The 220784-nt window shown below is 41.2% G+C and overlaps 2 protein-coding genes across 19 annotated transcripts; both read right to left on the bottom strand.

The window, feature by feature from the left end:
• Positions 1-18470: 18470 nt before the first annotated feature.
• MND1 (meiotic nuclear divisions 1) lies at positions 18471-62172 on the bottom strand. Of its 4 annotated transcripts, none has more exons than XM_032108233.1 (8): positions 62119-62172; positions 59908-59973; positions 59054-59111; positions 57298-57446; positions 40625-40699; positions 38708-38822; positions 23156-23200; positions 21271-21516 (listed from the first exon to the last, which is right to left on the bottom strand). In XM_032108233.1, exons 1-8 carry the CDS (start codon positions 62119-62121, stop codon positions 21410-21412), a joined length of 618 nt encoding a protein of 205 aa, XP_031964124.1. In that variant the 5' UTR covers positions 62122-62172; the 3' UTR covers positions 21271-21409. The 4 variants fall into 4 exon arrangements, with proteins under 4 accessions (XP_031964126.1, XP_031964124.1, XP_031964123.1 ...); XM_032108232.1 differs by lacking the exon at positions 62119-62172 and adding an exon at positions 61567-61734; XM_032108235.1 differs by lacking the exons at positions 23156-23200; positions 62119-62172 and adding an exon at positions 61567-61734 and having other exon boundaries at positions 18471-21516.
• A 5024-nt stretch (positions 62173-67196) lies between these two features.
• Positions 67197-155074, bottom strand: TRIM2 (tripartite motif containing 2). 15 transcript variants are annotated; one of them, XM_032108607.1, is made up of 13 exons: positions 154145-154370; positions 153590-153710; positions 105384-105565; positions 103027-103264; positions 96610-96761; positions 95753-95933; positions 92022-92745; positions 85232-85335; positions 83842-84009; positions 76964-77144; positions 75242-75312; positions 72622-72762; positions 67197-71627 (listed from the first exon to the last, which is right to left on the bottom strand). In XM_032108607.1, the coding sequence occupies exons 3-13, from the start codon at positions 105515-105517 to the stop codon at positions 71475-71477; spliced, it is 2247 nt and encodes a 748-aa protein (XP_031964498.1). In that variant the 5' UTR covers positions 105518-105565; positions 153590-153710; positions 154145-154370; the 3' UTR covers positions 67197-71474. The 15 variants fall into 15 exon arrangements, with proteins under 15 accessions (XP_031964498.1, XP_031964502.1, XP_031964503.1 ...); XM_032108611.1 differs by lacking the exons at positions 153590-153710; positions 154145-154370 and adding exons at positions 128416-128496; positions 137212-137360; XM_032108612.1 differs by lacking the exons at positions 153590-153710; positions 154145-154370 and adding an exon at positions 154922-155074.
• Positions 155075-220784: the final 65710 nt, after the last annotated feature.

Here is a 220784-nt window from a genome sequence, read left to right as displayed (position 1 = left end):
AACTCCTCCAGGTGGGTTTTACAGGTCTCTAGAGAGGGGGACTCCCCCATCTCCCTGGGCAGCCTGTTCCAGTTCTCTGCCGCCAATAAAGTTAATTTACCTCAGTACTCCTTGACAGCTTGGCAGCGCTATTATGTTGAGGGTCGCTGCTGCTGTTCAGGTACATTTCGGTCTTAAGCAACTGTTCTGATGCCTGTTAGGTCTCTCAGGGAATTACATGGTGTTTGTAAAACAGAAGTGTAGAACAGAGCCCAGAGATAGTCGTGAGAGTCACATGGTTGTAACGTGTATCTCACATACCCTTCTAATTGCATTTTAATGTGCTTTTTTTTAAGTCCCTTTTGCTAAAAAAAAAAAAAAAAACAACCAAAACCAACAAAAAATCCCCCCTCAAATGCTTCAATTACAGGAAAAAACAGTTGTTAAACTAGTTCTGCAAACCTTGAGGAGAAAAATAAAGCAAATACTTTGCTAACGAGGTTTGCACAGCCCCCAAGTTGCATCTGGTTCTCTCCTTACCAGTTGCACATAGTAACTCACACAAACACTGGCAACATGGGACTTGGTCAGCAAAGGCTCATAAATAAAGCAAAACAAATGACAAAAACCATTTTTAGCCCTGAACTGAGACAACACGTAAGGACATTTGGGACCTTGGTCCCCAAAAGCAGTGGGTCACCTGCACAATGCCCTTTCTGCTCAGTGCTAGGAGAAGCTTTTCCCACCCAGAGGCCATTCAGGTTTGATTGGAGGTGCAGGTGGGTCTCCACAAAAGACACGCGGACTTCTTTCCTAAAGGAGAAGACTTTGGCATTCGATATTGCACAACAGCCAAAGTATAGCAGCCAATGCAGCCTTGTCTCCTGCCCACATCCTCCTCTTTCTTTCTTCTCTTCCCTCTTTTTACTGCTCCCTAATGGTTAGACAGATCTTTTGTTTTCCACGCTGCCACCCTGTGTCTTTAATCTCATCTCATTGCATGTGCTTTCCCACACGTGCAGAGGAACGCTGTGGCATCCCTCCACCTCTGCCCCAGAGCACCCCAGGGCTTGCAGAGAAACACAGCCTTTCAAAATAGGAATGGTTGGATGTTCCTCTGTCAGCAAACGTGTCTATGCTTGGACAGGTGCTTGAATACCTGCTTTAGAGAAAAACAGTTACAATGGCATAAACTTTATATGACTACCCCACCTGGGGGCTCCAGGAACATGCTGTGCATTCAGTAGGGAACAGTTCTCATTACTTCTGCAACTGGTTCCAGTTGGAGTACCAGTCAGAGCTGCAAACTAACATTATTTTAACTTACTAGCTTTTTCTTGATGAGTTTTTAAAGTGTCATGCCAACATGAGCTGACGATTTTTTGCCTCTCTAAAAGTCAACTGCCTTTTCAGTGCCCACAGGAAGGGGTCTGGCTGGACACAGGTAGGGGTTTAGAGGGAAACTCCTAGACAGTCTTGGATTAGCTAAGCAGGTTTAAAAATGTTAGGTGAGAGAGTTAGCCTGAGCTGCAGTTCAGGCTGGGACCAGACTCATCCAGGAGATGCTTCCCCCTTCCTCCGTCTAAAGCAAGGGCATGTTCACAGCTTTGGAAAGGGCTGGGGAGCAGGGGAAGTGAGGCTTTCTACAGTCGTAGTAGAGCCACTCCAACCAAACAGCACAGCTTTGCTTTCTGGAGGCTTTTTCAGATGCAACGGGTAGGATTGGGAGGAAATCAGGGCCAGGATGCAGATGTTGCGATCGCATGGAGAGATACCTGTTGTGTAACAGGCATCAGATGGGAGCAAGCAACCTAATTACATTGCTGCTCTTGTGCTTCTGTGCATCTCTTTATCAGCAATAGATGCCTGGGACTCTTCCTCATGTGTGAGATGAAATGAGATGAGATGAGATGAGATGAGATGAGATGAGATGAGATGAGATGAGACGAGATGAGACGTACCTGATGCCATATACATGGAGATGCTCCTCAGGCAGCTCTAGGAATGTCACCAACCACTGAGAGCACAGGGGAGGACAGGGCAGGGCAGGGCAGGGTGGGTGGGCAGAGCAGGAGGGAAGCAGAGCGGGAAAGTTTTCCTCCCCGGTAAGGCTACAAATTACTTCCGTAATCATGAGAATGGATATTTGGGCTCCTCCAGACTGAAACACCTGCATCTTTTGGCCTCGGTTGCTCAGCGGGATACCCGAGAGCCCCGTGTCTAACAGCACCCATTGCCCCTTCTTTTCTCGGCCAGCTTGGCGGGTGCCGGCCCCAGCTCGCCCAGGGAGGGTTTGCCTCGCTCCGCAGCCTGGCGGGGCTGAGCTGCTCCTCCTCGCCCACAGGGCTGCCTGCAGTGAGCGGGCATGTGACGCGCAGCCCTGCTCCTCAGGCAGCTTGGGCATCCCTAGCACCACATCCCTCACCGTCCGGTTGTGTGCACATCGGCGCCGCCACCAGCAGGTTTCCAGCTGCATCCGACCTACATTTGCCGCCTTCTCGCTGCCACAGCTCCATTTTATTTAGAGCAACCTTGCTCCCCTAGTCTGACTGCAGACCCATCGGTGAGAAGGAGCTCGGTGTGAAAAGGGAAACAAAGGCTGCCGGCAAGTCCTGCCGGCCCTCTTTGATGGGCTACCGTGGTACTCTTCTGTTCCTCAGAAAGTACTGACTAATCTGGAGCAAACAGATTCGCCCCACTCACCCGGCAAAGCAAACAACTGCTAAAGTATTTGGATGAGGAACTTGTTGGACAATGCACTGCGAGGGCATGGCTCATGAACCTGGTGTGGTGGTGCAGCACCCCCTGCTATCTGCAAATGTGACTGTGCTCTGCAAAGCTCACAGACCTATTGATGATGCTGTTTTCCAGACAGAGAAGATTTTTTTGAGGCTATAGACATACTTACTATTCATGCAAAACAAATCCCTGTGCTGTCATACTTAAAATCTTTGACTTGTTTTTTTCAGTAGTAGAATGTGCTGCTGAAATATTTATTTTTACTGTTTGCTTTGCCCTTGAACTACAAGGAAAAGGAGCTGAGTTTTACCTACAGCAGTCCGGAGATACTGCTGTAAACTTCTGCAAATCATAAAGCACACAGAAATTAATCCAGCCCTAAATGCCATTACAAATCCCCATTATTTGCAGCATGGGAATATCTACGTGCCTTTCAAAAGAGATGTGAGACTTTACAGAAACACTAGGCAAAATTAATTTCTGAGGGGACTGAGCCCAGCAGAAGTCTTTCTAGTTGAAGTATGCAATCATATAATTTGCAGCCATGTATTGCACCATACGCAGCCAATGCTTAACATAAGTTGAGCATTATTTAGGTATTTCCATTAGGGGCAGTTTGAGAGACAGTATGCACTGAAGGTGACATATTTTTCTTTTAAAAGCCCCAGGGAAGTAGTCAACTCACTCTGGAGTGTTACCTTCACCTTGCCATCCCCAGCCAGGAAATCGGCAGTGACAAGTCCCATTGGCATGAACTGAGGTACGCCCATCCTGGGGTCTGCGTCAGGCTCCGGTGGAGCTCAGGGCCTCTCCTCAACCTCCCCAGTGGCCTCCCTTCCTTGCCAAGTTCCTCTTTATCAGCCCCATGGCTATACATCCCCACACCCACTCCACACACGCCGGGCCAGCCTTATCAGCAAGTGCAGCAGTCCCCCCGATAAGGCTACAAATCCCAAAGAGAGATGGAGAGGTGATAACGCCATGGCTTGGGTCATCTCCCCGCCCAGCTAGCTCATTCCTCCCCAAAGGGGCAGCCTTTCCCCAAACACCCACTGCTGGCTGACCAGACAGATCACCGGAGGTTCAGTCCCACACAAGGAAAGCCAGGTCCTTCAAACCTGTGCCATAGGACTATGCGCTCCCCAAAGACCAGCTCATGGGTGAATGCACAGGGAGGGGAAAAAAATTTAGTGACAGAGGACCTGGCAGGGTACAGCCATAAATGTCTGCTTGGTTGCCCGCGTGACAGCTGAAGATAAGCAGCCCTCCCTTTTCTCCCTGGCATTTGCCCCGCTGCCTTGCTGAGCCAGCCAGCGTTCTGGGAGCAGGCGCTCTCCCTCCATCTCAGTGTTGTGTAACTCCCAGCAGAGCGGGGCTGCGATCTCCGCCGGGGCCCCTCTGCATCATTAGAATAATAAAACAGTACGGGAACAAGAGTTTCTCTCTTCCTTCTGGTGACAATTACTGTCATGCGCTCCACCACTGCATGCTCCCCCCCGCCCCCCCATTCCTAGCAAAGATTCTTAGCAAAGATTCTTAGCGAAGATGGTGAGTGCAGCTCGAGCTGGGCTGAGCCTAATTCTTTTAAAGACTAACTCAGCCTGATAAGAGTGCCTGGGACAAAGCCTGCCCTGACAGCGTAATTAAAGAAGTACAAATTGTTTCTAAAACCACACGCTGGCAGAATTTTTACAATTAATGACCAGTTGTCGCTGCTGGGGCTTGTCAGGGAGGAATCGCTCTCAACGCACCCGATATGGGTCAGCAACCCATCCATCGCCTCTCTGAGGACGGGAAAGCGAACAGGCACTGCCCCAATAAGCTGTTAATGACACCGTACACATTACTGCAGATAACAAACATCTTGTTTCTAAGCAGAATTTTTGCCAGCTCGCTTTAACTTTCTAGGCTGTGATTAAACATAGAAAAACAGGGTGGTTACCTGGCCTACTTTTTTTCATTTTCCCTCTTCTCATGCATTTTTGATTGAAAAAATCTGCATGGTAAAACAAGCATCTGTATGATCACAGAAAAAGTGTGATGAATGTAGGACAATATTAAGTTATGTTAATGGTGCAACTTCTGAAATATTGGCAAGAAAAATAGTATGGTTAAGTGATCTATTTTTAAAAAAGCTGCTTGCTCTGGAATCTCAAGTACACATATATATATATCTCCCAAACTCCTCTGTGTACTGAAGAAGAAAGGATAGTAAATATTTTTATTTTAAAAAGCAATGTTACCATTGCGGTATCAATCAAATGCTAGGTAATTAAAAAAATATGCTGACATGCTCTGTCCTTTCCTTGCCCTGCTCTGCCTACGTTTTTTAGCACATACAGTGCATCCACTTGAAAGCGTGGTGGATCCTTGCACACAGCAGGATTTTGCAGTCTCCTGCGGGACCCACCATGTTACAATAGCGTTCAAAGCTTTATAAGCTTCATTTAGTTTCAGCAAGCCTGTTGGAGCATTGTCTGTGCTTAAAGAGGCATTTAAAACTAAAGCGAAGCTTTGAAAGCTTCAGAGACAATGACGCTGGACTCCCTAAACCCATGAGTTCACTGCACGGTTTGAAGTGATGGCATCATGTAGGAAACATGACACGCTGCTCTGAGAGCCTGGCAGTACCTAGGCACAAAAGCGGGGGCAACGCAAAATCTGGGGCGCACATCAAGTTTCTACCACTGAAGGTCATGCCTGGACTGAGGAGAAGAAGAGCATTCTAAATTTTTTCCTGCCTTTGAGATTTGTACCTATGCATATTTACTCTCTTGTTCCATAATGATTTTTAAGCCATGGCTATGTGTATCTCTAAGCTGCTATGAATAAAAGAAAACAACAGCCAGAGCACACACAATAAAAACACGGGAATATGCAGCAGCCATGCCTCCATGAGATGTCCAGCTCTTGGTCTAAGTGGTTTGCACATCCCTGGACTGTGCAAAAGGCAGCATTTAATGCAGAACTACACTACCTACAAGCTAAGGGAAAGAGCAGTAAAACAGGCATCAGCAAAACTGTGGTTTCCCGAACAGGCACTCATTTTGCAATGAACAACCCTGCTTGTCACCATTTCTAGGCAAGGGCATGCAATTTGTATAAACACAGTGAGAAACTGCATTGGTAACATCTCAAGGCAAGAGGAAAAGATCCTCTTGAGTCCCAAAAATAAGCATCCACCCTATCCATGGCACCTCGCTCAGGTGGTGAGGGTTACAGCTATTCTTGGATTGCAGTGGCACGAAGTCCCTGCTCCTGCCTTGTCAGGCTTCCCTGGCAAAAACCCTGGTGCTCTTGATCACCAGGGAATATGACAAGGAGAGGGAGACCCACACAAAAATAGCAATGATCCATGAAAAACAGCACCTTGTGGATCAAGTCAGGTACGGGATGCCCATAAGTAGATTGAAAGCACAGTCTGTAGCAAACAGGTGTAATAAATACCAGCTTTTTAAGAAGCCATGGTGCCTGAGCATGTTTAGAAATACAACAGTAAAATAGGATTTCACAGCATGACAAATGCTGCTCAGTAAAAGCTGGGCACACCTTGCAGGACACTTGGAGAGCCGTGTCATGTCTTGCAGGCAGCATCTCATTTGTAAGACCAGTGTTTCACTGGGGCACAGCTGCAGGCAAAGCTTGATGGGCTGGAAAAGGACATGGCGTGAGCCATGGCAGAGTTACCATGTGCTTTATTTTCAATTTTGATAGCTGTAGAAGGTTTTAATGGGGGTAAAATATAGTCTTATTTAACCTCAGTCCTCAGCCCACCAGAGCCGTTTTTCACTGCAACTGAAAATAATGAACATAAGCTAGCTGGAGGCAGACAATGGGCATGGGAAATTTGAGCTCAAAGGGTTGAAGCCTGGTCAAAGTATAAAGCAACCAGAATCAGTTTAGTACCACAGTATGTCAGAAAAAAAGCGTAGCTGTCAAGAATACAGCACTTCCACATGTGTGCAGATGCTCTTGAAGGATGAAAATACACTGATGACATTGAAAAAACATAGCACAAAAGTAGAACACGTTTCAAAATACACCCAAATTGGAAACACTACTGTTAGAAGCTTACTAAAACACAGTAAAATATTGCCATAGCTCTTTTTTTTTTAAGTCCTGAAGTGTTACTATAACAAAAATAAACATGCTGATGAAATATAAGAGAAAAGCAATGCCAAACTCCTGGAGAAGTGAATGGCAAATTTGCCAGAGCTGTGCTTCCAAAACTGGCTGTGCAGCCCAGGATCCAGTGTTAATGGGTCACAGATGTTCTCCTTTTACAAAAAGAAGTTGAATGTGTTTATTTCTTTCATGGTGCCGGCCAGAGGGCAGTTAGGGGAGCAACTGGAAACCTGTGAGTTGCAGTTACTTGATTGAATAATCTGTTTGAAAAAAAGATGTTGCCATGCAAAATTATCCTCCCCCCTCCACCACCTCCCTGACAGTTTTGACAGCACGTAAGAGTTTCACTTCCATCCAAAACTTACAGGGGAATTTAGGTAACCCAGAACGACGTAATGGGCACAGTCTGTGAAGTACCAGGGATTTTTCATGCCACAGTCCTAAGGCCACCTCTTTTTTTACTCCATCAAAGAACCCAGGGGTCTGGCTGCTGCCCAGCTCGGTGCCAGGGCATCAGGATGCATGCGCAGGTCAGGCTCTCCAACAGGAGCCAGGTTCCCTGCCTGCTGTGTGAGAGTTGCCATGAGGAGAGATCACCTCTGGGCATGGCCTGACTTCTCGGCTCACCTATCTGCAGACAACTTGTGTACCTGCAGCCACCAGTTTCTCACCAAGTGCCCTCTCCCAGTACCTAGCTCTTTCCTCCTTTAGGGAAAAGCCACAGTATAACAAAGGAGAAAATAAATCCCTCCCTGAGGACAAGGGGTGCTATTACAAAGCCTTCCTGACCACCCCAAAGCATTGGCATTTAACAGCACTCATGTCAGGGCTGGTTTTAATGTGGGACGAGGAGAAGCACTGCCTTGCACCCAGGCTGCATGGGCAGCAGTGGCATGGGTGACAGGATACTTAGAGCAGTACAACTCAAACAACATGGGGGAGAAGAAAGCTAATGGTTCCTATACTCAACCCACAGCATGAAGAGTCCTTTCTGGATACTTACACCACAGAGCAGTAAAATCCTAGGCAGGAGTTGAGTATCTCATGGCAGTCCTGCAATACAGGGTTCTGAGGTCCTCTCCAGGGGCCCAGCTCCATCACCACTGAAGTTAAATGTCACGTGTGAATGCGGGACGCTTCTGCAGGGGTGGCAGGCATGGGTGCCCAGTTACAAACAAGCTTTCCTCCAAGGCACAAAACATCCATGAACCCCCACCCTGCTGACCTGGAACTGAGTGGTACCCACAGGACAGCTCAGCCAAGGGTGGGGAGGCAATGCCTTGGCCTGGGACAGAAGCCACATGACACCCCCCCCACCTGAAATGGTCGGGTTGCTGAAGGAGTCTCTGCAGAAGCCCATGTCACATGGCAGACCCCAGAGCACTACGGGGATCAGGGAGGCCCAGGCTGTTCTGGGAAGAGCTGAAAGAGCAATTTTTTTCTCTTATTCGCATAGCCAGGAATCAGCCTAGATATTTACAACTTTCTAATCTACTTTCAAATGCTGCCTAGAAAAGCACTGCAGAAAAATCAGGTGATCTGGACATTTTGAAGACTTATTTTATTTCCCAGAGACCAATTTTAGGCTTGTTCATTTCTTTTCACAGAACATCTGCAACTCTCTGTAACTGTAATTCCTATCATTGTCTTTTGAAAATGACACTTGTACAGCCTCCTTCCAAATAATTGCAGGAACTTTCTGTTCATTACAGGAGCATATTTTCAATGCACAGGTCTTCACCTCACAGCACCTCTGCCCTTTCCCCAGGGATGTGCAAGCATTCAGCTGCTGTACTGACATCCCAAGGGCTGTGGCCCGTTGCTCACCAGCTACTCCCAGTGGCATGGCACTCACAGCTGGACAGGAAGCAGCACAGCTCCAGCACAGTCTGGATGAGAAGCCATGCACATCATCAGCCACAGGAGCTGGGTGCCTCATTCTTCACCTGTTGTGCCAAAAATGTACTCGGCCAGGTGCCTGAAGGCCATGCAGGGCTGCTTTTCCAAACCTATTGTATACGCTGAGTGACATTCAAATGAAATGCAACTATGGTGCTCCTCTACAGGCCTTGATCCAAACATCAGACCTCTGAAAACAACACATCTGCCCTAGGAAATACATTTGGTTATTGTAATGAATTACATTTTTACATCCAAAATCTGTTTCGTTTCCAGCAAGAAATCAGAAGATGGCTAACATGAAATATTTAGATTCTGCCATAACAGCTATCTTGTGGCTGGATAAATGCACAAGGATATGGACTTTCTTTAGGATGCTGAAGACAGCCCTACAAATAGGTTAAAAATAGTAAGTTGTGTTTCTATGTAAGACTGTTACCCTTTTACCATTCAGAACTCCAGCTTCGCTCTCAGCTTTCTGAAGCATTATTCCTTATGCTGCTGACTGCACACTTGCACTTACATGTTTTCTTATTTTTTGGCTCAGTGGAGCAAGCAGTCAGCTTTTCCCTCATTCCTGAGGGATATCAGGTTACAACGAATGTTGTTCTGCTATTGTATACTTACCCAGTGGTGTATTAAAAATGCATATTTTCCATTTGATTTTCTCCTTGCCAGAGTCAGGTTTAAGGCCACTTTTCTTCTCCCACTTGCTAGGTACTGTTAACAAGCTACTAGCTTATTCCCAGATGTAAAAAGGCAGGCAACAATACATGCTCTGTTTAACCCCAGCTGGGGATATAGTCCCTGCACCAGTTCATTTAAACTAAGGAAATTTACAGTGTATCTGTGCAGCTAAACTACTTTGAGTGTATTAATTTTTGGAGAAGTAGGAGAAAGATGTACATATGGAGGCTGCCTGGTGATGGGACAGCCTCCTGCAGCTGTGTGCATGGCACACGCTCACAGGGCAGGTCCCAGAGGGTCTCAAGTCCCTGCTGGTGGGTGCCATGTCCCCCCTCTGCCCTGCCCCTGGGCCAAATGGGAGCTGGCTGGCAAGTGAGAGGCCATGGATGAACACTGCTGCTGAAGCTCTGGGGCACCTTGAGGACCCTGTCACTCGCAGTTTTGTTCCAACTTTGAGATCAATTCAGTTATTAAAATTGAGCAGCAAATTCAAAACAAATACAGTCAGAAATACAGTGCAGGCTTGTTAGAGCTGTGTGCTGGAGCCTGTGGGACAGGGAATTTCCCTGCCCACCACTAATATTGCTCGGTTTAGCAGTTTAATCCAAATCCCTGAAGAATAAAACCAGGATAGAATTCCATTGGATGGTTTGACTCCCCACAGGCATTATCCAGCACTGTTCCAGCAGCGCAGCCTGCACCGCCACGCAGCTGCCCAGAGCCCTGCATCGGACACAACGAGAAGCCCAAATGCCACAGTGCCAACATCTGCCCATGTTTTCCCTTCCGGTGCTTCATGCTATGGAGGGCTGGTTCATCAACCCAACATTCCCAGGCTGAGGTACTGCAAACACATGGGGTAGCCTCGGTACCTTTCAAGCACATGGGGTAACCCCAGTACCTCGTTCTCAGTCTCCAAGCTCTTGAGGTCCAGGAGCACGTATCTGTGCACTCATGAGAACAATAAAAAACCCAACTGACCTTTTTTTCTGATTCACAATTAGGTTAAAGACTTTGAATAATTAAGTAGAACTGATGCTAAGAATATTCTTTTACAGGTATGCTAGAAACTGGTAGTATAAGAATCTCAAGAGGCAATTTAAGCACTATCACAATTCCCTGAAACACCAAGGGGAGGGATGCAACTGTTTTTCCTACAGCAAAAAAGGGTGAAAGGTTCAGCCTGAAAATACATTTGTGGTCTGGTAACTGCCACGTGTAAAGAGCATGAACTAGAGGATTACACAGACAGAGAGGGACAGTAAATCATACGGATGTAAAAGCATGTTACCACTCAAGCTAGAAATACTGCTTAAAGGAATTATATTGTCTGTTGGCTTATTTAATTTGCTCTTAATTGAGCATATAGAGAAACAGATCACTACTCAATGCAGACTTCTGATTTGGTGCCTCACTGCTTGGATTTGTCTGTGGCCATACAATTATGGATGATCAAAATCGATTAAATGCATTCACTAAGTAATCACCTTAGAAACAGAAAATTTTTTTAAGAAGTCAAAAAAGTCAGAAGATGTTCTGAAATTATTAATTTTTTTAATATTTATATATTCTAGTATGACATACAATAGCAAGGACAGGCTGATATTTCTAAAAGGTCAAATTTTTGTGCAAGTAACCAGAAAAACATGAAGTAAGATGAAAAAAACAGAATATTATATTCCACACGATTCACAGTCCCAAGAACCAGAGGTTAAGAGTTTGCATGGATATACTCTAACTCCACCCACAAAAGGACTTATGTTTTATACCAACTCAGAAGTCTTCAGCTGGAGAGCTAAGCTATCCTCCTTAGCTTTATCCAAATCTAAGCATTCAATTCCACCCATTTGGGAAAAATTCAAGATTTTCTTTATTATACTTAGCATGATGAGCATGTGAAAACAGAGGATGCTTGATGCAACTTTCTCAAGGAAGAGTGGAAACTCACCTCTAAGTCTCCTGGGAAACACTCCCATTGCAATCAAGAGAACATAGGAAAACGCATAATGGACTAAACTTGAAACCTGGTTTGTTTCAATTTCTGCTTTAAGTAGTTGAAGGTTATGCATCCATCTTTCAAAAGCATTAAATGTGGATAAGACTGATTCTCAAACTGGAACAGGACATGAGACTGCTGTCAACTCCAAAACCAGTTATTCCAAAAAAAAATAATCTGCTTTACTGCTGATCTCTGTTGAGACCTCAGATTCTGTCCAATGTATTTCGGGCTCTAGAAACAGTAGTAAGAAAAATTATATTCATCTAGTTTGCATATTCCTGCTGTATTCAGAACCAGGCTCAATTACTCCTGCAGTAAAAGATGTTTTACAATCCTGCTGTCTTTAACAACAGAAAACTTAAGTGGAAAAAGACCCTCAAAAATCTCCCTTACATATTTTAATCCATCTAGTAGCAAAGAGACGTGAGACTAACTTAGACAGATTTTCAGGCTCCCAGTGATTTCAGTAGAACTTGGTCTCCTGAAAAGCTCTGAAGAGACACAGATGCCCAAATGCCTCACATGGCATTTAGCACAGCTGTACTCTGAAGCCCCAGGGATGTCCAAGCAGATGCTGAAATATGCTCAATAACCTGCCTGGGGGCCAGGAGCAAAAGATGCTGTATTGTCCTTAAAGCATGCCAGGAGACCTTCAGCTGAGAAACTGCACTGTGGGGTAAGATCTTTCCCTATGTTTGCAGGTAAGACAGAGGTGTAAGTAAAATGTAATTTATTTCAAGGAAAAAAATTAGCAATACTTGTTTATGGTGCATATGGAAAGATATGGCTGGTTCAGGCTGGTCCCTTCCATAGGCCAAGCTGCAACGCAACTGGACTTTAAGTGGCATTTGAAGCCACTTTTCCCACAAAAGTATATTTTCCACAAAAGCTTTTCAGTCTCGAAGCCACGTGATGCTGCAGAGAGGCTACTTTTCCCCACAGTGGGCTAAAGCTGCCTCTTGCATCTCATTTTGACACTGACAGCTGTTTCTGCAGCAAGACATTACAACACACGCAGAGTTCAAGGCTTGTTTGCTGAGTCTCTGCACCACTGACCTCTGAGCAATCACAAGTTTTCTTCAAGAGAAGCTCCACACTGTACCACAGACCACTGGGCTCTGCCTTGGCATCCAGTGCTCTGGCTGAAAGGCATCCTGGGGCTGAGCTGTAAATGCAAGGAAGCAATAAGAAGGGAAAGGCGAGATGCTCGATATCCAGCAGCATCCTGCATTACAGCCTCCCAGACCTGCTGCAGACAGCCCTACAGCAAAGTTATTCTGTTCTCATAAAAAATCAGGTGCAATTCAAGAAGCTTTAGCTGGAAGGTTAAGATGGAAGCCACATGCCAAGGAATTCTGGAGCACAAGCATCACAGATTTTTATCCCCAAAGCAAAAAGTAATGATTTAAACTCAAAAGGCAGAAAGGCGTGGAAGAACGAAATTGTAGGGGTGAAACCTTGAGCATCTTGGTGGAGGTGAATGGAGATAAGAATCCTGATTCCTTAGAGGCAAACAGGGTTCAAGCAAAAAGGGAATGTTACTAGGCTGAGTAGAGGATGCCTAAAAAGGAAATTATTTTCCTCCTTTTCATCGACAGAAAGATTGTCCCAGTGACAGAGTTACCATGGAAACCAATTTTGAGAATAACAAGAAAGCATTTATGGTACAGAGCTTATTTTAAAGGATGGTGAACCATCAGCATCCCATTCCCCTAATTGAACTGATAACCTGACCAGATGACCCAGAGAACTGAAATAACACATTTTAAAGTGGCATGGAATGGCACCGCTAAATGGAACAGCCACAGCTTCCCAGTGCTCTGTTTTTATGACCTTCAAAGCTATGGATATGGGTCTCAAAAGTTTCTCCCAGGACACAGCTTTAGCCAGGCTGACTGGCACCACATCTCTCAGCATGCGAAAGCTAGAGACAGGTGAGCACCTCTACTCAAGTTAGTTCATTCAGGCTGTCATTTTTTTCTGTCATTCAGTTCTACTGTGAAGGAGGTGGTTTTTCCCCTGGCAGACTGAAAATTCAGTTGTCAAATGCAAGGGCACATGGAACTGGCTGAATCTAGGAGGGCAGCATTCCTGCTGCCTTTGCAGTCACAGATTTCACTCTTTCCTGTGGCTGCTGCACAGACCGGGGAAACTGAGAAATGCCTGCTACCCAAGGTAGCAGAGGGAGGAGGGATCCTTAGGGTCTCTCTCAACACCATGTTAAAATGTTGACTTCAGAGTAGAAGTCATGAGGCTTTTTTCTTCCACTCATCTTCAGTCTTTGGTCTGCTTTGCATTTACTTTATTTTTACTGCTTCTCCTTGCACTATGAAGGCTAAGGGATGGGAGGCAGGCCACAGACTTGAAAAGAGAAATACACGAACATGAGCTCTAAAATAAAGGCAATAATGTTCCACTGACACTGCCACAAATATTTTTCATGCAAGGCTATCAAGAGCTTTCCAGCTTCCCAGACAGGAGGCTGTTCTCTGCACACAAGCAGCCAAGGAGCAATATCTCTGCTCACAGCCACCCGCAGCACCGGAGAACAACCTCACTGCCCTGACTCCCGGGCCAGCCTCCAACGGCTCAAACCCGAGATAAGATGACACCTGTCAGGTGGAGCAAAGACAACAGGCAAACCCCAGGCTTGATGAGCAAACAGTCACTTCATCAAATCTTGATGCTTTTTGAAGTACTCAGAAATCAAGGAAGCTGTAAGGACTTTATTGCAGAAATGTTTCTTTTTCAAGAAGACCGAACCTTCTGAGCAGAATCACTCTGCTGGCTTCTTGGCAAAACTTCTTTCATTTTGGTAAAAGCTAAGGCCACATGTCCCACTGTCACTGCTGTTGTTCGTACAAGAGGTGACAGAACTGTGCAATAAGCATTGCCATGGTGTATGAAACCAAAGCCTCTGAAATATGTTACCTTGAAAAAAATTACATGATAGAGGAGACAGCTTGGCATCAAAGGGTTTCTTTCAGTAACTCCATAATACACCTGTAAGCCTGGCCCTCTGATTTTTTTTATTTAATTGTAAATTATTGCTTACACTATTGCATACTAGTTTATGATGTAAAAGCACCTATAATAGAGTGCACCTATATTAGACTATTCACCACTCACTTGCCAAGATAAGCATTTGTTAGGGTAAATCTGTCAAAAATAAAGCTGTCTAGAAGAGCACAGAGGGGAACTGCTATCAAAGGTGGATCTAAGCATAGATCTTACTTGTGCTTTTTAAGCAGTGAACCCTCCTCCCTCTGGCCCTAATTCAGGATGGAGACATACTAGGCAACAACAGTAACAGTAAAAAGGCAAAAAAAACCTAGCATAAACTTGTTGCTTTTGTTTTTTCTATCTGCTCACTGTCAAAAGCTGGATGATGCAATTGGCGAGTTGGTATAGAAAATCAAGTCAGGAATCAGTATTTTTCACTTATGGTTTTCTGATTTGGGAAGTTGGTTCAGACAATGCCCACTCTGTTAGCTCAAGACTGACAAGGCAAAAATCTAAAAAGAACCAAAAAATTTGATATTAAATTCCCTTTTTTTCATTTCCTCATGTTCCTATCCAGTTATCAGTCAAATTTGCCTATCAGTAAAGGCTGTTTAACAGGAAATTCTCTCTGCTCCAGTAACTAACATGAGCACTGAAGAAAGAATAAGAATGAAAACACACAACCCCAAAATGCAGATTTAAATCATGCCTACTTGAAAGAGTGAAGCCGTATGTCCTACCCAGACATGCACGGTTCTCCTAGGTTTGTATAATCTTTTAATAATTTAAGCAGTTAACTGACAAGGAAAGGGCTCCTGGACTTTTTTGTTGTTGAATAAAAAGACAGCTTCAACAATGTGATACCCAATTTTGAACATAACATTTTAAACTGGAAATTTTGATTGTGAATCTGTTTTCATTTTTACCACTTCCAATCCAAGGTCAGAATAGTAAACCAGCACTTCCATAACAGCTTAACTCGAAAGTACCAGAAAAAGCTGATGGATTCCAAAGATGGACTTGAAGCTGCTTTGTTCAATATATCTGCTTGAAAAAAAATTACTCATTCACTGAACCTCTTATGGTAGTTACACCAGAAATGGAACACATCATCCAGGCTTCTTGCCTTTCACCAGATGATACAGAGACTGGTGTTCTGGAGCACACAGTATAATTTTCTTCAGTATTATTTCTTACATATCCTTTTCAGACAGGTACAGCATCAATGGCCATGGGAATAACAAACAGGTCTGCTGCAGAGCCTTTTGATTTTTTTAATCACTGATCTCAGGAGCTGACTGACTTTTAAAAACATAGTGAAGAGCATATTGCCTAGAATATATTTCAGGAGAGAAAAAAGCCCACAGAAGAATACAGTTTATTATGATGATTAATTGATGTCCATGCAAAAAAATTAATCAAAAAGCATTTCTGCCACTGGGAGTGTCTTTGACCAAGTACAGCATAACAAGGAAAAAAAATACAATTCAATAGATAATTAATTTTTCTGAGAAACTGAAAACAAAGTATGAAAATTTGACTTTTATCTTCCTTGAAAAATCCTCCAAAATGCTAGGATCAGCCAGAGGCATTACTTTGCACGGCTAATAATGATAATGCAAGAAAACATGTTATTTACTTTTTTACTCTCCTTTTTTTCTTAGCAGTAAAGGAAAGAGAGAAAACATGATCATTTTTCCCACTGTAGCCTGCAAAAATGAGAAGAATTTTTTTTTTGCATCTCAACATAAAAATCCCATCTCCAGAATGCCAGTGAGGTGCAGCCTGAAGGAAGATGACATGATCAAAAGTGTCCAGGGGAAGAGGGGGATTCCTGTACGACACAGCTTCAGTATGCAGGTAGTAACTCAGGCCCTTTTTAATTTAAACACAACTTCTTCCACCACTGGCTTTCTCTAGAAGCCATAATTTTAAACAGCTTTTCCTTCTGAGCTTCAGCAGCAGCACAGCTGAAGTTCATCATCTCACCTGAAACAAGGTGCCCCTCAGACGGGTTACAGGATTTCATTTAGCACTGCTTGCCAGATCAGTACAGTTTTTTGGAAACAAAAGAATGGAGCATATTTTAAAATTAAGTTTTTCATCTGGAAAGGCTCATTGTTTCTCAGAATAACTTGAGTTTTTATCAAATACTGGAAACGGAAAATTGCCCAGCAGGTTTTGTTTGAAAACTGTTCTTTATAAATACTTCAGCAGGAACATTTTTTTCATAAGGAAAATTTTTCTAACTAGGTTAGGTATGACCCCCACATAGCATCAAAACTGTTCATTCATTTGTGATGCTTTGTAAGAGAGTCTGAGGTAACCCTGAGAAGTTCAGTGGGGCTTTTGGTGGTCTTCACAGATCTCTTTGCCTCCTGGTCTTCTTGACATGCAACCTTCCGTGCATACAGTTTAAAGAGACAAGTCCAACACAGAGATAGATGCTTCCCTTCCTGTATGCCTGTGCACTGGAAGGTGTGTGTGCTGACAGCAGTGTCAGCAGGAGGAGGAGTAAGACAGACAACCATCTGTACAGACTGCAGTGCTTCACTTGTTCAGCCTACATGGTTTCTACAAGCAGATCTAAAAGGGAAATGACAGTGGAGGGGTGGGAGAGAACGCAAATAGGACAAGGAGAAAAAGAAGCTGAAGAGAAAGGCTATCCCTGCTGTGAAGGCAGACTCCTTATGCACAAGAACATTGACGCAGGAATTGTGTCTAGATGGCAGCTAACTGCTGCCATCATGGAAGAACCCAGTCATGTGTGTGACTCGTGATCAGACAAGGACTTCACTTGCTGAAGTCATCTGCTCCTTCCCACTGAAAGGATGCACACACCATCCCATCTCAGCCCCAGCAGTGCTGCCAGACCCTCACATAACACTCCACCACCATCTCTGACATCTTTCCTTCCTCCTCCCACCCCCAGCATGCTCTACCCCTTCTTGGGTCCCTAAAGTGTAGGTGGGGAAGGGAAAGCCTGCATTTATCAGGCAAGCAGCCAAACAGAACAGATAAATCATGAGCTTGTACCAGAGCCCCTCAGAGTAAACTTAGCTGAAATAACTGGATAATTTAAGAACACTGGGAGGGAAAAGGAGAGGATAAACAACAGAAAAATATGATCATACAAACCTCACCTCTACAACGAAAAAGGTGAAGATTAAGCACCAACCAGATCACCTGACTGGTGGAAATATGCCTGGGTGACAGAAGGACTCTCTAAGGAGCTCTTGCACTGAAGTTCTTAGTCACCATCACAAACTGGGTTCCTTTTCCCCTCATTCTCCCAAGAAGTTTCGGTCCACCTGTCACGTGATCACAGCATCACTGTGCCATTTCCGTCAGAGCCTGGATTTTCCCTTTTAAAACACCCCCAAACAACAATGACATTTTAGATGATGCATTAAGGAAAGGCTTAGCACCTGATTTGTCAAAACCTAAACCTTTGTGACTGTTAACACTCTGCAAGTACCATAAAGGGAATCCTAGAGTTGATGCTTGGTGTTCTACAGAGCATGTGGACAGCAAGTTAAAAGACAAGGAAGAATGGGATGTTTCAGGGCAGATATCATCAGCAACTTTCTTTAAACGAGTAAGGTTTCCTAGTAGATCAGGTAGAAATAAGTATTTTCTGCTGTATCTATATTGTTTCACAGTGGCCAATCAACATCAGTCCCAAAGAGCAGGCTTGTCCAACACCTCAGCCTAGTATTGCAGAGATAAACTCCTAACGAGATTTTGAAAAGCTGGACCTGATACTGTTCTTGGTACTGTTCAGAGCTACAACTTTGATTTTCACCCATTGCACTAGTAAGTACTTTAATTATAAACCTGAATTGTAGTAAGGGCCTGACCTCCTGACTTAGCTGTAACAGTTGAAAACATTTACCTTACATGGGCAAAAAAACCTATAGGGCACAAGAAAAAAAGAGAAAAGAGGAAGACATATACATAAAATAGCTGTGACATAACCACAAGAATAACAGTAGAAGTAAGCACTTAAACTCCATTGTTTTCTTGTTAGATTCTTTAGAAATATTTCAGATTCTATCTCAGGAAAACTCTGAAAATACAAACTGGGACACACAATCAGCTTGAGGGTTTTTATTTTTGCTATAGGATAATAGCAAAAAATTTCTCAGAAGGAAAATAATTTTAACAGTTACTGACTTTTAACTCAGCGGAATGCAAAAGTCTCAGCTTCTCCTAAAAAGTGAAGTGAACACACATCTCAAACCACACAATCCTACATGGTTTCATACTGTGGGATTTAGCAGTCTGCTGCATATCTTTTTAAGAAGAAAAGCTTCCAAAAGTGAGCAGATGCAGCAGTCTCAAAGTAACTTGGAATATACAAGATACACAAATTGTCTCTTTTTCTCTCAGAAAGGATCTGGCTTTGCTTTTCCTGTTGAAATTCACCTATGCTAAAAATCCAGAATCACAAAAAGGTAGCACGAAATAAACCTATTCCACTAGAAGAGTAAGAATCAGTTTCTGGTAATGCATCACCTCTTCCGTTGCTCTTTAGCTGAGAAATTTCTGTTCTGACTGTTCTAAAATTGTGTCCTTACAGAAGCAGACATATTCTCCCTCCAGGTTTGCTAACCAACACCAGGAGACAGAACAGAAAATAGAGTACAATTGTACATCTACATCTGTTCTGTACCTGTAAAACAAACCCAAAATTCTACAGAAAATTACATTTCTAGAAATTCCCTGCACTTGAACTACCAGAAGTTTGTGTCCAAAGCATAATGGCTGTGTTGATATTTAAAGCCAGCCTCATGCTGGCTGACTGTAGTATCTCTCGGCAAATCTACCTCAAGTACAGTTATTTAGATGGTATTTATTATATTTAGAGGTTTTATTACAGTCCACAGTGCTTTTACCCTACAGACAGGAAGCTACAACATTGCAGCTAAACTTACATAGCTGGTCATCTTCCTTTACCTCATGAATTTGGAAAGTAGCCAAGGCAGTAAAGTCAGTAAGAAACCTTCATCCCCAAAGGTACTAGAGGAAATCTTGGTGCACAAGCTGCTACAGACCATAAATTACCTGAGGCACCTTGACAAGGAGAAGGTCAGCCACATGAAAGTGATTCTAACAGGCAAAACTTCATGTGCTCAATGTTCCTTCACACAAACAAGCCTTCTGAGTCATCATATAACTGTATGGCAGTTATATGTTCTTGAACACAGATGTGCCAAGGAGCTTCTCACACCTGTTAGGTAGTACAGAATACTCACAGAAAAATCCAAACATTTAGCAAAACCAAAAAAAGAGAGAGATCTCCCACAAAGAGCAAAAAAAGCTTGCCTCTTTACTGTTTCACAGTACAAAATCCAAGAGCAATCCAACCACCCAAGCTACAGGTGCATCAACAGTTTGGTTTGGCACCAGCAGGGAGCTTTGCTGCACAGCACCCCCTTCATGGGGCAAAAGCCAGGCCTGGGAAGGAACACTCCAACACTGCACTCAGCTCAGTGCCACCTGCTTGCCTCACGCCTTCACCAGTCAGAAGCTGTACTCAATGTTCAATATTGGACATATTAGGAATAAAATCTTTCCAAACACATAAAAGGAAACATCTCCATTGCAATTTTAAGCATAGGGACATTTTACTACGTGCCAGGCATCCCATACATTTTCCTCAGGCAACAGATAGCTTGCTACACTATGAGAGGAAAATCTTCTACCTGCTATCTTCCCAATAACTTTGCCGTCTTCATAGACATGAGATGACACTAGCCAGGGGCATACCTGAAATCCTTGGATTTTAACTGAACTGCACTGAACTGCTAGGCAACTTTTTAATTTGAAAGGTCACAGGAGACAGATTTCTGGGCATATCTTCAGCTAAATGCCACCTTTTCAGCAATGCGCTCTCATCAGATGTTACATAAAAGGCGACAGACACTTTTCAGTGATACCTTGCAGCAGGCCCACCAGCCTCCTAAAGGTAAACCTGAAATCCTTCAGAGCTGTACAGCAGAAATGCCATCTTGCAATCCACAGCTGCGGAAGGTGAACACCAGTCTCCACTGTCCACTTCTCTTGCTGTAGCCATGCACTGCTCAGAACTAGAAACCAGAAGCTGATACAACGTGAGGTGCTTTGGAAATTTCACCAAACAAAAATGAGGCACTCTGAAATCTTACTATTTTCGCTGGCGGCACTTTTAGCCTGAAATTGAAAAAATGTGCATAACCCCAAAAATGCTCAATTTTGAACAGCAAATTGAATTCAGTCACTCACATCCCAGATAAACATCCTAAATCTCGGTGCACTGTGGTGTGAATGGATGGGTGCTCTTTGTTCCCACTTCTATGCAGATACACTCTTGACCAGAGAGCTTTCTCAGCATCAAATCCAATATATTTGCTGGAACAGATTCAGCTCTGTTGAACTAGTATTTTTCAACAACAAACAAAATTTTGTCACTAAACTTAAAAGCAGTACGAGGAACACAATAAAAAATTACCTGAAATCAGACCTCAGCCTTTCTACTGACCTCCTTACTGTCTCATTGTTTTCCATTAATGGATTATGCCTCTTTTCTATTTCATTGGTGAGACAAAGGAAAAATTAATCCCATTCCATACTGTCCTCTGTTATTCCCACTCCAAAGCCTTCCAACATGTTTAAACATAAATCCTTGGAGCTTCTAGCTCTTAGTGCTTACTACTCCCAGTTAACCAAAAGAAGAGTTAAATCCAGTCTCAAGACTCTGTAATAATTATTCCCTATAACCTCTGTCCATTCTGTCTCACAGACGAAACCAAGAGATTTACTGTCTACAGTAGAGTACAAGAAAAAAAATTGCAACAAATATTTTTAGAATTTTATTAACCTTAACAAAACCAGCAAATTAAATGGTGATCACCTGTTTGGAGAGGATTCGCATTGAAATGGCAGCTGTGAATATATAACAAACTATGTACAACTGTGTCAGCCATCAACTGAACACTAATCAATGTAATCCAAATCTTCTGGGATTCCAAAACCTTTATCAATTCTGCTCTCTTCAAATCCAAATTTACGCTTGGCCCAGGACTTTATTGAAAAGATGTTATCTGTAAACAGAATGGAGAACATTCATTTTGACTATTTAGGAAAGCATGAATTATAGTCTTGGCTCCAAAAAAAATCCTTCCATTTGCAGTATCTCTTGTGTGTATGAAAAAGGTATATAGTGGGAAACATCATTATTACGTAGATTTAGAACAGAAAACACAAGGCTTTTGTTAATAACCTCCAAAAAAGAGGAAATCATTTACTTAGCAATGACTAAAATATGTTATCTTTATCTTTTCTTGCTCCTCTTTTACAAGGAGACTGAAAGCTACTATTACAGTGTAAGCCTGCTATAGTGATGAGGTAAGTGTGAATATGCATAGTGAGTATTTTATATGTCCTTCTTCAACTAGACACCTACTATGTGACTGTCTACAGCTACAAAAATTAGATTTAAATTAGCTGTAAGGTCCTTTCTAGTCCTGCGTGTTTGTTCAGACACTGTATATAAAGTTAAAAAAAAAAATTCAAGAAGCTTTAGTCAGCACTTCTCTTTTAGCATCAGGTTATTATTTTAACATATACATTTTGTTCAATTTAACATAATTTTTCACTGCAGCATTTACTGAAACTCATTACGTCATTTTTAACACCCATAAACTGAAGCGTTCCTTAAGAGAGGAAATGTTCTCTGTCTCTGCACAGCTTAGAGATCTGTTTTTCTTTTCTTTAACTATCATACATTTGGTTTTAAAACTGTCTCTTCAAAAGAAAAATATGCTGCAGCATATAACCAAATTGTCTAATTAAATAGCAAAGTACTTCCCACAGGCTGAGGCACAGTTCCTTTACCTCACTCAAGGCCTTGAGAACAGCCTGTCATCAACAGCAGAAAGCCCTGACAACTCCCAGAAGTTATTTTCAAATACATAATTTTATTTCCCCATATGGAGTAAACAACCCAGACATAAAATAATAGTCCAAAGACTAAGACAATGATATCCTGCTGCATTTGGCATAACCAATGATCAGCAGTCCATCAGCAGGAGATCTATTCTAGACAAAAAATTACGAACAATATTCTAAATAATTTAAAAAACCATAAGGACATATAAATAGCTTCCTCTGCAAAATGGGAATGAATACAGCAAAGCTAAGCAACAACAAAATTGAATTAAACTTCCATATAAATGTCATCACAGTAACATTCCTTAAAACTATGCATCATTTTACCTATCAAAACTGATCACTTAGTTTGAGAAATACCTACTTTGTATTGGCATCCATCACACGGTAGCAGCAATAAGATTCCACAAACCATCCTACTCTTTTGAAAGAAATGAACATTCAAAATAGAATTAAACTTTCTGAATACCTGGGCATCACCATTTCCAGTCTCTATTGCTTTCCTGATCTTATAAGATTTAATTCAGCCAAGGAAACAAGTTGCAGGATTTATACAGTGTGCAAGACAGCACCAGAAGGACAAATCTGTTATGGCATATGAAGTACATTCAGTAACTAAACTGGGAAGATGTATTTTTTTTGTTGAATCATAGTAGTTTTATAAGTAAAATAAATTTCTCTATGTTTCTATAAGTAAGGACTATCCCACATCAAGTCCTAATCAAATTTAACACTGAGTAGGTCTTTTACTGAAACTGCTCTAGTGTGAAGCTGTGTCGCTGCAATACACACCAGTCCATCTGTTGGCTGCCTCCTTAGCCACTTGGTTTGTTTGGCCTGAAACAAAGAAAAACACCAACAACAGTAAAAGCATACCTCACAGTAAAATCACCACATAGTTTCAAGGCACAGAGACTAGATTTTTATTGATGCCATTTTTAGGGAACCACATAATATGAGGAAGTTATTCTACTGCTTCCAAACACTTGCTATACACTTTTAAGGTTCCACCAAGCACAAAGCTAGGTTAAAAAAAAACAGGAACAAAGAGCGTAAAAGATACCATATGATCAAGTGTAAGTTTTTAAAGTGTATCTTAAAATAAAATAACCCCAGTTTGGCTTGCCTACGGGCTTAATTGTCTTCACCAAGATTAGAACTAGATATATGGCCTGAAGATACCAGAGATGGAAAATATTTCATAATCCTCTCTATACATAAGTAAACTATCACATAGGTATGCATGATGCTACATAGATAAGGGAAATGACAAGGCAGCAGTCTATCATATCAATCCAAAAGTTTATCATATGAACTTTTATAAATAGTTTATCATGTATCATTTGAGAACCCCTTCAATGAAATGAAGACAAAATAATGTTTCTGGCTATTAAACTTGGCTTACATCCCTTAGCACCACTCCAGAACTAAACACATAATAGTAAATTACTGTTACTACAAACAGGTTTTGTACAGTTTCCATGAGACAAAACAATCAAGAAGAATTCCTTAGATCACCTTACTCCCAGTTACAGTAAGTACTGAATCGAATCAAGCAGGTTAGGTTGTAACGTGGGAATTTATCAGACTCATTCTGGTTCTCACGCCTACATGTAACTTAGTTATTCCCAGTTAGTCTTGTTAGTACTTGCATGATAATACTCATTTGAATGGTCAGCATGAAACTTGTCTCCAGGGTACTGAGATGTGAATATATGATCAGGTATCTACTGTTATACACACTACACTTTAAGCAACAATAAATTATGTTGAAAAATCGTCTGCTAGCACATACTCATTATTCCAACCTTAATACTCCTGTAACTGAAATGAAAAATGTTTACGTTGGAGTTATATGCTATTTCAAAACCAATATAAAATGGTTTCTAAAAATGGCCTACAATTAGAAAGTTTGGGTAGAGCACAAAGAAAAGCAAAAAAGATGGGCAAAAAAACGAGTGGGAGAGAAAATGGCATTTTTGTTTGCTTGCATGCATCAGAAATTCAAGTTGTTCCTAGCCTGAGAGAGATAATACTTATTTCCTTTGCTGAGTGGTTGCTGCCATCCCCACTTGTTCAGTTCCATGACTGGCAGCACTGACAATATACCTGCAGCTAATGGCATTTGGAACAGTACCTAACCTAACCCTACTTAAAGCAAGTCTGCAGAGTAAGAGCTTCCACTGGTCAAGACTTTAAATGTGTGAACTACGATACTTCCCTTAGCATTTTTCTGAAATTCTACAGTAAAACTTGACAGCTGTATTTGACTCCAAGTAATGAAGTTTGAAATGAAGTGGGGGAAATCAGGATGGCATTAAACTCCATGCATCCAGAGCAGTGAGGTGACAGCATCCCAGTGGTGGGTGAGCCAACCTATTCCACAGCACCTGTGAGGTCTCAGCAGAAAGCTCTGCTTTGCTGGAAGCAGCTGACCAGCACAACAGTGGCAGCATGGTGCACTGTCACCCTGCAAACACTGCTCATGTGTGTTAAAATATACATATGTGATCATGTGTTCTAAAAATGTGACTTCACACCTCTGTCAAAGAAAACGCTGAAGTGACAGCAGACATAGGCTGGGCAACAAGTTAGAAGGGCAGTCACTGCCTATAACTGATTTGTGGCTAAAAAAGAAAATATGGTAGTGGCAGCAGAAAGCTACACTGGGGAAATCCCATTATAACATATAGATAGATAGACAGACAGACAGACATATAATCCCCACAATGTCTCACAGCTACAGGGGAACATTTAGCTATCTGAAGGCAAGATTTAAGTCCCTTGGGATCAGTCTTAAGTCTTGCCGATGATTCCACTGCATGATCTTGTGTGTCTGCTGTAAGCAATACCATGCCTGGAAGAGAAACAAGAGACAGGCTTTGGTAGCTATGGACCTGCATCTCCTGAAGACACCAGCCACATCTGCATCCTTGCCACCATCTTCCTCCAACTCCATCACAAGAACTGACAGAAATGAAGGAAATCTGCACCTTCACTACATTCTGAAACTCTTTTTATAGTTGCTTGTTGGGACTTTCACTGGCTGCATCGTCTGTATGTATACACATGTGGAGGATGAGGGAAAGCAGGAGTAGTAAAGCAGACACCCCCCAGACACACCTACTGTTATGTATGGGTGTAACTAACTCAAGAGTCATGTTACTTCTGACTGCCTGTTCTCTAGCTCCAGGGGATCACAAAGCCGTGTTGGTTTTCAGACCGCACTGAAAAAGAACGCTCAAAATCTAAGGACAGCAATAGCATGGGAACTCAAAAACACACACTCTAAAGCAGAATCAGGACACCAACTGTGCAAACTGTGAAATGGAGAAACTCAAACACAGCACTAAGGGCAGTTGGCTAATTGCCAAAACCACCACAACCACCGAGTCCCAAACTTGGCTGGAGTCCTTCTGATTCTTCTGCTCACCAGAGCTGCTCTAACTGAACTCGATTTTTGGCAGCTACTAAATAGTGATCCAGTACTGAATCTGCACAAAACAATGAAAGGCCAAATATGCAGTAGAGGTGAGCAATACAGAAGGCAACATCTTCCAGATGCTTCCAGATGTTCTCATTGCCATTAGGCTCTAGTTACAGTATGTATCTATACATCTACACATAGGCTGACAATATATGGGATTGCTGTCTGGAAGCAGCAAAACAATCCATTTGTTCTGGACATTACATATTTATTTCACCTATTTGTGTAACAAGGCCTCAAACAGACTTTCCCAGTCCCATGTCTGCAGGATACAAGTCATTTATTTAGCTGAAGCACATACCTGTATCCTCTGCAGACTAATTTCAGGCATTTTATATGAAAGAAAATGGAAGCTTGAATTTTGTCTCCAAAACTGAACAAAAGCAACCACTGTGTGTACAGCAATCCAAGGCCCAGAAGCAGCGAGACGTAAAGTGCTGGTCTGTTATGTCAGCAAAACACAGCTGGAAATATGCCCTTAACAGTGAAAGGATACAGGGCAGAGTTATTTCGACCGGTCCTCGTGAAAGTCTCTTTTTCCCCTCAGCCTTAGGTATCTCTGGAGAGCTGCAGGGAACTCAAAAAGCTCAGGTTCTGGGAGCTGAACCATTATCCCAAACATCTGTGATTGTCCTTATCACAGGGACAAACCCCTGTATCCCCACAGAGGAAAATAAAGGTATGGAAAGGAAGGTCCAGCTGCAGTAAATGTCTAAAAAGAAAGTGAGGGTGGGTTGGAATTATGCTTTTCAATGCAGGTAAGTGGCATTCTACCAGTGACCTGCAGGTATTTTGGAGCAGGCCAGGAGACAGAGATGATAAAAAGGCACATGGACAGCTGTCAGAGGTGCACTGAGAAGCTTCTAAAGCAAATAGACAGCACTTGGTCAGGAGTCAAGGCCAGCAGCACAGAACATCAGCACAAGAGTGTTTCTAACAAATCTCAACAGGCATTATATATGGACTCAAATCATCATAAGGCCTCTATGTTTCTGATCTGACTCAGGAAGACCTACACTCATTCTCAGCATATTGCAAAACTACAGCCTCCTCCTTCCTTTCTTCTTTCCTCCTTCCCCCAGATTCTCTCACTTTTTTCACTGGAAGGTGGAGATGGTTGGAATTAAAAGTCCTATTTGCATTCCAAAACTGAATGGCCAAGAGATGTAGAAGTCTCAAATATTTCCACAGGGTGAAAAACAATTGTGACAGCAACAACCACTACCATTTCCTCACAAACATTTTCCAAACCTACTTTGGGTTCTTCCTAAAATCCTTTTTAAGTCTCGCACGTATCATTAAGGGAACACTAAGGATACAGTCATGGAATAGTACTCAAATTCAACCTGTAAAGGCAACATATAATAGTTCCAATAGCTATAGTAAAAGAAACAAACCAACAACAAACCAGCAGCCAGATCCAGCTCACAACCGCCTGAGCTGATAGACATGGACAAAGAGCTGTAGCTGTTTTTGATCTCCTAGATCCTACTCTGGCATTTTCTGGACAACTTTAAGGACTTCTAGCTCCAGGAACCTCTATTTCCCTAGAATAACAAAAGCTAATTGTAGTTATAAAGCTTACACACTACGGTGCCAGTTTTGACCTACCACAACTAGCGCCACAAGGAAATTGTATGGACTTCCTCACTTAAAAGGCACATGACTGCAGAGGGAATTAACACCTTACCAAGGAGGCAGTCACCCATCAGCCTGTGGGGTGTTAGCAGATTAACACAAAATACAACTGCAGTCTTCAGCATGTGGGTGAGGGAGTAATTTTACAGCATGGATTGCAATTCCTCTGCATGAAATGCAGGGAACAGCTGCAACTGTTCTCGGGGATGAGGGAGGATTATTAGCCCAAAGATTCCCAATCTCTCTTGTGAAATTGGTCAGGGTAAATTAAGTGCATTAGGTGGATTTGAATTCCCATAATAATTCTGCATTCGCTTAGACTGAATTCAAAGATGAAAAATGGCAACTACCACAGGAACTGTATGTGAACTTGAACCTCCCATGACTCTGATTATCCACTGCCTTCTGCAGAGAGTTATCCATTCTCCTGCACATAGGTTGCCCTTACTTTCCAGAAGCATTACCTTGCCATCATCACACTGTGACAGATTTGTTTCCCTACTTCTGCTGGCGCAGCATCACTACAATATCCCGTGATGCAGTTTCCAAAATTTTTCCCACTAATGAAAATATCTAATGCAAATAAAGATCCCATCTCCAAAGGCCAGGGTAGAAGGTGAGCATAGAAATTCTACACCTGTCATCCACAGAAAGTACAAAAGGTTATTGCCTAGTAACTCCTACCCACATATCCATTCACAAACTGACTCCACAGACTCTGATCAAGAGCCTGTGGCTTGCCATTGGAGACTATGGCAGTGATGTGATGAGGTGGCTTCTTAAAGTCCGTATTTGAGTATCCTTGAGAATAAGTAATCTACAACACTGTCAACAGGGTGAACTGCAATGTGGCAAGAAGAGCTTTAAAAGAATGTTTTGTAACCTTGTATTAGGCAGATACCTCCACACTATTGGAAATCTTTATCCTCCCCCATGCTTCCCGAAGAGGCATTTCCTCTTAGAATAAAGAGCTGCCATGTAGAAAAGTGATAGCACATCAGAATTCTGTCAACTCCTTTGAATCCAAAATAACACATCACTCTTCCCCCACACTCCAATATCCCACACAACACTTTTCCTCATGATATTAATCAACAGGTCACAAAGCTTCAGAATTCATGACTAAATTTAAGTCAATGTGTAAATAAGAGTTCTCATTTAAATCAAAAACTCAACAGAACTTTTTATACTGACTTATTTTAGACTCCGAATAAAGTTTCGGCACTGCAAGAAAAACACTGACAATTATGAATGCTACCTACTGATCTACAACTATTTTGAAAAGCATAGAACACAATATAAGCTATTTGTGATAGAAAAATACTCAAGAATACTGATATAGTAATTAATTAAATCAGCATTTCTGCTGCAATACCTGTGTATATGTGCTTGAAAATAAACCTGAGCAAACAGATGCCACAGTACCAGACTTGTCTGCCTGGTGAGGCACAGTAAAGCTACTAAGAAGCTGATCCACATTGCCGAGTATATGCTTTTAAAGGGTCTGTGATCTTTGTCAAAGTGTTTGAAAAATGTGTCAAGTCTCATCAGCAAAAAGCTCCCTCTGTCCCATATGAAAAGGTCACACTGTCAAATTTCATCAGTATGTACACAGGGTTTCCTTGAAAAACGTCCAACAGAATTTGTCAGAATTGCTACCAAGAAATTCCTCTATGGAAGATATGTTCTTGCACTTAAGTTTACTATATTCATGTACCTACAGAAAAAGACCATTTACCTTGCAAGTATTGTACCTGAAAACTCACACTGAAATCTCAGCTGCATAACTAAAATACATCAATTTTCATCCAAAGACCACAGGGAAGCAAAGTGCTTGCAAAATATAAACATGCACGTCAACTTGATTCAGGGCTGAGTCAGGGCTCCCTGACACCACTCTGTTCTTCTTGCAGTGGACAACTCCTCTTTCCCCACTTCATTCGCTAATATACTCCACACCTTCAGCACAGTTATAGGAACTTGTACCCTTCTGAGCTGCTGAACTGTACTTCGGAAGGAGACCCATCCCAGGACACCATGGGTTTTGGCCAGTTGTGGATTGCAGTCTGCTGTCACCTCACATGTCACAGAGAAGAGTCTGGAAGGCATCACAAGAAAGTCTCTGTAACCACAACTCAAGGCATGTTCAACTTTACCTATGGCATTTCTGAGGCATTTGTTGCCTGTTTTAAGGTTTCCAGTATTAAGCTTTATAACCTTCCCAGGCAGTCTAATTCTATTTTTGATTATTGCTATCATTAGTTTTTCACTTAACTTTTTCTGGCCCTACAATTTAAGGCTATTACTTTTTGCCATCTTCTCCACGAACCTGAGTAACAGGCTGTTCCTTTTCTTTCCTTGAAGAGATACAGATATGCAAAACCCACCAGGAACAATCTTCTTTTGAGCCCTATTCTTGTAAAGTTTTTTGTCTCTTAGAATATGATTGCTCAATGTCCTTTTGCTCTGCTCTGAACACTTAGTTAGATCAATATACGAATGCTCTGAAATAAATCGGGTATATCCAGGTAGGATATCCAACACTGACACAGTGTTGTACAGATGAAGCCATGCTAAAGCCTTTAGTGCCACACTTTCTGCCTTGAGCAAAAAGATTATTTCATACATCTCATTGTTGGTTATACTTCTGCTTTGTATCTTAGTATGGGGATTTTTCCTGGCACAACGAAAATTCTTATCTTGTTAACTACTGTAACTCTGACATCTTTTTTCAAATCCTCCCCACTTAACCAGCTACCTCAGATCATTTGTGTAGCACAATATCCTTGAATACAGGTAACACCCTTGCACTTGCTACTACTGAATGTTATCCAGTGTTTTTTAGACTATCTTTGCAATTTGTCATGATCATTTTGAAATCCCATTTTGTCCTTTTTCTGTGCAGTCTCTCCTAGTTTCATCATCTGCGAATGTAACAAAAGAACATCTTCTATTGCACTGTCCAGCTCATTAATACAACCACTGAGCAGATACACATACATGACAGACCATATTACAGAGCTTGATCAGTTCCACCTCCCTTTCTGATACTGAATTGCTCACAAACTATAAAGTACTTTGAGATTCACACTACTGCTGTTTCATCAGGATTGTATTTCCTTACTTTCCTTAAAACAGTATCATGCAAAACCAAGTCAAAACACCAAAGACAAACTTCCCCCAATCTACAAAGGTCTCTTACAGTGGCAGAGAGAAACCCTCTTGTGTTGTTCTAGGTGTTTCCCAATTGGTTTTCTGTTCTGAATTTTTCTCTGATATCCTGCTCTTTTCAGTGAAACTAGTTCATGTTAAAGTGAGAAGAGAAGAAAAACCATTGGAAATACTGTCAAATGTGCCAACATTAGTCTTGCACTCATACAACCTGCCTTGCAAAAACTGCAGTTAAAGAGCACAGAACAAGGTATCTATATAAGGAATATACAGTCATAATCCAGATAAACCCATAAGATGGTAACATACCATCCCATAAAATATGGGAGATATCTTAACATATGAGATTGGCAATTCATTTTTTAAACAAGGCCAGGGAAGACCTCAATTTGACAGTCCTGCCTGTTAGCACTAAAGACAATGAACTAAAACCCACAATACCTTTCCTGACCTAATTTTGCATGTGAAAGTCATGAAAAGATATAGACCAGTACATTCCTTTGAATTTCACCACAACTTTATCAGAATGATCTGAATGAGTGCTACTATACACAACTACCCTAGCAGGTCTAACACTGGGAGACAGAAGCAAAATACTCATTCCACAAAAGCCTTTTTGCTTCGTATATAAATGGATCTATAGATTAGTTCGATTTGATGCTTTCATCAAGGGCTTTAAAACATTGTCAAATGGATTGCTACCAATTCATTCCTTAAATCAAGGAGTATCATAAATGTAGCCTTAAGTAGCCATTTTCCACATCACAAATTTTATCAAGTGTCTACCATTCCTAAACAGCTCAACAGCTTTTGCCATAAGGATTTACTGGCTCAGACAATAAAGCTATTCCCACATATTTCACCCATGAGCCCCTCACTCTACATATTTTTTCTGCCATTCCAATATAAACAAAAAAGAAACAAAATAGAGGAAAAGAACAAAACCATGTCTTGTGAGTGTTCTCATTTGATTTCAAGAAAAGGTACCTTGCCTGACTGCCAAATTTATTTAAGTAAGGTGTTTGTTACATATGTTATCTAAAGATTTGGTCCTCCAACTGCCTCCTTTCTCTGCGTCCAAGACAAGCCCCACCCACAAAACACAGCTTTTTGCTTAACTAGCTAAAATGCAGCTTCATTTTAAAGCAAGTTGGCTTAAGTTGACACTCCCTGAGAATAGTCTTGCTAGAAAGTGACTGAGGTATAAAAACACAAGTATGCATGCGTCCAAATATTTAGGACAGTTTTTCATTGCAGAGTAACCTCTTACCCAAAGACCAAACACAAACACAGAGAAATTCTCTGAAATGCAGAGAGTAAGGGCCTTTTGCTGAAAGCCAAATGACCCTTCTGGACTTAAGCTTTCCAGCTTCAGCCAACATCCCCACATTTCACTTTAAGCTTTGTGCCTTAGGGTATGCATGTACAAACACTTCTTAATCTGCCCAGTTTGTCCTGGTGGCCCTTCACTCATCATTATTCACAGCTGTTATATTCTCCTTTCTTTCCCACTGCTCACCCATTTACCTACTCCTGTTGCTCCCTCATTCAGTTTTTTCACATCCATTTTCTAAGAGTTCAACTCATTGCAGAGTTCATGAAAATGCCCTTACGAAAACTTGTCACCTGCTCAGTTGGTCAGAAGATCCCTGGTTGCTCTTCAGGGCAACTATCACACAACAGACAATTCTGTGAGGTACATGACAAATGACCACATGTATGAAAGTCTTGTGAAGAAGGCAGTGAAAGACTTCATTAGACAGATCTGCTGGATGGAAAGAGAGATTTCAAACACCTCAGCAGAGTCCATCACAAGACACAGGCATCTCCACCATGAGTTCCTAACTTGATTTGACAACTTGCTTTTATCACTGGTGAACTTCAGCACCGGAATGAAGGGCCAAGGTGAGAACTGTTTAACTTGCTTTTGTCAGGGAAAGTCCTTAAACCACCACGTTACAGCCTCTGGTAATCACAGCCAGATTCTGTTTAGCAAGTGTTTCCTCTGTCAAAGGACCAGCGTTTTAAATAACCAAAATGCAAACAAGCCTCCCTTGATTTTCAAGATTAAAAAAAAATGGAAGGGCTGAAGATAAAGGAACAGATACACTGCTTGAACTTGCGATTCCATCTCGCATCCTATGATTACCAAAGGAGCTTGGATCAGTGATCCAGGTATACATTTGTAACTCCACTCATTAAGTACCCTGTTCCTTTTCTCAACTTTACTTAACACATTAAGATTTTACCGTTACTATATGTAACTGTGTTTACATACAAGTACATTTATTATCCCTCACTCTTCCTAGAAACTAAGTTACGGTTCATTTTTGTAAGTTTGATTTATCTTTTAATGTAGTTTTTGAACAGGTAATTTAATTTGTCAACCTTCCAAATGGATGACAAGCCATTCCAAGAACAGTACAGGGTGCAGGGGAAGCAAAACTAAATTCTTAGTTTGATGCTGCAATTAGTTGAGAATTAGTAGAGTAAATGTGTCCTTTCATTACTGGTGCACATCTATATATACTCTGGTACTCCATGATGAAGGAGGAAAAAAAAGGGGTGCATGTGAGAGCTGTGTAGTTTTGCTTTGATTAGTAGCAGATAGCCTGCAAGTTACATACACGAACATCCATTGTCTATTTCCTGTCATATCCTCATCCAGATCCTCGGGAGATGAATGTAATAAATATACAATACTCTGTAAGATGAGACTAAGTAAAAAAAAGGAGTCCTTGCTTTTAAAACTATTATTTTTCTATGTACTTTTAAGCAAGTGTCTGGTTCACTCCAAAGAAAGCTTAGTTTAACCCACTAAGACTAACATAAGTGTGAGTGAAGACACAAGCCTAACATCGGCAGAATGACTAATTTCTAACTGCAGACCTTTGTTAAGGGCATTGCTGCACAAACTGCAAAAAGCACAACTTGTCTCTCAGATGCCAGGTGCATATTTCATGGTCAGTAGCTAGGAAACATCCTCCTAATTGCAAACTGAACATACCACATCTAGAGGTGATTAAAAAAACATTGTCTCTATAGGCTTCGTCTGTACACTATTGATCTTGGTGGCACCTAGACCAGGCTTAAAATGATTTGTAGACATTCACTTTCCCAAGTGAAACATTACATTTTTAAAAACAGATACTTAATAGTTCATTAACTGATACTGCTGACAAGACTTTTTAGTTTAAATCACCTTTCTGATATGATTTCTGAACAACAATCTTTACCACAAAGTATAAAAGACAATCCATTAAATCCTTTTGTAAATTAGTGGCATTCTGACGGATTTCAAGCAAAACTGATGCAACTCATTTTAAAGTCTTTCCATTAGCCAGAACAGTCCAATCTTCATTTCATTTCTTCACAACTGTTTCCCTTCTGGGAACAGGGACTATTCCAGCATTAGTAAGAATCCCCCAAAGAATCTAACACTTGGTACTAAAGTTTTTGTAACATGAAGTACACCTGCATATGTAACATATTTTCAAACTGATGTGAACATAAGAGAATAGCTGGGTGTATCAACAAAGAAAACCACCCCCAAAAAACAAATCCCCAAACTATGCACCCCACAAAATCCAGTAGCTAAATCAACATTAACTTTTCAGCATTCACCCTTCGGATATTAAGATGAATGAAAAAAACTGAACAATCCAGAACTATTTTCTCATACTGTCTGTATACCCTGACAATTCCTCAAAACAGTTTGTCAAGCTGAAATTTTCAGTGTTTGGAGACATCAGAATTAGAAATTTTTGAAGCACCTACAATGAAAAAAGATGTTTTCAAGTACGTATTACATATAGCACGACATTTTCATGGTATTCAGTAAAGTCTGGATGCTTTACCAAGATTTATTTTCACAGAATCATGTAAGTATTAGTTTTAGAAGATAATCCAACCCGGAATTGGACTGGTAGTGATGCCTCTGAGATCATACATTCAGAGAGTCAAAAGGATAACCATGTGGATATTTGTGGTTTGAAATCATGTCCATTTGAACCACTTGCCTCTCTTGTTACAGGATAAAAATAAACAGAGAGAACTAAAGTAAAAAGGTTGACACCAAAATTGCTACATGTGTTGTATCTGGTAAGTTTGCTAATTTCTGAGAAAACAATTTGCCTAGACATGTTCAGATCAGTGTTTTAAAGGTAAAAACCTAAGACATAAAAGTTATCAGTAACCAGACATTCTAAAAACATGCTAAATAAAAAAGGAATGCTGACAGGCAAGATCCCAGGCCCCATAAATATTAGCAATCATACCACACAGAAGTCACTTCAGTCAGTATATAACTCTTTCTGAGAGCTGCCCTATCCAAAGGCACACAGTAACGAAGCATGGCTATTGTGGAAAAAAAAAAGAAAGCAAAGGCCTGACAATGTTTTAATAAAGCATAAACCAACATTCTTCTTATTGCAGAGAAAAAACAAGAAGTTTGAAATTCTAGAAATGTTTATTTTACAGTGAGCACTGAAAATGTTTAGCTGTTTCCAATTACAAGCTGACCAGCAACTCAAGAGTAAAGTCCCTATCATTTATACACTTATGTTGCCAGGCAAACTTTTCTATAAAATTAATTATGAGAAAAATTTTATTAGCTCCCTAACACCTCTCTCTGGTGGGCAGAAAAAATTAAACTTATGCAGCAGGTTAATCTTGATGTTAGGTGGAGCTTTTTCTGTAGACTTCATGAAAATCTGCGTAAATTATGAACTATTGTAAGCCTGCATTCACCATGGCTTTGTCCTCTACCACAAGGTTTAGAGAGTCTAGCAGCATCACATGTATCCAGCTTTGCATACACGCATGCTATGTCACATAAGAGACAAATCTCTCTACAATGGCTGCTCTCCCATGAGAATATATTCCAGCCTACATAGACATGCCTCAAAGCTGAGAAACAATGATCCTGGCCTGCACCATCTGAAGCAGACCACAAGTTTAATAGGAAAGTATAAAATCCCACTAATTTATTTGTTTGGGTTTTTTTACTTCAGATGATTCTGGTCAGTTTTACTGCCTTTGAGAAAATAATTTATTACTCAATCCTAACTCACAGAAGGTGTCTTAAACAACATTACCAAGTGGCAAAGACCAGCTTCTGAACTGCAAAGGTCATTAGAAAAAAATCCACATATTTTGCTGTTCTAGACATATTTTTACAATACCATACCTGTAAAATGGAATTATCTGAGTATATCCACAAGACTAGACTATTACGTAGCTTCCTCTAGTGGTCAGTCCCTAAATCTTGCTGCTTCTGCTATTTACTCTAGTTACTTGTTACACTCAAATTCTGTGTTCAAATTCTGTAAATTTGAGAAGGCATTAAAATTTATACTGCAATGTACTTCTAATACAAAAGCCAAGGAAACTAAGCCACGACATAGAGCAAAACATTTGTTAGTGACACTAAAAGAATAAACAGTGAAGTCAGCAAAAATCAGAGTTATTATTTTAGTTTTCCCATTTGCTCCCTTGTGAATATGCATTATATTATATTTAGTTACATGGTCAAGCTTGACTTTCCCACCACGAGATTCAGGAAGCAAAGACAGATGTTCAGTTTTTAGCTGAGTCTTCAGATATTTGCTATGAATCATTCAAACATTTGTTTTGACCCTGAAAATGATATATATATGTGTGTGTGTGCGTGTGCACATTTTAATGAGGCTTACTGCTGTGCAAGTGGTTTGTTTCTGCAAAACTCTGCTGAGGGAGAGGGCAACTAAGAAGACACAGCAAAGCATTCACCAAATTTGAAGGCCACTGAGAACAGATGACAATTTGATATAGACCTAAAATACCACAAGAACCAGAGCAGCTCTCTGTGATATGGGATAAGAAATTACCATGGTGAAATTTTTTTACTGAGCATCAGAAAGATTTCCTTACAGGCTGAAGTCATTAAGGAAGAAGAGGGAAAACCCAAAGGTAGAAAGTGACAACTGCCTGTTACAAAATATATTTTACTGAACAATTCAACTCTTAAAAAGTGTTATTACATAACAGCCATCTCTGACTCTAAAATAAGGTAGTCAAAAATCTGCTCAGGAGATTTAATTGAAAATAATTCCAAGGGTTATGTTATCTAAATTGTACAGAAGTAGAAAATCGTATCACCCATGTGCAGTTCGAAAATCTGTGAATGAGAAACTTTCATTATACGGTTTTTTTCCTGTGAAACAGCAGCAGCAACTTTTATGTCTAGCTGAATGCATTTCACTGCCTGAGATTCTTTATTGCCTTCTTACACTAAAACCCATAAATTCCTGCATCTTGTTTTGCCTTTGCACTTTTCTGCCCTCTGGAACCAAGATAAATGCCCCACTTTTCCCCCCCCCCCCCCATTCCCTCTTTTCCATAAAGCCTGTCAACTTCCATTCAGTTTTGACAAAGACATTAACTCCCCAAAACTGACATCACCATTTATTCACTCATACATTGCCAGCAACAATGCACACTGCCAGTGCAACAATGACTGACAAAACATATAATGAAGCAGAAACTTTTTAAATTAAGTTCAAAGACAAATTAATTTTGAAACACTACTGCATCTTCTCCTGGGAATCCTACAGGTAGTTCAACAGTGCTAACCTCACCAAGTCCCTTAAATGTCCCATCACAAGAAATTCACACAGAGCTTCCACACACTTGGATAAAAAAACCCAAACCCACAGCATACAGACAAAAGAGAAGGGCATGACTGAAGTAACCAAGTACTATATTTCCTTCTCTTTCTCTCTTTTCAGGAGACTAGTCTCTGTGTTGCTTGCTAATGCAGCTTGCCCTAGCATTCCAGCTGTGACTTACTCCCTCATGCCATACTTAGGAACGTGCTCATCGTGACTGTTTCAAAAGGGGCTCTCAAACCATTCTGTGCTTACTGTAGGGGTACCTCAGCATTAAAATACCTGACACTACACATCTCTCTGCTGTTGCTATCTGCCTAACCTCATTCATTTTTACAGCTGGAATCAGCTGGAATGTGTCTTCTCCTCAGGAGAGCAGGCAGCGAGGGATTTACAGCACAGTAACTAACCTCAGGTCTCAAGTTTGCTTATTCCCTGGCATACCATTACATCCTTGGGGAAAGATAACAGCTGAAAAAAATGTCACAGCCCCTTAAAATAAATAATATCTGTCCAAATAGTGAGTGCTGCCAACTCTGTTTATGTTCCTGGCTTTCTCTCAGAACAGTTCTAAAGCTGTGGACTTTGTTAGTAGAATAAAGAAAGAGAAAAATTTAGCCACATCTCTTTTCAGAAAAAGTTCTGTGCCTGTTTCTCGTCACTCTGTAACAGCATTTTGGCATTACAGCAAACTGAATATGCAGTGGTGTTTGGGTAGCAATGTAAGAGCCTAATAAAGAAAACATGAAAGCTGCAGTAGAGAAAATTCAATAAAATTTCATGCATGCTTTTCATTTTTCATGCTAAGGATCAGAATATTAAGTACATTTCAGTGCTAAATTCTGTATTACAGTTTCTCATCATTCCTTGTGTTCCATTAGAATTAGAAACTCACACTGAAAGCCAGCATGTCAGAGACAGTACAGTCAGTCAAGAGTGTGATAACATGCTTTCATGTAAGTGACAATTAAGTGTTTCTAATGAAATGCTAATGTTTTAGATAGGCAAGACGAAGTAAGTAGAAAGATACCTGTCTTAACAGTATGGAACTGAAGGTAAACAGAAGCCAGAGACTCCTCTTCCTACACACATTCTAGGGTTTAGCACAAGTTATAGAATTAATATGGTTCTGGAAAGGATGATCCTGACATTAATTCTAAAGCATCAGAGTATTTTAATTATAGGATCGTTTCTTAACAGCTGGCAGAGTAAATATCAATAAACCTCTTCATATATAATAGAACAGAACACGAAAAGAAATGGTCAGTGTACCTGTTTTGTGTGGCTCAGCTTTAAAAAGCAAAGCAGCTATTCTTTGACTAACCTCTGAATACCAGATTTTAAGCTAAAAAGTGCAGGCCTTTTCAGGCAAAAGATCACTTTAAACAATACACAACTTACGCATCTCTTCAACCACGTCTGGATCACATTCCCTGTATTTGTCTATTTCTGCCTTTAGCTGCTCTTTTCTCTGCCGAAGAGTAGCAAGTTCTTCCAGTAGAGCAGCACGCTCTGCCTGAGGATTCAAAGGATGTTGGGAGACACAAAAAAAAAATACAAACATTAAAAATAGTAATTATCACACAAAGTTTTTCAAAAAATAAAAACATGTAAATTTAAAAGCTGCTTTCACTACTGCTTTCTGTCTATGACCCACTTGAGCATTTTATTTTATTACACAGAATTCTCAGTGACACTAAATGATACCAAATACAAACTGGATGGAAAAAAAATTAAGGCCAAAAATGGATCAACTAAAAAACAATCTTCTACAACCTATAAACTCAACATGGTTTAACGAACTCCAAAGAGATCTCTTAATTATTGGGCTTAAAGGTTAAGCAGCATTTAGGAGTGCTAGTCTTGTAATTAAAGATGGCATTACAGAAAAACCTACCATCCACCCTTCCACAAATTGAGATGCTGTGTATAAACACCCTCTGAATTTGTCTTCTTTCTTTTTCCACACAATTTAAGAGCAATGGTCTCAAAAATAAATTCAGATATTTATGACATGGTAGTCTTTGTTGGGATTGTACATAATATTGACCTCAGAGATTCTATCGATCAATAAAAGTCTGCAGACACTGACTCAACATAAGCTCTCCCACAGCCAACTCAGCACATACTTCTAATTCAGTCTGTAGTTACACACAAACACTGGAACTGGCTGACATTCAAGTAACTCAAGCTAGGGTAGCCTAGAAGAGCCACACAGTTTGTAAACCATCAGGATTTTACCAATGGCAATCTCCATGGTAACCCAGCAGTCTGAGGTGTTTGTGGATTTGGGGATTTGTTTATGGCTGTTGGCATTTTTTTCCCCCCCCCAAACTTCCATATTCCCAGTGCTTTTGCCATCAGTTTGGATTCAGCATATTCTGAAAATGCAGAATGGAAATCAAAAGTTTCCAGATGCTGAGGTATGCAGGTGAGATGCTTGGAGACCTACACTGCAATCTAGATTTTTTAGGACTTCCTCCTGATACATAATCAGCAACCAAGATGCTGGAAACATCAGCCAGAACAGGATTTCCAGACCAATAGCTTTCTGTAGGGCAGGCCACATGCTGGAGAAGCCCAAGGCTGAAACAGTTTGTTTGGAAACACGGCAAGCACAACTATGTGAGAAACCTGCCTGTGATTACAGTCCATTGCAAATGAATGAATAAAGAATCCCCATTAAAGATACTGGCAAAAAGCAGATTTTAATTGAATTTGTGTAACTGCAACTTTAACAGACTTCGATGGAAAGGTTCACTCTATTCCTTACTAGATAAATGAAACATGCATAGGAAAAACCTACAGTGTTTCTACAAAACAGTTGGGATTCAAAGATTTGGCACTTTCCTGCAAAATTCAATTCCTCCTGAAAGCTTCTGGCTGTCCCTGTTTTATTGGAGGTTTAAATCACTTTAGACTGAGCATCTCAGTGCAAGTCAGCAACTTAGAATACCATATGAAGTATTTCTAACTAGTATGTTGGTTATGATAAAGGTGAAGCCTAGATATTTTTTTGCAGTGTTAACAGCTTCAGCATGCAAAGAGCACTGGGCTTACACACCTGCTCAGAACAGTAATTTAGGTATCTATATTACAAATATGTTGAAAAAAACCCAAAGCAACATTTAAGTTTGTAGTTACTAGATTTGGCAGTTCAGCAACTATGGGCAACTTTGGTACACACCTCTGGGTAGTTCAAGTTTTAAGACAGATTGAAATCTGAAAATACCTGGAAGTACTACATTAGTATTTACAAGAAGTACATACATGCAGCGCTATTTCCTTGTAGGGTTACCTCCCCCCAAAGCAACTTACAGTATCTTCACGTCCAATTTTTGATTTCTCAATGCTTTTTTGTAAAGCCTCTTTTTTCTGACTGCTTTCAGCAAACTGATAAAGAAAACAAAGAACAAAAATCAAACTTTTTCAGTAACATATTAAACATAGCTATAAAATGTGCATACATATTAATGTCTTTAAATAAGTGGATATATCTTTTTAAAATACATGTGTTACTTACGTAATAAAAATATACACAAAATAAATACAAAAGTACCCAAATATAAATCTGAGGTTCTGAACCCCAGAGAAGAATTATAGGAAGCAATTTCAAGTCTAAGAAATTTTCACTCCCGGGGTACATAATCTTGTTATATACTGCATACTGCATGTTCAGCATGGGACTAAAATCCTGTTTCATAACATAATCTGGCATCTCTACGCAAAGGACTCCATAACATGGAGGCTTTGGATTTGATGATTTCCTTTGGTCCTTTTCCAGCTGTCCCTATTCAATGGAAGCAGTGACAAAAGCTGTAGCAGGTCCACCTGCTCAGCTGCAGATAGCAGTGTTCCTAAAGCCTGGTATGCCACTGGCACTGCCCCAATCCCTTTTACATGCTGATGAACTGAAGCCTCTGTTCAAAGGCATGTAAAGCTGTGGCCCTCTTTTACTGTGTGGCCCTTGCACTGCTAGACCTCACAGAGCTCCCTTCCTTCAGGCCTGAGGCACAGGAATCTCACGGGGCTGGTGTGAATACTCCTTCCATTTTCCTGTTACTTCAGGAGAAATAATTTGCCAAGAGAGATCTCTCTCCATTAACCTGCCACCCATCTTGAACCAGGCCTTTCCAGCTTAGTTGGCAGTTTTCCAGAGATACTTTGGAAACTCTTAAGCTGAGCAGGAGTGTGACTCAACCCTCAAGGACACCATGTTCAGCATCAGACAAAGCACCTCGAAATATTAAATGAGATGAAAGAGAATGAAAACAAAATTTTAATAAAACATAGTTTGAAAACCTTTCACTGCTTTGAAATCAACACAAAAGAAAAAAAAAGAAAAAAGGAAAAAAGAAAAAGAAACAACAGCACACTTTCTAAGTACCCTTTGTTTTAGTTTTAAAATGCTCTGAGCACCAATCCGTATATCAGACTGACTGTGAAAAGAACAGCTGTCAGGTCAGGTTTTACTCTGCCCTACCCCAAAATCCCCCACATGAAGCCTCCACTTCTCCATTCCCTTTCTCACTGAGGATCCCACTGAGTACAAAAGCATTCCCAGATATTTCTTGCAATCCCCAACCTTGATAATTTAACCATATCGTTTATATTGTGTAGCTGATATAAACGCATTCATACAACACGAACTGAACTGTTCTGGAGCTCTAATCACTTCTCAATTTCTATTTAAACTAACGTTTGGTCCATATTTTCAGAAACACATATTAAATATAAATGCATGATAGACATCAGGCAGTGCTTACTGCCAAGTTTTGGAGATCAGCTGTAACAGTAAAAAGAAAATATTGGTGGTCCATAGAGATCAGGATACAGTCTAACTGCAGCTCACGGGGTTTAGTGGTTCCTTTCATAGCTTGATTTTTTAAAATAATTACTCTGTGTTCATGCACGTGTGAGCATGCATACAGACAAAGTCTCCTTTCTAAAAGAACGTTTTAGTTTTCTTCGATTTACACAGGAATTATACTAATGGTAAGACATAATTTGAGGAAAAATATGTCCAGCTGTTTACTTGCTGCTCTCAGTGCGAGTAACCACAGAGGCAGCATGGGTTTCACTATGTGGCTTGAAGTACACCAGCATCTTAATTTTGGCGGATAGTCAGAGAGTACTCCTTCCACAAAATACTTAAAATAGTAGGTGTGTTAGTCCCCACAGGATGGCATACTAAACAGAGGTATACAGTTCAGAAGAGGGTAAGTACTTAGACGCAGTTTGCAGTTCACAAAGTCCAGGGAAGACAAACCCCAGACCATGTCATTTGCCATCTCTGGACACAGGATTTTTCTGGAACAAAACTGGCAGAGGAGGTAGAAAAGGCAAGGAGCTTATCTAGACCCTTATCCTGCAAGTGCAAAGAAGCCAATGCTCTCTGCAAGAGGTCACAAAAGGTGTCACTTTCTCTGTTTTTTTCATACTCATTAAGTTCTTAAGGAATGTTTCTGCTCTCTCTAAAATGGATGTACAAAAGGAGCCCTCCAGGCAATGCAAATCATAAAAGCACCTAATAAGGCATCTTATCATTTTCTTGGTCCTCTATATTCCGCATCATTTAATAATGAAAGAGACACTAATGACAAACTGTGGGAGATAAAGCAATTTCTTCAATTCTGTCCTACACAACATGCAAGGTTGCCATGCCATGAGGTTAGAAGACCCTCCTTTGCCTAAAAGCAAAGATGATTTTTACACAATCTTATTTAAGACATTGCTTTCTTCACTCACAGATTTTAATTTCTTGGGTGTTTTCGGATTTTTTAATTATTCACATAACCAAAAAATTTACAAAATAAAATGACATCTCAGCTCTGTGTATTATTTAGAAGTCACAGTGGCTATCCCCATGACAACAAATAAAAGATGAGGAAAGGAATAGCAGAAGGAAGCAAGCTATTGAAAAAATCCTAACATAGGACAAGGATTCAAAGGGTGAGGAACAGATGGCCAGGGTCTGTGCAAAGAATCCATGACTATGGGGGAAGCAGAAAGGCTTGGATAGAGAGGTGGGAACACAGCCGAAAATAACTATAATGAAAGAAGGGAAGACAGTCAGCAAGGATAAAGGAGTCGGAAAAAGGATGAACACAGATCATATAATACTCAATTGAAAGGTAAGTGTAAATGGCAAATGACAGGTTCTAGGGCATAAAAAGAAAAAAAAAAAGCAGAATTTGCAAACATTGTGTATGTATGATAGCAGAGGGTCACATCTGGACAGTGACTTACTTTCCCACACACCAGCTGTAGAAAAGCCCAATTGCAAAGAAGCACAGTAGCAGATGGAGTATTTCAATCCTTGGAGCAACCTTGGGGACGTCTTTCAGGGGAACTGGCAAACAATTTCGCAAGGAACATTAACCACTCTCAGAGAAATCTGACTCCTGCCAACAGCAGTGAGACCCATCCAGAGAAAATGATACTGTCTCCCCTCTATGTTTCTTGAGAGAGATGTCTGGGCTGACACAGGACCAAGTGCACTTCTGCCACAAGCGTAACTGACCAGGTGTGGAAAAGAAGTACAGAGAGAGTCTACTCCACCACAAAGTTTCATTCCAATCTGACTGCTCTGAATCAGCACATGATTAAGCAAGATGCAAGAAAGCAGCAAAAACATCATCTAGGTGAAAGAAGGAGGAGAGGAGACTAAATAATTCAAAATTAATAAGTTAAAAATGTTCTCCACAAGAGCATTTCATGTTTTCAAAACACAGTGGGAGCCTGCAAGAAGATAGTTTAATGAAGAAAATAACTAGCATCTATAAAACAGGAGAGTTGGGGAACAATTTCTTTAATTTTACAGACCAGTCTGATCAATTAAATGACCACTACCCTTAGATATTAATTCAATCCAAAGTCCCTCAAAGGGATGATTTTTCTTACTCTGCAAAGGTCTCACAACGTTAAGCTAAACATTTGTGCAGCAGTTTGGGTGTGCAAAGTGCTACATGCTGATAACCATCAGTTCCATCACAGAACCTGGGGTCTGGTTTGTATCAAAGGACACAGATTAGACGTACACACATAATTTATAATCTAGTATGATTGCATTAATACCAGGGATCCACTTCAGCAAGCCACTGATGTACACCTGGAAGAGGAACACTTAACCCCCAACAAACAACAGCAGCAGGTTTCAGTTCCATTCCATGTCAAAACCTGCCTGATAAGACTTTTATTCTAGAATAAAAAAATACGTTGTTTTTTTCCTCCGGCAAAAGTTTTTGTTGGTCCTATGCCTTCTGGTTCCGTTTTTAACCACTCTAACCACCAGTATCCCACAAACATGTAGCTTGTCTCACCAGCATATTAAAATATCTGCAAACCTAGTGTAAGCCATGCAAACCCAGCCCCTGAGTATGTTCACTGGGCAAGAATCAAGCCAAGGTCTCACATGCTAACCACCAAGAGTGCTCACAGCTGTTAGCCCACTATCATTATGGTCTGAAAGAGAAATAGCATCCATTTCGTTTTCTTCTGGCCAAACACTCAACCAAAAATGGTATTAAAAATGACTGCTCTTGTGAGCACCACTCACTGTGGCACTACAGAAGAATTAAAGACACATATTTTTTAATTATTTCTAACTTGCAAAGTTATTTGCTGTGGGTTTGAAGCTCGCTGTGCTTTATTTCAGTAAAAGGCAAAGCTAGTTTGCTTTTGGCTTAAACAAAAGCAGTCCAAGAGGTTATGGGTAACATTTGCAGTAGATAGGTGTATTTCTTTTCTATGTGAAAACGAACTCACTACTGAAAAACTTAAGTGGAATTGACAGAAGGCATGGAGAGAAAGTACTTCAAAGCATTCCTCTAGATTTTAAAGAGAGATAACGAAAAATTGAAGCCAAAAAACAGACTAATAATATATAGAGAGGAAAAATATAGATTAACAAAGAACAATCTGAAAATATTGAAAACAGACCTGTTGTGTTGAAAGAAAGGCAAAGAACATTATACTGAAAGAAACCACTTAACAATTAGTGTTGACTAAAACTTAAAGAGGAAGAAAAATCCCAAAGGGCAGCACATTGAAGGGCAGAACTGCTTTCTAAAGTACTACACTAAGCAAGCATTCAGCCACTCAAGTCACATATCCATACTTCCCAGGGTTTCCAAATACACACAAGCAAACTTTGCAGCCAGCTAATTACAGTCACAGCAGCATGGAGAGCACTGTGACCTGTAGTACTGTGGCTTCTGCTCTGATCTCAGGATGGCACGTACCACTCATGAAATGCCGTTTCTCCATATAATCCACCCAGTCAACTGAACTATAGTAGAAGCAGCCACCACTGGGACTTCAGTCAGGAATGTGATAAACTCTTAGTGAGGCACAAACAGCAAACATACACTCACTACATAAATACAATTAAGATCTATTATTTTTATCTTTTAACATTTGTGAAAGGAAGATAAAGCAGCATGCAAGATCTTACCCTGAGTCACTCAAAGTCATTTCAGCAATATGAAGTAGGGATTTGTGTTTGGTGGGACTTAGAAGGAGCAACTTGGAGACTCCAATACTTCAGGAAATATAGGTAAGAACAAGAGTAGAGATCAAAGCAAGATAGAGTAAGAATTTTTAACTCCTAAACTGAGGAATAAACAAGATTTTTTCAGCAAGAGAACACCATAAAATGGAAAGAAAACAGACTGTAGAAAAAATCTTGGAATAGTTAGGGCCCGCCACATTTCTGTATTCATAAGAACCTTTTTTTTTTTTTAAATACTGCAATATAGGTATACTGGGAAAATGTTCAATCCAACAACTCTCTTCTCTTTATGCATGATACAAATTTGACAATTTAACCATAAAAAGATTACCTAATTTTTAATGCAATCTTTGAAAGTGTCAATTCAAAAACTTGGGAGAACATGGGGAATAAATTAGATTACTTGATCAAGGGAAGGTCTTCCTCCTGACACTCATTTACCCTGATCTCTGAGACCCCTGAGGCTGGTCTTATTAGTGAAGACTGATGCGAAGAAGGCATTCAGTAGCTCTGCCTTCTCTGCATCCTCTGATACCAGGGTCCCCCCTTCATTTACTAATGGGCCCACATTATCCTCTGTTTTCTTTCTGTTATTTACATATTTGAAATACCTCTTTCTGTCATCCTTGACATCCTTGGCCAGATGTAATTTTAGATGCGCCTTGGTCTATCAAGTCTCATTTCTATTTCTCCTGACCACCTCTCAATACTCACTCCAAGTGGCCTGGCCTTGCTTCTGTCTCCTCCTTTTGCTTTTACTTGAGTAACGACAGGAGTTCTTTATTCATCCATGGAGGTTTCTTGTGCCCTTGGCCTGACTTTCTCCTCACTGGGATGCATTCACTATTCTTGAGCCAGCAGGAAGTGAGCCTTGCTCATCAACCAACTCTCCTGGACCCCTCTTCCCTGCAGAGCCTGGCTCCAGTGGGATTCTTCCAAGAATATCCCTAAAGAAGCTAAAGTTAGCTCAGCTGAAGTTCATGGTCATCATCTTGCTTGCTGTCCTGCTACCTCTTCACCCGACACTGAACTCTACAATCTCATGGTCAGTACAGCCAAGGCTGCCCCAACCTTCACATCCCCAACACGACTTCGTTGTCGGTTAGTATGAGGTCAAGCATCACACCATTCCTTGTGGGATCCTCTACTACCTGTGAAAGGGAGTTACTGTCAATGCTTTCCAGGAACCTCCTGGCCTGCTTGCGCATTGCTGTACAGCTTCTCCAGCAGATGTCAAGGTACTTAAAATTCCCCCACAAGAACCAGGGCCTGTGACTTTGAGACTTGCCTCTAGTTGCTTGTAGAAGGCCTCACCCACCTCCTCCCCTTGATCAGGCAGTCTGTAGCACATACCCACAATAGCGTCACTCTTTCTACTCTTCCCTTTTATCCTGACCCACAAGCTCTTGACTCGCTCATCATGCTCATCAAGACAGAGCTGAGTACATTCCCTTCCCCCCATAACACATGGCATTTGCTATTCAAAATGAAAGGATGGTGCACTACTTAAGCAAATAACACTCACTCCAAAACACCATACTACTAATCCTGCCAAGGTGCAAGTTCTGTCTTTTTGAAGAAGTACCAAAGAGGTACCAAGTGGGAATTTTTTAGGTTAGCACTGTAACATGTCAGTGATTAAAAGGAAGTATCAGACACTCACGCTAAGTAAGTGAAGGTTTTTTCCAGGGGACTAAACTGAAAAAATATCTGACTCTCCATATGACTGTTTGACAAAGCACTACAAAGACTCTCAAAACTAGTAATTCTGAACTTAGATCTCTTCACTCATAAGCAATATTTATATGTTTTGCTAGAGAATTCATGTGGGTAATACTGATTTACTTGCCCCTCCCACAAACAATTCATTTTGCATTTCAAGACTAAATTTAGACCTATAATCCTGATTTGCTTAACATGCTAACAGATGAGAGTGAGATGAAACATCACATAGTAAATTAGGCATGGTTCTGTTCTCAGGGCATATAGAATACGAGATGAGTCCTTTTTTTTTGGCAAATAAAATAAAACATGTGGGGTATTCAAAAGAAAAATGAGAAATCCCCCCTCCACAGGAACTTTCACTCATCCATGTACAAACCTGATGTTGTTACCTGTAATTAGTTTAAAGATATTACTATATAGCAAATCCCTCTACATTAGAAGTATTTTAATTCAATTATTTTCCATCTTTTTAGATTTGCCATAATAATTAAGTTAATTTAGAGAAAATACCTTGCCAAGAGCTTTTGTTTTTGCTTCATTCATTTACAACACCATTTGATAAGTAGTGGTTACGCAACAAAAAATAACCTCCTTAAAAGACAAAAGGTGAAAGAAACAGTTGTGCAGGCTCAATGAAAGAACTGAATTTCTGTGGCTGCTTTCAGAGTTGCCGTAATTGGCACGACCTGAGGGACAGATGGCTGTCTACTCAGATACAAATATCAAGTACACCCCAATCAACCTAAAAAAACCCCAAACCAACAAAACACCAGCTGAAGCACCTCATTCAACACTGTTTCACAAATGCAAGCAATCTAATAAGGAAAGCTTAAAGAACTTCAAAAGACATTCACGACTGACAGAACTACAGAAAATTTTCATACTTGGACATGAAGGATATGCCTGTTACTGCATATTAGTGTATTTAATAACCCTACAACTCTAAGGTGGTAGTTAACAGGTCTGTTCAAGGCAGAAAGAACATAGAAAGATATTTTCCCTTGGAAAGAAAGGGAGAAAATGAAGAAAAGTTTTAACTTTTCCCTAAAGAGCTTTAAAGATTGCTATCCTAAGCAGCTGGACCATACACTTACAATGCCTTCAGGGACTAAGTAGAGACAGGCCCAAGCTAAAACACAATAATCATCCAATATTCCCTGAGCCCATGTTCTGCTTAAAGACTTTAAAAACCAAATCAAACTTTATTTCACAGACTTTTAGAAATGCCCAAATTCTACACTGAGATATTATCAGTAAAATAAAAAACCTCAGTAAAATACATCTATCAAATTTCAGAGTTTTGACAGCACTCTTACATACTCACTCTTCATGCCAATTCCATCATTTTAAAGTAATGCTTAGACAGATAACCAAGTCATCTCCAATTCCCGATACAAAGAAGAGTCTTTGACGGAACTACCATGTGTTCAAAAATAATGAGCTGCTTGGCTGCGACAAGAAAGACCTGTTCCTCTCAAGTCTCCCTGCATAAAAATAACACATTTTGGTTTTATATTCTATTTTTTTGTTTGTTTTGTTGGTTTTTTAAAATTTTACTCCTTTCAGAAGAGGAAAATTCTATAGAGTGAGACTTCTATAATTGCTTGCTGGTAGTTTATTTCTGCATGCATGCTGATTTTCTAAAATAAAATACGCTATATCAATTGAAATACAATATTTTAAGGGGAAAGTCAAAGTTCAAATTAAATAGGATTACAACTCACTGTGTCCATCAAATCCAACTTTGAAAGTAGTATTGCCTCTGACCTATCACCAGCCTGGAAGCTCCCAGCCTTACAGTACAGGCAAACTTCCAGACAGCACAGAACATTTAAGTCTTTAAAGTTTCTTGGGATACTGGGTTTCTGCTGATCTGCTGAGCTGTCACTCCCACCTGCCACACCAACTACGGGGCACAAGGAGTTGTGCACGGCTGTGTCTGTGCCAGACCTGACTGGGCTTCTGCAGTGAGAGCCCTGTTTTTGCTCCCAGTTTCTTTTCATTTCAGATTAACAATTTCACTGCAATGCCAGGAATGGAGCCAGCAGCCAGAATGCAAACCTCTTCAAAAAGGTACACTGTGTGATGATATTACCTAAAAAAGTCAGTGTCACAGACAACCGTGTTTGAAAAACCTAGTAGTTTTCCTGCATTATATCAGAATGAATATATAATATAAACTCCTGAGGGACAGGAACAATATATCCTTTTTAGTATAGTAGGAATCTTCCTTCTAATGTACATTAGAATCTTTAGTTATTACAGAGACCATTTTGAAAAAAGAAATTGCTCTTAAATCATGACAATTTTACCTTACGCTCATCAAGAAGGAAGGAAAGGAAAACCTACACTTCACAGTTGCCATCAAGCTAGTCACATATTAACAGCAAGTAAAAGGAAAAGCATGAAATTCAACTAATGAACACCAAATTATGAAGTTGCTTAATTCCAACAGAAGCCTCCAGAGCACTGTATTTTTAGAAGTCTGCCATGCCAGCAGTAACTAAGCATACTCTCCAGGGCTTTGTAGCATGCCATGAAACGTAATTCCAGAAAGCTCTAATAAGTTACAGCATTAGAAGAATCTTCTCTGCTGGACATTTTAGGACTTTCTAAATGCAGAATCATTTTAAGACCTCACCATTTTCCAAGTGCAAGATGCAGAGGTAACAAAAACTGTGGACTATTCAAATAAAATTTCATTAGCATTTTCCAGGAGACTAAGAGGAAATAAGCCTTACAGGATCAACAAACAAACAGGCATAGATACAATCAACATATTCACAAGGTTTAAATGATGCAAATTCTCAGCCTCTTGCCCTTACTGCTACAGCTCCCCCTAGATGGTTTGAAGTGAGTTAGTCATACCATACCAACTTTGCAGGAGGCCATTTTTAATGCGTCTAGTCCTGTAGCTCAAATAAAATGTACAGGTCAGTGAAAGCCAGAAGGCTGAAGACAGGAAGGAATCACTAATTTTCTCTGTTGGGAGAGTAATTACTAGGCAAGAGGAAAAAAAAAAAGTGAGCCAGCACAGAATGTAATCACCCAGCCCACTGGGGTGCAGACTATCAAAATGGTCAGGGCAATCCAAAGAAGAATAACTAAATAAGCACAAAGCTACATGACATGTCCTCAAACAAGAGGGAAAAAAGGAGGCCCAGCATGCATAGGGGAAGACTGCTCTAACAGCTTAGTCAACACATTGGGATCCTGCCTACGTATTACAGAATCATAGAATGGTAAGGGTTGGAATGGATCTTAAAACCATCCAATCCCAACTCCCTCTGCCATGGGCAGGGACACATCCCACTACACCACGTTGCTCAAGGCCTTCCTTATAACTGGCATTAAAAGAAAGACTGCTTCAGCAATCACAATTTTATTTTTCCTAGAAAGGAACAATTTATTACATTTCCTGCAACGTAATAAAATTAAATTGTAAGCATACATGTGTCTAAATTAAAGAATGAGAAAAATGTCTGAATAAGTAATTCCTAAGACAAGTCACACGCATTAGTTGCAAACGTTCTGATGTACTTCTCTGGTTTGGAGGACGATTCTTTAACCATGCTATCTACTCCCTGAAATTTATAAAATATATATGAAAAAGATAGTGCTAAGCTTTCTAAAGGTATTACAGCAAACCTTACAATCATGATAAACCTTAAGACATTTTATATCTGCAAGTCCTTCTTTTTCGATAAATAGATGAAGAATTTTTAAAAACACACTGAATACAGCTTTTCAATGGATCATAATGTGAAAATATTACACCCAAAAAATAAACTGTTCTATCAAAAGCATTAGGCCATGGATTCCAAAGGTGTTGCACATGTACCTCTAGGAATACTTCATCACTGCTATGAGGCAAAAAACCCCAAAACACTGAGAACCTGCATTTAGAACCATCAGAGGCTGAAAACTGCAATACACACCTGAGGCATGTATGGAGCTCTGCTAAGAGCTGATGGTGTACCATCTGCTGAGGACACCTCAACAAAGCAATGCCAAAAGCTTGCTCCACAGAACTAGGTCCCACCGACTCTCCCTTCTGATGCAAAGCTCCAGCCAGGGCACACAACTTGTCCAGTATCTTCAGCAACATCACCCAACTCCAAGCACCATCAGGAGCCTGCTACCCCTCACTGCTCATCTGTCATCTCTACAGATTTGTACCTCAGTTCAGGATTGGCTGCTTTTTGCCAGCCACTGCTGAGCATTTGTACCTAACAGAATCAACCTCCAAACCATGTGGAAATACCCTGACAACTGAGTGAGTCAGTCAATCAGATGAAGGAGGAGGCTGCTCACACTGAAACAATGGGGACAGCAGAAGTTTCCTGAACTTCAGTCAGTGGTCTCAAGCAGACTTTATTCAGCAACTTTCCAGTCACAGTATATAAGGAAGAAAAATATACCTAAAAGGATAGATATAAACCAAGCTGTGTCTTGAAAGAACTTTCTGATGGTTAAAACTCAAAAGTTTTTTGTGTGCATTCTAAACAAAGAAGGGTCTCTCCTTTTAATTATGTTGTCAAATATCTTCAGGAGGATTCAAGCCAGATTTCTCACAATATGAATGTGTTTTCCCACTAACTATTTTCAAATAATGTGCATTCCTAACATAAGCCTTTCCTAATAGAGCATTCCCTTAGTTGCTTTTTACTAAAATAAATTCTTTCATGTTTCATATTTCAGTGCTCATTAGTACAAACAATTTAATACCTATGAATTCACTTAATTTTGACAAGTTCATTCCTGCAGGGAGGTGGGGGAGGGTTTTTTTTTTTTCCTTTTTTTTTTTAAACTAGCTACCAAATGTGAGCCAGGATGTACCCACTTGTAAATGACAGGCAGGATGTACCCGCTTCAAATTCTCCCCTTGGTTCAATATATGAGTCACAGGAAGTGAAAATCCCTCCTCTTACCAACCCTAGGGCAGGGATTTAAGGAATGAAACATCAACTAATCCTTTCTATCTTAACTAACACTGGCCCAATGCAATGCTTAGTGGGAGAAAAAAATTGCCAGAAACTCTCAAGTCTCTTGGTCATGAGTATGCTGAAGCAAGCACAGGGGAACAGCACAAAATGTCCATCCTGTATCCTGCTCTAAAAAGATTCTCTTCAATCTTTGTTGCAGTGCAAGGTGACACCATTTTGCTCTCAGTTGGAACAGCAGCTCTAATACTTTTGGCTGCTACACTTTCCCTTGCAAAGCCTCAGAGCACAGAAGATTAATCCACAAGACACAACACCATGAGAAATGAGACAAATAAAAACACAGTGAAATGAATGGTTTTAAACTGAGCAGTGAAAGGGACACCACCACACCGAGGAAAGGAAGCGAACTGGTTGTTTTCCCAAGCTACTGAACGACAGTGCTCGTAGTACTGTCAATAGTTACACTAACAACCACAACATCTTTGAAGTGCTTAGTATTTCAGGTCCCTCTCAGCACAGACACAAGTGTTTGCCCAAGACACAGATGAAAAAATGAAACAAAATCTAAGCTGAATGTGCTTATACTAAGGCTACATCAAAAAGACTTCTCTTTTCCTCACTCACAATTGTTACGTCAAGAATAAACATCTTGTTTTGTCAAACTATAACTGATCATAGGTAATTCAAAGCTTCTGAATCCAACAGCCAGGAAAATATTGATAAAGAATAAAATCACATCATTTCAGCTTTTCTTAGGGAAGGAAGCAAACCAAGACCTAACTACCTCATCAGTAAAGCCTCCAAAGTTCTCTTGACGGGTGAGGTTACATTAAAAATTTCTCAATTTATAAACATTGTTAAAACATTATTTCTCAGTCCACACCCTCGCTCTAGTCTCATCATCTCATACCCGTACCCAATCTAACCAAATGCAACTTCCACATGCAAACAAACCAAATGTGTGTATAAACCCATCTAACCAGAATGCAGCTTCCAACACATTTCGCTTTTTCAGTGGTCCTCTTCACAGATGCATAAGCGTAACCAAGAGGTAAAGAATAAGCACTTGGCAGAAGGCATAAACCCTTAGGAGCAACCATGCCACTGCAAAACAAATCAATACAAAATCCAAAGGGACCTGCTTCGCAATTCTCACTCGGAGCTATTGGAAGAAATTGTTCCAGCAGATGCTACACAAACTAAAGATATTTGCTGTCTTTGCTTTTCAGGAAAACAGGAAGAGGTCCAAGCAGTAAATCTGGGTTAGAGGGCACCGCCAAGATCCTAATTAGATCAGCACAAGATCTGCCATATATTTAAGTCAGGGATTAGTGCCCCTCTCCGAACACCTGCTTCCACAAAAGCAAGGCAAAAGATGGGGTCAGGCAGGGAAGCTGTCAGGAGAAACTTTAGCATTGTTTTTAATTGCCATATCTCTGCACGCTGATGATGTAATAAATCCTTCCTGAAAAAACTCTAGGGTATACAGAACCCCTGTGAAGTGCAGCTTTAAACATCCGGACAAAACTGGCTTGATCTTCATTATGAGTCCTGAGTCAAACTTCTCTGCTTCTGGGTCTCTAAGACAGGGTGTGGCTTAATAATCACTAAAAAATTGGAAACAAAAAAATTGCTTCAAGAACAGCTCCTAAAACAGCCCCCCACAATCACAAGTTCTGTAAGATGCAGAATGCTATGAGCAACCTGGCTGTAACATTCTGAAGTACCAATGTATGCAGGCAAAAGTTCCTGTAGCAGGCCCAACTTGTCAAACATAAGCCTCAGTGCTGTGAATTAATAGGAGAATTTGCATAATGAAGAAGCCTGTTCTGCTCCTCCACATTATTTTCAAATGACAGTTCAGCATTTGGGACCACTGCTTTCCCTTGACTATTTATCCATGCCCTCAGGAAACAAAGATAATGCCTCCTGGCAAAAAGCCTTAATTGTAGCATGAACTGAACTGCTGGATTTTTAAACATGCTTTAAGTAAGGCAGCCTGATTCTGGCTTTTAACTGCTGAACAAAGAGACCAACTCATGTAGTTAACAATCAATCTGGACAAGACACAGAGAGAAAACACATCTCTCAGCGTGCCACAAGCTCTATATGGGAATGATCAAAGACAAGCAACATGCAACAGAAATGGTACAATAGCTGACTTCTTTCCTCTGCTTTGTATGTTCTGACAAGAAGTTTTGTGATAGTCAGTGACTAGATTTAGAAGCCCTTAAGAAAATCTGTATGTGTGCACATCAAGAAGAATACAAACACCAAAAGAGCTAATTTGAACTCACAGACAGAACCAGTTCTCATCTTGTAAAAACATTCAGAGAGCTTTTCATTGAAAATGCCACCTTTCCACTGTGTCAACAGAGAAGTTACTTTCAGCTAGTGAAAATGTTTTCCCCTGAAATGCTGAAACATTTCCAGTCTCATCAGAGAAGCAAGGTAATGAAGACAAGTATTTTAAAGACTCATAGCATCATCTAAAGAGACCTCTTATACCAATAAGTCCGTATGTCAGGAGCAGGGCTTGGCTTGCAAAAAAGGTTCTGGTAACAAAACTATTTCTTTCCACTGGAACAGTTTTATATTGCAGAATTGTTCATATCAGAATAGTATATTTCTACATAGAAATAACCATAAAATAACATTACAAATCAGTAACTACCTGCCCATCACACTTTCACAATAACAGATGTTTGCATAAGTAAAAGTACATTTAAAGCAGTACAGCGTATTTTCGTAGGTAATTCCTGGATACTTACCATGGAGCACATTAGGCAGATTCTGCAAGACATTCCAAGGAGATACTTGTCAGGGTATGCCAGAGACCTGCTTGACCAATTATGTTTAAAATTCATGATGGGACTAGGCCCAAGGGCAAGGACAACAAATATCAACTCCTTCATTCAGCTACTTGGCTACAATACGGAGTATGAGCAACAACAAAGAGGATCCAAGAGCAAATCATTTGCATTCAGCAAAACAGTGGCACCAGAGTTTGGTGAACAAAGCAGAAGTTTTGGAACGTATTTGTTCAATTGCTCAGCTGGCAATTTATGTGCTGGCAGACTAAGTAGCCTGGTCCAAAACTTGCGTAAATATACTAATAAGTTGAGTAATTTTACTAGGAATTTCAGTTCCAAGTCAGTGCAGAGTTAAACTAATCTGTTTCAGACAAATGAAACTTCACTGGAGTAAGAGTCAGTGCATTGTTACTATCAGTGTATAAAAATTAATTTAAGTCCAAGGATGCCAGGATTAAGTCCATGCCTGAAAATAGTACAACCATAGTCAGCTAAATCAAACCCCTTTTTCAATTCAAGATGTGGAAAAAAACCATTTTTTTTAATTATCTTGATATATTTGTATAAAGAAATAGCTGAAGTTGACAACACTGTACATAAGACAGCAGTGTGTGAGATTCATTCACAGCTACGCCTGAAGAAAATAATGTCTGTAAAAACGTTCAGATGCTACCAGTAAATCTGCATTAATTCAAATGATTCTTTGATGAAAAAACATAATGCTAAATAATCATGGGAAGAGTTGGCAGTGCTGTGGTACAATCACACCACACGATCTCATAAAGCTCATTTGTTCATCATCTTATTATATACTTCCATTGCAAATAAACTGATGAATAGATGCTTTCCCACTCCCATCAGAAGCAGAAAGAAAGACAGTTCCTAAAAAGCAGGAAAGAACCAGATGAATAGAACAGCAACGTTGCAACAAAAGATGCCCTGCTCTTTTGCAGGAGAGCCTCTCCTCCCCCTCTCCTCTGCCCTGGTGAGGCCTCCTCAGGAGTGCTCTGCCCAGTTCTGGGCTCCCCAGTTCAAGAAAGACAAGCAGCTACTGGAAAGGGTCCAGCAGAGGGCTATGGAGATGAGGAGGGAACTGGAGCATCTCTCTTATGAGGAAAGGCTGAGGGAGCTGGGCCAGCGCAGCCTGAAAAAGAAATGACTTTACAGAAGAGAGGGGATCTCATCAATACAAATACCTTAAGGGCAGGTGTCCAGAGGATGCAGCCAGACTCTACAGTGGTGCCCAGCAAGAAGACAAGGGGCAACTGGCACAAACACAAAGCTCTATCTAAATCAGAAAAAAACTTTTTTCCTTTGAGGATGACAGAGCATTGGAACAGGCTGCCCAGGGAGGTCATCGACTCTCCTTCTCTGGAGATACTCCAAATCCACCAGGATGTGATCAATGTGCAACCTGCTCCTGGTGAACCTGCTTTAGCAGGGAATTGGTCTACATCTCCGGAGGTCCCTTCCAACCCCAACCATTCCTTGATTCTATGATTCATGACCAATTTGCTCTTTTCTCCTGCAAAAACTGCAGTATGTGCTCACAAATTAAGCCACCGATAAAAGCAGATGAAAGCACAATGGCATAAGTAGAAACCATTGTCCCATTTACTCAAGTTATGCATTTCAGGTGTCATCACTTCTAGGTTATTACCACATGATGGCCTACATTACATAAAAGACGCAAGAACACGCTACCTAAATATTTCGAGTCCTTAAATGATGCTTTGCTTCCTGACTAACATGCTTTCAGCAGCAAGTAGACAAAGAGTTTTCTCAAGCTCCAGCAAGAACCTCCGCAGTTTTCCTGACTTAACAGTAAGATAATGACAATGCCCAGCCATGAATGACAGATAATTCCTATAGTAATATCTCTGTGTGTGGACATGCACACTTGTACACATGAGAGATATAAACAAGAATGACAAGGGGGTGTAAGAAAAAGCAAACCCATTCAGATAAACAAGTGCTTTCATAAAACAGATTTACCTGAGACTCTAACTCCTCCAATTTACGCTTCCTGGCATGAAGAGCTTTACTTGGAAAAGCCCAGAAATAATTGGAAGTTCCAATTCTATCAGTGTCCACCATGCCATCATCAACAAGGCTTTGCAGAATCTCTTTCACTGACATCGAGGCTAATAAAAGCAAAAATATAAAATTAGAACCACATAGCACCTAAACTATGAGTACCACAAGCCACCATCTACAATCATCTATATTTTCCTCTAATAGTCAGCTAGCTGGAAAATTTCACAAGGACAACATGCCCAAAGCTTCACTTGAAGGGATGAATCTCTTTGAAACCAGCAGTTTGCTCCTGAACACTGCTATTCTGCACATCTGCTACCAGATGTTTGCAAAACACTGCTCGTAAGTATTGCACAAAATACATGCATATAACACTACAATACTATAACAAACCCATGGGAGGTACCTGAGAAGTTGTCTTGCAATCTTAATTCTAACTTGGATTAACTTGTTTAAGTTTCTTGATTGGGAGTGTAATTACATTTCACTTTGTAATGCTTAACAAAGTATTCCATAGCAGCAGAGGCACTAAAGCCATCTGTCTACAGACTCAGGAATGACAGATTCTGATTTTGATTATACTCACTTCCAAAACAGAACATCACTTACACTCACAAGGATCAACATTTCTGAACATAACTGATCATTTCCTAGCAAATCTGTGGTATAATTCACCATTTTAAAAAATGATACCTGTTCCACAAAGCTAAGCAGTTACATTATCCTCAGGTGTTGCAGATATAAAGACTTCTGAGCTCATTTATATATTTTGGAGTCCGACATTCAACTTCAAGACTACAGGGGATCCCATACCTTTTGGAAGCTATAGCCTGGATGCCAGGACGGCAGCATTTCCACATGTTAGTAATTTTTTCTTTTCAGAGTAACTGGGGCTTGGGTTGTATGGCTAAATGCCTTCATATGCAGAGACAGGACAAATTTGGACTATTCAAAGGTGTTAATGGTTTTAGAAACTCTAAACTCAAATTTACTGCAAATTACAATTAAACATACGGACTGGCAAACCAATCAAGACACCATCACATTTCTTCAGAAGCCCATGAATGCCTCTGTCAGCTGCTGACACAACTGAAAAACTCTGCTTTGTGATATTCACATCTGCAGTTCTCTCAGCAAGTTCATTTATTCTTGCAGTGCCACCAAGATATGCTAGTCAAGGACAGTGGCAACTACACAAACATAATGCTTTCCCACTCCTTTTGTAAATGAGCATAATAGGAAGAAGAATTAGGAACTTACAGAACAATCCAAGAGCATACAGAAATCCTCTTGAACCTAATTCTAAACCAATGGATCTCATCAAGAAGGCTTTTATTGAAAAGACAAACCCCTTCCACTTATAGCTGTCCAGCCATTTTTGGAGGTGAAAAGCTGAACAGCACACTGCCCATGTATATTTGGACTAGCATTTTAAACACTTGTGACTTTACAGGTGGATATTTAATACCTGAGTGCACATAATGATTTCATACACTGAAAGTCACTGCAAGTCAGGCAGCTCAGAGCGTAAGAAAGCCCCCATCCCATGTCACTTTTAACACTACAGACCTGCCATTGACCAGTATCCCATTCCAGCTACATTTTCCATTACTAAACTCGCAAAACTAAACTTGTAGCCAGGAAAATTTACACTGTAGGACCTGTCCCAAAAATGATTACTTGCTCAAGAGAAACAACTTTTGTAAACACTTACTAATCCCTTTTTCTTTTGGAGCAATCTTCTCCAGATCCTTCAACTGGAAGACATCTTTCTGTACAGAACATGAAAGACACTTTAGTTCCAAATGACAGCATCATCTAAGTCTGGGTGTTTTTTACACTAAGTCAATGCCAACAGAATCAAGCAGGAAATGCACTGTATGTTTTGGTTTTGCTAGGGAAATAGCCTGCATATCCCTCAACAGAATTCGAACATTCTGAGAACTAAATAATAAGAAAAACACTATTATTGTAACAAGCCCTGTTCTTTCCTTTGGTGCTCTGTAGTCACTATATTTCATCTCAAGTTAGACTACAAAGCCCTTAAAGCCCAGGTTAGACTGTCAGCACAGATGCACCACATTGCTCAAGTGTCACAGTATTTTTTCCAGAAGATAAAACATGGTGGATTATATATGCCACCAATACAACTGTAGCTGAGCTTTTGGATCTCCAGGTTTCTTCTCCCCAGTGACCCTTTCCAGCTCTGCTCTCAATTTTTCTAACGTTCAGATTTCTTCCTCCTCCCATAAAATGCAGTGAGATACTTCCCAATTTCCTGCTGTCCCCTCTTATGGTAATAGACTTAAAATGAGAAGATGTGCATAGGTAGCACACGAAGAATTTAACACCACCTGTGCATCTTCATTCCTTGGCTCTACCTGGGGATGAGCCACCTGATCAGAGGTTAAATTAATGAAGTTTTGCCTCTGTAATTTACACCCTGATGTCACAGGGCATAAGTGAAATGCATGCCAGGATATAGAGTTCAGCTGCAGCTACAGTTAAGCTCCTTTTAGAACCTGTTTTCCCACCAACGTAAATGCAGGACAATTATAAGTTACTTACTGTTTCAAAAAAGATCTCCATCATGCGAGCTCTCTTCTCCTCAAAGCTCAGGCCTTTTTTCTTGGACTAGAACAGGGGAAAAAAAGAAAAAACAAACCAAGACATTCAGCAATTTGAATAATTAACATCTACTCAGAATTCAAATCTATTTCCCTATAAGTTGTATTTTCCATCCTCTAAAATACCTTACCAATAAGCCCAGACTTTCAGATAAATTCCTTCTTTGCAAATAATCACTACACCAAGCTCATCTATTAAATGAAGGGACCTACCTTTTAGTTCAGAGCCAGCCTTTCACATAACCCAACCTGGCTCCAGCCTCAATGTTTCTTGACACATACCAGTCCCAAAATCTATATTTATATAAAACTCACACAAATGTTTAATAACCCTTAAAAAGATAAGGAGTACCTTCTATTTTCTTTTTGTTTTAAGAATTGCCTTCCACCTTGTGATATACAGACAACAGTGTGAGTTGTAGGCCATACAGGTTTTTTTAAGGAGATAAAGAGCATTTTGAGGTCCTAACCAACTTTATAATGTCAAGGTCACATTTTAAAAACCGTGCTGGTTTTATTTCTTTTCTCTCTGGTTGTGTGACCAAGCATTCAATAACTTGGGTTGAAATACAAGCAAAAGGCAGAAATGGCTATTCACAAACTGCTACCAGCAGTACTAAACTGAGAAATAGTCTCCTCTGATCACTTTCAAAGATGCTGTTTTGATATGCCTCTTATGAAATTAGGATATAAAATATTTCACAAAGAATTGGAGTTTTACTAATAGCATTTAGCATAGCCCTCAACAACCCAAAAGCAGCAGGCACAACGTGAATCTGGAAAGTTTCCCCTTGCCCCACTCCCTGCCTCACACACTGTGTGCAGATACAAAAAAGGGAAAGGGGGATGGAAAGGGCAAAATAGGATGTTGGCAGGAAAAGGTCTCATTAAAAAAAAAAAAGCATATTGTTGCCCTTAAGTCAATGGAAGTGGGTAGTCTAATAACAAGATGCTTTGAGAAAGACATGGTTACGTTTCCAAGTCTGTAACAGAAAGGAGTCAACACCATTTCTACTTTTTAACACCTGCTTCCTTCTTAAGGAATAAATACAACTGGGCAGCGCACAACACTTAAAACATACACCAAAAGCAAAACGGCCAGATTGATGTAATTTAAAAAAACAAATGTAAAAGCTAACTTATGCAGCTACAGTAACACAGAGACAGGAGCAGAAGCAATTCAATACTATATTTAACAGAAAGCACCATTACTATTTTTTTAGGCCCCCTCTCTCCTCTTTTAGCCAGCGATACCCTAGGTCAGCACTGCTGGCACTGCTGTCTCCTGCGATGTCAGTACATTGCAGGATTAGAACCTGGAGCTGCCACGTACATGCAAGTAGGAGCACGAACAGAAAGCAGACAGATTTAACTTCCACCTCCCTGCCTTCCCCAAGAGCGCTGACACCTTCAGCAGCAACAGGAACAAAACCCGTAGGCGCACGAGTGGAATGGAAGCGTTTCTGGAAGCATGTGCTTGTAGCTACGCCCCTCGGGCGCCAAGTTTCATACCACCACTTCAGCAAACGCAGCAAAACAAGGAAGCCAAGAGCTCTCTCGATGAAGGTTATTAACTTTCACATTAATTTCTCCCTCCTACCTCACTGGCAGGCGTCCCCACCACAAATATTAACCACACCAGGAGCATCCATTTCGCTACCGCTCCCGCAGGCAGACAGAAGAATACGGTGCTGTGAGCGCACTCGAGCACACCTGCGAGTCGCTCTGCCCGCTCCCACCTCCCAACAGCCGCAGCCAGAGGCTCAGCCCGACCACACCTGGGCCCCCGTGTCTTGGGGGGAAGCAGCGGGCACCGGGCCCGACTCGAGCCACAGCACGGGGCTATGGCTACTCCTCCAGGTGCCGGCTCATTTACATCGCTCTTCAACAAACGAAAAGCACGGCCCACACCGTGGTGACGCTGCGCTCCCAGAACCGGCACCGTGGGGCCTCCCCGGAGCGGCAGCCCCGCTCCCCTTAGAGCCGCCGGGCCGGAGGGACGGCGAGGCGCGGGCGGCCGTCACCCGCCATCACCCGCCCGCAGCCGTGGCTGCTGCCGGCCGTGGTCACGGCTCCCTCTGCAGCCCCGCAGCCTCAGCGGCCGCCCAGGAAAGAAACCGGGAGGAGGCAGAGGGCGGGCGGCCCCGCTTACCATGTCGCGGGCGGGCGGCGCGGTTTGATTCCGGCGCCACCGGGCGGGAAGAGGCCGGCGGGAGGCCGCGTGCGCAGCGCCGCCTGCCGCCCGCCCCGCGGCCCTCGCAGCCCTCACGGCGCCCGCGGCAGCTGCACAAGACGAGGCTGTTTCGGCCACCGCGAACGTGAGCGTGGGGGGTTTTCTTGTTGTTTATTTTTCAGATTTTTGTTGTTGGTGTTTTGTTTTGTGGGTTTTTTTTTACCGGCCGGGTGGTGTCGTAGAATAAAACTGAGGGGACAAAAGAACACGTGAACTGTGGTCTAACACGACGTGTGTTGTACGGCTGGCCTGGCATAGGAGCCACGGGACGTGGAGAAATACAGCCTTCGCTGCCCGTGGAAGTGAAGGGCCTGGCCACATCTGATGTTGCTTGAAACAGTTGTTCATTGTGATGACTGTTCTAGCAACTTTTAATTACTGACAGCTTGTTTTAATTGTTATTTGTGTTGTAAATCACTTTCCTTCAGCTGCAGCAGTTCTGGGAAATTGCTTTGCAACAGCAGTGGGTTCATATCTGCTATGAAATCAAACTCAAATTTAGAGTTTAAATTCAAGCAAATGAAAACGTGCAAGCTGAGATTGTTTAGGCAGTTCTTGGGAAGATTTTCCGTGCCTTATGCAAGGTGACCCCTTCCCTGGAACCTGAGGTTCTTTTCTGTGCAGCCCATGATCCCATTCCTCATTGTGCACACTAGCATATTACTGAAAATGAAATGCAAATTAGGAAAGACATTTTTAATACTAAGCCTTTTGTTCTTTCATTCTCTCATGTGCATCTCATTTGCAACTTGCTAACGCAGGATGAAATCTGTTGGTACACCCCCTCATCTGCTGTGAGAGCTCATATTCTGTCTCCCTGCCTTCCATCTCCTTTGGCCAGCCCTCAAAGTGACTATGTCCCCACGCTCCCTGTGACAGTTCTTTTCCTCCTGTCACACTCACCTCTGCAGTCCAAGGGTGAGAGCCCCTTCCTGCTCCTTCACAGCCTGAAGCAAAACCGAGCTCTGCTGGATTTTTGCTGCTGCCAAGCAAATGGTTGCTGCAACATTTGCAAAGTCCCCGTTGCACCCTAGGGTTTCTCCAAGCGACACGTGTGAGTGGTACGGGGGGGTGTCAGAGCTGAACATGCTGCCTGCAGTACAGGAAGAAGAGAGGGAGGATGGGTTTTCAGAGTGACACTGACTCTGAAGTGGGCTTGGGGCACGTACCTCGTGTCTTATGTTCAGTATACGTGAGGCAGCAGTGCTCCCATCTACCCCTTACACATGAAAGTAGACTGGCAGCAAACCCCAGGTAAGACTGGTGTCACCCCCAGACAGAGCCAGCACATGGCTGGAGCACACACCTGGAACCACGGCTGGAAGGCATTCCTTGTTTCAGCAGTTGAATGTGATGGCAGCAAGCCAGACAGCCCATCCACCTCTGAAACATTAGGCATGCTCTCGGGCAGTGGTGGGGCAGGCGGCTCAGCAGGTTCTCTCTGCCCATGGCCCCTGGGGACAGCCGGGCTCAGCTGCCCCGAGTGCCATGGCAGCCCTGAAGCCCATCCACGGTGTCAGCAAAATCCACAAACGCCAGAGGTTTACGTCCAAAGAGGAGACAGAGCAGTCCTGCAACTTTATTCGAATGAAGGAAGAAACTCCACTGGGGCACACGCCCACAGGGTTTCCCCTATTGAGGTTTTGGAGGACGCAGCCTCCTTTTACCCCAAACTCCCGGCCGCATGTTGCCCTCTTCCTTTCCCCATTGGCTGAGGTAGCAGGAAGGTACAGCCTTCCTGAACCGCCTCCCACATATCCCCCTTTGAACCTACTATTTTACCCCAAAGTTCAGAAACTCGGGCTTATGCAGACCCATTTGTCTGTTTCAGGAGCCAAACTGTCTGGGCTCTGCAACAAACCTGGTGCCCAAAGTTAGTGGAGACGTGAAGACCCATTTCAAAGATGTTAACACCCATACCTTCACCCATCAAATTGTTTGTAAAGACATGAGCTTTCCTCTCATCGGCAACATCACTGGCTCCAATTTACTCTGTAATAGGAGGTTCCCTAACACCTCCCACATTTTGCAGCACCAGATGAAAACTAATTAGTTGAAAGACCATGGGGTGAAAGAGGTCCCAGAAGAAAGGGGAACACACGGTTTATCTTTTGCTTTGTCATTTGAGGGGTGGTTTTTCCTTACTGCATAAAGTGGAATGAATGACTCCTAAAATACATAAAGGCCTGGCATTTTAAATGGGCTTCAGAATGTCTAAACATTCTGAAACAGATATTTCACAAAACTGCTAGTCATACGCTATGAATATAAAAATAAGACAATGGATGGGAATACTGTGGAAGACACTCATTACTGTGTCTTTCTGTTAGAATATTGTTCTCATTTTCCTGTGATTTTCTTAAGCTTTAACAACTTGGGCTACATTTTCTATTCTAGGAGTTTGAGATTTTTAAGTACGGGTCGAAATAATTTTTCACTGTTCCTGAGTTAGAGAAAATACAGTGCTTTGTCAGTGTTACATTATACTTGGATGAAATGAAATTTGTACTCTCCTTCATTTTGCTCTTACAATTGACTGTAGTTGAATTACAATTAGAAATTCTGTTTTGAAAGGACAATAAAGCAACAATGGCAGGAAGCTTAGGCAGTAGGAGAATGAAAATTGTCCTGCTTTAATTTTGTTCCTTTCATACATATGTGCCATAGCACAGTCTTAATTACATGAGCTGTTTTTTCAGGAGGGAAGAATTCAAGTTGAATAGCAGATCAGTTTATTTCTGGAAGAGTAAGAGCAAGCCTTTCCAGTCCTGTGGCTGCCTCCCACAACACCTGTATGACTGACAGCAGTAGAGCTTAAGCATGGAGGATGAGGAGGGTTTGAGGAGATGCTTACCCATGGGGGGTGATACCAACTTCTCTGGGATCCAAGCAGTCTGTCGTGGGCTGTGGCCACATACTAGGAAGCAGTATGATCCATGAGTATCCCATACAGGCCAGTCTCTGCAGCATTTGCTGCCTCATTTCATCCTCAAATGAGCTTTTGGACTGTAAGCAGATGTTCTCCCTACAAACATTTAACCCTTGAGTGAGAAACCCTTGGTGAGAAATGCTAGCTGGCCCTCCCCCAAAATTTACTGCTTCGGCAGCTTTGCTAGGCAGAGCTGCTGAAGTGGGCATTACGGTTATCCTTGGGGTGAGTAGCTTAAGCCCTAGGATTTTGGTCACAAGGCATTTCACTGAAGGAACAAGGCATTCATATACCTAGCTCAGAACAGATCTGAGGGCAGCAGCCTCCAACTGCAAATAGCAATGAGCAGCAAGTGCTGGGTATTTCCTGCACAGCTGGGGCCTGTGTAGGGAGAACATCTGTCCACAGAAATGACATTGACTGTTCCACTGCACTGAGATAGTTCAGTCTGGTCCAAATTAGGGAGGCTTCACATGAACTGTCAGCAAAACTGTGGGGATAGTTAACTGCAGGGCAGCACAGCTGGATATGAGAGAGAACTTCAGCCTAAGGAACAATGAAACATTTTTGAACATGCAGGGGCATGTTAAGGGGGTACCACTATAAAGAGAGAGAGCCTGGCTAGTGGTGGCTGCCCAAAGTACCTGCTCCTTTAGCTACTTTGGCATTATTCTCCCTGACATTGTTTCTCATTGGTGAGACTGGGTTCTGTAGTCTTATTCATAGAACTTTTAAAAGATTCTGCTGCCTCATTTAGGTATTTAACTAAGTACCACAAGAGTGTCAAAGAGGAAGTTGGCCATTTACTGCAGATTTTTTCTGGTAAATGACAGTGCTCCCCAGTATTAGTGTTCTGCCTGTCTGATTTTGCTCAGTGGTGAAGAGCCTCTGCTCTAATAATCCAGGGAACAGAAAACGTTTCTAGCCTATCAATAAGAAAATATTGGGAATGTAACGAGAGTCTTACCTACTAAGCCCGGTGGATCCAGGATATCCTGTGCTGTTGCTTCTGTTCTTCTTTGTGATCTTTTTTTCCTGGGAAGGAACAAGCGCTCTGCAACTCTGAATGTCAAACCAACACTGCTCGGCTTTAAGATGTGATATTCTTTTAGCTGGCTGCCAAATAAAGCCTTTTCAGGGCAGATAGACAAGTACATTCAGCACCAAGAGTCTGTTTGCTGAACGTGTATTCATCTGGAGACTGACAGAAAAACAAAACTGATCCATTATGTTGTACTAAGTTTGTCATTAGGAGAAAAATGAGGCATGGAAACGTGGCTGCTGACACTCCCTATGACTTGCAAGAAAGAGTAAAACACAGATTCCTCTACAGGGTTTGGGGGATAGTTCCACATAAAAGGACAGCAGCTCAGTATTTCAGCTGTCCCACTTCTGACTGTCCTGCCACTGAGCAAACACTCATCACTGAGGGTTTCACTGACCCCTCTGGTCCACTCCATTGAGGCCATGTCCAAGACAAATGATCCATCTGAAGATTCTTACTTTGTGAGCAAGTTCCCAGTCACACGGAGTTCTCAAATGATTCAGGTTTGGAGAGTTCACAAGACATAGGTAATATGTAAAACTAAAATTAATACAAGCTGGAAATTTATTCTTACAGGGACAGAGTCAGACTGAACTCCTATGGCAAATTTTCTGTACTCCACAATAATTTAGTTTGGTTTTCTGCAACAGACCCTTGAAAGATTATAGCACACCTGAGCTAAAAGGTACAGTGTACTTCTGTGATGCAAGCAGAAAAGCTTACAGCTCTTAATCTTACTGCCACCAATGAAAATCTTAATTTTGAATCCTGGACTGAAGAAGGAAGGGTGGAACAAGGAAGCTCCAACTCTGCACCTTCGTCCCAAGAACTACTCCAGCCCCTCTTTTCTCTGTGTCTATATAAAAGCTTAACACCCGTGAAAAAATCACAGTTTCCTTGGCTTGTGACCTGCGGTGTCAGGGAAGAAATTTGGAAAAAACTACCTGTCTTCTTGCATTATGGGGTTACTTTTATGGACAGTGAGTATGAGACATATGAAAAAGAAATCCTCAGCCATGAAAATAACAGAGGAAACAAGCTTTATTTTTATTATTTGAAATTTTTGTGCGTGGTAAAGGTACACATTTGACTCTGGTTTTCCTACATTTCCAAGACAGAGTAATTTTTTTTGTCAGCTAAAGCATTATGAATACCATGGCACACAGGAAGCTAAAACTACACACGCACACACGCGCACACGCACACACACACACAAACACTTTGTTGTGCATCTTTCATCCTTGACCTTAAGGTGAAAAGGTTTGTATTTAGCCTCATAGGGATTTAAAAAAACCAAACAAAAACATCATCATCAACAACAAAAAAACAAGTGAGAAAAATATTTCATTATGAGTGCCAAGAGAGTGCAAGGCTTACATGTACACAAAACATATATTGACTTACAAAGATGGAATGTACAAAAACTTTTAAAAAAACATGAAAAAAAGAACTGGAAACACTCCTAGAACTGGAAAGCTGCAGCATATCATATCAACTGATAGAGATTTCTATCAGGGGCTGCTGCCATACACTATGCAACTTAGGGAACATTCCCATGTTATAAACCAAAGGAAAAGTGTCAGGGTTAAGGCTGTGTTGCTCACAAACATCAACTGAAGTGCTGTACATTCGTCAGAAATAAAATGACCTGTTAGGAACCTTCCCACTCTGTCACACCTTTTGTGTGCACCTTTTGTGCACTTTCCACAAACAGGTCAAATAATCACTGCTCACAATTCTTGGAGGAAATTTCGATTATACATCATGATTTCATAACGAGCTGTCTCCCATAACTGAAAGTCATTTCTTTAAAACAAACATAACATATTGGGCACTTATAGTTCTCATGATGGCAACACTAGATCCTTAGTTATAAAAAATATTGACATAAAATCAAAAGCCCTCTAGCTTTTACAGAACAGATGAGCATTTACTAGTAAATAACTCTCCATCTTCATGAGGCAAATGCTTGCCTAAACCATTTTCCTTTTCAATACATTGGTGCTGGTTTAGCCTATGTAAAACTCTCCTGTTGTTTATATTGGATTTATCTGAACAGATCTTTTTATTCTATTCACAAAACCATGAAAATACAGTTGGCTAGTTTGTCCTAAAATGCTCCATATGACACGAGATCTAATAACCTTTTGAGATTACTTTTGAGTTGAAGCATAGTTAAATGAAGCACATACTTTCACCATTCATGCTGTGCTGCTAGTCAATTAGCATTCCAGAGAAGTCAAGGGGACATTTGGTTATACCTGAAATCTGGCAACAGCGTGCCTCTAAAGCCTTTAATAAATGCTAACAAGTCAGCAAATCACATAGTGCAATTCTGACCTTCCCTTAATTGGATGAGAAAAAAGCCTGCCAGTTTTTAAGTGCAGAATTTCTGCTTTGGTTGCTCTTTGTAAGGTTTGTAAGCCAAGCATTTTAGTGAAGCTGGCTTCAGAAGCACACTGTAAAAGCAATGTGTTTCTCAGTTTCCCGGTGCCAGGCAGATAAGGTCAGACCTTGGAAGGGAATACCCTATGCCACTAAATTTGAAATTGCAGTTGACAGCATTTGCTATCAGATAGAACTTCAAATTAGTGACATTTTTTAGGTGCTGCTCTGCTGATAGTGTCTGCAAATCCAAAAGTCTACTCAGTTTTTTTGAAGAAAAAATCCACAAAACCCCTAACAGCTTTGAGCTGGGTTGTGAGGGGGTTATGTACAGAATTCACTATTTCATCAGGATGCACTTGGTTCACACGGGTTATCTAAAATCCTGGTAAACAATGCTGGACTAAAGGGAGTGAAAAGCTTTTGAAGAAAAGTGTATGCATGAAATAGCACAGTCTTAAGTATCTGTTTTGATGTATAAGTTAGGATCTGATTTTCATACTTCTCGAAGTTCCTGACAACAGTGGATTTGGCAATGTTTTCTGAGGGGTAAACATGCAAGCTTAGTAAAATTGTTATTATAAAAATCCATATTTGGAACTAAATATGATAACTGACAGCCATAGCACATTTTTAAAAAGTTTTTACCTCAATCTGTGCAACCCCTTCTCTTTATTAACAAATACAGTTCAAATGCTACACACCTTTTCTTCATTGATAAATGTGCCATTTAAGGGCCTCCCAATATCAAAAAGTGTTGTAAGGACACTTAGAATGAAAATTTGATCTGCAACTTTGTTAAATTTTGATAGGACAGTTTATTGGTAATGACTGAGATACCATCTTCAGAATTTTAGGACAAACTCAGTTCAAGCAGAGGATATTTTGTTCCCTTAGTAATAACAAACTTGAGTTTTAGTATTTCATAAATGTTACCACCAGTTTCTTAGCTTCATTACAGTCCAACCTTAAGCTTCATGCACAAAATATTTATTCCAATGAAATAAGAAAACTTATATTTGCACGAGAAATTGTAAATTGGCTCTATGTGCAAAAAATAAACAAAGGAAAGAAGAGGAAATATCTTTAGGAAACAGTAATTAAAAACCAGACAAACCCCCCATTTAAGAACCTTGGGGTCTGCATTTTTACCAGTCAAATGCAACTTTACAAAAAAACCATTAGTTTTTCTCAAATTCATTGAAACAACCACCTTTTAGAAATAAGACAAATACTTATAACAAGAAATTTTATCAAAGATTTCTTTCCATTTCGCAAACATGCTTAAAATACTCCCTTGTTTCTGACCCAATGCCCTTTTGTTTCAAGGCCCTAAAAATGAGAAAAGAACAACAGCACTTCCCAGGCTATTGTAGGCATTGGCAGCAAGCTCACCAGCTCCTCAAACAACACTTAAAAGGGAGCACCACTCTATCTATATCAGGCTAAAGTAGCAATGCAACCTTTGACCATTGGATATAGAAATAAGAATAAAGCCAATGCTACTTTAGAAAAGACAAGTTCATACTTAAAAACCCCCAACAAACCAAACATTAAAATAAGAACCATGCCTGTAAGCATTTCCAGTTAAATTAATACTTTAACAAAGAACACAGTAGAGAGATCTGACAGAGGAAGAAGGGTCATTTTTCGGAGTACTGCCATTGTCAAATATCATACATACGTTCCAGTTTGCTGAAATAACCCACATTTACTTTTTTTTCCTGTTTTTATGTCAATCAGTCATACATACATACATACAAACAAATTGGAACAAATCTCACAGTCCTTGTTTTGTCCTCTAACAAAATTCCCTTTGATGAAGGACTTCAGGAATAGGTTCAAATTCATTTTTATTTGTATTGTATTTTTTCTCACATAAAAACAAATAGCTTTGGTAACCCTTGGCTTTCCTATACAACCTCAGTTTACCACAGTTCCTTTGGTTGTATAATGTAGGTCCTCCACAGGGGTACTTCTCTGGCTTTCTGTCCTGTTTGAAGCTGCATTTTGTTTTATAGGTTAATACAATGAATTGCCGTAAGGAAACATGGCAATGAACACGTACGAAAGAGTGGCACACATGAGGTTAATTGAGATGACATTGTAATAACCCTGATCCTAATGAACTAGTTTGGTGTCAAAAGGTCTGTGGTTATACATAAATTCCGCTCCCACTATCGTATCGCTACAATTAAGTTTTTCCAGAGCTTTAGAAATGTCAGGTCTCTGCAAAGTCCTTCCTGCACATTGAGCAAGAGGAAGAGTGAAAAACGGTCACACAAAACAATCCTTCATTAATTCCACATGAGTAGGGAATTTGCATTGATTCTCAAAGTGCTAAACATTGAGCTGTGTTAGGTCTGACGGTTAGAGCTAGACGGATTTTGTGAGACAACCTTATACTAAAAGGACCTACTTGTTATACACAGTAAGACTGAAGAGTGTTAAAAGTGTAATACCTACCATGATAATGAGATCTAGAAGATTCCCAGGATCACCTCTGGGTTAAATAACACGTAAGAATGATACTTCTTTAAATTTGGAAGCTCTGAGCAGGAGCTATCCTTTGCAGTCATCAAAAAGCTTTGGGAACTTTTCCCAAACTTTTCTGGTTTTTGCCTAATTAGTTAATTCCAGTTCCATAGGCTGAAGTTTGTGTTTAATTTCACATTGTCTTTATGAACTCAGTTACAGAGAATTTTTTTTATTAACACTTACAACAAAAAGTTCAGTGAGAAACATAAGAGGTGCAAGTCCTATGTAAACAAGGTAAGTTTGGAAATTATCACAAGAAGTCTGTAAGAGACTCCTTTGTTATTAAAAATGAACGCAAAGTAGGAGATATCCTGCACTGGATCTCTAGGACGAGTCTTTTCTTAAGGGTGGATGATTATCCAGCTCCAGAGCTCATGGCTACTGTAAGTATCGATAGACCTTGAAGCAGTGATTTCCAGAGTCTGCGACTACAACGTGGCCATCTGAAGTAAGAGCCAGCCCTTGGGGACCATACAGTGGGTCAGCAGAGGTGTTAATGTAGGATAAAAATGATCCGCTTCCATCGAAAACCTTTGAGGGTGAGAAAGCACAGAATAAATGTTATGAATAAAAAAGGAAAGTAGCGGACACAAGCCTGCTCTCAGTTATACTTCTAATTTCTGAAACAGTTGACATACACTAGAATAAACAAGGGCAAAATCCATTCTGTTATCTCATATGCAAGTTTATATACAAATGTATTTTCTTATTGAAAAGAACTAATTAAAGGTGCCAGGATCTTTGGCAAGAATTAGCACACAATGAAATAACAATAATAAAAAGTAAGAACCTCGGCTGTTCCTTGTTCTAAAAATAGTCAACTACAATAAATCAAACTTAATCGGGCACTCAACCAACACCTTGTTTTCCTAACAAATATTACTATTGTGGCTAGCCTGATTCTTAGGCTGCCACACAGAGAAAACTCAGGAATTTGTTTACCCTGTTGACAGTGCTTCCTGAGAACAACTCATAAGCAGCTCCCTCAATTTTATATTCAGTGGAAATAATACATATACTTATTTATTAGGTATTAGGCAAACAAGACCTTGTGATGAACACTTAAAAGATAAAAAGAGGGCAACTCTCATAACATAAAGCAGAATAATTTCTCAACACTTAAAAAAGATGATAAAAATCTGCTGCATTCACCTCAGGCCATTTGGTTTTTCACATTTTCCACTATGTCTCTTATCTTCTCTTACAGTGATTATAAATGACTATCATCTCATCAATGTTTGCAAGTCTCGTAAGTCATCAAATAACTTTTGAGGAACTACTTGGCACCAAAATCCTTGGTCACAGTGACCATCAGAGCTGCCAGCAGCCACACTGAAAATCCCACGATCTGACACCACCAGTTCTGAAAGTGGACAGGCCAACAATGAGGCATTTAAAGGATGGTGTGAGAAACCTCATCACTTCTAATGCTGATGGTGTTTCTTGGGCAGTCTGACGGCCAGAGTTACCAAAGTTACCAACCCATTTGTTAATCAAGCACCCTTTGAAATACAGAAATTTCTACCTGTATTCGGCTGTTTCCCCAATCTGCTACGATAATGTTTCCATTAGAATCTACAGCTACTCCAGTTGGTGCATTAAATTGCCCATTTCCTTCTCCATTTGATCCAAACTTCAGCATGAATTCTCCCTCCTGGTTAAATACCTGCATGGGTTAAAACAAAAACCTGAATATGGCATGGTATCAAATATCAGTAATCTAGTACTACCAGTTCACCTGCTAATTAAGGGAGGAATTGAAGAGTTCCCAACACACACACACACACACACACACACACAGAGAAGATGGGAGAAAAGGTGCCCATCTCTCCCTCCACTCCATCACACCATACACCATTTCCCTTCTCACTTAAGATCTGATTCATCTCAGATACAGAGGCAAAGGGCACCAGAATCCTTCTGCAGCTTGTGCATCTTGAGCTAAGAAGAGCTGAATGCAGATACAGCACTGGGTTCTTTGTTTCTGTGGAACTAAAACACAATGGAGCAGACGCTCTCTTCTCTGCTGCCATAATCTAACACACACTGCGAATCGTGGCATGCTGCTCTCTGTATAGACAGTTCAGCAACTGAATTCTCTGTGATGGTAACAGGGTTAGACAGCACAAAGATGGAGCTGATCAATGACTATTCTGTCAGTGACCTGGATGCACCAATGGGACCAAAAGAGAAACAAAATGTGCCATTTACACAGTACCACAGCTATCCCTAAAATATTTTGGTCTACCTTGGGCCCAGGCCCAGCTACAGCGCAAGGTCCAACAGTGTTCTTAGAGACTGACTGTGGCTTGCACAAGAAAATGCAAAGACCTGGCAAGTGCCAAGTACACACTGAAGTGCTGATAAGGTAGAAGGTGTCAGGAAACCATTCTGTTCTTGAACACCCCAGTGAACAGAGAAAAAACATTTGGGAAAGGAATTTAATGAAGCACCAGGTTAGTGCCTCAGATGATTAAAGAAAATTAAAAGAAAAAAAAAAGCCAACTAATGAAAAAAACAGGCAAAGATATATTGCTCTCTCCCTGGGCTAAAGTGACCAAATGAGAGAGAAGACTACATTGTGCAGGATTTTCCACAGAAGATGCCTGAGGGAAGGAACATCCTTTAAAGTTAAGGGGGCGGGAGAAAAATGTTGCTGAGTGAGCTTGTTTAATTCAAGACACTGGTGGCAGGAAGTGGCTTTGGGACTCACAAGAGTGAAATTAATTTATTTAGTTATTTATAAACTAATTTATTATTTAAAAGAAGATGTACTCTCTGCTCTCAGATTATAAACTCTCCAGAGTGTCAACAGTTATATGTACTAATTTAGAGAACACTACAAAAATAAGACTCTTTTCCAGTTAGTACCAAATTGTAACAAGTAACATTTGTATCCCATTGAGTCACACCAGAGACAGATGGGACACCCTGTTCTCATTAGAAATGTAATAATTATAAATCCTCTAGGATGCCACACTTCTTACATCTCTTCACTTGTTTTTTTTTTTCATTTCAGTTTGCCCCTTGCTGTTAAGCCTCTCCAGGCACTCTCGTTACCAGGCAAACCTTGCTTGTGGAGAGGTAATTTATGGAGTCATAGGCTTCCTGCAGCACTCTTGGTTTCTGTGTTGTAATCCAAACCACGAGCTGCTACTTCCTTACAAATTCCAAGAGGATACGCAAGCAAGGTTGCTATTCCAAACCTAGGTGATTCAGCACTGCTCAGGACACAAAGGTGTCTATGCTTAGGCAGCAACTTCCTATTTCAGGTGAATATAGGCCAGTAGGTGAAATGCCAGGGACTTTGTTGGTGTGTGGGACTGACAGATGTGTCCTCAGAACCCAGGCAGAACAGCATCCTGCCTGTGTCCTCCTGCTGCTGCTTCCTGTAGAGGGAGGGCACAAGAGCACGAAGGAAGTGTATGAAAGGGAATGCCCGTGAACAAACACGCAGAGGTGAGGCATTTCTGGGCCTGTATCTCCTTCATGGACATTTGCCAACACATCTCAGCATGTTTCCTTGGTTTGGTTTATTACTGGGACAAACAAATAAACTTCCTATCATACCATGACATTAACAGGCTGTGAGTCAGGACTTCCCACGGGTGTAAGGACTAGTGGCCAGCCCAGTGCAGGAGGTATGGAATGAAAACCAGTTGTTACACAAGTTTTAGAGAATCAGGTTGTAAAATGGACCCAGCAATCTTAAAGCTTATAGGTGTGGAATTTAAAGACTGTCATGTATCTTTACTTTGTTATAATTTTATTCAACTAGAAATGTGGAAAGCTTTTACTGGGAAATTCAAAAGCCAAACTTTTAAAAGAAGACAGAACACAGGGTCAATAACAGGTTTGGCAGAGGGCTAATACAAGTAAGTAAGTTGAAATTATTTATCTCAAGTACAACTTAGGTTTAAGTAATTGAATTAGAGACCATTATAGTGACACCAAAGGCAATGGACTGTATCTTCACTAAGCAATGCACTGCATGCACAAAGTTCTCTGAAAGTGCTGTCCTTATAGCAGAGCTCATACATATGGGGTGTGATCTCTTTGGTTTTAACAATATTTTGTTTTCCCCAAGAAAGTATCATAATAAAATTAAAATGGCAACTTTCCAAGTTGCCATTAATTGACAGTACCTTGACAGAATGGTTATGAAAATCTGTAATGATAATTTCATTGTTGCTGTTTACAGCTGCAAAATGAGGACCTGCAATGCAGAAGAAGAAAAAAATAGTAATATCATTAAAATAAAAAGTATGGTTAAATTAAAAAAAATCAGCCTGACAGAATATTATGTTTGGCTTCTGAGCAATAGTCGTCAAAGTGGGAATACGAATTTCAAATTAAGAGTAATTTTACTTCATGGTTTTTTTAAAAAGCTCAGCATGCTTTTTGTAAACACAAATAATTTCTTTTTCAAGCAGTTGTCAGCTATTGTTACCAATAAGCATTGTTCATTTCTCCTTCTTTTGTATACATTTGACTATGCAGAGATTTATGGGCTTATTAACAAGACAAAACATGTAGAGCTTAAGCATAAAGTTGTGTATATACTGAAAATTGTTATCAAAAATGTCCCTGTAAATTCTTAATTGAAATATTTTATGCCCTATGTGCTCACGTCTTACAAGCATTTGAGCTAACAAATTTTAGGATAAATAAGAAAGTTACTAGAAGACCACTGTCAAGGAAAAAAGGGCATTTTTTGCTTTACATTGTGTATTGAAATATGTGTGCAAATTTGAGTAAAAAACAAAGGATAGCTTGAAAACAGGCAAGTATCCAAATTAAAACACTTGGTGCTATTTTGAGTTATTAAACAGAACAGAACTCAGTTTCAATTTTCACAGTAAATCAGAGTAGACTATAAAAAAGGTGAAAAATTTTACATTCAAAACATTCAAGTATTGATAATTTACCTGTTTTCTGTAGCCTATCAGCAAGAAGAGGTGATACATTTCTCAAAAGCACTGTTAGGAAGTATTTGCCTACTTTTTTCAGGAGGTGTTCTTGCAAATTTTCAAATGAAAAGAAATTGAGATACCCAGAAAATTTAGTTGTGTTAGAACCCAAGCTCTCATAAATTATATATATTATGCCATAAGACATTGCAAGAGGTCTCAGGATAAGAACACATTGATGCTATTCCTCTCTTTCACTGTGAACCAGTCAAAACATCAGACCAATGAAACTACATACTAAGTGTGACCCAACACCTGTAAAATGACCTGCATACCTTAATTGGCATCTTCATTTCAAATTTTTAAAGAACAGCTATTCACTTAAAATATATCAGTGAGGTTGTTCTGGTTTTTTAACTTAATTGCGTGTTCTGCTTGAAAGACACCATGTGCAAGCAGTCAGTTTGAGTATAAACTGCAATTTCCCCAAACTTACATTGGCCGTTCCATAACTCTGTCTTCCTGATCTCAATCTTATCACTACCCCATTACACTCATTTTCTAAGAGACACCACTTAGGGCATTGGGCTTCGTGGATCTGATGACTAGAAACACAAAGCACAGCCTTTGAGTTGATTATGATGAACAGCTTAGTGTGGCAATTACAAAGCACTTATAAAATGCTAGTTAAGATCAGTCATTCTTGGGTCACTGATCTGAAATGCTTCCAGGCATAGGGAGGTAGATGAAACAATCTGGTTACAGTTACACTTGCAGAACAGATGTTGCAGTCTGCCTGACCACTCAAGCAAATGGTGAAGTGAATAGGAGCTGTATTGTATGTCTAGCAGAACCTCTCTCCCGGAGGATAAAGGAGTTGGATACAGCATCTTCAACATGCTCAAACATCATGCAAATGTGAGCAGAAGAGGCAAGAAAAGGGGATTTACATATTACCATCAAGTGTACCTGCAAACTGCTTGTCACCATTTCCTCGACTCCCAAACCTGGTGACTATTTTCCCATTTGGCTGGAAGATGAAGACACAGCATGCTTTATTGTCCACTACAATGATGTGTCCATTGCGATCCACTGAAACACCTTTAGGGCCCATGAGCTTTCCAGACCCAATTTTGGCCTAAAAGGGAAAACACAAAACAGGAAAATATGTTGGCATGATAGAAATGAGTTAGTACAGTTTGAAGATTGTATTACAGGCACACAGCAGAATGGAGAGGCATTTTTTTCATCAAAAGTTGGAAGTGATTGTTTTTATCAGCTGTTACTGTGTACTTTATAATTTTTTCTTCAGCTGAAAATAAAGTCTGCTTTCTGTATGTCTTTTCTAGACTGAAAAATCTGTCTGTCGCCTCAGCAACTGAGTACGAATATACAACTCACAAGAAATATAATCATCAGATTTGTGTGACTTGATAAACTGCAGCACCTGTCAGAAATGTCTGTATGTCCAGCATTAGGGTACCAGCAGGATAGGCAGACAAGCAGAAAGGACTTTTGTCTCCGACTGCATGCCTTTCCTGAGTCCAACCACCACCTTGATGGACAGGGAAAAACCTTTATCACTGCACCAAAGAAGTCAGAGCTCTTGGAGCACCAGGGCTGGGTGTGATGTAGGCTATGATGTACTCTGTTGCCTTTCTTGGGTTAGTAAGACACCAGCACCTTCTGAGTGCTCTCAGACAGATTTTGAGCAGAGCTAAAGCTCAGGCTAACCTATCTTTCACCAGATTCCACATGACATTGCTTCACTTGCTGCTTAGACACATGAAGTCTCAGCTGAAAAATGCAAAGGAGAGAGGATCATGTTGCCAAACAGCAAATGAAGCAATCTTTGAAACACTAAACAAATCAAAGCTTGTTCCTGTCTTAGGTAAATGAAATTATTTCCATCATTTTAAATAGGCCTTGTGACTACCAAAACCATCTGCCAGCATAATCAGCAACAGGAGGGCAATTGTATACAATATTTCAATGGAAAAACGTTCAGTGGAGAGGAGATGGATCTCACAACAGTAAATTATTTGGAAAGGCTAGAGAGCTGTCAAATCCAAAACTGTCAGAAACATTCTTTAGTAGGTTTAAAAAGAGGGGGTTTTAAAAAGAGGATCTAAGCAGCAGAGCAAGCAGAAATTGAGATCAAGCCTTTAAAGAATCCATGAGCTACCTGGGCATATACCCAAGAAGACTCTAGGATCACCTCCCAGTCCATTCCACATTTTTCCCCATTCAATTCTTTTTAAGGCAGAGATTCTAGAAACTGTTTTAATCTACATAAAATCAGTTGAGTTTTTACCTTTCAGTTAAAAAAGGTTGTAAATACCTAATTGTTTGCATTGGAATGGAGCAACTTGCATCCTGCTTTTAGCCATTTTATAAAACTGATGGACAGATTTGAAAGCACTTATTCAGGTTTCAAAAGTCTGCGCTGGACAGACAATCCACTAAACAGGCTGTGTTGCAATTATGGATTCCAGAACTTTCAGATCCTGTAGTAATTTGTGAGAGACACATCCTACAAACTGAGGTCCATATCTTGGTGAAGAACACACTTTTCTGTTTCCACTGGAATTTAAATGAAATATATACTAAGATATTCATCTTATTTACAAAACAAGGCCATCTTTCACCTCATTGCCTTTGCAGAGTGAGACAGATCACTGCCTAGAAAAAGCAATGCTGTGAATCATAGAATCATTGAGGTTGGAAAAGACCTCTAAGATTGAGTCCAAGCATTAACCTAACACTGTCATGTTTACCATGTCCCCAACTACCACATTTACTGGTGACTTCTCTGCCCCTCTCCCCTCCCTCCTGCAATTGGTGAGCAGCAGTGGGACAGATTACAAGGCATGGAGAAAATTTATTGCCTAACCCATTTCTCTCATGTCCCTGATGTTTTCAAAGCAAACAGAAGGAGCTCTCCTACCCTTATTAAGTCCCATGTTCCTATTCCATGGTACATTCTCATAGGTGGGGTTGCAGGTAAAAATAGGAACGATCCTAAAATAAAGCCACCTGGGTTCCCTGAGGATGGCTGCTACCAAGCCACTACACAACCTTTTTCAGTCTCCAGTAAAGAAAATTCCAGGGAGTAAATCTTGCAGGTCCAAGATTATGCTTAGCCACATACAATGATCATGTGTCAGTTTTATGTTCGTGTGCATATACTGTTATAAATTGCAAAATATTTAGGCAAAATCTACCTAATTGAATCATACTAAAATATCCCCAGGAAAAACTATTAAAAATTATTTTGTATTCACCAGGGGGAAGATATGAGCAGAGCTACAAAATGTATTCAGTTTGCATAACAACAAAGCAGCCAAACCATAAATTAGATGCAAATCTGTGGACGTATTTCCTTTGGGGTGATTAAATCATATTCCCCTCTCTCCTTTGGGATGCCCGCGTGGTTGTCTGCTTGAGCACTGCACCACCTCCTTACCATCTTTCCAGGATTCCTATGGAAAATGACTCAGACTCATGAGTACAGTGTCTTCCTGCCCATATAAACACATATGGAAAAATATAATGAATAAATCACATACTACATTAATGGGCACTCAGTGCTGAGAAGAGTAATAAAAATCACTATTCTTGGGCCAGGTTTAAAATATAATTTGCAAGCAGCAATAAAGTATGCCCAGCTAAAGTTTGCAATGTTTTTTACTAAAAATCTGTTTCCAGTTTAGATCAAAATATGCTGATGACACATTACTGGATCTGGCTGAACATAATCTTTGTATATTTTTATTTCAGAAAGTTTCTTAGAATTATAGGTTTGATTATTTAGAACAGAACATTATGAAACCCAGCCACTCCAGTTAAGTGTATGAATGGAAGTATTTTCAGGCTTTTTTTCCATTAGAAATGAATACAGTATAATGGATCATGTAAACCCTTAATACAAATAATGTGTTTAATTGAATTCAGTCAAGGACATAATGTCCCTTATTTTATAGGCTCTTAGGAATTTAGACTGGTTTTCAAACATGTGTTTATAAAGTCACCCTACCAGGCTGGAAAATATTCTACTGTGGGATATTCCTAGAGGTAAAAAAAAAAAAAATTCAGCTAGCCTATATAAAAATTTATGAAGACTTTTCCTCTGTAGAACTAAGTGTGTTAGGGCTTAAGTTTAACTTTACCAATCTTGTTGCTGTCTGAAAGATTCAAGATTGTCAGCAATTAATTACAAACTTTCAACATACCATCTTTTTCTGTTTGAGAACTTCTCTAATAAGGAGATACAGCTTTGTCACACATTGCAATATCACACAATAAGTGGATTTATCATTCATGTGACTGTCAAAATTCAATTGTGACCATTTAACTACACTACCTATTCCCATCTGAACATGCAACCAGCTTTGCACAGCTCTTTCCTTAATTCCTCTAGTGAGACAAAGAAAAAGAAGTTTGACATATGAAATGTATCCTTTCATCTTTTCCCACTTACCTAAATTTGATCTTAACTTGCAGAGCCTTGGTTGGTTGATAACAAGGTTACCATCTTATATATAACTCTTCAAGACTAGAAAGAAAACAATTCTCTTCTCAGAGGAACAGGAATCATTCTCTTGGCTCTATTGTCCAGTTCCTTCACTAGGTTTGAACACCACACTGGTGAGGAGCTGGTACAGCTGCTTCACCACACCCTCTCTCCTTAGCCTAGTGCAGTGTCTGCTGCAACAGTTTTCTTAAGCAATTTCAGAGTACTTGACAGAGGAAGCCAGCACTATTCTATGCCCTTTACAGATGAAAAAAAAAAAAAAAACACTGGGAAGTGAAATGAAGATAACTAGGTACCCGTGAGATCTGTAGCACAGCCAGAAACAGAATCCCTGAATCCTAAAACCCAATCGGAGTCTTTATCATTTCCAGGATAATACAGCCTTTCATGTGAAGAAGCTTGTGTTTTGGTGCAACCTTAGATTAGAGTTTATCCGCCGCTGCATTATGTAAGTTTTACAGCCTTGAGAAAACAGAGCTCTGTCTTTCTTGCTGCCAGCAACTGAGGAAGGTGACACTTTTCTGCCTGGCAGTGGAGGTTGCCAAGGGGAATCAGTCCAGTGCTGTAATCAGGGAGATGCCTGGGTCTGGCTCCAGGGAAATTTGCCTTATGGCTCACATGACTATTAAAACTCTGCTAAGGGAGAGTAAGTGTAAATAAATACAGAAGGAAAGGGACAACATCAAAAATAGTTAGTTTAAGCTCAAAATAGTCCCTTGATATTGCTGAGTTAACAACTAGCAGGCCACCTGCATCAGAGGTCTTACACAAGGACTTGCAGGCACAGTCCTTTGAAGGCAAATGCCATAATCCATTTCTCTCTCTCTCTGTTACCTTAGCAAACACTACCCAATTTAATCTGACAAGACTCCTGTAAGAATTACCACTTCCAACACACAAGAAATTACAAGGTTTTGCCCAGATTCCCACAGGCTAGATCTGTTATATCTATGTTTTGTGCTTCCAATATATTTTATTTAACCCCATCATAGAATAAAATCCTGAGTTGGAAGGGACTCACAAGGCTCATCGAGTCTAACTCCTAGTCCTGCACCATTCATGCCCAATACAAGCCCCATCCCTTCATGGTACTGACTGCCCCCCATATCACAGCCTCACCCTCGGTGGACATGACCTCCCAACCCTGTGTGTGTCCCCCCACAGTTCCCCCAGGCCCTGTGCTCACCCCACCTGCACCCCTCCTCCCCAGCACAGCTGTCCAGCTGCACTGTGCAGTACAGGATCCCCTGAACCAGTGCTGCACCAATACAGGACCCCCTACTCCCATCACAGTTCCTCAGTGTGGCCCTGTGCTCAATGCCCATCCCTGTTTCCATCCCAGTGCTCCCCCTGCCTCACTCCTGCTCTCCCCACACACATGCTCTGCCACCTGCCCTGCACATATATGCCTACCCTCTGTATAAAAAAATTCTTCTACAAACATTTCTTTTCCCTCTCATAATGCATTGATTGCATTGAATCTAAAAATATTATTTTATATCACTGATGTTTCATCTCTCATTTAATCCATCTAGTCCCAAGAACTATGAAGTCTGATGCGTTAATTTGTATTAACCATACAAACATTGCCAACATTACATAGCTTTTGCAATCCAACAAAAACATTGACTGAAAACAAAGCTAGGCTTCACATCAGAGGAACTACATTAATAATTCATTTCTTTCAATACCTGTCTCTCTGCTGGTAGTATATTGTACATAGGGTCCTGCCTTCTCCAGGGTTTTTTTCCTCCAGAGTTGGCTCCATCCAAAATGCTGGATTTAGAGCTTATCTTAAGGAGGAAGGAAAACAAGCCCTCCATGCTCTGTGTCCTGATCAAGCCAGTTCACAAAGATGTTAATAATTATTTAAAATATGCTTAGGATACTCAGAGTATTTGGATTCTTAACTAAATCATGTATTTCTTTGGGTTTGTTTAGGTGTTTTCATTTCATTTAGGGACTTCAGCCAAAACCAAGGTTTTCCTGTGTAACTGTACATTTTCAAAATTACTTGACAAGTAAAATCACATTCTCTCCGCAAATGCAAGTAATCTGTATTTTTTTAACACTTGCATTACATTTTAGCATCGTTTTATTTTAGCTTGAAGTCTATACATGATCTGGATACTTCTAAAAGCATACACACCAGTTTCTTAGAGGGAGCTCACTGAGGACTACGTAAGCACAATTGCATATTTGTATTTGTCACTTTGCAAAGACTATTCAGAGGAAGGCGATTTCTTGCTGCACACATAAGCAGCTCAGAACCTGAGCTTTTTGGTCATTACGCTACCAGAAAATTAGCCAAACAGGTCATTTCTCTCCAATGCAGAACTAAGTATCTAGAACTAAGTACTCCAGAACTAAGTACCTAGGGCAGAAATTTCCCTGCAGGTCCATTATCCCAATGAGTGAGTACTGCTAACCTCTGCCAGAGGTGGCTCTCTCTAATGTGCATCACCAGACTTGGTAACATGCATTCAGAGAACAGCACCAAATGGTGGAAACCTTCAATTCTCTCTGGAACTGCACCTGAACCCAAGCAAAATAAATACTGCAGGTTGGAAATCATCAATGTAGTGTAGTAGCTGTCTTATTTTACTCTCATTACAGGGATCAGAGTTGCTATGAAAATATGAGGTGTGCTTTCCTTAGAATTTCTGATTTCTGAAACCTACAATATCATTACTGTCTTTCAGTTTTTTCAGTGCACAACACACCACCTAAAACAGTCCTGTCCATGCTGTAGCACTGGAACAACACCCTGGGTTACCTTTCCTTGCTTTTATTAGCAACAGGATCATACATGAATTATACACTACATTTGCTGAGAAGTATGGAACAAAAGACAAAGTCATCATCAGTCTGCTACCTTCTTTTTCTCCTCCATATGTCACTGAAGAGCTTCATGTACTCCTTGGAAGATTTTGTGTTTGTCTGTGTGCATACATATACCTGCACACGCCCTTCTGTACAATCAGAGTACTAATGATGCGAAGGTTGCTGAGCTAGTCCAACTAGCCTTGCTGGCACTTGCTATGCTCGACCATAAGTTACAGAAAGGCATCTAAGCACCCAGTATGGAACATGTTGTCTCTGCTTGGTATAACATTAGCATTACTGCTGTGATCTCCTCCTATTAATTATACGATGTGGCTGTGTCAGGGGTTCCCAGAGCACAACAATGGAATTTAGACTAAGTTACAGCCAAACTATGCAGTTTCTCGAAAAACAATGTTACTTTGCATTCCTTTGTAGGACAGAGAAAGCTTAGGAGAGTTAACATCGTAACTCATACCTTAAATTTTCCATCTGATGAGAATATGCTAACCCATTTGTTATCATAGTCTGCAATAATGATGTCACCACTGGGATGCACAGCCACTCCTGTTGGCCGCTGCAGCTGGCCAGGAGACCTTCCTCGTATGCCAAAACGGCTTTTGAACTGACCATCATTGGAAAATATCTGTAAGAGAAAACATGACTTTTAAAATTATGTCCACATATGACCATCACCTATTTCTTGAAGCTTAGATTTTAGCAAGTCACTAATGAACACTATAGACAGGAAGAGAGCTGGAAACATGAACCACGTTTACACAGTCCATATTTGAAAGTGATTTGTCTAATTTAAGAAGAAGCTTCCATCTGGACCCGAATTTCAAAAAAAAAAAAAAAAAAAAAAATTTCCACACTTACATTGCACTGTTTCTTCAGTGATCTCAAAGTACTTCACAAACATTAGTGAATTAAGCTTCACAATGTCTCTCTCAGGTGGGAGGGGATGGTATTATTCCCTTACTAGAAATGAGGAAACTGAGGCACTGAGTGACTCAGCCACAGTCAAGCACTAAGTCTGTAGAAAACATAGAAACATGTCCACTGATTGTGTCCCCAAGCCAGGTAACTAGACACTGAAGTTCCTCTGAAGTGGCTGCAAGTTGTGAAGCATGAGGGTGCTGATGAATACTTGACTCTGTCTCTTTGAAAAGGCCTGGAAACGAGTTCTCATGGCATGTGGCTTGCTGGTTCTCACATACAAGAACAAGCCACATGCTGCTGCCGTGTTCATTGCTACCACATGGGCAGCCTGGAGAGTGATGACAAATTGTTAATGGTAAAAAAGATACATGGCAAGCAAAGAAAAAATACAGCTTGATTTTCACACAGGTTACAGAAGCCAAGAAATTATGGGTGTCGGGGTACTACCACAGAAAAGACTGGATCATGATATCAGAAAGAGAAATCAATTAAATAGATTAAAAGCCACTTGAAAATGACATCTACATGTTTATTTTTCTATTTGTACTTCCTTAAGAAATTTTATTTGTGGCACCTTGCCCTAGATTTATATTTCAAAACATGAGAGTGATAAAATTTACAATGTAAAATTATATTTACAAAAAGGCATTTTTCCAGATTATTGCACAACTTATTTTTTCATTCATTGCCAAACATCATAAGGAATGGAAATAAACTCTGATTATATACTAGATATAGTACAGATCTGAAAAACACAGCTTCAGGTCAAGAAGATGGAATGTTAATGGGTGATAAGTTGAGCTTCCCTTGTATTTTCTGTTCTGCCTGAATTGTACAAAGTGTGTCTTTCTGGGACTACAAAACAGGCAGAGGTGTAGGGGCAAGGAGAAAAACACTGAAAGTGGCATATCTTCATCCCCTCATACCTGCACACACTGGTTGTTACTGTCTGCTATTAATATTTTTCCATTTGTAGATGCAGCTACACCTTGAAGATTTGTAAATTCCCCTTTATTTCTTCCTTTGGTGCCTAAAATTGAACACAAAGCACATAAGAAATCAGGTTAGACAGGACTAATCAGTTAGGACCCAAATGCCAACACATGCAATTATTACATTTCTGATCAAAGGATTTTTATTTTGAAGAGTTGTTCTCACTGCTACAACTTCAAAGAACCCTCTCAGTAACAGATACACAAATCTACCTACAAGCAGGGATTGTTCAAGGGACTGTTCTCACTCTTCAGCATGTGTGTCACCCTAGCCTCCATCAACATTAATTGTCTCTTTGGCCTTCATAAATCAGTGTTCACAAATTGCCTCTTGTATGAGGGAAGTAGTAAAAGGTTTTTACATAAGTGATGGACTTTTTTTAAACTGCAGCTTTTTATTCCACTGAAAAGGCAGTTAAAGGGGCAGTACCTGGGAACATACAGACAGAGGCTTAGGTAAGAACTTGGACAGATGACACGGGTTTAGTACCATTAGCTAAGACTCCTCAGTGAAATCACAAAGCTGGGATAAAACGTATCACTCTGGATGGGGCCATTTCAAGACAGGGAAGTTTCCTATTGCCTCATATACAGTTTTCAGTCATAGGCTTCAAAAATTCCCTTAGCAGGGAAATTCAGATGAAGAACTAGCTTTGAACATTGGGACTTGTGGTCCAATGAAGACCAACACCTGGAGACTGAATGCTTCTGCAGACACCTTGGGTTGTTCTAAAGAAGCAGTGTCCACACACAGTAGTCTCATTTTAACCCAGGATAAATGCACTCGTGATTTACATAGACCTGTAAGTCTTTTACCCAGTGGCTTAAGGTAATAAGGAGTTGTAAAATGTCAATTTTTCACAACAGTTCATTAAGTTTAGGTGGCTTATTACTTAGATGTTTGTTCTGAGACGTTCCAAGGAGCAGCACAGAGCAAACTGATGTCTTTAAAAGATCAGCTCTGAAGTGGCTGGTCCAAATTACACCTGGAACACAGGAACAGGATCCAAATTCCTGATTTGTTTGTAAAGGAGGCTCAGGGGTCTTTAAAAAAGACTGCAGTTATGATCTTGGACTCCAATTATTATTCATAATAAATGAAGGAATTCTGAAACAAAACAAAAAAACCCCACCAACCAACCACCAACTCTATAAGCTGTTCTTTCTAAGATTTGGATGCAGCGCTGTTTTTCTCGGTGAAATATTTTTACAAGCATTCACTGGCTGTGTATCAGACATTAACTGGTTCCAATATATGGTTTTAACTGAAAAACTTGTATTTCATTTTAGTTAGTCCAAAATATCCTGGAGCTCAGTGATTAAAACTGTTCTGACTGTGATGCCGAATGTAAGACATACATATCAGCTCTAATTTGTATTTAGCTTTCATCAGGGATGTGCATGCTCGTAACAACCCTTCTTTCTTCTGTGGTGATGGCTGTGGGATGCATATTTCCTGTCACTGGCAAACAAGTAACATTTAATTTCTCTGCACTCAGTGCTGCAAGAATGTCCCTTTGTTTCAAGACTTATTTTCTTCAATTCCATCTGCTTCATCCTCTAAATAAGGCAAATGCTTCTCAGTTTTTGTACTGCAAGGTAAAAGTACATATTCAGGGAATAGTGAGTTACATACCAATTACATTAGCCATACTTGAGCCATACTTTCTGTTTATTCTTTTAATAAGCAGTGCCTGAGGGATGCATGCAGCAATTTTTTTCCACCATATGCTAATGATAAGTTTCCTTTTTGCTTCTTAGCCAAAGAGAATGGATGAAAAGGGAGAAACATTCCTTTTACTACTGAGAGTAAAGGGAAAACATTTGTTAGAAAAGAGAAGGCATAAGCTAGAGCATCTGGAACCAACTAGCACAAACTTTATGGAATGTATGCTCTTTAGCCTTAGAAAAATGTTCTTGAAAGTCAAGGAATTTTGTTTTTAAAGATAAGAGAGACCTATATAAAAAGTTACTTCAGTGGAACCTTGTAAATATACATCAAAGGAAAAACTGAAGAAATTACACAGGAATGCCACAGTCACGTTTCACAGTAAGTTTAAGAAATAGCAATTTGTTAGCACAGTGTGCAGATGAAATTCAGCTCCATGCAATGTCCTTGTACCTAGCGCTTTGCAGCTATTAAACCTATCACCTAGGTCCTAATTTGCATACAGGCCTTTATACAACCTGCTCTGCAATGGCAGAAATTCCTTTGCAGAATTCCTCTGTAGAACAAAGCTTATTTTCTAATGTATGTTCAAGAGGAAATCAGATAACTTTGAACTTTCCATTTTGAATAATTCACTACTCCAGCAAAGATCTGAAGCCAAGCGCAGGCACTTCAGATGATGAGAGGAAAGCCTGTCAGCCTCTGGAAAAGCAGGCTTTTGCAACTGACTCTGCAATACCAAAGGATGATAGCTCTCTTCGTAAGCAGAAAGTCCTTCCTTATGAACATACCTGCCTAAGAGAGAGTCTTCAGCAAGTCTTTTACTGCAAGATACTACCCCTCTGTATCAAGGCATTTCATGTTTTGTCTTCTCTCCATCACAGGCAGTCACCCATCTCTCCTTAGCCTAGGAAGGCACCAACATTTCAATTGCACAGGGCTGGAACCAGTAGGAGCCTCATTCCAGTGTTTCCCAAGCAGCCTGGTCAAGAGATGAAAGCCTGCATCTTTTGTGCCCTTCGTTGCCCAGCTTTATCTCCCTCCTCTTCTGAGCTAGTGCAGGGCACAAAGCAGGAAAAGACAGATATTTTACTGCAAGCTGCTGGGGACTGGGAGAAAACAGGAGAGATTTCAAAAGGGGAAGGCTGAACAGAGTTATTAGGAAGCAGATCTGTGGCCTGTGGAGTATCTCCTTTTATACCATTTTTGTATAAAGATAATAATCAGATTTGTTTTAGCTCTGTCTAATTCTGTCTGGTATTACTGAGCATAGCCTGCACAAACCAATTAATTTAGCTTTCAACAAAGAAGGTATCTATTTTCTTCTCAAGACAATTCTAGCACACATAAAATGCTTCGTAATTTCAATCTTTTACTCTTGCACAATAGAGGCCATACTGAATCTCACCAAAAAGAAGGGAAAAAATAATCTAAAAGCCCATTAACAATCACAGGAGATGTTAAAAATTACTCCATGTAACTGTAGTAACAATTTGCTCTTCAAGTCCTGGGAATCTGAACAAACTTGTATAGTGTATATTTTTAATGTTCATAGTAAGAGAAGGAGTGGGTTTTGCTTTCTAAGTTTTACTAATATGAATAATAACCCCCCTGCTTGCTAACTTAGGTTCCCCAGATTCCTAAAATACAAAGAAAAAAATGTGTCAGTTCCTCCAGCAGGAAGGGAATAGATTCAGAGAGATAAAATCAAACTGCAGAAATATTATAGATTATTGGAAGACTTTAGAGGTTGTGAGTGGCCATAACCTGTTGTGTAGGAACCATTTCTTTCCTGCCTACAGCACTACAAGTAATTCTTCTTTGACTCTTTCCTATGTGGTACTGGAACAGAAGGTAAAACTAAACTGCGTGGAAAGGTCTACATACATACTGCATAGACAGGCATCAAGGAATTTTCTTGTTTCCCAGCTTCCTTTCTTTTTTCCTCAGAGTGCTAAAAGATATTTAGTCAAATCTTACACATTATGAGGCTGTGATGCCCCCTCTCATAATGGATGCAGCCGAAACACAGAAATCTCTGGAGTAAAACTGCACTGGATTGTTAACCCTATGTGCTTGCTGTAAAAGAAATGTCAGTCTTTCTAATCCTTCCCACGTAACTCTATGTTTTAAAATTAGTCAGTCTGCTGGTTGAAGGCACACTGTTTGTAACCTTTAAAGAGGAATGAATAATTCAGTAGGAACTCTGGCAGATATGCCCACACACTGTTGGTAGTGAAGATGGACTGGTTTGTGTTAATTTGCTTTACACAGCATCTGTCCCTAAAAGCTTGGCCAAGACCACCCCCAAGCTTGTGCAGCAGAGACCCTGTCACCACAGACAGGCATGGACAAACCTAGGGGTAGGTGCACCTCCAAAGTTCTTTGCTCTCACAGCAGCCAAACCTCAAATAAAAAGAGTCAAATCCAGGCCAGGTCTCTGTCATCAGCACATCAGAAAGGTGCTGGGGACTTTGCCAGCAATGTGATATCAAGAGTTCTTCCTTCCCCCCAGTCCAATACAGGTACGACTGCAATGCAATGCAATGCAATGCAGTGCAGGCCTGGCAAAATTCCACACTGGCCATCACAAACCCATAGAGTTCACGACGAACATCAGAGGGATTTGAGCCAATAAACTGGAAACGGAAATTATTTTTTCCCATTACTAGGCATTCCTATTCCTACAGCAGGGAGGCTGGACCAGATGACCCACTGTGGTCCCTTCCAACCTTATTTCTTTTGTGATTCTGTGAAACACCCAATCAAGAATCCTTTTGCTCCCTCTAAGCCTGCTTTTTAAACTGCACTAAAGCTATTATTACATAGGCCTTGTTTGTAAGGGTTTATGTGGAGTAAATTCACAGTAAGTCTCCTATTTGCTTTCAGCATTGATAACAGAACAGAAGACGACATTCACACCTAGTAAGGAGGCTGACAGAAGTTCTGTTAAAGGCAATGTTTTATTTTACATATTAATGTACCAGCTAAACTTAGATGCTCAGTTACGTGACTTAACAGACAACTTAACGGTCTGAGGAAAAGGAAAATTGAACTTTCTAGCAGAGGGCCAACTCTCCATCTGGCTGTATCTGATGCCAATTCCAAATATAAATAAACGAAGAGAAAAAAGCTGTTAAAGTGGGAAATAGAACCACTACTGCTAAATGGTGTCAAAGAACCCAGTCACAAAAAGTGCCAGAAGAGAAAAAATACCAAGGCACACAGTGCAGCATGGCAGAGTTAGAACATAAGATGGGGTCCTAGACAGAGCAGCTGATAACAACCATGTCTCTTAACCCTTCTTTGAAGGACATGGAAGAGATTTACCAGGGAAGGTGGAAGTGGCTAATACTGCGAACACCCCTCACCTCTGCTCGGCATGGGTCTAGGGCACAAAAGCAGGGTAATGAAAGACTTCCCTCTCACTTTAGTGCTTTCTACCAGTTGTAGAGGTAGAAAAATCATTGGGCAACAATTATTTTCTAGATCTCATAAGAACATTCTTGTTTTCATTTGTATAGACTAAGGACATGCTACACAGATATTGCATGGACACACTCTTAGAGATTACACCTGTTTAAAAAAAATAATAGGTTGAGGATATAAATTATTGAGAGAGAAAAAGGATGCAAGAAATACTCTGCTCTTGTAAATAATGAAATCTGTGAGCGTATAGTCAATAATTTGACCTTGGAATGTCTGAAGAGAACCACATGCCATTTTAAAAGCCACAAATAACACAGAATTGGCAGAAGATACAATACACACATCCCCATGAACAAATGCACTAATGTTGCATTTGTGCTATCTCTTGTTAATACTAGCAGGAGAACAATCCCCTGCTAGCAGCTGATCAATTTACTTGTGTGCATAAAAGCCCATACATCAGCATACATACAATAGCACACTCCATATACTTGGATGCCCAGAGGAATATTACAGTGTGATTCTCCAACACAGCTGTGTGAGCTTCTGGCAGCCCAAATAGAAGATTTATCTTGCCCAGCTTACAATACAGACCCAGATTTGGTCAGGGCCATTGGAGGAATTCAACAATGGGTTCAAAACAGATACACAGTTGTGTTGGAGAACAATGATAAACTTTACATTACCTCATCAACAAATGAATCAAACCTTAACTTTTCAAAGTGAGCTGAAACTGGAAGTAAATGAACTCCATGAAGGCAATCCTTGTGAAAATGTCAGAAGTTTTACCTGCATAATTTGGAAGATTGTAAAACCCTAGAGCATTGTGACCTTTCAGACAATGCATACGTAAGCCCACAGAAGCCCAGAGGAACATCTCTATAGAGGGTCATTCTGTGAAATGAGTGGCTGAAAACTGAACATGAAATATTACTTTCAGCTCTGTTTTTTCTATAAAATAGTGATCATTATATCCCAAATATGGACACTCCAAGAGGTTTCATGGAGCAAAAGTTCTGAGACATGCATAGCTCTTGCTCTAATGAAATGCATCTTCCTATTTTGAGTGGTGAAGGGGAGAAGGTAGAACTCAAAAATAAAGCCCATGGTCATGGTTGCATCATGACACAACTAAAAGGCTCTGCACTTCTGGGAAAACATTTAAGACTTCTAGAATTTATGGTGTGTTGGAAAGAGTAGTTTAAAAAACAAGGAAAAAAAAAATCTAACAAACAGCACCACTACCAACAAAGGCCAAACCAGAACCATACCACTGTTTGGTAGTCAAGCCAGAAACTGCTCACTAGAAGCAAGGGATACAGAAGCGAAATTACAAGCTGAATTACTTTAATCCATACCAAAAGCTTTGTAATAAGAATATTAACAATTTTTTAAATACCCCAAATCAAATGTATCCATTTCTCAACCAAAATCCCAATTAAATATTTGCTGCAAACTATTTTTGAAGTGTATACTTCCAAAATTTACATATAAACAAAAGTCAAGAGGCTGAATGGTATTACCCGGTTGCTCTACTTACATCTTTAGCTTTACAATAACTAAACTTTTTCATTCAGTTTCCCTGAACTGTTTTTAAGTATGTCAACAGGCAGCCAAGTCACCTACCTATTCTGAAGATCAAATCATCTTCAATGGGATTCTCTTTTCTTTTGCCAGTGCTGTACATGCTTGCAGGTCTCTTCACAGCTTTCTGCTTCACATGACCACTGCCAGGAGATTTAACACGCCTCTTAACCCCTTCAGTGGTAGGGGACACATCTGCTGACCTGACCACTTTAAGTTTGAATGGGCTGCCCTTGATATGTTGATCATAAAGTCTCAGTGACAAAGTGAAGTCCCCTTCTTTCTGAACAGTATACAAAAATTCGTAAGTGCCATTTTTGTTGTCAAGTATTTCTCCATCTGCTACACTCCCATCAGGCGTGCTCAGTTCAGCAGTGAGGTAAGCATTCCCAGATTTACAGAGCTCCCCATCTTTGTCCTTGGTTGTGATGGTAACAGACATGGGCTGTCCGATCACTGTCTGCCTCAGTCCCTCACCGGTGGCAACTGTTTCAGAGGCAACAGCATTGGTGGTTAAAATAGTCCCCAGGTTGTGAATGGACTTCTTCAGGCCTTCTGTTTCCACGATAAAGTCCAACTGATCGTTTTCACGGGGCTGCAGCGGGAAGTCCCGCTCGGCCAGTTCGTTCAGCTTGTCACTCATTTGCTTCTTCACCAGCAGCACTTCGGTTTCGGTGCCGTGGTTGAGGGCTTGGGCTGTAAAGTTGCTGCAGCTTTTAATGCTTTCCTGTCCTTCTAGCAAGGTATCCAGCTGTGTCTGGAGGACCTGTGCGCATTACCAAACACCAGATTAGCATTGTGTTACAAGACCTATCCTATGAAGATGTAGCATCTAAAGGTCTTTGTAGGAACCAAATTTATGATGTCTTATTTTAGAGTTTAATTTAAACCTTCATTTTAGAAGAAGTACCACACTGATCACTAACCTGTATTTGGAATATAATGCTGCAACACAAAAAAACAACCTGGTTTGGGTATTCAAGACTTTACAGATCCACTGGCACAGTAGATTGAATTACTGCCCCACCTATCTTGTTGCGGGGGGGTTTTTTGTTTGTTTTGGTTTGGGTTTTTTTGAGCAAAAACCCAGCAACAAATGTAGGAGCTTGAACCCTGCTCCATTTAACTCTCAGCAGTCATGGTTAATGAGACAGTTACTGGAAATTAGTTGTGTTCACAGATGCAGAGATATTTTGGAGTCATGAAGCCCATTAATAAGAGAGGCTGCAAGAAACTTCTTGACACTATTTCTTCAGAGCCAGGGGAATATGTGGGTTACTCCTCTATGGAAATGGACAACAAGGCCTCAAGACCTGGATGCACATCCATTCTGAGGAAAAGGGGGATTCCTGAACCAAATAAGTGAAGAAAGGAAAAATCTCCCTAGAAGAAGGTAAATTGATTCCTCACTTTCAGCAGGCAGGAAAGCAAAACATACAGAATGGGCTGTGGATAGTGGGAAGAGTTGGACTGAGTAGCCTGAAATTTTGGTGGGCAGCAAGTAGCCACTCCATAGTTAAGACTATGAAAGAGCTTCTATTATAGGGTCAGTTCTGGCCCTCAGTCTAAAGTCCTTAAAATCCTTGACCTCAAAATTGTTAAGTGCGGGCTGGCAACTGGGCTAACTTTTTTTTTTTAAACCAATTTTGCAGTGAATTGGAAAAAGGATCCCTGAATTTTAGCAACCTAGCAGAGACATTCATGATAGTCAAGGAAACATTGCAGCTGCCCCCCACACTCTCCACTGATAAAATCCCCAAACGAAGGTACCCAGTCATACACTTGGTATGTTTTTCCTACAGAGAAGAACCAGGGCACAGACATGACTGTGGATTAGAGAAGCTTTTTTGTTGACCATCACTGAAAAGTAAATATTTTTGAAACGTTTCTGTTGATGTAAAGTAAACTTAGAGACTGGATGTATTTATTGCTATGAAATACTCTTCCCTTGCTGAGACACACTATGTAAAGACATTGGATTCTAAAGGCATTTTCTTCTGAATTTTTCAAAGCTTTAAGCTTTTCATCCACTGGAGAAAATCCAGGCTCCCATGTTACTGACATGGGAAAGTGATAACAACACAAAATCTTTTGCAATCAAAACAGAATGAACAAGTTTCAAGACTACACTGAAATTTCAAGTCTTCTGCTTTTCTAGGCATACAGAAATTTTTCAGGATGCAATACAAGGCATTTCTAATCTGCTTGGTCTTTACTCAAGGACATAAGTAGTTAAAGAGAGAGCATAGCTAATAAGGTCCCAGGATGAAAAAACCCCACATGCTTCAGATAACAGGTCACAAACTAAAAGAAAGACAATTTGCAGCTCTGTTTTAAAATCAATACTTTCTTAAGACATCTTTCTTTCATTACAAAAATGGAAAATATTAAATCCTAACATACATAATATTTAAAATGTACAGAGAGTATTTTACATCTTACACTCTTTCAGTCCACTGGGCAACAAACTGAATTGCCAACTTTTTTTTAGTAAAGTGTACCCTTTTTATTGTTACATTTTTTAAAAGCATATGATCAGAAAAATTGATGATTTGGGTTTGACTTATTTTGCAGGACTACTGTGCATTCAAATTAAAATCCAGTTTCAACTGGGGTTTTTTTATACAAACAGGGTAGATGCCTCTTTTACTGCTTATGTGCAACTTCATAAAAATTTTATTCTCTAATGCTCAAAGTAGTTATTAAATTATTTTAAATCTCTTTAAACAACAATAACATCATATTCTATTTTGTGTAGACTTTGTACACACACAGAGTGTATTTGCTTGCTATGGAAGTGTAACATCTTGATTAGATTGTGACATCAGGAATACATTTAGATAAACCTGGGATCTAAGTCCACATTATTGATGCTAAAACTTCTCTAAGCTGCTCCTTAGCTCTGGAGATGACTAAATTCCGTGCCCCAATGGTTTCGGGCTCCCTATGTTCCTAAAAGTACGTATCTTGTGCACATGTTAGAATTCCTCCATTTCCACCCGCTCAGCAGTTCAATACCTCTCTAATGATGTTTTCAAGCCTATTCTAGATCCAGGAATGCAGCATTCCTCCACTTCAGACATCTGGAGATGTTCAAGCTGCTTGGTAATGGCACTCTTGAAACTCCAGTTGTTGATGTTATTGCCTTTTAAAGGCTACTTTCATGGAAGAAATCTTTCTTTATAAAGCAGAGAACTGATGCCCAGGAAAATAAGGTCTAAATTCTTTAATTTTCCTGATTCAGACCTAATAATCCTCAACAAAATTTCTACCCACCAGGCTACAGGCTTTGCTTTGTAAAAGTACATGTTTCTGTTTTCTTCCTCTGAAGCTTAATCTACAGTATAAGGGGAAGACCCTCAGATTCAATCATCCAAACAGGAAGTAAAAGAGTGAATACAGCTTTGCAATCTATTACTCTCTGCATTCCCCTAAGAAAGTGAGATGTCCCTCCAATCTTTTTGTATTCCAACACGTGACATCTAACACGAAATATGTTAGATCATGACATCAAAGCACTGGAAAGGAAAACAGTGCCTTGAAGCAAAACAGGCAGCCTTACTCAGTTCTTCAGGAATAATTGTTTGGCCTGTATCTTCATGCTCATCTTATAAGGCTGGGCACCCACAAGTGAGGCTCTGCAGCACTTCATTTCAGGAAAACAAAGTTCTCTGGATCTCAGACACAATTTGTCAAACTGGCGTCCCACACCATTTGTAAAAACTGGCTGATTAAATTAGCAGCTTTTCATTGAAACAAAACATGCATCTTACTTTGTGTTTAAGGCCGTAATTCACTTCCAGCTCCATGAGCAGCACACTCTTTCGCACATTTAAAGTCTTCTGGAGTTCATCAAAAGTGGAATGAATATCATCTACGATGCTAGCCTTTTGGTTGGTTAACTGGTGTATGATTTCAGATATAAAATGAAGTGCTGAGTCAATCTCTGGAAGCCTGACGGAGGAATTAAATTACAAAGATTGCTGTTTCAAAAGTCATTAAACATTGGCCCTTGCCCTGGTATCTTTTGGTTAAACCCTCTCATCAGCAGGCTGTCTTTACATTTGGTCATTTCCCAGAAGTAAGTTCATTCCTTTTATAACCACACAGTGGGTCTGGTCTGATAAAATAAGGCTAAGCCACAGTCTTCCCCTGTGCAAATCCATTAGACTTTAGGCATTACCAACAGTGAGACCTTGGATCCTCTGTACTTTATACTGTATATCTACTCGAGAAGATATAACTAGATCTACCCCACTTTTCCTTTTTTTTTAAGCCTTGTTTCCACCATAGTGTTTGTACCAGTCTTTTTAACACCCAGTATTATTTATTTAGCTATCATTAAATTAACAACTGGATAGTAGCTTCTTCCTTAGCATTTTATGCCCCTTCTTTGGAGGACAGCTGCATTTCGAATGGCCTCTGTTTTGTGAAAGACATATAGGAATCTCTTTTCACTAATCCCTCAGTACATCCCACTCAATGGATTTTTTGTCCTTATTCCAGCTGCACTATCCCTGTTTCCAAGGTAAATACCCATGGCACCAGCACATTAAAATATCTACCCCAGTTAGCACAGGAAGCCAGTGATAAAACTGAAAATGGAAAATAGTCAGTAGAGTCTCCATACCTTTTGTTGACAGCATCCAATTGGACTTGGAGGGAAGCCTTGTGTTGCTCCACCACATCCTTGAGTGGTACGGTGGGATGCTCTGCGTGTTCTCCCTCTGTGCACTCCCGGCACATGGCTGTCTCACAGGACTGGCAGTAAAACTCCATCACCTGGAAAAGTGCACAACTCTACACTCAAACATGGCAGCAGTAACATAACTCAAAGCATATCTTACTGAGTCTTGAACTCATTTATTAGCCAAGCTCTGAGACAAAGCTTCTGTTTTCTTATGCACCAATAATTTACTGCCTAAAAGATGGCTGTTATTCTTACACATTTTACATCAAAATGCTCCTTTAAAAGCATCTTATTCTATCATAAAGTGTCAGAACAGCAGCCTGTATACAATGCTGGACTTCACTGCTGGTCTTAACATTGTCTTTACACTGTGTAATAGTAAGTTTTGGTGTCTCTCATGCACTCCATGAAACAACCCAAAAAACCAGGCATTCAACTACCCTCACTAACTTGATCCTTAGTTGTCCCATAGTATCTGCTAAAGAAAGTGTAAACTTAGGCTGCTTTTCAGAACAAGGCCACCCTTGGAACACAAACTCAATGGAAATCACCAACCAGCATGTTTATTTGTTAGAGGAAAGCACCCTAAATGAACCAATGTGCTGCAGGGAAAAATCTCCATATCCCATTACTAATCCCTTAAAACCATTAAAACCTCATATCTGAGATTGTAATAGGAGGGCTGATCTATACTTGAAAGAGGAGGAGATTGTTTCAACCTGTTAAGTACCCAGCAAGATGCTCTTTAGAGATAAAAATAGATCTTTACATGTAATAGATTCTGAATATATTCATGAAGGGAAAGAAACAGAGAAGTGCTGTAAATCGTATGTTAGTCAAAATAATGCACACGTGCAAATTTGGCATGAGACCTTTTTTTACAGCTTGGAAGTCCTTAGGCACAAAGCATTTTAGGCTTATTAAAAAAGGATATAAGGGAATTCATAGTATATGCTTCAAAGCAAGACATTGGCAGCTCTTTTGCATTCAGAGCATAGCATCAGAATCTTGAATAATTCAGCTGATGCTTCTGGCACTCAGATATCTTGCACAAAGATGGCTGTGCTAGAGTTGTTGGTTGATGAGATGGTTGTGTAGAACCAGCTGTTTTCAGGTGAGCAGAGGGATTTGTAACAGCACGGGGCAAAAGAGCTGGCTGCTCCAAGGCATCTTGAGAATTAAGGAGGGGAAAGAAAGAACCATGATTTGCACGTGGCTATTAGCATTAACAGGGATTTTCCTCTGATAAGCTCCTTTCCATCTTATTCCCATTCTTCCCTCTTATCTCAGTTCACAAGATATGGGATTCACATGCCATGAGGGTTTAGTCATTTGTTGGCCATTCATGTAAGCCACTTCGGAGAAAATTTAAAAGTTGCTCCAAATAACCTGTGTAACATCAAGTAGATCAGCAAGGGGGAAAAAAAGTAGACCTTCTAAACAATGTCAACCCTCATGAACACTACTCCAGTCACTGTGAATTTAGCAGTCTCATTGTAGTAGATCCTCCGAGCCCTGACAGTTACTTTGGTAGGCACTGTGATGTGATGCATTCTTACAGTGCATGGAGGAAATAAGTTAAACCAAGTGTAGGATTTAAGTTCTTTTCAAAGGCTTCAAAAGTCTGCAATCAGAAACAGCCAAAAGGAAGACTATTCTATTAGGAAACTCTGAAATCTTCTTATATGGCCCAAAAAAAAAAAAAAAATTCATTTCTTTTGAATGAATGTCCAAAATTAATCTTTCTGCTCTTAATAATTTAATGCTCAGGTTCAAGATATTTCAACAAGCCCTTTATTTATTCAGTATTTTTATCTTTGGATACAGTGATTAGAATAATTTAGTATTTCTGTTTTCTATTGAACACCCCATAACACATATCTTTATATTTGCAGCCACATATATAAGAAAGGAAGCATCTCATTGGCATAATGAAGTTCAGCCTAAACAACTTTCTTCCTCTTTATTCAAACATCAGAGAAACACGTAAGCTCAAATGATAATAGCAAACAGATCACAAAGACCTAATGTGTATCTATCTCTGCGTACAAATAGTTGTCTTTGCCTCAAATTCAAAATGTTTGGAGAGAAGCAGCTTTCATTTCCCACTACAATTATTGTACTGTGCATAGATGAAGGAGAGGGAAAACCTAATATTAATACAATTCAGGCTTCAACTCTCTAGATAGGCTGATTTCCTAAGATTTTTTTTCTAGCATCTCTTAATCAGGCAAGACTAATTTCTAACTACAGACAGACACGTATTACTGGCTTTTCATCTCTCCCCTCCATGCCAAACATGGGCATCACATTTTGTACACTCCCAGAAAACTTTTCACTATGACAGGTTTGCCTTACAAAACATCTCAGAAAATGACATTTGCCTGAACCTCTCCTTTCCAAATTCAAGAGAGCTCTTGGCCAGGACATACTATAGCATCCAGCTCTGGCTTCAGCTGTATTTCCACCAAATTCAACGAGAACATTCCCATCAGCTGTAATGAAGTTTGAATTTCAGAACCCACTGGTTCTGAAATCCCATCCACTAATTCCCACCTTAAACCAGACCAGCATATTTCAGCACTACGATGTAATTACAGACTCATGCGCATCTTCGCTACTGTAATTCAACTGAATTTACAGAAACCTTTAAAATTGCATAATCAAGGATGCAAGTACTTCTGAACTAGATTTCACAATGCCAAGACACACTAATTCCAGCCCTTCAAAGTTCAGGTCTTGAGGAAAAAGTTCTCATCAATCCCAGGCCCCGCTTCTCTAAAATCACATTGCTCATCCTCTGCTTTCTATTTGTTTGAATTGAAAGAGCAGTCTACAGAAAAAGGATAAGTCAGCTCTTTGCCACCCACCTTCCTCATGTCACACACGCATGCTTAATTCTTCTGTCCCAGGGCTAGTGTGTACCTTAGCTTTGTATGATTTGGCTTTCAGAAGAATGCAAGTTTGAATTACCTGAGGGTACCTCTGAAATACCTGATAAAATTTAGAACGTGGAGTTTTTTCCTCCTGAGTCACAGCTTTTGCCTTACCCATAGATTACACTTTAATGGGATACACGAGTAAGTGACATGGTGAGAAGTACAGAGGTGAGGAGAAAAAAAGAAGTGTTTAAAAGGTAAGTAAGATATGAAGTCACTTCATCAGAATATCAAGGATAGATGATTTTTTATTTTTCCAAGAGAAGCATTCAGGCAGGAAGCAACACCTCCACAAGTTCAGGAAATGTTTTTGTAAGCAAGATCTTATGCCTGTCAAGTTGCCAAGCTATGCTACGATCTTTTGAGAAAAAGCTAGTCAGAGAGAAGGCATTCTCTCTTGTTAAAAGTGTTTAATTTAATACTGTGTATCCTCTCTTGTTACATCTAGAGGCAGAAAATACATTGCCCCACCTTGTACATTGTAAAAACACGGTCGACTCTGAGCTGGTTTTCAGTTCAAATTCAAACAAAACCCAAGTATAGACATTTCAGAATGGGTGACTGCAAAGAGGCTACACCACTCATTACATACAATGGAGTTAGAATTTCATAGCCTTCCCTGCTCTGGCTGCTGTATCTGCCCCTAAATTATTGTAGATCAATGTTTCCAATCCAGAATGCTTTTATATACAGCAAGAGCTGCACGTGTTTAGCAGCTGAGAATAAAGCCAATCTTATTTTAATGTGTAGGTAGAAGATAAGAATCTTGTAGTATGTTCAAAAGTTCCATATGTGCCCTATTACCCTGATTTAACAAGAACATACATTTGTGCTCCGTGTTGTGTCAAAATAAGAAAGCATTTTTTTATAGTTCAGGCACAGGTAACCATATTCTGTATTAAGATACTACAAGCTGAGTTTCACTTTTCATAAGAACAGACAGAACAAAGATGCCATAACAGAGGATGGGAGGATGTGCACAGAAGGAATAAAGTAAACATATACACAAATGGAAAATATGAGTGATGGGAATAGTGGACCAACTGGGAAGGGAAAGTATCTAATCTACATGGCCTGAGGAAGGCTAAGTTTCAAGCTGACAGGCAAGCAAATGAGAAAATATCTCTGCATCAGCTTCTATCTCATTTTAATCAGAGAGGTTTAAATCCAGGATGGCTGAAATGATTGAAGAAACTTGTTTAAACAGAAACTTATTTCCAAGCTAATACGAAGAAAAACTGGTAATATTTAAAATAAATATTTGATGCAAATACTAAAAGTACAATGGGTCTGACCCTACCCCAAGCAACATGTAAAAATTAATGGAGGGTGGATTTAGTGCAGAATGACTGCTGGTTTTGCAAAGGCATTCTCCTCCAGCTGCCAGCTCAATCCTTTTTCACTTCCTGAAGCCCCCAGTAAAGCTACTAGTAGCCAGGCACTTGAAATCATAGAATACCCTGAGCTGGAAGGGACCTACAAAGATCATCAAAGTCCAACTCCTGGCCCTGCCCAGGACCATCCCAAGAGTCACACCATGTGCTTGAAAGCATTTGCCGAAATGCTTCTTGAACTCTGGCAGGCTTGGTGCTGTGACCGCTTCCCCACGTTCCAGGGAAGACGTTCTGGGTGAAGATTTTTTAGATATTTCCTAATATCTAACCTACTTGCCCCACAGTGCTCTGTTCTGAACCTATGAAGCCAGCATAAGCCCATTTCCTCAGTGAGGCCTAAGGTGGCCAGCACCTTGCCCTGTGCACCCTTCCAGCCAGACCCACCTGGCCAGCCTCAAGAAGCTCTTCCCAAATCTTACCTCAGCTCCTCTCATCACAAGGACTAATACGTGCACTTAGCTTTTAATTTCTTAGCTTCACAAAGCTTTAAATTGGAGTCATCCTCAGGCTATCCCCAACCCTCCCAGATACTTATTGAAGCGAGAGGATGTTCCCATCACGCACTATTCAGCATCCTAAAAGACACGCTATGTTTCAAGGCAAGCCAAGTAAGCTAGAGGACTTACAACTGCACCTTTCCCTATAAAGGAGTTCTCAGAGAGGTGTAAGGTAGCATATTTTTGATTGTAGACAAGCCAGGTTTTTTTAAACATACCCAAAGAATAATCACCTGATAATTTAAAATACAAAACAAGTAACACCTTAATTTTGACTTTTTTCTGCATTTCACAATCAAATGGCTCCTAACAGAATGGCTATGTCAGAAAAAAACAACGGTTCATTTTAAAGAAAGCAAATAAAATGCAAACAAAACCCAGGAATGCATTAATCAGTAACCAGTACACACACATAAGTACAGTACCCATTAAAAAAAGTTACACCAGTTATTCATTAATCAGAGTGTACAGCATCAGTTCTGCAAGTCCACCTAATTCCAACAGAGATATTCCTCTGTTACAGTAATCATTACCAATCAGCTGAATTACTCCTCTACAACCAATGTACCTACACTGAGTATCAAATAAAACAGTTCCCAGAAAGTTGTCTTAAACTACTGACATATACTTCTTGGCTTGCACAGAAGCACAACATTCAGTTTACAACATAACATCACTGAGTTTTGCAACGTGATCCACTTACATGTTTGCGTAAGCTTGGCTATGAGTCAGGAGCTCATATGCCTACCATGAAGTTACACAGGTTAACACAGAAAATTGTGAAGTAAGCAGAGTTAGAGGTGTTCTTGCAGTAATCTGTGAATATTTTCTCAGTTGGGGGTACTTGCCAATGAATACACTGATATGATTTGAGGATGTATGTGGGGACACACGAGGTAAAAAGAGTAGGTGGAGGGAAAAAACAAAGCAGCCTCCAAAGACTGAGATGAGAGACCCACAAAACACTGCAGATGAACAGAAGCTCTCCATTTCTAGCCTGTGCTGACCCAAAGCATCCTCAGATAGGACTCACTTTTATCTGGCTCTATGTTAATATGTTCACATTTTATGTTAATTATGTTAATATGTTCACTTTTGGTACTGCCCCAGTGTGCAGGTTAGTTAAACTCATAAGGTCCTTGTCACATATTGCCTAAACAAACACCCAAGTACCCACAGCACCAGTTGATGCTACAAGCACGAGGGCTAGGGAAACCCAACCCAAAGCAGTAAGGGCACAAGGTTCAGTACTTGCAGGATAATAATTTTGACCAAATGTGCCAAAAGACAGTATCATCCCAGATTACTGGTAAGATGAAATAATATGCTGACTACTTCATGATGCTCCACTAAGAACATTTGAGTCAATTTGAAGAATTACTTGTCTTTTGCTGATATACTATAAAATCAAAGAAATAGTGTGATTCCACTTCCCCTGCTATCTCTTTAGTAAAAAGTATCCATGAAACCCAGACAAGTCAGCACATGTCAATACCTGTACATAGCACAGGAGGCTGTCTCACTTACATTTCCATCATGATTGGGGCAGGAGAGCGGTTTGCCTGCAGCAACAGCAGTGACAGTCTCCAGGATGGAGGACTCCTCAATGCTGTTGTCCGGCGTTCGCTGCAGGACATCCATGAGGTTGGTAATAAAGAAGTTGTTCTGGAGTGCAGAAACCCCTTTCTCTGGCAGAATGGAGGTCTGGCGGCACACGGGGCAAGAAAGGGTTAAGCTATGGGCTGGAATGTAATTCTGTAAACACCTATGGGGAAGGAAGGTAGAAGGAGAAAGAAAGGAAAAGTACCATCAAAGAAGGAAAAAAACCCCTTTCATCAGTTAAAGAGAAGATAGTTTGAAATAGTGCTACCCCTACTTATTAAAGGAAAAGTACATCAAACAGGCTTCTGATGCAAAAGAAGTTATGGGGACTATTCTTTTTCTTTTAAAGCTTCTTTTACTCTGCCACATGAAAAAAAGCAGACATCATTAAAAGAGTTATATGCCCTTTTCTGAGATATTCGTGCAGTTGATCATACTTCCAGACACCTACTGCATCCTGCCCACAGGACAGTAAAAATTATAAACTATCAGACAAAGTCTGACAGACATGAAGTTGCATCAACATTTGAGCCTGTGCCTTTAACTGACTAACCAGTGGTTGACCCTTGTCTTTCCAACAGAATCTCCTTTAATAACTTGTATTTGTGGGTTTAGTGTTTGAGAGGTAAAACACGGTCCCAATGAAACCAAAGGAAATTTTTTTCATTTATTTCAATTAGGAAAGTTATTTGGCAGCTACCCAAAATCAACAGAGCTTTCTTTACGACATAGGGAACTACCTGCTAGCTTATCACAGTTTGTGTTAAAAGGAGTTTTGGAGGAAATTTTTGTTTGTGTTTGACTGGGAGGACAGTGTTGGGGTTTTTCAGAAAAAATACATTTCACAGATTATAAATCTGACACAAAAGTTCAGCAACCAACAATATGCACAATATCCAGCAGGCTGGCTTAGGTGAGACTTAATGCCACTTTTGGCCTTGAAAATGAAGTTAACACCTGCTGGGCATGCAACATATAGTTGCATGCAATATACTATATTCAGGATGGTCCTGTAAGCAGAAGCTTTGCAGAATGCAGTTCTTAAGGGAAGCAGTGCTACTCCAGATTCCTCATGAGATGCCAACTGAGAAAGTGTGACCTCACACAGCTCCACAGCCCTTATCCTTTTCCAAGGGCTTTGGCTGCACCACTCTTCATCTTCCCCAGGCAGCCCTCCTCCTAACCCCCCAGTAAGGGCTCCGTGAAAGGAGAGCTTAGGCTTTGCACATCAGCACTACACTGGAAGAGTTCTTCCAGCCTCTCTCCATAACCAGATCAGGCTAAGAAGATTACAGTGTAAACCAGAAGCTGACCTTAGGTTTTACACATGAACACAAGTCAGGAAACTTAACACATGATGGTGAAAATCTTGTCTCACTGACTTCAGTAAGAGTTTCAGTGCTGCCTTTTTTAATGCTGGGATTTCCTATTCTACAAAAGACCAGTTCACCTGACACAGTCAGAGATCCACAATTTTTCTTTCACCCTGTGCAAAGTTAGAGACCACAATTCTTGCTAAGAGGTCGAAATCTCCTAAATTAGTGTTTACACCACATACCATTTATAAAAATTCTCCTGCCATTCAACATACAATCCAGAGTTGCATCCCATCAACAGATGAAGAACTCTAACCACTAATTCTTCATCTTTCAACTTTTCTGCAGATGCTGTATTTTCTCCACAATTTGATGGATAATGCAACATTGAAGTATTATTAAGCATATTCAGTTCACTCAGCTGAATACAGTAAAAGGCAGGTTGCTAGTTTATCACATCTCTTTCCAGAGAGTTTTCCCACTTCAGTCAACCAAACTGCAGAATAATGAAGACACTTAATCACAGGTTATTAATAATGTATATATCATGTCTAACCCTTAGACATTAAAGGCTGGGATAATTACTTATTGGCTTAGTAAATCAACAAAGAAATTTTTTTTATTGTTTCTAATTATATGATAATCAGAATAAATTTGAGGTCCAAATTCTGGCTATCATCACCTCTCGCACTGTATTAACTGTATTCATTAGCTTAATTGGATTTGCTTTTTGTTTACTCTTGCATAAAGGGAAGGTATTCCAAATACGCCACTGCTGTCTCTTCTTCCTGCCTGCCACAAATGTGTTTTTCTACATCCCTGCCTCTCCAGCCTTCCCAGAGTTTATCATGCCTTAACATGACATTCACAAGTAAAGGGAAAAGTCCCTGTCCACTAAAGGATGCCTTGTCCTGTTCTTGCTGCACGACACAAACACTGAGCTACCAGCAGGAGGAAAGCACTTACCTCTCACAGAAAGTGTGCAGGCAGGGAAGTACTTTGGGGTTCTTGTAACGGTCCAGGCATATGCTGCAGATCAGAAACTGCTTGTCAATCTGACGGACCACAGGACTTGGGATGTTGGAGCCTTCACTGGCCATCCTAGACCACTGACATATGGGTCCTGTTCCCTTCTACCCTGCACACTGCTGGAATGGAGTGGAAAAGAAGAAAAGAAGAAAAACAGCTTATAAACTCCATGAAATAACAAAATCACTGACTAATCCACTCATGTTTTATCCTTATGCAGGAACTCATATTTCCAAACCAAAACAAGAAAGAATTGAACTTCAAACATGGTTTATCACTGATGAGAGCCAGGGAAACAGTCAGCAACATCTACAACACCTCTGTCTGAGCATTTGGGAAAGGCATGCTGCCTCTGGACTGAAAGAGTTAAGGGGCTGTCTGGTTTTAAAGAAATCCCATGATAAAAACGTTCCTGCGCCAGTAGGTTCAGCCAGTGCTAACAAACATCGGATTTCTTACATCCACAGTACCGCTGGCAAAATGCTCTAACTGGAACTGCACCAGCCAGTCAAATGGCTGCATCACAGACAGAGTTTGAAAATGGTTCACCTAACAATTTTTTTTCCCTTGTCAGTGCTGGTATTGCCAAAAATATGGTAGATTTTGACTCCAGGAAGCCCCCAAGAAGGAAGCTCCAGAACCAGCCAGCCCCTGGAAAGGGAATGCTCAAATTCTGCATCACCAATGGGGATGAGGTAGGCAAAATGAAAATCCTCCTGATAAAAGAAACAGAGCAAAGAAGAGGCAACTGGTAGCCACTGAGAATGAGCAACAGTAGGGTGAAGGATACATGAAGCGCATCCAAATAATAAATGCAAGAAAAATGTCATTCTAGGCAGAACTAGTAGTAAGAATCATGTTTCTAGGACTGAGAATTCTTCACAACCTGGCATATAAAGCATGAAATAAAAGGCTAAGAAAAAAGTCTACTAACTGTTAGAATTAAAATTGCAGGTTAAAGGGATGGCAGCAGGCTTGGAACACCTCCTGTCCTGCAACAAGGCACAGGGAGAGAAAAACGTAGGTTCTTTTGAGCTGGAGATACAGATCATAACCAACAGAATTAATACATGAAAAGAGAAGACAGGAGGAAAAGGAAGAAAGCAACCACAGAAAAAAGTAAACTGCCTGCTAAAATAGTTCAGGAAAACCTGGCAAGCAGAGTCCCTGGCAGGGTGGCCCAGCAAGAGCTCCTCTCCATCAGGATTTCTAGCAGGCTGAAGTGCCGGGAGGCGCAGGCGCGACTCTGTCGGAGCACCGAGTTCTGCCAGACCTCCCGCATCCACAGCGGAACAGGGGCTCCTCTTCTCTGTGAGCTGCAAGCCTAGCTGGGCTTCTTCTCTGCAGGTACACTCCTGAGGGGTCTAACTTATTCCTAAACAATTTCTACCCCTTTTCAGTCACCCATTTCAGACAATTTGAGATCTAGCTTGAGGGCAGTTCAAGCTTTCCAAGACAGAAACAACAAGCCCTCTGCTGATCATGCTCATTCAAAAGTCACTCAATTCTACAATGATTTGTGTGACCTGTATAGCATTTTACTGTTAGTGTTACATTAGGTCTTCTTCCTGTGCTTGGATGAATGGCACACTAATCTGTCAAGAGTTGAACCCATGCTGCTCTTCCTGAGCTGTGTATTTAGCCATACCGGTATTTTTTACTTACTGCACCGAGCAAGGGGCTATTTCTAGGATAATGACAGTGATTATGGATCATAAGTCAGCTGTGCTGACATCCCTGATAACAGGCTCCTGGGGCATCACCTCTGTGTTAGCAAATACAGCAGCATAAAGTTATTCACAGTTCAAATTCATCCAACAGCAGTAACTGACATTTAATTTGATGGAAAACACTTATGGCAGGCCCTTTTATTTCCTTTTTTCCCAAGGAAGGGGAAACTGCAATGATAAAAATTGCTCTAATACTCATAAAATATCATGTTTGTTCATGACCCAAAAATGCATGATTTCAGGATTGATAATATTTGCATGTCTTTCTCATCTTTTAAATTTTTTTAAAAATTTCTTTCCCCACAGTAAGATAAAATGTGAGTATTACATAAGCAAAATTTTTTTTCCTATTTAAATGCCATAAATCACACAAAATAAACCCTAGGAGATCAATTAGCAAACCATGTTACTTTTAAAAAGCTTGAGTTAAAGGTGGCTTTACAAGAAGTGGAACCAAAACATCTGGCTTTTACAAAACAGAGTAGAAAGACCAGGCAATCAAATACCTATTAATGTATTCATACATTTGACAGCATAACACACAGAACATCGGTGACATGTTTCAAAAGGAAAATTAATTTCACCACTTACACAGCTGTGTTTGCCTCCCACTCTCCCTCCCCAGACGTTAGGGGCAGGGACCCAAACAAAACAGGGAAGATAATCAGAAGCAGGAGGATTTCTTATCAAAAGCAGAGTTTCCAAATTGGACACATAAACAGTATAATTTTTTTGTTATAGACTGAACACAAACTACTGGAAAAAGCTGTACTTAAGATATGAAAGAATAGGTCACTAGTGAATGCTGCCTGTCATTTAACAGAAGAAAGTTCTCTAGCAACCAGGTATTTTTTGTATTTCATCTTTCCCTTATCAAGTAGAGCTACACCAGCAAATAGTGCTTACACAAGAAAATCTGCTGCTGCCTGAAAAAAATAATATTGATTTAATCTGGTTTTCATCTTAGTTTTTCACATTCCCCTGATGTCATTGCAAAATGAAGTAATTCTTAGCATTTCATACACAAATCTCATGCCAATCGCTTTGTTTTTCAAATGCTCACGCTTTAAGCTTTGTCAATGAAAGAAACCATCAATGATTCAGAAATAAGTGCTTTTAATATTCTATGTTTTGTCTGAAATGCAGCAGCCCATGAGTGTCATTTATGCCCTGTGCTCACATAAATCAGATTTAAAACATGCACCTGGAAACAGAATTTCACCTGTACATTTCAAGCTTTGGCCACTACCTGGTACAACAACTTCTTATACAAATGGTCCCTTTTAAAGGATCTTTTGAGTATGGGATTTGCAGGATTCTGCAGCCTCTCTAAGGCAACTCCACCTTTGATGTAATTTTGATGAATATGATGTAGCTTTGAGAAGGATGATTTTGCCCATTTACTTAATGAAAGCAACTGTACAATCAAAGACTATTTGAAGAAAATCTGGGGATTTTAGACAATGTTTTTGAATTTCACCAGACAGTATTTTTTCTGATTTACTGCTATGCTTGCAGCAACGTAAGTTTTAAATGTATTAGCAGTGGGAAATTTCGCAAAGTAACACTACTTTTACAAGAAAAATGTTCTCTTTTTTAGTAGCATCTTCTGAGCTCAAAAACTGCCAGAGCGCTTTTCAGAGGTTCATTATGTCTCTCAATCAAAAAAGAGCAGCTGAAGCATGAGCTTCGAAAACAAGGCTATCACTTCTCCATATAGTTACACTTCGTAATTTAATGCAAAGCCAAAGGACTAGGAAACATTGCACCAAACAATTATTACATTGCACCCCACCCATTTATCTATAACACACACACTCAAAACCAAGTTCGGGTTTGCTAAACCAAGTGCAGTAAAGGGTTCTGAAATGTACACCCTTTGTCACTTTTCTGAGGCTCAAAGATCGCTATCTTCCCAGCCACCCTAGAAAAAGCATAACTCCTTTTCCTTCTGCTTGGAGATACGACCATCGATTTTTATTTAAAATATACTAGACAGCAAAGAAAGGAGAAAACAATGGCTCTCTAAGCTAGTGGAAAGCTTTGCCCCTCCATGCATGCATGCCTTCAGGAACGAAGACAGGGTGCGGCCCCACCCATATGAAAGGAACTTCCTATAGCACTGGAAAAGGGGGTAAAGAAAAAATCACATTAGGTATAGCAAATGACAGTTCCAGAAGAGTTGTTTCAGGTAAACAGAGACATGTAATAGAAAAATGCACCTTTTCTACAGGTATCCTCAAATGAGCTTTGGAATTCTTGAAAATTCTCTATTAGTTTCCCAGCCGAGAAAATACACTGGGGAATCAAGTAACTGTTCACAGGATTTTATTCCTAAAAGAGCAGAATTCTGTGTTACTGATACACTGCTGTCTCTGAAATCAACCCACCTAGAGCTGCAACTAGCCTGAAAGTACAGCCTGAGGAGAACAAATTGCTTGCTGCTTGTTCATCCTCTTCTTATCAATGGTATTCACAACCTAGAGGGTCTATTCATGCACTATGAATGAATAGGTTTCCAATAGCAACGTTTCCAAAGGAACAGTTAGGCCTCCAGAGCCATAAGAAAGGGTGGGGAACCCTCAATAATGTTGCTTCAAGGACTGGGGGAGTTGAGGCTTAAAAGTCCTTAAAACAGATAGATCACCTGTCCACAGTCTGTAGGAATAAAGAACAGATTCAAGCCATTTCTAGCAGCAGCCCCCAGATCAGCCGATAAGAACACACTGAGCAAATTAATTATCAGAACCGCCACACAGTCCACTTGTGTAAAAGGCTTGATAAGCTAAATTTGCATTCCTTTCTCTCCCACTCTTGCAATCAGCTTAGTGCCTTGCTTAAAACACAGCAACCCTCTTCATTCTTACAGCATGCAGAAATGTAATGAACGATCGAGGGCCAAAACAGGAGCAACCCAGCAGCAGCCACCAGGAATAACACTGAGCAAACTTGAGCATTTCAGACCTACCCATCTTTGTAGAAAAATAGCTTAATCAGTGCAGTGCTGAGGATAAAATCCTTGCAGGGACGGAGCTGCAGTTCCGCAGTAATCCAAACGAACAAACCATCGTCTGTTAATATTTCAATCCTCACGTATAAAACTGTTAAGGAATCCCTATCACAGTACAGTCATTTTTAGATGCACAAGAGATTTTGTGCTCTAAGGAATGACGCTCCATTCCATGAAGAGGACAGGTGGAAAGAAAAATGGAAGAATAAGAGGAGGCCCAGTGAAGTCGTCATGAATTTTTTTTCCTCCCTGGGTCATTTACAAGTGGGAGACCCCTTCAGGATTCAAACCAATCAATCTTTATTTAGCACATCTTTTTCTCACTCAGCCTGTGTAGAAAGACTGCAGCAAATGGTGCAAGGGATTGTGGGATGGGGATGCAGCAGAGAGCTGCAACCAGATTCGCTGGGTTATTTTTTTTTCCTCCCTACTCAGCAATCAGCTGTTCCGAGGCTCCGCGCAGAGCCATTGAATTTGGTCACCAGAATGTTATTACAGGATTAGCAGGCGGAGACAGCTACCACTGTGCATCTGGCATGTCAATGCAGCTAAGAAATACATATGCAAATATTACTCACAAAACGGAAAAAGGATTTAACTCCGAAGGAGAGAGTAAATATTACGTAACATCCATTACCAGGACAGTTGCCAGAGATAAAATGAAAGCACTTTCGTTTATAAAGAAGATAAAGTTTAACACTTAATGATTCCACTCCGATTTTTCCAGGATTCAGGGTATTTCTTGGAACGTAATTCTTCCCTACTCCAACTTTCAGAAGCAACAAAAGACCCCACAAACACTCTTTGTCTCTCTCCAGATGTTTAAAGCAGAAGCAAAGAGCCTCTCCAGGGAACTGTGCTAGTGACACACAAACCAGCAGCAGCTTCTTGTACCACAGAGCTGTATATTTGACCCAACTCCATCTCAAGTCAAATATTCAAGGCAGCAATTAGTAAACTCATATTCAAGGAATTTGAGAATCAAGGCTAGCAGACTGTTCAGCTTTTCTATAAACATTAATGCAAAGGTGTATTATCATAGCTAATCTATTTACTTGCTTAAAAATTTTAAAATTCATAGATCAACTCTGATTTTACTAGGCTGTTACCAAAGAAATCAAAAAGAAATTTGGTGCCTGCTATTTTTCAGCTATGCAGAGAAGGTTGTTAAAAAGATGCTTGTGAATACACAGACACCACTGAAGTAAAGCAACATAGAATTAGCTTTGTCTTCCAGTATAACAGCTGGTGGGTTTTGCAGACCAAGGTAGTATTTGCATCTCTAAATACAGTGTATCTTTTCTTTTGAATAAACGAAATCGTATGCAAGTATTTCAGCTAACTGAGGCTAACAAAGCTTCCCACAAATAAAAGAACACAAAGCTCCATTTGCATCAAGAAGAAAACGCGTGGGGCTTAAATACTCTCTTTGCTACCCTGACTTAATTAGGACAGATAAAGTTATTTTAGAAGTTTAAAATGTTGTCCTAAGCTCTTTAAGCACAGTTTCCAGAATATAATACTTATTCCATTCTTGAATTGATGAGCTAAATAGTATTATTAATCATCTAGTGTGATTGAAATGTAATCTAAATTCCTGTTAAAAATACAAATTCTGCATACATCCTTTACTTTCCACTTGGTGATCATTTAGCCAGATCATTTTATGCATCAGGCAGATCCAGCCTGGTTTCCCTGGACAGTGCCCACAGGGTGAAGGCATGTTGTAATCCAGTTTATAACCTGAAATGAAACATCAGGCAGCGTGTGTGCATGTATTAGGGTTTGGGGTGCCTGTGCCAAAATACTGTCCCTCTGATTCCCTTAACATGTGCTGAACTCAATCAAAGAGAGAGCACAAGGTGTTTCATTTTAGCTCTAACATTCAGAAGCAGAAGGCATTTGTACAGCAGGATTCAAAGTTTTTAAAAAGGCCAGAGATTTCAGGCATGTTTTTGGAGAGGTGAGTTTTTTATGTTTGGTTCGGGGATTTTTTTAGTTTTCTTTTTACACTGTGTGGGAAATCCCTATTGCAAAGAACAAGCAACAGATTTCACTCCCACAACAAGAAGATCCAAGGCCTTTTGTTTCTGCCACTGGAACAAAGACACTTAAAACAAAAATTGAGTGAGAAAATTCAGGAGTGGCACCCCTAGAACTGAAGTGGGAAGACTGTCGGACAGAAGCATGCAGACATCATATAGTTGCTTGCTTTCCCTTGCTCATTTCAAAGGCCACATTTACATACACTAAAACAGAATGACCAGTATCACTCAAATTACTATTCCCATTTATGGTCAGTAGTAAGGACTGCATACCCCTCAAAACAGAACTGATCCCATAACATACCTCATGGCCAGAGGAGACTGCTGGAGCCACAGCTGCAGCCACTCTCACAGGGATATACACCTCCAAATGAGACATTGCTTCAAAGTGCTGTTCCCTTATCATTAACTCTGAGAAGTTGCCTGCTGACAATGAGCTGATACTCCACAAATTATCCTGCTTCTTCAACAAAACAAAAGCGTGCTACTGTGGCAAGGAAAATGAGACAAAAGCCATAGCATTCCCCCTGAGATTTTACTTGTTACATGTTGATATGTGGGTTTCTTCTCCTTAGTGAAGAGGAAATGGATTCTTAGCTCCAGGAACGATCTTGCACTTTACCCCCATAGCAGTTACAACCAGACTCTGAACAGGTTTATTGTATGTGTATGTCTTTTGTGCTCGGAGCTGGAAGTGGGGATGGTCATTATATGCTGCACTTTGTTGTTTTTCTGTTTTTAAGTAAAAAAGAATAGGCTACTTTTCCTCAGAAAATTGCTGCATTTCATTGTTGCTGTTGACTTATCTGTGTTACTGCTGACCAGTGAAGAAAGTTCTGGAGAAGAAAATACATAGTACATGCCATCTTCATAGTGCCATGGAAGAGTGATGTAGCTTCTGTTGTCATTCCCTGTAAACGTCCTGGGCTTTGAATAACTTATTCTTTTCCCTGTTCCAAACACAACCTAAATTCATATTCTTAGGGAGGCCATAAATAGTAAGGTACCAAAAAAACTCACAGTTAACTTACAGGCCATAGGTAGATATTGGTATCTTCTCTAATATTAAATAAATCATCCAAACACTCCAAGTTAAGATTAATGGTCTGCACTGAAGCCTGTACTATAAACTGACTGAACGGAGTAGTCTTAAGTCACGCTGCTGTACAAAAGAGATTTTAAGGTCAGCAGAAAAAAATTATTGGGTTTGTTCAAACTAAATCACCAGCAAATACAGTCCTGGCAATTAAGGCTGACTGAAGAGGTGTGAGAGACCAGAAGTCAATTACCCAAAGCCAACATGCTGGAAATGAGGATTAGTTTAGGAACACAAATACAGGAGAGGATGGGCTGTTACAGCCATCACCCAGCTCCACACAGCCCTAATTTGACCCTGTTGCCAGGAGAGCAAGTGGGGTGAAACAGCCAAGCTTTGTCATTGTGGAGCCATGCCTACACCAGGAATCAAAGGGCCTTAGTCTTCCTCATGAGCCACTGGCCTTTACCTTTCCCCACTGTGGCTGTGCACCCACGCAGATCCAGCAGCTTCCAGAGAGCAAGTGCAACTTCCAGCCCTCACTCCACATCCTCCAGAAGCCCAGGCTGTAGCTCACACTAGCTGAGAAGAGCAACAGCTGTGGAGGGCACAGGGCATGTCTGTAGCCAAAAGCCAGAGGGCATGTCTGCCCCAGAAGGAGCTCTGCTAGGTCTTGGTTCCTCCCCACCAGCCACAGCCGTGAGCCATGGTCACTCCCTCATCTCATGATCCAGCAGAGCAGATGCTTTTTCCCAGGGCTTGTGACCCAACACAAGGGATTTGTCATAGCCTGGGAGGCAAACAACTTGCCTGGGATGTAATGCTGGGTTGCTGGAAATTTTCCCAGCAGCCCAGCATCCATCCTCCTGTGACTTTGCCACCTTCTTCTATTTCCTTCTACCTTCTGCTTATGCCTGGTTCAGCTTGCCAAGGTTGCGGCTTTTGCAGCACAACTGCAGCACGGCTGGGACAGCCTGGCCTCCCCGCTCAGCCAGCGTCAGCCTTTCTGGCAGGACTGCACTTCCTGCCTCTCTCTGCCACTGAAGTTGCAAGTCAGGCAGCACCAGACACAAACTGCTTTTCTCCCCTTCGTGTTATTCTGTCTCTTCCCCCATTTGGGTATTTGCCATTGAGGTGGCTCTGCAGTCACCAGAAACAAGCTCTGTATTCCATCATTCCTTTTGCATGGCAATGGGGTCACCTCCTGTACCACTGTCAGATGCAGATATCATGAATTAGGTTTCTTTTAAAGGTATTCAACTGCTAAAGGCACAGGAATAACAGGAATAGAAGCCACTACTACAAATTCAAGCCTTGCTTAATAGCATTACATGTTTAATGATTTGTTCCTTCTTTTCTTCCTCCTTTCCCCAGCCTGTAATCAAAGCTTACAAAAGGGTGAGCACCTGAAACATGGGTGGACCTTTTAAGACATCACCATACTAATGCTTTATACTCCAGTTTGTAGAGGGAAGGTTATGGCTGGCATCTAATACCTACTTTTCTTCTCTCTCCTCATCCCCAAAACTTATGCCTCTGCAGTACCCCCTTCTCCACCACCCTTCGGAGGTGAATAATCCTGCTTCTATCCCCAGAGACCCCATCTCCCAGCTGTCCTGTCCTTGGAAGGAGAGGGGACCTGCTGATGGCTGCCCTGCACACACCAAGGGACAAGTCTGGCAGGTTAGAGCTTGTGTGATCACACAGTCATCACCGACTGAGAGGCTATTTGTCTGTCTGAGGTTTTCAGGGCCTCATTCTGGGTCAGGGTCTTGCACAACAAATCACAAAACAGCTGTAACACACTGAATTTACTGCACATGCAAGGACAATGCCTCAGTGGGCAACCATGAATCCTCAACCAAATACCCCAAATTCTCAAAAACGAGATTTCAGAAAGAAGGGGTAGGAAATGAATGGAAAAGGACACACCAAGGGAAATAATAGGATAAAAGTATCAGGTTAAATTACAGCATCAGAACTCTAATTTAGGGCCCTTTCCATGTTTAATAAAATATCATATTCTCAGGTGAGCTCCTAAAAAAAAATCTGCAGTGAGGTATGTTGAAGTAATTATTTCAGGGGCTAGATGTTGTACAGTCATAAGTAAAAGAATTTTAAATTGTACACTTGCCATCCAAAGCAGTGAGTCAGAGTAGCTCTACTGAAAAAACCCTACCCTACTGGTACTATCACCCTTACAATTGCACATTTTTGACTCTCTAGGTCTACCTATTTTGTGAACACTGACAGATCTCTGTTCAGCCTTTAGAGGTATACACAGGCTCAAATAAAACCAAGCTGAACTGACAAATAATTAAAACTGCACATCAAAACACTGCTGCTTCCATAAACATCTGCTGTGAAATGCTACTTGAAATAAAAGTGCTCCATGAAGACTCCATACTAATTATTGTTAACACGTCCAGGAGCAGGAAAACAGGCAGTAGAGCAAATCAGGAATCTATTTGGAAAGAGGTCCCTGATCTTTTCTACATACTGTTAGATATAAGGTATGTTGAAAAATGCTCTAGCCATTTTCTTCACGGTTGCTGAGCAACGGGGAAGACAAGTAAAAGCAAGCAGAAAATGCTCAGTGCTTTTGGTACTGAACTGTGTGGTGAAGACTGTAGAGATCATCCCCTCCACTCCCTCCTGAGACTGGATCTGCCCCACGTGGCATGTCCACTGCACCTCTCCCTTTAGGGGAGGTAATACACATCAGGTGCTGGAGTTTAGTCACACATTCTCTGATGACCACCATAAAGTCCCTCTGTTGTTTCCATTTACTTCAGTAGGATTTTGGTGAACTAGCATGAAGTTCAAATCAGCGAGGGAGAAGGCAACACTCAGCAATCACTACAAGTCACGTAACTTTTTCACAAAATTAACTTAGGGAGTGCCAACCCTTTAGAATGTTTTTCTCACAGCCTTCAAAAATCCCACTTCCCATTAAATACAACATATGAAACACAAACCAGGAGGGAAAGGAGGGGAAAAAAACCCAAAACACTTTAGGTGTCTCACAGCAAGAAACAGCAGATAGAATATAAGTATTGAAAAAGCAAAAATGGAGGCAGAAAGGGAAGGAATTGTCATCTTCTAAGCACAAAACCACATACTAGGAGAAGAACTAAGGAGGGGAAAAAAGAGCCCCTCTCCAGCATGTCAGCAGGCTGAAATCGGGCACATATCCTCTGCAACACTTATATTGTTTAAAAAACAAAATATTCCTTGCTGCACCTCCATATGTACCTTAGCTGTTGAACAGTACCCACCTCATTTTCTTGTCCATAGCCCAGCAATGTCTGTATCTGCCAAGTCTTCTTCTGAACCAAAATATCTTTGAAAAACGCAGCGATGTGTCTACACATTTATATTGTCCTTGGGTTCAGAGAAAACTTTGCTCAAGCGTTAAGTGGCAGGCAAAAGTTTACCCAGGCAGGCTCTTTATGTTGGCAAAAGTGCAACACTGAACTTCCACAGCAAGTAGGCAAACACATGGCTGTGTGCAGCAGGTAGTCTGGCAGCACCAGCAGTGGTGAGAAACAATGTCAGGGCAACCTTGGCAAAAGGAGCTCTGTGGGTTTGAACAATGGTTGTGGGCACAGGAGCTGAACAGACCAACCAACCATAGCAAAAAGCCATCTACAGCTCTCAGTGGGAGCTCAAAGTGCTCTGAGCCCGAGCATGCTAGCTGTGACACTGTGTCCTCCACCTCTGCACTCACAGGGACACTATTTCACTTCCCAGCAGTCAGCTCCAGCAATTCAGAACTTGGAAACACCCAATGGCTGAACTTCACCCAGTAAACACGTCCTTCCAGTCCTCAGCAAGGACACTCATTTGCTGATTGCATGCCAACACTCCTATTTAAAGAAGTGTTGTTATTGGAAATAGCTGAAACATTCTACAGCACGGATTAAGTGCTCCCTGCACCTTGTGCCTTGCCTGCAGAAATACATCAATTCCCAGCATGTGCTTCCACAGCAGAGTTTTACCACAGCCACAGTAACATGTGTTACCTGCCTGCAAACCCCTGAGTGGGCAGCACCCCCAGACAGTCCTACCAAGCAGCTACTCTGGCTCAGCCCAGGTTTTACTCAAGCCTTCTCCCTGAGGTACAAGGTTTTATACATGACACGAAGTTATCTGCCTTTATCCTTCATCTCCAAAAACAACTCTCCTAAGCTTTCTCTGAGACTGCAGGTTCAGGCCAGATGCCCAAGGCCATCATGGGGCATTGCCAGACTGCTCATAAGCAAATGCTCAGCTCCGATGTAGATCAGATTTCCACAAAAATTACATTCTCAGGAGAGCTTGTACATACACTCCTGCATAAATATCAGTCTTTTCAACTGGCATCACAACTTAGGAAGCAACAGCTAATGAAAGAGGAATAAAGCAGAACCAGTCATATGCCACAATTTTAAGACTCTCCCAAGCTGAACTGGGATATACAGGACATTCATTTCTACATGAAAAGACATCCATTTTACTTTACAGGAAAACCAGTACATTTTTGTGTACATGAAAAGCAAATTAGGGGACAGTATAGGAAACTATAATAACCATGTGAATGCAACTGTCTGTTTAAACAAAAAAAAGAAGTTGGAAAAAAACCTGGCATCAGGACAGATAAGACCAGTATTGTCTTAAATCAACCGCATTATCATTTGGATTGTGATAGCACCTGGAAATCTCTTTCAAGTACCAGAATCCTGCTGTGATAGGCACCTGCTTCACAGCACACAAGTTCCTGTGCAAACATAAGTATCCCGCATCTTAAGGCAAAACAGGTAACTGACTGTTGCTGTTTAACTGTATCTGTGACACTAAGTACTTTGTACACTACAGAGTAAGTTTTCATAGCCAGCCACCAATTTAGATATGGACTATCTTTGTTAAAAAAGAGGTGCAAGACAGTGGCTTATATAGCATGAATCTCTTGCAGTCAGGAATAGGAGCAGATCTTAAGATCCTCCTTCCTTTGCAAACTCCATGAGCGCACATAATAACTGCCTGAGATTTTAGAAGTAGTCCTTGTGATGACTGTGACAAGATGCACCATGTTGTTACTGAAAAAGATTATACATCATAAGTGATAAAACCCATGAGAGGTGTATGTAAAGTAACCAGCTGTAAGCACTGCTTTTGAGAAATTGAGAAATCCTAGTGGAAAACCAGTTACAAATAGGACACAGAGACAGCCCTACCTCAGGTACTGAACTTCTCTAACTCAGATTCCACAGTAAGCGGCTCTTAGGATGTATTTCAAATAACTTAAATGCTTTTGCAAGCTTGATGAAACAGTAGTCATTAGGTTTTTGGAAGGTGGAGCCCACTGTCCTCTTGAGTTAGATTTTATTCACAATTTATTGTTTCTTCACTATTTGTATCTATTGCATTTTACTATTCCTTTTTATTGGCCGCAGAGGAGAAGCCTCTTTTGCAAATAACAGTAATGTGCTGGATGATTCTTCACCCTGTGAGCTGTGAAACCCATTGTCTGGGTTGCTACAGTTGTTAGTATTTTACAGACATGCCAGGAGAGTGGGACAAATTCATGGTGAATAAATTGATTAAAGACACCACCTCTACCAGGAGCAGAACTGGAAGCATAAATCATTGAATATAAAAGATCATTCTGAAGAGTACCATCATATGTCTGATCCATTCTTATGCTCTTCTGCAGGCATCTACTGTCAGCAACCATCTAAATTATAAGGCTAGGCTAGATTTACTTTTGATTTGACCCAGACAAACCTTCAAGTTACTCAAAGCAGACATCACAGGAGCTGTCACTCCCTTTTGGCATAGTTAATGGATATTAAGGGCTCTACGTGGCTGCTTCTATCACTTCGCAAAGCTGGGCCATTTAGGGATGTCAGGTGAAAAGAATCCCTCAGACATCTGCCTTGTGAGGAATGTCACTCAGGGCCACAGAGTACTTTTAGCAGGTACACCCCTTTCAGGTCATACAAACAAGACTCCCAACAACCGTGAATGACTAATCATCACTCCAAGAAGAGAACCCTTTCATAGTGAATACATTACTAACCTAGCATTTCTCTTCTCCCTTCTCTTACCTTTTCACATTTATTTTATCCTTAAGAAAAAAAAGAGACTTCCAGTGGTGTTTCCCTTTTCTGGTTTCTCTGCATAGGTACTCTGGATTATTAATATCTGCTTTAAGTAATGTCATAGAGATTGGGGAAATCATGCCTTGATCACTATCCTGGTTCTTCTCATTTAAAAGTTGCCCACCTCCATCATCAGAGGTCCCTCCTGAGGGTGCACATCTTCAGAGCAGGCCTTCTGCACAAGCACATCCCAGAGGTGAAACAGTGATGGCTGTTCAGAGGATAAAGGTCACCATTCAGGAGCACAGATAAAAATACATCCCAAAAGCTAAATATGGGAAGAAACTTTCCTGCTTTTACAATTAATTGTATTCAAGACTGTGTAATATGTCAGCTTCTGGTAAGACTAACAAAAATTTTAAACTGTGCGAACAGAGGAAATGAGAGGAAACTCATTTATTTTTTTTCCAAATCCACCTTATATACACAAACATTTTTGCATGCTCTAATCTAGTCTGTCTTTTTACTCATTTTTATAGGATGGAGTAATAAAAAACTAATTAGAATGAGGAACCTAAGGGATGAGGGGGTTCTCTGCCTACACAGAACATGTAGTGCAATTCTTATAGAACAGTTCTCCAACACTTAATGTCTTCTTTTTTCTGTGTAATAAAGAGTTGCACTTACCTCCACGGAGAGATTTTACGTAAAGGATTACTTTTTAAATTAATGAAAAATTATTTGTCAGGAACTAAGTATCTCAGAACATGTTTGTGTTTTTCAACCAAAATTTATTTTCAGCTGTTTTAGACACAAGACAAAAAGTATATTTGATAAATAGAATGAAATCTTCATGGTGCAACACTTAATTTTATCTCTTTCTTATGTTTTTTGAGCTGAGATGCACAAAGAGCAGTTGCTCCCAAAACTACACACAGCAGACTAAGAATTAGGTAATAAGAGAAGAACCAGTTCTTTGCAGAGAGTCCACTAAAACTTAAAAGCACTTTGGAAAGACCACATATTAACCCAAATCGTAGTACTGTGTCAGAGTAACACTCAGGACAAAAAAAAACCACTCATGATATGAAAGCAATCTGTGGCTCTACCTGACTTTTTGGCCCTAGGTTTCCTAACTTCAGCACAGTGCAATTACTTGAGTTCTAGATATCAAATGAAATTTGCTTTCAAGATAAAAAAAAAACAGAAGCAAAACAAACCAACACCTGCAGAAGCTTATCTTGTGGGAGTTAATCCCTTAAGGTTTACATTAACACTTCCACCAACAGAGGGATTACAGGAGAGAAAGCTGTAGAAGGGAATTTCATGAATACTGTTTCCTCACTGGGGGAAAAAAAAAAAGCAGAAGCAAAAGCAAACCAGACAACTGTGTGAATGCAGAGAAACCATGGCATCTTTTCCTCTTCAAGAGTTTATGTACACTGTGAATGGCTTGTTCCTCAGTCCTGCATTTTTATTCCTGGGGGTCATTTTCATTCCTGAGGAATTTGTAAGTAGTGGGATTTACAATATTTGCAATTTACAGCTGTTCTCAGAAGAACCAAGGGGCCCTGAAGACATCGTTGAACTTGCTGGCACCTGCTCTTTTGGAAGTCCCATTTCTCACAGTATATGCAAGTTGTCTAATAATACAGATAATGGGCCAAATATGGCTGGGGCTAAATATGGGACACATACTGTCTCTCCAAGGACCACTACAGAGATTAATGCATTAAGAGGCACAAAACCCCCATAATTGTTGGGATCTTTTCAAGAGCATTTCCAAGTTCAGCACAATCCTTTGAGTGCAATTTGTTGTTGTTTTTCTGTAAGCAATTGTTTCAAGCACATTTGCTCAAGATTCCATCACTACTTTGGAGGGCTTCTGTTCTGCAAAAGGTGCAGGAGCATTTTGCACATTCATGTTTTCATACTAGTCAGAGTTATGTAGTTCAAAATAATCTGGACACTGTTCTTTCCTTGCTAAATCAACTCATGAGCACTTCACAAAACACACTGGTAGATATAGTGCACCTTCAAGCTCACAAATAATCAGGCTCTGCTGAACTTTGATGTAGAAGGAGGCAGGCACAGTATAGATCCTTGCAGAAAGCTTTTTTAAAGCCATCAGTCCAGGCATGACAAATTTCCACATTACAAGTTCACTGAAAGAGTAGCCTCAAAACTAGCATTCAAAATCCATTAAAACAAAGAAAAAGGGGCGGGGTGGAGGGGGATTGTCACTCTGTGCTTCCAGAACTACAAGAAAAAAAATCAAGAACAGAAGCTCATGGCAAGCACAAAACAAATAGCTTTCCATGACAAAAGAACAGAAAGTCACCCATAAATAAACTGATCATACACATGTTTAGGCAGACTAATAACACCAAGACAAATCCATACTGGATTAGGAGCAAGCAAATTGCTGAATATTCATCTCAAGCATTTAAAATCTGATCAAAAGTAACTGCATCTACTCCGATCTTTATGTCTCTTTCAAAAAGAGCATCCACCTTGGCATAATGACTGAAGATCACCATCCACTTAATTAACCACTCCTACAATGCATCCAAACCTGATAATATTCAGATGGTTTTAAAGTGAGACGGAATAATACTTTTACACATGAGCAAAAGTGCTGACCATAAAAAGCAGAGCTGTTTGGAGTTCTTCCAGGGGAACACATGATAACAGTGAATTTTTAAGTGACTTCTCTTCTTCCAGTGGCACGGCACGTTCTTATTACCGCCTAGATTTAATATTTAACAATAAATCATCACAGCCATTTCAGCATGAGTTTCTTTTGATTCTTGTGTTAGCAGGGTCACCATGTAATGTAAGAAGTGCCAGAATACATGCTGCTAACATTTTTCACATGTCTATGATTAGTCTCTTCTTAATTTAGCTGTGCCTCTTTTAACCCTACTGCAACTAGATAGCGGCCAGATGTAGAGAGCCAGCTAACATCTACCTGCTACATCTACCTGTTCAGCACCTGAAGAAATATATTCTATTTGCATTTCCAATTTCGATTCTTCCTTTTGAATGGGATTTACCTTTGAGCTTTTGCCCTAAAGTCCAGCTAGCAAGTAGGAAGGCTGCCTGGTTGCCAGCAGACTTCTCAGCTGACTAGATCCTTGGCTGTCCCCACATGGGACATTAGTGACATGTTATGTCACTTATTTCTCTGTATAGTATTCCAGTTACAAACTGTTAATTCTGATCAAACTAAACTACTGACTTCCAGCTAAAATCACCTTTCAAAATAAGTAATGCCCAATCCAAACATAACCAGCCATCCCAATTATTAGAAGGAGCGACATGCAATGCCAAGGTATGTCTACAGACTGTGGACAGAAAATGTTTAGACAGCCTGTGGTAGAAAACAAAGGCAAATGCCTTTAATGTTACAATTTATACAATAAATATTTATCTATTTAAACCACAGAAATAAAACATGGTCTTTATAGAAATAAAACCATTCAGAAAGTTTGACATAAAATTCCGTTTTCATTTCTCCAAAGGTCAGCCTGAGTTTTGTTCAGTGGAAGGTGATCTTTCTTTCAGTTGATCAAAAACGAAGAGGGAGAAAAAGACATCTTGTGCACAAAACAGGAATTCCTCCAAATTTCATTTGTTAAATGTCTGCAACCAAGCAGCTCTTCCCTTTACAGACATGTTAATACAAACCTCACAGCACACCAAGGGACTGCCTCCAATCCATTCATGTCTCATAACAAATAGAAGAGCAAGTCCAATTCTAACAGAAGGAGCATGTCTTGAAAAGTAATTTGTCAAAAATAGAGATATAGATAGGTGAAGTCCATTTATGTGACTGCTAAGCCCTGTTCTTTTCCGTTCACTATTTTAAAAACCTCTAAATAGTCATTATTTCCTTTCCAATATTGATTTCTTCCAACAAATATTGATATTTTTTTTTTAGTCTAGTTTTTTTTAACAGCTAATGCCATGCATTTCCCATGGTTAGCTCTCCCCACCTTTTATTTTTTACCAGGAAACATTACAGAAAACATAACCACAACCTGCAGTCTCTGGAAATAGCACATAATTATTGATAATTATAATTTTGATGAAGGTGTCAGCCGAGTATAGCATTTGCAACAGTGGATTGCAATCTGAGAGTCACTGGATTTCTTCAATAACTGAAAAAGGCAAAATATGGATGAGCAAAATTCCAGGACAAAATTTTTAGGGTTTTGGAATTAGTGGTATTTTATAATACAGAATACTGCATTATCCTGAAAACAACTAATTAAAGTATTATTCCCTTATATAATGCAATTGTATTAAGGAACATTATTTATAAACTGAACTTATTATTTGGAGTAATATATGCTTGCTGCTATGTATAAAAAAATAGTTCAAACTAGCTACACTTGTACCCTCAGACACATTTAATTCTGATAAGACAATATGCTTGCCAGCAGATCAAATCAAAGGCTTTTACATGTGGCTCAAGGATTTATCCTAACCTACTGTACATTGTGCCTTTGTTTTCATAAAAATAGTTCATGTGTCTAGACACAGTATTACATGTTTCTGCAAAACTGTGTATCTTTAATACTTTATGCAGATGATTAAATTTCAGCTTCAGTATAGCAATGCACAACACTTTGTTCTCTGGATTAGAACACCCAGTACCTTTTCAGTTAATTTAATTCCTTAGTTTTCCTCAAAGGAATCAGGAGCATTGCTGTGTTTACATAAGCTGTCCAAATTCTAGTTTTGTTATGAATTAATGAAATTCCATTATCAGGCAAAGACAGGCCCAGCATGTTTTCATGATGGCTTCAAGCACCAATTAGCTGGGATTTTCCAGTAAACAACCTGACCTTCAAGCTAAAACTAGGAAGAATAGTATCATGGGCTGGGGAAATCCCCCAGCAGAATTATCATCTTTGTCCAGGTAAGGTCTAATGTTCCAAACGCTGTGCATGCTGCTGGACATAGCAGAATTCAGACAGCACTTGCATGGACCATGGACACTGCTTGTCTCAAATGTATATCCTCAAACCTAAGATTTCATGAAAAATCAATGCCATGAAAAAGATGAACTTTTAAGACACACACACTCCCACCACCCCCCAAAAGCCTTAAATGTCTGGAAGGATACATTCGCTGTCTCCCTTGACATTACATACAGAAATCAAAAGATTTTCCCCAGTTGATTGAAATGATTGTTTCCATGATTTTAATCCTTCCCTCTTCCCAGAAACCCTATAATCAAATCTAGAATTGGTTCTGTCATAAAACCCACTTAATGCTTCCTTCTGGCCCTTGAGCAGCATGTGTTAGTAATGCTCCTTGAAGAAAAGTTTTGTGTAGCCTTCTCCCTGAGCAAAGATGTAATTATTAAAGGCCTATGAAAGCCATTTCTCATGAAAAAGGATCAATCTCAGGGACTGAAATGAACCCTGGATGAAGAAAACCCAAACCTGTTCTTTATAACCGAACTGTGGGCACTGCAGGTCCAGATCAGACATGGGAGTTTATTCACCACTCAAGTTTGTCAAATGCTTTGCTGAGAAGTTTGAGGAAACCTCTGGTTTATGGTAAGCAGTTTTGGATGAGGGTCAAAGTACAGAAGCCTTATTTCATTTTGTCAGCAGCTAACAGACTGATTCCTCCCCCAAACTCTCTGGAAACAGGGAATAACCTCCTCTTCCTGCTGGCTTTGTTTGCGAGCAGAATGATGCAGTCCCAAGACCAGGTGCAGTAGCTTTTTGGTACCTTCTCTCTATAACCACTCCAGGCTTTAGATACTCTCCAGAAAATTATGGGACTAGCTTGAAAATAAGTAAGTTTATACAGATTTGAACAAAACAAACCTTTTAATATGCTTTTCAAGACATACAGTTTATATTCCCAAGTTTATTAAAAATATTCACATTTTCTAGAAGCCCTCATTACTATCGCTAGTCAATTTAATTTCAGTTTTCACACAAGCAACAATGTGGAATGTTTGAGTTAAGGGTCGTTTTCTTGGTCTATTTCTTGTTTTATTATTAGTATATTACCTGGTATATTATCTATCATTAAAATCCCTTGGTTTTACTTAAACCTATCAATCTGCCTGACAGTCTGCCTAGACTGCATTTTGAAAACAGTAAAATGAACCAAAAGGAGAGTAATCAACCCATCTCAATAACCTATGGAGAGCTATGCACCAGGTAACGGCTCAAGTTACTCTTCACAAAAGCACAACAGAATATGGCAACATTAATGCCAACTTCCAGCTTCCAAAAATGAACAACTCTGAAAAGTAAACTGTCTCTTCTAATTAGACCTTGGCATTGTCCTCTCAGATTTACAGAGTCATTACTTTGCTTTCAATAAACATCACTATTTCTTTCCTAGGCAAACTCCTTGGCTCTGTTACAATTATTTCTTTTAAATATTAAAGAGCAGGAAACATTTGTTTTCCCTTGTCACATCCTGTCCTCTTTACATAGCATCAGAGAGTCCCCTTTGAAACGCCTGCTTTACGGCAAGCCTGACATGCACAGTTCAATCAAAACATTTCTTATTGTCTTTTGCCAACTACAAACAAATTTCTGCACAAACACTGAAAATATTTAAAGGTTTCGACAGCCATCTAAAGCCGAGCTAACACGACTGTCAAAGAAAGGTGGTGTCAAACTGCTCGGCTTCCCCGCTACCACCCTGACTTAAAAAAGAAAAAGAAAGACAAAGCAATTCACTCATTCGCACAGCAGAGCTCCTGGCAAGAGCTCACTTGCTGTAAAGCCACTGCTCTCACAAAACATCCGAAAGCAGAAAAAGGACACGAACAGTTAGAGATGAGTGTGAAAGGGTAACTTACATTATTTAGAAAGACAGTGGGAAAGGACTGCTGCAGTTTCTTCGTTATTTTACACTGCTGTTGGCAGAGCAGACAACCAAAAAAGTTCACCTAAAGAAATCCCTCCTTTTAAGTCTCTCTCTCCCAGTTCATTTACTCTGGAGTCTCTCAGCCTGAAGAGCTCGGACAGTCAAAAGTTTATTCCGTTGTATTTCCAAATGATATGGCCGACTTTCCTTGGACACATACCAATGATGCAGTAAAAATAGACAAAAGGGGGGGGAGGGAAGAAGCAATCTAGCTTGAGCCTGAATCTTCTTAACTCAAGAGTTTTCTGTAAAAGCTGCTCTTATGTCAGAAGATCCCATTCCTATCCTAACTCGCACAGCACTGAGTATCCATCTGGTTTTCATAAACTGCAAATTACAGGCAAAGCAGGGAACATACACAGTCCAGTTTTAGCAGAACTCCCCAAGCATCAGCCTTACAAGTAACCTGAGGTACAAAGGCTTTGAAAATAAACAGCTGGCCCCATGCCGGGATTGTCTCCCGTCTGCAGATGCCCGACTGCTCCCCCAGGCAGCGTCCAGCAGCCCAGAGCACCACCCACCACTCAAGAAAGTGGCAGCCGGGTCCCCACACTCCCCGCTGTGGAAACAAACCGACCTTGCAGCCCTCCCTCGCTCCCAGCACAAACAGCCTCTCTGAAAAGGGGCAGGAAAATCCAGTGCATTGTATGAAATCGTTCAACAGTTTAGCAAGTCATTTAGAACAACCTGGTTTTTATAAACAGGGAAGTGAATGCTGATCCCCTTACATCCTCTAAATGCTTCCAGGTGGGAAGCAAATCTAATGTGTTCGTAGGTTTTGGTGGGTTTTTGTCCACTCAGAGCCAGTGGACAGTTGCTTAATAGGGAACTTCTGGGATGGTTCAAGCAACTCATTACAAGAATGAACATTTTACCAAAAGTATCAGAAACAAAGTTTTGATACACACGCCATGAAAGTCCATGGCTCAAAGCCTGGAAGACACTTTCAGCCCCTATTTGCATCTATTTAAAGGTCTAGTGCCCTGATTAAATTCAAGTACCAAAGGCTTAAGGAGTCACCTATATTTTGGGATGTTTCATGGCTTTTGTGTCAGAACTGAAGAACATTCTTTTTCCCAATAAAAAAATCAAGAAAACAAGTTTATGGTGGATAAAAAAGTTTTGCCGTTGCTTAAAATTAAAGCTGTTGTTATATGTATGTTCTTTAAAAGAACAAGTTTTATTTAGTTGTTAAGTTTTAGCAGAGGACTTTTTCAGGCTTTTCTATTGGGAATAATCTGACTCTGCTTGAACAGAGTCTCAGAACTTGTCTCTAAACAAGGCATCTTTCACTAAAGCATCGGTGAATCACTACAGTGAGTCATTAACAAAATAAAAACACCATTGTAACCACTCTGCCTAAAAGTCCTGAGCCTTGTCACTTGCTCAGTTTTTCATCTTGGCACAATCAGGATTGCGCTGATTGTCAACTCATCCTGTACCTGGATCAGGACTGACACAACTGGACTGTTAAAGCCAAAAGCAGTTGAATGATTAGAAAAATCCCAACAAACAAACAAGCAAACAACAACAGCAAAAACCAACACCAAACCCAAAAAACAAGGCTTTCTAGTCAGTTGAAGCAATGGAGGAAATGATGAATTAACTTTTTGTGTTTATTTTTGCCCGTGCTGACACAATTCCTTCCAGTAGTTGAATAACCCATTGAGTAATTTCAGTCACAACAGGTAGAGATCCCAGAGGTATTATATTCCTACAGCTTTTGTGAAAAAAAGGCAGCTGTCCAGATGAGTGACATACAATCCAGTGATCCAGTGTAAAAGGCTACACATGAACTCAGCTGTTTTATTAGACACCAGAGCACCCCACACAAACAAGAGGCCTATGAGAAGAGATTTCATGTGCCCTACAGCTCAGCTGCTACCAAAGTTGGCCAACTCTGCCTACATTCTAGCATTTTTACTCTCTTCTCTTCTGTTCTCCTGTCGAGGTAGTAAGCATCAAAACACGCAAAATACACAGATGTCAGTTGAGGCAAATAATATTATTTTTTGAAACAGCAATAAGCAGGGTTTGGTAACAGTTGAGTTACTCTCCCACTTAGTAAACAAGGGGGGTGAACTGACTACCTCATGTTTTTAGTGATACTTTCCATGATACCAAAGAACCTGATCCTGGTAGAGCAAACTTACAGGTTTGGGGACAGAAATTATTTCATGGGCCACAGCAGAGTAGTCCTTGCTTGGTTTGCTGGGTATGTAGGCCTCTCCCCACTGTACAAGGACAAATTGAATGACTGTTACCTTTGGAATAAGAACGCTCCTTTTGGTGAGACATGGTAATAAAGAGGAGAGTAAGTGGAAATAACCACTTTCAGTTTGTGATGCTTGTGCTGACTGAAGTTTTTTCCCCCAAAGGAGAAAATGCATTAATTCACACTGATCTCTCACGTGCTCTTCAATACATCTGTTCTCTCAAAAAAACAGTCCATTTACATCAAAGGTGGCTTTCACAAATAACAATTCCGCAAGAAAACCCCAAGAAAATTAAAAAACAGAAGATCAATTTTAAATGACCCTTCATTTTCCAGGCTCTGGGGATCATTCATTCTTATTCACTAACTTTTTCTCCTTTTTTTCTTTTTTTGTATTTTTCATTTCCTCTTTTATCTCATCCCTATGAGGTACCAGCAACCTACTGTCCATACACAGCTCCTGCCTCCAGACAGCTGTGTGTCCCCTCACTGTTGCCTGGTTCTAAGGCATCATTTGATGCTCACACTCTCACACTCTGTCTCCATGAATTTTGGGGCAGTCAAGCACCATATTCCTGAGCACAGGGATCCTAGCTTTCTGGAGAAATGGCGGTGGAAGATATTCATCACTTCGATGGTGAGAAAATTTACTGTAGAAAGCTTCATATAGGAAAGACTACAACAAAGAATAGATCAGACAGGAAGAACAACCTGCTAGGAGCAATTTGTCTTCTCAGAAAAATGGCAGCTTCCATTTAGGATATTTTTCAAATGCCAGCTACAAAACCACCCTGTTATTTTCCATATTGATTTCTCACCAACATCAACTATGTTAGCAATATGAGTAGGACAAGAGTGGAGTAGGATGCAACTTAGATACTGATTATGCTGGTTATGTATCTTTGTATATAGACACTTGAAAGGTTTTTTCAAACGCCATTGCATGTTCATTAAAGCAAGGGAAAAGTGTCCCTCCTCAGTCAGTGACAGACAGGTTGTGATGCACAGTGGGTGGTAGAATGTGTATCTCTCTTGGTCTGAACTCTGCTCCCATCCAGTCTAGTGTGGTTATATTGGGAGCACTGCATTGCAAAGGTATAGTTGAAAGCAATCTGTTTTTCAACCAGTTTTTTGCAGCTTAAATACTGAGAAAGTGACAAGTGAGATGTCTGGGGTGGAAAATGCACCTTCCATTTAATTTGAATCTGTGAAATTACCTAAATGATAGAAGCTCAGGATGGTAGACTAACAAGCCTGGGTTTCATCACAGGTATATGTCGACCTTTGGTTTTAACACTATACCACTTGGTGTAGGATTTTAAATATGTTTATGCAGATTTCTAGTTGGTCACAACTCAAGTTCTAGATGAATCTTCTGATGCAAACAAGGTGGCAGGTTTTGTACAGACTGAAAACCACAAGTCTGATAAACTGAGACAAAACTACCCCTGGAGGAGTTCAAGGTGAAGCTTTCAGTTCACTCAATCAAATAAAATGTCGATTTTGGCACTGACAATAACTCATTTTTTAAAGACAGATTAGCTGTGATATTATGAATCATTTTATCTCCAGCATTTCAAAGCTAGCACATGGAACAGCTGCCTTGGGTCTGGGTTCAAATGCTAAGCTTGTACTCAGTAGGTCTGGCTTCACTTACTATGTATTTTATCATAGCACTTCAGCTTGGTGCCCAGTGGCTTGAGTTTGGCAAAAGCCTGTCCCCCCTCCAGAAAGGCACATAATTGTCAGCTGATCTTCCAAAGAGATACCATGTGATAACCTTTTGCTGCCTGCTCCAACTCTCAGGTGAGAAGAGGGCTGTTTTCGGTGCTTTTGGTATTTTTCTTTTCATAATGTATGTATTTTGCTTTATAATGTATCACTTCTCTTCCACAGAAAGAAAAAACGTAGCTCAGACAAAAACGCAATGCATTATAACCTCGATGTCATTGTTGGAGAAGCCCCATGGCTGCTTCTGTTTTCACTACTGCAGTAGCCCCTGGCTGTCCCCAGGAAATAAAAGGAGAATAAGCATAACTAAGTCACTTTTCCCATCAAGTCTCACTTACATCTGTGACTCCAGCGATCTGGGCTTGCCTGGGGCACATAAACTCATTCTGAGCACATTGGTGATGGAGACATAAGCAGCCTTTTCCCTTCTAAGTGAGATGAAATGGTAATTCCTTTTTCCCCGCCATGAAGTCCACAGAACAGGAGTTAATGGCTGGATACTTCATATTCATTAAGCAGCAAGTCAACAAACACTATGCAATGCATATGCCCCGGTGGTTTTCATCAGGGAAGGTTAAATGTTAGAAGAACATAATTTCAAAAGACAAACATTAGACTGTTTTCAGAGGCCCCTGTTCCCCTCTGAGTGAACACCCACACTTCTTACCTTGCACTGAGGCACTTGTGGGACTCCCAGGGAATAGGTACAGTTCATTGCCTGACAGAAAACTGCCCTGTGAAAAAATGCATCCATTTTCTGCAACTTGAGAGAGGTGAATTAGCTCACAGGGGTCCACTGAGTGCTGCAGACATTATGGACTGGAGCAGGGGAAGAAAGACAACTGCAGCCAAATGCTCAAGCTTCTTATAAAAATATACTGTGAAACAGCAGGTAAGCCCCACACTCCTCCTGACTGTAATCCTACTTCAAGGTCTTCAGTCATACTTTTGTGGCAACCATGTCCTGTAAATGTGGGCATACACTCAGTCTGTGCTAGGCTCACACTTCTGTTCTGTGCTGCTCTGAATCATAGTTTGCTACTCTGAGAAATTAACCACCAGCCCTGGCTCCTGTAAAATTGTACTGTCTCGGTATTACTGTTTTTCACAAACTTCCATTCATGTAAGCTTCCTTTTAAAAGCAAGTATCCAGGAAACACTGATGTAAGACATTTTCATATGTCTGCATTCATGAAAAGTTCTGAACCAAAAGTAATGTGTCCAAATCCCTCTTTTTGTTTGAAAACATCATTCATCCAAGAATCAGAAATGTTACCATGTGACTGGTAACACAAAGAAATGAGCACATGAAGAATCACAGCAAACAGTTCAAAAGCAGCTCTGGGCCTGAAGCTGGTTCACAAGATATTTGTTGAATACTGGACACTTTGTTTGCCAAGAAAAATAGAACAAGCTATGTTTTCTAAAAAAAAAAAAAAAAAAAAGGAAAAAAAACCCCAACCAAAAAACCACAAAAGTACCATGCTTATATATTTCTTGGCTTAGTCTTTCTCTGACCTTGCCTGGAGCTATCCCCCTTTACAGCACACAAATAAAACTAGTATGTGCCTGGTTTACCCTGGACCTGCCCTACTTTCCTGCCTTCAAATACAATAAGGAGGAAAAAGAAAGTATGTTGAGACCTTTGCACTGAAGAACCTGAGACTCCAGGAGAGAACAAAGAGCCCCCTGTCTCTCAGACTGCAAACACTGGGCTGTAGTGAGGAAGACAGTGGGAGGAGACTACAGCAAGGATCGAAGAGCTATGGGGAAGCTCTTAAGGACTGAGAGACAGGGAGAACAAGCATCTTAAATGGCATGGAACACAGAGGTTCAGGAGGATGGGACATGGGATGCCTGGGAAAAAAGGTGGCTCTAGGATAGGAAAAGAGTTGTGGCAGAACAATGAAGAGGCTGTGAACTTTGCGAGTGAGGCAGGGGGCACGGATGACAGGGAGAAGCTACGTGCCCTCCCTACACAGGCATGAGCTGGAGACTTGGACTAGGATGAGGGGCCTGAGGCTAGGAGGCACTACAGGCCAGAGTGAAAGGCTGACAGTCGTGAAGCTGTACAGAGCTTTGGGGCAGGTAGGGAACAAGGGTTTCTCTACTGAAAATATCCTTATCTACATACCTGCATGCATATAAAAGATGCTGTCCCTGCTCCACCCACATGAACATCTCTTCCCACTTTTTCATACTCTCTTTTGCAGCCAGAGCCACATTAGCCCTGGCTCACACTGTCCCATCTGTGTGTTGGGATGTGACAGTGTTATATTTTCCATAGCCAGTTTCCATTTCCAAGGAAATGTTTTGATCTAGCTCTGAAGCCCAAAGTGTATATGAGTGTTAAGCATAGATTTCAAAGTGATAGAGAAGAGTGGGTATCGGGAGAAAATTACAGGGAAAATAGAGAGAAGGAGGCATTTCTTTAGACAGATGGTCTCATGAAGGCAATGTCTGAAAACTGCAATATGCTGAAAGTTCAGCCACTGCAATGCTGGAGTTGATATTAACCTCATCAAATACCTATCAACTTGCTCTTACTCATTTGAAAACTAATTGAAAAGAAGACCAAAAGTATCACACTGAAGTTAAGCATCCCAGTCAGATGCAGAAATTAAACCACACATATGACAAAAGATTGTAATTCTCACAGTCCCATTTCAGTCCTCAAGTAACCAGCCTCCCTATTGCCTTCAGCAAGAGTTTTGCCAGAGTAAAACCTGCAGAATTCCATGCCAGGATATTACTATAAAAAACGTTAACTTTTGACAGTACATTAGGGGATTACATTAGGGAGCATTAGGTGAAGTGTCAACTGAAGATGCTGCATAAGAAGAAAGATGTCAAGAAGAAAACAAGCCACAGTATGATTTCATTTCGTGAGAGAGACTGCAGCGCACTCCTTGAATTTTAGTGGATACAATGCTTCTCAGTTTCACATGCTGTGAACCAGCAGTGATAAGAGGAAATGGCTGATGACAGCCGTGATAATTTCTTTAGACAGCAGCAACGAAGAAGAACACAGCAAGCTACCCTCTTAATTAGGGACATTTTATGCTACAAGCTAAAATTGCTGCTTTCTTAGACCTTTGGCAACTACACAGGCAAAAAGAAGGAAACTGAAATATTTAAAAGCTTCTTCATGGATGAAGAAACAGTGGCATCTATAATATTTCCTGCCTACTTGAGCACATACTAGGATACAATTTGCTTTCTCGCCTAAGAGAGGTGAGCTAGAGAGAGGAATGAGCCATCTGGAGGCTACAATTAATATACCAATCCTGTATGTACCCTAAAAGAAGGTAGTTTGCACAACTGTGCCTTTTACACACCATCGAAGCATAGCAGCAATGCAGAGAGCCTGTTCTGTAAGCCAGTAATTCCAGTACGTAAGTAGAAAGTTTAGGGCTTGCCAATGGAGTCCAAGGAAACATCTTCCCAGCAGAAGAGCAGAGCACAGCCAGCACGAGTGCTGGAATGCCACTGAAAGTTGTTTCTTTCAGCATAGCTAGCTAGCACAGAAGCCAGATATATCAGACAGGAGGGAGAGGAGTCAAAGGAACCTGTGGAAACTGGTAGATACTGATGATTTAAAGGCAGCACAGACCTGAAGACAACTTAGTCACTGCCATTCACTCTCTGCCACAGGCAAGGAAGGTAGGAAGTGATCCATTTTCTCTCTGTCTTGACCCAAGTTTTCCATTATATTTCAGGCAGGCCACCCTACAGAACGAGACCTGTGGCAAATACCTGGTTGAGAGACTTTCATTATTCTCCTGGGGTGAATTTTGCACATAACCTGCCTAGCAGTCCTTTTCTTTCCTAAGAGCAGTACCTTCTCCAGGTAGCACCACCAAAATAAAATGCACACATTAGAAGAAGACCCTCTGCTTTTAATGTATGAGTGAGATCTGGGTACTACAGCCCTGCTGCTCTTTTTAACAGAAAAAGCTGCATGCTTAGCATTTTCCTTTTTTTTAGAACCAACCAGTATGTTCCACTTTAGTGGCAACAACATCCCTTACCTAGCATCTAATACCTAGGAAAAGGGACCTGGAAAAAACAAAAAAAACAAGCCACAATGAAAGATTTTAAAAGCTTTCACAGCCATGGGTGAAAACTGAGGATATCAGTCCAAGGGTTCAGATTTAAGAGAGAGGACAACTTACCCAAAGAGGCTGAGGAGGCAATCTCAGCCTTTATCCCTATGGAGACCTGAGTTCTGATAGTGAGTGATTTTACAAGGAAATCTATCCAAACCTTAACAGAAGGCTGTCGCTGCTTCTTTCAGACCCTCAGACTTTTTCCTGCTACCTGATGGTTCAGTTTCCTGGTCAGACTCAAACAGCTGATGGGAGGGAAGCACATGCAGTATTTCACTCACAGGCTCTCCCTTATCATAACCTTAACTGATGTGTGTCAAGCATATAGGACACATCAGCAGAGCACCTGCTAATAACAAACCCTGAGGCAAAAAGTACCCCTAAAGCCTTCTGCTTTCAGTAAAAATTCAAATGCCCAGTGTCATGAATTGCAGCTCAAATAGCTCAAAATTCTCAGTAATCCAGAGAGTTCCTCTTTCCCAAGATATTGATTAATTCTGGGAGCTGGTCTGACATCCTCAAGGGCAATGTAGGGGGAATATAGTGGATCTAATAATCTGGTAACCATGAGTATATTTGGGAAATATTGGTAAGAGATCAGGGTTTCAGTCAACCCCAAATTAATACCTTTCATTAAATTCTGAACAACTGAATAATAGCTATATTACAAATGTGCCTGCAGACTAAATACTCAGCCACAGGAAAGTGCTGGCAAGTGAACCTACAGAACCAGAGGAAGAAAATGAATTGCAGTAAGCAGTTCTATTTCCAGCTTCCTTGCCGATTTTATCTCCCTCTTTTGTAGACTGAGCATGATATGCTTCTCTGCTTTCCAGACCATCTGAAAGCTTTGTTAATGAGTATTAGTAAATAACTTTGTTTTCACAAACTGCCTACCATCTCAGAATCAAAAAGTGCAATTATAGCTTATTCAGTTCAGAGCAGTTCTTTTATGAAGGATGTTGATTCAGCATCTTGTTTTAGCAAGCCCTGTAAATACATCTTTAAAATTATCTCTCCAGGAGAAAAAAAAAATCAATTTTAATTTTCTGCCTGTTTACCCTGATGCAAATCAAACAGACACAATCTGCCCCTTCAGAGCCAGCCACGTTGTGCTGAGCTCGTGATTCACAAGGGATTTCTTTCTTTAGTCAAGAGACAGACAATGTGGTAAGCATATTGATTACTCCTAATATATACTGCAAGGGCACAGCAACAGCTCCTAGGTGCGTGGTGTATCTCATGGCTTTCATTTAAGTACTGAGATACTGCTTTCTTAATCTATAGACAAAAACCAATTTAATTTCCATCTTTACTAATCAAGGCTTAGTATCTATCTGCTGCTTAGCACAACTGACTGAAACACTCTGGCTTGCATTCACAGCCTGGCACAGAAGCAGCTTATTGCTGTAATTAGCTTTAATTCATACACTACCACACATGCACTGTACTGCTGTAGAGAAAGCTCAGATTCAGAGCTAACAATCATCAGCATCAAGACCCACCTAAAATGTATTAACTACAACAGCTGCCTATAATTTGATCAGTTTTATTAGAAAGTTTCTGTCTAGCTGTCTCTTTGCCACTGCTTTCTAAACATAATATTGCTTGACTGGCCCTCTACAATCCACGACTCACTGAATGATGCAGTCACTAAGATCCTATAGGTGAGTAGGACTGTTGAGCCAAAAGTTTTCAGACTGCCTCAGGGCTTTCTGCAGAAGCTATGCACAGCCCCAAAACACAAGCAGCACAGCAGAGACAAAGGCACAACCCCCCAGGGTATCCCCCTGTTGGGTACATCCACAGGGGGCAAGCTAAACAAGCTGAAAGGAACATGGCATCAGGCCTTGCTTTGGATTTGCTTTCAATTTCTTTTTGGCATGAATCAAGGCTAATAAATATCTGATTGAAACTTACTTTCCTGTGATTTTAAATCGAGGAATAATGAACATGCTTATTTACAGTGACAGCCACCTTTCTCCCCCTCAGGTGTCTTGAACTCACAGGCTGAGCCTCAGTTACCACATGAGATCTACACACGGACTTGCCCAAACTTCAGGAGCAGACTAGTTCTGACATTCTGCATGGTGGCCAGCTCTGACAGGGACATTAAGACTTTCTTTGCTGGTATAAATGGTAAAAGAGGAAGTCTAAAAATTCCATCAATACATGCAGTGCAGGGGTAAGTTGAAGAATACTGCCCAAACAGGCAATATTTGATTTCGAATTCTGAAAATCAGAAAGGGCATACTAAAGATGCAAGAAGTCACACCATTCCATCTCTGTAGTCTTTTGCTCTGTGGAGCTTTGAACAGTTCCCAACAGCAGTCAACAAAGAGGACTGAAATCTCTGACCACAACTTTCTTTTTCTACTGCTAGGCATGTATCTTCAAATATGACAGCACCTATCAGCCTTTTGGGGAGCACTTATTTTATACTATCTCATTTCCAGCCATTTCACACTTTTCCAAACCACACTATTCATGACCTTGCAAAAATTGCTGCTGTTTGAAATGAGCCTGGATGATCAAATACTGGAAATGCAGCTAAAAATAAGAACTAGATGCAGACTAAATGAAGTGTATGTGTATATATATATATAAAACCCCAACAAATAAAACCCATATATAAACCCCAACAACTTACTAAGTTTAAATGGGTTTTGTCCTTATTAACTTCTTCCCTTTTGCCTCTCAGGAAGGTCTCATTTGAGATTGAAATTGTGTGGGTCTTGTAGTCATGACACTGCATACAAAGTAGCTGCTCTTTTACTTCAGACAGAGGAAAATGCTTTCATAGCTGCCTCTCTGAATGACAGCACCTACCTGCCTTGCTAAAACATGCCCTTAGTCTTATGAGAAAAGCCACAACAAGACAGAAGGCTACTTACTAGTGTTCCATAGAGTCCAGGCGGGAGTATCAGAGGCTGAAATTCACTGTGCCTCTGATGAGAAGATTTAGTTCCCTGCAGCATTCAGACAGTTGGTCCCATTACGGCCCATCGGGCGGCTGAGTTAAAGGGTGGCCGTGCACAAACATAAACAGCTTGTCAGCACAAGCCAAAGAGGCGGGCCTGCCCTGCCAGCCACAATGCGAGCCAATGATTAGCTCCTTCTTCGCATTCTGGGTGTTCAAGATACTGCGTTTCATTCTTAAGCAGGGGAACAAGAAGGACTGACTGGGAAGGGCTAGGGCTCGACGGTTTACTGCTAGGCATTAAAATGCTTAAGGTGGAAGGGAAAACAAAAATCAATAGATCACTTCAGGAAAAGCACATACTTGCTGTGTATTCATACAAACACTTTTAGGGAGCCTGCAGGTATCTCCAATGCACTGATTCTTTTAGGTCAATCAAACATACAAACAAACAAAAGACCTCCAAATTAAATTTAGTTCATACTCACTGTCTAGAAGTTTCACTTGCAAAGTCTCTAATTTTAATTCTCTCCATCCTTTTTCTTATTTTCATCCTTCCTAACATGCTCTATCTGCTTTATTTGCTGACAGTGGCATTTCTCATTTCTCTGTCACAAATGTCTTACCCTGACCTTCTTGACCTGACCTCTCAACCTTCACTGATCCTCCTATGACTGCTTCTCTTTGCCTCCATCTTAACTGCTTATTCTTTTGGTCCTGATCTCCCCAAAAGAGCAGTGTCACAACAGAGGCACCTTAGGGTAAGGTTCTGTGAGACAACCAATTTGATCTAGCAAGTTATTACTGTCAAAAGTAGAGGTGTTAAGTCTCCCTTTCCTTCAGCACCACACTGTGCCCTCCTTGTCTGTCCCCCCATCATTCAAGCAAAGGTAATGTAGCACAGAAGTAAATGCTTCTCTGTCAGTTTACTGATCTTAAAACAGAGACAAAAGAGGTATTGCATGGAGTGAATATTCCCTGAAATATAAGCTTCTTCTGAGCTTGCCTCAGCCATTTATGATCCCACCTGTCTGCCCAAGTTCCTCTCCTTTGTTGTTTGAACTGAATTGTTCCTAGTTAATTGAATACCCTGCTTACAGCTGCTGATCCCATTTCATCCCAGCTCTGTCCTACTTTCTTGTGCCTCTAGTTTGGCTGTGAGGCCTGTCTGACACCAAAATCTGCCACATCAAGTATTTTATAATAACTCCCTGCATAAATATCATGCGTTGTGCTTCAAGCCTCAGGCTCTTTGAGCTTTTTTGCTTTGGAAATAACTAAAATCCTCCTTAAAAACCATGCCATCTTTTTGGCTTTCACTGTTTTTACTCTGATCTTTCTGATTAATTTTTCCCTCAGCATCTACTCCTCCCTCTCTTGCACTCCCAAAGGCACCCTATTTCTTGTTATATTCTATCCAGCTTTTACTATTTGCTTGTGCAGGCTCCTGTACCACTTTATGTCAGGGATTTACGAGCATCCATTTGTATTTTTCAGCTTTCTGCTTTTCTCCAGTCACATATTTCACCCTGTGCTTTAGGCATGTCGTATTAAATGCCCTGACAGCTCCTAATTTTAAGATCCTTTTCTGGGGTCAAATTAAAGCAGTTCAATCACACTACATTCTGTGTAGTCTTAGCACAAGTCGTTTCTCTCCCCCTCTCCTTTGATAAAGGAGCTGAACTCCCTGCAGAGGCAGATGCTGGAGTTAGCACCTTGTTCAGATGGGCGGGCATATCGCAGCTCCCTGGCTTCTGCTGACAGGCTGCACGAGAGTTCTGGCACAAAGCACTGCATCACAACGTGCTGGGGTCACGTTTGCAAGTTTTTCTTCACAGTGAGACATACTAGGCACGTTCTTCAATGACATCGCAGATTCTGATGCAATTGCACAGCTCCATTAGCTGCCACACAGTACATAACATACACTGCCTCTACTTTTGCCCAGATTTCTTACTTAGTCTGTGCTATCCACACCAACACCATTATTTTACCAGAGCTCTCTTCTAGTATTTTTAACATGTAAATCTCTGTCTAGGTCGACAGTGTGATCACAGTATTTGATTACTTTAATTATCTTGATTATTGAGTCTGGATCTTATTCCCAATGCACCTGCATTGTTTTCCACAAAAAATTCAGCAACTGAGGTAATCTTTTGTTCCATACCACAGCCACATTGCCTACACCTCCATGAATGCCATGCTTTTATGTCCTGAGCTCCAAGGCCTTTTCAGAGTTTCTCCTTTCTTACTGATCGACTCCCCCAGCTCTCTTCATCACAAGGCCTGACTTTTCAGCTCTCTTCCTACAAAGCTCTCTTTTCTTACCTTGTCTTCTATGCGGAGAATGCCCTTCTTCATCAAATCAAATTATCTATTTTTCTTTCTTTTCTACAATCTACATGTCACAAAATATAGAAACAATGTATCAGAATGAGAGTAGGAGAAACAATGTGAATAGGCAAAAAAGTCACTCCAGAAAGAGGGATGTTTCATCCGTCTATATAAAATATATGTGCTACAAATCTTCTACCATCAACTATGTACTGCAAGTTATGCACCTTACGCTGTTAGATTTTTTATGGAACAGGATAGGCATGAAAAGCCTTTGATGGATATGGATCAAGTGCCCAAACACTGTACATAAGATTGTGAAAAGACTGCTATGAAAAGACTGTTTGTAGATGCACAAGAGAAAGCAAGCTAGCTATTGCATCTCTGATTCCCATGGAAATTTATTTAAGATGCTAATTCAGTGTAGCCACAAATAAAGAAACAAAAGAGAGAGCAAGAATGAGCTGATTTAGTGGACTTTGTTGAAAAGGCACACTTTAGACAAAGTCACCCTGGGTACAACTCCTGTGACTCCAGTCATACCCTTATGCCAAGGATGAAGCTGCCTCTTTGTCCTTAAGCCTTGTAGGACGCAGGAAAATTGTTACCAGCATTGCCAACAATACCAACCCAGGCACCAGTTAAGTGTGATGGCCAAGCTGATTTAATAACCTACTTTCACCAAAAAGGTCATCATCCCCTTCTCTTTATCACCATTCCCAGCTGCACAGGCCTGCTCCTCTCACATGTGTTCCAGGAACAGTGTGAAAGCTCACAGACCAAATGTGTCTTGCTGGATATGTTTTTCAGACAGGTTAATGATCTGACTCATATCTGTGCCATGTTAAGCACCCCAAGAGCCAGTGGAGGGAAACAATAAACATATGTGGCTGAAGATGGAGAGGGAAAAAGGTGGAGACCAAAATCACTACCTTCTTTTTCGTATGCAAAATATGGCCATCATCCCCAGAAGCTACCATCTATTCTGGGGTGAAACTTAAAACCATAACCCCCAAACCCATGCCACTCTTAAACACAAGATCCCAAAAGCTGATGAGTCCCTTCCAGCTCAGCATATTCTAGATTCTGTGATTCAGCAGAACTTTGCCCACTCCCTCATTTGCGGGCTCCATGGGTGACATTTTGACTCTGCCCCTTTTATATTACCACCCATGCATCTGGCTTCTACTATTTATTGTTTGTTTCGAAAACTGTTTTTTTACCATTTTGTGGCCTCAGCCCACCCTCACTCTGCCCTTTCTTCTCAAAACAAGCTAAGCTGGATGCTATTTTGCCTGTTCTTTGTATCTCCCTTTGGGGCCAAGAAGGAACCTCAGGCTCCCTGAGGCTCAGCCTGACCAGTTCATATCTATGTTGCTGCTGGGAGGAGACCTGCCCTGGTTCTCCAGAAGAAGCCACAGATGCTGCAGAATGGAGTGGAGTGAGAAGATTTTTGTCATGTTTTACTGGCCTGCTTTCAGTTATAAAGGAGGTTACAAGTTATTCCCAGAAAACACACTAGCTCAAGCAATGGAAGACTTCAGATAGCAACAAAAGAAGTGAAACTGTGTAGCTGAAATGTCTCATTTTTCTGTTAAAAAAGAAAACAAATGGCAGAAATGGGAAGGGGAAGAGATTGTGTGCAGATGCACCACACTAACATATGAGACTGCAGTCAGTGGGAACTTGGACTTAGTCCCAGCTCAGAGCATGTGCATTTTGAACTTTGAGCTCTTGGACCACTTCCTAATTAGAGAGCAAGTGACACTCTGTGGAACTATTTAACCCTTTGGTGGTGCCTCCTGAGGTGTAGCAAATGCCAGAAGAGACTCTGGGGATGTGTCTAACCCCTGGAGGCCACATAGACTATAGGACCTATCCCTGTGCTCCAAATGGCTTAAGTGAAACAAGTGCTGTCAGCATCTCTTTTCGTGGGTCTCTACACAGAAAGATCAGGCTTACAGCTACTCCTTCCTGCACTGCTGAACAACTGCTGGGATCTCCCCCTAATGTGCCAGCTTTCCATCCAGAATCTCCCTGTCTTCAAGAGAGAATGATTCCTTCAGCCTCATCAGTAATGCCACACCAAGGATCAGATCAAACAGATACCCACTGCAACTTAATAGTGTAAATAACACCACACTGAACACAGAGACCTGCTTCTCTGCTTCACAGGAGTGTAAAAGCAGCAGAGTATTATCAAATTGTAACTGTAACTAAAAATACAATTACAGCATTAGGAGCTGTGTAGAAAGAAACGGGTTATACAGCTGATGTACATCAACAGCTGTCATGACTATCACTGGTGTTCTAGTTAGATGTGCACTAGTGATTTCATTTTTTATATCCCTTTGTTAAGTGGCAATATTATGTCCTACCTATTTCACAGAAGTTCTGTGTGGATACATTTACAGTTCTTTGAAGCTCTCACTGAAGACATTTCAGACATAAAAACTGTTATTATTTTCACTATTGACTTAAGAAATATATCCTTTGAAAGCAAATAAACAGGATAACTACTTTGGCAAGATAAGGGGGTTTTTAAAAAATTTCCTACCATCTCGAAGGTCACTCATTCCAAGCACAACACAAATACACTAATAAAAGGAGATGCACCTCCAAAAATACATGCACTGTGGGTAAAGGTTAACTTTGGCACTGTAAAGCAGAGTAAACATACAAGTTTGAAGTCCATCTATGCAAGTTTTCTCCCTAGCTTCTTTGTGTCCCATGCTCTGGTGAGAGATGGTTTACAGGCCTCAATTGCCACGGAGTTCAGACGAAGCCTTTCAAGTACAAACTACTCTTTGCACATGCCCTTCATTCCCCACTCAGTTGTGCTCTACCTTATTTGCAGACTAAAGGCTGCAGTTCCCATCTCACCTGGAAGTCTGGCAGTCAAAATTTTTGAGCCTTAAGGTTTTTCTAGATGGAACTGTGACAGCAAGGTAGCAAAAGTATCAAAGCTACCTCTAAAATAGCTATCCAATGTATGTGCTGTTAAAGTAGGAGAGAACTCAGTCAAGAAGCAAAGCCAATTAGCCTGTCTTGGGCACCATACTGCCATAACTGGCTTCTATATCCAAGCTGGCTATAAGCTACTTTAAGTCTTGCTTACTACACTACAGGCATTTCTCAGTTAAATTCTGTGAATTAATCTAGACACAACATTTGAATCTCACTGTTATTATGGGGTGATTTATGCACTTCTAGAGGGGTTTTGCAAACAGTGCTGAAACACTCCTTATCTCTGATTAGGTTTAGAGTCCAAAAAAATATTTCAGAAGGACAAATACTTTGGCTTTGGAGCACACCTACATTCAGAGTGTCAGGTATGCAGACAAAGAGAGCCAAAAAAGAGCTACAGACCCAGCACACACATCCACCCTAATTTCAAATTACAAGAAGACTTGTCTCCAAGGAATGCTTTCCTATAAAACAGTATAAACATTTCCAGCAGTATCTTTGGAACTGACAAGTTCCTTATTAGGTATGTCCTTTACAATGTGGGCTTGCTCACAAGGAAAAAGAAATTGCCTCTCCAGTTTCTTGCACTTCTCTGTGGGTTGAGATGTTCTTGCTCACACAGAAGATCTCAAGGGAAGTTGCCAAAAGAACTCTTTTGTGAAGACCTTGCTGTTACACAACAAACAGACAGCATTAATTAGAAGACTGCCTTCAAGATAGCTGTAGTTCCTGCTCCCATAAGAAACCTATTCATCATGAACTCAGCACTAAATATTCCACTTGTTTCCTTGGCACAGAACCAAATTTCTGCATCAACAAGAGCAAAGGATGCTCAGAGACCAAGAGGGATTTGCCCATCACAGGAAAAATGCTCAGATTAGCAATGCAGTGACCTTGTTTCAAAGAAAGCACTTTAATACATGCCTTTCTGTCAAGCATATGAGAACTCCCGCTGATTTCACTGTCACATCAATGAGGTCAGCCATGGATTTATCCAGGAACTAAAAGGAATTAACTCCCTTCACACATACACACCCCCTGAATAATGGCCAGAATGGTCTGTGCCCAATGGTGCAGATGTGACTTGTCCCTCCCCTCTCCCAGTGTGGATCAGGAGTTTACCTCTCCTTGAATGAGACTACTGATGCATTTTATGCCTACTTGCTGAATAGGAGTGAGTGGGATACCAAAAAAAAATGCTATACCCAACTTACTTTTACATCCCCTTTCTACCCAGCAAGCCTAGACAAAGTGTGCCCATTACCAACCATGCAGAAACACCTAAATAATTTAAATGCTTGAAACTGCAGAGGCACAACAAAGGTCAGAATCATTCATTTTGATAAAGAAATCCAAAGAGATGGTGGTGTGTACTGTGTAAGTCTGCAAGCAAACACAACAGTCCAAGTTTTCGTTATCCTCATATAACAGGCTAGTAAGAGGAATTTTAATGAATTCCAGGTGCTCTCAAGTCAAGGTCCTCGTGATTACCTATCCCATGTAAAAACAGGGACATACTAGCTCTCAAGCAAAGCCCTATTATAAAGGTATTCTGAGCAGCAGGAGAGGGAAAGAAGACCTTAACATTAAAGATACTACAAACCTCAGCCATGCAGGAGAACTTGATTAAAATATAAAAGTCCCCTTGAATCAAGTAGCACATGGCTAAACCTGTCATGTAAAGAGAACCAAACCACCCCCATGTCTGGATTTAATTACACCATGCCATTTTACAGCAGCCTAAGAAAACTGGACTGGGGGTCAAAAGAATCTTAGAATAATTCTTTAGTCAATCACACATATTAAGAACCTGGGTAAGAATGAATAACAGACAACATCAGCAGATTGAGTGTACAAAGGTTCTAATTAAAGATAAGAACAACAACAAAGAAATCTACAGACAAATGGCTCACTTCAGAGGGATAGTAGCTACCACAATTTCTATATGGTCTCCAAAATTCAAACAAACCTACAAAACTAATGCATACTGAAAGGATGGAGTTCTGTTCAATATGTGCTCACTGATTTGAAAAGAAAGGGAATTCATGGAATGCTGAAATTCTTCAGAAATATATCTTTTCTTAGGAGTTCTACACATATTTAAAACAAATTCTCCATAAGAAAGTATTTGTATGAGACTGTATGTTTATATAGCAACTATAAATTACAAGGAGAAATCTGTATAAGAACATACTTGTAATTAGTATGAAAGTATAAAGGATATAACATTTAATTATTTTTTCAGTGTGAGTATAAAATCAATGAAATTTTTTTTAACAAAATATTTCTAGATATGTTTCTTGCAAATGTTAACTGGGGAGAAGGAACTTAAAGTCTTTTGAAATATTACCTAGCCAGCAAAGAAACTTGGAGATACTGTATATTCTAAAATGTATATGCAAAAGCAATGCCAACGCTATCTAAATTAGTAAGGGTTTCCTGAAGATATGTAGCATGAAACAAAATTACAATCACTATAACCTGCATCCAGCATCACTATGGTATTTTTATAGTAATGGGAAATCAGTTCCATGTCTGGGGTTTTTTTTCCTATTTAACAGATTGTTTTATGAAAAAAGCGCCACTTCTTCCAGCATTCATTCGTCTTATCGCTCTAAAAGTACTGACTATTCTGCCTCATTCCTTGAGCAAGGATCCCCTGATTCTGTTAAAACAGCCAGAGCTGCCTGACTGCAACACAATGCTCCACCAGGGCCTTTGTGTTGACCCAGACTACAGCATGGATTAAATTATAGCTCACACACTGAGACTCTATTTGCATGCAAGGAACAAAATCTGTGTGAGGTAATACTGTGTAGTACCCAGGGTCTGGATGAACAGCAGGCCTTGAAAGTTTGTGTGCATTCAACTTGTGCTTTTCTGCGTGCTTGTCAAGGTCAGCAGTGTGGCACGTTTAAAGGAGGCTTCTTGCACTGAAAGGATTGTTGTTTGCTCTTGGCTGCTTTCTGACTCAAGCTCAAGCTGAGAGAGACCTCACCAGAAGGAGGTAATGATTATTGCAATGGAAAATTGCAAAATTCAGCAATTGCTCATATTAATGCAGTTATTTTAAAGCTGTATTTCTTGGTCATTTTAAGGACAGGTGAAAGACAGCAAAAATCACAAGTCAGCCAGAAAGGAATCTATCTTGAATCCATCCCACTGGCATCCATAGATATGATGATGCCTAAAACCAAACATATGTGAACCCCTTGATATTCTTGAGGACTCAAGAACATTAGTGTCCACAACACAGAATAACGGGTCATATGCATTCTGAAAAGGAAATATTCTGCAGGTTCAAAAATCTGTTTAACTTGTGAATGAGGGAAAAAGTTAAACTTTCTCAGTAGCATTTCAAAAAATGAAACTGAAGATAGTCCAGTCTTTTTTCCTTTCACTTCCTTCCTCACCCACGGTAATTTCAGACTCTACAGCAAGTTCCAATATCACTTTTTGGAAGAGGAAAAACCCACAGAGGTATTTTATACCATCCTCAACAGAAAAAAATTACCATTCAGGGTTTTTTTCTAAGAAATCTTGTTACAGCCATACTTAGGAACCTCCTTGCTACACAGAGGTACTGAATGCCATGATACTTGCCCAAAGCAGAATTTTGTTGTCAATTGTGCATTTTTAGTGCATTTTAATACTATAATCTATAAGCATGGTAATTTTATATTCCTCCATTAAGTGACCCTATTTCAGCTGTTAATAGATTAACAGCCTTTAGTGGTTAGTATGAAATTTTTCATACTAGATGTTTGCCTCATTAAAAAAAATCTGCCAAAATAATTGAGTAATTTCTGAGAACAAGATTAAGAAAAATCAGATTGCTTTGCATGACAAAAAATCAGGTGTCTTTATTTGAGAACTATGAAAATCCTCAGCTTTTCAGAAGGAGCCTGAATACAAAACAATAGGGAAAGGCTTTAATCCAGACAATGACTTTTTTAACATCACATGAATATGTACATTAACTTCACTATGACCCAATGCATACTCACTTGGGAGATGAATTTTTTTGTGATACAGGCAGCTTGCTTTCTGTCCTTTCCTAGCGTTTGTGTAGCACCCCTTAAATACAAGCCTTGCAGCAGAGGAAGATATTAAACCAGACACACCCAATCCAGTTCAATGAAAGATAATAGATTAAGTTCACAAGGCACTGAAGGAAACTCTGGTATGAGGATAAGTATTCTCATGGGCAGCTCTCTTAGAAGACATACTGTCTTACAAATCTCCCCACTATGAAATAATGCTGGTTTTATTGCATACTGTACTATTTCCTCACTGTCAGGGTTGTTCCTTCCTAATTACAACTATGTTAGCCAGCTCAAGACCTCCCTGTGGTCAAGAAGCATGCTTCGCAGGTGAGGAATAGTGGAAGGTCTTGGTCCAGATAGAGCCAGTGAAATCTATTCAGTGAATAATGCCAAGTGAACAGAACAAAGAGACTGCCCTGTCACTGTATTTCTCCAAGTTGGCTCTTAGTGCGATCATACTTTGGCTATAGCAAATAAAATGGCCAACAATTGTTAGCAGCAACAATTAAGCCATTCATTGTGCCTTTTGGAGAATGATAGATGGAGTTTCTTGTACCATCCTCACCCCAGCTGCACTCTTTGTCAATTCCTCCTTCATGGAAGTTTTGCGATTTGAGCATCTGTTCTGAATCGGTAGATAAACAAACTACTCTGGACTATGGTATGTACACAGAGCCACTGACAAATAGTCCTGTGCAGAGACAGCGGCCCACTGACCTAGAGAATTGCACTGCCAGTGTGATAGGCAGCCCTATACCTACTTTTAATCCCCATACCTGATTAAAGCAATCAGCTGAAGGGATCTCTTTATAAAGGCACTCTATTAACACCTTTATTTAGACAGTTCACCAGAAGCACAGATGACATTGTGATGTTGTACCACTAGTTGCTCTGACAACACTCAACTTTCCTCAGTGACAAAGAGAGGGGGAGAATATTTACAGGAAAATGCTTTCCAGATGATAGGGCCAGAGTAGTGTGGGGTCTCTGCTGCTGAAGGCTCTAAACTTTTTTTTCCCAGCTCCATAAATCATAACATCAGCTCTGATTTCTCCTAGGGTTAGCTGGCTAAGGATCAAGGAGCATCAAAAAGAGCTTTCTTCCTTCTGCTCTCCCTAGCACTTGCAAATCAGATGTGTCTATCTGCCCTCACATCTTCCAAGAATAAAGCAAAGAAAAACCTTTCAGAAAACATTTTAAAGACAGAACCATTTTTAAAAAGCATTAGTGTAAACCAATGGTGAGGCCTTTTGTTGCCCCAAAAGGACAAACTCATACTTCCCAAGAAACAGAAGTCTTTTACATGGTCCTCCCCTACCTATACTCTCTGATGCTGAACAAGCAATAAATATTTATGGAAAAGAAGGAATTAACTGCAATTATTATTTCAGGGCATGAACAATCAAGGTCAGAACCAAAGCAAACCATCACTTGTCTCCTGATAATTACAATGAAAATAATGACTTATTTTGTCATCAGTAGTTATTGATTCCTACAAGACCTTTGATGTCATAGCATGTTATTCATTATAACCATTATACAATGGCATCTATGTTACAAGCTTCTCTATGTTAACTCTCAATATGTTCTTAAAAACAAAAGCTGAACAAATTCTCCATTTCTCCTTTTATAGCATACAATCTTAATTTTATAGAGAAAAAGAGTACTTTGGCCATTCCACCTAGGAGGGACACTGATGGTTGGAAGCCCATTTGGGGGTAAAATTTTGCTATGGGAATATGCAGTATGAGTTGCATTCACTTTTAGGATGGCTATGTCTTGGCCCAAGGTTAGTAAGCATATTGTCCTGGGAACTCCAAACATACTACAACAAGTTGGGCGTTAGTTACCTAATTCTTGAATCAATTTTCAGCCTCATTGCATTACTTTTACACCGCAATTACTACTGACTAATTTAAAATCTGAGGGCCACACATACTGTAACAAAGCTATGGCAACCTATGGATTTCAGGTGTGTCAGTAGGGCAATGCTCAGAATGTCAAGGGAGTTGTCAACCTCCTCTTTCAGAAACCTAGCTATGGCATCCAGCAGGATCTACTTCTCTGCATTCTGCCAAAACCACTTATTTCAGTGAACCTATTTCCGAAGAAGAACGGAAACTGGTTCATTACAAGGAATTCAACAGAGGAAGCTCCATATCAGTCTGCAAACTCTGTAATTTCTTAGAAAGGGCCCTTGCATGAGTGAATTTCCACTGAATTGAAGAGTGGAGGGGGAACAGAATAGAAAAGGTCTTTAACGTTTTCTTGATTGCTCCCCTAAATCGGTAAAGGAGACTCAAAAGTACTGAAGCCTTTAAATTAAGACAATCCATGTTTCTAAAAAACAAACAATCTTTAGTGATTTGGTTATTTCTGATTTACTTTCTTTAAAATTAGGCCATTACTTTTAGGAATGCTTTGAAATAAATGAATGATAGGACAGGATTTCAGAATGCTCTTAACAGTAATCCATACCATTCCTGAGGATAAACTGTTTTGTCTTTGACCTTCTAGCTTATCCCCTTGGGAATCACATTATTGTCTCATAAGAAAAGAGGCACCCATCTTAATATTCCTGACCTAATGAGTTCTGCAAAATCCTTTCAAAGTACTAGCTAACCAGATTGATAAACTACTCTTTTATCCTTCCGGATCAAGCTGGATTTATGATTAATTGCATGCTTGCAAATAATCTTTCAGACTTTTATTCATCATTCCCTGTATGAAAAAAAGTGTCCGTTGAGGAGTACAACAGCCCTTCACGTTTGTTAGCTTGCATTTGCATAAATCCTTTCAACTGCTTTATGGAAGGGACAACAGTGACACTGTCAGAATAAATTTAATTTTAGTTTTTAATATGTCACTGAAGTGATACAAGTTGCAGTGTCAATGCAAAAAGAGATATCACAAAGTAGAGTTTCAAAGTGAAATCTAAAAATCCTGGGAAATTCAAGGTACAATATCTTTTCAACTGTGATCTGGCCCTCTGGGATCCTTCAGATTTTTTATTCCTGCATATACAACTAGGTTTATCACCTCAAAATAAAAATGGCACTTAGAAATCATAGCAGTTTGTGCAATATACATTTCCAGAAAGAATAACTATGCCATTTGGCTCAGATGTGTTGGTTACCTTGCCCAGTTAAGTTATAGCTTGTCCTCATACACTACAGCCTTGCCTTGTGGAAGATGAGCTGACAAGTGTACAAACTGAACACATGAAATACCTTCAGCATGGAATAGTGTGTTATAATGGGGCTTTGTGAACTAGAGAGTTGTCCTGACTGATTTCAGATGGCAGTTTAGTCCTAGTTTATGAGTATAAAACCTACTGTGTACCTTACACCATATCATTCAAGCAAAAGATAGCAGAAAAGGTGATGTTAACAGATGTGACTGCTCCTGAAATCTACTTGTAAGATGGATAAGGAGCAGAGTGATGGGAAAATTTTGTCTTATAGCAAATGCAGATAAAACACTCTCATCTGTGAGACTCTCATCTCACCCATATTGTGATCCCCACTGTCCACCTCAAATCATAGTACATTGTCCATGAGTCAATTAGTGTGATGGTCATGTGGCATGCTGCTGCTCTTTCATGTAAATAATCAACACTGAAGTTTAGATTCTGTAAATAACCAAAAGTAAACATACTTCATTAAACTTAATAATGAATATTACTACCTTAATGAAGTTTATCATGAACGTTATTAACTTAGTAATTGGCAATAGTGTCTTAACAATTTTAAGGGAAATCTTCGTTGGTGGTCCAGAACTATTTTGTAATTGTAGTCATGTTTTGGTCAGTTGAGTTAATTTCAATTAATATACTTCACTAACTTTATTCCTAAACACTAACAGCCTAAGGGAGATACTTCAAGTGAATCAGTAAGACAGCTTTAAAATAAGGTCACAGTAAGTGTATGTCATTCCCGAATTTTAATTATGTGCAATTATAAGCCCATGTCTAAGCAAAGTCTGGTATCCTGAAGACCAATTCAGATAACACAGTACTGACATCTGTGTTCTGAATTCAGATAAAGAGCCAAACAAGAAAGGTAGTAAGTGTGTGCAAAGAAGGTTTTCATTTATTTGTAATAGAGCTTGTAAGCAGTCTGGGGACAAGGATTACCTTCTGTTTCTATACAATATCTAGCACAGTGACCAAAAAAAGGTATTCCTAGGTGCTGCAGAAATAGTGAAGAGTAATAATAATATAAATGCAGAATAAAATGATAATGCCATTGGGGCAAGTCAGAATTTTATATGAGGTATACTGATGGATGTTTAATGAACTGCACTGAATCAATCTGACACTGCATGGTTCTTAGGAAGCAACTAACTCCTGTATAATCTGATTTAAAAGAAATTATCACTGCTACAGTTATTTTTCTCAGATTTTTTTCCTCAAGCAAAGCCCACAGAAAACAGAAGCATCCCTATTTATTTTTTTCTTTAACATTATCAGATGATTAAATAGATTGGGCCTACATGTGGTTTGCCATTTGAAAATCAAAATCCAAAACTCAGCCTAGGTATCTGAGCTGTGTTAAGTTACATTAATTGATGCCTCAGTTACCTTTTTATTCCTCAACTGGATGAGCTTAATGTTGTTCTTCCAAACAGATTTTTACATCTTAGTAATTCTCAAATAACAGAAATTTTTGTGGAAAAGCAGATAAAAATTTGAAGACAAGGGAAAGGAGAAAGGAAGGGAAGAAGGAAGGATTAATTACTGTAAGATCTTTATGGGAATTTGTTCTTACCTAGTTCATTTGCCTCAGAATTCTTCTCGTAGGGAATTAGGAGAAAGGAGGAGTGATCATAGAATACTAACTGGAAAGACAAGACCAACATGGATACTTAGCCTTTCCTATGACTACAGCAGAGAGAAGGGGATCATGGGATGCAGTGTTCCCTGTTTTAAAGGGCTGAGAGGGTGGGAAACACTTCCACTATGAGTAGAAGTGAAGAACACTAAAATAAAATTACAAAAAGCTGCTTGCTTGTAGTAAGAGAAAAAACTTGGGAGTGACACAAAACTCCTATCTTGAAAGGAAATGAAAAAGGGTAAGAAATACTAGAAAAGACTGTTTTCCTTTTCAGCATCTTGGTAAGGCATCTTGGTAAGTAACAATGGATTTGGCATTATTAAATCTAAATATTTAAAGCTTTGCAGGGGTTATCCGTGTTGGCAGTTCACTCTGTGCTTTGCAGAGACAATATTGAGAATTCTCTTGAATTGTGGCCAGTTGCAAACCAGCTGGACAAGATTGGTCTGGTGCAGTCACTGGTGTTGTACCCCTTCCTACTCTCCAAGAGAGGTCAACCACAAGGTGAACAGGTTTGTTCCCTGATCAGCCATGCACGCTGCCTGGCTTTCCTACAGGCCAAGGTAAAGCATCAGGCAGTTTCACACCTCCCAGAAATATTTATGCAGCAGGGCTGAAACCAATGAGGCAGCCTATCAGTGTCACTGATCTGTTACCAGGGGTAAAGGTATCTGAGAATCTGACACACCAGCAAGCACGGGAATGCTCACACCTCAGTGCTCTCAGAGAAAGTTACAAAGCATCGATGCATGTGATAGCAAATGAGATCTCAGCTCAGGGCTGCAGCACCAAGAACTGCAGGGCATTGTTTAGTATTCAGTGAGCATATGCCTAAAAAGTCAGTGCACATGCTCTCAGAATTTCAGCATCCTGTGCACATCAATGAACTTCACTTAAGCTTCATCAGGATCCATTTACATTCTGGATAAGAGATTTGGGAGGAAAACTGGTATATGATGTAAAGAGCAAAATTAAAGGCCAAAATCTGCTTTTCTGGATATCTGTCAGGAAGATGCCTGAGCAGATTTTAAATAAAACATCTCTGAAATTTTCCATCCATGTCCCAAATCTTCCCAGAAAAACTTCCGAAATTATTCAGGACACAGAATAATTTCTCTCTATTTTAGAGACTTAGGCAGAGGCTTTCAATATATAATCCAAACAAGCAGTGGATTAACTGTCTTCAGCTGAAAGCCTGCCAGACAACTACTCTTCCCACGCACATGACATTTGATGTCTGCCATTTTAATATTTTGACATTTTTGTGAGAGACATTGTCCTGAAAGGTCACCACTTGTCTCAGCAGCTGGCTGGCTGCCACTCAGGCTTGGGAAGCTTAGCTCCACAGCTGTCATCAAAAAGGACCATTTTCACAGCTAAATTTCAGGGAAGCTATGAATTTATGTCTATGAGGGGAAAAAGAAGACAAGAGGAAGGAAAGGGAAGCTTGAAAATCAGCTTTTACTTGCTACAGTGAAGACTGGCATTTATACGTATACATCTGTAAGATGAGGCTGAAGTATTTCAAAAGCAGCTTATAAACACAACAGAGTCAACAACTACCTGTGTTATAGCAGCATTATCAAGGCAGTTATACCATGGATATGTTTAGTCCTCTATTGCAGCAAACAACACACACATTCTCTCCCTAGTCACTTAATGGCAGTCACCTGTTAACAGTGAAAATAACATTTTAATGTGACTCATGAAAAGCTGACAGTACCAATGGTCCCCAAGAAATAACAAAACCTGTGAATAAAGCAAGAAACATGATACAGCAACAGAAACAAACTAGCTACAGTCTGCATTTCTTGTGCAATTATCTGACATTTATACATGGTACTGATCACAGGCTGTTTTCAGGAAGCAGATTTCATTCACAGCACAGTAAGAATTCACTAGCAATAAACTCACTAGGACAATGGCAATACAGAAGCTTTGAATTAGAAAGGAGAATAAAAAACAATGTACTGCTTCTTCAGTGCTATGAGACCAAAAATACACTGACAAGTGTAAATTTTCTTCCTTACAGTATCACCACAACACTGAGAAACCTTCAGCTCCACTGCTTCCCAACCACCTTACTATCCTGTCTTGATGCCACTGTAGCAGATAAAGATCATTTCATGTACAGACAGAGTGAGATGGGTGAAAAACATGCATTGCTCACCGTGCTATGTTCATTGTTCTTATCAGGTCAGATGCAGACTTACTGGTGCCCCTTATGATGACTATTTGTTTGCGCTTCTGATAATAAGGTATTGTCGAGTTTCTTAATGAGAAGTCCGGGTCTGCATTTATGGATTTTTAAAGAAAAGATTCCAGGTGAAAAATACCATGGAAAATTTTTCTTCTATGTGCTCACAAACTATATATTACTGCTGAAGTATCTTTCTTGCTGTATATCTAAGACTATCTAATCTAAGCAGAAAAACATCTCTCTATAAGTACCTCTTGCATTTGCTGGACTTCTCCCCTCACAAACAATATGGCAAACAGACATCCCCAAAATCAACAAACACAACTGCAAACTATTTGTTCTGGAAAGCTTTCATGCATCCCTTTTCCTCAGCAGCTCTTCCACTGAAAGCCAGAACAATACTGCAGAGAAGCTTTCCCTGTCAGGATGTTTTCAGCTTTCATCTCTCTGCTTTTTCAAGCAGAAGACCAAGGTAGAAACCTTAATTAGCAATCTGAAAGCACCACACAGGCAAGGAATACTTACATTTGCAACTGTATTTGTGATATTTGCGCACTGATCCAGCGACTGGTGATTACAAAGAAGAGCAAGAGCTTTTTAGGCTCCCTTTCAAGTCTTGCAGCAGTGAAATGAAGGCTGCTATCTGAAAGCTACTCATTTTCTATATGCTGTGCTCTACTTGCTTCCCATGTGCGTACAACACAGCTGCCAGATTTAATAACCATGTCAGCCTGCTTTTCCCAGAAAGCAGCAGAGAGATGACAGGATGAAGATGAAGTAGCCAGTGCGTTAATCTCTAGTTATGGCTGCACTAAGCCTTGAATGAATGTCAGAGTTTAATGCCCTTGAAAAAAAAAATAAAACAAATCAACACTATTTGTGAAAATGAAAAGTGCAAAAGGATTTCAGAAATGTTAATCCATACCTGCCTCAGTGACATGAAAGTATATTAAAGACATTTTGCCTTTGTTTTTCTCTCAGTTAAGAAATCCTAGGACTTGAGTTAATTTTTTTTCCTTTCAGAATAACATTTTTCCTAGCAGTGTATGCTTGTACCCCAAAAGAAAAAAACCATTAACTGACAAATTAGTTGAGCTTCCCTCCTCTCCAGTTCCTCTCTGGAAAAAAGTATTTCCATACCTGTTTGTCTTTGCTGACTTCTTTCAGGCAAAAAAAAAGTTAATAAAAAGGGGGGAAATTCTCTTTTACCGTTTAAATTCTCCCACACACAGTGGTTCCTAGAGCACTGGACTTTAGTATCTGCTGTGTTCAGTTCATTGCCAAGGTGGAGCATCGCCGTACCTCCAGCTATAAAACCAGTTCCACGCAAGGGAAGGGTGGCCAGACTTTACATGACAAGAGAAGGTGCCAGTTGTGCAGTCAAAATAACAAACTGAAAATAAACCCAGAAACGTTCAGTTGAATCTGCAACAGTGCAGGGATGCCGCAGAGGTCATATGACATCTGTGCGCGTCTTTTTCTCGCTCTCATTTATATTCCCTTCACTTCCCTTGGAGGCACCTGTCTCAGCGGGGAGTGGTTTCTGTGGAAACTACGGACAGTTGGTTTTCCCCTTGGAGAAACTGTTACTATGGTAACCTTACATAATGTATATGGCCTAGATTCTTTTTAAAAATATCTAACCCTGAAATTCTCATTATAAAATTAGAGCTGATTTGTCTGGGGGGCAGGAAATATAGTTATTTAAAAATTGCATTAGAAATGTAGGTTAAAAAAAATCCAAAATGGTGTTACAAATTAAATGAGACTGTAGGGGGCATGTCATTGCATCAGTCACAAAGACAAAATAATTTCTAAATGCCAGTAAACAAGGTCTATTATTTAGCACTTGTGGGAAGCAAGGAGGAAGGGAAGCACAGACTTGACATCATGGCTCACTGCAGCAATCAATACTGCATCTTGCAGAGTCGAAATTTTCTCTGTATGTTTATTCTTCCAGCAACCAGGACTTCATTTAATGATGTAAGCCCAAATACTGCCTACATCTACCCCATTCAAAACTGAAATATCAGCTTCAAAGTCACTTACCCTGCACTATGATATCATGCTACATCAAAACTCGAGGAAGTGCTTGAAAGGTGCTGTGTGAGTCAGTGAGGCAGTAGAGCAGAAGCAGAGAAGGCACACTGCTGTTTATATGACTTTCCTCTCAGCTCAGAGACAAACCGGCACACAGCCCTGGTGGGGAGGGCAGGCAGGTCTGTCAGATTGCATCAGGGACAGGGGGATGTTAGGGCCCCAGCAACGGGGCTGGGCAGGGAGAGCCTTCTAAGTCAGCAGCTGAAGACCTGCTTGGTTGGGAATGACAAGAAGTAGTAGTCACATCATAGATGTTTTGTGGCCCCGGTGAAACAGGTCTCTGTTCCCTGCCCTATCTGCAGCCACCCTTGTAGATAACCCTTATACTGGTAATACAAATCAAAAGTCAAATGGTTAAGAAGGCAAAGCTACCTGTTCAACTCCACACAAAATTGGTGATTTCAGTTTGAACAATACTGTTGGGGAAGCTTTGCTAAAATCCAACCTCTGAAATATCTGTATTGTGATTCAGTGGACTGGTATCTCTCCTGACCTGACAACCTAGTAACTGTTATTAGAGTGAACTACATTAATATAGACGGGAGACTGATTTTTCTTCTCCTATTCAGAAGATGAAAAAGAGAGAGCACCCAGCCTACAGAACATATCCCCAAAACTTAAGCAAGGTCCTCCTACATTCTGCAGTGCAAAGGGGCTCTCCAGGTGAGACAAAGCAGGCATGAAGCATTGCTTCAAAGCCCACAGCATTTATCTTTCTTTCTTGTGTAGTGAAGACATTTTTACAAAAGAGACTCATGCTGCCTGAAGGTGAAGGGTTGTTTGGGATGTGGCTTCTCCAAGTAGATATTCAAGACCAGGGCTACACAAAAAACTTGCTGGTGCCACAAGTAATCAGACACACTCTAATACAAAATCCCTCAAAGAGGTTTCACTGTAGTGGGCAAAAGTCCCTGGACTTTTAAATTAAAGAAGAAAACTGCTCCATAAGTTGCACTGAATACCCAAACTGACCTATACAGGAGCTTTACTCTGAAAATCACACAGAGCAGTATTTTATCAGAGGCTGTGCACAAAAACACACCTTTTTGTCCATGAAACTCAAGAGTTGTCTGAAGATGTGAGAGCATTAAACATTCTCTTTCTTTTACACAGAAAAACGAAGGAGATTTGATGCATGGTGTTAACTTCAATTGGGTTTAAGGAAGTTCAGCATCAGCAGGATACAGTCTAAAATTTACATGACTGAAAAATTTATGATTTATCAAGTATCACATTCCTAGACAAACATTACACAGGAGTCAGTCCTCTCTGGCATTTGACTTTTAAACCCCAGGGCTCTCATATTCTATCCCCAGGACATACAACCACAAAGCATTATAATCAATCTTCTCCTTTTTAAAATTAAAAAACAAATTGGAAAAAAAAAAATCTACATCCATTTCTGAATTAGTCTTATACACAAAATTAAAGAATAATTAGACAATGACCAGTGAAACATATATTTAATAGCCCTAGGAAAGACAATATGTTCAAAAGCAAAAGCAATAAAACAAAAAGATTCCTTAAGCAGATTATAAAGAGCTAAGCTGTCACACGAACTCATGTAGTTCTGACATTTTGCTATGTAAAACCTTGAACTTCAAAGAGTACATTGAACAAAGACAGCAACAGGGACAAATTGAGAAATTAATATTATAACAAGGTAAAGGAATGAACCTAATAGCTTATTTTTTTAAAGCAGCAAACATCTGACATAGAATGAGAAGGCCTCAACTACTTTTCATAGCTGTGCCAAGTCTCTCAACAGAGAAAAGCATAGCACAGCAAAAGCCAACATGGTTACATGACTTCTGGACTGAGCTAAGTAACATCTAGCCAGCTCAGTACAGAAGCAGCATGAACTTGGATCCCTCTCCTTTAACTACGTAGATGGTCTGGGTGTATCCAACGCATGGACACTTATGGCTTCCTCAGGCAAAGGACAGGGTGTTTGGGCACACAGCTCAGGAGTGGACATTTCACTAGTGCCAGTGTACTTCCAGTAAGTTAACATACAGCACTTCTTACCTCAAACTCTGATCATGCTGTAAGGCACCTGGCTGAGATACTGCTGAGAAGGCAGTTAGACTAACAAAAGAAAGATCTGCATTCATAGCAGGACTCAGGCACACAAAGATGCAGCTGTAACCTGTGAACTTGCTGTTAGTTTCTTTCCAGCAGGGAGCTAGCGTACTCTAGGAGTCCAAGCTTCTCTTGACAGCCCAAGATCTGCAATAATGGCCTCTCAGCGAATAGATTCAGAAAAAAATGTAATTGAGCTGTTATGACCTGCACATTGTTTGGCACACCGCATGGAACATGATAGCAGCCCTACAGTCTATCATACAGCTGAGAAAGGCAGACTTTCAGTGCTTATTTAAAATGCCTTTCACCCATTCCATCAGTATTTATTATGTTTTCCACATCTTTTCCCACGCCATTACATCAGGTCTATGAAAAAATATATTAGCAACACAATATTACATATGACTTTAGTCAGAGATAGAAGTGTCAATAGAAACCCTTTGTACAATATTACGTCACTTATTCCAAAAGAAATCTCTTGTTGCCACACCACCTCAGTTAACTCCATGCCAGGCTTTTACAAAGACTTACATTTCTAGGGCACTGACCGCTCATCAGATTTGTATTGATGTGATACTGCAGTCCCTTTTCTCTCATGGTCCTATTATAGTGAAAAAGTCCTACTTCCCATCTACTTGAATTGACATGCTTTGGGTGATGAAAAGAAATCTTAGCAGTAAATAAAGGAAGAGACAGATTCACGAAGAAGCACAGGCAGGGGTGTCAGCTCCTAACCACAAGGTGCCTTGCAGTCTGCAGATCCTCCTGCCAAGATTTCTGTGCTTAAGCAATCCACAAGAATGACACCCACAAAAGCCAGCACATTAGCACAGAGCTCTCTAACTTAGCTACTGTGAATGCTGTGATCTTAAATTCTCTCCATGAACTTGGTATCCTCATCTGGGCTGCAGGAAAATGCCTGTCTCCAACTGGGATTCATACATACTCATTCTCTTAAGTTCCATTTCTTAAAAAAGCTGACTGGGGAAGAGATGAGAGCCAATTACAGTACTGAAGAGATGACAGATTTGGGCTCAAATCTCCAAGCAGACAGATAAAAGCTTAACCAACATTCCCTTATTTAATTGTATCTTTTTAGGTTATTATAACTTTGGAATCCTCCTGAAGCTGCTGTCTTGATATTAGCAAATAGCAAAGGGAATGCAGGAGGGAACAAAAACCACTGCGTAGCCTGTAGTCAGGCTGTTGTTTAAAGCACTAACCTTGAAAGTCCAATCTCTGCCTCCGTAATTGGCTGTTCATTAGGCGTAGAATCAGGTTTCTGTGCCCCCGATGGCAGGAACTGTTTTGCTGGGGTTCAACAGGTGCTTTCTGAGCTCTGCCAGACTAACTGTTTCAAACAGGACAGGCACAGTGTCTTCTGTGCCGAGGTATGACAGAGATGCCCAGCTCCTCAGCCCTTGCTGCTGCTTAGCATCTCCAGACACCTGGGTTACGCAGCAGGTTTTGAAGGCTGACATTCCTGCCTGAAGTATTTAAGGCGGCCATTAGGTATCTAAGGCCATGTCTACAAATGTGGGTGCAGGGCCACCTGAGCTGGCAGGGATCTGCATACTGACTCATAAAACAGAAATGCCAGGGAGTTCAGCACACAAACACACAATCTGGCTCTGTGCATGGCCACTAACGAGCCTTTGTGCTGTGCACAAGCCTGCACTCCATTGTGACTTTTCCAGATTGACAGTTCCTGAACTCTAGTCTACCCCAGAGAGTAGGCAGGCCCTACATCTGGCCTCAGTCCCTGCATGGATCTTGCCTGAGTTCAGCCAAGGAATAGTCATTATGGGGATTAAAACTAAACTGATTTCATCTAGCCTAGAACACACAGGAAACAGATCAAAGGTGGATTTCTGCCTGGGTTTCACATGGATTTCAATTTTATTTAATGCTTACAACTGCAGGCCTGCCTATTTCTTTCCTTGTTTTAGAAGCACAAATCATTGCCAAGGCTCTGGCAGCCAGGCTAGAAAATAGTGACAAATAGTGTAAGCTGATCTGGCAGGCTTCATTAAGGGCAGATTAAACATTGACAGTCCCCAAGGTTTTTTGTGATATGATTGCATGATACGGCCAATGAACTAGTCACTCCCTAGGGTGAGAAGCAGAGATGATGTTCAACTGCCTGGAGAGTGGAACATAGACTACTCTGTGAAATTACATGTTACAACAATGTAAGCTGCAAAGCACCATCTCTGAACAAGGTGCTTCACCTCAAGTAAACCTTGTGACTAGCTAAATAAAAGTCTGTCTATTGCAAAGAGGGCTGAGCGATGTACAAAAAGAGTCAACAGACCTGCAAAAGGCCAACACAGGAATTTAACAGTCCATCCCAGTCAGGATATCTTGCCTTTTTTCCCTATGCAAAGTCCATAGCTCTCATAATTTAAGATTTTTTTTTCCCTCAAGAAATATTTGAGAATAGTCCCTCATTTACTGGATCAAACATTATTATATCAGAATGTCAAGAAGTCTCTGAGTCGTCTGTGCTTATGGCAAGGTTGTCTTGAATCTAAAATGGTCTCCTAGTTCTACTGTCTTCTAGCAACCTAATGATTTTTCTTGCTCTATCAGGGTGGTGCGTTCGTAAGTTTCTAATGACAAAGATTGCATTATTGCACTTCCCTTTTCAATCCATAATACTCCAAACGCTTTCAGATTTTCTTTTACATCACCAGACCAAATAAATTGGTCCTACTTGAAAAGTTACCATTTAACATCAAAATGAGAATGTTATCCATCAATCTTTCTTTGTAGGCCCAGAGTAGAAAGAAACTTCACTGGTTCTATACAGCTACACCACAGGAGGCTGCATTAAGATAACAATACACAGAAGAATCAAATTTGTCACTGAGCATCTGAAATTAAACAGTTTTAGCAGTATAGAAATCACAGAATTATAAAGGCTGGAAAAGATCTCCAAGGTCTCAAGTCCAACTTTTGACTAAACACCACCATGCCCAGTAAACCATAGCACTAAGTCTACCTGGTTTTTCAAATACTTCTAGAGATAGTGACTCTACCACTTCCCTGGGGACCCTGTTCCAATGGTTAAACACTTTCAGCGAAGAAATTTTTTCTAATACCCAACCTAACCTCCCATGGCAAAACTTGAGGCTGTTTCCTCTTTTCCTGTCATTGGTTGCCTGAGAGAAGACACCAACCCTCACCTTGCTACACCCTTCTTTCAAGCAGTTGTGGAGAGTGATAAGATTCCCCCCTACATCTCCTTTTCTCCAGGCTAAACACCCCCAGCTCCCTCATCTGCTCCTCACAGGACTTGTGCTCCAGACCCTTCACCAACCTCACGGCCCTTCTCTGGACACCCTCCAGCACCTCAATGTCCTTCTTGTAGTGAGGGGCCCAGAACTGAACACAGGATTGGAGGTGAGGCCTCACCAGTGCTGAGTACAGGGGGACAGTCACTGCCCTGGTCCTGCTGGCCACACTATTGCTGATACAGGCCAGGATGTCACTGACCTTCTTACCACCTGGGAACCCATCCAACTGTGGACCAGCACCTCCAGGTCCTTTGCCATCGAGCAGCTTTCCAGCTACTCTGCCCATAATCTGTAGCACTGCCTCGGGTTGCTGAGACCGAAGTGAAGACTCAGCAGTTTGCCTTATTGAAACTCAGACAATTGGCCTCGGCCCATTGTAATGAAAGGCAATAACCTCATCTGTGCCTCACTACTTTATCCTGAAAGGTAGGAAATTCAGCTGCATAATCACTAGCATTATAATAAAAAAAGCTGAAACAATTCTGCAAGCTTCCATAGGACAGGGGGTTTCTAATTCAGGCAGAAAATTATATGAATTTCCATGTTTCTCTGCTAAAATCTGGATTGTATCTGTTGACATAATTTTGGAAGAAAGAAGAAGTGCTGCTGAATGTGTCTTATGGCCAGAGAGCACTGCATCCAAGAGGCATAGCACAGCTTCTTAGATGTCTCACAGATTTATTCACATGGAAGACCTGTTTTTCAGTGCTGCAGGTTCTGCCTTTAACAGCCATTAGTGATTTCAACCACATCTGGACAAGTTTTAATGTCATTGTATCTAGAAAAAGCCTCTAGAACACAGTACATGTAGTGTCCTTTTTGAAGTGGTCTACCCTGCCTTTATTATTAAATAAAATTGTTAGGTTTGCTTACAGTTACTGAAGGACATAGTAAGGGACAGCAGGTGAAACTGGGGTGCTGGTATGCACAGGGGAAGGTGGACCTGTAAAAGGGAAGTCAAACACAGTTTGTTTAGAAAACAAATGAACAGCTGGTGGCACATTTTAGTCCTTGCCTTGTCCACTGTCCCTACTCTTCCGGCATTTTAGTACTTTGACACCATCACCATAATCAGCATTCACAACTTCTCTGTTTAGCCCTTTCAGACCAGGGAGCCCAAGAAATAATTACCTTTAGGTCTCCTGCTTCATCAACTCAGCATGGAGACAGTTTGTCATTTGCTCTGACACCATTTGTGCCCTAGAAGTTCTGAACTGAAATGGATGCCACCAGACTCCAGGGACATCCAGAGGGAACTTCCTATAGCACTGCTTACTTGGAATGTCTTTATACTTGTTAAATACAAGGAAACTAGTTAAAACATACAAACCAAAACTATTTACCAAGAGAATGATATTCCAATGAGACTGACACATTCAGCTAGTTAGACCTTTTCACGGCTTTACCTCCAATTTAGAATGAATTGAGCAACTTTCTGGGCATGTAGGGGTTCCAAGGGGAATGGAAATGATGAAAGCACTCATTCAAAACACTCATCAGCAATCTTTTCCAGCACTCCAGTCCAAATCAACTATTTCAGTGGATTACTTATAATTTAGGAACCACACACTATGCTATGCCTAAAAAAATAAATTCCTAGAGATAACTAGAATTCTTCAGAAACCACTATGAATTAAGACAAAGATCATTGGAAGAGGGAGGAAAGAGCTGCAAGGATGTATGTTAGCAGCATCTTTTATCTCTTTCAGGTTTTGCAGAAGTCATTCTCCATGCACAGAGAGTTCCTTGATTTCTAGAGGTAAATGGGCTCTAGCTGGGTGGGAAGGAACCAAAGATGTCAGTCTGCTTCTACAAAAATTTTCTATAGATAACACAGAAAATTCAGAGAATTATTTAGACATGTCTCAGATAATCCCAGTGCCTGAAACTAAAATTTCAACTCCTAGAAGTCCCAAACTTCCTCCTGCTTCCAAGCTGAGCCTGAAATTGGGGAACAGAAAACAAACCCTTGGTTTTGCAGCATAATGATCTCATACTCACTCCATGGCATTCTGCCTTGATCTGCCAAGCCTTTTTTTTGGCAATATCTCTCATTGTATCCTTCAATCTGAAGCCAGAGAATTGAAAAATACCACTACTTGTTTTGCCTTCTCCAAATACAGTCCGCTGCAGTAGATGACATCCATAAGGGAGTCCTTGGGAAAATGTGATGATGTGTGGCTTTCAACCACACCTTCGTTCCTGAAAGCAAGAAAATTTTGACAAACTCCTGTACTCACTGTTTTCTTTTGGCTACTTCTATGTTGAGCCTGAAGGCTCTTCACTGACCCCACACAGTGCCTAATACTGGTGCCTGAGCTTAACCTGTTAGGACCAAGCACAATTTTTACAGGCACTGGCAGAACTGGAATTCCTGAAACAGATATTACACACCTAAAAGCAGAGCACTTGTATTTATATTTGAGCACTTGTCTCAAATTATTAGTCTTACTTCTAAGCAGATTCACAGTAGCATTTCAGTGTGTACAGAAATACTCTATTATTCAAGGATACTAATGTTCCATTACAATCTCTGCACATGCTGCATGCAGACATGTTCCTGCTTTCTCAGCTCAGATGTAGCACCATATGCATCTAAATATCTGTGTGCTAGGAATATTAGATCCTTACTGATTCTACTTTGCTGAAGAACATCATGTATCCTCTGTGTAAAATTAGTTTCCCAGATTCTGCTAGAATCAGCAGTATGCCCAAGCAAACAACTTCTCTAACGGGATTCATTACAGACAAAATGGGATTGAAATCCCATTGTTGATTAGTGAAAAAAAACCAAGTTCATTTTATTCAGCATGATCATCTTATTTGCTTTGTATTCTTAGAAAATAAAATGTGCTGGGAAGAGCACACATTTATCAGGGAACAGCCTGTCTTAAGTCTCTGGTTTGAGCAGTTAGTGGCAACCTCTCTCCTTTTTAAATTAAGGAGACTCTAGTACTATTTTCCACAGAAGCAGTTTTCTTGCTATGAACTATCTGCACCTCTGTATAAAATACTTTGAGATTAACATTGAACTAATCAATAGTTAGGTCTAATTAAACTTGCTATTTTAATTACATAAGTTGTTGCTTTTAGAGACACTATGTAAACATCAGAGATGATAAGAAGGACACTTTCATTTCATGCTCTCTCAACCCCCTAAGCCTTTCAATAATCCCCTCAGTACAGATGTCCATTCTGGCACCAGGTGGCTTGATGGCTGTCCTGGAGTCAATTAAACCTGGCCATCTTGGCCACATTCAGGATTACTGACTACCAGAGAGGATCATGGTCATAACCAGTGCTTGACAAACAGCTGGCTGCTGTGATCTCATCTAAGGAGCCTCACCTTTCTTTTCTTGTCATATCCCATCCTATAAGTGCAAACAATGGATGCATAGCTATTACTCTGTGTTGCTGGGCCGCTTGGAATAGAAATTGTACTACCATCTTTTGACTGTAAGGAGAACTACACTTTTAGGAAGCCTCCCTTCTATGTTAAGTCCCTGCAGGAAGTAAGATTTAATTCAATGAATGAAACATACTCCCTTGAAATGTGGAGACACAAGATGAACAGTGTAATGTGTGAACAAAATCCTTTGCAAAAAGCAATCTGTTTTGAACGTATCCTTAAGAAGGCCTGTAATTTTGGGCAATCCATGTATACCCAAGAAAAAAACCCATTAACAGTCCTAGATGTGTCAGCTCTGGTGCATCTATGTCTATTTCACATGTCCTAGCAAGCTGTTTGGAAGCAGCCCCACTATGACAGTTCCATGTTTCCTTTGGCACTTCCAGCCTGTGACTACAATGGTGCTCAGTTCTTGGGCAGATCAGTACAGATTGAAGTTGGCATTAAATACAGACTCTTTGATTATCATTAAGCAGTTTATATCTACATCAATTCAGAAGTGATGGACAGTACCACTTATGGAAATGTACAGTGATCTATACAAAATTATTACAGTTCCTAGGGAGGTTTCATACAGAATCAGTTAACTATCCTTATTGAAAGTCTCAGCACCAAGGATTCTTACATTTCTATGCCTAGACAAAGTTCTTCTGAAACAAATCAGAAACACTTTGGAGATGCTCATAACAGATCTTCAGAGGCTGGTTATCCTACATAGTGCTCATACACAAAATTGGGATATTTTGAAACCAAGTTAAAAGACAATACTGACATTTTTGGGCAATTGCAGATGCATCTCATGTATTTATAAAAGGTAAATTCCAAAGCACTGCAAACAGGCAAACATATTTAAAATCCAAAGCAGCATGTTAAAAGGTACACTCTCCTTCTGACATTAAGAACAGTTTGGGGAGTGGAGTGTTTAATAACATTCCTCTGCATAGCAACAATGGTTCTGCTGGATATCTGACAACAGAAACACTGTTTTAATACTCTGATCTAGCAACAGCATTTTTGCCAGTCCTTGAAAAGAAACCACTGGCATTTTGGGTGTGCATTATGGCATGTGTGGTTTAGTACTGCTTAACCATTTTACAAATTCAGGAAAAAATCTTGGTTTCAGTGAAGTCAATGGGATATTTGCTAAATGCCTCAGTGGAGTTGGGCTTTCATGCATAATATTTAAGAAGAGGGGCTATGGTCTGAAGAAGAGCAAAGGAGAAAGTAAAGAAGTTTGTTTTCCATTGCAAACAAAAAGGTCACAATAAACACTAAAGGGTAAAATCCAAGCTTTTGGTAATATTTTTTTCTCCCCTGTGCTGTACACAGTTTCTAAGCAACTCTCAATTTATCTACGTACAGACGCAAAGAAATTGGAAAACAGTACAAGCCAAGATAGGTGTTGTTTTTCATTTTCTTCGCTCATTAGCATAGTTCCACTAATATTCAGTCCCTTGGGTGTAGCTGGAATTACATAAGGTAATAAAGAACAAAGTAGAGCTACTAATTCAAAGACCTCTTTTTGTTCGTGCATGTAACATTATTGAGTGCTACAAAATAGTGGTGAGGGGTCTTCACAGTCACATTTCATTCTGATCTTTGACCTACACACTCTCTGTAACAGACCATCATATACCACAGTACTACAGTACCTAGTACCTAGCACAGACTCAGTGTTTATTCCTGCTGGATGGAGAAAATGCATCACTGCTAAATAATTCAACAAAATCACCTTTTATCCAAAAACACCTTGTATATTCCCTACTCCTCAGCAGCAATGAAAGCACTTTTTCCCTCCCCCATGACTCCCTTAAATTATGTAGAATCTACTTTTATCCTGGGTATTTATAAATAGAGCATGAAAAACAGTTTTTCTATCACTAGTAACAATGTTTCTTTAGTTGTACCCAGCACCTAAAAAGTTGATCACTACAGTAAATCATTTCCACCTGCTGGTTCAGAATATAACTTGTTACTGGATCTCTCAAGGCCTGGGACCCTTGATTTCAAATCCACTGTCTCACCAAAGATGCTGGTCATTGACAAGATGAGCCTCAAGAATTGGAAATGTACCTAACTTTTGATCTCTCTTACATGCCTGTAGCTGGTATTACTGGTGGTACAAGGATATGGCTTTTGAAAAGCTATGTACTGAGGTTTGTGCATCATCAGTCAGATGAAAGAATGCTTATCTCACAATGGAATAATGATTTGTTTATAGTCCAGTAACGCAACCATCCTGTAAGTCATCTGGAAAGGAGAATACTGGCCAGCTAACATCTGAAATACATAAGCATTTTTACAGTAAGGTGAACTATTATGTGTCCTGTATGAGAATATTTAAACTGACCCCTAAGAAAGTGACAAATTACAGGAAAACATGAAGGAAAAGAGAGGGACAGCTTGAATCTGAACAGAATTCCAAGAAAAGTTTGGCCACTTGCCACATGCATGTAGCCTGTAAATACAGGAGTTTTTTCAGTGACATTTAAATCCAAACCAGTGGGCTTTGTCCAAGAACTGGATCCCAGCCACAAAGCACCAAAGTACTCTGACTGTTTGCTAGCTGAAGATGAGCTAAAGTAAAGGTAGATATCAAGATTTGCTTTTATTTCTTTTGGCTTGCCTCTACACCTATTAACTTTGCTGTCTATATTTGGCTTATATAAATATATTATCATTTGATTTATCTTATAAGAAATTTTAGGTTAACTGGCAATAAATGCAACATTCTGCTCTGATGGGTGTGGATGATCAGTAAGACATGGGTATTGGACCCATTTTCAAGGTGCCCAAGGTCCCCACCACTATTAATCATACAGAATAAAGAAAAAATGAGGAGGACTTCCTTTTTGTAAGCTCTTCTGCCTGTTGGGAAGCTGGCAATCCAGCGTTAGTGTGGAGAAAATGTCATCCCCACTGATTAGCACTGGCTGGAGATATCCCAGCATGCAAGAGACCTGTAGGGAGAATGCCAGGACCATGAATCAAACCTCTTCGATGATTCATGACATATGACTCCATCTGGGCCAGGCAGTGCTGAGCAAGAACCTGATGGGTACAAGTATATTTCTAAACTGCATCAGAAATGTTTTGCACATCCCCAAGACGGAATGTTCCTTTTCCTTGCTGAGCAATGACAAGAGATACCACTCTCTCTGAAAGAGTAGTTATCAATCCTAAGTCCAATGTATGACAAGACTGCAAAGCAGGCAACAATTTCCCATGTATCACCTCTGTAAGGGCATTATTAGCTTGCTTATCATCACTGTTCTTTCTTAAGATTTTCAATACAATACAAGCATCCAGATAAATGGAAAAACAAAGTTTTGTAAGGTTATGTGTTATAGGGTTCATGAGCTGCAGCTATATACTCTGTATCATGTTTGATTAGAAAGGCTTTTTCTAACAAATTTGGACTTTCCATTTACAGTACTCAGCAGAAATATTTGTAGTGACATTCAAAGTGCTCAGAATGTGGATTCCTTCCTATTTCACTAGGGACTCTGAATTACATCCTTTTGAAAGGACCAATCCAAGCAAAATAAAAACCATTTGCATAGAAAACTGATCCACAAAATAGCATTGTTCACTGCATGGACAGCAATATTTAATGATTTTTCGTTTTCACAGAAACAATTTTCATATGTTCAATTTCTGGCTACAAGTGAATTCTGACATTTCTCTACATGCCACAGCATGAAACAAATGATCTACGTTTGATGCTAAATGCCCGGCAGGTCTATTTTCTGATATGTCTTTGTATCTCATCCCCTTTTTCTTTAAAAACTCAAACTTCTTTTTGAAATGTGCCCGCCCACCTTATGCATATGGTTTCAAGCTTTTATTCTGTACCAAAAAATACCTGGAAAACAAGATGACAGACAGCATAAGGAAAAAAAGCTACAGTTACTTGAAAAAGTCAGTGTTGGCAGCATATTCTGGAAAATGCCAAAGGGTTTGTGGAATAAATTCCATTTGGCAAGTTTAGAGATAAAAGAATCCAGCTGCTTTTAAACACCAAATGCACCACTAAAAAGTCTCTAAAATTCCCGAAACATCTTAAATCAACAAAACATACCATCCTCCTACACAAAATAAAAACAACAGCAACAAAAGAACCTCAAAACATTCCTATTTAGATAGACTTCAATGCTAGCTGAAGTATGTCTGTTCCAGGCAGTTTGTTAAAGAATACACTTATATGCAACAAAGGGCATAGGGTTGAGGGATTTTATGATGCTTCAGGCTATTGCAAAGCTATGCAAAAAGATGAAAGCACTCATGCTGATGAGGGACCTGGGATAAGAAATCAGGCTGAGCCATATGATGATTGGTATCCCTTACAAAAGTGCTTCTATCCACTTGCTTACAGTCTTTCAGTGACTGTATCGTTGAACAGGAGTTACCGGCTCAGTGTTCACTGAAATCGTCATGACTTTCTACTACATTTAAAAGGTCTTTGAATCAGATGCTAAAAGAATAAACCCCATCTATTTATGCATCATCCTCTTCCAAATTTAGGTACAACCTGTTCAACTCCTTCATGACACACAGGGCACATGAAACACGCTTCTAGTAAAACTGGAACTTGGAATTACCTAAAAAAGGGACTATCTCCTTGATTGTAATAGGAGAAAATATTCAGAGGACTCTCTGCAGAAATGGCAAGAATACTGTCCTTTTAATTCTAAAGAGAATATGTATTTTCAGGCTGTTGTTCCTTGTCATTGTTCCTTCAACAGAATATCCACTGGCACAGGGTCCTAGCTCTGCTCCTCACAGCCACAGTCCCATGGCAGGTTATACCCTGCACAATCCAACAGCTCATGGGACTGCACTCCAAAACAGACTTGCAGAAAGGGTTGGCCCTAGTGAAGTACAAACATATTTTATTTCATTTTTAAATTGAGTGTTTCACAGAAGGTTTGAAGTCAGCCACACTAGTACAAGTGAGGGTAAGATAGTTTCCAGTAAAAAAAGACAAGTAAGACACTGGAAACTGAATACTATCTGGAAACAACAGTCTGGATGTCCAAAATGCTAGCATAGTGTCCTTATGGAAAGAGTCCTCCTTGTAGGTAACTAATAATCAAAGGTAAGAAGCAAAATGAATAAACATTCTATTTAAAGTTCCTTTCATCTCTTATCATCTCCTGATAATTCTACAGGATCAGTTGTGAGGAGCTTTGAAACTCACATTTCAAGCTGGTAATTTCCAGCTAGTCTTTAAAAAGATAAGTATCAAATCTAAGCAAAAGCAGTTCAGTAATTCTGCAGTATGAAAAATAAACACAAACTTTCCCATTTCTAAACATACACACACAAAGAACATTAAAGAGACTTGTGCTGAAATGGCTGGAGATAGAAGGCACATATTTGGCAGGCAACATGACTAAATAAGAATAAATGCCTCCACATTTTCCAATTAAAATGGGATTTACTTTGACTGATCTGCTGCAAACCAGTCTTTTTGTCCCTTATCAAGCCTCTTCCCTCAGCTCAAAAGGAAGCATCTAAGGAACATCATGCTGTGCTTGTGTACAATTAACTTAGCCAAGCAATGAAACATTCAAAGAAGAAACAGAACAGCCCTATCTGGGATATGCAGGTTTTTATTCCACGCTTACACAGTGCTGAACATCCAGTATGGTAAGAGCACCATAGCTTCCAATATCTGTGTATTTATTATATGCTATTAACATGTCACCTCCACAGTCTCTATAAAAAAAACCTGAGTGAATTACAAAAACCGTAACATAATAGAAAGTTCTATTTGGTAATGAATATAGGCACTGGGGCTTCAATACCCAAAGGGATGCCTATGTGTGCCTATGGATAAAGTTGTTTATAATTAGGAAGAGAACCATCCCACTATAGAGAGTCTGCGTAATTTCTTACACATTATCTCAGCCCCATGACTTCACATGTCTGGAGAGCTCCAGCATGGGCTACTAGACATTTCATCTTACACCTTCTCCCTGAACATGTCTTTTTCCAATACTCTAACTTGGCATTTAATTTGCCAGCAATTGCATTGTCAGGAGTAAAGCAAACAAACAGAAAACATCTTGCTTTTATCACTTTTGATGTCCAGAGAAGGGCAATGAAACTGGGGAAGGGTCTAGAGAATAAGTCCTATGAGGAGTGGCTGAGGGAGCTGGGGCTGTTTAGTGTGGAGAAAAGGAGGCTCAAGGGTGACCTTATTGCTCTCTGTAACTGCCTGAAAGGAGGTTGTAATGAGGTGGGGGTCAATCTCCTCTGCCATGCCTCAAGTGAAAAAGCAAGAGCAAATCACCTCAAATTGAGCCAAAGGAGGTTCAGATTAGATAACAGAAAAATATATTTCACTGAAAGAGTTGTCAGGCATTGGAATAAATTGCCCAGGAAGGTGGTGGAGTCACTGTGTTTAAGAGGCATCTGGATGTGGCACTTGGGAATGTGATTTGGGGGTGATTAAAATGGTGCTGGGTTGACAGTTAGACAAGGTGATCTTGAAGGTCTCTTCCAAACCTGATGACTCTGTGACTCTGTCACACCCCACTGCTGAAACATTACCCTGATTTAACAGGAGACTGGCATGAAGCACCTTGTTGTAACTCTACTAAAGTAGCTGTTAATGTTTTCCCCCACAGATTTCTTTATGGAATAATGAGGTCAACTTTTGATGTTCCACTCTGTACAGTGCTGGACATCTGTCTGCAAGCAAACAAATTAAACAGCAGCAGAAAATTGAGAGTTTAATTTCTAATGTTGTTTGGACTGAATGTTCTCAGCATGTCCATCTAAGGTTAACTAAAAAGAGGCACTGTTTTTATGTCAGATATGTGCCCTACAGGCAGAATCTTTTCTACACTTCCAGGAATTTAACTTTTTGGAAATTTCAAGTGCCAGCTTTGGAACTGGCTGAATATTACTTGCCAGCTGACACCAATTTTGATCTTTTCTAATTCACAGTCATTCACAAATATTTATCACTGTCAAGGAATACATGTTGTCCCTGTGTGCTTTTGCCAAAGCCCATTTTGCAGATGCTGGTTGCTCATGAACACACCAGCTGTTGCCAGAGTTATGTGTTTGCTTTTCAACTATTGCCTTTTTTCTGAAACATTCACGGAAAATAATCAACAGCAAACAACAGAGAATGGATTTCCATTACTATTTCTGGGGAATCTGCAGACATCCCCATGACTATTACACTACTGTAGAATCATTAAGGACTAGCAAATAACAGAGCCACCACAGACTTCATGACCATTGAATTAAAATTATTTGTTATTACATTTACGAGGGTTCCCTTTTCTGCTATCTTGCCAGCCTTAACCACTATGTTTTATAGCAACAGTGGCTAAAAGATCTCAGCAGATCCATCCTAATAGCCTGCAGAAAAAGTCTTGAGAAACAGATTTTTCTTCCACCATCAGCACATACGCAATCTGGAGGCTGTACCCATCCTCCTTTTAGATGGGGGAATCACAATTTATGCCTTTATGTATCTCCAGTTTGGCCTACTACAAATGTCCAGATTCCTGCTACTTGCCTTCAAAAGGCTGTGTGTTAAAGCTGCTTTTAGTAGGAGTCTCACAGTATGAACATTTGCTACTATCAGGCTCAAGACAAAGTACCTGTTCAGACATTTGCGTTCTCTCATTTTAAAGGGGTATACAAGGTGGCTGGTAAGAACTGGCTGCCCTTCACTACTGAAGGCAATTGAGGTGCTACAGAAATAAGACTCTTTATTCTTTTTTTTTTTTTTTTGTCCGAATGGCTTCTTTGACTGCTCTAATGTTTTTGTTCCAGAATTAAGCTAGTGAAAAGACTGAGTATTAGAGGTAGTGGTGTTCCCTTGAACAATCCTGTCATCCCAGCAAGCATTTAGGATTTTTCCGAAAATGTTACCAGAGCCTGAAGATTCTAGCTACGTACTCTGATCTGAAGAACACTTTTGAATACATCATGTGTCTCAAAGACAAATCTCACAAAGGCAGTGGTAGGGTCAAACTCCCCATCTCTCAGAGATGTTTCTCCTTCAGAACAAGCACAAATATGAGTAAATGAAACAAGCTATACCACCTGCGTGTTTGTTCAACAAGGGGAGCAAGAGTAACTTGTATGTGGAAAACTTCTCAATAGAAGGGAGTAAGTTGGCAAAGACAAAGCACTAAAGAGCTACTGTGTAGAAATACAACAGGAGCAATATATAAGGGGATTGTTATGAGGACAATAGTCCACAGTCTTATCATCAAATCTGATTTGTCAGAAACTGGAACAAATAACACTTTCTCTAACTTGGTTGAACTTGCAACAATGACCCTTAGAGATAGTAATAAACTTTTTCAAAGACCTAAAGAAAAAGAGTTGCTTTTGTTGTACTCCTCTCATTGTAAATTTTCAGTAATATTTTAGGCCTAGGAAATGTACCAGTTTGAATTGACAGGGTTTATTTTCCTGCACTAGGATAAGATTCTCTAAGAAAGTTACTTTAAAAATTTAAAACACCACTTACCATATTCATGAAGGACTGAACTGGAATTTTACCCCTTTTACTTGAAACAACATTAAGTTATAGTCCAAGTCTTGTTCTGAAAAGATCTTTTTATAACCATTTATGCTAAGGAGTTTGAGGTACCTAAAATAAATCTTTCGGTCTCAAAAAAAGCTTAGCTGAAAAAGCAACTCCTCTTCTAAAGAAATGTCATTCTTCAGCTAGAAACAGAGGAAGCCATTTCCAAAACCATTCTTTTTATGGCCTTCATTGTGCTGGAGAATAAGATTATCATCTGACTGTATTCTTGTTCCTGCCAACAAAAATTAGACTGCCTAGATTATGAGTTCCATTTAAAGTGAATGAAGGCTTTCAGGAGCTCAGGTTTCCCTCAGTAGCCAGTCCTGCTGAAATGGCATGTTTTCGTTTGGCATATAGTTTTCTAGCAGTAACTAGAACTAGTGAAACACAAAGCTGTGTCAGCAGGTGGAAAAGCAGAAGCCAGTACATAGAACATTAAATATTCTTAATTATTAATTAACGCATTTCTATAAATGCTGACATTGTTCTCACATCTATGAAGTGCAATCCTAACACATCTGCACTACAGTCCTGCACCTGACTGCCACAAGGTACACATGAAAGAAGAGCAATGACAACAGCAGAGGTTTCAGCTCTGACATTACGCAGGCACATGCAGAACAGAGTCTTGTGCCACTTCCACCACCATAAAACAATAACTACATTCAGCCCACCTCAAGCTGTCTGGGGCATCTTTCCTCTGTATCACAGGCATACCCATATCGAGGAAAATTCAAATCCTTGTGTATCAGGCTCTCTGGATCATTCACCATACCATCCAGTAGTCATAATGAAAGCATGAGACTTTTTGTAGAAAAAGCTATTAAAAAATTACAGCAAACTTCTCAGTGATTTTGCTTCCCAGGAAAATCTACTGTAAGTATTTTAGTATAATATCTGATCAACCAACTTTCAGTAGAGTAACACTTAAAATTAACTCTAAATCTATATAGTTTGTATTCTATTTGAAAATCTACTTTTTCCTTCTTCCAAAGAATTTCATTTCCCTTGTTGCCAGAACTTGTGCTTTGCCTCAAGCTAGTCATAATACCAAATTCTTTATAGTTTTGCATTCGTCTCCTCCAGGGACATTCTTCTGTCAGCTCAGCAAGACCTTTTTCATTATATATTCTCTTTTTTTGCTTTCTTTTTCCTCCCAAGCTCTCTTGCTTCTGTACTCATATTTACTAGATATAAGCATATTTTGTATCTCCTCACTATTACTTTCCTAGGGTTTCCTTAATCTCACCTGTCCCATTTCATAAGGAATACACCCATATTGCTTACTTCTCTCCTCATCTCCATGCAGTCCTCAACTTGTTCCATCTCTGTTTTTCTTTCAGTCTTTTTCCCCCTCAGCTGTGCATTACCTTCCTCTACTCCTAGTACTATCAAACTGATAAATTGTTTCTTGCGTCCACAGGCTTTGGACAGTTGAGCAGTACTCATTTCCTCAAAGTCAGCATCCATTCAGGAAATGGGTATTTGTAACTCAAATTAAAGCCCAAGAATTGCTGTCTCATAGCTGTTTGAGACCAAGAAGATGCCACTGTGGATACAACCTGCTCTTAGGAGACTTAAGAAGTTGGGGATTACAACATTTCATCAATATTAATCCTGGACTGATCTTTCGAACAACTGCAGTTAAAATTTTCCATTCTGATTGACTGCAAATTTCATTTGTTTTAAAAGCCTAACCTCAGCCCTGTAAGGAGTCATTGGCTATGGTAGTGTGACAGTAGTCATATCCAGACTAATTTCTAAACAGGTGAGGGAGAGGTGTAAGATCCAGTGGGACTCACCTGGCAGAAGAAAATCGAGAGGTCAGTACTCATAAGGAGAAAAACTGCAAAATCAGCTTCTTCACATAGAGCTTGCTTAAATATTATTGGAACATAAGATATCCATTGGTCCCACAGAATTTCAAGAATTAGAAGGTGCCATAAATAAATTGTAACTACTAACCCTAATGACAGACATACATACATTTTCCTCTACCTATGTTTATCTAACCAACCAGCACAAAAGCACACATTAGGATGGGAAATTATCTCAAGAGCATGAAAGAAGCTTTACAAACTCTGACTTCCCATACCAGGACAGGTGCAGAAAGCAGAGTCACCATTAGGTGAGAGCTAGTGGTCTCAGCTTGGCTGGGCAGGAGAGGAAAAAGAGATGCTATCATGCAAAGGCAGAGCAGCTCTTCAGACAACAGTAACCAGTAGAAGAGGCAGTTGTTATAAGAGAATTTAGGATCTGGCTGTGGTCTTAACACTTGGTTAATGAGCTGGACTGAACTTGCTCCAGCAGAGTTGTGCTTAAAGCTGCTGTCCTGGTCTAACTGAAATAATTCCACATTCCCCTGCCTTGTGTAATTAACTTGGGTTTGGGGTTTTGCTGTGATGACTGCTATTAAAAAGCAAGCTGCTTAGTGGTAGCAGTACTGTTTGTATTACAACAGCACCTCTAAAACCTAGTCATGGCTCAAGATTCCAGTGTCCTGAAGAAAAATAATGGAGTACACACCACAAGATGGAAGCACTGCATCTTTCTCCAGCTTGGCAATATGGCTCAGTATTTCAAATTTGGCTCTATGTGGACACATGATTTCCTGTTGCCCACTGAATACTAGCCTGGGAACCAACCCACAATGCTGAAATATTACGTATCATCTATCCCAATATGAAGCCACCTTCCTCAAGGTAGCATCTGCTGCAGGGAGGGCAGGTGACTACTGTAGGTACTCACATGGTTCCCACCAGAGCAGCACTGAGGCAGCTCACTGTCCCTCAGGTACTCAGCATTACAATGCCTCCTCTGTAAAGAGGCAGCTTAGGTCTTGAGAGACCTTATTGACAAAGCACCTTGCCCAAGATTATTGAACAAAAACCAAACATATTGTGGCAAAGCAGGAACTGAATTTAGATTTTCCTCGTGGCCACAGAGCTTAGTCTACTATTCTCTGAATGACCTTTCCTTACACCACACTAGGTTTGGACACCATATTAAAAGTTAAGATGCAAATGTTTATACAGCACATCTAATTTCTTTCCTTTTAAAAAGAAAAGTGTAAGGTAGCAGTATGCTACCAAAAGGCCCTGAACACTACAGGGTTCCACAGCTTTAGAGAAGGACTGAAAATTATCTTAAGACCTCTCTATTTTCTTAATCATCTTTCATCTAAAATAGTCACATCATTTCACAAGTAGCTGCTGTATAGTTGCATTTGCACTTGCACTGCACTTCCTCCACATTTTTTATACAGCAAGCAAAATTTTATTACCCCATTTGAGGAGAAGCTGAAACCCAAAGAGAACAAATGAAATTTCACACAGTAAGTGATCTGAGTCTGCAAGAAAGCAATCCAGCATCAGAGAAATACCATGTGAACCCTCTGGCTCCTGTTGGCATGACCACGTGCATGGTCTGCTGGGCTGGGACTCCAACATTCATAGACAGGCAGCACATCTGTCAGTGAACACGTCATGAAGCACAGCTGTAAGCAGCCAGAAAAACATAGTTTGAAAAGCAGAAAGGGAAGAGGTGGTTTGAAAGCCAGCAAAATACTCCATGCACAATGATGAGTCCATAACCTGAATTTTTAATGCAGTCTTGTGAGCTGAGACTGCCCACAGAGGAATAAGTATTATGTGAGGGTGAAGGACTAAACGGTAGCAAGTTGGCCCATTTACGTCTTCATTTAAGGAAGTACTTGGTACAAACTGAAGTTTGGTTTCAGTCTGGGTGCCTCACAGATTTTGTTTTTCACATTATTGCTCTTCCTACACATAGCTTTTCCAGTCAGCTCAAGTAATTTTTTCTTTCTCTTACTTTTCCATTCAATGCTCAAACATTTAACTGCTCTTTCTTGTCCAGTTGCATTGGTCTTTGGTTTCTCACATTAGCCCCCACCCACACATCTTTGCCCACCATTTTTGTTTGCGGTTTCTAGAAAAGAAACACTATAAACTGAAATTTTGGTGAATCAAGGAAATAAGAGTTCTGAATTAAATAGTCTAACACCTTAGAGTTAGATACAGTGAGCCCTGATCTGAATGCTAGCCTATTCCTTTATCTAACCATTTGCCCCAGAAGATAACAATGCTGATCATACCAGAAAGCACAGTGTTGCAAACATGCTGTGGCTGCATATTTACTGGGAGGCACTTGAAGAAGTTACTTGCGCCATCATGCATCATTGGGTTCAAGGCAGAGTTTAAGCCCTGCTTATACCTTTCTGTTTATATCCTGTTATCTTTGTCTGCATACTAAGAAGATTTTAAATCTCCAGACCATCCTTCATGTCTAGTAACAGGTTAGCAAAAAAACCTACAAGGCTATAACAAAAATATTTTACAGCACGAATCCTTCATGCAGTAAAACATAATGAAAATGTAAAAATACTAATTACTATTCAAAATATTTTAGTATCTATGTATTTCAGGTTTCAAACCCAAGCATTTTAAAAATAACTGCTCCTTAAAAATGAAGCACATGGTAACTTAAGTGTAATCCTACTTTTGAATGTTTTCTGCATATAAAATATTCCAGTGCTTTTGTACATGAATCCCAGTGACAACAAACCAAATGCGACGAAAACAAACACAAAGTAGCTTATAAGGCAAAATAAGGAGTCACTGCTGAGTTAAGCCATTTCATTGGTGAGCATTTCAAAACAAACAAAAAAAAAAAAAGTGCTGCACTATTTTATATGTCCAACATGCAATTTTAAGTAACTCTCCTATTAAACTGCAGACAAGGATAGCTCACAAACCATGAATTCTCTCAGTTTATGACCTGTCTCCAGTGCTGTTTCTCTGCTTTCAGACCAAGAGGAACAGGCAGGTTTACAGACCACACTCAGCTGCAGACAAGAGGTAAATAAGCTTAATTAACCAGAAAGAATGAATTTGTTAAGTACCTAGCTTCTCCTCATTTTCTTGGTTCCAGCTCCTCTACAGTCTTCAGCCTTGCAAAACTCTCCCATTCTGTGTGACCCCACAACAGACTCTTGAGTGATTCGTTGTGGCAAACTTCCTTCTCTTCAGCTTCAGATTGACTGAGGTGGAAAAAAATTAAACAAAGGAAAAAAATAAAAAGTGAAGGCACTGACAGGAGAAACTAAAATCTTAAGAAACAGTGGGTCTGGTTAAGGCATGCTGTTCTTTCACCACGACAGAGAGCTAGTTTACTGACTGTTGACTTTGGCTATAGGTCACTAGGGTGCTAACACCAGGCAAGGCAAAAGCAATCTTGTCCCTTGATAGGATTTAAAGGTAATCTTCAGGAGAAAGAGTGAGAACAGCTATTAGCATTTGGGAGTGTGAGTGCTAATCCAGTAATAATGCATGATTGATTTATTAACTGTTTCACTTGCAGAAACAAATGGAAAAAGACTCTGCCAACAATCTGCCATTCTTTGGTGGAGACCACAATGTCTGAATCCCTTTCTTAGAGCAAAGCTGAGGCAAATGCTGAGCCTGTGTGTTTCACAATGAGGGATTAATTTCATCTTAATGCATAATCCTGTATGCTCTCTCCACAGAGGAGAGAGCGCTGCAGAGAATTTTTAAAAAGTATGCAGAAATATATCTAGTGTGTTATATACATTTATAGACAAAGAGGAAGAACTATTTCTTCACGCACTTTTTTCTCTTGTTTATCACATCATCAGTAGATAAAGTAGGTCACATGTAAAAAGTCAGCCTTCACTGTTTCACCTACTTCTCTTCCACAACCAAACCCTAATTCCACGTGTGACATTGCCACAAAAGCAGCCAAACTGCATGCTGTAGGTTACACACTGGAGGTTACTCTTAAGAGGACTACAGGGCCTTGAAGAACACTGGAGCCTCTTACACAAGAAAGCATTTATCTGCTCCAAAAGGCTTACAACCCAACCAGTCACCCCACGGAAAGAGCTGCATTAGCAGCTCAGAAAAAATCATTCATTCATACCATTCTGTAAATTCCCCTTTATAGACACCTATTTGCATGTAGCAATGATACATGCAGTAAAAGACTCACTGATTTATACAGTGGCCCAAGTACAAGCATTAGAGGCAGAAATTTTCACCCTGAAGGGCCAAGTGTGCAATGCTCAGCTGTCACGTACCCAGGTTCTTTACCACAAATAGCATTGAGCCTTTTAAGTTGAATTCATGTCCCACTTTCAGAATTTTTCCCTACTCAGGTATCCTCAATTACATTTATTCCATGTTACAGCTTTAAGACAGCACTGCTTTTGTAATAAAAGCTATTAATATTTGCATTATGTCTTCATGCCAGGAGGACTTCTCTATTTCAGTTGCCAGTTTAATTGTTAATTACTTTACGTATCAGATACCTCATAAAACTAGCCAGGATTCAGGTCTTGTTTCAAACAATCTGCATTCAGTATTACAAAATAAGTGAGACTTGTTAACTGTCAATAAACAAAATAAATAACAGAGACTAAAACAGAAAGACTGAGGGGTGGAACAGAGCCTATATGAAAGGCCAAAATTTCTCTAGTTCCTTACCCTGATCCATACAGCCAGAGCTCTTTGCCTGTATGAATTCTGCAGCAGCTAAAATCCATTGCTGAGCATTCTACCACATTTTTAGCTCTTCAACTCCTGCCTTCAAATTTAATTGAACATGTTATTAACATCCAAATGCAACCCACTGCTCTTCACAGAGCAAAACTGCCTCCATTCAGCAGTCCATTTCCTGGATAATGTCAATAGTCAAAGTTGGCTTGAACGTAGGTAGAGTAGCTGGCCTCAGGCCATCAGCTGCACAAGGTGTGCAGCCAGTGTGACATTATATGAGATCTGCATATAAATATCACCTACAAGCAATCTAAAAAAGCTAAAGATTAAGATCCTGCAAAACTGGGTCACACTTTTTCTTTTAAATGAATGTCCTAGGGAAGACTTGAGTAAGAAGCTGCAAATTGTGTGCAAGAAGAAAAATATTTACATACTACTGCTTTCTCAGCAAGTGCTCTCACTTGCACTGTGGGCAGTTTCACTGCTGATGTAAGAGCCCTGCCTAACTCTGGACCTCACCTTGCTTTGGCTTGTATTGCGTAATATCATATTGTGCTTCATCTTCACAATTAATCTCAATGACTTTTTCAGACAGATTTAGACCTGTCCTCTGATAATTTATGAATCCTGAAAGCTGATCTGAGTGTCAGAACATCCACTCAATTCATGTATTTGCTTACTTTGGTTAAGTAGTGACCTTAAAAAGCAGTACAGAAATAACAAATTGTCTCAAGATGGCCATGTGTCATCAAAAACTGGGATAATGGCATAATGTCGGGAAGTTTTCCCTCCACTTTTGGTCAATTTCACAAGCCTGCTGCTGTCTAAGGAAGGGAAAGGGCTGAAAATAAATAGCTATAGGATATCTTAGCAGAGGGAGGTACAAGAGCAGGGCACCTTACAGAATCTCAAGTCAGTGAGGGAGTCCAGCCTGCCATTCTAATGACAGGAACCTCACAGGGTTACAGGTTAAGTCAAGTTGAAGAATTATCCTAATAATCTGGTTTCCCACAAAGTATATTACCTCCAAACCCAATTACAGTCCCACTATATTTTCTTTAGTACAACATTATCTGTCAAGAATTAAAGTGATTTAGTAGGTATGTAACGACTTTGTAGAAATTGACTAAAGTCTAAATTTGATTAAATTTTAAATAAAGAGTTGCTTACTTTTCTTCTCCAGTACAGATAGTATCTTTTTCCTTACTTAGCTGGTACATATTCAGCACCAGACTAATTTAAAACACTGAGACTGCATCAACTGTATCTCTCTCCACTACCCTAAAAATACAACACTCTTCTTCCCTTTTCCCCCCCACGCTTATAGAAAGTAAAATAGCCTTTTACTCTATTACCTTTTACTTGAAGTCTCCACACAAATTGTTCCTTCAAGGCCTTTAATGCCTTCAGAGGAGGAAAGTCATAAACGTTCCTTGGCTGTAGTGCCCGATATTTGACAGTTCATGCTGACTATTCTTTTAGATCAGTACCAGAGTCCCTGGTATTGCTACCAATCTCAAACACATAGACACAAAACATTAACCACCACAAACACTGTAATGTCTCAACACCAAAATATTTAAATGCTCTATCCCAGGACTCCGTCATACATGTACATGGTATGTCATGTACATGGTGATTTTATCTTTCTGTATCAGTCCAGTCATAGACTTGGACATGTTATCTCTAACCCAAAAAATCACATAGAAAAAAATAGCCTAGTCCATTGCACTGAGTACTGTACCACCCAAGAACTGCAGGTGGGTAATTTGCAGTTCACTCTCAGGTTTGAAGAATTACTCTGACAGGAAGAGAAATTGAAAAGGCTATCTCTCACGGACCTGTCAGTTTCTTCCTTACAGAAAACACTGCATCTTCAGGGTTGAACAGTCTTCACACATAAATCTTAACAGCTCTGTAAACATCTGCATGATGGTTTATTACCGCCGGCTTGGTTCCTACAGTATATCACCGTGTCCCGCAGCCATAGGGAGGAGGAGGAGGAGAAGATCCAGCAGGCAGGAATTGTGTAGCAAGATTGATTTATTTAATTATTTTACAAACCTTTTATAGACTTTCTTCTTCATAGTCTAATTGGACAAAGGACCAGCCACCCCTTGGGGGTGATTGACCAAAATCCTAAAACATCCATTATCAAAATGTTTTCTACTATACCATAAACAGGACTTTCCAAGGTTGCAGGTGGCTTGGTTGTTTACATTCCCTGCTACCTCTTCTGTGAGAGAGAAAAGTCTCTCACGGACTTAGAAAAATAGCAAGAAAATCCTCGCTAACAGCATTTTTGTACCTACAATGGTTCATCAATTACCCTTCCTTGCCTTCTGTCACCAGCAAAGTTTGGGAAGACCTTGTTTCTCTCACTGAAGAGTGACTTTTTCTGGAATAAAAGTCTATGTCATCTCTTTGTTCCCCATCTAGAAAGAGAATGAAAGAAACATTGCTAGTTGTTAATCTAATTAATTGCCTTACCAGAGTCTTTTCTTCCTCCATTTTTAATGCACTTTGCTGAATTTCACTAGCTCCCTGAAGTCTTTCATGATTATTGTTGCTCAGTGCTTTGAAGCTGTAGCACTGTGCAAGACAGGGCAGAGATACTGGTGACACCTCAGTACGTGATTCCATCAACTGAACCAGCCATCCCAGGATGGCTTTTTGAAGCAGCTGGGTATACATCATGTCCTAGGGACAAACCTTATTTTTTTTCCAAAGGGCAGCTTTGAGTCTGATTGTCACCTCAAGACTGTCCACATAAATGAGAAAGTATTTCCATTAGCACTGAAGAAAACTGAATTGGAGGCTGGGTTTAGTGAGATTCACACAAATCACTCATCACCCTTTCCAACAGGGCCCTTTTTATCCTGATGCTGTACAGCAGGTAAGCAGCTAGCTCACATCACCCTGACCTACGGCAGGGGTTTCTAGGCATAAGAAAAGAGGTGGGGGAAGAAGAGAGAAACAGAATTATGCACAGAGAACCCCATCTGCTAAGTCAGGAAGGAAAGACAAATCAAATGAAAAAGATCCATGACCCAGAGGAGGTTCTCATATTACCGTTTACAAAATGTTACAGCTTTGATCTATAATCTACATTCTCTTATTCCTCCTCTTCTTTATACATCTATGAGCAATTGTTATCCCTTATCTTACTTGGAGCTAGAACTGTGAGTCTGGGGAGACCAGATCTTCGCAAAGTGCTTTATCCTTTTGTGGCAGCATTAAAAAGACAGATTTCCATAACTGCATTTTTCTGTGGGAGCAGGATTCCTTTCCTGATGCAGCAGGTATTGCTAGCTCTCTATCATTATGGAGCACTTGGAGGCTCTGGACTGAAAACAAGTGCAGAGTATCAGTACATACATTTTAAAACCCCAGAGAGCCTCTTCCCTCTTCTCTTATTCTAATGTAACTGATAGAGTTTCCTAGGCTCTTCAAGGAAAACTCGAAACCCCTGATCAGTGCTTTCTGCTTTAAAGTCCCCAAAAGCAAAGAAAAAAACCTTAACCAATCAACCAACCAAAAAACAATCACCTCACACCAGCAACTAAAATGTCATATAAAAATTAACCCCTTTTTCTTTAGGACTTACAAGGCCAAATCCTGCTTAATGAGGCAACCCAGGCAAACCCTAAGAATCAGTGAGTTTGACCCATGGCATTTTATTCTCTGCAAGAAACCAGCTAAAGGTCACACTTACAAAGATGTCCTAGTTCATCTGTGATATGGGCGCACAAACAAGCAATGGAGAGAGAATGGCAAAATGCCAAGAGAAGAAAATTTTCTGAGAGTCGAGACAAAATTCAGGAAAAATAATTGTTAGTGAGGATAGGTTTTATCTGAAGAGGAGCTAAACAAGGTTTCATTTCAAATAAGAAGTAGTAAGGTATTCGATTTTCCTGCTGATTCCTTAATGTTGTGACTTTGAAAGCAAGAGGTGTGGTATGCAGTGGAAGGAGGCAATGTTTCCTCTCCTATTACACAGGAGCTATTCAAGGAAGGACAGAAAGTGAGCTCAAATGCATGGTTCACTGCTCATAGCATTTGCTGACTGGCAGAGATACCAAGTGAAAATGTTTAGGGATATGACATCCACTGGCAAGGAGGAAGCTCATCATCTGCCTCCCTTGCAGCTGCTGATACTCAGCCAACACACTCCTGCTCTGATGTCAGTGGTCTAAATGAGAGCCATACTCTGATAGTTTAATCTCAGGAAATCTCTGCTGAATTATTAGCAAGGCTCTGACTCCCACAGCAACTGCACACTGCTCCTCAAGCACAGAGGAGATTCGCCAGCTCCCGATTCAGGCAGGAAAGAGTCTGCAGCTATTCAACACTGCTGCAAACTTACTTTCAAGACAGATCCGCTTACATCTGTTCATCACTACCATGAACCCTCACTGAACAAAAGAATATTCTGCAGTCCCTCAAGAGATTAGAGCTGGGCTATGTCAGTAATAATTACTAAGTGAACAAAATGCCATCTTGGTACTGAATAAAAATACTCAGAATAAATGAAAATACTGTAACAGCATTTCATCTTTGCCTTTGCTGTCTGGAAAGCTAAAATCTCTTCAGCTTTCAGAGTCTCTTGTGGATATAATAATTTTATATATAACAGGAAGACTTGTTCATGACTCATCTGCCTGTATTACCAAGTGGATTTTTTAGTCCAAAAGCCAGACATCCATTATGCGGGCTGCTAAATGATTTACACTGATTGAGCACGCACGGTATGCAGCTCTTGCAAATTTTATATGCTGGCTGTATGGAGAATGAATGCTTGCTGATTATGCTCCAAATAGCAATGAACCCAATTACCTAAGCCACTCACTCCCAGCAAGGAAATCAGAAATGCAGCTATTGCTTCAGTACCTTAAAGTAATATTTACTGTTTGGATCTTAACTACTGTAATTTGAAGTAAATAGGAGATTCACATTAGTGAAGAACACACCCATTAGTTCAAAATCACCTTTTTTAATAACCATTGTTGATTCCTTATGCTCTAGAGCTTGTATTCCAGCCTAAGGCCTTGACCCACACCTGGGAAAGTAGACAAGAATTCAGCTACTCTGGGAATCTGAGTGACTTCCAAGATAGGTGCCACCAAGATAGGAAGCCTGGAAAAAAAAGGTAATTTTCAGAGAGAAACATAAGGACGTATCTTAATCATACTGTGGTGAAAACATGACTTCTATCGTCCAGAGAGCCTGAATGAACTTTGGTATGAGGAATCGGAACTAATGACTGCAGAAGAATCATCCAAAAAAAAAAAAAATTCTTGACTAAAAACAACATGCGGAGGTCACCTAGTCAAAACATTTTTCACACAGGGGTAACTCCATGGTAGATACTGAGATCCTGGGCCTTGTCCACTTGAGGTTCAATGTCTATTGAGCGATCACATCTCTGGCTCTGCTTCCAGTGGCCTGCCACCCCCATGGGAAGGACTTTTTTTTCCACATCATAATGGAACTTTCCTTGTGGCAACATTTCAACATTGCCCATTATCACTGCATCGCGCACATCTGCGCACACCAGCTTTGTACCCCGTGACAGAGCAGAGCCATCACTCAGGCACCCCATGCAGAATAGTGACAGCAGCAGGCCTGGGGTATGGCTGCAAGACCAAAGGGACATCACCACCAGCAGAAACAGCTGCAGTTCTACAGATTGGGAGCAGCTACACATTTACCCAGGAGCCTCATTTAATAGCTCATACAGCATTTCAGAGCTCTGACGCACATGCAATTGACTGACGTCACCACACAGCCCTACATCCAACATGCTGCTGAGTCTGTGCTTCAGGGAAGGACTTAAAGCTAGGACTGGAATAACAGGAAAATCAGGGGAGGGTGAAGAACAAGCTCATTCTTTTAAGTTCATAAAGCACCTGTCATACAAAACACTTTTTCATGAGCACAAAAGTCACACAGTGTATCACAGTATTAAATGAAAAAGCAAAAAATTACCAATACGACTGAAATCAGACCCCTCTCCTCTTGTTCAACAACCACATTATGAAGACCAATGGTTAAGTGACCTTCCATTCCAATCAATAATGAAATTGCTGTCTATAGTCAGTAAGGTTTTAGCTCCTGTTCCAAACTTCTAGGCATACCCACAACTACAGTCACCACTAAAAGCCACCCCGGTGCACACCTCGGGAGGCTAAGCACAGATGTAATCTCCTAAGTTTAGCAATATAATTCCAACTTAAAAAAAAAAAAAAAAACCAATATTTTTGATAATTTAGATAAAAAAAAAATCCAAATTAAAAACAAAACAAACAAAAACCATCCCCTCTCTAATTAACTCCCTATTTTGCATGTGTGAATCTTTGGTCTTCCAAAACTCTCAAATTATTTTTATAGATATTAATGGGTAGGGCTAAACCACACTGTGAAATCTAAGATGGCTGCCTGCATCTATCTGTAGGATTTGGAAATGCCAAACAGTGCTCACTACTGAAACAGAAGTTTCCCAATTAGCAAAACGTACAGCTCCAACTGCAGAGAATCAGGCAAAGCAGAAGGAAATTAATTATGAAACTCCTCTTTACAAATGCAATTTGAGGATTCAATTCTTATCCCTTTCTCCTGGAAAGAAAGATAAGATACTTTGGAGGATCATTCTGGAGACCGGTTTATCTGCCCATTCTCTTTCCTGCACTGCGTCTTTCAGACTACTTTGTACAGTGGCTAAAAGGGAGGATATGAGCAGATGGCTGTTTGCTCTGATAACTGTGTCTGTTCCTAGTCAGATTAATTGGTTACAACCCAGTTAAAGATTAGAGTCTGGTAAAATGATACAGGCAGTCCTTCAGTTACTCTTCATTGTACATATGAAGAAAATAAAATACATTGCTAAGAATGAAAATGGAGTTTAAATACATGCTAGGGATTATGCAAAACATATTGCTATAGAAGAAGTACAGTATTTGCCTTTCCAGACTAATGTTTTAAAGAGTATAAAATTTACAGGAACATGAAGGTCAAATGGAGGTTTAAAGACACAAGATGTTCTTGTGGATCAACAAATCAGTACAGTATCAGTGTCATGATTACTTTTCATTTATCCAGGCCTTTGGCATCAAGCTGCTCATGAGACTTAGGGGCTGCAGCAGTATCTAATTTCATACCTCTTCTGATTGCACTGAGAAGAGATTCCCCTTCAAACAACTGGGAACCAGCCAGAAGACTGAAGCACTGTACTGATACTCACTGAAGAGGAGACTGGGTTGACCTCAGTAATTACAACCCTCAGTGCATGGCAAGATAATGGCAAAACCCATGCAATGCAATCAATAAAGAATGAAAGGATGAGAACATAAGTAGGGCTGGCCTGTCCAATTATACAGAAAATAGACACTGGCTCACAAACCTGATCGCATGCTCTGAGACTGCGGGATCGATTACCAATGATTATCATGGAAGTGTAACAACTTTCATAGAGCACTTGACACAGAGCTGCAGGGTACTGCAATTTAAAAGGTAGCTCTTACCATGCACCAATGAAAACACATGCACTCAAAATTGGCTAACTGGCAAATTCACAAAGATAGTGAGGAAACATTATCAGCTGAGCAAGTTTCTAGTGGGGTTTTGCAGGGTTTCATTCTGGGTACACAGCCCAGAAATAAAAGTCTTTTTCCTACCTCTTCTATGAAATAAAACTGTATATAACACACACGTTTGTACATCTGATACATACGCGTGTGTTTAACATAGTGAGACTGACAAAGGGTAAAAGATAGTAAGTAAATTCAGCTCAGTAACAGATAGCACTCAAGCAAATGCAACACAATAAATGTTAGAATAGCAAGCACAAACCTCACAGGACTACAGCGTATTCTAGAAAACAAAGAACTTGAGAAGAATTTTTAAGACAAAATTAAGATACTACAGATACATCTGAAGAAGCAAAATGAGTATGTACAGTCCCTATTTTTGCATTGTGCTGCAGGGGAAGGGAGCAGTGGAAGAAGAGCTTGTTTCTCAGATCTTTGATTAAGAACTTGGGAGGAGGTATAAAGCACCACAAAGAAAAGGTGAGAGCTCAAGAAAATACTTTGCAGGAGAGGCCTATGGAGCTCCAGCTGTTTGGGCTATCAAAAGGAAGACAAAAGAGATTATTCAGTTACAGTATATAAATCCTTCAAAAGGAGAAAATTAAATTAGAGAGATCTTTAACACAGTAAAGAAATACACACACACACCAGAAAAACTCTGTAGTTCAAGCCAAGAAAACTAATTTGTGAAATCAGACAAAGGTGTAATCTACAAGGTGATTAACCAAATAAGCAAGGTACCTAGGGAAAGTTATTTCATCTTTGCTGGGTGTTTCCAAATCAAGACTGGATCTCTTCATGGAGAACAGAAACTTTAGTCTGACTCTTCAGACTAAGGGGAAAACAAAACTGAAACTCTGCCAAAAGCACCAGCGCTCAGCCTGTGGTGCTCAGCGGCAGTTTACTTCAGAAGTTGCACGGTCTCGGTCTCGCTCACAGCGCTGAGATCCAGTTCTTGTATCAGTCACCAAGAGGCCGCCAAGATTCATCTTCTCGCACCAGCAAGTCTCAGGTTTCTTTACTTTCCTTTACTTCACGTACCTTTAAGCATGTTGGTCAGCAGTCGTGACCATTTTTTAACGCATGTCACGAAAGACAAAGTAACATTTTCAAGCAGATACCGAGACCCCCAGGGAAACACACATCACCCCCGCCATAAATAGCTCTAACACAGACTTTAAACAGCTCTCAACCGCAGCCTCATCTCTTACTCTGCTACACAGCCTGTGCCATGCCCTATGTGTGCCTCACACTCCCTTCCCCTCACGAAAAAGTGGGAAATTTACGTGAATTTACACAGCACGGCGGCCGGGCAGCGGGGAATGGCCCTCGGCCGCGCGCCCGCCGCGAGGCCTCTGGCGCCACCCAGCGGCAGCGTGGGCCGCCCCAGCCGTGAGGGGGGTGCTCCAGGCCGCCCGGCCCCCACAAAAACCAGCATTTTCTTTGCAGCACCTCCCAAAAGAGCCGGCAGCGTCCCAGCTGCGGGCGTTTATACCCCAGGAGCAAAGCCCCAAAGCCGCCCGGGGCCGGCTGGAATGGCGCTGGGCTGCAGCACGCTGCCACACCCCCTTCGCTAATTAACCCTTGGCCGGGCTCTCCTCTCGCCTTAACGAGCAGGAGGAGGGAAATCTCCCAAGTGTTCTCTAAAGAGCTCCGTCGGTGCCATCTGCTAGCGGGAAGCGCTGCGGAGTGACCGCCTCTGCTGGCTTTTCGTGACCTTTCTCAGCGGCGAGGCTGCAGCCGCCCGTCAGGGCCGGCCGGGGCAGCCGTGCCAGGTGCGAGCTGCAGGGTTTACAGGTTGCTAAGCATAAAGCAGCCAAGCCGAGTTTTCTCAGCTTTTCCCCTTCTGTCAGAAATTCATTTGGGGAAATTCCATTTGCTCATTCTGAGTGAAAATTCATTTGGGGAAAATGTTTTTTTAGTTCTAGCGTGCAACCCAACTTTGACAAAAAAAGTCAAAGGCAGCCTCTCCTCTGCCCCCAGCTGTGAGAGCTAGGCCTGCAAATTTGATGCAAATTTTTTTTAAATGCAATGTTTTTTCTAACAATTGCTGCCAAAGCTTAGTGGTAGGACCACACTGAAGTGAGTACAACAAAAAGATACAGTAATGTCTTCAGATGTCCTTGGATGCATTGCCTCTTTCAACCATTTAACTGATATAATGAGTTAAATGAAAGCATGTGTAGGGTTTTTTATATTACAGAGCTCCTACTAACAGTAGGTGAACTAATTCAGTGTTTAATGTAATGTGTTAACCTCTTGACTCTCAAAATCTGAAGGAACTAAGCTATAAAATCTAATAATAACCTGCAGACTTCAAATTTGGTTTGAATTAGCTCCTGTTCTCTGTCTTTTCCACCCAAAAAGCACACTCCTTGCTCAGTCTCTTCTTGGAGTATCCTAAGTGCCCATGCTACTTCCGCACCTGCAGCACCAGCAGGCCAAACACTTCCTTCCTCCCCTTATTTCTCCCTACCACTATATACTTCCACCATCTCATGCTACAATATCACTATGGCACAGTTTTGTTTATGTCTTGTTTTGATAGCAATGAACTGATCGTTATTCTCAGGGAAGACAGCATCTCAGTGTTTCACAGTTGTTTTCCTTTGTATATCCTGTAATTTTTATTACAGGGTTTTTTTGGTTACTTGCAAAGTGATCTGGTAATCTAATTGTGTGGTTTTCCTCAGGCCTTCTCAAAACCTTTGGCTTTTTAGAATCCTCTTTCTAAATCCTGAAAATAGCATTTTTCTTAGCATATCTGTTTAATACTTCCCTTTTGAACTCTACAAGTATCTTCCTTCTGAAGAGGGAAATGCAATTACATGCTCCAGAACAGCCTGCCCTCATCCATCTGAAGGGACACCGCCTGCTGTATCTAAGAAGCATTTTTTGAAAAGTTATTTTTCTATTGCCTTGTTGTGTCAATGACCCAACAACAACTGGCAAAGGAGCTGTTTATCAGGTTTCTCCCTTGCAAATTGCTGTTAATGGGCACACATACCTTAATACCCACGTGAAACCTTGCTTGGTGGTCTGTGTGGGTGGACCTGAGCCTGCATTCCTGCAAATACTTGAGGGCACAACCTAGTCACATCCTTACAGTTAAATGTTGTATTAAGACACACTTGAGGTGTACATTGCAGCTGATTTTTTGTTTGACACCCCTTAAAAAGTATTGACCACCTTGTCATCTCTTGTTTGTTCAGTGCTTGCCACTTCAGTGTTGCAGTCTGATTAGATGGTCTGCTGGATACTCACTCAATACACATTAGGCAAGAGCAAGTAATAAATTGAGTCATGGAAACCTCACTGGTAGGGTGTCTCTGGAGGTAGGACAAAATATCATATGTCCTACATCCATCAGAGGAGGGTTCAAAAAGGTGTTTTTTAATTATGATTACTTTAGGGAAAACAAAGATGGGTTTGAGTTTTATACATGTCTGACACTCAGAATTGCTAAGTGTGTATAATACCCCCCTATGCAGAGGAAGCTGAGGCTCCTACATATCTGCAAGCCCATGTGCAAGAGTAGCAGCACTGCATTCCAGCACTGAACTTGTTTTTCCTAGCACCTGTTTAGAGATGGAGATTGGGGGCTTGATTTCACTTAATACATGACTGACAGTGCCATTCTAACATTAAAATCCTCCATCTGCATGCTTTTAAGGAATGAGGAGCCAGAGCCCGCCAGGTGGATTAGCCATATGTCAACTCCCCAGTGCACTACAGGAGAGCCATCGTTAATCTGAAAACCTGATCGCAAGCCAAAGGGAACAATTATATAACCTAGCTATCTGAAAGGCGAATAGTACAAAAACAAACAAGAAAGAACAATCATCCTGACTTACACGTGTATATTTTACTACAACGATTACGTTTTAAAATTACAAATATGATGGAAGGGTTGCAGTAATTAAAAAGTGCAGGCAACATGTTGAAAGGTGATAAATTACATAAAGGCAAAGTGCAAATGAAGCAAAATCTTTACAAGTATTTATTTGCTTCTCCACAATTTAGATAATCTGTGTATTTGCTGTTTGTCTGTTCCTGACTGCCATTATCAAGCCAGTGTGAAATTGATCAGAGGGACAGAGAGCTGTCCCAAGAACTTGAGTTACCAGAGCAGAAGATTACTTTAAAAGTTGGTGTCAAGCCCCAGAAAAGCCTCAGGAATTAGGCTCTTCACCAAGATAGATTGCATGGGCAAGTTCTATGGCACATGCCTGAATTGTCATGAACATCCAAAACAAACTTTGGAAAACTGACAAAAGATAAAGGTCCACTAGCATTATTCCTCCCACATGGTTAAAGGAGACAAACGTGCAATTAATTCAGCTTATTTATTAGGGCAGTGCCTAGGGCCCCTCAAGGTGGGGCCTTATTATGTTAGGCACATAAAAGCAGAACAAGCCTCTGCCCCAGAAAGACTTACACAAGTATATCTCCTTGTACAAGGCAGGAGGGAGGAGGATAAAATATAAGCTGAGCGAACTAGCTGTCAAAGGGATGTTAAGATAATACTCTAAAGCACACTGGAAATTATTCTAGGAGGAAAGTGTCTACCTAGGTAGTTCAGAAGGCCAGCCTTTCCATACTGCTCCAAAGCCATCCTCCAGAGATTTGCTACACAGCTAGTAGCCACAGTCAAATCCCACAAGAAGATCTCCAGTCTGTAGTAAATTCTTAGGACCCTGATGCTCAGGGCTGATTTCCCACAGAATTATTCTTGGGAAGCTAATGGTCCTCCTGTTTCAAGGGTCCTGGCATCAGGTCTCCAAACCTACATGCAGTTAAATACTTGACATCTGGACATACCCTCTTGTACCTGTTGACTCCTGAGGTTTGCAACATATGGTTTGCAATCAATTTATTTGTATTTGCAGCTTCCTTGGATTTTCTTTTCCTTTTTTTTGTTTTTTCTTGCCCCCCAAAGATGCTCCAGGTTGCACAGCCTTCTAGCACTTTACATGCACATTTCTGAATTTACTTTGAATTCATGGGTCTGCTCCTCACTGGTGTGGGCAAATTCTTTATGTTAAGTCCTGTTAGTAATAAGGATATTCCCTATTTTTCTGTTATTTTGTAGTTTCAAAGCATTGAACAAATTAACTCTCGCAGCTGCTAGAAAAGCTCTTCTAGCAGCATTTCAGATTTCAGAAACCCATCAGTTTGTTCTGTGGCCAAACTCTCAAGACATTGCAGTGCAGGTACAATGGTAACCTATAGATGAGAAATGTCAGACTTGACACAGTGTCCACTTCAGCATGTGTGTATGCATACACAACCCTATAAGTTAGATGTGTGAGTTGTCCCCCTCAGGTCACAAACACCAGACGCTATAACTGGGGCGGGGGGCGGTTATATGTGGTGTGTAAAGAGTGATTTCAATAAGAATAAAGCTTAGTTTGGGTTCAGGGACAAGAAGGAAAGGACCCAAGCAAAAGACTAGATGAGAGGGTGTTGCACACAATTTTGACTGTATTGGCCTGTTCGAATCTGGAGGTAAAATGGCTGTCAGGCTTTCTTGCCAACTTTGACATTAACAGGAAGCATGGAAGCCCAGGGCTTGCGTGCTGGCCTCGAACTCGTAAAGCTTGTGGCCTGCGAGCTGCTGGCTGAGTGACACAAGGCGTGCTTCATTTCCCAGTATTTCTCTCTCCTTTCCCATCCAGTGCTACTCTTTTAGATTGTGAGCTCATACACAGAGAAGCTGTTTTCTTATTCTGTCTGTGAATGGCAGAGCCCTGAGCTCAGTGGGGCCTCTAGGCACCAGGTTAATATATATAATAATAGCATGGTACAAAAAACCAAGGGCATAACAGTTTCATGACGGAACGCATCTCAGATGAGTTAATGTGTGCAAAGCACTTTGAAGTTGAGAGGTTCTGCTGTATGTAAAAGCTGAGCATTGCTTTCATATGGATTTGTTGATCTTGAGGACTCAAAAAGCTGCTCCAAACATGCCTCTACTCAGCGAAGTGCAGAGTGCGAACCCCTGCTATTCACTGTGATCTCCAAATGGAGCAGTATGTCCAAGAAATTCCTATTTGAGGATGTCATTAAGAAAACCCATGTCATTATAAGCAAATATCTTTAGTTTTAGCACCTCTCTATATTAAAAACAAGCATCCCTGGGGAAAAATGCAAATAGGCTTTTCACAATCCTGCTGATTTTGGCATTACCCCTTCTCCACTGCTTTGAGTCACTCTCACTTTCTGGTTCTCCTACATTACGTTGCCATGGGAAATACAAAAAGAAAAAGTGTTACAACCTGCCAACAGATGGACATGAATCTTATTCATTCTGGCTCCTGGAGCTGAATTGACTTCCCAAGGTTCACTGAAGCCTAGCTGATCCCTGGCCAGGAATAAATGGCATTTTGCAACTCCATATGCAGGCTTGTTTGGCCGAGCTCTTTCTGGGGCTGGAGCTGAGACCCTGTCCCGAGCATTCCCCAACAGATTCGAGACCCACACTGCTACTTTGGATCATGCTTGCTTTAGTTCCTGTCATATCTCACCACTCCTTTTAGAGTATTATTTACTGCATTTCAGGGAGCAGTTTAGCTCAGGATTGAGGACCTGAGACTCATGTCTTATGAAGTGACACGCAGGCACACCCAGTGGTGGTTCCAGAGCTCATATTCTGACTGAGACAAGATGCAGTAACTGAGCAAAACATCCCCTAAAGAAAGCAGAAGAGTGACATGCAAACAAGAGACTATGCAGAGCAGCTTTGAGCCTAATTTTGGTGGTTCTGCATCATTTCAACTCTTCTGCCCCTTTTATGTATGTATTACTATAGAGATCCACGGTGATATGCACGCTTATGCATGCATCTACCCGAAGAAGAAGAGCTGTAATTAAATACGCCTGATGGACACCCACCGTCCCCACGAGACGTGTCCCCTCCCACGGCTACCGCCGTTCTTCCGAAGCCGGTGCCACTAGATGGAGCTGAGCAACAAAATTCCTCGCAGGCCGTGTGCACGGCTGCAGCATCAGCTGCATTGCCTAAGTCACAAGTTGCAACTTGTTTCTTGCTTACTGGGCACTAATGTTGTTTCCCTGGACAGTTGATACAGGGACAAGCTGTGGCGAATTGTCATTAAGGGATTGCAAAACCATACTCCCCAACTACGCTGATTCACCCTTAGCAGAGGATGATGTCAGTCTGGGTAGATTTGGCAGCCAAAATTGAGTTTGGGAAATGAAAGGAGGGGCTTCTGTATGGCCCACAGTTTATGGGGTGGAAAAGCCATCTCTGTAATAGCTTATTTTGGTTATCTAGAGAACAGGGAGTTTGGCCTGCCCATTTAGTGAAAACCCTTCTGCTTATCAACAGCCCCTCGAGAGCCTGGGAGAGTAGAGGAATCTCTCCTTTCCCTGTGGTTGCTTTTCCAGCCTTTCAGATGATCTGGTGGCAGAAAACTGGACACAAAACTGCCTGTCTGTCATCCTTGGAGAGGGGTTCTGCAGGAAAAGCAATTGTAAAATGAAACCCCATCCTCATGGTTTGAACAGAGCAAAAATTTCAGGGAAACAATCAAAACGCAGGCACACCAGGTTGCAAAGCACCCGTCACGCCCATCCTGCATGGGGAGTGGTGCTGAGAGGCTGAAAAGTGGCTCGGTGGAAACACTTGAGAGAAGTGACACTGCCAGGTCTTGTTTACACAGGGCATTTGCTGTGCTCTGTCTCCATCTCTTTGGAGACAGGCAGGCTTAAGTCTGCCCTGCTCCCCACAGTGGAAGGGTTATCCCACTGTAAAGATGTTAAAACTATCCCATTTATTTTGTAAACTTCTTTACTTATAAATGCTTCCATAACTAAACAAGTGTGGTGGTGGGAAATCTGCTTTGTAATTTTTTTTAGATGTTATAAACAGAGGTGATAAGTGAATGTGGAAACAAAAGGAGGGAAACGTAAAAATAAAATATATTGGCAAATCAGGTCATTGCAACATCTAAAAAAATTTTAGGATGCAGATTGCCAGCCTAGATTTTCATTTTATCTGTTGACAAATAAAATGGACTGTAGTGAGCTAGGGGCAGAATGCAAACACAACCACAGCTTGTAACATTAAATATTCTTTAGGTTATGTGTTAAAATGGGAATAGGGATAAGCTAAATCTGCATTACAGTGAGAAACCAATGTGAAAACAAAACCAAATCTTGGAACTTTGCAATGCACTTATACAAATTACATGGTAATGTGAGAAAAAAAGTATTAATAAACCATGGAATGAATCTGCAAATATAGTGCTTCTGTCCAAGTCTAAATGTATTACCCAAAACAGGCCTATTTTTTATATTTACCTAATCAAGTGGATCTATCTACAAAGAGTGTGTCATCTTTTATTTTCTTTATTCCGCATATTATGATAACTTCAGTTTACGATTAGTCTAAAATGAATGCTTTCTGCATCCCAGCTCTTTAAGTGGCAAACACCTGCAAGCAGACACCACTGAGATTTTTAACAGTACATTATGCAGAGCGGGTCGTACAGTAGTAGGTTTCTGTAATGGTAGCCAAGTGGCTAACCAGTCGGAAGACCACTTTTTTCAAGCCAACAGTGCTAAGGTGCTTTGCAGTCAAGGTGTGTTAAAGCCTGCAGGAAAGGGTGTGGTACACTCACAAAAGTGTGTCTGTGGCCAAGGTGTTCCCAGGAATGTGGGGTGAGTCACCAATGTCACATTGCTTAGTTGCCTGTGACAGGTGACATTTGGTAGCTGCATTATTACTAAACAGAAGGATGAGTGAGCCTTGCTACATGCAGGCACTGAAGTGTGATGTAAGCACCTGATGCTTTACAGAAAGCCTCAAGGAGCACACAGGACTAAAGCTGTAGGATCATAGCCTGATAGAAAAAATAGGCCCTCTGTGCCTGGTGAGCAGCTGTGAGGAGATTAATAAATTTGAAGAGTCTAGCCATGTATTACCCCACTGTAATGAACAGAAATAGCTTTTTAATAATTACTAAGCTAATTTGATAGTTAATTTCAGAAAGCAAATCAGTATCTGCTGTAGTTGAAATTTAATGTTGAGAAGATGTAAAATAAAACTTTTTTTCCTACCTTATTGGGCTTTAGGCAAACTTAGATGGCGTCCTTAGCCAAGGGTAATTCATCCTTTAACTTCAGCTGTGCTACCTGACAGGCAAATGGGAGCTCTGGTGTGTCACTGTCACATTAAAGCCTCCCTGGCTGTACAGAGGTGCTCCGTTTCCCAGGTCCCACGTTGCACCATTCCCTGTGCCACCAAGGAGGCTTGCCACCAGACCTGCCAAGGCTCGTCAGCCACCCAGCACGCTCGCACAACAGCCTCCTGTCAGGACTTCCAGTTCTGCTGCAGCACCTTTTGGAGAGGGAAAACTCAGGTACCTTCGTGCAAGCCCATCACACCTGCGGTGCTGGGGGAGCTGGACACAGATGGCCCTGAGCCCCATGCACCCTGGCTGGGCAGCCCCTGGTGACTCTGCAAGAGCAGGCAAGTCACAGGGCTAAGCATGCCAAAGCCTGCCCCAAGCACAGACATGGCCCGAGGGGATTTGCAAGATTTGCCTCTGCCCTGTAAGAAACATGTGGTCACCTTGCACTTTTAGGGGTCCTCTCTGGCTTCTACACTCCCCAGTTTTATGGGGCCTTAGAGCAGCCAGCACATTGAACCTCACTGCCCAAAAGCCCAGTTCAACCATGGCTTATGGTGCATATGAAGATCTTCCTTCATCCTCACAGGCACAAGGGGATGGTGGCAGCATGGCCCTGACCCAGAGGCAGAGCCATGTGAGTGTCCTGTCAGAGGATCCCCAGCTCCTGGCCCCTCAAACCTGATGTTTTCTCCTGCACATCCAGGCTGCAGAGGTGACAACGAGCACTTTCAGCTGCTGCTGGCCTACTTGCCTTCCAGTACGATGGACCCCATGCCTATTGACATAAATCTGAGCTGAATACAGCCTCAGGCTTCAAGTCACATTAATCCTACTACAAGTTCATACAGTGTAGTGCAGCCAAGGAGCTCAGTGCAAGAAATGGAAGAAGGGGGAGAGAGAACTAAAAAGGGAACTGGGGTGTTGGCACCTGTGCTAGGGACATGGCAGAGACCAGTTGCAGGGGTTCTGACAGTTTCAGATCACCTTTCATTTCAAAGGCAATCCTGTCCATGAGCTGCAACACCTTACCCTGAGACACTGCATAAAAAAGGCATGGATTGGTTTTGCTGTTCAGGGGGTCTTTCATTCTCATCTTCCTGATGGAGAATGAAAGAGAAGAGCTGGTGAGTCACAGCATGCAGGAGGAGGCTCAAGGAGACCTGGTGTCTCTGTTTCTACCCAGAGCCCCTCACAGCACAGCACAGCTGAGTACAGGGGTTACTGATAGAGTAAGCTGAATGGAAGGTACTCTTTTCTCTGAAAGGTAGTGGTTTGTGCTGGGAGCAAGAGGGAGAAGGCCTCTTTCAGCTAGAAGAAGACTGCGAACACCACCAAATCCCTGTCATATGGCCATAGTTCACAGCACTTTCCTGTTAGTTATGGTATTGGGCAAATGGCTCTCCCTTGCTAATGAACAGGCTGAGCTTGCCAAATAGCTGGTGTGGGGAGAAAAAAGACTAATAAATCCCTTGTCCTCTGATAGGTTTATACTGGTCCAAACTGATGCCGGCGCTCAGGTGGCATCTCTTGAGTCCACACACTGATTAGAGGTGTGACCCTGTAACTACTGCCTACACACAGGCAGCTGGGACAGGGAGATGTAAAAGCAGCCTCTGCCTCATGGTAGTCACTGGCCAAAACTGTGAGCCCAGCCAGGCACAGGGGTGTGCTGCCATGCCAGTCCTCTTGGATACCAGGGTTCAGCTGGGAAAAACCCTGCTCCCTGGTTGAGAGACAGGAAAATTTGGCTAAAAGCTGCTGTCACATGAGAAGATTCACCAGGATGAAATGGCAAGGCTTTGTTTTGACTCTGCTGCTGAGTTTACAGGTGACACTGAGGAGAGTTGAACAATCTGGAGACAGAATGGCTTTTTAGGTCTGCCAGAAACAACAGGTGTTGCCTCAGTTTTTCTTTGTCTGCCAAACTCCAAAATCAATTCTTCAGCCAGAAAACATCCAGCCAGGAAAGATGTGAGGTGAGGTGTCTTTTCTCTGCCTTTATATTACCATTGACACTGTTCACCAGAGGTTTAGCACTAAACATGGTGTTGTTTTTCCTCCCTGCCCCTTCTACTCCACTTTGTAATCCCCACAACTGGTTCCTGCATTTACCGAGGAGTTGTGTGTCCTCCCAGGACAGACAAGAGATTGGCTTTAAGTATAGCATCTGTTAGTTATTGTTTACAGTGAAAGTTTCAGCTTTGACCTGCAACCAATGCAATGGCTCTGAGTGTTGGAGAATGTTGAATTAACATAAATCTCTCTGTCATTTCCTTGCGTTCATCTGCTGTACATGTAGGCTCCAGGCCACAAGCTCCAGTGAAGCCTTCAGAGACAGATGGCAAAGGGAGACGTGAAAGACATACACACCCAGTTATGCCAAGCTGCTAAAATTAAAGCTGGTTAGAGCAGTGTGAGATGCCCTGCAGATAGCAGGATGGTGTCTTTTTCCTAGGACCCTTTCACTGGGTAACAATGAAAAGACAACAACTGTCAGGGAGGCCTCTTGCTGCCCTGCCCTCACAGGTGAAAGCCTTATTTGCTTTGCCAGAATAAATGGTGCCTCTCAACAGCAGAAATACTCGTGCCTACAAGTGGTCTGCCTGGCCTTTCACAAGGTATCTGTTGTGGTCACATCCAAAGACCCCAAATCAAGATCGCAGTGGGGCTGTGGTAGATGCTGCAAAGCGAAACACTGGTGCAGCAGTCCCATGCCCTGTCACAATTGCCATGCTGGTGTGGAACAGGACAGGGGTGCCAACAACTGGCTGCAGGTGTGGTCATGGCTAATAGCAACTCAGTCAGCCTGGAAAGCATGTCCTAGGAACAATTTGATCCTTCAAAATCACTCATAAAGGAAACCAAACAAACCCTTGTACAGATAAAGCCAGTTAGCTTTAAAGCTGTCCCAGCCAGCTCTCCGCGTCCTTCATGGGCTGACTCAGACTGTCACAGCCTTTGTAGCCCCACTCTGTGTGGTCAGGGTGGCACAGACTCCTCCTAGCAGCCAGGAGGAGTGAGAGCAGGGCAGGTGACACTGCAGAGCTTCCCCATCCTCTGCTACATGCAGAGCACATTCCAGCTGGTACCTCACAGAGGGCTCCTTACACCTTCATAACTCTGCCCCTGCCAAAAATTGGGTGGAGGGAGCCTAACCCCGCACAGCTGCAAGGTCGTTACAAATGGGAATGCAAATTAAAGCCACCCATTTATGTAAACTACCTCAAAGTACTGAATACAAAACCAGATGCATAGAAACAGAATTGCAATACCAGTTTCAGGCAGGATCCACTGGAGCACAAGATGAATTATATACATATAGGATTTCGAAGGAGATCATTAGGACACACTAAGTTCTGCCCACGTCTTAATGACCTGAATAGATTAGCCTCTCCCTCCTCACTACCTTGTGCTATCTAGCTGGGGATTGACACTGCACAGGTTTTCCCCTTCACTTCAGGCCTTAAAGCAGAGCTTCAGCTTTGGGGAGAGGGCAGGGGGCAATGGTGTCCTGCTGGATCCCAAGGAACTCCCACCACCCTGATGGGGGTTGCTTGTTTGCAGAGACAAACCCTGGGGCCAGTCTCAAAGTAGGAAACAGGCAAAGAGAAAGGAGAGAAAGCCTAGCTGAGTGCACATGGGGTGGGCAAGGAAGGACAAGGGGGAAGAGTGTCTGAAATGAACCTTTCTCTGGTGTTTCTCAAGCATCAGCAGAGGAAAGCGAGAGAGAAGAGAATAAACAAAGGAAAGAAACAATGAAGGAAGAAGTATGATATTAACTGGATGGAGAGTTTAAACCAAAAATAATAGCACATCCAAGAGATGCATGAAGGGCATAGGAGATGCCCTTGCAGCTTGCAGATCCTTCCTTCCAACAACTGCTCCCAGTTCTATGGAAGAATTGTCTGCTGTCCAGTGGGGGAAAGGCTGAGCACGGCTGCTCACAGCCTGAGCAGGGTTTCCCTGCAGGGCGCGCTGCCCATCCCTGTGCCGAGCAGATCTGCCCTTCCGGAGCACAGGTAAATAATCCCACGCGTGCACGCCTTGAGGCGAGTACATTTTTCCTGGGTGAATACAGTTTTTCCAAGTGATTAAGATAGGATAACCAGGAGTAAGAGACCAGATTATACAGCAGAGCTCACAAATTTCCATGGAAGGCCAGGAATGCTGTGCCACAAGTAAGCAATGCTGTCACCTCTGTTGTTTTTCAAGACCGGTTTCCGAAGGTAATTTTTGGTTTGCGATAAACAGCCTTGGAGTCACTCCGGATTTATTCTCTGTAGATCACCTCCATTGACTGTCCCCTTATCAGGGTGATTGGTATCCTTATGACCCCAAGCCCGTAGCCCTTGAGGGAGCTCTCCTGCAACCACAGCAAACACCTCATCAGGTTTCCTATGCCCTTCATGCAGCACACTCTGGATGGCTGCATACAAGAGCCCACCCCAAAACTGTGACTCCTTGCAAAGCAGCAGAGACCTTTGGGTAGGGCAGACCTAGGGCCAATGTTAGCATCACTTAACCCAAGCAGGCAGGTTCAGATGAAGCAACCTGACACAATCTGTGTTTTACCTCTCTCTGTGCCAAGAAAAAAGTGCAGCTGTTTGAGTTCCCATGGCATTTATTTCATACCCTTTTATCCTAAGCTCTGTATTCTTTCATGTAATAAACAAATCACAAGTCTTGTTTTTCATATCTTTGCACATTAAATTTCTTTCCAATTCTTCTTATGCTTGTCTAAAAAGTGCCTAGCCAACTGCTGCATTAAACAAAAATTAAGTCAAGGTTGGGGCTCCTGTCCCTAGAGCCCTGAGGTTTTACAGAGCTTTCTTTGTGCAGCTTCTATTTCTGTCTAATTAAGCTATCTAATTCTCACAGGTTAAGCTATCTAAACTGACTGGGTACTAAAGCATTTAAAATGTAAATGCACTGAGCTTTAATCACAGTCTGCAGACCACACCTCTCTCTCCATCTGTATGTATGTGGGAGCTGTTTCCTTGCAATTTCTTGATGTTATGCCTGCATCTAGTAGCATCTCACATGCCACAATTACCAGAGTGTGCTGGAGTGAAGGACAAGGTGTCCAGGTGTATGGAAGTAAAGCTAAAGGTGCAGCTACAGCAGCTAAGTTGACCCTGTCTCCCCTCTGTGTCCTGCTACCCTCACTGCATCGACTGTGTTGGTACCCACACTGCTGGCTTGTCCTTGGTCAGGAAACACTGCTGCCAGCATGAAAGTCAGGGAGGGGAACAAAGGCAAAGACACAGCTCCCACAGTAATGTACTTCAGACAAGTGAGGGCTGCCAAGCTCTCCTCCCTCCCAGTACCTCACTATGATATTCAGAAGTCCTTTGATTTTTACCTTTGAGAAAAATCCTTACAGAGGGAGTATTTCCAGTCTGGCACGATGTGCCCTGGGAAAAGAAGATACACTAGAGTTGTTCTGCAGCTCTGGCCCATAGGGGTTATTGGGGAAGGGTGCAGTGAGCCTGATGCAACCCTGCAAATCCCAGCACTAGGCAGTCCAGGGACTTCCCAGGCCATAGGCAGCATCTGCAGCAGCAGCTCTAACAGGCCTCCATAGTCTGCTTTCTCATTAATTTGCCTAATTGCTTTTTGAACCAATGTATAGTTTCAGCACCTGAAGCATCCCATGGCAATGAGTTCCACCAATTAATTATGGTTGGGTGAAAAAAAGACTTCCTTCTCTATGGCTTAAAAAAATTCTGCCTGATGATTTCATTTAACATCCCTCGGCTCTTGCCTTACGAGCAACTGCTGCCATTCCTTCTCTGTTCTTCACATTGCAGGCCTGTTACAGCCTCGAGTCCTCCCTCTTCTAGGCTAAATTTGACTGATTCAGTCTCTTTTCATACAGAAAGCATTGTGCATCTCTGATCATTCCTGTCATACATCTCTCTGCCTTTTCCCATTCAAGTACAGCCTGATTTTCAAGAGTGCCACACACCCACAATCCCAAGGTTGCTCAGTAGGAACCAAAGGCACTGTGCCCTGCCTCCTTTAAAAAATCATACTTGCTGCTGTGGGTTGTGCTCCAAAACTGACTGCAGCCCTCTCAGCAGATGTCCTGGAGGCATTCAGCACTAACCCTGCGTTTAGCACCATGCCTGGCTCCCAGGGCTTCTGCAGACATCAGCTCCAAAGTGCCAGCCACGGCCAGCTCTGGCACTTGCTTCCTGGGGCCTCTGTCACTAAGCCCACAAACAAGAGGTGACTGCCACAACATTTGTATTTGAGATCACAGGGACAATAGAGGTAATATGTTCACTGAGCAATTGTGTTACCTCAATGAAACATTTATAGATGCTTGCAATAGGAATATTGCAGATAGGATGAAGAAATTACCTCAGACAGGATCAAATATGCAAAGCTAACTGTAGCTGTGGACTTCTCCCACAAGATAAACAAATGGCTAAGGCCTCAAGGAAAATAGCAGGAAAGGGGAATCCTGGCAGGTTATTCTTGTACCAGGTATTGTTTTGCAGGGCTTTAGTAGGAACTGCATCTGGGAGTCCCAGGATGGCCTCACCCCTGCCTGCCCGCAGGAGCCCTGCCTGAGGGCAGCCCTGCTGCACCCCCACTTCCCCAGAGCCCCTCACCCCAAACCCTGCACACCACGGGCAGAGCAGGCTCGTGCCTGCTTTGTGTCAGCAGTTGTTTGGAAACTGAACAGGACACAAATATAGGCACAGGTTCTGAAAGGAGAGGGGGAATGTTTACAAGAGCCCAACACTTAAGATGACTTCTCTTGCTCCTGAGATGCAGAGGTGATTCCAGTGTTCCATCCCCTCCAAGACAACCACAAGGAAGAAAGACAAAATTTGGGGCAGAGAAAAAGCTATGATTCAAAGCACTATGCCCACCTCTCTGCATCTCTTGGGATAACAACCCACCAATTGCTTCTCCAGGCACCACAATTCCCAGGGGCCTGCAGTGGGCCAGCACAGAGATTATCTTTGCCATCTCTTGGCATTTTTCTACTCAGTATATAATCCATCTTTCTTTTAGTACTCTGTTTTTCTTAAACAGCATTGCTATTCCCTTCAAAACATAACTCTGTTTATTCAAAACAAGCAAGGGCTGGTACCACACCATGCCAAATGGCAACCGTGTTGCTGCTGGGTGGTGCTTGACAGCGCTGAGCTGCAGGTGACAACTCCTTTTTCCACTCAGTGAAATAGGCAAGGATATGCCCATAATAAACCACCACTTAACTGTTGAGGCAGAGATTTTTTTCTTTGGTTGTCAGCATGGATTGCAGTCTGAATATTCCTTTTCTTTATCAGAAAGCATTTACAGACATTTCCACCGTTCCTTCTCTAAAGTTATTCTGCAAAGATGAGTGAAACAATTAAATTGTTGGCTTAGCAGGAGTGAGACAGCTCTTCTTTTAAACAGGGGACTTTGATTGCACCCTGTAACTTCAGCTCTTTAGAATATTCACTAGACAAAGTAATTTTCCTGTCTCTGAACCATGCTAAGCTGTCAGACTCCTTTTCTGCGAGCAAAAGAATAGTGCAGCATCTTCTCCCCACACAAGTGCTTTTTTCGGAAAAGAAAAAAAGAAACAGAAAAATAAAAGGAAAAAGAAAAACACCCCCACTTCCCCAGTGGTCACTTTGAGGCAAGAAGAAAACTGTGTCTGATCATGTGAAGCCCCAGCACCAAGAATCCCTCCTAGCAGGATTGCCACCCCAGCAAAGCCAGCCTCACCTGGGAGCATAACATCAGGAGGCTCATTTAGCAGCTAAAATAACCCACCCTGCAAACATTCTTGCATTTAATTTTAAACAACAGTGGGGCTGAAATTCAGCCTCAAACAGGATGGGGGGATGTGGAGGGTGAGGGATTGGGGCAGGGCAAAAGATTACCCAGAGCCCTCCCTTGCAACCAGCACAGACACTGCCCATGTTGTTTGGTTAATTGGGGAAACAATGTCCTCTTTCAGGGGCTGCAGGTGGCTCGGGCCGTTGCAGAAAAGGGACATTATGGCTTTCTATGATAGCGTGGTTGAAAGGTTTGGAGCCTATGTACAAAAAAGCCTTTGCTGAGGGTATTGCTGCTGCATCAAGTATCAATGAAAGCTGCATCTCTGCTGTTATGAATCCAATCACCACAGAAAATGAATGGGAGGCATTAAGAGTAGCAAAACAGTATTTCAAGCTGCAATGAACAGCATCCAATTCATCAGTGAACAGCAGGCTTGGGTCAGTGAAAGAATAGTTCTGATTGAAAGAAATATGGAAGAGCCTTGAGCAGTACGCAGGAGCAGATGTGTGAAAGAAGTAACCAAAACTACAGGCACTTCTGAGGTCTTCTGTAGAGCCTGCTCCGAGCAAGGCAGTCTGGCCGGGCGTAGGGTCTGCAGCTCCCCACGTGAACCAGTTTACAGGGCCTTTAACATCACCACTCCCTTGTCTTTGGAAATAAGCTTCTCTAAAGAAGAAAAACAACCTGTATGTGCAACAGCACTTTAGCTCTGCAGTTTACCTCCAAATGTCATGGTCAATCTTTTCAAGGCAAACTGGCATGAAAAACACGATGGCATTATCAGCATTTTTGCAGTTAGGCGAAGTAAGGGCATGTAGTAAAGCCAGAAGCAGAATTTGGATGTCCCAGCTTCCCATCCTTAATCCTGACTCTGCTCCTCCACCAGCCCCTGTTCATTTCTAGGATGCTGCAGTGATGAGCGCTGCAAAACCCAAAAGCAAGCCCTGCTTTTTCTCCACCACCGCAGCAGGACAGCCCAGCCTCAGGCTGTTATTGGTGAGTGCCAGGGACCCCTTGTAGGACCAAACACCTGCTTGTCAGCAGCCTCAGCCCAACTTGCCCCCTTGCCAAGGCTCAGCAGGCTCTCTGCAGTCTTTTCGTAGGTGAGCGGGATGCATCCGCTGCTGGTGAGACCTTGCTGAAGGCACCCTGCCCACACCTACTGCAAACTAAAGGGAGGCCAGAAAGGCCATGTTCTTGGCAGGGAGTTAACAGGGACTTGAGCTCTTGGCCCAGTGGCTGCTAGTCCCTGAAATGCTGGGATGCCATGGGCTGAACCAATGCCAGGACATGTCCCTCCAGTTTTGCACTGCTTTGGTCTGCACACTGGACTTTTACCCAGAGGTTGCTCTGGCTGACCTCTCTGTAGCAGATGCTGTCTTCAAAGAGCGGTGACACAGGCATGGTAAGACAGCTGATAAGGTTTGATGGCTCTTTATTTAGGGGAAATCCTCCTGATGATTGCCCAGGGCAAATAAGACTCAGAGGCTTGAATTCCCAGAGGAGGCATTGATGCACCAGATCAAAGCCTGCTCCCCAGCTGTCACCACAGAGGCATCACCTCCAGCCATAACAGGAGGTTATAAAAACAAGGTCTCTCCCTGACACATCCCAGGCTGCTCAAAGAAACCGGCTCCAAAGGGAGGAAGGTGAGAGAGTCCCGGCTACAAGTGCACTGTGGACTTCGAGTGCCAGGGGCAGGCTCCCAGAAACACTGTGAGATGGGGGTTCCAGCCCCAGGAATGCACCAGAGCCATGAGGAATCTGAGCACATGTTGTTTGGCTCTTCCTATTTCTTGCATTATCTCCTGTAGGCAGAGATGCATCTGTTTGCTTTCACTGGTCACTCTCACACAAGGGAGCTTAAATCCAGAGCACTGTGAGACTCGAGTTATTAGAAGTTTTGGGAGATAGTTTTTAAACCAATGGGGGCATGGGGTCCTGCTGCTGGCAGGGTGATTTCTCTCAAGTGGAGGCTTTCCAAAAAGCCTTGCCACTGCTGACACCTCATAAGGAGCTTGACTGCAAGTGGGCACAGGCTACATCAGCCCGCTTGTTGTAACAGACACAGGATTGTCTTGCAAGGCACTGTGTGTTCTCATGACAGTGGCTGCCTGTTGGGAATGGGTTGCCGGTGCTGCTGGCACAGATCATGCCAAGCCAGTGTCAGGAACAGCTGGCAGCCCTGTGGAAAACTTGCCTAGTGCAGAAAAGGCCAAAGAGTTCTGTTAGTTGACATTGCTTTAATAATTTATATCACATTTTATAGCTGTTGAAGTTACAACTCCTTCAAGGTACTTCAACATGAAAGACAGCAAGGTCCCTGCCTTGGAGACCTTACAGTCTAGTACAGACAGGTAAACATAACAAGTAGAAACATTAAACTTTAGGTAGGGAGTGGGGACAGGTTGAGGGAGTATGTATAGAAATTATCTTTGGCACATCAAAGAACTGGAAGAAGTCCATAAGAGGAACCTTTAGGCTATTTATGTATTTCAGGTAGCAAGATAAGATCATGAATAATGAGTTCCTGCAACCTCTTTGCAGAACCAGGACTGAAGCAAGGCTTACAGAGACACTTCCCTGCAAACGTATGGTCTGTGGAAGGGGAACACTGAATCATCCCCAGATTTATTTTACATTGTTGTCTTTTAACCAGTAACGAGAAAAGAAGTAAAAGGCAGCACAAGCACCACCAGCATCCTTCCAGGTGTTGGTCCCTGTCTGTGGCTATATGATCACATTGTTTATTAACCCAGCAACATCCTTAGCATCTTTTTCTTTTCTTCTTTCTTTTCACCACAAACTGCTTTGTCTGAACTTCCAAGCTACCTACCTCCCCAAAACACCCTATTTCAAAGCCAAAGTTCCCGCTCTGTAATCCTGCCCTCCCTCACCATATTCAATCCATGCTGTCTTCACTGAATCATTTCTGAAAGAGGGAAGTTACACATCAAAGAGTGGAACAAGTAGACCCAGCTTCAACAGAGCTCACTGTCACTTCATCTCCTGCAGCTGGACAGTCAGCACAGGGACCAACCCACCAGCACCTGCCAGCACAGCTTCTCTGGATGGGGCAAAGGAGTCAGAGCCTTCCCTTACAGCCTTTCAAAATTACAAAATATTGCAGAAACACACCAGAATTTCCTGGGTGGAACAAAAAGGCGGATAACCCACTTGTGCTACACTGTCAGGCAGTGGGAGACTCAGGGCTCCAAGCATCAGAGACAGCTTGGGCACAGACCAGGAGGTGTTTCTAGATTTATTCTCACTTCTGAGGGCTCTCTTGAGCAGACACAGGACATGAACTCCTTCCATTTCGATGCAAAAATGTATCACCCAAAAACCGACAAACATATGTAGCAGCACTGTAGCTGTTCTACTGCCAAACAGATCCAGCCAAGACATTTGATCAAATCAGAGAGGAAACCTGTGGGTCCAGAGCTGGAGACCCTTTTCACCAGACTGTTGCAGGTCTGCCAGCCAAAGCCCCATAGCCATGGTGTGGAGTGCAGGAACAGCAAAAAAGCAGCTCCTGCCCACCCTGCAGCTCCCAACTCCTGTGCTGTCTCTCTCTCCCTGCCAGCCCCAGCACCACAGCAAAGAGCTGAGTGAAAAAAGTGGTAACTTTTGTTTTTGAGGTGTTCAAAAAAGAAAGTGTTTAAATTAGAAGTGTTTAAAAAAAGTGTTGACCAACTGAAAAACAACCTGGTGAAAAGCATTATTTCTCAGACAGATAAATCCAGTTCATCCTGTAACAGCTCCTGTGAGCAACTTGTCATGCTCCATTCTTAGTTAGCCCCTGGGCAACTGAGTTAGGACTCTTCTACTTGGTGGCAAATAATTGCAAGAGATTGCCACGGTTTGGGGTTTTTTTTCTCTTGCTGTTTGTTTTCTCTTGCCCAGTTTATTGGTCGCCATCTCACCTTGGTTGCCATGAGTCAAGGAGCTTGGTGGCATGATGGTATTTTTGGCTGGAGAAGGCTCTTCCCAGATAACTCTGCTTCCCCACAGCCTGACCTCAGGGCACACGTAGGCAGAGCCATGCAACCCAACAGAATCCAGCCACGATAAGGCTGGGGTGGTGAAGGGATGGACAGGGCGTTTGCCTTTGCATGGCTGGGGGCACACAGGGCTAGTGAGAGGCTGCCTCTGCCTTAGCCACCCAATAAACTCTGAGATAACTGTCAAATTTCTTTCTCCCTCCTTTCTCCACTTGTGCCCCCTTCAGTCATCACTGCCAGAGACCTGCTCTCCTAAATCAGCCCAATGGGACCTCCCTGCCCTTGCAGCTCTCCTGATACCTCTCCCCACCATGGTACCACCCACAGGTTACACAAGCCGGCATACACCTCCCTTCCCATCCCTTCTGCTCACCTACAGCAAACACCCCCTTGTTTCCCTTCTGTTTTGACGACTTATCAAACTGCTGTGGCAGAGACAGATCTCCAACACCTCCTCCTCAGGCATGTGGATAACAGAGACAGGAGCAAGGACAAGGCACAGCCTCCTCTACCCCTGCAAGCAGCTGCTGCTATGTACAGAGGGCATACAGATTGCCAGACATAAAGTATTCCACAGTATATCTCACAAGGAGTTACAAAAGGCTTTTAAGCTACCAAATGTTCTCTTTCCCACTTATTTGGCAGTGGACACTATAAATCCATGGTACACTGTAGACTGCAGCTCTCTGAGGATGGGGTCGTCTGCTTGCCCTGCTGGGCACAGAGCCCAGCACTTTACGCAGAGCCATCCCCATCCCTTCCAGGCTCCTCTGCTAATTAGAAAAAGAATTAAAAAGCACCATATAAGTGAGGGGAATCACCAGCCTCTTAAAGGCAAAGTAAACAATCAGAGAGAGAAAAAGTTTCTAAGTGGGTTGGCCAAGAGAAAAGGATGTTTGTTGTACAAATAAAGTGAGTGAGAGCAAGACTTTCCAGCCTGACTGGTGAAGAGATCTATAAATCAAGACTGGAGCTCCTAGCCATGTATATGAATCAATTAAAGCACTCAATGAATCATTATTTTCAACATAGGCAATCAGAAACAATGGTTTGATGTTCAATTGATTTCTCATTTGTCTTGCTCCCCTGAGTAATGATGAACAACTCACCACTTACATGGTGCATGCCTCAACCCGACTGCTCCTGGAGCAGCTTCTTCTTCAAGGAATCACACTGGGCACCTGCTCCTACCTGCTGACATTTCATACCACTTGGTCACTACCTGCTGATGCCTTTGGCTCCACTTGTCTCAATCATCTCATCCCCTATGCTCTGCCCACCGTATTCCTCCTCCTTCTCTCTCTCAAAAAAAAAAAAAAAAAAAAAAAAAAAAAAAAAAAAAAAATTAAATAGCAAAGCTTTGTTTCCAACATGCGGCAGTACAGCCAGATTCTTCACTAGGAAGCATCAGGATTCTACTTGTCAAAAGCTCAGAATATCAAAAACTACCAGAAAAGCAGCACAGCTCTGTGATATAAAACAGTCTGAAGAAAGGAGGGAGTCTTCAGGATATTTTCTATTAGATACCATAACCATACACATTTCCTTCAACCGAAGTGCCTTCACATAAAGTAGACCTCTATCTCGTATTTTGGACGCCTCATGGTACATTTCACTAGTTAGACCCAGGTGCATCCCAAAAGGAAGCCCTCAGTTCACATGCTGGGCTATGCTGCAGTCTCAAGCAGTTAAGACATCATCTGGCAGTGAGGAGTCCTGCAGTCACACAGTTAACTTCAGGGTGTGCCATTCACATGGCCCCAGCTAGCCATCCTGAAACAAGACAGCTTGGCTGTGACTGTTGACTATTCCTAGCAGATACAAGGCACCTCTGGGATGGGCCAAGAGGAACACAAGCATAATCCTATTATGACGAGTAAACTGATAAAAGACAGGGCAGAAAAAAAATATTGGGGCACACTGAGCTTTCTCATCCATGAAAACAAAGTGCTTGCATCCAGCTTGCAGAGCTGAGCACTGATTTGGGGGCAACAGATTTGGGGGGTCCAAGGCCCCAACCATGCTCACCTGTGTGCTCCTCTGTGGGGAGGGCAGAAAGCAGAGGAGGGAGCTATACTGCCTCCTGTGCCTGGCAGGACTGTAGCCTTGGCTTGGTCATTGCTAAGTATCAGGGATGTATGACCTGTGCGTCACCTCTGTCGGCCTACAGTCACCCTGGGAGCATCCCCTCCCCGAAGGATCTGCTCCCTGGCATGAGGCTCTGGGGCTCCCTCCAGCAAGCCAGGCAACCGACCAAGAGGTCTTGCTTCTTTGTCTTTCTCCAGCCCTGTGTAGCTCTTCAAAAATCATTTATGGCCATATTTGTGCATAAAGCAGGCCTGAGAGAGCTGTGGGATCATAAACAACTTGTTTCCTCTGTGCTCAGAACATTTCCAAACACTTTGGCTTTTCAGCCACTTCAGTGGGGAACATCTCAACCCCCCTCTTCCATTTATAGCCATAATTCAAAGATTTTAGCTCCTTGCCCACCTCCTCATCTCTAAAGCTTTCAGAGAGCATGGACCACCTTGGGGAACCAGCAGCCAGTGCGCCCTTCCATCCCCCGTAGGAGTGAAATGTGGAAAGCAGCAACTACCCCGCACCCCTTCTCATGCACACACACTCTGGCTTTTTAAAGTGGGCTCAACAGAAAAATATCAGAATTTTCAAGATTACCCAACATGCTGCAGGGAAAGCTGTTGAGACACCTCTCCCAACGTGCAAGCCTTGTGTCATTTGCTGCACTTGGGCAGCACCACGCACGCTGTGGTTATGACTCAAATGAGCGAGCACAGCAGCTAAGGAAAGTCCTTTCAAAAGGCTCCAGATTCACCTGCATGGAGCAGGCACGTTCAGAGTTCACCAAGCCTGAATTTGATGTTAGCTGCCTGATGTCATCACAATTGCAGTTCACTTCCTTAAAACCCTGCAAGCCAGAACAGAGCTGGTATTCGCAGAGGCCGTGCAAATCGTGCCCTTGGTGCTCCAGCCCTGGCTTGGGCCATGCCCAGATGCACCGTTCCCCAGCAAAGTAGCTCTCCTGGGAAAGGTAGAGAGGCTTTTACCTGATAGTTTCCATCTTACCTACAAAATCATTAGAGAGCTTCTCAGGTCATGCAGTGCATCCCACAGGCTTCTTTGTTCTAGTGTAGCAGCTCATCCCTTTTACTAACTAAGCAATTCAGCTGCCGTGAAATCAATAAATGAACCAGAAGCTGAACAGAAGAGGAAAACAGCAGGCCAATTTTCACAAGTGTTTCAGGTGTGGTGCTTGATACCATTGGACCAACCTGCTGCTGAGAACCACCACATTCATCCTCATTTGAGATTTTCACAAGGCTTTTCCATGATGTAAGACAATATCAGGCCTGGGGAAGGGAAAATTAATGGATGTGAGCTGGGTGGTGCTGTTTGATGGTCTACAGTGAGGAAGTCCCTTCTGGGATCATTTTCTTCAGTCCTATCAGTGCTTACCCCAATGATTTCATTATCTAACCCGTGCTTGTTACATGTGGTTAGCCACCAACATACACCTAACAGAGTCAAGGAATGGAAAGCAGCTGCCAAAATACTACTTTGGGGATTGTCAGCACTATCCAATTAGCACCAACACGTGTGGATACCTTGCCCAGGAAGAGGGATGATGGCCAACACTCACAGTTCAAGGAGTGAATATGTGCAGGAGTTGAGCCCTGCTGACTGCTCCTCGCTGCCACCCACTAGCTTCCCACGCATGCTTTAGAGCCAGCAGATATGGCATCTGGAAACCCCAGGGATCTCTGGGAATAAATTTCCTCCACTTTCTCCTGAGATCTGAACTCCAGCTGACAGCAATAGCAGCAAGAAACAGCTTTGAGCTGCTTCATTGTCATAGATGCAAATTCCAACTTCATCAAATCCACCCCCCACTCTTTCTTAACCAAAAAAAAAAGAGTTGATTTTTAATTTTTGTAAAATGATCTGCCTTGTACAATTTCAAGATGATTTTAAAAAGTCTACCAATTTTCTGCATTGGTTTTGATTTTAGAAGTCCATGCATTTAAAATAACTAGCACTTTTTATAGCATTTAAAGATTTGTCTTACAAGATGGAGCACAATGTTATTTTTTATATTTGAAATCAGGAAAGACCACTTGATGGCTGCTCAGAAATCAGCACGTTCCTAGAAATAACAACAAATTCAATGGAAATGGAAAACTGCCACAAATTAATTTTTTAGAAGAGACAAAAGCACTTTATTTCAGCTGGAGAAAAACTTGAGTAAATCCTTCAGCTGGGTTTGGCAAGTGAGTTTGAACCGGTATTGCAGTAACTCAGCTCCATGGGCTGGACACAGTGTGCAAAGATTACATCATCAGACTTCACGTTGTGATCACTCAAAACAGGCAGTACCACTTGGAGGGTCATAAAAGGAGACGAAAACAGTCAATGCTAAGAGAGTTGCTTAAAGCTAAGTCCTTTGTAGACCCTGTGCCATATCATTCCTCCTGGCCTTACAAGCTTTGTTATGAAAGCCACTTCAGGTCAATTCTTTGTATATTGCAGTATCTTCCTTTCTTCTTTCCTTTCTTCCTTCCCTGCGAGAAGGATCTTTGCCGTGTTTGGTCCTGTAATGTTGAATCACATGCCTGATTAGGTCACCTGAAAGCTCTTTGCTGGGATGCCATGTTCCTGGCTTCAGGAGCAGAGTTCCACGTGACTTTATCCTTATTCCGCTCAGCAGGCAATGAGATCATCCTTCTGGTGGCCCAGGAATTGTTGCAAGTCCTCTCAGGCTGCAGTGATTCATGGGGAGGCTGCTGGAGGTGGCTTTGGTGGAGCATGGCACCCGTGACTCACCGCAGTGCTGGATAAACACCTGCGCTGGCAGGGCGCTGGCACCGGCTGCAGCAGGGCTGGTCCCCAACAGCAATCGCAGAGTCCTTCATCCCTCCGCCCCACTCCAGCTCCAGAGGGTGCAACTCCTTCGGTTGCCATAGCACGGGACTCTGCAATAACATCAATAAAGGAGAATGACCCGAGATGAGGGCACCTGTTTTATAGTCACCTTGAGGCACTGCAGCAAACATGTTGTGCTCAACTGAGAGACGTTTCACTGCCATAGCACAGGGACCAGGAGCGATCCGGGAGCAGCACAGCTCACGTTTGCTCAAAAGAAAAGATTGGGGGGAAAAGGAAAAGAAAAAAAAAGAGTTCCCTCTTCTAAAATGCACCCTTAAAATAGAGAAAATGGTCACCAGTCAAAAAATGGTCAAATGAGAAGGAAGTGGAATAGCTGCCATTTAATCTGTAGGATAGCTCAACGTTTCTCATCAGCTTTAGTGGAAGGAAAGGAGGGAAGGAAATCCAGGAGAAGAGGGGACAGAGTTCCCTTTTAAAAGGGTATCAGTAAATGAATCATTAGACATTACCACAGTCTCCTTAATTATGGAATGCTCAACACAGTCATGAGGGGAAGGGAGAGAGGTTTACTGGAAAATACGTTTTCCTTGCTTAGGGACAGGGGGACCAGGCCAAAGAGCTGCAGGCCAGCTGCAGAAGACAACAAGGGGAAAGTCATAGGGTTTATCAGCATCCACACTGTTCCCATCAGGGAGAAAGGAATGGCAAGTACAACAGGTCTGGCCAAAGACGACCCTGGTGATTTCCAGCAGCATGAGGACTCTAACTGGCCAGATAGTGGATGCCTGGTTAAGCAACCTTTTAAACACAACCATCATGTAGTTCTGAAACAAGTCCCTTTTGTTAGGCACATTTTTAATGCAACAGAGACTGAACTTGGGTTACCTAGAGTGGTTTTAAAACCACTGCAGGAAACAGTGATCACAGATCCAACGTCCCAGAACTTCCACTTAACTTTGCTGTCAAATTTAACTCTGCTGAACAGGTTTCTAAATTGATCCCGTGGGTCTCCCAAGGCCAGTGGGCAGGCAGCACCCTGCCAGCCAGGGCTGCTATCCCATGGCAGCCTCCGACTGCATGGAGCTGAGGGGGGACCAGCCTGAGGCCAAGAGCCAGTGCCTGTGAGCAGCAACAATGCCCCCAATGCCACAAGCCACCATGGCCTGCTGAGAACAAGGTTCCCCCATCCCAGCTTGGCAATGGGAGCACACTGGGACTCCCATCTCCCAAGTGTTTCCACACCCTGCGCTGTCCCTGGAGCATGGGCTGACCCCTGAGCCACTGTGGATCCTCAGCGGGGCAAATCACAACTCCTTTCCTGCAAAGGCTTAATCAAGCAGAAATATGATAATAAGAGCTTGCCAGTTTGGCACACAGCAGTGTAACAGATCCAGTTACCAGCAATTAGACACTCCACCCCGATTAATTTGTGCTAGAAGTCCTATGACAGTTTTAAACAGAGAGCGTGATTATGTGTTCAAACTATTTACCAAAGGTTGGGGTGATTTTACTGTCATTTAAAATGTTGTATATTAAGGCTGGACATTTTATTCAGAGATATTTACTGCACTTTAAATGAGACTTATTCAGAGAAGTACTTCTATTAAACAAGAGTTTAAACTCAGTCATACAATGGACCTCTTGATCAGCCATGGACCCCAGTGCCAATTTATGCTAAATTTTCAAGCTACACATTCTTGTAAATCTCTGCCTTATGGTCTTTTCTAATATTGTTGGTTGCTTCTACAATTACAAAAGTCTCCTGCTGTATTTCCATATGCCCTTCTCCCATGTGTTGCTTATGGCACATCTCTCATTATTTCAGATTCTGTCTTTGGGCAGGGCTGGGGACACCACAACGTCTGGGACCCCATGGACACAGGGCTGTGCCCAGTGGCCTTGCTCCTCTGCTTGTTGCACAGATGAGGAATAGACCAAGATTTCAGGGATATTCCTCACAATTGTTTAAAGAGCTCCCCTTGCTAACACTCCGCTCATGGCCTCTGTGGTGTACCTTCAACTGGCAAATAATTTGTAAATTGTCTTGCAGGGTCTGGTTTGGTGGTTATATCTTTTAGTAGATCCAAGTGGTCAGTGAAAATTGGTAACATTCCTACTGCAAGGTACACACAGAGAGGGCAGGGACTAAGATCTGGCTTGTGCAATTCATATTCTCCCTACTGTCATCTCCTTTGCTGCCTTACTCCATATGAGGTCCTTCAGAGCATGAACTCTGATCTGGGACCATCTCCACTGGAGTATGAACCAGTCTCATTGTTTTTTAGATGCCACTAAAAGCACCATCAGGAGCTGCCAGACGATCCAGCCCATGCTCCATCCAGTTGAGTTTCAAGTCTCTGGCAACAGATTGCATAAAATCCATCACAGCAGCTCGGACAGTATTTTGCAGCAGTGTAGAAATAGTTGCTAGATTTCTAGGCTTCCTGGTTAGCTGCCATTTTGCACTCTCCATATGAGTACTTGTACTACTTGGGATGACCACAGCAGCTCTACTGTAAGTGTCAGGGTGCTGGTTTCATTCATAAAGCCACACTGCAAGAAAAAACAAGCATCAGAAGTATCACCTTTGTCAGGAGACCTGCTGCTTAACTGTATATATATATAAAGATGCATCACATCCTGCAGGACACATGTTAGTCATTGGGAACACATACTGTAACTTACTATTCTATTGGCACTTAATTCCTTTAAGAAGAGGGTAAGCAAACTTTTGTCAGGAAGAGTTGAGCTGCTGAACTCACAAGGGTCATTCCTCAGTCGCCCAAAGATCGGTTATGGAGCTGCCAGCACCTGTCCACATTCACCTGTGCTCAGGTTAACAGTGCTGGATCAATTCTCAGCCTGGCTAGCCTGGCTTACCTCTCCTCCTCTTTCTTCATCCAAACTGCAAATGTCCACTGCTCCCACAAGCCTTTGCAACTTTCACTGTTCTTTTTTTTTCCTCTGGTGTCCCTTAAGCAACAAACTTCTTTCTTTCTTGCATTCAGTAGGTTCCCTGCTGCTTTTGAGTTTTCTCTCGCATTTCTTGCCAAGCTCCTGTCCTTACTTGCTTTATTGACTTCACATCAGCCTCAGACAGGCTAGCATTAAAAATTGCAATATATTCCTTGAACTAGGTGGCAAACAGCTTTCAAGCCATAGCCTACAGAAGACCAGCATTTTCCTTAGGGTTTTCCCATCTTCAGAACCCTTATTTCAGTAGCAAAATCATACTCCTCCCTCTTATAACTACTTTGTGCTAAGAACAACACCCTATGGCCCCCAGCAAAGTGACCTATGTGTGAAGTTAGCTTTTCTTGGAGCAGAAGGCTGGGCTGGGTGACCTCTGCAGACGCCTTCTCAGCTCTATTATTCAATTGCTTAGGCTATAACCTCCTGGGAGGAAAGACTGTCTTAAACAGGATTCCATTCTTTTTAGAAAGAACACGTGAGCACCAAGTACTTGCAGCAATAAGCAGTGCATATTGTATGAATACACTGCATGTGTTCCAAGTGCTCTCTCTTTCACAGAGTGATTAGATACTTTCAGCAGAAGGAAAATTGAGTATATGTTCCTCAAGAGCCATCATTGGGCTTTCATGTGCTCTTATAAAAAGGTTGTTGTCCTTACCCTATCAAAGAAACCCAAAATATACTGGAGCCTTAGTCCGTACCATGAAAAGCTATGTGCAAATTTAAGAAACAGTAATACAATTATTTTGCTCTGGTGCACAGGGAAGCAGCACCAAACTGACGGCACAAACGTATTTGCTCGTGGTACCAAGACTATGGGTGGGGTTAGAAATCACTTCACCAAATGGCTTTTGAAGCTGTCGTCGACAGTCTTTCATTAGGGCTTTTTAGACACCGCAAAGCCAAATTAGTCACACCTTTATTTGAACAGACTTTCCTCACCCACCTCTGCAAAATCACCCCATGCGCTCAGATTCTCAGCTCCATCATTAGCTGCCCGGCGTAGGGGGCTAGCGACGTTCACACAGAAAAGATGCAAAGACGCACTTCTCAGTAACAGCCTCCCCCAGCGACAGTGACAAGGCAAAGCTGCAAAATACAGACATGCGAGCCTTAAAAGCCTGACTTCATTTTGTTCCTCTATTCCCACACCTCACTGGAAACTGGCAGCAAAAAGTCTCAGTTTGCAGATTTTGCAGACAGACGTTTGGGAAGGACTCACACTGGCAGAAAGAAGAAAGCGATGGAGCAAAACAGCCACTGGAATTGAGAAACGGAGAGAAAGCAGGATGAAGCAAATGGAAGAGTACAGAAAGCCTGCCACGTGAAAATAAGATAAAGAGAGGGATGAGTTATTAGCGGATGATGGAAAATTTAAGAGGAAGATGGAAGATTATAACAGAGGAAACAAAAGTGGGAGGAAGCAGTCATGGGACATATAGGGATAAATACAGCTGTAAAAGGGTGGGGAAAAAAATCAAAACCACATTTACACCCATTTTTCTTCCTAACAACAGGGATTAAAGATTTGCATAGGGAATATGTCTGAATCAGTTTAAAATGCTGCGTGAGAAACACCAGAAACCAAAATATGAGGTTAGCAACGTGTCCTGTTTTCAGCCCCAGAACTCAAGCGACTCCAGCAGCTCTCAGGCAATTGCTTTCTGCAGTGATTCAGTGGAGTCAGGCACAGGGGAGTTCTGGTTTCTCCTGGAGACTGTGGTTTAAACCTGGAGTTGCCAGAAACAGCAGACAGAAAGGGACCTGTGTGGGTTCTGAACACTTGTCTCCACTTGTGCTTATTTTCTGTTGTCACTTTTTTCCTTATGCACTTTTCCCTACAAAGCACACCAGTTACTGGGCTTGGGTAATTCCTAACACCAATGGAGCACACATCCACCTTAGATATATATTTAGTTTCTTCTCACAACTTGTGCTAGCCCACCTGAAAGATGTAAAATCTTACTCTTTTGAAGAAACTACCAAAAGTGCACATAGAGAGTCTATTAATCTGCTTCCCCAAACCTACAGAAAAGGACCACGAGGAGCAAGCACCAGGGAAGTGAAGGTGATAGTAGGTTTGCAGCCCTCAGCCCTGCTTTACTGCTCTCTTGAAGGTCACCTTTTTACTTCTAATGACAATGAAATGGAAGAGTAAAGGGAAGTAAAATTAATTGTAAATAAATATTTAGAAGTGGAATAAAATATTTTCTATCCAGCTCCTCTTGGGTGCCCAAATGAACATTGTCTGGGTTCAGTTGCTAGGGTTTGTTTTCAGAGCAAAGAGGAAACAATCACTGGGATGTGCTCTGGAGCTAAACAGTTCTTGCTTTTGTGCTTATTTTGCTGCTGGATCACTGCAGCCACTGAAAATATCTGCTGCCCCTGTGCAGCAGAGAGTTATTTGAAGCTAACAACTCTATTTATGAGTCAAAGTCCTATTGTTTAAAAAAGACAAAAACCAAAGTAGGTAGAGTTCCTATCTTTGCTCCACTTGACCCACAATGAAGCATCAAAGTTTCTCGCTTTTTTCCACCTCCTCTTCCCAACAAATAAGGATAGAATAGGACAAACAAGGAGCTACTGTTCAGACCTGATCAAAAGCAGAAGAGGCACATCTCTGTTCAAAGGGAGTCTGTCTGCTTCAGATGGTGTGAACGGTCTCAGAAACTCAGAAACTCGTGTAACTCTCTCCCCTCCATGCCGACAAGGCCACCCTTGCTGAGCATTTGCTCAGCCACTGCCAACCTCACCCTAAACACCACCACTAAGGTCAACATGCTCATATCCCCAGTGCTTCAATGCTGAAAGTAAGGACATCAACAGCTGGAGATTGAGGATTTTTGTTTTCTCTTTTTTTTTTTTTTTTTTTTTTTTTTTTTTTAGCAGAGCGAGTTGCCAGCCAAGGCAACCATTGCCTATCCTGCAACCTCAGCCTTCAGACTGAAAAGGCATGGGAACCAGTTACACGGCAGGGAACAACCACTGGCTAGAAACAATTTTCTCTGAGTGCAAGTAGTTGATGCTGGTGGTGCCAATCACACACCTTGCAACAAGTACCTTCGCATGTCCCTCGCCTCAGTGTCACTTTCTTTTAGAGTTGCACAGATGCCAGTTTTAATAGCATACAAGATTTCCAGAAGGCATCTTTCAACCAGGAGAACATGACAGAGTTTTTAATATCAGCTTACAAGTAATAAAAAAGTAACGTATTTTTGGCTATTTAGATAGTGACGTGGCTAAAACAAACTCCTTTGTTTCCAGCAGCTGTTAACAATACCTGTAGGGAGCTGTTCCCAAGGCAGTTATCTCCGGCACTGGCCACAGTAGGATGTAAACAGCATGTATCAAGTTAATGGAAAACATTGTGCAGCCAAATCTGAAAGGAGCAGTGTTTAGCTGGGCCTCTCTCACCGGGATTACGTTCTCACACGCAGCAGCGGGCAGGCCTTGCTGGCAGCCGGGGCTCTGGGCAGCGCTGGCGGAACAGCAGGGCCAGAGGCACCGAGCCCAGGAGGATGTGCAGCGATAGCCCCGGGGTGGGAGCTCAGGGTCAGCGCCCAGGGAACGCCTCCAGCACGGAGCTGGCTCAGGAAGGGTTAGGCTGGAGCCAGCATGTGGCTCTCTGCATCCATCCACACAGACGGACCCTAAGATTGGAAAGATACTGATGGGTTATTTTGAATGACATAGTCCGGGCTTGTACACTGTGGGAGGTGTGATGGGAACCCTTTCTGTCTTTCTTGATAATTTAATGAGCTGTTGTAATGAGGGATGCACTGAGCCCCTCATTTGTATGCAGTTCCCACATGAGATGTGAATATTAAATTCCTCCAAGTATGAATCAGTACCTCTTACTCCCACAGCTTCCCTCTATCTCTCTAATCTTCACCAGCTCCACAGCTCCAGATTCCCCTCACGGTCCCCTGGGCTCCCCCACTTCACTGCCACCTCAGTAGTGACCAGAGGAGATTGATGCACCCTGGTCACAGTCAGAAGCATCAGCCATTCAGTAGAACAAAGCTGGAGAAAAGGCATCTGTTCTTTCTTGAAAGCCAACTGCAACCAGGTGAGTGCTATGCCCTACTAGCCTTCGGGAAAATTGTATGACATGGGAAATTTAACCTACAGGGCATCGCTGTCTCTGACACCTGGTAGTTTAAATAATGAATTGGTAATTATAAACCCTTTTGACATAAAAATGAAATTTAAAAAGCATAAAATTTTGAGACACACCTTTTGATGGTGAAGGGCTTTCCCATGTAGATTCCACCAGCAGCCATCACTCAGCACTGGCAGACAGCAGGTGCTTGCCACTCCAAATGGGGAGAGACACTCACCAAACTAGAAAAGTCAGGGGCTAAACAAGTTTGCAAAAAGCAGCAATTCCAGTCCAGAAATCATTTCCATAGCAGAGAGGAGGAAGTGCTCCCTGAGGACAAGGAGGCTGGCTGGATTTCGCTTTTTTTCTGCTGAATAGATGTTCTTTTGTATGCAGTAAAGAAGGAAAAATAATGGGAGAATGGGACAAAATTGAAAAATCCACAATTGCAGTGCAAAAGTCACCACCCGCTCCTGCAAAACAGGCTGTTCTGTATTTCCACAGTCCTGGGAGTTGCAGACCAGAATTTCTCAATAAAGTGTGCTAAGCTCAAAGGCATGAAGATAGCGACAGATCCAGACTTGTTAGTGCCATGAACATTTGTCTTTGCCACAACATCCAGTGTGTACACAAAGTGCTGCGTCTACCATCTAATGC

Source organism: Corvus moneduloides, chromosome 5 (genome assembly GCF_009650955.1).
Source record: "Corvus moneduloides isolate bCorMon1 chromosome 5, bCorMon1.pri, whole genome shotgun sequence".
Taxonomy (NCBI): domain Eukaryota; kingdom Metazoa; phylum Chordata; class Aves; order Passeriformes; family Corvidae; genus Corvus; species Corvus moneduloides.
This window is presented reverse-complemented; position numbering and strand designations above follow the sequence as displayed.

Coding starts and splice junctions, on each gene's coding strand:
- TRIM2 (XM_032108612.1), bottom strand. CDS start 105,517: ATGGCCAGTGAAGGCTCCAACATCCCAAGTCCTGTGGTCCGTCAGATT. Junction 84,010..85,231: donor GTAACAACCAGTGTGTGCAG/GTATGAGGGGAT, acceptor TTTCTCTTACAG/ATATTTTCCAATGATGGTCA. Junction 72,763..75,241: donor TTCATAACCATTCTGTCAAG/GTACTGTCAATT, acceptor TAACCCATGCAG/GTATTTAACCAGGAGGGAGA.
- MND1 (XM_032108232.1), bottom strand. CDS start 61,614: ATGCTCCTGGTGTGGTTAATATTTGTGGTGGGGACGCCTGCCAGTGAG. Junction 59,974..61,566: donor TGGGGACGCCTGCCAGTGAG/GTAGGAGGGAGA, acceptor CCCCTGTTCTAG/TCCAAGAAAAAAGGCCTGAG. Junction 38,823..40,624: donor AAATTGGACGTGAAGATACT/GTAAGTTGCTTT, acceptor TTGAATCCTCAG/GCAGAGCGTGCTGCTCTACT.